Consider the following 288,358-nt stretch of genomic DNA (forward strand, 5'->3'; position numbering starts at 1 on the left):
CCAGGGTGACACACACGACCCCTGAGGACAGGTGGCCTGCTGCAGAGCACAGCCCTTGTACACCCAACTCAGGGCTTCCCCTGACCTATGCCAAAGCTGGCGAGGACTCTGTGGTGGGAACTCTGTGGCAGGGAGGTAGGTTAAAACACACCTGAGAGCACACCCAGGCTTAAAGGCTACTCAGCGCTTCAGGGAAGCCAGGAAGGGGGTGTCACCCTGGTGGGCGCTCAGGCCCAGTGCTGTGTGATGAGGAGCTGTGGTCAGGAGGAGTTGGGGTCAGGAGGTGGGAAGGGGAAGGCTTGCACATTTTACCTGTTGTGAAATGGCCCTGTGCCAGGGCTGGAGACACATGATGGCTGAGGCCCACTGAGGCTCCAGTGGCTCCCACCCCACAGGGGCACCAGAGTGCACACAGGCCGAAGAGGAACTTAAGATGAGTAACCAGCTCAGGAATGGGGATTCCCACTAAAGGAACTGCAGAGCACCTGCTGTGAGGCTTACTTGAGTCACCAGACTGTTACTTTGGCTACAAACATCTAGACTTTTTATCACAGGCACAAGAATCTCCTACACACGGGGCTGCAGGCACTCACACACAGTGGGGTGTGTGTGTGTGTGTGTGTGTGTGTGTGTGTGTGTGTGTGTGTGTGTGTGTGTTTGTGCATGCGCATGAACGTGTGGGTTCATGTTGAGGGGACAGTGGGGCAAATGAGAAATGGGTATGGAGGAGAGGCAAATGGAATTTGGTTTGGGATGATCCAAGCAAGATGTCTTGGGCATGCATGTTGGGGTATATCCAGCAATGTGCTGCCACAGGGCAGTAATAGGTGTGAGATGCACAGGGGCTCTCTACAGATGCACTGCCTGGAAAGCTGAAGTTGAAAGGAGATCCCTCTGAGCATGTGTGAAAGGACAGGGGACAGATAAGAAATGTCATATGGCAACTGAGGGTGTTGGTTAAACATGAGTGAATGTGGGACTCAACCCCTTGAATATTCAAAATCTTTAAACATGAAAGAAATACTACCATGGGTACATGCTTCCAGGCTTGAGGACAGGGCAGAGGACAGAGTTACACTCCTCTGCACGTTGGAAGACGCAGTGAAGGCTGGGCAGAACCAGGAATCAGCTTGGCATCATACCTACAGCTGCTCTGGGAGGTGGACAGTTTCCCATAGGGGTCGGTATGGAGCCTTTAACTTCATCATCCACAGAAGCCTAAGGAAGGTTATCAGGGACCTCTCATCATCTGGGGAAAATCCCACCAGTCTGCATGTGTGTTTTTCCTTCCTATTTGCAATGGAAAACATTAATTTAGACTGGCAGAGAGCAGATTTGCCAAGAGCCTCTTAAATGAAGACGCAGGTTCTTTCCTCAGAGGAGGTACACATGGGGCTCAGAACCATCAGAGCTCCACGGAAATCCAGACCTTAGGAAAATTGTCTGAAGTCACAGAAAATAAGAGGAGACCTGATAGGAGTTTAGACATGCATGCTTTATTATAAAATGTACCCAAGACATGAGGACAGATCAACTCCAACACATCCAAAAGTAGAACCCAGGGAACCCAGGAACCAGGCAGGGGAACCAACTAATGACCAGTCGACCATCCCTACATCTCTGCTTCCCCCAACATCTCATTGGTACTTGGCATTCCCTCTCACTAAGAGATAGTAGCCCAGTTCCTATTTTAGAAGAGAGGGAAAGGAGGGCCACACCTAAGAAACTGCAGAAGCTGAAGAACTGTCATCAGATGTTCAAAGGAAGTATGCTGCTGTACCCCACCCTGTGGCAACCTCCTGTGGTAACAGAAATGCTGGATGAAGTCCAAGGCTCAGGATGGCAGTGGGAGTAACTCTCCGGCCTGTCCACTACTGACACTCACCCATGTCCAGGGCCACTCGAATGCCTGGCCACACCTGCTCCAATCCACCCACAGGGACATAGAGCAGAGGCTGGATCAGTCCTGGTTCCCAACTCAGTGCATGTTGGCCTGGAGAGACCCCCACATGCTGGCTTTAACAGGCAGCTCCTGAGGACCTAGCAAATGGCCTTCTAAAATAGCTGCTGCGTGACTTCTAGGTAAATAGCACCCCTCCAAAGCAGCAGAAGGATGCGACGAGTAAACGCAATGGTGAGAGACAGTGGGTTAAGGAAGGCCTCAGGAAAAACAGTAAGTTCGGGCAGGTTGCTCTCAGTGGGTGGAAGCTGGCAGCCTCCTTCACCCTCCGCCTCATGGCGGGAATGCATGGTGGAGTTTCAGCATCAGCTATTTATCACCTTCTGCATATGTCGGCTTGTAACATGTAACAATTAATTTGATGATCCCAAACTGGGCCTGACAGGACACCTTGATGGTTCCCCAGGCCTAGATTTATCAGAGAAACACACCTTTGCTGATTTCTCCCGCAGAAAATGCTGGCATCAACCCAGGACAGCTTTCCCTCATCGCTAGTCCTCTCACCTGGGGACCGACTCCTATAGACCTGCTCCCTGTTCCTAATCACATGGCCAGTGTCAGGACACATGGGCTGTCATGGGCGTCTACTGACCACTTAACAGTTTAGAGGCAAAAAGGACATGAGGGGAACAAACAGAAATTGAGTGCTGTCAATGGAGAATCAGAGGGAAACAACCTCAAACTGTGGTTTGCAAGGAGCAAACAAACCTTCTCTGAGATCTAGATACCCATAGGCAGCAAGAAAAAAATAATATTATCCAGCCCTTCTCCCCAAACTAACTCTAGATTGTTGACAGCTGCATGGTGACTGGCCATTGTCTGCCATACCTCACCTGGACCCAGATGCCATAGGAATGTCACCCTAATAAAAACCACTGGGGTTGGTCCTCGGCTTCTTCCCCATGAATCCTTTAAGACCATCCTGGGGAGGATGACATAGCAGCCACCATCAGCAATGCCCTCCCTAAACCCGCCACCCAGTGACTGATGGCACATGCCAATTTTTTTCCTGAAATTACTACTCCCCAGCATGCTTTAGGGAGTGCAGTTAGGAAGGAGCACACAGAAATGGGTATCAATCACAGAACTCACTGAACCAGGCACTTAGTGCTCCATGTACCAAGAAATCCTCTTTACTTGTCTTTATGCTTCTGGCCATTGCGGCTGCAAATTCCCAGCCATTAGAAGGGACAGCCATCTTTAAGAGCCATGTTCCCTGGTGAAATGAAATGTCAAAACCAAGGACATTCAGACAGACACATCTTGCTTATTTGCTCTCTCTCTCTTCCCTCTTGCCATCATGTTCTCCTCCAAGAGAGTAAGTTATTAAAGATAAAAAGCCAAATATTTAGTTACTCTAAAACAGAATTTGTGACAGACTTATGCTGACAGAGGGAGACAGATATGGTATTAATAGTCCACCACATTAAAAAAATAGGAGAATGATAATAATCAGAGAAACTAATTCAACTCTCTCTCTCTCTACATATTTCTTTTTCTATCCTATAAATATAGTTTGATTCATGCAAGGTCCTGGCCGGTGGTGGGACTGCCCACCTCAGGTCTTTTATCAGGAGTTTTATGGGGGTCTTGCACTTCATTCTCCCCATGCCTCATAAGAAAAATGCAGCCTATGGAACTTTGCAAATAATGCCGGCTCTCTGGTCAGTAAGTAGAGACCAGGATTGTGTTTACTGTGAGTGAGCATCTGGGGAAGGCATGGCAGAGAGGTGGAGAAACAAGCAGTAAGAGGACCAGGCAAAAGATCAAACAAAAGAGGTCCTGAGCAGTTTTAGTAAAGAAAAAAGACAGCAGGCTCTAGTCACTAATTAACACATAGCACTCTCCAAGGAGAGGCTCTAGCCCAGGCTGCAGGCCAGAAAGCAAGAGAATAAAAATGTGAAATCCAGACCTCTCTCATTAAACACCTTCCGTCTGCCTTGGCTATACATTTCATTATGGCCCTTATCTCCGCCCTCAGCAGATCTCACAAACAGCCCCGAGTTGGCAGAGCTCCCCAGGCTTCTGAGAACAGGTCGGTCCATCTCACTGTGCATCACGGGGCTGTTTGTCATCCCCTGCATTTGCTAGGTGTCTATTTGGATGGTTATGGAAGCAAAGGTCAAAACACAAATGACAAATTGTTTGGCTGCGGAAGAGAAAGAAAACATACAGCACAAAAATGAACTGTGAGGCTGGTTCAGTGCTTCCTGTGCTGCCCTACAATTGTTTCACAAACATCTCTGGTAAAAACCTCAAATTAAAAACATTTAAAGCACAGCACCTCTAATCCTGCATGACTGAAATAATTTTTGAACACCTACCCAGGACCTACCCTTCCACCAAAGCCGCACAGGACCAGCCAATCTCAGTGAGGATTAGCCAGGCTCTGGGGGTTTCTTCCAGGCTAATTTCTCTTTTGTTTTCTTCTTTAACGTCTAGTGAGGTTCACCCACATTAACAGAAAACACACAAGAATGAGGCTGTTATTGATTCATGCTGTGCTTTTAATTCTTTTCATAACTTTCAGATTCTCATTTTTATCATAAAAGCCCTAAAAGAGGAGCAGACACATGTATAAATTGGCTACAGCCATGAAAACAGGAGCCACAGCCCAGTGATTTACTTGAGCACCCCATCCCCAACTGCCTCCAGGCTTGTCCCAGGACCCTGGGGAGCCCAGGGATCCTCCCCTAAGCTCAGGATGCTCCCAGACAAAAAGTGTGAAATGCTCATTTCAGGAGGACAAGAGCAGGCTTTTAGGGAATGGATGCACCTAATTTGCTTAATTCAGGGTCATAACCAAAGTCTCTAATTAAAAAAAAAAAAGTTATAAAGACCAACAGAGGAAAGGGCAGGGCTGTCTGGGTTGCTTCAAGGTCATGCCCCTGGCAAACACTTTCCTTTTCTGGTTCCATTCCCTCAGGGATGTGGGCAAGCTCAGGGACTCCAAGGAGGCAAGGCCCTTCTGCTCCCTGGGACCTGGGTTTTCAGTGCCTTTCACCCAGGAAGTGGGCACAGGCCAGCTCTGTAGGGCTGTTTTCCTCCCTCTTCCAGGAGAAGAAGGGTCCCACAGAGCTCGTAGGACCTGCCTTTCTCCTTTCCCAAAGGGGGTCCCTCCACCCAGCACCTGGCTCTGCCTTGCCAAAGCTGGTCTGGTTCCTTTCTATCCATCCCCACATTTGGACCCCTGCAAAAGGAAACACAATCTTCCAATTCCTTAGCAGCTCTTGTTGGGGCCCAGAGATGCCACCCATTCCATTTAAGGGTAGGGTCCCGCCCCCCACTAATAGCCATCATGAATTCAATTGCAGGGACTCATCAGGTTGTATTGACTCCAACTTCCTTTTTGTACTTTTCCCTCCAGATTTCCTTTCTTGGAAGCCTCCTTGGGGAACCCCACTTTCTGGGCTTGAAATCGAGGTGGGGGTGTCGCTGTGCCCACAGGCAGTACAAGGCATTCACCTAGGATGGTCTTTTGCTGGCTCTGGGGCTCCTGGTGTGGCAGGTGCTGGGGAGGTGGCAGTTCCACAGACACGATGCCCCTGCACAGCATCCTACACTGTCCTGGTACCTTGTAAAACCACAAGCCCAAGCTGATGATCAGAGATGGAAAATAACAGAAACTCCTGCATCTTAACTGAGCTTGGGTGGAAGCCGGTGCCTAGTAGTGTACTCTGCTAGCCAAAAGACCTCTGAATTTAAAATAGCAGGTAGAATTGCAGGTGTTCTTAACAACCACACCCCCTATTGCTTTAGAAAAGGACCACCAGCTGCTAGAAGAGAAATGGTGGGCAGGGGAGTAGCCAGAGCCTCTGCAATCTACACATTCAGACTTAAATATTATTTCTGACAGTTCGCTGGATGACAATGGACATATCCTCAGCTTTCCACATCAGATCTCCTTGACCATCCAGTGAAGTTGTGTCCACACCCCTGTAGGATGTGAAGACAAAGGAAGGCTAAGGATGAAAGCATTTGCCATTATTTGACTTCTAGACTTTCATAATGATGCTGAATTGCTTGTTTAACACTCAGGACAATATTCTAACCTTCTAATTCCCCAAGGTAACACAAAGATGAGACCTAAACATAAATTCAACGGGCTGAATGTCACACATTTCCAAAATACAAAAAGTCCCATGGGGGAAAAGAATCCAGTTCTGCTCTATGAGCAGCTCTCACACTGTCTCCCAGTTCCCCTCCAGAGCACCTATAAACATGGGGGTCGATCAGAAGAGTAATTTCTCAGCCACAACTAACAGGTAAGTTATTCACAAAAAGTTTCTTCCTTTTACAGAGTGTGCATTACATAGACTGTGGCACAGGCCTTAAAGCTTTGCTGCGAGTGTGGGTGGGGGAGGCCAGACAGCACCACCTTGGCCAGGCTGGAGAGAAGTAGCCCCAAGCCCTGCCCAGACCTACTAGTGCAGAGCCTGAGTTTTGACCTGGCTTCCAAGTGATTTGCAATGAGAAGCTCTGCTCACTCCTCAGTCACACAGGTCATGCAGAGGTCAAGGTGCTGGCCAGGAACTCAGGAGACCAGGATTCTGATTGTTCAGCCTCTGAACTTGCCACAGTGTGTGTGTGTGTGTGTGTGTGTGTGTGTGTGTGTGAGAGAGAGAGAGAGAGAGAGAGAGAGAGAGAGAGAGAGAGAGAGAGAGAGACAGACAGACAGACAGACAGACAGACAGACAGACAGACAGACATGGGGTGTGGGAAGTCAGAGAAAAAGAACATTTATAACTCACAGCAAAAACAGACCAAACCCCCGGATACGAGTGGTGGACTGGAATTTGTTCCTGGAGCACTTGTTCCCACAGTGACAGTGACACCGGGTCACCTGTGCATGCAGGGCACCCCCACAGGAGAAGGATCTGAAATTAGGGAATCCTCATCTTACCCAGGGATCTGCTGACCTCCCTCCGTCTTGTCTGGAGAGACAGGGACTAGACGGGGCAGAAAGTATGCAGTTGTCCTGGGAGGTGGCGGTGGGAGGGTTACTACTCTGGGTCACCTCTGGGGAAGGAAGGCTCTCTGAGCTTCCCTGGTCTGAAATTTCCCTTACATGAACACTATTAACCCGCTGCATCTCTCTTTGCTCAGAGAATCCAGAGTGCAGGAACAAGAGATGTCTGTGGAGAACTGATGCCTGGTGTGTCTGTGTCCAGATGACAGGTGCCTGGAACACAGCAGGGGACAACACTGCTCTGCCCCAGAAGCTAGTAGCAGAGGGTGCCACAATCTAGTGGCCCTGCTGGGAGAGGGGAAGTCCCAGGTGTCCTTGGGAACACCAGGCCACCAAAGCCTGCCTTTCCCACCCTCAGCCCAGGGAGGTGGGGGAGATGCTGTTTGGGAAGGGTCCCCAGAGCTGCTGACTCCCAGCTGAGCTCAGTGTTCAGAATGGCAGGACAGATGTGTGTGTGAGAGAGGTACACAGGAGGGGCTGCAACCTCGTTCTTGATGCCCAAGGACCTGGTTTATTCTGAGGTTCTGGTCTTGGGGGACTCGGGAGAAGGAGAAATAAACACCAATTACCTGATCCTTGTGTGGTTAACTCAGAAATGAGAACCCAACAAGGGTCTGAAAAGCCATGAGAAGAGAGAAGGGAGAGGGAGAAATGGCAGGGCTTATAGACTGAGAGCAGATCTGACTATGATTAGTAAGAACAAGATACAACATTAAGGAGGTAATCTCTTTTTCTAGATGCCAGGGAGAGTGAAGTTTTATTTATTTTTTGTTTATTCACTAATAGTATTTATTTACAAATATTTACTCTTGTGAATTGTCTGTGTTCTTTTTAATCTGTTGGGAGTTTGATTTATTTATTATTCATTTGTATATACTTCCCATTCATTTGGACAGTCTGTATTGGGTTTTAATTATCATGCTTACTTTTAAGAAGATAAGTATGGAGCTACTTAAAACCCTGGGGGAAGAATTAGACTTACCCAGGTACAGGCAAGAAAGATACAGTAGGGGCCCTGGTGGCCCACAACCACGGTCTTCTGCCCTACTCTTCAGAGCTTCAGGGAAAGGAGATACAGATAGATGTACGGAGCCGCAGATCCTGGGGTTAAGGAGGTAAAGCAGTGATACAGATTTATGATCTTACCAATTCTGAGTGTTCTTTAGAAACTTGGCCTGCCAGTAAATCTAGGTGTGGAGAGTCATCAAACTCCTACGTTCCAATTCATGGCAAACCATCTTGTCCCAAAATGCAACTGTTTGACTGTGACCCACACAGCACTTGGGCCAGGGGCCCCTATCAGACACTGAAGCCTTAGGGAGAAATATGTCCCCATAATATACTTATGAGAGAGGGGGAGGGGGAGGGAGAGAGAGAGAGGGAGGAAGGGAGAGAGAGGGGGAGACAGAGAGGAGGGAAGGTGGGAGGGAGGGGGAGGGAGAAAAGGAGGGAGGGAGGGAAAGAGGTAGGGAGGGGGAAGAAGAAAAAGAGAGAAAGAGAGGGAAGGAGAGAGAAAGGGAGGGAGGAGAAAGACAGGGAGAAAGGGAGAGAGAGAAGGAGAAAGAGAGGAGGGAGGGAGGGAGAGAGAGGGAGGGGGGAGAGAAAAAGGGAGGGAGGGGGAGAGAGAGAAAGAGAGATGAGAGAGAGATGAGAGGGGAAGGGAAGGAGGCAGCCCCGTACTCTCTCCAGCATCAGCACAAAAGATTCTGCCTTTTTCAAAAAGTCCATGGATGTGCTGTCTCCTGACTAGCACAGACTGCCTGTGTAGCAACCTACCAAAATTCTACATGTGCATCTAGGTTCAGAGAGAATCACTTTTCCCATATAAGTTAAATCGCTTATTAGTTAGTGACTAATGTTAACTGTCTGAGTTTTTCTCTCAACACACAAAACTTACTTAATATCCCAGGTGTTATGGTTGGATATGGTTGGCGTGTGTCTCCACGGGGTCACGTGTTGAACTCTAGTTGCCACCTTGAGGTTTTAGAGGGTCGAGACTTCATCACACCATGGTGCTGCCTCTGGGTGATTAGAGATAGATAAGGTCAGTGGGGTGGGGGCCCCATGACTGAATCCTGGTGGCTTTATAAAGAGAGGGGCAGAGACCAGAAGAGGCACACAGACGTGTACACTCCTTGTTCTTGCCATGTGATACCATGCACAGCCTTGGAATTCTGCTCGCTGGAAGGATATTACTAGATATGCCCCCTTGGCCTTGGATCTTTGGAACCACGAGACAAAATAAAACATTTTTTCTTGATAAATTTATCCAACCCCTGGTAATTAGTGAAAGTAATGCAAAACGGCTTAATAGAGCAGGATTTCAACAATGTTTTCCCACAAAGAATATAGATTTCAAAACTGTCAAAACAATTCCCTCATGTCTGCTTTCTGCTGAATCCCTGTGTAGCTGCAAGTTAATCTTCCCTACAGAGGTCATGCTGTTGCTAATCCATAGGTGGGAATGCTATGAGTTAGTGCTTGTAAGTGAAATAAACTTTATCCTGGACCATCATCTTTCAAAATAGGCCCCTGCCTCAGAATGTGTGATTTCTGCTGCATTGTCTTGGCATTTCTTCCTCTCCCTTCTCTCCCCTTCCTTTCCTTTCTTGCTGTAGTGACCCTCAATGAGTGAGCAGCCATTACTTTTCTCAGTTAGTCAGGCTGCCTGAAGTTGCCTGAATGCCTTTATCATCACTCTGGGAGGAACTGCTACAAAGGAACACCTAGCAGATGTCACTCACAATCTTCTTATTCTCAGTGTGAATAAATTCCAAGTTATCTAGTTAGTGGTGGGAGTCCAGGTTTTTTGACAAATTCTTGGCACACTGAAGATGGTGCTCTTTCTCTGGTGCTCTGTGGTTTTCCACTTGGGGATCTGTTTTGTAGAATACCAGGGAGGGAGCAGCCAACCAAACTCAGACCAGAGCACCAAACAACTCTGATGTGACTGTATGTTATTGGCAAAATCCTTAGCCTCCGGCCAACCTGCCATTGATCTTGAAGCCACACCCATAAGATTGCATTCTGGCTTTCTGTTAGCAGAAAACTCATCTTTGTGGTGTCCAAGTCAACATTGGAGTGGAAGCCCGCTGTCATCCTGGCATGCAGCAGAAGGATGGCTCAGAGAGCTCCCGCCAGCTCCTGGGTCCACAGACACTACCTGCCTGGCCATGTCTGGGACATCTGCTCAGCATTTGTCTTCATTTCTCTCTTCCCACATGCATTCTGCACAGGCCTTGGCTATCATGGTGGTTAAGAGCACTCATCAGGCTGTTTTCCCATGAAGTTTTCTTAGAAGTTGAAGCACCCAGTGCCCTCTGCCTGCTCTGGTTTCTTTGCAGCACTGATAACTTCATTTGCCATGCCACAAATTTGATCATCTGTATGTGTATCAGCCCCACTGGACTTTAAGGTCTGGGAAAAGAGGGATGGGTTTTATTTTGTCCACAAACATGTCCCCATTGTGTAGAAGAGTGCCTAATGGATAGCAGGTGTGTATAGGTGCCAGGGGACAAGCGAATGGTCAAGGACTGCAGAGTGGGCCACGTGGATGTGTGCACCCTTCGAAATAGGTAACAACTGCTGCTGAGAAGTTAGTGACCTGACCTCTCTCTCCCATGTCTGTCAACTGTATAGTGGGGGACAGAGGATTCTAGGAACACACCCAGGCATCTCTATTCTGTGCCGATGGTACATGCAGGGACTGAACTTTAAAATGATTTGGCTTTCCTCAGAAGCCCCGGTTTTCCACTCTGTGCCTGGGCACTGCTGTGTCGGCCTCTGGGTTCAAGTGTGTGCATTCTGGGGACAGATCTGCTTTCTTCGGGGCTCTACTGGGGATACTGGGAAGGGAATCTTTCTGCAGTTTTTGCTGGAAGCCAGTTGTTCTCAGAGCCTGGACTGGGATGCTGACCTCCTGCTGCCAGCCACACAGGGTAGGATCCTGAGCCTTGGTCTGGAACCCTGTTCCCACGTTCTTTTTCTAGTCTCTGATGCACGACTCAGCTGCTCTCCCTGGACATCACTCCTTGTCAGCTTATCTTGAGCACCTGCTCGTCCCACAGGTGCATGTGAGGTTCCTGGCCTCTGCCTGATGCCTGGCCTATGGGACTGGTCTTTGTGTCTAACTTCCCCCTATGCTCTCCATTGCACACCATGGGCCTAAGCCTGTCAGCCTCGTTGGACTTAGGGAGTCACCTGACCCAATCGTGGCCGATGGCTTTGCCAGGGAGTTTCCAGCAAATCTTGTTTTGCTCCTAAACAGAGATGTAAGAGATGCCTGTTTTGTCTTTTGGATCACACGTATCTGGGTGTGAGCCTGGACTGGCTGTGGCGAGCCCCTGTAGCTGGGAAGTAACTCTAGGAGGAGCCCCAGTGACTCCACCTCTGCTGCAGCCAATGCCATGCTGGCCCTTCTTCACAAAACCTGGCATGCCTGCACTACCTGAGCATCTGGCCTTGCTGCACGAGGATGCCTTGCTTCCCACCTCCCCCAGGAGCGCCCTGGTGTCTTGAGGACTGTGGCTATGGCCTCCAGAAAGCCATGTCCCCCAGAAGTGAGCTTCCACTTTCCCAGCTAAAAAACTTGGGCTAGACCAAAGACTCTTTATATATAAAGCCTTTTGTGTTTGAAAGAAATATTCATAGGACATGGAATTAACCATTTTAACCATCTTAAATTTTGCATTTACTATTAGATAGTGACTGCTCATCACTATCTGATCCTGGGCACATTCTCTACTCTCAGAAGGAGCCATACACAGGCACTACCCAGCCACTGGCAACTACTGATCTGCTTTCTGTTTTTATATATATGCTTCTTCTAGATATTTAACATAAGTGGAATCAATTAACCTGTGAGCAGTTGGGACTACCTTCTTTTACCTGTTTTTCAAGGTCCATCTGAGGCTGTGACAGCAGTCAGCACTTCATTCCTTTTTATGGCTGAATAATATTCCACTGCATGGATAGACTGTTTGTTTACCCATTCATCAGTTGATGGATGTGTGGCTTGTTTCCATTTTCTGGCTATTGTCAATAGTAAGATGATAAACATTCAAGAACACATTTGTTTTGAACACTTATTTTCAATTCTCTTGAGTAAAACCTAGAGGTAGAATTGTTGGTCATATGTGAATGCTCTTTAGCTCTTTTAGGAGCCATTTACAACAGCAGCCAGTGCTTCTTTGTTGTCTTCTAAAATTATTTTTTAAATAATTTAAAATTATTTTTAAAGTGATAAAAATATATAATAAAACTTATCATCTTAAACACTTTTAAAGTGTACACTTCCATAGTGCCAGGTCTATTGACATGGTTATGAAACTGAGCACCAAAACTTCTCTGTCTTGTGTATCTGGAACTCTGGATATATGAAATGCTAACTCCCCACCCCTTGCCCAGCCCTCGGTAGCTACTGCCCTATTTCCTAATCTATGATGTGGCCACTTTATATGTTTCATAGGGGGAATTATACAGTATTTGCCCCTTGGTGACTGGCTTCTTTCAATCAGCTCCACATCCTCGTGCCTCATCCATCCCGCAGCCTGTGGCAGGATTTCCTTTGTTTACCCCCATCTGTCAATGGACATCTGACTGCTCCCTCTCTTGGCTATGCACACAATGCATCTGTGGATGTAGGAGACATTGCATTAGGATACCTACTCAGAAGTGGGTGGGGATTTGCTTTTAGCATGAAATAACTCTGTGGGTCCTTACTGTTATGGTTTAGATGTGGTGCCCCCCAAAAGCATATGTGTGAGACAATGCAAGGTTTAGAGGAGAAACGATTGGATTATAAGAACCTTAATCCAATCAGTGGATTAATCTCCTGATAGGGACTGTCTGAGTGGTAGCTAAAGGCAGGTGTGGCTGGAGGAGGCGGGTCCCTAGAGGTATGGTTTACTTTTTATCTGTTGAATGGAGTGTCTCTGCTTACTGATCATTATCCGAGCTGCTTTACTCTGCCCCACTCTACTGCCATGATGTCCTGCCTCATCTTGAGCCCCGAGGAATGGAATCTGCTGTCTATGGACTGAGACCTCTGAAACTGTGAACCCCCAAAGAAACTCTTCCTCTTCCAAAATTGTGCTGGTTGGGTCTTTTAGCTGCAGCCGTGAAAAAAGCTGATAAGACACTTACCTGGCACATGTTTTGCTTTTGGTGTCTGAATCCTTCTGGATCTTCAGAAAAGTCTTGGATTTTGCCCCTTGGGGGTCCCATTTGAGAGTGCTAGGTCTGAGGATCCCTCAGGTGGGTCCAGCTCTGAATGTGACGAGTCTACGAGCAGTCTCTGGGTATAGCTCCACCTACAGCCCTATTACCTCCTTCAGTCCACATCATTTCTATATTCAGACAGTCTGATGTACACAACCAAAAATCAAGTAAACACACTGCCTAGAGAGAGCAGAGAGCCTGCAAAACGTGGCTACAAAGACTAAGAATTTTCTTCTCCGACACTGACACTGCCCCAGTCACCCACTTTCACCATCTGGGAAGTAAGAAGTAATTATGCTATTAAGTTACATAACTGTCAAAGAATCCAAGTCTAAGCTAATTGTCACTGACGTGCCAAGCATTTTCAGAGTGCTGTGTGTTCCTACACAGTTGAAGTCAATGGGGTTTGCTTAGATGCTTAAGTTTCAAGCAAAGTAATTTTGATGTAATAAGCTCAATAGAGGGCTCTTTTTTCTATGTAGTTATTATGTATTTAATCTCATAAAATCCAGTTACTAGACCGCTTATTTGAATCTGGCTCACACATTTATATAGAACATTCCTGATAGCAACAGAAGCACGGAACATCATTTGTTGGGCGAGGCCGACTCCAGCATAGATGTGCAGAGCAGGGTCTGGGAGGGAAGGCCCCGGGCTGCAACTCCTATCTGTCTCTTCCCATCTGACAAGAAGGGCTCTCCTGGTGTGAGGAGGTTCAGAAGCTAGTAAATCACACCTGGTTTCCACCCCTCTCACGCAACCAGATGTTGTACAAACACTGCCACAAAGCCTCTCGCCAGCACCAGGGTGGGAAAGAAGCCGGCCTGGTGGGCTTTCCTTCCTCCATACACGAGGAGTCCAGCCCAGATCGTGGGACATATGGGTACCCATATGCTCCATGGCTGCAGAGCACTGGAACCTGCCAGACCTGGGCCTTCCTCTGTTGCCCATCCATCGAGAGGAGGAATCAGAGACGGAGATCCTGACAGCACAGAAGTCATGACTTCTAGCACATGGTGACATGTTAGAGGAGAAATAAGTGTCTGCATCCCACACATCCTGATCTACACTCACAGGTGATGCTGGGCGAAGCTTCTTAAAACACACATATCGCACTCCTGTTGACTGTGTTAAAACACATGTGCCTGCAGGTTTTGGAATGAAATGTTTAATTTCTACCATATACAACAATGAAACTGTATTGGGATCACCAGGAGACAAGCAATGGCTAACGCAATTCCTTCTGCTTAAGAAGGCTATGATTTAGATGGGAAATTGAGATTAACATGAAAATCTGTTCTTTTCACATTTTTTTAATCCAAAGAAACAAAACAAATTGTGCTTTGTCACTGTTTACTACATGCACTGTAAAAATTGTCCACAGAAAAACTGTCCCTCAGCTGGCCCCATGGTCCTAAGGGCTCCTGAGGAAGATCTGGGGTCGCCACCCTCAGGCTCTGTGTCCAAACACTTACTCTCAGTGTTTTGAAACTCACACAGGACCGTGTCTGAGGGATAGAGTGACTGAACTCTCTGATTCTATCTTCAATGTATCCCAAGTACGAGAATTATGCCCAAATGTTACATTATGAATAAATTTAAACTAACTTTTACAAAATGGACAAGTAGATTAAGAAAATTCCTGAAAGCCAGGTGTGGTAGCACAGGCTGGTGATACCAGCAGCTTCAGAGGCTGAGGCAGGAGGATTGCAAGTTCCATGCCAGCCTCAGCAACTTAGTGAGGACATAAGCCACTTAGTGAACCCTGTCTCTAAATAAAATATACAAAAGAACTGGGGATGTTGCTCAGTGGTTAAGCACCCTTGGGTTCATTCCGTGGTACCAAAAAAAAAAAAAAAAAGAAAGAAAGAAAAGAAAAAAAAAAGAAAGGAAAATTCTTACAAAAAGACACTCTGGATGCTGGATGCTGAAGTTGATCTGTATACAGCATAGCGAACAGTACGAGAGGAATGAGTTCTCATCAACAGCAGCACAGATACCAGGGATCTAATCAGACCTGACAAGGGGCACTCTTCCCCACAAAACCTGGAATTACCGGAAGGTCTTTAGAAATTCAGATTCACATCCTGAATCATTAATGAGAAACTTCACCTAAAGGGTATTTGGACTTTGTGATCTTAGCTAATGAGAGTATGAAGTCACAGTGCTTAGCAACACATTTAAAATACCGCTTATTTCTCCTGTAACATGTCACCATCCATTTTTGTATACATATTACAACCTACACATGTTTAATTTACATATGCATGTATGTTGGAGATGAATGCGGAGCACATTTCTTTTAACTTGACAGGCAGGCTAATGGATCGGTAGAGCACCCACCTGATATGGAAGGCAGGCTGCCACATTGCTCAATGGGAAGTGCTGGCCCAGGAGGAAAAAGCCAAGTATACCTCAGTTAATAAATTATTGTGCAGCCATTAATTACCCTTGGGATGTCAAAGGACTGGGGGAGTGGGGCACTGCCAACCAATGCCTACAGCAGGATTGTGCCCTAAAGGAAAAAAAAAAAGTATGTCAGAAGTCCTAAGCCCTAGAACCTCAAAATGTGACCGTATATGGAAATAAGGTTGTTGCAGATGTAATTAAGAGGAGAGGATTCTGAAGTAGGGTATATGCAATAGGCTAGCTCTCCTTCTGAAAAGGGGCATTTGAAACAGACATGTACACAGAGAGAAATGGAAGATTAGAGTTCTGTGGCCACATTCAAGGAACTCAGGTGGCTAAGAGAGGGCCCTGGAGCAGATCCTCCCCAGCACCTCCAGGAGGAGTGCAATCCTGCTGCTACCTTTAAACATCAGGCCTCCAGAACTGTGAATCAACAAATTTCAGTTAAACCACCCAGTTTGTGGCATGTTACTAGGGTAGCCCCAGGAAGCCCACTGCAGCCTGCTGGCAATGAGAGGGAGTCAGCCTGAGCCTCTGCAGGGCAATGGAGAGATGTGGCTCCTAGGGCAGACTGTGGGGTTAAGGCAGACTTCACCAAACCTCCCTCCATGGCCGCTGGTGATGCCACCTCAGAGGTACGTAGTGTGCAGTTGATGCTCCAAGCAGACCTGGGCTCTGGTGAGGGATGCAGGGCCTGAGCTGGCTCTGCCCACCTTTCACTGCCCAGGTTACCATAGGCAAAGATGACCTGCACTTCTCCCTGGCTGGTATGAAAACTGCTCACTTCAGCAATGCCCCCTTTGCCTACAGAGTTAGAGCATTAATTCTGAGGCTCATGTGGACAGTCCCAATGGAAGAGCCACCAAATAGCCACTACTCTTCCCATTTTTTTTAACAGGGCAGACCGGATATTTATTACCATTTTGTGCTGCCATAAAATTTACTTTTCAAGTGCTTTGTATCTGAGCATCTCACTGTGCCTTCTGAGACCTTCATTACTGAGGCATGTAAGTCCACAAGCAGAGGACAGCCAATTAGCTACCTCATAATGACATGGTATGTCACACAAAACACTGAATACATGGAAAGGCTGCCTTTGGCAGAATAGGGCTCTGTGGCCCCTATATACCACACCTGGGCTGGCTGTTGCTGTCTTGTTGTAGGGGATCCAAAGCAACCCTGGACTTGATGCTGGCTGGCTCTCAGTATCCTTGCTCAACTGGCATATCTGCAGATACCACAGGAGAAGGACGTACTCTTTAAACAGGCAGCCGACAACCAGCCTGTATACAAAATATGACATTGGGACTTGAGGGGGTTATGGACATTGGTTCTCCACAAGGAGCCATTAAAGTTACACCTGTAGACCACAGCATTCCCAGGCAGGTAGGCCATGAGATCACAGCTGGCTTATAGCTGTGCCACTTTTAAGCTTCAGAGATCTTAATATTTTATTTCTTAACTATTAATTTTTCTCGAGAGAACCTTTAAAAACTGCCATGGATCACAACATGGCATAGGTTTTGGGTTCACTTGTATCTTTAAAAAAAAAATGTGTTGAAGTCCTAAACCTCCAGGCCATCAAAATATGACCTTACTTGGAAATAGGGACTTCTCAGATATAATCAGTTAAAGTGAAGTCATCAGAGTGGGCCCTGATCCAATAAGAAGGGGAAATTTGGACACAGAGACAGACACACAGAGGGAAAATGTTGAGAAAGACAGAGGATGAGCACTGGGTACAGGCAGAGGATCCTAGGGATGCATCTGCAGGCCAAGCAATGCGGGACAGCCAGTAAGTCCCCAGAAACAGGGTGATGAGGGCCACAACCAAGTTAAGATGGCGCCTGGCAGTATGCCAAAAGGAGTGGTTTGTGAAGTAATGCCAGCAAGCCATTAAGATGATTAGGAATCCTTAATGACTGACTGCTGTGTCAAGATGATGTCAATTAAGTTAAGCTGTGTGTAATTATTTAGGTATATGTACCTCTGCAGTCTGGCAGAGAGGCGGCTCTTCCTACCCTGGGTGCCCGTTACTTTGAGTTCTCAGTTCCTGCTGAGTTCACTGGCAATAAAGTAGTTCCTGCTTCAACATTCAAGTTGCTTGTCACCTCTTGGTTATTTTGCCTAGCCGTACTTGGGCAGCCTAGCCCGACTACAGCACCAGGGAGAGGCCGGGAATGGGTCCCCCCAAGCCTTCAGATGAACTCACCCTGTTGATACCTCCATTTCAGACTTCCAGACCCAAGAATATTGAAATACTATCCAGTTTAAGGTACTTTGTTAAGGCAGCCCCAGAAATCTAAAAAGCATACCCTGACGGTAATAATTGTTTCAGGCAAAATCATCAGTAAATGCTAATGTAGCAGGTCAAAGTTTGATGAGAATTAGAATATTTAGATAGCCTCAGAGTTATTTCCCCACAAGACAGTTACTGATAACCAAGGGAAAAACAGAAAGTGTACAGAGGAGAATTTTGGCAGAGACCACCTTACTCAGGATGATGAAGTGGACACTGCCAGGAGAGGGACATGAAGATATCATGTGCATTCTGATTTGATTCATCCTATAGGTGTGGTATCCCTGCCCATCACGACCTGGATGCCATCATGGAGAAACATCAGAGAAGTTAAGTTGAGGGACATTCTACAAAATAAATGACTTACACTCTTCAAACACACTGAGGTAATGGAAGGTTAAAAAAAGGCTGGAGGACCACTCTAGATTGGAAAAGACTTAAAAGATATAACTACATGAAGTTTTTATCCTGGATAGAAATCTGACCTGGAGATATTAATCAAATCTTAAAAAGTCTGCAGATTAGATAATTATGTTTTCATGCTAATTTCCTGATTTTAATGCTCATGGGATACTTAAGTTTTAAGTAAGGCAGTTGAAGCATTCAAAAGTAAAAGACTTTATATCTGGAATTCACTTTGAAATGATTCAGGGGAGAGTTCATGTAGACAGATAAAGATTTGGATGTATACAATAGTAAGAAACAGAAGCAAACAAGGTAAAAATCTTATCATGCAGAAAGTGTGGTGAGGAGTATATGAGGGTTTTTTTGGTACTTTTTTTTGCAACTTTTCTGTAGGTTTAAAATTATTTCAAAATACAGTTTAAAAAAATAATGATTATCTGGGCTGGGGATGTGGCTCAAGTGGCAGCACGCTCGCCTGGCATGCATGTGGTCCAGGTTTGATCCTCAGCACCACATACAAACAAAGATGTTGTGTCTGCCGAGAATAAAAAATAAATAAATAAATAAATATTTTAAAATTCCCCCTCTCTCTAAAATAATCATCATCATCATAATCATAATCATAATCATAATAATTATTATTCTTTGTTGAATACCTGAAATGGTTTGAAGCATTAATATATATTTCAAATATAATTCCTGCTAGCACTCCAAACCTCACCCAGAGTACCATGGAGAGGCCTGGCAAGGTAGGAGAGGCAGGGGAGCAGAGAACCTTCCACTGCATGTCAGCATCACACAAGGGGCCTGCTGATGTCTGAGACCAGGACAGGAAAACAGAGACAAATCTCAGCACTGAAAATCTAGACCATAAGTAGTGAAAAGTTTATGATCCCACCTTCAAATCTTAACTTGAAATTTGTGGCGACTTGAATCCAACTAGAGGAATGACACAGAAATGACACAGCCCTGGCGCGAGCACGTGGACACACACACACACACACACACACACACACACACACACTCACACACAGACACATGAATGAGCTTAATCCAAAAGACATACTATTTTCTGGACTAGAGTAAAAAATCATTTATATCAGTCTCCAGTTTTCTTACTTCTGCCACTGCCATTCTTTCACATACGAGTTATTACTTCAACTAAAAGTTATTGGACACATGAAAAGATGATGTGATCCACTGTAAATAAATAAACAGTAAGATTATTTCTGTAGAAAACAGACCTGAAAACAGATCCAGAAAACATGACCCAGATGTTGGATTCATCAGGTATAAATCTAAAAATAACTATGATAAGTTTGAAAAGGTAGAAAATTTCAGCAGAGAAATGGAAATGATATAATTTTTAAAATTAAATTTTTAAATTTTAATTTTAAGAATTTTTAAAAAATTTAGTATACAACCAGAGATATGAAAAATTGTGTTCTATATGTGTAATAAGAATTGTAATGCATTCTGATGTCATGTATAAATAAAAAAAGAATAATGGAAAAGAAAAAAATAAGTTAACTCTGAATTTTTAACTCTGAATTTTTTTAAAGAATTTTTAAAAAAATTTAAATGTTAGAAATGAAAAACAGGATATGAGAAATGAAGAATCTTCTTGAGGGACTTAGAATGAGACTGGGTACAACAGCGGAGGGAATTGGTAGTCATGAATACAGGCTAATGGAAATTAATCAGAAATACAAAGATGAAATAGAGTTGGGGCACAGGAAAAGGACACAGCATCTGAGACCTGAGAGCACACCATTGGTTTAATGAAGCAACTGGAGTCTTAGAAAAGGAGAAGTAAGCAGAAGCAATTTTTAAAAAGTTAATGGCTAACAATTTTTCTAAATGGATAATATTAAATCATAAACCCAAGAAGCTCAAAGAACTTTAAATAAGACAAATACAAAGAAAATCATGATTCTTGTATCACAAACTATTGAAAAACAAAAACAAAGAGAAAATATTGAAAGGTACCAAAGGTAAACAGAATTATTACACATAGGAACGATGATAAGAAAAACCACTGATTTTTCCTTGTATACAATGGGGGCCAGAAGACAATGGAAAGTCACATTTAAAGTAATAGAAGAAAAAACATAATTAGGAATTCAACAGTGAAACTATCTTTTCAAAGTTAAAGCAAAATAAATTTATTTTCAGAGAGAGACAAGCAGAAAGAATTCATCCCTAGTAGATAAGTACCTTCTTACACTGTATTGGTACATTTTCTGTTACTATAATGCAATCTAAGGCAGAATAACTTTAACGGAAAGAGGTTTCATTTTGGCTCATTGTTCTATCCAAGGTCCTGCGTCTGCATCCAATAAAGACGTTCCTGCTGGTAGAGTTCCAAGGTGGTGCAGGGCATCAAATGGCAAGAACAGAATGTAGATGTATGGGGGTGTCGTCTGGCTTCCCTCCCCCTTCTTAAAAACCCACTAGAATCAATCATGGAGGATCCACCCTAATGATCTTATCTTATCTATTGCCTCCTAGAAGCCTCACCTCTAAACACCATAGTCATATGAACTTTTCACCCTCCTAAGACCTCAAACTGGAAATTATATCTCAACATGTGAACCCTTGGGAGACACACTCCAGTCACAGCAAAATCAGAGTGCCTACACTATGAGATGTTTTTGTGGCAATATATAGCGGACCTTTACAAATACTTCACAACTTTCTTTAAATCTCTTTAAAAGACAATTGATCTTTAAAACAAAAAAATAATAACTGGTTGTAGCCACTAGTGTGACAGAGCTGACTGGAAGCATCTCTTCAGAAGTTCATGTTTAGTAACGTCATGTTGCTCACTTAGAACTGGCCATGGTGGGAGGTTTTACACCATAAAGATAGTAACTGCCACAGATCAGGGATTTTGTGCTGCTGTAGAGTGAGTAGTGAAGTAGTTATCTGCACATTATTCCTTGGAGTATAGGTAGAAGTAAAGAATCTGACAACAGCACAAAGTGGGGAAGAGGAAATTAAAAGTATACTGTTGTAAGGTTCTTAATTGTTTATGAAGTACAATATTTTTTGGAGATAAACTAAATTAAAATAGGAGCTGGCAAACTTTTCTAAAAGGGCCACATAGTAAGTGAGTGGTCCATCTTCTCTGCTCACAGATCCCTGTTGCTATGCACTTGCCTACTTGCAAACCCTGGAAGTGCTCACAGGGTCACTCACAGATGTTCACACAAGCAGCAGAACTCAGTCTCAATATGCATTTCCCAGCTGGGGTCGTGCAGGTAACCCTTGCCTTCTTCATCCTGTAAACACATGTCCTCTTCATGGTTTCTACTATAAAGTCACTCTCTCTGTGTTGTCTTGTAACTAATAAATATATTGAGGAAAATACTTTGAGACTATGCAAATATTCTTGTCATTCCCAAATTTACACCCACAAATCCTAATTTCCACTGGTGAATTTTGCTTATAAAATAACTATACTGGGCTGGAGTTGTGGGTCAGTGGTAGAGCACTTGCTTAGCATGTGTGAAGCACTGGGTTCGATCCTTGGCACCATATAAAAATAAATAAATAAATAAAAATACTGTGTCCATCAACAACTACAAAAATATTTTTAAAAATTACTGTAATATTTGCCTACTAGTGATATTCTACTTCCCTCCTTTTTTTATTAATTGGAATTATTCAGTAAAGAAGAGATGTATTATCCCTTCCTTTTTTGTTCATGTCAGCATGGACTTGTGGATATTAATTTTGCTGTGGCGCCTGTATATTTTGTGGCAGACTGTTTCAACTTTGGCATTAAGAGACCCTGTGAATGGGCCTCTGTGTGTTCTGCCATGCCTAGGCCTTTCTGAAGCACTTCCTTATGTTCTGGCATTACAAATGCTCTGGGCTAATCTAGTCCTTTCCTTTCTGTGGTCCTGGAATCCACAACTTCTCTAAGGGACCTGTTCCCATGACTGGGAATACTGTGTAGAAACCAAGATGTCAGCCCTAGGTGTTTGTGGCTGCATGGGTGTTGGTGTTTATGTCCCCTCAGTGAATACAGGCAGAGCATAGAAGCAGGAAATAATCATATGTATACTAACCCCTCATCTTCATTTATTTTGGTGCCTATGTATGTATATAAATGCATCTTCCATCCACCCACCCATCTAAAACCATCAGTTCTGACAGTTACCTCCACCCTCCATCAATCAGCACAAAGTCCATTTCAGTCCTCCCTCTATTTGTGATCCCTTGTTCTGGAAGTGAGAAACTTTATCTACAACATTTTTACCAACTTGTTCAATTCTAGTATATACTTAGAGCTACTCCAACCCCCTGTGGGAAAACTGTTTACTAACTGTAGTACAACATTGGGGTGTGATGCTTTTTATCTTCAGCCTTACAGTATCCAACCAAACTGTTGTTTTACAAAGTTACTTAGGTTACCTCCTACTCCCTTCCATATTGTCATATTAATATTGTAGTACAGTCAGTCTCATATGTTACTGTTTGTATGCAGGTTGGATCCCCAACTCCTGCATTTGGTTGATGTCAATGGTTTGCTTATTTCTTGGATGTGTGGAACAATACCATGGTTCTAGCTCAGAGGAACACAAAAATCCAAGATCAGTGAGGAGCTGCTTGCTCCTTCCCGATCCTGACTTCTCATTCCATCCAATCATTCTTATTACTCTTTATCCTCCCAATCCTGGTGGCAACAAAATGCATTCATTTGCTGCACATGGTGGCCCACACCTGTAATCCCAGCGACTGGGGAGGCTAAAGCAGGAGGATCACGAGTTTAAAGCCAACCCCAGCAACTTAGAGAGGCCCTAAGCAACTTAGTGAGAAAAAATAAAAAAGGGCTGGGGATGTGGCTCAGTGGTAAAGTGGCCCTGGATTCAGTCTCTGACCCCAAACCCAAAACAACAACAAAGTAAACAGCGCATTCATTTTTGGTTCACTCTTTCTGACAATCATTGCTTCTTAATGTCTTGTATTAAGCCTGGTTCATGGTAGGTCCTCCATAATACTCAACATTAATCGTTTCCTTCAATGAATCCTGACTCTTGGAGCCCATCCCACACCTGCAGTTTCTCCTGTTCACAGTGAAGCTGGGCGCATCATTTTATTATTCCCCCAAAATGGATCTGAGGACAACCTCTGCTTTTCTCAATTGGGTCACTTATTAGATGGAAACTAGGAGCCACTCAGGAGAGCACAAAGAACCTTGTAATCTCCTTGGATGTGAAGATTCATAGATGGCTAGAACACAGCCTGATGGGAATTCTTAGGCAACATTTTCACATTCCAGCAATTTTCTTTTCTTTTTTTTTTTAAATACTATCTCAAAACAACTTAGCCACATGAAATTATTTTTAAATTTCTTGAAAATTACAAGATTAAAGGGAGCAAGAATTGTACAAATATTTGCAAAACAAAAGTAATTACTAGTAAAGGTCTTGGGATTTCTATTTGTCACAAAATAACCTTTTTAATGCTCCAAGTTTTCATTTTCTCTATAATCATTGTATGATTTCTCAATGAGTGGGGAAGAAAACCACCAGAAATCAGTTGGTAAATTAAGAACAGTTGTAACTATTTGGGAAAGAAAACAAAGAGTTTTCTAAGGTCACACAGCAAGTAAGTGGCAGAGTGCTGGCAGCTGAATGTAGATCTATGTTGAAAGAGGAAATTGGCACCCAACACAATGCACTTATCATCATATCTGAAGAACTTTGCATCAAAACACAAAACTTTAGAATTGGGATATGACTGAGTCATAGGCCATATGACATTTCCAAAAGGATCATTTCATGTTTTACAAATTCTGCAAATAAAAAGATCTTCCCATATGTAAAATAAAACCAACCCCCTGAAACCTTGTTGTAAATTGACAATTAGGTCATCTCTGGAATGGGAAGCTAAAGATGGGTAGGATTATGGGTTTGAGAAGCACAGACAATATCATAGGCAACCTCAGAATGATGACGTTGAGAAAGGATCCAGACTGCAGGCTATGTTGATCAGGGGCTTCTGTAACAACTTGAGATTTGGGCTTCTGTTATAGTTTAGTTCTGGAGCCCAAAGGCTCATGTGTTGAAAGTTGGGTCCCCAGTGCAGCAGTGTTCAGAGCAGGGCCTTTGGGAAGTGAATAATCACCTATGTGTTCGTAATTTAATGGCATTTTGGGGGGGTGGTTGATGGGATGGGGCCCTCTTGTCCTGGCCCCTTCCTCACAATGCCCCCCACCCCCACCTGCTTCCTGGCTGTCATGAGATGAGCATCATCCTTCTGCAGTGCTCTTTTGCCATGGTGTTCTGCCTCACCTTAGGCCCAGAGCAGCAGAACCAGCTGCCCATGTATTGAAAACTCAGAAACTATGAGCCAAATAAGTCTTTCCTCTTTTGAGTTGTTTCTCTCAGGTATTTTTTCACAGTGGAAAGTTGACTAACAAAGCTTCTAAGTCAAGACTGACTCAGGGATCAATCCTGGCCAGGCCACTGACTGGCTACCTATCATGGGGTTGGATAACTACCCTAATCCTTCCTACTTCATCTCTGCGAGGGACATATTAACACCAAGGTGAAAGTGGAATTAAAGCTGATGTGAAATGGGAATCAGCAGGCACAGCTTCATGGCTAAGAGTGAAGAATCTGGACCCAGCTGCCAGCACTCTGCCACTTACTTGCTGTGTGACCTTAGAAAACTCATTTAACTCTCTGAGCCACCAAAAAGAGATTAGAATCTGAAATGAAGATAATAATCACAAATCATCTTTGAAATAGTGAAAATAACAGAGCAGTTATGAGAATTCAATGAAGTAAGGGAGACAGAGCCCTTAGAACTGGCAGATTCCCTCCTCTCCATAAGAGCTAGCAATGATTACCAATTATTCAACTACCAACTGGAAAATGGGGTGGGCCTGGTGGTAGAAGTAAATAGTTATGCAGGGTCCACAGCCTGATGCAGGGTTTTAGGAGCTATGTTGACTACACAGGTCAGAAGCTGAAGAGCACAGCTCCCTGCACTCCCTGTGTTCTGTGTCACGTGGTTTAACCCATGCTGGACAGGAGTCAGCCAGGGTGAAGAGGACAAGAGTGACACACTGCAGCTCAGCTGCAGAGACTGACAAGCAAAGCCCCTGACTGTGTCTGCAGACACCACACAGCAGCTAAGTCAAGACAGACCCAGGAGGCGGTCCTGGCCAGGACACTGATGGGCCACCTGTCACTGGGTTGGATAACCAGCAGTCAGCTGTGGCCTGTACTCTGTAGTCAGCTTGCTTTAAAACCTCAGGTCTACACAGAGAGAGAGAGGGAGTGATCTTTCTGGTGAAGAAGATAGATCTGAAGTGCTGGGAAGAGCCACATTTTCCGTTTCCACTGTTCATCCTCTGGCATGTTTATTTGAACTGCTCATCTTCCATGTATGCTGTATTTGATTTCAGGGAAATATCAGTAGAAAGAAAACTGACAAACCATTCTGCCCTTTTTTCTAAGCATGCATCTCTGGCTTCTTGGCACTTGACTGGGCAGGGGACGAGCCATGTGTCCTTGCCCCAGGGACACTAAGAAAGGCACCTTCCCTACTCATGCAGGACCTCACTCCAGTGGCACCTTCTCTCTCTTAACCTTTTCCTGCATCTTGAGGAAGGACGGCAGCAGCAGGTGTCCCAGAGGAGGACACCACTGCAGGCCAGATCCTCTTGCCCTCTATTCTGGAAATTTCTGAAATTGTGAGTTTCCCTATGTCCCCTATGGAGGCAAAACTTCACCTGCACTATTTACAGGTCCCTACAGGTGAGCATTCATCCCACCTGGCTGGAGGGCAGTGAGCAGCTTGTGACAGGTGCCTGTGCCCTGGTAGCTTGATGGTGTGTGCAATACTGCATCACTCTCTAAAACCCTAACCTTTATGGAGCCTGAGACATCCTGGGCCCCAGAGTGTGGACCTGGAGGAGTTACTGCTGTTGTTGCAACCCATATGCAGCTCTGGAAAACAGTCAGTGAGAAATAATTGTGGAATTATCTTTAAACTACTTTCTTCTTTTAAAACCAGAATTCGGGTATATGCTTAGCATGTGCAGGGCTCAGAGTTCAACCCCAGCATCAAACAAATGGACAAAACGAGTTAAAAAAATAAAACAAGGACTTAGGCTGAACTTTCTTTGACGTTGCTCACTCAATTCAAAATGGGAAATGATTGCACAGAAACTTCATGCAGATGTCTTCCCCTCAAGTAGCACTTGACTGGGTCTGTACTCTGTGGTCAGCTTGTTTCAAAACCTTAGGTCTACACAGAGAGAGAGCAATCTTTTGTGTGAACGAGAGGCTAGAATCTGAAGCACCCATACAAGGCTTATGGAAAATGCCCAGCGGGGGATACCTGCCACCAGACACATGGTACCAAGTATACCTGCCTTCCTGTTGGTGTACACTCCCAGGAGTCCCCTTTTGGAAACCTGGCCTTCTCTGAACCCCACTAGACTGCATTTAAATGACTGCTCTATTAACTGGGAAGGAGCGTGATGTGGATCCCATTTCCTTGTGTGTAAATCAGGGAGAATACTTCCTGCCTCTCAGCACTACAGGAGTGAAATGAAGTCAGATCGTGTGCCCGACCCACAGGAGCAAGAGCTCACTGCTGTCCACGCCCGCCTTCCCTCCCACCCTTTGTTTCCTCCTCTGCTGTCTGGAGACAAGTTATAAGCAGAAAACTGAATGCTCACATTCTTCCTCATGGACACTTAGAGAGGTGCATGTGTCTGTGGTGCCTGCTTGTACACAGCAAGGTCAAGCACAACAAAGGACGAGGCCCTTGAGCCAAGCTTGAATTCAGAACCTCCAAGGAAAAGAGGTGCCCAACAGAAAGGTAAGCAGAGAGGTTCCAAGACCCAAAGAGAGCAGAGATGTCACGTAAGGTTTTCCCATAAACATTTCTATAACCAGAAATTCTCCATCCCAGCTGCACAGATGGCCAAGATTCAACTAATATAGTATCTCAGGGTTCCCAGGGGTTTCAGAACTGTAGTTCCAGTGGAGAACCGCAGTCCACAGATTGTTAGTGCACACTTCTATGGAATAGTAAATAAAAAGCTAGAGTGTAAAGGACCCGCAGTCCCAAGAATTAACCTATTTCCTCCACTTGGGCCAGGAGGGAAATGATGATGGCTTTGTGCCCCACCGGAGACCCAGGAGCCACAGTAAGCTTCTCCAGGGTCTCCTGCTCCTGCTGGCACAGCCCCTAGGCTTGCAGGAAGGGAGGGGGTCTGACTTACCCAGGGCACAGAGAGGCTGCCTGTGCCTGCCAACATCAGTGCAGTCCCTGCACCTGCCTGGGCTCGTGAGTTGCCAACAGAGAAAATGGTGCACTTTTTCTACCTCATTGACAGGAAAGGCAAGAATACACAGCACAGGTCCAGCTGTCCAGGAGTTATCAGAACAGAGGAAGGACAAACATTAATGTTTAACAGAACAATCATTATTTGCAAAGTTTGTTAAGAGTCATCAGACGTCTCCCACCTGGGGCTTTCCCATTCCTGGTCATCCTTGTCTCTTTCTTCCTTGGTGTCTCCAGCATTTGGGTGTTTCTGCACCATCAGCATTCCATCAGCTTTCACTGAAATGAAAACAAAAGGCAAGTATAATTAGTCCAGATGGGGAACTGCCTTGGAGGTTTGCCCAGTGGCCACAAGTCAGTTTGGAGACCCTTGCAGTGATAATCTTTAACTGGGGGTAGGGGGCAGTGTGGTTTGGAGGAGATTCAATGTGTTACCTGTGCAATGCTATCTCTTACTCCAGATGTTAGAAACTTTCCAAGACTCTGGGGTCCCTTTTTGGTTACCTCTCACATATTTTGTAAGAAGAGTCACATAACCAAAGTGTGAAGCATGCGGAGCAGTGGCTGCTTAGTTCTGCACATCTTATTGATACAGGGACTCCCTAAACCCTGCCCTTCCCTGTAAGCATTATTTTCTCAAATACCAGTGATGCTTTTTATAGGTGACATAGCTACAGGTGACACAGAACAGCTACTATGTTAGTCACAGAGCCTAGTCAGGAGTGGCAAAGATTTCCAGAGCAGCTCTTCCCAGGCTGTGCTGTGAAACCCTCCTATTGGTAGATGTTCATTCTGTTTTTAGAAAAACAGCCTCATTGCAGTTGGGTATGGTGGCACACGCATGTAATCCAGTGGCTCGGGAAGCTGAGGCAGGAGGATTGTGAGTTCAAGCTAGCCTCAGGAACTTGGAAAGGCCCTAAGCAACTTAGTGAGACCCTGTCTCTAAATAAAACATAAAAAATGGATGGAGATGTGGCTCTGTGGTTTAAGTGCCCTTGGGTTCACATTCTTCACATTGGGTTCAATCTCCCCCACCAAAAGCTTCATCAAGATCTAATTTATGTACAATTCATTCATGTAAATTATATAATACAGTGGTTTGAGTGAATTGAAAGTTATGCAACCATCACTACAATAAGTTTCTGTCACTCAAGCAGAAAATCCCACACCCATGAACAGTTGTTCCCTTTTCACCTGTCCCCTAGCTCCCAGCAACCAGTTACAACAGTTACTTGGGCTGGTCTCTTCTGGACACCTGGAATAGAAATGGAATCATAAAACACATGGGCTTGGGTGGCTGGCTCCTTTCAGAGAGCACGTGTTCAGGTTTTCCTGTGCTGCAGTGTGAGGGCTCCATCCTTCTCTAGGACAAAACACTTCATGGCACAGACTCACCTTGTTCCATTCCTCTATTCATCACATGGTGAATATATGGGTTGTTTCCACTTTTCAGCTGTTATGGATAATAAGCTTTGAACACATTTTGTGACTTTTTCTGTGTACATATTTTCATTTTCTTAGGTTTGCATCTAGGAATAAATGGCTGGGTCACATATTGACTCTGCATTACACTTGTGAGAAACCAGGATTGCTTTTCAATTGTGCGCCATTTTCCATTCTCACCGGTGTGAGGATTTCTGCACATATGTCCACACTTGTTATTGTCTATTTAATTATAGCTATTCTAGTGGGTGTGATGTGCTATTTCATAGTAATTTGATTCACATTTGCCAAACACTAACATGTTAATACTATCTTACAAGGAGGAAGAGAGTGGGACATGGGACCCAGGATCTAATGGGTATAGGAAATACTAGGCTGAACAAAAGCAAATGAGCTTCTTTTAGAGAGATTTTGGGGGCCCTTTAGCATACTAATGTGCAACATGAAGCTTTATGAAGGGCATAGAGCATGCAGTCTCCCCCAGATGTTTTTCTTTGTGTGTGTGTGTGTGTGTGTGTGTGTGTGTGTGTGTGTGTGTATGCGCGTACGGACACACTGGGGATTGAACCCAGGGGAGATTTACCATTAAGCAACATCCCCATCCCTTTTTCAAATTTTGAGACAGGATCTCACTAAATTGTCCAGGCTGGCCTCAAACTTGTGATCCCTCTGCTTCAGCCTACCAGGTTGCTAGGATTACTGGTATGCTTGGCCCCAGATGCATTTGACTCAGTTTTTGTTTTGATCTATTTTTGGTTTTGCAGTAATGCTGTTATCATCTTTTAGCACCATAGTGTCCCATGGAATAGAATTTGGAAATACTATCCATATATCCAAAAAGCTGACCTCACAGGGTGATATGGAGCTGAGAGTCTCTGAAGAAGCTGCATCCATATAGAAGATCTTGCAGACTGATGACTGGCTGAGCAAGAGGACTGCGATTGAGGAGAGATGGAAGATTTCAGATCGGGATCCCAAGCATCTTGGTATTTCTTAGGCTTTTTAGTAGCCACTTAATTTCAACTCCTGTATCTGCCATTATAACTTCAGATAAAACTCTCAGAATAAACTACTACGCTTTGCAGACCTATAAGAATCCACCAAGCTAAGCATGTTTAAGGTAATGGCTAAAACTACAGGAAAGATTTTCTCCCTCTGCTTATAGCCAGCCTACCTGATGATCTACCAAATGTTTGCTAAATGTATTGATTAGGACTTCCTTTGTTTTGTGGCTGTAAAAAGTTGCATGGTGGAGTATGTCATGCAATGCCACTCCCCAGACCTCAGTCACTCCTCTTTGGCTTAGAATAAACTATTTTCTTGTTTCCTTTGAAGCACAGTTGTTATTTTACATGGACAGTAGTTGCTTCATCTGCATAAAGAGGAGAAAACTCTAAGATGAAGACATTCAAAGGAGGGAACAGCAGTTTACACCACGGGCCTCATTTACCAACTCTCAAGGAGGGGAGTGCTTGATGGAAAGAAGGGCTGTTTTTTTTGTTGTTGTTGTTGTTTTTTGCATTTACCCCAGGTTCTTGATGGAGGCCTTAGGGAGTCCCACCCTTGCCCTACTCAGGGCAGCTACTGGGTCTTCGGCCACGAAGCAGCCACATCCCACAGTACCATCCATTTGTCACTCCAGCTCCTCCAGAGTCCCAAATCTGGGTGGACCTTGCTGGTTCACAAAAGTCCAGGGCAAGTTGATGATGCTGATGAACAGGAAGAGACTTTGAAGTCACCTCAGGCTCACATGCTCCAAGTTGATTAGTCTTAAATTTCTCAGACTTCAGGAAGACGATGACGCTTGCTTCTCAGGGACAATGGCATCCTAGCTGCTGTCCCTCAGATGAAGGCAAAACAGGCATCAGGTAAAATAAAGGGTTGTGTTTAAACAGTTTAAACAGTGCCCATGCTGGTCTGGGATTGGAACCACAATCTCCCTGTGCCCCACCACTTCTTTCATGGAGTGGGGGCATTCTACTTTGGAAAGAAAGAAATAGAATCCTGTTTAGTGATCCGCTTTTTATTCTAGGAATTCATTTCTAATCATTTTGCATCTGACTGTGAGAGCTTATGCCTTGTGGTCTCCAACTCATCAAGTCTTTACTTGATAGGCTCTGCTTCTTTTCTCATGTTTCCCATTATAATAAACTTAACCATTTGGGCACACTTGTATGTGCACTTAGAGTTGTACATGCAGCCTGGGGCCCTAGGAGTTAGTCCTCCTGTTGGTTTTTTGTCTGCTCCTTCTTTCTCTCGTGCAGGCGACTATGGATCACATACTTGACTTCACCAGGCCTGTCAGGAAGATCTTATGAGGCCAGTGGTGTAGACAGCAATTCTTTCAAGAAATGCTGCTTTGTTTCTACTAGATCAAAAGGAAGGTGCCTGAAAGTCATTACCAAGGATTTCTTAGACTGGAACAGCCAGACCTGACAGTGTAATCTGAACCCCACTCATAGAAGCCGGCCTCATTTACCAATTCTCAAGGAGATTTGTGCCTCCATTCAGAGCCCATGCTGACATCCAAGGCTACAAGTGCCCTTCCTTGCCATTCCACTGTGTTGCTGGGGAGGGTCCCCTATGCCATGTCTCCCCCAGGGTTTGGCTTCTGAGCATGAAGCATTATGCTGGAGTCTGGGGTCTGTGAGCCAACTATCCTGGCGTCTGAATTTCAGTTCCTTGTTTTTGGTTTCTAAGGATTTTCCTCACTTTAAATTCATATTTTAATAAAAAAGATAGTTGAGTACAGGAAGCTGAGGAAAGAGGATCACAAGTTCAAAGCCAGCCTCAGCAACTTAGTGAGATGCTAAGCAACTCAGTGAGACCCTATCTCAAAATAAAATACAATAAAAGGGATGGGAATGTGGCTCAGGGGTTAAGTTCCCCTGAGTTCAATATCTGATAGAGAGAGAGAGAGAGAGAGAGAGAGAGAGAGAGAGAGAGAGAGAGAGAGAGAGAGAGAAATCTACTATTAGTGGACAGCTTTTAAATTTAAGATTTCCCAGCCTGTATAGTACTCTATTAGAAATGGAGTTTGAAAATAAAATTCTGCAGTACAGTAAATGTCTCTCCACTCTCCTGAAATGTGGGATTTAAGAATTATGTTTTTGACCAAAAGAAGAGCCTAGAACCATCCCATGAATTTTTTTCTTTTTAAAATTCTTTTCATAGTTGTACACAGACAGCAAGCCTTTTATTTTATTTACTTATTTTTATGTGGTGCTGAGGATTAAACTCAGTGCCTCACACAAGCTAGGCAAGTGCTTTTCCACTGAGCTATAGCCCCAGCCCCCATGAAATGTTTTTCACAATACATTTTTCTTTTCTCACACCTTGATCCCATGCCCTTCAGAAATTGATTAGAGATTTTCTTTTGTTCCACCAAAATGCATATGTTGAAGTCTTAACACCTGAAATAGAGTGTCTTTAAAGAGATAACTAAGTTAAAACTAGGTCAGTTCCTGAACCAATAACACTGATATCCTTATAAGAAGCGGGTACAGTGGTGCAAGCCTATAATCCCAGTGACTTAGGAGGCTGAGGCAGGAGGATTTTGAGTTCAGAGCCAGCCTCAGCAACTTAATGAAGCCCTAAGCAACTCAGCAAGACTTTGTCTCTAAATAAAAACATTAAAAGGGCTGGGGATGTGGCTCAGTGATTAAGCACTCCTAATCCCCAATACCCCTCTCCCAAAAAGGAAGAGATGCAGGGAATGCATGTGCACAGAAAAAAAGGCAGAGAGAAGAGCCAACTGCCAGCCAAAGAGAGGCCTCAGGAGAAAAAACACCTACCCACACTTTGATCCTGGACTTGCAACCTCCAGAACTGTGAGAAAAAAGGTCTTGGTATTCTGTTATGGCATCCCTAGCAAACTCATTCAGGTGCCCATTTAAAAATAATCTCTGAATCATTTCTACTTGGCAGACATAAAACCTTTGAACTGTAACTCAAAGATGTATTCCATAAACAAACTAAAAGTAAAAAAGGCTGTGAAACCAAATACAAAGAAAATTGATACTGAGCATCAAGGTGACATTTGAAACAATCAAGTCTCTGGAAGCACTGTGGAAAGGCCTGTCCATTCTTCCATTGAAATAAGGGCACAGTGTCAGGGCCAGTCACCCAGCATTAGCACTTGAATTTAATTCTGTTTCTAAAAACAATTAACTTCATTAATCTCTCTCAGTATGTTTGGTGATTAATGCAGCAATAAGAAGTGACAATAATAATAATCCAAAACTGAGACAGACTAATTTTACGTTGCAATACTGCCCCAAAATATGACAGCACAGATTTATTGTGATTGTTGAATCCATGTCTCAAGAACTTTCCATTGGTAAAACTATAATGGCAGAATTATTTTCTCAGAAATCTTTGTAGAATTATTTGTCAATCTAGATATTTTTTTGAGACATTAGGAAAAAAACTTGAATTTTTGTAGTGGTGGTTGTTATTTAAACAAGAGCTTCTAATTTAAGGAAGAACTACATACCTCTCAGCATAAGTGCTATGCAGAGGAGAAGCGCATGATCCTGGGGCCAGACCCTCGAGCTCACTTCCACCCCTGCCTGCGTGTTTGTGTGCATGTATGTGCACGTGTGTGCACAGGCATCTGCATGTGTGTGAATTTGCCTAGCAAGCTGTCAAAGCTCTCTGTGCCTCAAGATCCCCCTCTGTGAAGAGAGTGTCAGTATTCCTCCTCCCACAGACAGCTGAGGACTATGTGAACTGACACCCCAGAAATACCTCCAGTAGGCCTGGAACACAGAGGTGTGTAGCTGTTAGTTAGTCTCACCACGAGGGGTCTCAGTCAGCTTTTCACTCCTGTGACAAAAGCACCTGACAAGAACAAGTTTAGAGGAGGAAAAGTTTATTTGAGGCTCACAGTTTTAGAGATCTCAGTCTCTAGATGGCTAACTCCATTCCTCAGTGCCGTCAGGGCCCAGGGTAAGGCAGCACACTATGGCAGATGGGTGTTATGGAAGAGAGCAGGTCAGGACATGACCAGCAAGGAGAGGAGGGGGGCCGTGGGGTGGAGAGAGAGAGAGAATGAACACGTGCACTCACTCCTCATGGACAAAATATAGCCCCCAAAGGCACAACCTCCAGCCACTCACCTCCTCCAGCCATACCCTACCTGCCTGCAGTCAACACCTAGTTAATCTCTATTAGGAGTTTGATCCCTTGTCATTTCACCTCTAAACTTTCTTGCATTACCTCACAAGAGCTTTTGTGGGAAAACTCCCAACTAAACCATGACAGGCAGGTTTTAAAAATTAGAATTGCGTGCTTAGAGACCTCTACAGTACTCAAATCCTTGGTGCCTGAATGTCTCCTCCCTGTGGTGACAGCATCAACCTATGACCTCCGGGTCATTGAGGAATGAAGGAGAGGCCTGCAAAATGCTTGGTCACTGTGCTGCTGCTGATCATGTAGTCAGCTGACCATCACCAGGTAGTTACCACTACCTCACCACCTAAGCAGTGAAGCTTCCAGACAATCCTGGACAATCCTCCCACTTTTTGCTTTCTTTGCTGTCAATGTTCAGGCACTGCCCTGGGCCCTCATGTGCATGGTCCCACTTCATCAGCTCCCCATGGGGCAGGGCCTGAAGCAGCAGCCACCATGCATAGGCAGCCAGCAGCAAAGAAGGATGAGACCCAGGATCTGCTCCCCAATCAGATCTTCTAATGCTGAGGATCCTTCCAAGATGCAGAGCATGGAGGCTCTTCAGTGATGTAGGCTGGGGCCTACAGGTAGGTCCAAAGTACTCTATCCCCTCCAGGAGGGAACTGTGTGAGGAAGTCACTGGCAGTTAGCTATTGGCAATGCTCAATAGCTAGCTAGAAAAATCTATAGCAGGAAAATGGAGCAGGGAAAGAGAAGGGTGTTTCCAGGGTCACTCAGTACCTGAGGAGACCTGTGAGCCCCAGTGTGGTGCCCAGCATGGAAGAGGAAGGGCTGTGGATGCACACAAATGTCCCCAAAGCACTGACTGTGGAGACTGGAGCGTGACTTAGAAGTGTTGCTGCCTTTGTTCTTGCCTGAGAAGGGCTATTGAAACATTATTCAAAGGGACGCTAATCCACTACAAGAAATGAAGATTCTGAGGATCATTCTGGTAGGAAGAACAAAAGAAAACAAAATAGAAACAAGCAGAGTGTGTAGGTTAGGATTAAACCTGATGGCTAGGGCATTGTGGTGGCAGATAAATACATGGAATCGGACCTCTCCTCTGGTATGTGAGATTGGAGGGTGAGCCTCCTGAGAGGCACGGGGCAAGGGATGCCATCTATTTTAGTCAAGAGAAATGGCTCTACTAGGAGAGAACCACTTGGCAAGAAAAAGAACCCCCTTCAATGGAAGCTCATCACCCCCAGGGCGGGAACCCTATAAAGACAAAGTGGAAAGGATAAGAGGCCAGAGGCAGAAAGAAGCTGTGGGGCACTGGGTTCTGACATCTGGACTGAGAGCACACCAGCTGTGGGGTACCTCAGACTGTAGGGATGGACAGGGGCTTTCTAGTATGTACATACACACAGGTGTAAGTGCTAAAACTTGAGCCCCCAATATGCTGCTGAACTTGCACCCCAGATGGAAGGAAGGGAAAGTGCTTCTGAGCAAGGAGAATCCACTGTGAAGGTGCTAAGGCACTCAGGCCACAGAGGGCCACTCCTTTCACTTTCCAGAGACTGTTGTGGCCCACAGGCCCTGAGGGCTTTGTCTCAGCTAGAAGGGCTAGGTGTAACTTCCATAGCTTTATACTCCATTCAGGACACAACTTTGACCTCAATGATGAACTGGGTGGGGAACTGGAAGGGGTCCCTGGTGGGCAGATAACCATGTCCCCTTCAAGCTGAGAAGTGTGAGGGTCAGCAGTGTAGGGAATCTGAAATTTAGGAAAAGAAATTAGTTCTAAAAATGCCAGGGGAATGTAGGATCCATTGCCTGGAGGTACTGGAGAAGCCCAGCAGTGAGGATTGTTGGCTGAGGCAGGAACTGTCAGGTGTTTGCCTATCCAACTCCCAGTGTCCCTTGCAATTGGTTTGGGGCCATTTAACTGGGTCCTAGACAAAGTAATGGGAAAAGTGACTGGTGGGCAGCATAGTGCTGTTCATCTCAGGACCTTAGATGTGCTATGTGGCAAAGGGGGATCAAGGCTGGGAGTAAGAGGCTGATTAGCTGATCTGATCATGAGAAGATTGCCTGCATTATCCACATGGCCCATGTGATCACAAGGGTCTTCAAACATGTAAGAGGTAGAGAAAGAGTCAGGGTTGTTGGATGTGAAGGAAGAAGGATGTAAGCAGCCACTGTGGCCTCTGCAGATGGAGAAGAGGCCACAAGGTGAGTGGGTGCCTCTGGACTCTGGGAATGGCAGGGGAACCGTTCTCCCCCGAAGCCTCCAGAAGGACCATCCCAGCTGACACCTTGACTCGTATTGGACTTCTCACCTCCAGAATCATAAGTTAATAAAGAAGTGAATTATTTTGCAGTTACTAAAACAAACACAGTGGCCTGTTTCCCACTTGACTTTAAATAAATACACTCATGTGTAATGATTTTAAGTTTACAGTGGTTTTAAACAATAACAAGGTTATTGTGTTTTGCTATAGTAGTCATAAAAACTAACCCAGTGAAGCATGCTGCTTGCGGGCCCCAAGCATGCTGACCCACACTTATCCCCCTCTGTAGTGGCTTTGCCTTGAAACAGCAGTGTCCTTCAGCAGGAGTGGTCTGGGCCTCTGTACTGTTTCTTGTAGAGGGTCGCCCAGGAAACAAATAAACCTTAATTTGTTCAGCTCACTTACTGTACTTTTTACAAAAGTGAATATCCTTTATATAAATACAAAGACTTCTGAGGTTAAGAAGGGGAAACTATTCATAAAACCAAGTCAGAACACACAGAGCACTGGCTGAAATGAAAAGGACACACATAGAAGATGTTAGAAGGGGAAAATAACCAAAGGTGGCTAGGGAACAACAGCAAAATCTAGAAAGGCTATCGTCCAGCCTGACCAGAAGCTTAACTGAAGGATATTTTCCCCTTGGCATGCTGGAACCAAAAGCACACCTCTGACCTGCATCTAGCTGAGAACATGAGGATGCTGTTGGGCAGTCTGTGACTATATGCTTAATACAATAAAAAACAATGTAGCTTCACATTTGACTCAGTAGAATGGCCTGGATAACTTGAAAACCCTCTTACAGGAAGATAATTCAGGGAGAAATGTTACCTACAACATTATAAATTCTCCCTTAACTCATGACTGACCAACTGGTTCATATTCATATATTCACTTGACTTAGTTCTATGCAGCGGGGGGTGCCTCCTACTTTTTGAAGAAAACTATATAACATTAGTAACATTCAATGCTATCATATCAGACTTATGAGACCTCACTGACACATGGCTTTGGCTCCTCTGAAAAATGGGGGCAGGAGAATGTGGCCAGCAACATGTATGTATTCACATCACTGCAAAAACCCACAGAGACTGGCAGAGATGAGTAACAGTATGGCTTTTAATCATGTCCTCCTTTTTGCTGTGGAAGGCTATTGCTGCTGTTGGGAGAAATAGCAAGGAATCTCACTACTTTTAACTTTGCTAATCCAGTTTTGCAAAACTTCTCATAAAATAAGCATTCTTCAACCCATTTCTCTGCAAATATTTTGTAGTGGAGAACAGTGGTGGGGTCTCCAGTCACTAAATGGATTTCTTCTGCAAAGAGTTGGCAGAATGTAGTGTAGGTCATCCATCACTCTCAAGTGACGATACTTTGTATCTGAACAGAACCTTCCTTTCACACTAACCAGAAGCCTTTACAAACTGCCCCAATAAGATCACACCTTCAGAGGCAGCAACTGGCAAGTGACAGGGTCCCCTGTCTGGCTGTAAGCAGCAAAGGCCCTTCAGCCTGGTCCCCTAGTCACATACTCCAAACAGTTTAGACAGTTTTTTTTTTAAATGGCACTGTCCTCAGGGTCCCAATGATAAGGTGACTACTAATTTAATGACAGTGCCAAGTGCTTAGAACTATGCTGGCACAGTATTACACCCAGCAAATTACAGTCACCATTTCCTGCATTCCGCAACCTAAATGAGGGAAGGGGACCACATGCACCATTAGCACACAATGGAGAGGTCTCACATAGGGAAGTTGGAGGCTTACCATGCTTTGGGGAATAGAAGGTGAGAAAGGGCCTGAAGTAACTCCCAGGAGAAAGCTGTTTGTGGAGTATCTCATGCCAGGCACATTGAGATCCCTGGGATTTAAAGATATCAATAAGACCCATCCCTGGAAGCCAGGAGAAGAGAGGCAGACAGGGGGATGTAAGTGCAATAAAGAAAATAGGACTACTGTGGGGAGAGGGAAGAGGGGACCTGATCCAGAGAGCAATAAAGAAAAAACACAAAAAGAACAGCAAGATAGTCACTGTAAGAAAATTTTATTATTTCTGATTAAGGATTTAAGCACAAGTTTGTTATCCAATTTAAGCACTTAATAAAAGTGTTCCCAAAGTTTTCAAGGCAATTATTTTAATTATGAATTATGCTCTTGGCTATCTTTGATGATTATTATAGTGGCTGGCAGAATGGCTTACTCTTTGGCAACACCAGACTGAAGAACATTGAGGGCTTCCTGGGAAAAGAGGCTTGCACACAGGTCCTCTGTAAATTGGGGAGCATGCCTCCCAAGAGTACTGCAGAGCCAATATTGCAATTTCCAACTACTGTACATTCCAAGTACCTGTCTACCTAGGCCTCTGGGCTCAGAGCCCAGGGCCTTTCCTTCAACTCTGGCCAAGTCTTATTGGCCTTAAAAATCTGTGTGACAGTGACAACTACCCAAAGCACTCCTGCTAGACTTGGGTGCCACAGTTCAGAGGTGTGCCCTGAAATCCCTGGAGTTTACTGTGGTTAACTGACCTGGGGGCTTTGATCCTGAGGAGGGCAGCTGAGAGCTTGGAAGAGTCACAGCAGCAAAGGCTATGTGCTGGGACTTATCCAGAGGAAGATCTTCATGCCATCCTGGAATTTCACAGATGAGGAAATCTAAGTCCCAGAAAAATGGAGTGGCCTGTCTCCAAATTTGGAACCCAAGTTCACTGATATACAGGTGCAAATAAATTGCCTCTTCTCTTGTTAGGCATAAATAAATCATTAATTTTTTAATTCAAAAGCCTTGTAGTTTACAATTCAAGCAAAATTAGAATTCTGCATGAAAATTTCTCCCAGATTTAACATGTACACTTGATAATTATGATCTTAAAAATCTCCATATGGATATGTCTATATATGCAATTTAATTACTGCTACTTTGATTTGGTATCATTCCAGCAAATATATTTGAATGAATTCACTACCCTGGGAGAGTGGGCAGTCTCAGGAAGACTGCTGCTGCAAGGTTCTGGGGTGTCAACCCTACCATGAGGGTAAATAAAGGTGTTCCTCCCAACACAAAAGCACAGAGCTACAGGCAGCTGGGCAGGGACACCTTGCTGTAGGAATTAAAGACCAGAGCTATCCTTAAAGGGAATCCCTTCGAAAGTGGTTTTGCTTGTGTTTTGTATTTTGTTTTTCTGTGCTCCTGCTAGCACTCAGGGCACCAGGTACTCTGTCTCTTAGCAACACCTTAGCTTTTTGTTTTTGTTGTTATGAGCAAAAGCTCCCAAAGCCATTTCCATTACAGTGGGACACTTTTCTAACAGGTCCTGATAAGTCCTCTTGGAACAGTCAGCCATTTTTTTTCACTCTAGCACAAGTTGTTGCTGTTGAGAGGCTGTCGATAGTGAAGTATATTCCTGCTCTGCAGTGTAACATATTTAAAGAATTGTCCCTATTCCCTGTAATGAGGCAGAGAATTTGTGTCCTACAGTGGGAGACAGATTACGAATTCTTCACTATAGATGGCATAGATGTGTCACAAAAAAAGCTTCAGTCCTCTGAGGATTTGTCAGCATAAGATTGAGTTCTAGTACTGACATTTGCAATTAAGACCCTAAAAGAACCCCAAACCTCAATGTGACCTGTCTTATGTCACCTAAATACTTTGATCTGCTCACCAGGTGTCTTTCCATATGGATCCACTGTCCCTTGAAAGGGCAGCAGAAATGGAAATCGACCAGTCTGGAAAACATCACAGCAAACAGAACTGTGAGCAGAGAGATAGAAGGCCCCAGTGAACCCAAAGGCTGCTTAAATTCCTATATCCTAAGAAAGATGGCTCTTTCCTGGGTTTAGCTTGTTTGGCTCAGAAGATTAGCGTTTTCTTTCTTTTTTAAAAGCACATTTGAAAAAAAAAAAAGCTGAACTTGAAAGAAAGTAGGGTAAGAGAAGTCATACTGAGTGAATAAGGATGAAAATGATTTCCACCCCTTTGGTTCTTTTATCAGTACCCAATGCTGTCGGGCTACAATTAATCATCCCGATATTAAAAACACAGACTCCTGTTACTCTTTAAAAAAGAAAAAAGAAAGAAAGAAAACCTGTACATTCTTAGTAAACCATAACAGCTCAAACTTTGTCTTTTGTAAAGTTGTGCAACTGGGCTTAGGCCGTGGTCATTAGCAAGCAACGGTCACAGGTAGACTACATGTCGCACTCGTCATGACAGCAGGTCTTGGCGGGCGCCAACCACAGCGGGTGGTGCAGCGGTGGAATCCCGCACAGGCCTGCGGACCGTGCCCGGGCGCCTGCACTCCCCTGCGGCGCATTTGGGCATCAGGGCTCCCAGTTCCTCCGGGGCCTCCTACGCCCGGCGCCCCGAGAGTAAGCGGAAACCAGTCAGTACCTGCAGGCGTGTGTCCAGCTTTAGTCTGTAGTTTCCCTTCGGGAGGAGAAGACATGGTGCCACCAGAGTTCCCTGGGGCTGGGCGGCCGCGGAGGCGCGGCTGGCGGAACTGAAGGGAGTGCGTGTGTGAGAGCGAGAGTATGCGCAGGGGGCGAGCCAGCCCAGAGGGCACGCCTCCCCCCCACCACCACGGCGGGGGCGTGGCCGATGAGCGTCAATGTGGCTCGCTCTGCCCTCCTGCACCGGGCGCGCCGACGTCACTGCGGCCGCCCTGCCCCGCCGGCCTCTTGCACGCGCTTACAGAGCATGCGCAGCGGGCCGTGCCATGTTGGGGATAGTGGGAGGAGCGAACGGGAAGGAGGGCGTGGCGTTCGGTTTTAGGGGAAATAGGAGTCTTGGCTGGCTGAGGACCTGGAGAGTAGCTGGTGACTAAAAAGGGCCCAGCTTGAGAACATTCCCTCCTCCACGAAACCGCTCCGGCCGCCAGTGTCCCCACGTGGACCGCCACGCAGTGGGGAGCTGAGATCTCTCTCGTCCTGAAGTCCTCAGCTAGACCCCTGATGGGACCGGGGGTCGGATTTTGTTAAGAGACGACGCAAAGGATGAGCCTGCTCCCCAGAAGAGAAAGGCAGCGCCTGAAAAGGCTAGTTCCCAAGCGGCTGGGTGGGTGCGGCCTTGGAGCCTTGGTCTCCCTGCTGCGCGGCCTCCCGGGTCTCCCCAGCGCCCTGCAGCTCCAGGGACTCCAGGCCCGCCATCTCCGTGGCTGGATTAGCAATCAGACATGCCCAAGACGTTGGAAGGAAACACCATCACCTCTCTTGGCTGTATGTTTGTGATGACAGAAGTGTTCAAAGTGGTCAGGCACCTGGCACCTTCTTACCAGCAGTCAACCTGGTTTTCAGTCAGCTCCCCTGTGGCTTCCCCCAATTGCGAGAAAATCCCTTAGACAAGGTCACACATGACCTCCATGCTGCCAAATCCAGTGGTCACTCTTCCATTGATTCTACATGACCTCCTAGTAGTACTTTGAAGAAGCCATCAATCCTCCTGTTCAGCTTCAGGGATGCCATGTTAGTGCCTCGTCTTGCAGTTTTGGGGCCACCCTGAATGTACAGTCTAGATTTCTAAATATTTGAGTGTCCCAAGCCTCAACGTTGCTTCCTGCCCCCCCCCCGCCCCTTTCCCTAGGCTTAGATAGTGTCCTTGCCTGGGTTCTGCTGCTACAACAATATCTGAGAAGGGGTTAAAAAGCAGAGATTTCTTTGGCTACTGGTTCTGGAGGCTGAGAAGTTCAAAGGCACAATGATGGCATATTGGTGAAGCCTTGGTGCAGCAAACCTCAGAGTGAAAAGTAAAAGGGTGAGGAAGAGGGCTGAACTCTCCTAATGAATTCACTGTAAGGGTGACCCCGTAAAAGCAAACTTGATTCATGGGGGCATAATTCTCATGACTTAATCACTTCCTATTAAGCCCCCATCTCCTGCATTGTTGCATTCAGGATTAAGTTCAACACTTGAACCTTGGAGGAACGTGTCAAACCATAGAACATCTTGGATGTCTTCTATCACAGGCAAGCCCACGAGTATGACTTTCATCCACATGCTTACAGATCCCAGCCCTGCAAACCTATTTCTGTGTCCTTGAAGTCTTGACTGATACATTCCATTGGCTCTAAAACTCCATCAAAGAAGATGCCTCCTTCAGGGCTTCCCAGTTCTTTGTGTCAGGCTACACACACTGATGCTGGCCATATGCTGATCTTGCACTCACCCTCCATGTTTCATTATCACTAATGGGTGTGGGCCACCTTATGGTTGTGATACATTGTCATTGTCTTGCATTCACACCAGAAGTTGCAAACCAGTAAGAACAGCTTAGAAGGAAATCCTGGAATAACAGTGAAGCACTTTTCTCTCTGTAGTACTGGGGATCAAATCCAAGGCCTCGCACATACTAGACAGGCATTCTACCAACCCAGCCCCAAAGTGCTCTTTTCACTAACACCTTTGAAGGAACAGAGAGAATCTGAAGACAGTGCTTTGGATTTTGAACTGAGAAGCTTTAAGAATACCTAACCAATTAATTTTATGAATATTTTCCTTTTTCTGTATAGGACTAAAAATTCAAGGCTTAACAATTGTAAAAATAATTATATCTAAGACATACAAAATAAAACTTTAGTTTGAAAGAAAACATAATATTAAAGATTAATTGGCAATGTTTTCCTCTTTTTGGCACATAAAGTAGCAGACATAAGCTGTGGCATCTCAGACTCAATAACAAACAGGATTGTTAGGGAATGCTGGGGTAAAAGGAGGAGATTTATGAGGAAAGAGCAGAGTGACCCAAGGGTCTGGAGACCACAGACACCAATGGGATGGCCTGAGGTCTAAGAGGACTAGACTGATGCGGCCCTCTAGTGTAACAGCATGTACAGTGCCACATGTTCAGAGCAGGGTTCCTGGTCACCTACTTACCCACCAATAGCTTCCTCTCTGGAGCAGGGGCTAAGCTACTCCAGCAGTGTGCCAACTGGGCAACATTCCTGCTGAATAAGACACTGTCATTTAAGGAGGAATTGAACTTAGGTTTAAAAACAGATTTTCAACCTCCCTTGCAGGGGGTGGTGAGGTGTCGCTTTTCTGACCACTGAAATGTACTTGGACTCTGTGGAGGGAAAGCAGAGGACAGTGTCCTGGTTTGAATCTGAAATGCCTCCCAGGATTTAAGAGATGAGGCTTTTGAGAAGTGACCTCATCAAAGCCATTGAAGCCAAGTGGACCATAGGGAGGTGGGACCTTGCTGGAGGAAGAAGGTCACTGGGGCCTTCCCTGGAGTGATCTTTCTTCCATCCTGACCCATCCCCTCTCTTCACTGTGACCATGAGCTGAGCAGTTTTCCTCCATGTTATATGGAGTCCTTGTGCTTGGAGGCTGTGTGGATGGCCAGATCAAAGCTAGAATATCTTCCCATGTGTCAAAGAGTCAGTTGCACTGATTATTTGTTTTTTCCACAAAGTAAGTGTTCATATTTCTATATTTTTTTCAGTCAAGGTGGTTTTTATTTTGTCTTTTATAAAAACATTTTTATGAGTTAAGTCTATTGATGGATACCTTTTCCCTTAGTATATCATATGTCTTTTTACTTATGCTTTTTTTCCCATAATTTTTTAATTAATAAATTAATTAATAAAAGTAATCAATCTTATTGCTTCTAGACACTAAACCATATTTACTAAGGTTTTCTTCATTCTCAGGTTAATGATGAGTTTGTCCAGTTTTTTTTTTAAGGACCTAATTTTTTTCTTTTCCATTTAAATATTCAACAATAGAAACTTATCCTAGCATACAGCATTAGTAGATTCCACTTTGTTTCCCACAGGATTGTACAGCTATGCAAAGTTGTACAGCTTTGCTCTACTGACTTAAGATGTGTTCTTTCTTGTATACTAAATTTTCATAGTCAATTGAGTCTGTCTCTGGATTTTCTCTTCTGCATCCTGTCTATCTGAAGCTTCTTAAAGGATAGACACATCACAGTGTGTTCTGACATCCCAGAGGTCTGACGCCTCCCTCTCCCCCACAGCACTTCTTTCTTAGGGTGTTAGTTATACTTGCTTGTTTGTTATTCCAAATGAACTCTTTCATCAGTCTATCTGCCCCCAAACAAAAACCTGGGAATTTAAAAGAATTAGATTGCATTAAATTTATTTATTAACTTGACAAATCCAATAACTTGTGTTTCCAATAACTTATTTATTTATTAACTTGACAAATCCAATAACTTGTGTTTCCAATAACTTTTTAAATGCAGAGTCCCTTCAAAGAACACAGGTTGGCTTGGCACCCGTGTTCTAGTCTGCTTTTGTACTTTCCATGAGTTTTTTGTGGTTTTATGGAGGATTAATAATTAATAAATGAAGTGTTTTATGGTTTTTTCCACATAAGGTTTGGACGCTTTTTTGTAAGATCCACACCTAAGTTTTTCTTCCTTTCCTTTCCCCCTAAAGGCATATACAGGGGTTTGTTTATGAAAGTAGGTACATATTCCAAGGGTCATAGGGGGCTCACAAGAGAGACACTGTAGGGTAAAGCAAGGAATGCATGTTCAAGGGAGAATGCCGGCCAGGTTTTTATGATGTGCACTTATTTTTCTCTGATAATTTTAAACTTGCTTTGTCACTAAATTCTCTTAGTGCCATAGTATCTTTCCCTTTGATTCTTTTGGATTTTCCACATATGTAATCGAAAAGTGAAAAAAAGGTGTTTTATATTACCAACTCAAAGAAATGTTTGAAATCTGAATCTCTGAGACAGTGTGCTTCTTGGGGCTGGGATTGTGGCTCAGTGGTAGAGCGCTCGCCTAGCATGGGCAGGACCCAGATTCGATCCTCAGCACCACATAAAAATAAAAGCATTGTGCTGTATCCATCTACACCTAAACAATAAATATTAAAAAAAAGAAAGAAGTGCCTCTTAGGAACCCTGTGAATGCAGTCAATGCAATTGCCAAAACTTGTGGGAAGTATATAAGGAAAAATATTGGCATGGAAAGCAAATAGATCTTTTTAAGATTTGTTGTTTTATTGGTTTATTACTGTCACATAATAGCAGCATTCATGGCCATATTTGTACATGCACCTGACGTGATTCCATTAGTCACCTTCCCTCAGCCTCTTTCCTCCCACCTGCCAATGTGCCTGCTCTACTCTATGGATCTCCCTTCTATTATTGTCATCATTATTTTAATTAGTGCATTATAATATTTACAAGAGTGGGATTTGTTGTGGTATAACAGATGATGACAGCTTTTTTAAGTGTTCATCTTGCAATCTCCAACTCATAAGGCTAGAAAAGCATTACCAAACCATGTCACTGTTTTCCTGGTCTCTCTGACAGCCCTTTCTTCCTGTCTCCTTTACTGTGTTTTCTTAGGAGAGTCACTGCAGCATGCAGGGTCTGCTTTCCTCATGAATTCTCTACCTTTCCGCTGTTTAGGGCTCATTTTAGCTCCTCTTTACTCTTCTGCTTATGTCTCCTGTTTCTGCTTCTCTTATTTTTGCCATATTTTTTGGTTATGTTTCCATTGGAAAGAACATTGGAGTATAATCAGGACTAAACAAAAAACATCCACTGCAGGACAGGTATTAAAAATATGTGCAAATATTTCCAGACATGTCTTTTTATTTTATTTCTGGGGGGAGGGAGTGTTCTGTTTTGTTTTGTTTTGGTGCAAAGGACCTAGCACATAGCACAGCTCTTCCTGAACATCATAGGTAATAAGTATAATTGTGAAGATCTCCATCCCATGGGCAGCTCCTCAGTGCCAGGTACACTGCCAGACACCGGGCTAGAAACTCATCCACTCCAGGTACTGCTCACTCTGCTGTGCATACAAGGAAACCTCAGCCCTCACTGAACTTACCTTCCAGGAGGAGGACAGAAAATTATGAAATGAATCCACAGACTGAAGAGAATCTTCTGCAGCTCTGCCTTTTCTAGAAAGTTTGGGAGGTGTGAGACCTGGGGCTGGGAGAACGTAGAACAAGGATACAGAGGTTGAAGTTGAGCTGGATAGGGGTGTGGCAAGTGGCAAGTTCTCATGCACTGGAGTCCTGGAGAAGGGGCTCCCAAGGATGAGTGTCTGGGAATATTCACAAGAGAAGTTCCTCAGCCTGTCCCGAAACCATCTTCTCTGTCTACTGGGAAACTTCTCCCCACAGAAGTTAACTTCCTCACACTCCCAGATCATGCTTTCCGCTGGCTTATCAGAAAGCCAGACCATTTTGTTAAGAAGGTGATGGGGCAGGGGTGATGCTTTGAACAAGGGGAAAAAAGGAGGCAGTGGTGACCAATGGGGAGGACAGTTTGTAAGAGGGTGAATCTCGTTACATGAACTCAGAGAGGTAAAGGGGTGTGGTGGAGGGCTTCTAAGTTCCCAGAAAGACACTGGCTTTGACTTGGTAGGTGATGAGGAACCACTGGGGGAGGGCCTGGAGCAGAGCACTGACCATCTGACCTGTGTTTTCACAGGACACAAAAGCCCTGCACAGGCAGTGATTCATCCTTTAGGACATGAAAGACTTCCTGGTAGTCACACAGAGAAGGTGGTGGAGCTAGGACGTGAACCCAAGTATGAGGCTGAGGTCCCTGCTGTACCTATGAGGAGCATTTCCTGCCTAATCTACTAGTTGCATTTTTTTTATTCTTTGTGTTTCTTTTACACCTCCTTTTCAGGTCTGTGCATTTCTGGTTGGCCGAGAATGAAGCTGTGCTCAGTCTGTATTTTTTTCCTTATTCCCAAATACGTATTCATTTCTGCCATGTGCATGACACCATAAAATGCACCATGAACGATAAAAGAGGTGGACAGCGAGGGACTTTCTCTCAAGATGTTGATGGGCTAACTATGAAGAGAAGACAGGATTTGTGTTTAAATTGTTTAAATCCAATGATTTCCACTTTTGGTGGGGGGCAGGGCGTTTTGCTTGTTTCATTTAATTATTTGAAAGAAAATCGCTACTTCTTTTTCAAGAACAGCTCTATCCAAGAACCAGAAGCAGATAAAATATGGGATTCCCTCTTTGATTTTATACATTTTGACTTCCAGCTTGACTGTTCCGTTAGCACAGTAAAAGATGACTCCCAGGCTCCCCACCCCTAAGCCTTGTAAGCCCAACCTGTGTTCAGTAAATCCAGCTGTGCACATTCTATTTCTCACCTCATTGCCAGGAATAAAGATTCAGCAATCCCTGCTTAATTGACAGTATTGCCAGTGACACCTGAGGCACAGCAGAAACCAGCTCAGCAGTTCTGGTGAAGCTGAACTGCAGCTTCTGGGCAGCAAGTAAGTGTTCAGTACCAGAACCTGCTCCTCTCTCCTTGATGATGAGATGTGACAGCTGAATGGGGGGTTCTGGGTCAGAAGACACTGTTGTCTCCCTTCCAATGCTCTTTCAGTTATTCTGAGGACTTGCACCCAAGAGCTGTGCCCTTAGAGCCCCTGCAGGAGGCCAGGAAAGTATCAAATTTTAGGGAAACCAGCTCCAGATGAGGATCACAGGTTTGAGGTCTACCCTGGTCACCATCTGTCTGTGGGATGTGTGCCCTCCAAGAAACAATTCATGGAGTCCTCCCATTTTGTGTACCCAACACATTTGGGTTTTGCAGAGTCCACAGGGGAAGCCCAGAATCCATTCAGATTATCAATCCATCAAATGCATGAATCCACTGATTGGGTTTCAGCTCTCACAACCTAATTGCTTCATTCTGAACATTGTTTCGCTGTCTAACACCTGAGCTCTTTGGGAGATACCTCATTTCCAAACCATAACACCCACCCATGGTCCTTCCAGAAGTATATGATGACCTTCACTTAGCCAGTTTGTTCTCCAAGTTCTTCCCCTCCAGCCAGTGGAACTCTGTGCAGATTTCTGCCAGCTGTTCTTCACATTATGCAGTTCTGGAGCTGCCACCCTTTGCTCACCACAACTGCTTCTCACCTGGCTATGTATGCAAGCCATTCGTTCACTCAGTCCTCCAGTTAATACATAAGTGTCAAGAACTGATTGCTGCCCGGTGTTGTGACACCTAGAACCCATCCTGCCCCTTGGGAGGCTGATGCTCAGGGCAGTTTGTCTTTATGCCTGTTGCTTTCCTATTTTAATATCTTTGTTGTAGTAATTTTACAAAAGAGCAAACCTTTCATGGTACAATGGGATCTTTACTGATCAATTTTCTGTATCGTAAAAGTCTCCAAGATTCAGTATTAGAAATCATTATAACTAGGAAGTCCTGACTTATTTATCTGTAAAAATCTACTTAGTAATGGTGAAATCCCCTCTCCCAGGTACCAAAAATGATAGAAATAAGACTACTTTTTTTTTCTTTCTTTCTCCTCTTCCTCTTTCCTTCCTTCTTCTTTTTACTTTTTGATTAAGTTGTTTGAACAAGTTCCTCTGGGCTACAAAAACAGAAGCAATATTGGTATCAGTTTCTGAAAAAAAAAACTTTAGATATAACTGCTGTATTAACTAGGCAAAAGTTTCTACTGAAAACAAAATACACTTGAAATTTGCAAAAGTTATCCTGTGAATAGTTTTGTACTGATTTTGAAAAACTTACAATTCATTTTTTAAATATTGAATTGAATTTATATATGGTCTACCAAATAGTACACAAGTATAAGAATCTAGTTATTTTTAATTTTCAATATCAATTTATTTTATTTGTTATTCAAATGTATTTCTGTCAATTCAAATTTAATTAAATATTTTTGCGTGTGAGCAAAGTAAATACCAAATGAAGGTGATGGGGTGGATCATGGAAGTAGAAGGTTAGCAAGATTTGGGATGAAGGTCTTAACAGGGAGTCTACACTGTAGCGTTTATTCCCATGAGAACAGCCCCACTTCTATCCATAATCATTATATTTCAGATTTCTTATCTCATGTGTGTGTGTGTGTGTGTGTGTGTGTGCATGCACGCACGCACACATGTGTGAGATCACACAGAGCAGAACTAATGTAGAGAGCTTCACTTCCTACCATCTTGGAAATCAGCAGGCATCTTAGAGTTGACAGGGTATGTTCTGAATTTGATAAAATATGGTTAGTGGTCTGCATTGCAGGAGTCTTCTATCCATATATAGTCATGCATGTAGTATGTACTTATGTCCTCTGTCTTAGTGAACTGAATTTATCTGCTAAAATGTTTTCCAGTGCTTTTAAATCTAAAGGTCTTGGAGAAACTACATTTGGGCTCTCAGAGCATTCCCAAGTGTGATGACTCCCACGAGGCCAACTAATTTCTAGGACTACCCAACAGTGAGGAAATACCTTAGATTCCACTAAATCCAAGGATGGAGAATGACTCCTCAGGGTTGTCTTTTGAGTGCCTACCATGTGCACTAAGGATACTGTGGTAAGCAAGGCAGGAGAAAATCTCTGTTCTGGTGCACTGAGGTTCTAGAATGCTGGCATGGGTGTCCACTCCTTGATGCAGCATCAACCTTCAGTATGAGTGCCAAGATGTTCATTTCCTTTCTTTCCTGGTCAAGATCACAACCTTGAAATGACAGGGAGACCCAGCATCTACACATTTACTCCTCAGCCAGCTCTTCTGTCCCTTGATGTTGTTTTCTTGCTGCAAAACTTTTGTCGTGATGCACTGGAAAATGACATGTGGTTGTTCCTATCAGGTGCCTGGCTGGAAGAGCCGCAGCAGACGTCTGTACACATTAGAGTCTAAGAAAGTGTTCCCAATCTTTTAAGAAAACCATTACTTGGCTCATTGCAAGCTAATTGCATTTGTTCAGTCAAGGTGAAAATGGATGCAGATGGGATGAGCTAAGAAATATCCTACTGTTAAATCACAGAATAAAGCCACTTGTCCAGGAGTCTCTGTGGCCCAGGATACAGTTTTTACCAAAAAGTGGGAAATTGCTTGGTAAATTCTCTTTTCTGCTTAACTAACTCCTTTAATTAATTTTGTACTGACCTACTCCTCCTTCAACACGAAAAGTGTGAATAGATAAAGAATTGGTCTTGCAGACCTTCCTACTAAAGGCAAAAAGTAAAGAGGGAGATGGATTCATTCTCTTTAAATTTGGGATAGAGCGTTGGTGTATTAAGATCTGCAACTTGGTAATGCCACAATGGTACAATGGTACAATGTTATCTCATTATATCATTATTTCTACTTTGGCATGATAAGAACTTATGTTTTTGATAAAATGCCAAGATGGGATTAAAGACTAAAGCAAAGAGAATCAAGATTTAATGAGAAAAGTACACAACATTAAGATAAAACTTTGTGTGATGTCTCTACTTAAAGGAGACAGGCTAATGGTCTAGCACCATTTCTTCTATCTTGAAAAGCCACCGTATCTAGTAGTTTGATCAGATGGCACCATATTGTCATCTTTTCATTAGTAAACATAAGGTGTAGTGTCATTTAGAAACTTGTTTTCATGTGGTAGAAATTATAATTGGTTCTAGAAGTGTTCTTTTTTTTTTTTTTGCAAGATGTTAATGCTGATCACCAGGGGGCCAGACGGATAATACAGAGAGATAGATACAATCAATGATCAGATACTTAGTATAATGAAGCATCTATTTTACTAGTAATACTGTAATCTATCATTTTAAATTATCTGGATTCAGTTGTTGCCCTGGCCTTGATGTTAATTTAGTTTTCATTTGAGTAAAGAATACTTATCAGCCTGCAGGACTCTTCTAGTTAATCGTAAAGGACAAAGGTAATAAGGTAATCCTAATCACATTTAAATATTCTTTGAGCAGATTCAAACATGCAGCAAGCAGGGAACACCCAGAGTCAGACTCCTGGGATGACAGCCCTGAGCCTGGCCTTCCAGTTGACTGGTCAACCAGAGTGAAGTCTACAGCACAGGTCAGGGCCTTTGTGAGGAAAAGGGACCGTTCCTCATTTTCAGCATCCTGTAGGGCCTCTGACAACAGAACAACTGAGAGTTTGGTAATTCCTAAGACTGCCTGTGGAATAGGTTTCATGAACTGTGTGTTCCATCTCCAATGGAGTGGCCTCCAGTTCCACAGGACAGGAAGGCAGGTGACAGCTTTACATGTCAGGTCAGGGACAAATGGGTACCCATCTTCCTTATGTCAACAGGCAGGACCACCCCTTATGAGAAAGGCACTGCTGATTTTGGCAGCTCATAGTAACATTGAGGCTGAGGGTGAACAACCACCCAAAATGCTGCTTAAGACCCCAAATGGGGATGTTCTGGATATACTGGAAGGAGCTTCTCAGCTCATCAGAAGGACATCTATACTTTGCATAGCTGTCATCCATCGACCTACCTACTTTCCTATTTATCAGTATATGTATATGTGTGTATGTTTAGACATATGTGTACCTATTCATATGTATACAGACAGACAGATATGCTTCATACAGCTGACTGTGAAATGTTTGTTGTCTTGTTAGTTTTAGCCTGAGGATTATTCCATTGTAAAAAGAGAAAAGAATTGAAAAAATACTTTGGCTAACAGTCTCTTCAAAATTCTCATGTGTATAAATGCCTATTCTCTGCATTGTAATTTGAAACTGATGATGGTGTTGCTGTTGACCAAATACGACACATAGCACAGGAGTGTCTGAAGTGAATTGGAGATATTATCATCATTTATGCTTTTCAAAATTTTAACAATTCAGTAAAGGGTGGAGGCAGACTCTCTAAATTGCAGAACATCTAAAAATTCCCCTTCTTCCTCGGTAGCAAGGCCCATCTATTTTTAAACAGCAAGGGAGCTGCTGACACTTTATTAAGCTGTTGTTTTACTTAAATTGCAGTTGTCCAAAGTGAGGCTTCCCCTCCACACCTGCTTTCCAAAGTGCAGTAACCATAAATACTTCTTATTTGGGAAATTGCATGTGGCTACCCCTCCAGTTGGAGTCAATATTTTTGCTTTATTTTAAAGCATTACAGTGTGGGGCTGTTTTTCTTGGCTTTTCACATTTTCTGCCTTTTTTTCCTTTCTTCCTGATACAAGAGTAGTTATGCTAAAATTTGATTTCTAGCAAAGGGAAGAAAGTCATATTTAGAGCAAGTCATTTTTTTTTTTGCTATTTATCTATTTTTGTTAGTCACAACCTGCAGCATCTTTGGAATTCTCATTTTTGCAGGTCTCAAAATGATACTGAACAAGGGACTTCCAGATTCAAAGGCTCGCCTTCCCAGTGAAGAGGGCCACTTCTTGGAGTTCAGTCTCATTCTCTGTTTTCTGATATTCTGCTTTTCCTGCAAATCACTGCACCTTGGCTGGGGCTGTGAATTTGGGCCCTCTTCTGCATGGAAGCCCTTCCCCCTCCTGTAGATGAGCCCTTCATGTGCATTCAGAGGTGTTGAGCCACTGGATCTGAAGGGAACAGTCTATAGGATGCATCAGATTCTAGAGCTGGGATCTCATTTCATGCTCTTGGTACGTACTTTTGTGTTTCTGATTTACGAATCTCTTCAGCTATCTTTCTGCCATTGTGAAGAAACATGAAAGACATAAGTCAAATAAAGGTAAGTGAAGTGTCCTTGGAAGAATCAGAGAAAATGAACACTCTGCACCCCATGAGGTTTGGGGTCTCCCTTTTTCTTCTCCTTTGAGCACCATGATTCTTCTGCATTCATCCAGTCACTGAGCTGGAGCTGGAGCCCTCAACCTGGGTGGTATCAGAGAGTCTTTAGGTGTGAGGACCAACGGGAAGGGGAGGAGGATGTGGGCAGAGTTCTGGAAATCAGGATGTGCAAAGAGTCTTCTTGCTGCCAGAGCCTGAGCCTGCAGAGTCCATCACCCCTGGTGTGGTGTCCAGGTGTCTGGAAGCCCACTGGCCTGTCTGCAGTGCAGCAGCTAGGCTAATATGCACTTCTGTAGGCAAAGAGAACATTTTACAGGTAATTCTGATGAACAGTACCTAAGAGTTCTTTGGGCTTCACCATAACTAAGAATAAACAAAGTATGCTGTCAGTTCCCTTGTGTTCGCTATTGACTTGATTTCACTGGTGCTCTGTGTCTCCAGTGGACCATTTTCCATGATCCTTGAACTACTTAATTTCCATGTCTTGCTCACACACACTTCTGCTCCCCTAAACATGCTCACGGGCTTTAACTCTGTGCCATAGGAGCTTCTTTCTCCTGAATCTCCACTGAGAATGTTCCAGGGGATTACTGGGATATGGCCTGGACTGCCACATCCCACCTCTCTCTTTGGAAGAAAAGGTGGTTCAAAGAAGGACAGAGTGGAGAAGGGGAGAAAAGGCATTACTTCTCCATGATTCCTCAGGCCCCCCAGATCTTCTGAGATGATCCCAGCCAGATCACCCACAGACCAAGGCTTGGCAGGAGCTGAAAGATGGTTCTTCTGCCTCCTTGCCACACATTAATTTCATACTCTTACCTTTGGTTCAAACTCTGCTCATTCAACCAGATGAACATAGACTCAGAGCCTTCCATGTAACTATAATAGAGACAACGGGGCAGCATAAAGGCTTTCTGCCAAAGCACAGATAATGGCATTATATCTCACCCTGTTTTAACATGAAAACACTAAAGATGCTTCTGGAAAAAAAGGTGGGAAAGGCAAAGCTGGAGATCCTGGCATCTTGGAGAAATGCCAGGGCTTTAGCCATGTCTCTAGTCTGGCCTGGTTTACTGTTCAAGGCAAAACATAACCTTAGAATCAGCCAGTTCAGTTCTTTTCTTTCCCAAGTGAGAATCAGGTGCCCAGGGGCTATAGCCACCTGGCCATGGGTCACAGAGCTGGTGAAGGCAGACCAGCAGGGGACCGGCTCCTGACTTGAAGTCCTGTGTTCTTTTCGTGGTAACTCAGAGCAAAACATAAGCATAGGGCTGTCTTCCCTGCCCAGGATCCACACAGGGAAAGGCATGGTGGGCAGAAGGGTCCCCGGGGAGAGAAGCCAGAGATTGAAAGGGGACGGCCCTGCAGACCCATTAGCCATTCCCTAGCTACTTCTTTCTATGGATCTTCTCCAGGATCCCTGCCACACCTCCAGAGGGCTTCATGCAGCTCTGCAAATGGAAATGTTCACCGTGCTTTAATGCTAGTCTATATCAGATGGATGAGTGGACATCATTCTAGGTGGATTTTAAAAAGTCTAATGTTGTCTGAGCAATTGTATTCTGTCTGGTCTTCCTCACTCCTCTTTTTTTACTCTTAGGTTCTAGTTTTTTAAATTCAGACAGAATCCATTGCTTTTGAGGTCCCTTCCTGTCTGCCCTCTCTATTGAGCAGCAGTCTCAAAGCTAGACACAAAGCAGGGACCTGATCGCTGGGAAGTGCATCGAGATCCTTCAGGTCAATTCACAGCCTTGAGCAGTCCAAGGCAGGTGCTGGCCTTGGCCCTGTTTGAGTCAGTGATCTTCAGCCTCGGTCTGAGCTCTCTGCCTAAGTCTCTTCATTTAAGAATAGGATAGCTCCGAGCACTCTATTTTACTCAAGTGTCATGAAAATAAAATGTAGGTCCAAAATACATTTATAGGTCTTCAAATATTAGATACTGTGTAACCAGACCCTACATGTCTATTCTTTGAGGGTCTCAATGGGATCTCTGGAAAACTGTTAAATTTAACAACAGAGGCTTTATGTTAGAAAACAAGCTAGCATGTTTCAAGGACTCGTGTGTTTACTTAGAGAGCTATCTAATTTTTTCATGCAAAAGAGAGGGGTTCTGTTTTAGAATTCTCCAGAAGTCCTCTGCCCTCTGGGAGCATAATTGAGTGTTACAATACTATTTATTGCTCTGTGTTCCTCTGGGCGCTGTAGTATTGAGCTGTAGTGTTGTAGAATTGAGGAAATAGAGAGCTATGCAGTAAATGGCCAGTTCACTGGAGTCCAAATGGGACGAACAAGCTGCCCTCTCTCTTTACTGAGTATGCATCTCAGGGGCTCCCAATTTGGGGTCATCTTAGTGAGTTGTAAGAAAAACTCTTTTTTTGCCCAGTAAAGGTCATAGCAATAGACATGGTCTTGAAATGGAACACTTAATGATCACATAGCTGATTTAAGTGGTTCTGTGTAATTATATCACAATTATATTCATGGGTGGCATCTCTTTAATGTCACTTTTTTCCTTATTAAAATGTGTATAATTTTTGTGTGAGGAAAATTAGATATTTCATAAAATTCAATTTATTCTTGTTCCTTAACATTAATACATTAGTGTATGTTTTAACTGGTAGAAAATAATTTGTGCTGTATCATTTTTGTTTTTGGTTTTTTCTCATACTTTGAATCAACTAAATCAGTTAATTTCATTTGCTTTCTTTTTACCCCTTCAGTGCTTGGGATTGACTCCATGGTCTTGTGTGTGCTTAGCAAACTGCTCTACCACTGAGATATATCCCTTTTTGGCTCACCTGCTTTTTAAGTTCATCATGTGGGACATTTGCCCCATGAGATTTTCATAAGGCATAATTGAGTTTATATTAAATGAGTTTTCCAATGATCTGCCCTTTGACAGTTGACTTAAGTGTGGAATGTGGTATATTATAGAAGTATTGCTTCACTTTTTATACATTATATAGTGATTTATTATTTTGTTTGATTGATTGTATTTTATAAGCACAGACTCCTAAAATGTTCTGTGAAAACCAAATTTCAAATACTCTTATTTCTGTTTATAAGCTAAGAATGTTTTATTTGAACTTAGAGTACTGAATTGAAGTTTATTCATAAAAATTTCCTGTGACTGAAGAGATGTATTTTTAAAATTTTCACTATTTTCCCAGATTTGTAAGTCCACAGACTTATTAGGATAATGAGGCATGAGGAATTTAATTACAGTTTCTAAGTGTTATTAAATAAAGTTTTGATTGGTGATATTTAGAAATGTTAGAAAGGACAAAATCCTAACTCTGGGTATATTTTTATTGTCTTCTAATTGAAAGAGAAAAGGTAAGATCTTAGAGGGTACAGTAGTTTTGTAATACTTCACAATAAAGAGGGCATTAACCCTGTCTTCACAGAGTTGTGCAGTGATGAAGGTTGAACATCTGCATCCCAGGTCTACATTTGAAGTTATGTCAACCATTTCCACCATTTTTTTGTGATTTTTTTTATAGATAGGGAGTTAGTGGGGTCTGAACAGATGCAAGAATACCTTTCAATAAGAAGGTATATTTCAACAGGCCTTCAGTTGTCAGGTGGTAGATGCCATACTGTACAACTTGCCCTCTTTGGTGGCAGATATAAAGTTGGAGACTAGCATTGCTTTCCCCAGAGTATTTGTTTACATGGTTTATTAAGGTTTGGCTGCCCAATTTTACAAACAAAGGTAGTGAAATATGGCAGTAATTACTAAAACAACTAATAAAATTTCCTCTTATAATTGCAATACTTGTACAAGGAAAAGAAAAGCACTATGCATATTTTAACCTTCATTTCATTGGGATAAAGTCAAGTCAATATATAGCACAGAACAATCAATCCTCTTGAAGAACAATCAATCATATTAAACTGGTGTTAAATGAAGGATTAGATTTTTTTTTAAAGTCAGGAAACGATAAGAAGCTCTAATCAGTGAAAATAAGCAAAATGAACTTCCATGGGCATCATATAATCATGATGACACAGGACATAATCTCAATGCAGATAATGTTCAATTTAAAATGGTTTGGCTTATAATTTTTTTTTACATTACCATGATACCAAAGCATGCCCATTTTTTTTCATACTGCTAGCACAGTATTCAACTAATTACATGATACATTCAATATTTTATTTAAAATAAGCTCTGTGTTAGATGATTTTGCCCTAACTCTGGGCTAATGAAATCTTCTGAATACATTTAAGGAAGGTTAGGTTAAGCTGTGATGTTTGCCAAGTTAAGTGTATTAAATGCATTTTCCACTTCTGATGGATTTATTGGGATGTAGCTCCTTTTATTTTTTTTAAGCTGTATTCACCCTGAGTCAAGTGTACACATAGACTCTGATCTGTCTGTTATCAGGCACAGTCTTATCCCCAAGTTTTTTACTGCTTTCCCACACCTGAAGAATGTATTGCCTGTTTGCAGGCAAAACCCAGAAAGACCAACTCCTGATATTTCGCCACTATTTACAAGAAATGGGTGTTACTTCAGTCCTGGGGCACACCAATAGTATGTCAGTGGAGTCGCCCAACACCTAAAATAACTGAGCATGCATTTTGAGTTTTTAATAGTTTCTTGTTTTTATCATGCTCACGGATAGGACTGAAAATTAATGAAGTTTCTATCATTCAAAATTCAAGTCCTGGGCACATGCCAGAAATTAACTTTTAAATTGACAGCAACCTAGTTTCCTACCCAAACCTGAGTTGAGTAAAATGGTATTCATGAAAGAAGTATAAAGCAGCATATTATCCTTCTAATCCTCTAATGTGTGCATGTATGTAATATATATTATATAAATACATATATATAAATAATTATTGTGCCCATCAATGCCTTTGTCTTTTTGGCAATTCAGCACCACTTTCCCCTCCTAAGCTCTCTCATAGAGTGAAGGGATTGCAAATATGGGGGGGGCAGTATGTTGTTCAGAAACACTGCTAGCTGAGCACTAACACAGATTTAATAAAAAATGTTGGTGTGTGAAGTTGGAAGAAGAAAAGTAGAAGCCTCCTTGTTTCTCAAGCAGTAGCAGAGAAAGAGGCTGTGGACTTAAAAACACATGAAATGTTATAGTGACTTGCAGGCATTCTACTGTGAATTGCTCACACTGTCAGAAAATCCCCTATGATTCTTGCATTATCCTGGATCCCCCAAAGCTAGAAGCATTTGTTGCTCACTCTTCTGGGTATGTTTGCTGCCCAGATACCCACTTGGCTCTCAGGCTCATTTCATTCAATCTTCTGCCCGAATGTCACTTTCTAACAACTGGATAAGAGCGTACTTCTTTCAGGTCTCCTTTCCTTATTCTTCATTGTACATATTCCATTTATATTCTTTACTATATTCTTATTCATTCATTGATATGGGATGTCAGTTCCAGGAGAGCAGGGACTTTGTTGTGCTCCCTGCTGTAACCTTGGCATCAAGAACAGTACCCAGACTACTCAACGTGCACACTAAGTGTTTGTTCAATGAATGAATAAGTGTCAAATACAATAAAAAGTACTTAATAATAATAATAATAAACCTTTATGAGTGGTTCTATATGCCAATCCTGTGCTAAGTATTGACATACATTATCACCTCAAATACTTCAACAGAGAATTCTTCCCACACAGTGGTACAGGAGGAAACCAGAGTTTCTTCCCATCATCCCATTCCCCATGAGGCAGTGTTTGGCTTAGGAGTAGAATTCATAGTATCAAAGAGAAGCACAGAAACTGATGGTTGGAGGAGAAACTTCTTTCTTCTGGATAAGAAGCAGGAAGCATGAGATACAGGAAACCACAGCAATTGTTCCACTACCATAGACTCAGCTTAAGGATGAAACCAATAAGAATGCAAAGGAAAGAGAGGGAAATAAGTTGGGCCTATGCTGACATTATACAGCTGTTCCTTTTTAGGTGCCTTCCTTGAAAGATAAATCTATAGCTCAATAAACTTCATGGAAACTCTTGCCATAAGCCTGGCACAATTCTGGGCATCTGGACAGATACAAAGAATACTAAGACATTGTGTTGCCTGCCAGATTCTAGAAGCTCACAGTATAGCTCAGGAGTTTGACATGTTAACAATGTATTGAAATGCGTTTCTGTGGTAATAAAAGCATCAAGTAGAGGTGGCCATGGGAGTAAGTATGGTTAGATATTTCACATAAGACATAAAGTAATTACAGTCCTCTATTTTTTCTTATCTTTCAATGCTTCTTGAAATAATATTATACATAAACTGCTTACTATATGTCAGACACTGTATGCAGTGTTTTTATCTACAGTGTCTCTTAATCCTCACAAAAAGCCAGAGTTAACTTCTCACCCTCACTCTACAGATGAAGGAACAGAAGAAAAGAGAGCCTCAATAATTTGTATTAGAGCCCACACTACTAAATAGTACCTACCTGGGTTAGTTGAGATATTTGCAATTGCAAGTAACACACATACACACACACTGGATTAAATAATCAAGGGAATTTATTAGTTTATATTAATAAAATAAATAGAACAAAGTTCAGGTAAGGTTTGATCCAGCAGCTGTATGATGTCGGGCATGAACCCAACTTATTCCCTCTCTTTCCTTTGTATTCTTATTAGTTTCATCCTTAAGTTGAGTCTCTGGTAGTGGAACAATTGCTGTGGTATCCTGCTTCAGGATACCACATACTTCCTGCTTCTCATCCAGAAGAAAGAAGTTTCTCCTCCAACCATCAGATTCTGAGCTTCTCTTTGATACTATGAATTCTACCCCTAAGCCAAACACTGCCTCATGGAGAATAGGATGATGGGAAGTAACTCTGGTTTCCTCCTGTACCAATGCATGGGGAGAATTCTCTGTTGTAGAATTTGAGGTGATAATGTATGTCAATACTTATCACAAGGCTGGCATATAGAACCACTCATAGAGGTTAGTTATTACTATTATTATTATTATTATTAACTCCTTTTTATTGTATTTGACACTTATTCATTCATTGAACAAACACTTAGTGTGCACGTTGAGTAGTATGGATACTGTTCTCAATGCCAAGGATACAACAGTGAGCACAAAAAAGTCCCTGCTCTCCTGGAACTGACATCCCAAAAGGAGAGAAAAGGAGAGAAATAAAGGGGCAAGTGTTAGAAAAGATACAACTGATGGATTAGGTTTCAGGAGTGATCAAGAGGGGAGGGAACCAGAGCACAGGTGGAGGAATTAGCCTCAAATAGGAGAACGGTTATTAATAAGTGGGTTTCAATTTCTGTCCCCAAATGACCATTATCATGTTTCATTTAGGCTATACACACAGACAGGCACTAAATATTTCCCAATGATTATAACTATAGCCGAGTCTGGGGAAAACTTTTGTAACCAAAAAAAATTATATATATAATTTTATATATATAGAAATTATATATATAAAATTATATATATAAAATTATATATATATATATATATATATTCTTTCCCCCCAAGAGGATTGGGACCAGTGTATTTATGTTTATGTTATAGATTAAACTGAATAGGGCTTTTAAAAAAGACAGCTATAATATTTTCCCATAATATTAATTGTGCTATGCAATGCGGGACTCTGAAAATGGAACAGTTTCAACAAAAAAGAGAAATGAGTTGCTTAAGGTCCCAAGTTACATAAATAATAATAGTAGTAATTACTTGAAACTATCTGGGAGTAGCTGTAGAAATATATATTTTTTCTTCATAGTTTAGGGACAAACTATGTATTGTGCTTCCTTTTGAACATGGGTTAGTCATGAATTAAGTCATTTGAATTAGACCAAATTCAACAATACCATTGTATATGAGTAGAGCAGCAGCAATAATATTTCAGGCACAGGGCTAGCCCTGGGGACACAGAGATAAATGAGGCATGGTGTTACCCTCATAGAAATTTTATGACCTCACATCCAACTAATTAGAACTTGTCTATAATCGAGTTGAAGGACAAAGAAGGCAAATAGAAGAATATAAATTCAAGTTGAGGAGTCCATATTTTTTGCAGTGGTGGAACATCTCCTGGGGCTAATCTGCATGCAACTCATTCTTCCACACAGCAAGCTAACACTTTTCATTTCTGTGTGTACAATGCTCCCATATAACTCTCCCAGGCTGCATTGGTGTGAATAGGTTCCCCTTCTTAGAAATTGGAAAAGTGTGTATGAATAAAAAGCATAACATAAACACCCATGAACTTCCCTGAGCAAATCTAAGGGGGCAGGTGTGTGGAGTGGTCCAGGAGTTCTCTCAGCACTGCCATTTTCAGCACTGGAAAATCTGTTTCCCATTTGGATCCTGTTCAGGAAGTGACTTGTATTGCCAGAGGACTTCAGATGTTCTTTTTGAACTTATCCAACAACCTTTCCCTTCCTCTTCTCTACTTTCCAATTGCCAAGGCTCCTGCAGACAATCATCCTTCAGAGAGAGAGAGAGAGAGAGAGAGAGAGAGAGAGAGAGAGAGAGAGATAGAGAGAGAGAGAACTGCAGCATGATGCATGGCTAGCATTTTGCTGGACAGAATAAAAGAAAGCCAGGCTTTCTCGGTTTCACATCTGTGCATAAAATCTTGGAAAATAAATATATACCATAAGTAAAAGCTTTGGGGCAAATGCATTAGCTAAGCTTAAGACTCAGTAGGAAGTTCCTGAAAGAAACATGAGATAACCCAGTACCAGTTCTGCATGCGTGACTGTCCCAGATGAGGATTGACTATTACCAATGCCCTGATGATGATACTACATGTATTCAGTGTTGACTGTGTGCTGAGCATTATGCTTTACATATGCTATCCACACTTACTCTAGTTTGGTCCAAGACAATTCTTTGGGATCACTACTGTTACTCAGTGAAATAAAGTAACTGACCAAGATTACATGGGCAGAACTTAAGAACATGTTTGTCTAATTAACTTTGCTTGTAACCACTATGTTCTACCACTTTCTTAGCAGGGAGGAACTAAAAACTGATATTAGAATTCATCATATCAGTCCTTTACTATTTTGTGTGTATATTGTTTGTGGTTGCATGTTGTATAAAGTGGCTTTTATTCCACAGAGCGAATTCATTTATTTTTTAAAAGACCTTTGTCCTCTGTAGAAATATACCTGTAGAATAATACCTACAATAATTCTGGGGATAAAAGACAGACGTAAAAATCTCAGCAAGAAACTGGAAACCATAAAAATTAAAATATTGCTAATATTCAAAAGAAACAACTGGAAATTCAAGAACTGAAAAATGCAATAAGGAAAAAAATTAAATATTTTTTTAGTTGCAGGTGGACATAATAACTTTCATTTATTTATGTGTGCTGAGGATCGAACCCAGGGCCTCATACATCGGAGATGAATGCTCTGCCACTAAGCCACAGCCCAGGCCTGCAATAAGGAAAATTAAAGACCCAAATGATGGATTTACATTAGGGGAAAAAAGGAAAAAAAGAAAGAAAAAAAGTGGAAGGATTGGGGTACTTAAGTACATAGGAAGTTTAGCATGCATTTAATTGAAGTCTCAGATGAAAAGATAGAGGTTATACAAAATTTCATTGCTGATACATATACTCTTCACATTTTGCCTTTTCTGAAATCAGGATGTTTCTTAAAATTGATAGAATGTTATTTTTAATAAACCTTGGCAGCAGCTGTCAATGCTCATTGCCTGTGTCTTAATGCATATCAGAAGTATATAAGCATGGCTAGGCATAGTGGTGCACACCTGTCATCCCAGTGACTTGAAGGCTGAGGCAGGAGGATTTCAAGTCAGAGGCCAAACTCAGCAACTCAGAGGTCCTAAGCAACTTAGTGAGATCCTGCTTCAAAATAAGAAATAAAAAAGGCTGGGATGTAGCCTAGTGCTAGAGTGCCTCTGGGTTAAATCCCCTGTACCAAATAGAAAAGAAAAGGAAAAAAAATGTAAGCATGGCTAGAAAGGGGGTCAGTGGTTTGGAACAAAATCCCAGATACAATAATGAAGCACTCTTCTCACCCCCTACAAAGTAAATAGTCATGGGAAAGAGATGAAGGGGATCAAGCAGATATGTTTTCTAAGAACTCAGTAATAAGGCTACTTCTACATACGTCCAAGGCCAGATTAAGAGTCCATAACTGATGGTTTTTAATTCTTTCATGGAATCTTTGAGGAAATACCCCACACAGACAGTAGACCAAATGTGGAAATTTATTTTGTGGATATTTTCCTTATTGGGTATTGTGATGATTTGTCAACTAGCCTGGGCCATAGTGCCCACATATTTGAGGAAATATTTTGTTTCTGTGATGATATTTTTGGATGAGAATTTTATTTCCATCATAGATTTTGAGCAAATTTTCCCCCACAATTTAGGTAGGCCTCTTCAATCCATTGAAAGTCCAAACAGAAGAAAATGTTGACCTCTCCCAAGCAAATGGAAATTTTCCAACAGATTGCCTTTGGAATAGCATTCTAACTCTTCTCATCTCCTCCCTGTCAAATTTTGAACTTGTCAACTTTTCACAACCATGTAAATCGATTTCATAAAATACACTTGTGTTCCCATTTCCTTTCTCTCAAGAGAATGAAATGTGTGTGTGGTTATATTTATCTGGAGAACCATAATACAGGTATGAACAATGAAATATGTGTATGTAGCATAATTTTTCTAATAAAAGGGAATTTCTACATAAAATATAAGAAAAAATTCAATGACAGAGGTATATCTTAAAGTTTATTTAATTGGCTGTGGGATTATTTTTAATTTTCTTGGTGCTATAAATTAATGGTGCAAGTATAAAAGATAGTTTTGTGAACATGATTGAAATATTGTATTTAAGAGATAGTTATTGAAAAATTTTCCTGATAAAAGACTTCCATATAGATCCCACATGTCCATTGAATTCCCAGAAGGAGAAAGAAAGGGGATGGGGCAGAGAAGGAGGTAAGGAATGAGAGAAAATCCCAAATGTAATGAAACTGTAGAAAAACAAAAAGAAAATCTTAATACTAGCAAGTGAAAAGGATTATTGGGAAAGTAACAAAGTAAGACTGATACCAAATTCTGCAGGGCAGAAATCGAAACCAGGATAGTGATGTGATGTGTTAAAAGAAACACATGACAAACTATAATCCTATAACCAGCCAAATATCCATCTAGAATAAAGGTGGGATAAGACAATCTCAGGTAAACAAAACCTCACAGATTGACAATGGGAACTGGTCTAAAATGTGCACACCCCCTCCTTGTATTAAAGGAATAGTCCCAGGTGACAGTCAAGAGATACAGGAAGAAAGCAACCAAAATGCAAAATCAGGGGAATAAATCTAAATAAACATGGTACATAATAACAACTGTTTTCTTTTTTGTGGGTTCACGTATACATCCAAAGCATCAAGTTGAGGGAGCAATTGGAGTTAAAGGATGCCCAAAATTGTCTGGAAGAAGGTAAAAATACCATGTGTCACTAGATTTTGGCAAGTCAGTGTTGCATGTTATAATTTCTAGTAAAATCGTTAATACTAAAAGAAGGTATACATTCAAAAAAAAATAGCAAGCAAGCAAACAAAAATTCCCAAAGAAGGTGACTAAAGGGAGAAAGTAAGTATAGAATAAGCAAGAAAAATAGAAGGCAAATTAGATTAAACCACATGAAATTGTTGGGTTGTAGTATAAAGAATGGTAAAATATTCACAATTTCATATAAGCCAACCCACACTAAGATAGCAGATTTATACCAAGATATGTGAGAAATGATAATACTGGTATCAGACTTCACATTAGCAACATAGGATTAGCCAGAGTTACTGAATATTGAACTCCATACTGAGTCAAACTAGTAAGTGTCAAGTCAGACATTTTTGGACAAATAAGAACTTGTTAAGTTTCCTATCCACACAACCTCTACTGAAAAAATTATTCAAAGAAAAATAGAAACAAAATGAAGAAACAAATACAAGCTAAGAGAATGACATGGAATATAGTAAACAGTAGATCTGGGTATAAACTAAGAAGTAAAAGAAGAAAGAGGAAAGAAATTACCACTACATTGAAGATTCTTTGTCAAATGGCAAACTTTTAATGCATAGCATTGTTTCTCAATCAGGACTATTTTGTCCCTTGGGGAAATTTAGCAATATCTAGGAACACTTTTGGTTTTTACAACTAGAGTGGGTATTGCTAGTGGCACCTAGGGAGAGGAGGCCAGGAATGCTGTTAAGCAGACTACACTGCTTAACAGGACAGCTTTTCATAATAAAGAACAATGGGTCCCCAAATGTTAATAGTGTCAACATTGAGAAACCCTGATGCCTAAATAGAATGTAAATGGAGGTCGACTATACATTTCCTTACCTTAGATCACACCATATTACTTAGCTCTATATAAATGTCATATACATAATTATAATAACATTGAGAATCCTTCCTAGGTTTATGTGAAATAATAGAACACTTTTTATATGATAGTATAATTAAAAATTGAGGGTGAAGAAAGGATAAAAAGATGGGCACATTACAAATTCCCTGGGGATCTTGCTAAAACATACTTTTTTTTAGGAGGTTTGGGTTGAGGTCTGAGATTTTGCATTTCTAATGAGCTTCTGGATTTTTTTAAACTTTCTTTTTCCTCCCTGTAAACCTTGAATATTTATTTCCTTTTCATCTTTGGTATCTTGATATTTCACCAGGAAAACCTTTATAACAAAAATTTATCAATCACTTATTTTATCTTTGTTCTTTTTATTTTATTTGAACAGAAACATCATCAGCTGTATATTATTGAAGCCTCTTTTGTTCATTTTAAATTACTAGCAAGCAAGAAAGAATATTGAAATATGTCTCACTTTAGTTACTTAAGGTTTTCTTTCAAAGAGGAATAAGAGGTTTTTTTGTTGTTGTTGGGGCGGGGGCAGTACCAGGGGCACTCAACCACTGAGCTACATCCCCAGCCCAATTTTGTATTTTATTAGAGACAGGGTCTCACTGAGTTGGTTAGGTGCCTCACAGTTGCTGAGGCTGGCTTTAACTCGTGATCCTCCCGTATCAGCCTCCTGAGCTGTTAGGATTACAGGCATGAGCCACCTGCCTGACTGGAATGAGAGGTTTTTGATTGCTTTGTATTTTAATTTTACATTTATATCCCCTCTTGTCTGAATTTCTAAGGCTAGAGTTTTGTTGACCAGATTGCTAATGTAAAAACATTTTGTAGCATTTAACGGTCACTTACAAGGTGTCATGTTCTGTTAAGGGTTGGGAACACAAGGTATATAAGCTATATATAAGTCTGGTTAGAGTACTTCTGAGAAAGCTTTTGCTTCCTCCAGAAAAAGGGATACCGCTATACAAATATTGAACTCTCCTTTTTTTCTTGCCTTGAATGTAGGAAGTGACCAGAGAGATCTGGGAATTGCAGAGAAGACATCCATCTCAGCAGGGACAGGGTGCCACAGGACCGGCCATCCCTGAGTGCTGGGCAGGACCAGTTACATATTCTGTGGGGCCAACATAAACAGGAAAGAGGAGCTCTTTGTTCAGAAATTATTAAGAATTACAAGACAGTGGTAGGTAGCAAAGCCACACTGTGTGTGCCCAACTATGTTGAGGACCCTGTTCAGTTCATGAGATGTGTGCCCAGGGAGTGGGCCATGAGGCAGAGAAACATTTGCCCAGGGACAGGGAGGGTATCTACATTCTGGGTGCATGTTAACTTCCTAATGGTCTGATTGGGAAATCAGAAAATTCCAGCATTTCTTCCCCCAGGAAGAGGAATGTGCTATCATCATTTTTCCCACCAGGATCTGCATTTCCATGGTTGTGGTGTGGCCATTCTCAAAGTGAGACTGCCATGGCCAAGATGTTAGACAAGTTGCCTCATGATTTTCCCAGCACTACTTTGATGCCATTTTCTTGTCTTCTACATAACCCCTTGACCCTGATGAGAAGGTGGCAATTCCTTCTTCCTTTCTGTTCTCAGGAACACATTCCGACCTGCTCCTTTGTGCATTCTTTGGGAGTAAGGGGTTGACTAGGGGCACGAAGTCCAAGTGAGGAGATGTGATCAGGGAAGGACTGGGAAGTGGGGCCCAGACTACCAGAGCACAGGGGTGGGGGTGGTGGGATGCCAGAAGGAGCATGGGGTGGGGGTGGGGGGCGATAGCAGCAGACACAGCTGGTGGAGAGGCAGGCAACAGGCTGCAGGGTGCTGTGTGGAGGAGCTGCATGAGTGTAGCAGGTGAGGACCTGGGAAGACCTCATCTCACTGTTGTCCTACATGGACAGGACCCACTGGAGAGGCTCAGGAAATGTGTCCTGCAATGCTGTGGGCACTTTAGGGCATTAAATAAATTAGGTCAGAGGGGAAGCCTTTTGGGTGAAAACCTGGATTAAGAAAAGAAATTATTCATAATATCTAATGTGGAACAACAAACTAAATGTTCTCTGGTGGAGGAATGGATAAGTAAAATGTGCAGACACACATACACACACTCACAAATACACACAATGGAATATTATTTGCCCTCAAAAAAAAAAAGGAAGGGCATGCTGCCATTTGTGACAACAGGAATGAACCTGAAGAACAGTGTGAAGTGAAATGAGCCAGGCCCAGAGAGATGCCTCCTGCACCTGGACATGGCGTTGAGAATATCGAGACTCATAAAGTAGAGCTTAGACTTATAAACGTTGGTTGGGGGGAAAGGGTCAGGGAATAAGAAGATGCTGGCCCAAGGGTTCCAAGTCCCAGTCCTGCAGGATGAAGTTCTAGAGCTCTAACACATGGCAAGGCGACTGGCATTGACAGTACTGTGTCAGGTACTGAATATTTTCTGAGTGTCTCAGCACACATACACAAAGAGTAAGGACATTAAGGTGAGGGATGTGTCACTTAACTGGATTGCAGTGACCCTTTCACGTTGTATTACATAGAAAAACACCAGATTCCATACCTTAAATATATACAGTTTTATCAATTATATATCAATAAATTAAAAAAAAAACATAACCTCATGTCTTTTAATTCCTTTACTGCTTTAGAGTCCGGTTTGCTTTCACCTCAGAGGTGCACCTTCAGAGAAAGTAGTGCTACCAGGGAGAGTTAGAGCCCTGTGCCAGCCTGGATCAGCCATGTTGAAGTTGCCCCCTGACAGGGGGAAGAGACCTTCTTCAGGCCATTGGCCCTTCTTAGGGTGCAGTGTGTCCTAAGATTCAAAAGAGGGCAGCAGATGACTCGCACTGCCGGCAGGGCTAGGTGGCTTGTAACCCGAGGAATGTCAGCAGCAAATTTGCTGGGTTTTCACAACCCTAGGCAGGCTAGGGCCACTGTGCCAGAAATTTGTTTTTCTAGAACTGTTTAGATTTAAAAGTAAATGCTTGATTAATGGCCTTTGATGAGCCATGGCGATGTTGAGGAGCAGGTGAGGCACATTGCCAACTGCGGCAGCCTCTTGCCCTGTGAGCAATGCAGAAGCTGCCCCAGCGGTGTCAGCAAAGTTAGGGCCCAAGTGCAGGAGAAATGGCCACAGAGCGCACAGCAGAATGGCTGCCTGGACATTTTTGCTGCCTTGTAACTGCTCCTACTGTATCTGCGATGAGCAGATCCTCTTCATTTAGTTTGCACACTCATCCTACCTGGGAGTTTGCAAGGGCTGCAGGAGAGCAACTGGGGGCTGTCATTCTTGGCCGGCTCCCACTCCGAAGAGAGGAAATACCCACTTCCCGCCACCCTGCTACCACCCTCCTGCACCCCCTTTGTCGTTGGCCCCAGCTGCCACCGGGCCTCTCACCGGGTCGGTATTGAGCGCTGTGAGCAGGGTCAGTGGCGGCCCTGCCGGACAAGATCCGGCCGGGTGGGTGCTGTGGCGCGGGCGGTGGTGGCTGTTGCAGCTGGGTGCGTCTTCAGCGCCAGCTGCAGGTCCAGGATGTAGTAGATAACGTGCTGCAGGATCTCCACTTTGCTGACTTTCTTGTTGGGCGGGATCCAGCCTCCGCAGGCGACTGAAGCAGTGGTTCTTATCGCACTGTAGGCACAGCCTCGGCTGCCTTGTAGCGCTCTGCCGCCGCCCTGTGGCCGTGTTGGGCCAGACAGCACAGCGCCAGCTCCCCGCTGTCACAGCCCAACGGAGGCCAATAGCTCAACAGTCTCATCCCGCATGAGACTATTACATAAAATAGGGAGCCCGAAGGGCGCACCGGGCTCACCGCCTTCATCGCGCGCGCCCTGCGCCCTGCGCCCTGGGCGAAAGGACTTGCTGGGGCGAGCAAGGGAGGTAGGCAAGCTCCGCTCAGCCCCCGCCTGAGGCCGGCTCCTCTCCCCTTGCCTTCGCGCTTGGAGCGTTCTGGGCTCCCAGCGATCCTGAGCCCAACAATTGATGGAACGGTCGCTCAGGTTTTGCGAGGGGAATCTCTGCTCAGTGGGTGCCACTCGGCCCGAACCTGTAACTCTGCTTCACCAGGAGTGGCCATTAAGAGCACTTCCAGATATTGCCATACATCCCATATGATGGTGGTAGTGGGGCTCATCTCCAGTTGACCATCCTCCTCTCCTGTGTTCCTTGAGTTTAAGTTCTCTGGGTGATGGTTGGAATGAACTGAGGAAGAGGAAGATAGAGGGAAAGAAATCAGGAAGAAGATGGGCTCTTGAATGCTTCAGCCCCTGCTGAGACCCCCTGCCCCCAACAAACTTACTGACTAACAAGTCAGTGTGGTATATCACCCAGGGAGCATAACAAAGTCCACTTGTGAGTCCAGCCCCAGGGTTGTGAGTTCATTGGGTTGGGGTGGGCCCTACGAGCATTTCCTTCTCAAGCCCTGTCAGTGACTCTGATGGGCTGCCACGGTTGAGAACCACAGGCAAGTGGCCACCTTGAAGCAGTTCCCAGCTCTGCAATCAGCTTGATATCATCCTTTCTTTGGATGATATTTCTCTGAGCACATACTGCAGTGAGAAAGAACAGGTATCCTGCTAGTTCCTTAGACCTTCTTATGGACCATAGCTCCCTGTGGGCTCCCTGCATCTGCATTTGTGCAATAATCTTCTCAATCAAGCTCTATTATTTGTCTCATTAATATCATCTTGAAATTTTGTCAAGACCAGTAAAAAACTTTAGCAGAATAAAAGTGCAGAAAACAATCGCTGAATGACTATTTGACGGAAAGAACCATTTAAATAATGCTGTGGATTGGCTTCTGGATCTAGGTAAGTGGTCCCAAGTTCAGCAAATATTTGATGATGTACATTGTGCAAATAAGGGTGAGGCTTGTCCTCCTGGCCCTAAAGAACATTATAATCTTACAATGATGTAGATCTTGGATTAACACCAAAAGTCACACTAGGCTTAAGTGTCAAATGTAAAGAACTAATACAAAGGTAAAGAACTAACGTGACACACAACTGCTGTGGAGATAGGTGAGATCTCCCTAGAGCAGAGAGTTCGTAGAGAATGTAAAACATTTTTATCATACCCATATAAATTCTCAGCAGATTAAATGAATACAAATATAATAGTAATAAAAAACTATTGACCCCAAGTGAAAATAATTTAAATAAGAGTGAAAAATTATAAAATGTCATTTGATGTCTTTTTTCTTCAATTTAATTTATTAATTATTATCATTTGTGTACTGGGGATTGAACCCAGGGCCTTGCATGTACTAGACAAGTGTTTACCATGGAGCTATATTCCGAGCCCAGTTTGATCTCTTTTTCAAAGTGCCATATTAAAATACATTGTTGCATCACTGATTCATTCAAGACCTTGTATGGAATCAGGCATAATGTCACACTATTGTCAACCCAGTGAATAAGGAGGGTGAGGAAGGAGGATCACAACTTTGAAGCCAGCCTCAGCAATTCGTGAGGTCTTTAAGAACTTTGCAAGACCCTGTCTCAAAATACTAAGTAAAAAGCACTGGGAATGTGGTTTAGTGGTAAAGCACTCCTGGGTTCAATCCTCAAGACCAAAAAGAGAGATTGTAAGGGGGCAAATTCTTCCAGCTGCTGAAAATATCTTTTTTAATTAGAGAAGACTTGGTGATGGCATGATTATCAGCTAATTTCAAATTTGATCATTGTAAAGAGGTGTGTTTGAATACTCTTTTTTTTCTTGGAATGTGTTTTTACTGCTGAGCTTTACAGACTGAATTGTGATCTTCCCCCAAATTCACATTTTGAGCCTTAAGCTCTAGTGTCACCACAGTAGGACACATTGCCTCTAAAGAGGTAGCTGAGGTTAAATAAGGTCAGAAGGATGGGACACTAATCCAATATGCCTGTTGTCCTTAGAAGAAGAGGAAGAGAAACCAGCATGCATGGCACAGGGAAGGCCACATGGCCACCTGCAAGACTTGGAGAGGGCCTCAAGGGAAGCCAACCCCACTCACACCTTGACCTTGGACTTCCACCCTCCAGAATTGTGAGAAAAGAGGTGTCTGTTATTTAAGCCACCCCACCTCTGGTCTTTTGATAGGCAGCCATATCTGACTAAGACAGGAGCTAAGTACATTTTTTTTGCTTTTTCTGAGAGTGCGTTGTTTGATCTTTTCTTTCTTTGCTTTCTTAGGGTGCAGATGATAAAGACAAGGCAGGTGGCTACATCAATTTCATACTGTTGTTTTTGTTCCATTTGTTTGAAAACTTTAAAAATGCAGACTAAGATTTATTCTTGAAATAAAAACTTTTGCTGATACTGTAATATTTATTTATCCTGGCAGCTCAGGCAGAGATCTGTTCAGACATGCAGTTTGGACATAGGATCTGGGCTTTTTTTTCCTTGATTGGATAATTGAGTCATTGATCTTTAATAAAAATCATAAAGTGATTCAGAGTCATTTCTTTAAAAAATCAGGATTATTTTACAACAACAAAATAGTAGATTTTATAACAACCAATTGTATATTTGTTGCTATAAAGCAATTTTGACACATGTACCATATCTCAGTACTTGAAAAGAGTCTAGTTTATTGGAATACTGAAACACCAATAATTCACTTGCTGGCTGCTTGATTTGGGAGAGGCACTCTGAATTTCTCTGAAACCCACTTTTCTAAGCTGTAGAACACTGCGTTTATTGCAGGCTTGCAATCAATACTGTATGCAGAATTTTGGACAAGCAGTCCTGCTGTGGAGGACATTGGGTAAATGGGCACTTCTGCTGCCTTGGTACCTCATATGGCAGAGCTTTTTCTGGCCCCTGGAATGCATGTGGGCTGTCGGAGGACTTTGTCATGGAGCCAGGAAAGCAGAACTTAGGTTGGCCAGAGAGACCTCTGGCAATATCTCTGGGCTCATGTAAGTGACCACAACCAGGGACATTACCTGTGCTGTAATTTGGTTTGCCAGGGAACCAGAGGCCAAGAACCCAGCTACTCATAGGACTGGAAGGGAAAAGCAGGGCTGATGTGGAGGAGGGCTTTCAAATACTGTGCACCAGGGCAATGCTTTTATGAACACGTTTTTCCCTAGAGGATGGTTTTGGCTCTTCTCTGACTTTATCTGCCCAAGCAGGAGGTGGAAAGGTTGGACAGGGCCTTCTGAGGTGAGGTAAAGGAAGGGTGGGTCAGCCTGCCCTGTTAATAGATCAGCATAGGTTTGTGACTGGCCTGTGACAGGGACAGAGTTATGAGAAGAAAAATCTTTCTGTCCCCATGCTGGCCAATATGGAAATCATCCACAGTGACAGGCCATTCCCAAACCAAACCACAAAATATTCCTTTTTTGTTCCCCAAGAGCCCAGCTGTCCGGCTTCGTGTCCCCAGGCCCCTTCCCTGTGCCCCTGTTGGTTCCTTCCACTGATTCCTGCCTGTGGTCCTGTCCTACCTCCTCATGAAGAGGAGCTCATAAAATGTCAGAACAGTTCCTCAGGTCTGGGAGGTGGGGATTAGGAGTCTGTGTTTTAGCCAGGGCTCCCTTGGTGCTGGTTGGTCATAAATCCTGCAACCAGGCACCAACAGAGCAGGAGATAATGGGCTCTGATAGGGTGGACAATCCCAGACACTGTCTCACTAACTCACCTGCAGCCATCCCAGATTGAACCTCTGTGTCCAATTTGGGGCTAAGTTATTAGAAATTAGGAATATGATTCTGGAAAGCTCAGAGGGCCTTTGGGTGGGTCACTTGGGGCTGTCGACCCCTGTGGTCCAAGTGGTGCAGGAGGAACCACATACTTGGCTCTGTTGCAAGCCATGCAGCTGAGGAGTTTTCTTCATGGCAGGTAGACGGGGCAATATGGAAATCATCTGGCTGTTTCCTGAAGTCATTCTCTGTCCCTTCTGTCAGGGACTTAGAGCAGTCAGTAGTGGAAGCTCATGGAATTCTGGTACCTGCTGGGTATGAGATGGGATGAGAGATTGGTAAAGTTTTAGTGAAATCAATTTGAGTGGAAATGGGAGTTGAAAAAACTACTTTAAGAATAACTTGGGGGTATTCTCATTAATAATAATAAAAAAAACCCTTTGTGTTCTTCACTTAACTTTCTGTTCTGGGCAGTTTAATACAGCGATGGTGTGATGAGGCATCCCTCCCATCTCCCAGCTGGCCTTTCCTAACTCATAGTACTTTAATTATCTTTATGTTCTTAGTCATGCCAGAATACATGACCTGCTCTTGAACAGGGATGTCTGCTATTCCTTAGGATGTTGGCACCAAGAGTCAGTGCAGTTTTCTCATCAACATAGACTCAGAAATGCCTGCAGAATCTCAGTGTGTGGGAATTCAAACCGTCTCTCTGCTTCCTCCTGGCTCCTGCAGCAGCCCAGATGTGATAATCATCACAGCACAACACAGAGCAGATTTTTCTAGACCACCTCATATCACAGGAAGAGTTGCTGAAAAAAGTCTCTGAGGCTTTGTGTCCCCAGCAGACAGACAAAGAGGTGAGGTTGCGGCTCGGCACTCTGACTTGCCTTTTCAGGAGGCCAGTGTGATTTTACTCATTGTGACAAACTTGACACTCGCCATTCCTGAGCTAGATGGGCCATCCTTGTTTCATACTGTTTCTATATTTATTTAATTCAACCTGAAGGAGTGCTGAGTTCCTTGCTCTCTGTGAGTTTGCATTAGAGTTGCAGCAGCCTGCTGTTGGACAGAGGTGCTATTAATAAGTTAGGGTTAACAAGCACACAACTCAGCTCAAGGTTCCCTCAGAAAATAGAATGATGGAAGAAAGTAACACCATCTTGGGAAGATGTGGTGTGTGCATGTGGGGGGGAGGCATCTCAGCTCTTCTGTCATATAAACATTAAAAATAAAATTAAAGTACATAGCCCATAAGTCCTCATCTAGAGAAGCAAAATGAATTGAAAATCATCTCTCTAATTCCTAATAGCTCTGCCCAAGAACAGCCTCTTTCTATTCATCCAGATGCAGCATCTTCCTTGGTCTGCTTCTCAGGCCAAACTGGATATTCATATCTGGATGTTGGCCTTGAATTGTCAGGACTCAGGTGTGCAGCTCAGTTCCCAGGGCTCATCCTGGGAATTGGTGCTGGAGAATTCCAGAATAAGTAAGATTATCCAATCTCCAGCTGGGGTATCACCGTTTTGAAGGTATCCTCAAAAGGTGCCTTTTGAAAACTGAACCCCCAAGGCAATCATGTCGGGAGGGGTCTACTGAGATGTGATGAGGTCATGAAGGCACAGTGGATATGGTAACACTGCTGTCACAGGAATGGATTTCAAGTTGTGGAAACATACTCCTTATAAAAGGAAAGACATTTGCCCCCTTTTGTCTCTCTGTTGCACCCTTTTGGATACTGCTAGAAAAGATTCTGGCTGCTTGACCTGGGGCTTCCCAGCCTCCAGAACTGTGAGAAAGTAACATTTCTTTTCCTTTCAAGTTACACTATCTGTAATATTCTATTATAGCAGCAGCAATAAGACTGAGACTGATGTCTGCTATCGATTAGGATGTTAGCACCAAGAGTCACCACCTACAGTTTACTAATGATCGTAAATTTTATGACCTTTTGGTGCCTCAGTTTTCTCATCTGTAAAAGGCAGAGATAAGGTGTGATCTGCTACAGAGATTCTTTGGGAGGCATCAGGGAGTTCAATCAGGTGAATTCTCAGTATGGAGCTGAGCACAGATGCTTGGATTGTTACCACCTATTGTCATTTTGGAGACCTAGTGGAAGGAACTCTGGGGCAGGGCACTGGGGCCAGTACACACCCTGCCCTGACATCTAGTGAGAGTATAATCACCTGGGTCCCATGCTGCTGGCCTGTGACCTGTGCCCACTGGGGTGGTGTGTGTGTGTGTGTGTGGTGGGTGATGTCCAGTTTGTTGATTTTCTTAGATTGCTCTGAGGCTAACATTAGGTGCATAATACCCATGCTTTTAAGTAGATGTCACTAGTTACATTTTTTCTGCTCTCAGTCTCTGATTCATCTTTTTTTCCTCCCTGCCAAGTGGATCAAATCCAATTTTGTAATTCAGACATTAGTTTGGATTGCAGAAGCTCAGACACGAAGATGCTAACTCTGGACTGTGCCATCATCCAGCTCACTGGGCTCACCATTTTCTGGCTTATTAAAAATCTCTTGTGTTTATTACAGAATCTCATTCAAATTTATGTGTTTTGACTTGGCATTTCTGAAATGACGCTTATCAAATGGCAAATATATTGCTTGTCACCATCTGACACAGTGCAGAGTTACTTGCTAGTTGTTAGTGGATTGTATGCTTCCTTGCTCTGGAATGGAAAATTCACATGTGCAGGGGTAGTTTACCTCACTGCTGGATCTATAGTGCCTAGCAGCTGGCCTGACTCTGGAGTTTCTCCATAGCTATTGAGGGGGCAAGTCACGTCTCAGTGACATAATTGAAACATTGGAACAACTGTCCATCAACAGGACCAAGTGTTAAGGAGAGGAAGCAACGAGAATTGCTTTAGTTTCAAGTCATGGGCAGATGCCACCTGAGATGATTGTGAGACCTGGGTTTTGTGGGACCACAGAGATTGTTTTGATGATCTCATTCCTTCTATGAACTTAGGGGGAATATTCAAAGATTGTGGCTGATTACATAATTCCATTTGTTACAGCTTAAACTCAGTAACATTCTTAGGGAAAGACAAAATGTGCTAATGAGTTTTTTTTTTAAATGAGATAAAAGAGGCCTTTGCAGGAAGGAAGTCAGAGCTGGTTTTGCCATGGAATAAAAGAGGGAGGAGCAGCAGGTGGTGATCAGCCTGGCCTTCAAGGAGTCCAGGGCTTTCAGATGTGGCCCTCCATCTTGCTCTGTTCAATAGCACGTTTTATTCCTAAACAAAGAAAAATGAAAGAAACCTCTTTAAAAGAAGATCAGTGTAAGAAAAATGTATTAATTCCAATGAAAGTTGACTTTTCTTTTTGGGACATCTGCTGTATGGAGGGCCACTACTGGACAGGTGGGCTGTATTAGGAGGAACAATGAGCGAATCACCTGAAGCCAAAGAAAAGTCAGGTAATTGGTTAACTGGTTCTTTGTGTGTGGTTTCTTCAGCCATTGATTTGTCCTGCCTCTGATGTAAACCCCTACTGTCTGTTTCCTACAGCTCTGGAAACAAAGGGATAAAAATAAATAAAAAAACACCCTTCCCATCATCTACAAGAGAGGTAATTCACTCAAAATGACTTTTTTTTTTAAACATTTCTAAAACTCCTTAAAATGAAGTACGCTGCTTAGGAAATGAAGAATATAAATTTAGAAGACTAGAAAAGCCGTAAACCTGGAGGACACTCTTTAAGAGTGCATGCAGGAGTCAAAGTCTCACTCCTGAAAGATGGGTGGATTGTGTTAAAGATGGCCAGCCACTTGGGTAAAGTACTCTTTTTCACAACTTTTGTATTAGTACCATCTTGCAAAATTCTGGATCCACAAAAGCTTTCTTGGCATTAAGCTGGTTTCAGAAGTTGGAGGTCTGGGTCTTATGACAATGACTAAAGTCTTAGCACTATGGGGAAGTTCATTTTCATCCAGTGGATGTCCCCTGTCTGCCAGGGAAGCTGTCAAATGCTGAAGTTTCAGTTTTCTTCCATGAAAAGACTCATGAGGCCACATTAATTTTCCAAATGATCATCACTTGAACTCTCATCCTGCTCAGTTGCAGGAAAACCAGTTCAATTCTCCAAGGATACTGGGAAAGCTTCAGGAAGTTCTTGGATGTCCCCATCTCCTTTGGTTGCTAGGCCAGTTGCCACCACTCTCAGGACCATCACTCAATCTGCTTCATTCATGGTCTGCATGGCTGTTCTGCAAGTTGCTCCTACAGCCCTATAGAGCTTCCTTCTCGTGGCTGCTTCTCTCCAGCTCCCTGAACTCACTTAGGCTGAGCAGCAGCCTCCAACCCTCCAGCACATGTCACCCCAAGTCCCTCTCCTGTAGCTCCTTTCTGTTCTCCATCTGGGAGTCATCACACTGATAGCCACTGTGGACAAGGACAAGTCTTGGTTTTGACAAAAGATGATGTGGTTTCCCTTGCAGATACCTGGCCTACCTACCATTGCTATAACCCTTGACCAAATGCTGGCCCTGCCTGGACACTTGGCCTTTGTTGCTCCTGGCAAGAAACCCTCCATTGCTTTTTCTGCTGCAATACCATAGCCACCCCCACTGACTGGGCAGAGCTGCCTCTGTCCAGGGCAGGATGCCCTGGCTTTTCCTTCCTTCCACCAGAGGAAGTTGCAAAAGGGGTTGCCTTCCAGCACTGAGTGTCTGCCCACTTGATTTCCCAGGTGGAGTGAGTAGTTTCACCCCTCTTCTTCAGAGGCTTTTGCTCCATGTCTTTAGAGAATTCATGGAAATGCCAGGACAGAGCTCAACAGCACTTCAGGCTGTTCCCATGTTGTATATTTCATGAGCCAAGTCACCAAATGCTGCCTCTTTTGCAGCATATTGTAGTGTATGGTTTCTGGCAAGAATCTCACCAGAATCCTGTATCATCTCCAAATAGTCTCATGAATCACCTTGTGGCTTTATTCCACAAAATAGCACAGGCTAATTGCTGCCTGCTTTCTGAAACTGCAGGGTACAGTATCTGGGTACTTGGCTTACATTTATTGGTCCCAGAATGATTAATTCATGCACCTATTCCTCCACTGAAGAAACACTCATTTTAAATCTACCAGGACTAGTGGTAAGGAAGTGGTAAGGAAGGTACAAATGAACTGGAGATGTGGGTTAGATCTCCAGTAGCTTCCAATCCAGAGGGCCTAGTTCACATGTGAAACTATCTCTGCCTCTGTATTCACCTGAGTGACCTTAGGCAAATGTTTTAGATCCTTTGGGCCTTAGTTCCCTCATGAGAAAATGGAGAAGGAAACCAACTTCCAGGTATGTTTCTTTGTACTGATGGACAAGGCTGATTCTGTCAACACCAGAGAGCAGAACTGGGCCCAGCAGTGCAAAGTCTAATACGATATTATTAATGCAATGGCACAAAGACCATACTAGGTTGCCTAATATGGTCTCAAGATGGACTGACCCCCATAGCACTCCTACCACCATGGTGCCTCCTCCAGAATGAGCTCTCCATTCCTGCAGGCCTTGGAGCACAGACCAGAGGGTGCTTGCTGGAGAACTTGCAGTAAGATTACAAAATTCAGTCCCCCAGGGCTTTGTGAAACATGGAAGCAGATAAATTAACAGTGCAGGATGGTCTTAGTCTTTGGGTGGAGCTCTTTTTATTTAACAGATATGGGACATCTACTAGATGCAGGACCCTGCATGAACAGCAAGGAAAACAGATTTCCTGTCCTCATGGATGAAAATATCATGTGAGGAGATAGTTACACACAGGGTGAGAGAGAGAGAGAGAGAGAATCAAAGGGAGGTGAGCTACCGCATCCAGTGTACCCCAGGGGTGCATGTGGTGTGCTCTTCCATGTTGTTCTAGGGTCAAGGTTTGTAAGAGAAAACAGAGTCATACTGGGCCTTGGTGCAGGAGGAACATTGTAAGTGATAAAATGAGGGGGTTAGACAAGAAATGTCACCCCACTGTGTTCTCAAACTTGGGATACAGGGCCTTGTAAGAATATTTTGACCTTTCAGTGTTGACCTAAACAATTTTTTTACAAAACTATTTAAATACAAATATAAAAGTAAGTATACATTTCTAAGAAGGATGTTATAAGCATATTTGTAAATTACATACAAACTAAACCATAAAACCAATAACATTCACTTTTAATTTAATTTGATGAGTGTTTTTTTTTCCCTGAACCTAAATTGCCTACAATGGACTTAGAAATGGGCTTATGGTTTCCTCTTGTCAGACTGTTATACAACTTTCCTGAGGATGGCCTGTCACCTGAGTAACTGTCACAGTGAAATACCCACTACATGTGGGTAAAATTGTTGATGTTAAAGCCTGAGGTGGCCACATGGGCTTACATGGCCCTGTGTGTTACTCTGCTTCTCTGTCTCCCGCTCTCCTAATCTGTAAAATAAGGATAAAATGCTAGCACTTGCCTTTGAGGGTTGGAGTAAGAATTAGAGGATGTGACACATTTACAGAAATTAGTGAGGTGTTTTAGAAGGATGCCCTGCACATAGCATGATGTAGCATAAGTGTCCTTCCAGTTTTAGTTATGAGTTTAAATGTTCCTTTCTAATTATGACTTTATTTGAAATCTGTGATGAATTATTTTGATGAATCAATTAATGCAAAAGTGGTTCCCAAATCTAATGGCAAAGCATAAAAATAGCATCTAATGAAAAATGTCATCATTGAATCTTTTCTGCTGTGCTCACTTCCAATGAACTGCTGCAGGTGTGGACCTGAGCTGCTCACCTTGCAGCCTGAGCCAGGGGCTCTCTCCTGCTGTGCAGGTGTTGAGTAGGCTTGCTCATGCTCCACAGTACTGGGTGATGACTCAGTTCTCCCACCTCATCTCTCTGCTTGGAGGACTATGACATCTCTGTGAGATCTTCTGCAAAGGAATTTGGACTACACCTCTCACAAACACAAAAACAAGGGAAGAGCAAGTGCCTTAATCTGTTGGGGGCTATTATAGCCAAATCACATGGACCCTGTGACTTAGTGGCAACAGAAATGTGTTTCCCATAGTTCTGGGGGGCTGGGAGCCTATAAGATCAAGCTGCTAGCATCTGGTGAATTTAGCATCAGGTCAAGGCTCTCTTCCTGGTCCACACATGGGGCCTCTCCCTGTGTCCTTACATGATGGAGGATGCAAACTGTCTCTCTGGGTCTCCAAGAAAAAAGCATGTTATGGTTTGGACCTGAAGTGTTCCCCCAAATCTCCTATTACTGCAGAAATATTCAGTGGTAAATTGTTCAGATAATGAAAACTGTATCTTAATCAGTCCATTCTACTTTGAGTGGACTGACTTGTTGGTAACTGTAGGCAGGTAGGGCATGACTGGAGTAGGAGGGTCACTGGGGAATGTTCTGGAAGGGTACATCTTCCCCTCTCTCTTTTGCTCTGCTTCCTGTCTCTGCCATGATCTGAGCAGCTCTCCTCTGGGACATTCTCCTGTTATGTTCTGCCTCACTTTGGGCCCAGAGCTATGGAGTCAACCATCTATGGATTGAGACCTCTGAAACCATGAACCCAAATAAACTGTCACTCTAAGTATTTTTTTTTGGTGGGGGGGTGTTGAACTCAGGGGCACATGACCACTGAGCCACATCCCCAGCCTTATTATATATTTTATTAAGAGACAGAGTCTTACTGAGCTTCTTAGTGCTTTGCTTTTGCTGAGGCTGGCTTTGAATTCGCAATCCTCCTACCTCAGCATCCTGAGCTGCTGGGATTAAAGGAAAGCACCACTGCACCCGGCCTTTAAGTTGTTTTGCTGGTTTTTTTTTTTTGTCATAGCAATCCAAAACCTAAGTAAAATAAGATCCTAATTCTGTCCTGAGAATTTTTCCCTCATGACCTAAGCATCTCTGGAAGGCCCTACCTCCTAATACCACCACCTTGGTGTTAGGATCTCAGCATATGAGTTTTGGGGGAACATAAACTTCTATAGCACATGGCCTAAGAAATCATGGTCCTACATGATTGCCATGATCCAGATGATGACAATATTACATTAAGGAAAATATGAACAGAATTCTTGTTAAGCCTGGGAGCTGTTGAGATATATTATTTCAGGAATTTGGAAAGGTCATTGTTTTAGATAACTCCTTAAGGCCTTTAAAATATTACCTAGGAACCATTCAACATGCCAGGCATCATGACAAGCCCTTTGTAAATGACATCTTGATTAATCCTTAGAACCTTCCTATGGTGGAGACATGTTTATGATAAGAAGTCAGAAGTTTAGGGATTGACTTGCTGAGCGTTTTTGAAGCAAATGAAAAAAGTATGAAGAAGTAAATGAAATGAAGCAGATTCTCTGAGCTATTGGCCTGCAAGACCCTGCTCCCACCCATTATTCTCCTGTTTCCTTGGGAAGGACTAGAGAGAAAAATCACACTCAGTGGAGCCTGAAAGGTCCTGGTCTCAGACATTGCAGCAAACCGGTTGCAGCCTGCCATATTTCACATTTACCTAAATAGGTAAGTTATGGAGTGATCGCATAGCATGGGCAGATAAAAGCCACATTCTCAAATCTGAGCTAAGACAAACTGGGGGTGAGGAGAGGCTGTTGTCTTAATGCAGTTATGAGCACCTCTTCTATCATTCCAGGTTTGAAGAGCCTCACAATTAGAAATACGCACAGAGAAATGATACCCAGCTCCAGTTACATGAGGCTTGGGCCTTATTATCATTTCTTAGAATACTTGAAACAATCCAATGAGGATTTTTAGTGAATATTGACTGGGAATGTCTAGAAAAATGGACACTGCCATAATAACTACTGTTAATAAATGCTGTGCTGAATCAGTTGTAAATCTATGAAAGGCAAGTTTAAAAAAGTTAAAAGTCATTTTCAACAACATGTTTTTCTGTTATGGAAAAGAAAGTCATTGTTCTGAATGTTCTATAGACTGACTCTGACCCTGATATTATAACTGAAATATTGGATTTCTTTACTCCTTTGCCTAAAACTGTTCTAACCAACAATCTTAGTTGACTTCTACTTTCCACCTTGTAGCAATAGCCTATGAACATTGAGAAAGAAGTACAAGAATTGTTATGATGGTCTTTTAAGATTCTGATGCTGAGAAATTCCTTTTGCTTTGTCCTTCTCTCCCCCAGATCTCTCTTTTGGTTTTGCTTTCTTGTTAAGAAGAATATCTTGTCACTGTAATGTTCTGACTGGCTGAAAAGGAACCACCAGACATGTAGAAATTGCCATAGTTTAGACAAGAGATTGGCAATTTTCCCCAATCTGCTATCTTTCATTTGGGTAATAACAAGAGGAAAGACTAAGGGAGATGATTTTATTTTACTTGAAAGAAAAGTTTGAATGTAGGAAAAAAACCCCAAACAGTTCCCACAGATAAAACACTCATGGTGAAATATGTCTCCAGTCTCCAAAAGAATAATTTTATCTGCTGCAAGAGAAATGTGTAGGACTATGATGCTGTAACAGTGGGGAGTGTAAAACTATGCTGTGTTAGGATTTTATTTCTAAAGATCTAAAGAAAATCCTAAGATGGAAAAAATTAAGAAAGTAATCAAAAAAGACCCTGTACCTCCATCTGAAAACTGTTGCCTTCCTTGGGGAATTCTGTCATATCTTCTTGATAAATCCTAGACTCTTCCTTCAAATCAGGAAGGATGAGGCTCTCCTTTTTCTTTCCTGATTTCAGTTAACCCTGTAACCTACAGATAAGGGCACATGTGAGAAAACTGCCCAATCCCACCCACATTGAACACAGAAGAATGTCATCATTACAACATCAGAGATAAAACAGTGGTATTTTAAAAAATAATGTGCAAATGTGAGGCTGCAAGAATGGAAGCGTGGTTTAAAATGAGAAAATATAATAGAGTATACTCTTTTAAAAGATTGAAAGAGGAAAAGTAATTTGATTGTCTTTATATATTAAAATATGAGAATATGTAACATATATACCAGGCCAATCATTCATTTTTAAATTTTTATTTGTTTTAATTAGTTATGCATGACAGTAGAATGCATTTATAATTTCTTACTTTTCTGAGTGTACATGTTGCAGAATCATATTGGTCATGTAGTCACATATATACATACAGTAATGATGTCTGTTTCATTGTATTCTCCTTCTTATCCCCATATTCCCCTATCTTACCCTCCATTCACTTCCCTCTACTTAATCTACAGGTTTTCGTGGTGAGAAATAAACCCTACTCTATCATGACTCATGCTTACTTTATACATTCTTGGATTCAATTTATTAATATTTTTGTGACTCTCTTTATGAGAGCTATTAATCTGTATCTTCCCTTTCTAATTATTGTCGTTTTTGTTGTTATGGTAATGCTTGTCTCATAGAATCATGTAAATGTGATTTCTTTATTTTTTTTTCTTCTGGAAGAAAATATAAAGATTTGGTATATTTTTCTTAAAATGTTTTGATTTGCCAGTGAAGCAATTTGAGCTTGGTGTCTTCTGTTTTATTTGTTCTATTTATTTAATAGATACAGGTCTAGTCACATTTTCTATTTCTTCTTGTGAGTTTTTGCAGATTGTGTCTTTCAAGAAATTAATTGAAGTTATCAAAGTCATCTAGGTTATCATATTTGTAGACATAGACCATTTATACTATTTCCTTATATCCTTTGAATGTCTAGGGCATCTATGGTGATGTCCTATTGCATTTTTATATTAATATTTTGTGTCCCATTTCCTTAGTTAGCTAAACTGCAGTCCTATCAACTTCATGAATAGTTTGAAAGAACTAGCTTTTAGTTTCATTGATTTTATCTATTAAATTCCCATTTTTAATTTCATTGATTTCTATTTCTTTATTACTGTTATTATTATTTATTATATTGTTCTATTTTCCCGAGATGAAAGCCCAGGTTATTAATTTTAGGGTTGGTGTGGTGGTGTGCTGCTGTGGTGGAACTATAATCCAAGTGACTCCATAGTCTGAGGCAGGAGAATTCCAAGTTTGAGGACTGCCTCTGCAAATTAGTGAGACCCTGCCTCTGAATTTTAACAAAGAATTTTAAAAGGGCTGCAATTGTAGCTCAGTTTTAGGGCAGCTTTGGGTTCAACTTCAAGTATTGCTAGTGTGTGTGTGTGTGTGTGTGTGTGTGTGTGTTAGGTGTCTTTTCTATTTCGATAATGTGTACTTAATGCTCTAAATTTTTATGTACTTAATGCTTTTAGAGAAATTTTTGATCTTAGATTTCCATGTTCATTTGGTACAAAATATTTTAAATTTTCTCTTGAGATATTTTCTTCACGTTATTTAGAAGACATCCTTCTGTCACTGGTTTCTACTTTAAATCTTTACTGCCCATGGCTATACACTGTGTGATGTCAATTTTTAAGTTTATAGAGTTAGGTATTTTGGTCCAGAATGTGGTCTATATTGGTGGAAGTTCCATGTGAGTTTGAGAATAATATGTAACATATTTGTAAATTTCTCCTCAGAGTTTTATCTGTTTTTGCCTCATGAATTCTGACCCTATTTTGTCATGCACATATACATTAAAAGTTTATCCTTTATCGTTGTGTACTGCCCTTCTTTGTTTCTGACAATTTTCTGAATGCAGATTTGTCTGAAGTTAATAGAGCTATCTCACCCTGCTTTTGATTAGCTTTAGCATGGTGTAGTTTTTCCATCCCTTTACTTTTTTAAGAATATTTTTTTAGTTGTTGATAGACCTTTATTTATTTTTATTTATTTATAGGCAGTGCTGAGAATCGAACCCAGTGCCTCCCACATGCCAGGCAAGTGCTCTACCCCTGAGCCACTTCCATCCCTTAAACTTTTATATACAGTGGCTTTCATATAGGTAACATGTAGTTGGGCCTTGCTTTTTATCCACTCTAACAGTGAATCTTTTAATTAGCGTATTAGGCCATTTAGGTTAATTGGGATCAGTGTTAAAGTAGCCATAATATCTATCAAAATTTTCATGGTTTTGTCTTTCTTACTATTGTTTGTTTAAATTTTTTTTTGTTCACTACTATTTTTGCACCATCCCTCATTTCAGTTGAACATTTTTCAGGACGCTATTTTTCCCCCTTTTTCTTAATACATCAATTACACTGTGCTAGAGTTTGTACTGTGCATTATAGCTAATTCAAGTCTAATTTAGAGTAACGGGTTACTGCCTCAGTGGTAGTGTAAATATCTTCCCATGAGGGATCCTTAGCTCTTCCCCCTTGTTGCTTCTATCTATGGGATCATCGCTTCACTTATACTCAGGTTCTATCCATTCCATAGACTATATTTTTGCAACTATTATTTTAGACAAACTACTCTCAGATTAATTAAGTATAAAAAAGTTTTTATTTTACTTTCTCTTATTTCTTTACTAACTCTTTGCATAGATATGAGTTCTTCATATCTATCATTTCTATCTCTGGATTTTTTAAAACATTTCTGGCAAGATAGATCTACATCTAGCAAAGTGCCTCAGTCTTGTCTCAGAAAGTCTTTATGTAGCTTCTAAAACCTTATTTCAGTGCAACCTTTCTTCTTAAACACTAGTGGACAATTATAAAGTCTTCTAAGTGCTTTTTTTGTTTGTTTTTTATATTTGGGGAATTGAACCCAAGAGCACTTTACCACTGAACTACATCCTCAGTCCTATTTTTTATTTTTATTTATTATTTATTTTGAATCAGGGTTTCACTGAGTTGCTAAGGGTCTTTATAAATTGCTGAGGGTGGCCTTGAACTTGAAATCCTCCTGCCTTACCTCCCAACTTTTTGAGATTATAGGCATGTGCCATCACCCCAGTTTGAATCTTTTTACAGGTTTATATGCTATTTGAGTTCCACAGTTTTTATTACTATAAGACCATAAGTGTTACTTTTATTTGTATATAAGAATCATTGTGTTTACATGGATTTCTCACCAGAATCTTTTAAAGAACAGTTTGTTGGACAGTTTTATACACAAGAATTATTTCTTCTTGGGTCCCAGTTTTTTTAATATCAAATCCCATTCCCAATATGCTTTCTAACAATTCTGAGATCCATAAAATTACTCCTGCTTTTCAAAATAGTAAGTAGTTTTGACAGTATACCAACTGTTCTAGTCCATAAATGAGCACAAATAGTAGAACTGCAAAATAATGGTGTTCCAAAACAAAAAGCTTAATCACAAAAGGAGGTGGGGATTCCCTAGACAAATGCAAGCAGAAGTAACCATTCTTGGTGTTAATGGAAGTCAGCACATTATATTTTTGACTTATTATTTTGGTTTATCATATTATCAGATGGAGCAAGGTATTACCAGTTAAATTTTTCAATGACACTTCTGTATAAATAATTTTAAAAACTTAAAACATGTTTGTTTTGTTTTAATTGAATTCAACTTTATCTTCCCTGCCGACCCAGGAACAGTATATAGTAAGCAAATGTTGAGTGCAAATCTGTACAAATATTTTTTTAAAACCTTGAAATGCTAACTGCGTAAGCAAGGTGTTATGAACTCCCTGAGAGACAAATGCGTTCGTGACTGGTTGTCTTGGAGATGAGGTATTCAGGGCCAAATAGAAGTCAATTCAGAGCTGTTCCTCAGCAAGTCCTTCCAAACAATACTATTCTGAAGTGAACTAGATGTATGAAACAACAATCTATTGTTAAGAAGAACAAGTGTTCCCACCATTCAATTTTGTTGCTATAACTTATTTTGGCCTAAGATCTTGAAACAATGCATAATTTTGATAACACTGTTCTTATTCAAAATAGAAATTGAGAAATTTTATTTCGAATGTGCTTAGAGAAAAAAATGTTATTATTTAAAAATTCATCTGTGGATTTAAAAACACTTATATTTTAATCTTATTCTTTCTTCTCAAGGAAATCAGTTTTTGTGGCAGGGTTTGAATGGTGAACTGAGAACAGAATGTCTTTAGTGCACCCTTCTTCTGGCCATTAATGCACTCAGAGACTAATATTGATAATATCTTCTATATCAATCTAAGTTCCTTTTACTGTATGGAGAGGAAATTAAGGTTTCTTAAAATATTTTATAAATTTATTTTATTTTAGATTAGTGTATCTCAAGAGGTACATAGGACTATTTCATCACTTAGAGAAGGTAACATTTGAAATATCTTATTAGAATTATAATATTCACATATAAAAAGGATTTTTGTAGCTAGGCCCATTCTAGGAAAAATGGAAACATGGGAAGGTACATTTTCTGAATCTGTCTTAATGGTCCTTATGCACTTGAAATAGGACAACAGTTGGCCATAGAAGGTAATTGCTCAGAACGTTATCTCATGGGAAAGCAAATCAACCATTAGTTCTGGCATGCTTTACGAACATGAGGGATAGTAAAGACTCCATGACCTCTTCTCACTGGAGTTGTCACTCCTCTGGGCCCAGATCTTCAGTATTGTCCTTTACTAAGCTTCCATTGCCCACGTTTACCAAGAATTCAGGAAAGTCAGTTTAGAAAGAACCCCCATCTTGGATATCTCAACAACCTCAATATTTGATCAAATTCCTCATCCATCATCTTTCCTGTGTGATATCTAATTATTTTGCATTCCTTCAGCAAGAATTCTGTTAAGTCAGTTCTTATTAGTGATTTTCCATCCACTGATCTCCACCTCAAAATATTCCTTGGATATAAATTCCCACTTGATCATGCATTTAAATCAAATGAACTCCAATTCAATACTATCCCCCAGTTGTAATGGTTCATATTAATATCAGCTTTAACCATGTCTTTTTTAATCTAGCACTTGTTTTTTGTTTTGTTTTGTTTTTTGACAGACTAAAAAGATCAAAATAAATACATAAGCATACAACCTATGATCCGACCGCTGAGATAATCAGTCCCTAATAACATCTCCAGTGGAAACTAAATCCGTTTGCATGGCTCTAATACAAGGCATGGTTCTTTTCAGTCTTTACTCTCTAGTGATGATGAGATGTTGGCTTGGATGCTCTTGCTGAAACTGTCATGAGGGCTCCTGGCCAAGCACATTGCTCAGCAGATAACTGCACATAGCCCAGCAGCCCTGTTCCTCAACATGTAATCAATCCATTCTAGATTTGGGAAGCAGCTTTCCATGAATGACAACAAAACCTGCAAAAGCAAAGTTCAATGTGTATTGTATTCAACAAAGCTCAACTTAACAAAGTTCAACATCCACTCCTAAACAGAACATTCAACAATGCAATCAGAAGCAGGCAGGCTTTCTTTCAGTGAACTTAAGTCTCACACAGTAAAATGAATAGGTAATTATTTTACATGCATATAACCGAACAGCACATTCAAACATAACATTCCACCTCACCTAGGAGATTTTTTACTTCCCACAGTGAATTGATTTCTTTATTTCTAGAAGAAGAGGAGAATGCAGAATTCCTAGCAGACTTAAAATATCTGTTTTCTAAATTAAAAAAGAGTAAATAAAACTAGCAAAAAATCCTTACACCTACTTACAACTGTGGCACTGTGTACCTTTTGAATATTTAAAAATCAAGTTCTTGGTTATTCTGACATGGTAAAATGAAAACACACACACACACACTCACACAATCTCTATTAGGAAGGAAAACAAAATTTAAACACGGATTCACAGAACTAACGTTATTCATGCGTGTAATATTTGTTAAACACTTTCAGGTTCTAGAAATTGTCCCAGATATTGATGTCTATAAACTCATTTTATTCCACTAAATGAAATTTTATCGTATCTTTGTTTGATCATAATGCTTTTCCCAGGACCTATTTATTTCAACTAGAGAATTCTAATTAACTCCAAGGTACAACTATTATTGACAAGTAATCATTTGTAACTGCTCTCAAGCATGATACTTTTGTTTTTGCTCATCCTTATAGACTGCTTTGTTAAAATTGGCTGAAATTATGCATGGTCTCTAGTTTCAGAATTTCTGCATCTTATTTTTAAATGTCTCTAATCTTTCCCCCAAGCTCCCAAAGACCCCTAAAAACTTCTTTCCTCTTTATTACCTAGATGCAGTTTCTTCCAAGTCTATCTTCTCTGTTTTGCAGAAGTTGTAAAGAGAAATCTTTTCATCCTTGAAAATAATAAGTTTAATAATTTTCAGTGTTATGGTTTGGATGTGAAGTGTCCCCCCAAAACTCACATGTGAGAAAATGAAGGAGGGTTCAGAGGAGAAAAGATGGGATTGTAAGAGTTTAACCCAATCAGTGATTTAATCCCCTGATAGCCATTAACTGAAGTGGTGGGGTGTGGCTGGAAGGGGTGGGAATTGGGGTGTGGCTATGAGATATATATTTTGTATCTCAAGAGTAGAGATTCTCTTTCTGCTTCTCGATTACCATGTGAGCTGCCTCCCTCTGCCACACTCTTCCACCTGCCTCACCTTGAGCCTTAAGGAATGAAGCCTGCTGTGGATTAATTGAGACTTCTTAAACCCTAAGTCCTCAAATAAATTCTTCCTTCCTCATCTATAGTTCTGGTCAGATACTTTAGCCAAAGCAGTGAAAAGCTGACTAAAACACCCATAATAATCAAATTATTGCTGTCTTTCTTTTGGGAATGTGATGGGAAGCCACATAACTAGAAAATAGTTAATCTAAAATTCCAACCTGTACATCCTGCTCCAGAGCATTTCTCATAACAAACACAGTCCTCTGTATCCCCATTTTCCTGAGCTTACAATCTTCCCTTTTCACTTGGAACCACTATTAAAAAAAAATCTTTACTTTCAAATGACTACTTAAATTATAAACATCTTTAGATCACTTCTTTCCTTGATGTTTTTATGGAAAAAAATATAGTAATTCTTCCATTCAAATTTGATATGGACATAATAATGGATTTATCTTTGATGCCTCACATTAAGTGGGTTTAATGTTTAATTACACAGTTGCCCCAATTTCTGCCGATTAGTCTTATAATTTTTCTACTTTACAATAGTGGGAAAGTGACATACATTTAATAGAAGCCATACTTCAAATTCTGAATGCTGCACTTTTCTGTGGGGAACTGGATGCAGCACAGTCCTCCATCAGAACCCTGGGCAGGCTTGGCAGCAACTGGCGCTGGAATCAGAGTTGCTACCAAGAGGTTAACAGTTGCCCCTCTAGGGTGGGCCATGTTACTTAGTTATTAAGTTGCATAGGTTAGGTGTATTAAGTGCATTTTGAAATTACAATATTTCTACTTAAGTTTTTGTATGGGAGTATAAACCATCATAAATTATCATAAATTGAAGAGCATTCATACTTATAAATGAATGCACTTACAAATCCATTTGGTGTGTATATTAAAACTTCTCTACTCTATTTAAATATATTTTCTATAGAATATTTTAATGTCATAGCACAATGGCACTTGCTAGGCATAAGCACAATGACTGAATGGCGATGGTACTTCAAATAGATTATTTGAATTAAAAAATAATCTCTATCCATCTAATATGCCACCAGCTACTCATGAAATTCAAAGGATAACATCAAAAGAAACAGGCAAGTACACTTCAATGTGAATTTAAAATTCTGCAACTTTATTTTTAAAAATTAAACAAAATGTACACAAGATTATTTTTAAGTACATAAACCATACTATGAGCCAGAAATCTAAAATAATGATAAATATAAAAACTCTGATGTGAAGGCAAATGTTAAAGAGAATCCTGTTTGATTTTATTCTTTGGATTTTGGGAAGCCATTTTTCTAACAAATGCACAATAATGTACTCCTATGTTATAGAAACATCAGCTATACTATTAAATATTTAAAATTAATTGACTTTTTTGGTCCATTGGTGATAAATGAAGAAGGCAAAAATGTAAATAAGTAACCAAAGGAAATTTATAGGATTTATAAATTGATTTATCTTTTTGGTATGATTTCATTACTTATCTTTACTATTTTATTCCCCCCATTCTATTTTATAACAATATTTATGTGTGATTTTAAGAATTTGTCTTTCTGTTATCCATCTGCTAACCAATTGTCTAACATAAAATTAGCATATTCAAAAATTATAATGACAATAAAGTGGTCCAATATTTCTTTGCTTCCATAGCTCCTAAAGAACATTTATCAGCCCAACACTTCATGTGCTCATAAAAAATTAAAAAGCCAGTTATGAGATTGCTACAAATCTGGCCTTTTGGCACAAGATTCATGGTAGTACTAAATGTAGCATCCTCACGTTATGACTGAAAATAGTATCCAATATTTATTAAAATTTCTAGTTACTTGTAAAACTAAAATAAGAAATTTCTGGTATATATTTTTATAAATTTTTAGCAACATGGGAAATTATAATGATATAAACATCAATATTCCACCTGTGCTTCCAAAGAAAACCTCTCTAGGATTCTTTAGCATAGTAGGATAACTATGGTTGACAACAATTAATTAAATATTTCCAAATAGTTTGTATAGAGGATTTTGGATGTTTCAAATTCAAATAAATGATAAATATCTAGGGCAATAGATGCTGGTTACCATGATTTGATCATTATACATCCTATGCATGTACCAAAATATACCCTATAAATATGTACCACTACTATATGTTAATTAAAAATATTAATGTATTTATAAAAATACAGCAGAGGATACATCAAGTATGATTGAAATGAAAACAGATAAATATAACTACAGTATGATGAATGCATTGCATGACACTGCTACATTATTATATGATCACATTTGAAATGTCACATCTTTGATAGGTTCAATGATTTGCCAGAAATGTTAAATAAAAATCAGTCATTTTCCAATAAAATTAAAATAATTTCAACAACTACATATGAATTTATTTTAATATAAAATTAAAAATATGATCATGAATATTTCATGTAAACTTGTAATCCCAATGACTCGGGAGGGTGAGACACAAGTTCCTGCCAGCCTCAGCAATTCAGTGAGGCCCTCAGTAAATCAGGCTCTATCTCAAAATGAAAAGAAAACAATTGAAAAGGCCTGGGGATGTAGTTCAACAGTAACACACCCCTGAGTTCAACCTCTAGTTTCAAAAATACAAAAGTGGAAAGACAAAATTACATGTGATTTTCTAATTAAAATCAGAAACAAAACAATTCTGCACCTGACCTTACTTACTATTTCTAATCCATGTCTGAGCAGTGCACTCAGACCTCAGATGTGGAATTCAAATGGGATTTGATTGAAGAGCAAAACAGCAAACAAACAAAGAAAAATGGAGGATGGAGAGAAAGAAAGCAAGGTAGTAAGGAAGGAAACATTATAAACACACGACTTAATTGACACATCAAAACACAGAAATCATAGTAGAATTTATAAGGAATTTTTCCAGAAAATGAGAGATACGTGTTAGGTGCTTATTGTTCCTAAGGAACATGGGTTTTTTTTTTTAAACATTTTCAAAAATATGTGTTTGAAGTGATTATTTGTGACTAAGCTTCTGTGCCATATAATACTATATACTTCAAAAACTCAATGAATTATCATTATTTGCATGCAAAAAATCTTCATACTTTAATTAGTGACAGCTTTAGATTTAATAAAGAATCTGCTCCCCTGTCATCCCTACTTTAATACTCTGACTTTAGTAGAACTGAAGTATCTGCATCCTGCAAATAATAAATTAAGTAAATGAACACAGCCATTAATGAATAAACAGTGGAGAAACTAATGATTCATGAAAAACTTTTCTAAAGTATGCTCTGTTGACTGTATTTCAATTGAATTGTCATTTCCATGTTGCAAATCAGTGGAATTTATATAAAAACTGTTAACACTTATAAAGAAAATGACTTGGGTTCTATTGAAGACATTAGGTAAAATGAGAGGCACTGAATTAGTAAATCAGTCTAATAGAAAATATATTTATCCCCCAAATATTTAGCCACCTGTAGGGCACGGACATGGAAAATCGGAAACAGGCAGTGGAAATGAAGTCGGATCAGAGTACGACTCCTTAGAGGGACAACTGATGAAACCATCAAAGAAATCATGAATGCAGGCCAAAGTAGATGAGGCCTGAGGCATGGATGAGGAGACAGAGAGAGAACTGAGATAAAGCTAATCTGGTAAGTTTACATCAAAAAAAAAGCCCTGTAGTTTTTAATCACTTTTAAACTCTCCTTTTTTCTGAAAATGAAGAATATTAGAAAATGGTTTGTGGGTTTTTTTGTTTGTTGTTTGTTTGTTTTCCTTGTACAAAAAAAAGTAACACAATCTTAATATAGAATGTCACATCCTTAATAGGTTAAATGATGGAGAATTAGCTCTTCTGAATCAGGAACTTTGTTTTCAATTTCCAGGAAATCTCATAGCATTCTATAAAAAGTACTCAACTATGTAGAGAGTACAAATTCATTTATAAGCTCTCTACAATATCTGAAATAACCAGAGATACATTATAGGTTTTATATATCTTATGTATTCTAAAACAACTACATGAATTAATTTACATAGCAAACAAAAACTGTATACTATTAATATGTAATGTTCACAAAAATGTTGTCACTATTTCTAAAAGAATTTTCAAATTAGTCATATTTTAATTATAGTACTAACACTATTTTCCTTTCCTTGAAGATGGCAGTTGATTTAATTCATTCTGGCTGAGAAAAATACAAAAATGGACTTTCAATTTTCTATGATTGTTTAATATAGTATCCCTAAATACTTGCTTCAATGACAGAAATGGTTAAACAGATTTTTGGTAGATATTTCAAGATAGAATATTTCTATATTAAACAGATCTCTAATCTCTTATAAATCATCACTAATGATAACTATTTCAAATAAATAAGAAAAGACCATAACAGAGAAAATACACTGAGTAGACTAACAGATTATGTATGATTGTTTATCATTAGGCACAGTTCATTAAACCTGCTAAATCTATTTGTGTGATTGTCAGCTTTCCAACACTGTGACAAAATACCTAAGGAAATCAACTTAGATTAGAAATATTTATTTATTTATTTTTAATATTTATCTTTTTTAGTTGTAGTTGGACATAATACCTTTATTTATTTATTTATTTTTATGTGGTGCTAAGATCGAACCCAGGCCCTTGCACATGCTGGGCAAGCGCTCTACCACTGAGCCACAACTCCAGCTCTAGAAAAAATTATTTTGACCCATGGTTTCAGTCCATGGTCATTTGGCTCTGTTGTTTTTGGACTTATGGTGAGGAAGAACATCAGAGATGTTGTGGCTGACTGAAATTGCTTGTCTCATGGTGTCCAGAAAGCAGAAAGAAATGGGCCAAGAATAAGAAGTAGTCAGTAAGGGCACACCCCCAAGTAATAGGGGACAGACAGACACAGACATGATTGGATGGGACCTACCTTGCTGTCCCCCACATGGTTTCACTTTGAGGAGCATAACTTACCTTTAGCCCTACCTGATTTAAGTCCACAGAATATGTTACATTCCCCAGCGAACTACCTATTATCTGCAGAAGAAATCTTAACAAGAATAACATAAGTTATTCGGAAGTGGGAAACTTTTGTGACCTTTACACAGACCAAATCCCAGAACTCAGGGAGATAAGGATAATTCCCCCAACCACAAAATCTGTCAGAACAGATTCTAATTAGAATCTGTCAGCATGGGACAAAGTGAGAGAGTTGTCATGGCAGTGGAGACTTGAAAGTGTGATGTCATCCTACTGCAGTCAAATGTTGAAAGGTGGATCTGGATGGAACTCTCTGGAAATGTCCCTGGAACTCCATTAAAACTGGAGGTCAGGAGAGGTACACCATTGAAGCCAGAATTAGACAGGCAGTATAGATAGGTAAATCAAGTCAAGTCGGATCAAGGAGTGCAATTTCCTAGAAGTTGGAGACTGTCCCCTGAAGGATTGAAATACCTTCAGAGCCTTCCTCCACCTTTATCAAGATAAGCTGCCCCTGCTCCAACCTGTTGCTAAGGTAACCTGTCCCAGGATTCGCCCCTCAGTACAGGGAGCTATAAAAGTTGTTAATTAATGTGTCCTGGGCTGCTCCATCCCTCTGAGCATCTCCTGTGCTTAGTCACTTACTCAGGAAGGAGAGAGATAAAGGGAAGAGATTGGGAGAACAAAGGAAGCCTAAGACATATAAAAAGGCAGAATGTCCTCAGTTCTTAGGATGCCAGGATACCAGCTATGGCCCCCTTCTTCCTCCAAGGAGAAGTCTGTTGCCTCTTTGTAAATAAACCCTGCTTTACGTGCTTGCTTCAGCCTGCTTCTCTGCTCTTATACTTCAACACGTGAGGGAGCAGAACTTGTCACCAGTAACCGACCTTGTCACCATGCCTCTTCTCTCTGAGATGGCCCACTCTTTCCCTTGAGCATGAACCCTTTTTCCTTTTTCTATCCCTTGTAATAAACTCGTGCCTGCAACTTGAGCAACATGTCTGAAATCTTTCTGGACTGTTCATAAGAATCAGAATTTGCAGGGGGAGGCCTTTGTGCTGCCTCAGTTTCCCAGAAGATCTAGCCCTGTAACACAAGGACCCACCCCCTTCAATTAGGTACCATCCTCTACCATTTCCACTTCTTTTCAGTATTACATTCACCTATGAAGCCATCAGTGGATTAACCCTCATGATGTACAATCACTTCCCAAAATTTCACCTTTGAACATTGTTACATTGGAGACCAAGCTGTCAACATATGAGCCTTTGGGGACATTCCAGATTCAAACCAGAGCAATTTGCTTTCTAGTCCTAGCACATTGGGGGGAAATGAAAAGCTTTTCCTGTTAAAACTAGAAAATTGGCAATTAAAAGTAGAAATATGAATTTGAAAACATGTCATTATTTCTAACCAGTTATTAATTACAAATAGATGAATTAGTTTCCTTGAAATAGTATATACTTATCTAGCCTAGTGTTTATAAATTTAAATAATGCAGGGCATAGCAGTGCAGGGTTCATTCTAGCCTTCCTACCTTGCTTATTTGTATCTTCTTCCTCTGGCAATGTATTTGCTAATATTTACAATACTGTGTGTAAGTAAAGTAGTATCCACGATGCTATCTTGTATCCCTGTTAAAGACAAATTTAACAAAGAAACTAGGGTCAATATGTAGCCCCAATTTTTTCTTTTGTTTACTATAATTATTATTTTTCAAATTTACTTAGGTCCATACCTTTTTCCCTATTTCCTTTCATAATATATATCAAACTTTTGTAATGCAATTTGTTTCCTTTTTTTACAATTCCAATATGAGAACTTCCAATATCCATGTTAAGCTTTTTAATTCTTTATGATGTATATTTATCTGGGTTTTGATAAATATATATTTCTTTGGCTTATACATCTACCATCCAGGTACCATGTTGTAACATGTATCAAAATCTCCTCTTTTACTTATTATTTGCCATCTGTACATATTGTTTTCTGTAGTTTTCAGATAAAAAGCCATTTAAAATAGTTTCTTTAATCATTGCTAAATTTCAAGAGTCTTTGTATACTTTGGATACAAATGTTTTGTCAGATATGTCACTTGCAAATAATTTCTCCCAATCTGGCTTGTTAAGTCTACGGCTTTTTGTCTAAGTCATTTAAGGATTAAAACTGTGATTATAAGATAGAAGGAAGGAAAAGAATAATGATCAGTAGGTTTGTTTTTAGGAGACCAAATGCTCAGTTTATGGTAAGTGAATTTGAGATGTCAAGTAGATACATGTATCTGGATATCTGAAGGAAAATCTGAACTGTAAAGACAAATTAGTTGTTGTCAGAGGTTTTTGGTAAAGTGCTGAGGTTGAATCCAATCACCAAGAGTGAATGTAATTGCACAAAAATGTTGGGTCAATTAAATCCCCAGTTTTAAGCAATCAGAAAAAGAGTAGAAATTAGTACAAGATGCTGACTCTGGGTGGAACAACAAATGTCAAGCTGGAGAACACCAAGAAGATAGTTTCTGGAAGTCAAGAGAGAAAAAAACCTTTAAGATGGAGGGAATGATCCACATTGTTGGATACTGCCAAAAGATAAAACAGAAAGAACACTGAGAGATGGCCAGTGAGCTGTCATTTGACAAGATGGAGATGTGACAGGAGCACTGAAGATGCAGAAAAGAGAGGCAAGAGCTGTTAAGGCAAGTGCTACCTGCTCATGTGATGGTGGAAGATGCAGAGGAGGAAGCATTGACCTTGGAGAATAGCTCAGTTCTTTACACAGAACAGGAGGTGAGAGAGTATATGAGATTAGATGCAGGTAAATTGGCAGCTGTTATGGAACATTATGAAGAGTCTCTTTTTATGGCTATTATTTTCTCAAATCAATAGGAACTAAAAAGGCATCTGAAAGTGAGGAGGGAAAAGGGTTGGAAACATGAGAAGAGAGAAAAACCACAATGAACTCGCCTGGAAGAGGACACCTGTTCTTAAGAATAAAAAATAAAAGACTGCTTAGTGAAAACCAGCATGGTAAAATATGCCACTTCCTTAATACTTCTCTACGATTTGACATAAGTATAATATTTTGATTATATATTTTATTATAAAAATATTATGCTGTAAATATCCTCTTGACTACAACACTTGGATCTTAACTTTGGAAAATGTTGGTTTTTATTGAGATCTTCTTGTTCTCCTCCTCCTTCTCCTCCTCCTCCTCCTCCTCCTCCTCCTCCTCCTCCTCCTCCTCTTCCTCCTCTTCCTCCTCCTTCTTCTTTTGCTTCATAATGAATGCATCACTCCTAATTAGTCTAGAAGATCACAAGCAGAGAAGGCAACATACTCACAGGCTTCAGGGATTAGGATCTGGACCACAAGGCTCTTCCACCATTACAGTGTTCTTTCCAGAATTCATTAATTTTTAATTTTTAATCTATACCTCATTTATTCTGATTTCTTAGTATTTTTCTCAGATTTCTCAAAAGTATGAATTAATCACAATTTCTTTACAAGTATGGCTAAACTAAGTACTGCTACACTAATTTTTGGTACCTTAAACTCAATATTTCTACCTAATTTCCCAGTATGTTTTTCCTTCTTTCTCTTTTAGCTAAGTGTTTGTCTTGTTCTGATGTCTTCCCACCACTAAAAGTATGGAGCCCACGAATGCTTTGACACTGAATTACATCACCAGTCCTTTCCTTCCTTCCTTCCTTCCTTCCTTCCTTCCTTCCTTCCTTCCTTCCTTCCTTCCTTCCTTCCTTCTTTCTTCCCTTCCTTCCTTTAGTTCTTTCTTCCTTTCCTTTTTTCTTTCTTTTTTAAATTTTGAGTCAGGGTCTGGCTAAATGGCTGCTGATGGCCTTGACCTTGCCATCCTCCTGCCTCAGCCACTTGACACTGGGATTAACAGGCTCACACCATCACACAGCTGAGCTTTTTAATTGTATGCCTTGATGGGAAATTTTTGCTACTTATTAAGTATAAAAGAGTGTTCTGAGATTTCTATTTATACTCTAGAATGATCTAATCATGTATATATTCATTCAAAGCATATCAAATATTTTCACTACTCTTTGTAGTAGTGAAACAAGTGTGAGTTTGTTAAAAGTATCAGGTCTTTGATGGAAAGAAAAGGTATACACTTAAATAGTTGAAAAAAAGTATTTCTATGTGTGCTTGAAACGTTTTATTTATTTTAAATAAGTCACACTGTATTCATGGTGCATGGAAGTTTATTTGTGATAACCTGACAAGGGCTTTACTCTGGGGTTACCAATACACCAGATTTGGTTACCTGTCCCAATGAGAGATTAACTAATAGAGGAAGAGAGAAATGGTGAAGTGAAAAAGGGATTTATTCTTGGCTTGGCTAAATTGGGAAGACAGCTGGTCTAGAAAATTGTCTTCCCATTACTGGCAACAGCTTTAGGATTATATAGGAGAACAAAAGTGGAGAGTCTAGAGGTGTGTGTGTGTGTGTGTGTGTGTGTGTGTGTGTGTGTGCATGTGTGTGTGTGTGTACATATATATATATATGTGTGTGTGTGTGTGTGTGTGTGTGTAAAATTCCATTCCATAGGTCAGAGCTTGGGAGAATGTTTTCACTCCCAGAATGAGATGAAGATGGGAAGGAAAAAGTAGCTTAGACAGAAAAGCTTATAAGAAGTGGTACTTCTTTCAATCTTGCCTGTTACAAGTAGACAAATGATTTTGAGTTAAAAATAAATATCTCATTTCCCTGATTTTATCATAACTGGAAAACAATATTATGATATGCTTTTCTTAACACAAGTCTTCATTCAATTTCTCATAATTCTGAACATTTATATTTCCAGCACATTTGCATGGGCACAAAGGGTAAAGAACTCTAGGGCACGTTTTCATTATTTTGAAAAAAATTGGTTGAGTTATAAGATATGGAATTCTTTATTTACATATTTAGGTACTGTGGCTTGAACCCAAGAGTGCTTTGCCACTGAGCTACATCCTTGTTTCTTTTTTTATTTTTGAAACAAGACAGGATCTCACTAAATTTGAGAGGCTGGCCTCAAACTTAAAATTCTCCTGCCTGAGTCTCTGAGGGATTATAGGCATGCACCAGTGAGCCCAGCTTAATTAACTTATAATGGTTTTAAATCTGCTAGAGTATTTAAAGAATTTATTCTAATGATCCCGTATCATAATACTTTATATATAAAATAATTGTTAATTAATTTTTGATTTATTATTAATTTAAGGTCTTAAAGTAGACCACATCTGGAAATTATAAATTAAAACTTTCAAACAGCAATTCCTTATCAATTGTGGTATTATGAGGTTTTATTTCTTAAAAATGACAAGTTTAATTATGGTTTAATTCAATAATTACAATATAGTTATAATTTTATCATTTGTGCTTTTTATTTCTAACATTAAAATATTAATTTAACTATTTATTTAAGCATTATATATTAATTATAGTTATTTATAAATATTCTTAAAAGAATAAAAAGAAATGGCAGATAACAATAAAAATGTGCAAGATCTAAGTAAGGTAAACTAGATTCAGTTTTTTTAATATATTATTTATACATTTGTATATTATTTTATTTTATTTTTAATTCAAAATCATTTTTCCATAATGAAACATGGTAATGCCTCTGAATTGTTAATTTAAACATAGTGAATGTTTTTGAAGTTTGCAAAGCAAAGTCAAAATTAGTGGATTTATTCATGTAAAAGAAAGTTTATCTATAATTTATCAAATACTGCTACATAGAAGATAAATATATACCTATATATAAAATATATAGATAGAGATGTTTCTATCTGTATAGAGAGATACCTATATTTGTTTTCTCTCTGTAAAATGTTTATTTTTTTGTCCAGATAAATGTCTTTGCATTATCAAAATATTTGGTTATTTTGAAATTTGGGGATAATCCTAATTCTCTTTGATAAAATTATGTATTTTGAAAAAAAATTATGTCCTTAATATTTATTTGTACTTATGAATATATATTATATATAATGTATATATCATACATATTTCATAATAGTTTCTATGGCCATTTTATTTTTTATATACTTTGATTTTTTTTCAAATATTTATTATCTCTTTTAAAAACTTCTCTTCAGGATAGCCTATTCAACAAATGTGGTGGGATGGAAATTCATATACAACAGAATAAAATTTAACCCCTATTTCTCAGATTGCACAGAAATCAACTCAAAGTGTGTCAAAGACCTAGGCATTAGATCAGAAATAGTTAGGCCCAGCACTCCAACATATTGGCACAGGAAATGACTTCTTTTATAAAACCCAAAAAGCACAAGGGGTTTGGAGATAGTAACACAAAACAAGCTCAGCATATTAATTATATAAGTCTAAACATCAAAATGAAAAATTTCTTCAAAGTAAGTGGAACAAAGGTCATGAGCATGGCCGACCCTGTTATGATTATCAACTTACTACCCCAGAGCATCTGGCATCTGAACCTCAAGGTCAAGGACTAAATAGTCCCATTGCTGAAATAGAACCTCCTATTGTACAGGGTGTCACCACAGCAACTAGGCAATCCCAAATGGATGCTTTAGTATCTGAGGTTCCCAAGAGAGTCATCACCTCTGTCATAGGACAGTTCAAGACCCATAATTTTCAGTCACTGCTCCCAACAGTCTCAAACTAAAAAGCTTCTTCACAGCAAAGGAAACAATCAAGAGTGTGAAAAAAGAGCCTATAAAATGGGAGAATATCTTTGCCACCTGCACCTCAAATGGAGCCTTAATCTCCAGGATATATAAAGAATTCCAAAAAGTTAGCACCCAAAAAAACAAATAAATCAATCATTAAATGGACAAAGGAATTGAATAGACATTTCACAGAAACAAATACAAATTGTCAACAAATGTTATTGTCAAAAAATGTTCAACATGTCTTGCAATTAGAAAAATGTAAATTAAAACTACATTAAGATTACATCTCACTTCATTGAGAAAGGCAATTGTTAAGAATACAAGTAACAATAAATGTTGAAGAGGATGTGGGGAAATAGGTACACTTAAATACTGTTGGTGGGACTGAAAATTTGTCCAACCACTTTGGTAAGCAGTATGGAGATTTCTCAAAAATCTAGGAATGGAACCACCATTAGATCCAGGTATCCCACTTTTTTGTATATATACAAAGGACTTAAAATCATCATACTGCAGTGATGCAGCCACATCAATGTTTATAGCAGTTCAGTTCACAATAGCTAAACTATGGAACCAACCTAGGTGCCTGTTTTAGTCAGTTGTTTTTGCATGTTGTTACAAAAGGACCTGACTAGAACAAGTATAAAGGAGGAATGGTTAATTTAGAGGCTCATGTTACACAGATTCCTTAGCCACTAATCTAAGATGTGTGCAAATTTTATTTTCTGAACTTTGCTTTTGAATCTCCAGTTACCTCTTTGTGTGTACAATACCTGCCTTTTGATTAAAATGCACATCGTCGGCTGGGGATGTGGCTCAAGCGGTAGCGCGCTCGCCTGGCATGCGTGCGGCCTGGGTTCGATCCTCAGCACCACATACCAACAAAGATGTTGTGTCCGCCAAGAACTAAAACATAAATATTAAAAATTCTCTCTCTCTCTCTCCTCTCTCACTCTTAAAAAAATAAACAATAAAATAAAATAAAATAAAATGCACATCGTATGTCATTACTGTGTTTACACTTGCACTCCTTTGGATGACAGCCAGCTTCCTTTGGTACTAATGTGCTATAATAAGCCACATGATTTCCTGCATCATTGGACTCAAGCACTGAATGATATTTTAGATGATAACAAAAACATCAAGTCAGATGGTTAGACATATACACCCCCTATCAAATCATACCTTGATTCAGAGATTTCTGTCTTAACCCTAATGATATTCAACAACCTTTCCCAGGAGCTAGACTTCATAGCCAAACTTTCACCAAAATAATAGAGCCTTTGTACTCTTAGTTCCTGTTTAAAATGTAAGGATGAACACTGGATTCCACCCTTAGTGTTTTGTTTTTTTGTGTGTGTGTGTGTGTGTTTGTGTGCTCTAGTGTCCTCTCAAGTCTGATGAATTGCTGCATAAACAATGTTCCATCAAAGGATCCAACAAGTGATCTTCAAACAAACAGAATTTTTAAAAAAATCTGACACTGATAGATGTTGGCAATATTACCAACAGAGTCTTTTCATATACACACACAGCAAAAGAGCAGTGAAGATTTGGGCTGATTATGGTCACAGATTATGATGTAATTTATATCTTGGGTTGACAAAATGACTCATGGTGGAAAAGGCTGAGAATGTAAACAAATTTAATTTACCCCAGTGATTAAAAATGCAGATATCAGGATACATTCTTCTCAACATATTAAGGCTGAAAAAAGAAAGGATATCTTAGGATTTAGCTTTATAAAATATTTGTGCTCTGAGTATAAACCAACTAAAACACCTGAACTATCATGACTAACAAGTTGAGCAAAGCTTGGTTCAGATGCCATCTCGGCATGCCCATCAATCTGAAGTTTTAATGTCGTATACGCTGCCCAGCCTTAAGAAGTTTCCAAACTTGCAAGACTTGTGATAAAATCGATTGCCCAGTCCAGGTGCTAAAACCCTTTCCTCCTCTACTTTTCCTTTTGAGTTTCTGTTAGGAATCACCCAAGGTATTTTCCTTGTTTAGTTCAGTAAATCCAACAAAGTAAGTTTTGCTTGTTTAACAGCATTTTCTGATGATGTTTTGCTAAGCAGAAAGCTGACAAAAGCTGTAAATACACAAATCAATAGTATATCTTTTGGAAAGCAAGAAATGCTTAGAAATAAGACTAGACAACAACCCTTTTCACAGTAGATACAATACCAATAAAATTTTTAGAAACAATGTACATTAGTAAGTCACAGGGTGCATACAAATAAAACAATAAAATCCTATTTGAAAATTTTAAAAGAAAATTTTAACACATGGAAGGAAAACTATGGCATTATTTGGATGGGAATATTTCACAAAATGGAAACATTTTCTCCCAGTTGTCATAAAAGTTGCACAGTTTTAAAAGATCACATTTTTTTTTTCCTTTGTAATACTGTAAATCTGGCCACAAGCATGAATATTATGCAAAACAGGAATGCATTTGTCCTACCAGGTAGCTGCATGCACTGCAATTGGAACATAGTTAAATCAAGATCTACTGTGCCAGAAACAGGGAAAAGTAATCTCACAAATTATGGTAGGATGCATACATAGTTACTTCATCTTTGGAAAGCAATTTGGTAATATCTGTTAAAATTAAAAATGCATATTCTTTTTGGCTCAGCTATGTCACTCCTGGGAACCTTTCTCATAGAAGTAAAAGCAGAATGGCCACAGTATATATTTGTTATAAGAATTCTCATAGTGGCAAGGACTAGAAAGCTTAGGAAATGTGCAAATAAGAAATTCCTAAATAAAATGAAATCCATACCAAGAATAGCATGCCAATATTAAAAGAACAATGTGCTAGAACAGCACTTCTCAAAGAATTTGCATCCCTAAAACTCTGTTGAATATACCTACACAAATTATACCAATACAAAGTACATACAAAATAAAAGAACATGCATATTATATAATTCTGTAAAACAAAATACATAATTAAAAAGATATCATATATTTGTTTTGAATAATGACTAAATATCCTTTACATAACAATAGTAAGGTTTTCAAAGGACAAATGTTTCCTCTGATAAGTGGATGCTGATCCATAATGGGGCGGGGGCATGGGAAGAGAGGAGGAACTTTGGATAGGGCAAAGCGGCAGGAGAAGGAGGGAGAGGGTGAGGGGGTAGGAAAGACAGTGGAATGAGACAGACATCATTACCTGAGACACACATATGGTGACATAAATGATGTGATTCTACTTCATGTACAACCAGAGTCATGAAAAATTATGCTCCATTTGTGTACTATGAATCAAAATTCATTCTACTGTCATGTATAACTAATAAGAACTAATTAATTAAAATATGTAAGGTTTTTATAGTTGTGAAAAGACACTATTTTGTATAGAGAAAGGAGGAATGAAGAGATAAGAATAATGTAAAACAACAGAAAACTTAAAATAGATGGAGTTTTCTAAACTGACAAATGTGTGTGTTCAGTGCACATAAAAAGTACACAAAAAGTAATTTTTAGACAAATAAAATAAAATCTTCCTCAAACTTAAGAAAAACAAACAAAACATATGTTAGGAAAGCATTCTACCTCTGCCACATCCTGCCCCTGAAATCGCAGGTGAATTCTTCCTGGGAGCTTTGTCTATATGGACAAGTGTGTTTGTTTGTTATTTGGGTTGTGAGCTTGGCGTAGTGCTGTGTTTTGATGGGTGGAACAGAGAGTTGATACATGACTTCTAAACATTATTTATTGAGATCTCAGAGCAAAAGGGCAGAAAAACTTTTGTGGTAAAGATGAAAACCAATCTTATCAACAGAAGATTGATAACAACAGCGGAATGCATTACAATTCTTGTTACACATACAGAGTACAATTTTTCATATCTTTGTATATAGAGTATGTTCACACCAATTCATGCCTTTATACATGTACTTTGTTTTTTTTCATTACAATTCTTATTACACATATATACCACAATTTTTCATATCTCTGTTTATATATAAAGTATGTTGACACCAAATTTGAGTCTTCATATGTGTACTTTGGATAATGATGTCTATCACATTCCACCATCTTTGCTAATCCCCTACCCCTCCCTCTCCCTCCCACCTCTCTTCCCTATCTAGAATTCATCTAATCCTGCCATACTCCCCCCCATCCCATTATGAGTCAGCCTCCTTATATCAGAGAAAACATTCAACATTTTTTGAGGGGGATTGGCTAACTTCACTTAGCATTATCTTCTCTAGTGCCATCCATTTACCTGAAAATGCCATAATTTTATTCTCTTTTAATGCTGAGTAAAATTTCATTGTGTGTATATGCCACATTTTTTATCCATTCATCCACTGAAGGGCATCTAGGTTGGCTCCACAGTTAATTATTGTGACTTGTGCTGCTATAAACATTGATGTGGTTGTGTCCCTGTAGTATGTTGTTTTTAAGTCCTTTGGATATAATCTGAGGAGAGGGATAGCTGGGTCAAATGGGGTTCCATTCCCAAGTTTCCAAGAAATCTCCTTACTGCTTTTCATAGTGGTTGCACCAATTTGCATTCCCACCTGCAGTGTATGAGTGTACCTTTTTCCCCACATCCTCGCCAACACTTATTGTTGTTTGTCTTCATAATAGCTGCCATTTTGACTGAAGTGAGATGATATCTTAGAGTAGTTTTGATTGGCATTTCTTTGATTCCTAGAGATGATGAACTTTTTTTATATATATTTGTTCATTGATTGTATATCCTCTTCTGAGAAGTGTCTTTTTCTGAGCCCTAGGCTACATAGCATTTATTCACAGGAAAAGGGTGGGAAATAAAAGAAGCAAGACAGAAAATAATAGGAGGAACTTGTGAAATCATTATAAATTTCTATTGAAAAGTTAATATCCACTCTGTTATAGATGCAAAATTGGGAAAAAAAAACAGAGTATATATAGAATCTGTTTGAATTAATAATTTAATAAACTGAAAAAAATTATGTTAGTTTGGACTACCATGGATCAGTGAAAACAAAAAAATAAATATCATTACAAAATACATGCAGGAAGTAAGGAGAAATAGTGTCAAAGAGAAATATTTGATTTCAGGAATTCAAAACTAGGGTGTGGGTTATGGCTCAGTGGTAGAGAGCTTGCCTAGCATGCATGAGGCACTGGGTTCGATCCCAGGCACCAAATAAAAATAAAATCAAATAAAGGAATTTAAAACTAGATCAATGCTGTTACACTTATCCAGAATCAGAATTACCAGAGGAAAAGTAATTACTATAAAAGCAGGATTACAAATTTGTATTTTTATGTATATATTTTATAGCCTCAGATGTATGTATGTGTGTATATATATATATGTATGTGTGTATGGGAGTGGGTGGGTGAGTGTTTGTGTACACACACACACACACACACACACACACACACACACAAATAGGAAGGGAATAGAATGGGTAAGTTGGCAGTTCAGTTTGATCTCAGCTAAATGAGTCTCCCGGTCTAAGTGGGACTCCCTCAGGTGCCCATGTTGACCTACAGGAAAATTATGTGACTCTGCTTCTGGCACTTGAGACACTAATGTGGTTTTACAAATGGTGTTTCCTCCCAGAGCAGGCTAGCTATATGTTGTTCATGTCATGATGTGGGTCTGTTGACTAAAGTACTTCATCATCCTGGCCAAATGGAACAAGAAGAGAAACATATCTCTATCTTTGAAAGACTATTTTGCAAAATCATATTATAGATCATTGTATAGGTAGAGAAATTGTAAGGATGGTGGCCATTTGCTACTTGCCTTATTTACTTGAAAGATGACCTTGTATTAAAGCCATCTTCAATTTTCTAAGAAATTTACATTTAACTTCATCTTTAGGTAATGTGATCCTGTAGCCAAACATATTTCAGAGGTGAAGTGATACATCAGTATATACGCAAGTCAGTATGCCTAAAGGAAAATGTGTTTGGAAAACCTTAGCTAAAGCCATATGTTTGTGCAAACATGAAATTGCTTCTCTTGACAAAACACACACAGATACTTGGCTCTATTATGATATATAGCTATATAGAGTAATATGGCTATGTGTTATAATCAATAATATATTTATCGTTCTATATTATAATTTAATAACAGGGGTATGAGTCATTGCCAACCAAATATTTTCTTAAATTTTAGGTCTCAAAATTCTAGCTATAACTTGAAACATTTTATACACCAATCCCCTAAGTCTTAAATCAAAATAGCTGGTGATGGTGTTAGATCATTAGATCATCAGTCTTTCCTCTGTCTCAGCTCCTCTCATGACAAATGGCTACAAGATATTGCTCAGGCCTGCTTGTGCAGGCTGTGTCCACCAAATTGGGCATACACATCTGACTAAGGAGATGAGGGCGGCTGGAATGTAACTGGCCTTCTGCTTCCAAGGCTGTGTGCCTTTGGGCAGGAGTCATAAACCTAAAGCAACACATGTCCAGGACAGTTGCCAAAAGGGCTTGAGGGATTTTGAAGGATTGTTCATCAAATTCTAGAATATATCATTGTAATTTGATTAGTGATGGCTTTCAACTGCTTTGACAAATGCTTTGTTTATGGAAAATGAAAACATATGGCAAGGACAGAGATTGCACCTGAGACTATTACTGAGTTGACACATCTTGTTATGTATCAATGGCTTCAACATCAATGAAACCTCAGAGGTGACACACTCACTGCCAGGTACATTACTCGCTGGGCTTTCATTCTGTATTCTTTTGAAGAACAAAAAAACAACATGTATACATATAAATTCCCAAATCTTTTAATAATACTAGAGAATAACAGGTACCAATTATTGTAGAACATTACAAGAAAATGAGAAGCTCTTTCAGCCATTAAGAAAAAAATAAGATTGAAATGGTTTTATTGGTTGGATTCTCTTAGAATGATAATTGGAAAAATGTATTAAATAAGAAAATTGTTTTATGGACACTAGTTATTACTGTTCTATGTGATTATTTTCTATGGAAATTAGATGACAACATTGTTTAATTGCAAAATAGAAACATGTATAATATTATAAGTCAAGCAATTCAGGAATAGAGAGTCAAATGAGAATTCCTATACTCAAAATTCCTCCCTACTCTCTGCACATCAAATTGGGTCCTGTAATGGTAATTGCTCTGAATGGTTGGCATATTTTCTTCACAGTTTTCTGCTATGCACAAATCACATACACATTGTTTTCTAGAAATGTTGAATCTTGATATAAATAGCCTTTAGTAATTTGCTTTTATTCATTCAGTAAGACATTATGAGCATCTCTCAGTAAAGTGAATAAGGAAACATCAGATTTTAAATTTAGTAGTCTATATTGTATATTTAATATGTATATATAGCATTTCATTAATAATCTTTCAGTTGTTTTCAATTATCACACATTAGTAATACTTCAAAAAATTCAATTTGTATTTTATGAATAAAGATATTCATAAATATGTAATTATAGAATTGAAGTTATTGAAGTTTGATCCATAATGTCCCCTCAAAGCTAATGTGTTAAATATTTTTCCCCAATGTAGCAATGTTTGAAGATGGGTCTTTTGGGAAGTGATTAGATCATGAGAGCTCTAATCTCATCACTAGAAATATTTATTTTATTTAATTCATTAATAATTTGAATAGACTACTGGGAAAATGTGGAAACCGGGGGCAGGTCAGGCATGGTTGGAGGAAGTAGATCACTGGGGAGCATGCTCTTGGGGATGGTATCTTGTGTCCAATCCTTTCTCTCCCTTTCTTTTTTTCTTGCACTCTTTCTCTGGGTCTCTGTCTATCTCTCTGTCTCTCTCTTTCTGCTTTCCAGCTGCCATGCCCCTCCACTATGATGTTTCTTCCTTGGAGCCAACCATGGGCTGAAACCTTGAAAATATGAGCGAAAATAAATATTTCCTACTCTATGTTATTTATGTCAGGTATTTGGGGTCCAGCAATGAAAAGTTAACTAACACAAAAGGAATGTGGTAGGATGAATGAATACCTTCTTCTCCTCCCCTCAAGATATTTATATTTTTAATTCATAGAACTCACACATATTGCTTTATGTGGCAATAAGAAAAATGTAGATTTAAGTAAATTAAAAGTCTTGATAAGGGGAGAATATTCTGGAGTCTCTAGATACTAAAAGTAATTACAAAATTACTCATAAGATAAAGAGACAAAAAGAACAAAATTGGAGAGGAAATGTGAGGGGGAAAGCAGAAATTGGGTGAATGGTTACATACATACATACATATACAACTACACTGTCATATTACAAATGCACGCATGTGTATACTGGGTTTCATATACACCAATACATTTCCTCAATTTGTTTGCTGAGAAGGCATCAAATCACTGATACTTCAGAAGTCAAGGTCTTGATTTATAAATACTATTTTCTTCAAAAAGTCACTTAAAATACTTAGAGAAATGGCTGATTCTAAGATTGAAGCATGAAATACAAAGTGATCTTGAAGTATTATTTTATAGCTATGAAATAAGAACAAGTTCAAAGAAACCAAGAGAAAATATAAAATCAATTCTAAAAAGTCCCCAATAGCCAAAACTACCAAAGAATGTAAGCAACAACATAAATAACTGTAATATTGGACTTTAATCTAAAGAATTTTAAGAATGGTTAAACATACAAAACAAAAGACAAATCTTCCTTGTAAAAGAGTTTCATGACTTATTCAGATACTTCGTAATACAGGATTTTGGTTGAATTTGTCTCTTCTTGAATGTGGGCTTGATTTAGTAACTCAGATGAAATAGAGTATGAAGAAACTCAAAACTATGTCAGCCAAGCATTTTTGTTTAAAGTATGTGACCTTCAAAATTCAAGCCAAAACTAACTCACATTTTCATGGTATTAAGACATGAGATCTTTGGGGAAATGATCATTAGGACGGCATTGCCCTCATGAATGGTATAATGCCTCATAAATGAGAAGTAACAACAGATCAGACATCTTTTACTCTTCCATTTTTCCGTCATGCTGTGGTAACATTCCTCCCCATGTTTCCCTTTCCAAACTTCTTCTACTTAAGGATATCAAGACAGCATGATCTGCAACAAAACAAAACAAAACAAAAAACAAAAACAAAAACAAGTGTTCACAAGACACCAAACCTGCCTGTGCCTTGATTTTGGGATTCTGAGCCTCCATAACTTCTAGAAAAATACATTTCTGTCCTTTATAAATTACCCAGTGTCCAGTATTTTGTTACAGCAGCATATATGGAGTAAGAAATCATGTGATTAAAGTTAACATCACCAATGACATAGAACATTATCAACTACCCATCTGTCTTATGATGAGCTGACAAGAGAACTTCCTGTGAATGTTGTTCTTCCCCTAAACCATATTCAATTTAATAAAAAATTACTGAATCTCAATTCAGAAGATTTCAGAAAATATGGGACTGGTACTCTTCAAAACTGCCAAGGTCCTAAAAAAAGCAAGAAAAGACCTATAAACCAGCACATATGATGATGAGTGAGTAGACATGGTTACAATTGGAATGAATCTTGGGAAAATTAATGAAATTATTAAGGCTATAGTTTGTATCACCTTACCAATGCTTGTTTCTTACTTTTGACCAACATAAGATAATGATATAAATGCTAATTTTTAGGGAATGTGAATGAGGAGTATACAGGAATATTCTGTATTGTATTTATAATTTTTCAATAATCTAAAATCATTACAAATAATAAGTTTACAGTAAAACAAATTGTTCAACATATCTTATATACTGACAAATAATTTCATCAGATACCAAAAGTATTATGGAGAAATACTATCAAACTGTTAATAATATCAAACTTTTTCCTTACTGAGGTAAAACAATCATGGAGCAACAGTTATCTGTTTTTTACATGACATCCCCCTAACTTTTTCCTCAATGGAAACATTTAGGAAAAGATTTCCAAAAGTATGAAATTCAAAAACCATAGTATTATTTGAATAAATATAAAGTTTTCCATTTGTTTAAGAACTTTTTATCTGTTAATGATTAAACCTGCTACTTTATATAAAAATACCCACAGCATTAGTTTAATTTACCACTGTGTTAAATGGTTTCTCTTTATAGACTTTCACTTTAATGGCTCTTATTAGACTACAAATCCTGCTGAGATTAGTTTAGCAAATATTTAATTTTTCTCCATGAATTGAAAGAACATACAATACTCAAGTAGAAGGTACTATTAAGTTTTCTATGGTAAAGCAAGTAGGTTTTCCCTCCAAAATATTCCAGTCTATTAGCAAGACAAAAATTGTTCACATTTCCACACAAAGTTAGAAAGTTACTTCATGAAAATGATCAGTTTTCTATAAAAGTCTCTATTCTCCCTGAGACTTTTTCATTCTACCTGAAAGCTAAACATAATACCTTTGAAAAAACTGTTAACAGAATTAAAGACCTCCCATAGATTTAAATGCATGACTACTGTCATTACAATCCATAGGAGAAAAGAAAAATCTCAAAATACTGCCCACCCCAGAAAAGGCATTTAAAATATAAAACTCTAGAAAACCCAAAGCTTCCCCTAAAATGTATTATTAGACAAGGTTGCAGTTATATCTGAGAATTTTACCCTTTTATTTTCCATGAAGAACTCCACACAGATTTGGATTTCTTATCCCCACTCCCACTGCCTTTATTGTAGTCATGAATATCCTCTTTTGTTTTTCTTCTTTTTTCCTTTTTTTGATATTAATGGCATGTTCCATATCTCAAGAAAAAAATAGCTTACATTCTTTTAGTAATTTTTATGATCCAAAATTGTGCCAATTATCTTGAAGTCTCTCACTGATTGATTCTGACATTTACATAATTGGTTGAAGAGTGATCAGCTATTTAAGACAGAAGAAAGAGAATTATAAATTTCTAATTTTTTCCTTATGTGGATACAGATAGTAGCACATTCCCAACTAAATCTTTCATAATTCCATAGTTGTTTGTTAGAAATAAGAATAAGACTACAAAAAGAAATTGTGCGAATTTGCTTAGTTTTTTTTTTTGGGGGGGGTGGCGGGCATAGGGGATTGAACTCAGGGAAACTGAACCACACTGAGTGGCATCCCCAGCCCAATTTTGTATTTCATTTAGAGACAGGGTCTCATTGAACTTAGTGCTTCGCTTTTGTTGAGGCTGGCTTTGAACTCACAATTTTCCTGCCTCAGCCTCCCAACCTGCTGGGATTACAGGCATTCGCTACTGTGCCCAGTAAATTGCTTAGTTTTGTAATCTATTATACTTTGGGTCACCAAAGATTTACTAAGATTATAGTAGAAACCTAAAAAAAAGAGCAAAAACAAAGAGGAGATTTTTGGCCACAAGGAGCAAAGAGTCTCCAGACCTCAAGTTGACAATCTGCTAACTTTGTTATTGATAATAGTCAGAAAAACTTATGTATAACTCTACTACTAAAAATGTTAATATGAAATTTCTTTAATAAAACAGAAAAATAAAACAAATATTGGTATTTTAAAAAATAAAATCTGTTATTTTTTTTCTTAGCTTGTTATTTACTTTCATAATCAGGTAACATAATACCAATCAATTGCTTCTTCTATGTTATTTGCTTGGAGCTGCTTCAGTCATTCACTATTCATTGTGGTTTTGGGAGGCAAATTTCTATCCATTTCAATGTTGAATTGAAGCATAATAACTAAAACTGAAGCCACATAAAAGCTGAGAAGTGTTTTATTTTAATTTAAACCCAAATCTAACTGGCTAAGAAGCTTATGTTTTGAAATACTGTGACTTTTAAGTAAATGTGATTTTTCTCCTTTGTCTTACTTCTATAAGTAAAATTTCAAAAAAGAAATGATTTAAATAAAATTTTGGGTTTCCTGCTGCTTTGAAGACATAATCCTGTAAGTAATATTTACTGAAAGCCCATTATGGGACAGATAACTCTTCTAGGTATTGTGTACACATCAATCTTATAATCTTAAAACAATACTGTATAGCAATCAATGCCTATACCAGCAAAGTAAACAGATTTCAAATATGTAAACTAATGATGATCTCAAGGACAGTAGAATAACATGTGAGAAAAATATAGGAATATCAGTATCTTATTAGAGGACAATAGATTACACAAAAATGATACTTTACACACCATAAGATAATATCCATTCTATTGTAAGAAAACATACATTTTTTTGTATAGGAAGCATATAGAATTGACATAACTAGTAGAATATATTAAGTTGTATAACTTGTGTTTAAGTAAATGATCATTCTGTTTTTTTAATGAACTTCCTTTTCTTTCTGTCTTTCTGTTTTTTTTTTTTTTTTTTTTTTGGTTCCTTCAATTATTCTCCCCTTTGGAAACATCATTACCAGTAACATTAGGTAATAAAGTTTGTTGTTTGTAGTTACTTTGATAATGCCCTCTAAAGTATAAAGTAAAAGAATCCTTAGAGGAGAACAACATAGCTGTCACCTTGATCTAGGAAATCAAGGATTGGTTAGTGTAAGTAAGCATGAGAAGAAAAATCTTTCCCAGCTATCTACTGATTCAATTCAATTTAATAAACAACCCCCTCCACCACCACCACCACCATGTGCTAGCTGCAAAAGACATGGGTCTACAGCTCAATAGAAAGAAAATAGGCTAACTTACCAATTTGATCCGGTGGCCAGGGGTGGAGCTGATTTCCCAAGTGCACTCCTTCCTGCTTGGACACTTGTCTGGCCAGTTGGGACTGGTGATGAGGCCACTTGGGCTGTGGATCTTCTGTTCACACTCAGCTGTGCCAATAATGATAATATCAGTCAGTGTGGAATCTAGCCCAGGATTGGGCCAGAAAACAAGCAGCCTATTTGCCCACTGCTCTGTTGAAAGATCTTTCTGAATACTAGCTAATCATCACTCTGGTCTCTGTTATCATATTCATCTGCTTTGGCAAATAAGGTGCTGAGCATAATCATGCAATGTTTGTTGTCTTACTCACTGGAAATTAAGTGTTTGCCACAAATCCGATAAATGCCTAAAATAAAAGGAACTCCTATTTTAAACTGCTGGATCCATAAACTCAGACTTTAATAGAGCAACATATATTGACAATCAAGAATATCAACACTGGGTTTTGCAAAATATGTAATGCATTGCTACAAACAAAAATCAATGAACTATGCCATTTTAAAATCTTTTTTTTAATTTCCCCCATTAACAGAACATCACTTTCATCTAATTAATATCATTAAAGCATTTTAGAAATTATATATTTATATTTTCTCTCTCCCTTAGTGAAGTATACACTTAAAAACCTAAGTCACAGTTTTAGTTGCCAAAATAAATTAACCTCAATTTCATTAAAGCAAAATGAAGCACTAGGGATAAAAAAATAGCTCCTTAGCCTTGAAGACAGCTTTTAAACTAACTAGAAAGAATATCTCATTCCATTAGAATAAAATTTCTTATGTTTCTATCAGTTCAGACGAGACCATTCCATACTTAGTATCAAGTTTCAAAGTATTTGATGTCATCAGGCTATGTTCACTGTAAGTAATTTGTGAAGCTATACCCTAGAGATCCTGGTTTAGGCTGGAATTATTTGTTACATATTGTAAACTATAAATGATTTTCTAAAATTTTCCAAGGAATCTATTTGGGGAAATTAATTTACTATATAAACAATATGCCAGCATACTGCAGGGCCACACAACAAGGGTCCATGCTCAATACAAATTCATGCAATTGATGTTATCACTGCTGCCATTATTGCATTCCTTAATCTACAACTTCATCTTAATCACAATAGTTCTCCATAGGAAGATTTGGATTTGCAATGTGGAGGAATATCAAGAAGATACAGGTGACATTCAGCTTCTGGCAAACAAATGAGGATTATGTAGCAAGACAAGATCAGGCCCTGGTTCCATCCCAACTCTGGGGGTGGGAAAGAAAAATAACAAGAAAGAAAGAAAAATTCTGGATCTCATTATGGAAAGGGTTTCTTAAATTCCATCATCCCTGTTTTTGCCTTGCCACATGAAATATGGAGTCTACCTGATTTACAATAGCCTGCAACAAAGCAAACAGGCTTACTGATAAACTATATAAGGTGCATATGCTACAGCAAAGGTAAAAGAAAATTCAACCTTTTTCCTGGCAATAAAAATTAATTTTATTAAAGGGTACTTGGACATCATTCTATCTAAATGGAAGTTTTCTATAAAATTACTTCTGGAAATATTAGCTACTTAAAATATTAGGAAGATATTTGTTATCTCTGAGACATGGGTCACATGCACATTCTTCAAAGGCTGCTTCATGTTTTTCTCTGAATTACCTTCCATTTCTGAAGGAAAAAAAAATTCTGGGCCTGTTGCCCAGGCTGTTGATTTAATAGCATATACTACCAAGTTACAAATATGCTCATACAGGAAAGCAGAGAGAAAAAAAAATTCCTGGTTGCATATGATTCTGTACAATGCCATTGTCTTCAAAAAAGAAAAAAAAAAGAAAGAAAGAAAGAAAGAAAACTTGCCAACTTACAATTCTAAGGTATATACAAGAAGTCCATTATCTAACTGAGATTTTAGTCAGGTCCTTCCAATGTACATACACAGAATGATGAGTAGTTATAAAAAAAAACTTACTTAATAATTCTCTTTTTGAAATAGGCATAAATCCAATTTAAGTAGAAAATTCCAGAGTAGACTCTCAAAGGAAGAAATAAGACCTGAATAATTATCTCCTGTTTCTATATAACTCACAGAAGCTGAGGGGAATAAAATTATTGTTTTTAAAATCTTGGAATTTTTTAAGACTTTGGAAACAAAATCTGGCAGGCTAGTATTGTGCTACTAGTGTGCTTGCTTTTTATTTTCTGGCCGAACCCTGACTTAAAACTTTAAATGGCATATATCATTTTCAAATGTCTTTCCCTTGGTAGACATTTGAGCTTGATATGTCTGATATTTAAGGCACATCACTCATGAAGCTCATGTATGAGAAATTTGGGGGAGGGCTATAACACCAAATTTAAAACATTTTTCAGAAGTTCAGTTTATATACGGACAGTGTTGTAAGGTCTATTCTATAAAGACCTGAGGATAACAAGTTGATTTTTGGCTACCAGATGGCTTCATAACAACTTATGTATCTCATATACAAGTTACTCTAATGGTGCCCACATGTGACATGAAAAATCTTTTGGTAATATAATGAGGTATCCAGTTATATTATATTATTATATGGGATCTATAAACATTTCACAATTTTTTTTAATTTTTATTTTTGACCTCTGATTATTCAACTCATTGATATGATTAACTCTCCTTAGAAGCAGAACGTTTTTCAAATCACATAAAATTTGAGATGTTGTCAAGAAAAGGACATTTCTTTCCATACCTTCCTTGCAGTCATGTTTATTCTCATGCAGCACAAATCCCTTATGGCACTGACACATGTAGCTTCCCACCGTGTTGACACATTCCTGCTGACACCCACCATTATCCTTAGAACATTCATCTTTGTCTAGCAAGGAAATAAACCCCATAGTTTAGTAAGTAGCTTTAAAAAATGCTCTTAAAGGACAGTCACTTATTGAGGCGAGCAATGGCCAAGGGTAAACTAAGTCACAACTCCTCCTGTGATCAACATGAAAAAAAAATAGAAATTTAAGGTGTCTTAGTTTTACCCTTTTCTTGTTTAGCTAGGAGCCTTGTACCATGGAATGAGTTTCTGAGAATACTTGTGCTAGGATAACAACTTACAATATTCTTTCACTTCTATACTGGAGTAAAACTTTTGAGTAGGGAAAAAAACAGTCAACAGATCCTTTCCCAATTAATCCACACAGTGATTGTGAATTTTTAGAAATGAATTTAAAATCACTAGTAGCTTTAATGAAGGCAAGAAACAGCATTTATGTAGTGGTCAAATCCTTCATTATATTAACCATGGTGCACAGACAGAGGCTAAACAAGTTTCCAAGATTTGTATATAATTACTTTAAAAAAAATCACTCAGTATAACTACTGTAGTTGATTTTTTTTTCATTAACTTTGCAGATATGCTTGGCATTAATGAATCTGGACATTTCAAAACATTCCAAGAAAGAAAAGACATCGTTAGACCATCTTAAAGATGAAAGTTAATTTATATTTTAAACAAATCTACTCTGGCAGACTAGTTTATTAATAAGTCATCCTGTAAAAAAGCTTTTAGTGTGCTAGAAGTAAAGGTTAAAATAGGAAATATGAGCTTTAGGAAATAGTCAATATATTCACTACAGGGAGAAAGCCAAACTAGATTAACAGGCAGTCGATTCAGTGACAGGCATCAGCTGTCACACTACGTTACTCAGCTGTCATCCCATGGCTGGCATGTCCCTTTAAGCCAAACTGGCAGGTTGCTCCTGACACACATATATGGTGGCATATCACTCAAACGTTCATCACTCCCACACACAGAGAACAAAAAGGACACAGTACAGTCATTTCAGAGGTGAGATGAATTCAAAATTTTCACTGTCAGCTGATTTTGTTGGTGAGATATAGTGAGTTCACATCACAAACAGTTTGCTATTTTGGCTTTTATATATTTTTTGTTTATTTTTATTAAATAATCTGCTAGCAATTTTGAAAGATGCATCTACTTTTTCCATTTTTAAAGATTGACTGCCATTACAAGCACACACAGATTACAGGATACATTCATACATTGGCAGAATATTTCAAATACATACAGGTATTCTCCAGTCTTTAAAGAATATGTAAGAATCAGTAAATTTGTGATTTATGTTTTCTCTGCCTATCCTTGCCATTTTCATGATTCTTTTAATGCATATTATGGGAACCAAGCAAAAAAAAATTAAATAAAGATAGTTCATCTCTAAAAGAGTAACAAACACCAAACTTCATAAGAAAGCAGAAATTAATAGAGAATTAACATCATAAAGTTAATTTTAGATCAATTTATCATATCTTAAACCCCATTACCTTAACTGTGTCAACACTGAAGATTATTGGTTATGAATTATGAAAGATAAAAACAGAATGGATGGATGGTAAATTATATTTATTATTGCTATCTTTTCACTTGCTTGCATTTCCTAATTCACATAGTTCAGCAGTAATTTTTTTAAATATAGTATTTTATCATAAGAAGCTTTAGAAAAAGCCTTCCTCATGAGTGAATATAGATAAAAATCTCTTCATTAAATGAAAAAGGACTATTCAAAAATTTTTTCTGATGGTACAATTACTCTGAAATAGAAACACACTTCTTATGAAAATGTTTATATAATGATGATTTGTTGTATTTAAAATAAGACCCAATAGAATGAACTTCAGAATGGATTATGGTCAACTAGACTTTCGAGAATGGTATGAAAACCTAACCATTGTAAGCAAAGTAGCTTAGAGAACATTTGTTTTCTTTTGTAATTGACTGGTAAACAAATGGACCGCTCAAGGACCCACCCTGTGGGGGTGAAGTTGCCTGATTCCTCCTTTCATTGGTACCTGTCTGGATGGTCATGCATGGGAAGCACCAAAATGTTAAAAGAACACATGTAATATTACAGAGTGTTTAAATCCATACTCATTGTATAGTCAAAATAATTCCAACACATCAAACTTCATTCTAGTAGGAATATCATTTCAATAGCTAATCTTTCCAAGTGTAATTAGTTTCAGGACCTCATAGGGCATAGCTGAGCTGTAGTGGTAGTAACTGAAAGAATTCCAAGTAAAACCAAACATATTTTAATAGTCTTTTTTCAAACAATTATTTTTATTTCTATTGTGCTAAAAAAATAACTTTTCAAATAATATTTGGAAGAAAGAGGAGGAGAAGAAGAAAAACAGGATAAATTGTAGAACTAAAAGATGAAGCATTATTATTATATTATTATTTATGTAGACATTATTTTCTAAGTATCTGTTATTTTTTACTTTCCCAGTTTGTCTGTGTTTTCTGCCTCCCTCCATTCCCACTCGCTTGTTTCTTATTTTAGTCAAGGTCCCATGAAAGTCAAAAGTCATCAATTAGGCTGCTAGAATATATTTATGGGTTAATCTATGCTTTAGCCAAGATGCAAAATTGGACTAATTAAAATTGTAACTAAAAGCAGCAGAGGAAAGTTATCATTTCCAGAAAGGTAGCATCTAAAACTGAGCTCCTTGTGTCAAATGGTCATATGAAAAGAGAAAATTTCATGAAATCATTGGAATACTTAAAATGAACCAGATGTTTTACATCATGCAGACAAAAAAAACGCCCATATTTTTTAACTTAATAATTTGTCTAGAAAATAGTGAATACATTGGAGTCCTTTGAAGATATTTTTAATAGAGATAATTAATTAATTATTCTAATTAAAGTAAATTCAGTTTTGGATTTTCTTCATTTGTGAGAAACAACAATATCATAAAAGAAGAATTCCACCAATATGTTCTGTATTTCTTACTTATAAAAGACCATCAAACTAGCAGGGTATGGGGGAGAAACGTTAACAACCATGATTGACTAATGTTGTCCCTTTTCCCCTCTCAGGACCTAACTTCACAGACTTTTCACAGAATGAAGAATTCAAGAAAAAGGGAAAGAGAGGAGGATGCAGAGTATTCAACATTTCTTAAAATGTCTGCATAATCAATTAAATAATTGAGAATTCAATCAATTATTCATTTGAAATTTTCTGGCATTTTCATAGAGTAGACACACAATGAAGAAAAATTAATAGTTTTTATTAGTAGAAGAAACAAATATTTTGTGAAAAGAAAAAAAAAACACATTTCTCTTCTGTAGATGGAAAGGAGCCCCAGTCTTGGGATTGGACATGTCTGTTTTCCATTCTGTGTTAGATGAAGAAAAGTTCTATTATTAGGAGAAGAGAGGTGGTATTTTCCCATCAGAGCCTGTAGCATACCTCTGAGACTATCAGAGGTCATCAGTCTATGAATAATACATACTGGTTGGAACTGAAGTGGCAACCTGTAACAAGTTCTTGCAATATTCAAAAATAAAAATTTTCTCTTTGCAGAAACTTCCTTATCTGTAGGAAAAAGAAGTAAATATTCCATGCAACAGAACAGCAACATATAGGAAAGCAAATATTCTCAAACCAAATCCTCAGGACTGGAATTAAGGAATACATACAGTACTCATGCACACACACAAACACAGCACACACAACACAAAACTATTCAATAAATTATCACCTTTAGAGAGCGAAGAAGATAAACTCTGAGAGCTACAACACTTACTATAGCTCTTTCCATAAATCTGCAAATATTAAATCTTACTAATATTGAAAACTTGGAAGCAGGATTCAAAACTGTAGGAATATTGTAGCTACATTATTACTGATAATTAATCACACCAATATTTATACATTTGTTAGGGTGATATTAGATTGAATGTTATCTACAAATATCAACAACCATTCCATGAGAAAAATAATATAAAAATGTTTATGAAGACATATCTGTGAGAGGAAGATGAATGTGTAAGACAAAATCACTTGAATTTATAATTAGAAATATCAAAATGAAAATTATTTTATCTTACTCTGCATTTTTACAGACCAAAATGAACTGAGAGAAGGCAAACTTCAGTTTCATTCTATTTTTGTCACTAAGCAAGTCACTAGGTCTATCAATAATAGTTAGAACACATTCCCATTAAATTATCCCTGAGTGAGATTGCTATTGAAAGTTTTCTTTTTCAAATTTGGTGTTCTGATTATCATAGAAGTAATTACTGAGACTTTTCATTGTATAGGGTTGCCTAACAAAGGTGCACCCCATGCTCAATGCCCACTTCCTAAAGTTATTTCCAAATTGTGAATGTTATAATTTCTAAAAATCCTGTCAAGTTCTCCAAATGTTGCTGTTTTGCATGCATAAATTTCTACCAATACTTCTTTGGGCGTAACCTGTTCTAAGAAAAATAACTTTGTTCTGAGAGGTATATAGCTAACTTTGCCTCATCACTTAAACTAGACAAACTCTATTGTGTATACCTATGCAGGTTTATACCCCTGTGTTCAAAAACATATCACATAAAATTGAGTTTTATTTTATCAGTATATAAAATAAATCATTATTATTAATCTAATAACAAATCTCCTTCAGCAATTCTTGAATTAGATATCTTCTAGAAAATGCCATGTTACTATATTCTGAATTATCTAAAAAAATGAATAGACTTATAATTCTAGTTAATATCCCAATAGCCTTATTTTGATATTCCTAATTTCTTTATTTTCTTAAATATTAGTTCCTTCATTTGTTCTGAAAATATATTCTGGAATCATTACAGTGCACCACACTTTGATTTTTGTAGAGCAGGTTAAAAGCTTTTCTACTATAAAATCCATTAACTTTCCACATTTCAAGCTATGAGATTTTCATAACTAATTTATGAAGCTTAATTAGAATTGATATATAAGGGTTTCTTAGTTTCATGAACATGGGAGTGACAGAAATCATTGATGTTAATTATTCTGCTAATAAGTTCTTGGAAACATCCTTTTGATTCCATTTCTTAAATCTAAAAAAATACTTCTTTAAAAATCTGAGGTTATGTGAAAAAATAGATACAATCTACATGGTTATTTTATTAGATAAATGGTATGTTAGAAACAGCACTATAAGTACTTTATTTCACTGCACACATTAAAATTTAAATATAGCTCTTCACCTCTTTTATTATGTATGACTTCAAGGAAGTTTAAATTTATTTTCAAATTGCTTTCCTTTCCAAATACTGTGGGATAACTTATCACCAAATACTGTTTTTTTTATTGTTATGGAATTCCTTTGTAATTGTTATTAGGAAAAGAATAAGAAGAAAGTAATTGAACACGTTATGTTATACCACTTGTTAAGATTATATAAAGCCATAACTACTTTTGAAATTTTAAAACACTGGCTATAAATGTTACTATTTAAGACTAAGTTCCCATAAAATATATTTAGATTCTTATTTTATTGTGTGTAATAAGATAATTACAAATTAACTTGTTCTGATTCACTTCTATTGATTTTTTTCTTATATTAATATTGAATATCAATAAATATAAAAACTTAAAATTTTCTTCACTTAGAAAAGATCAAAGTCCATCAGGCAATGTTTTGCAAATCTAGAAATATTTTTTAAGAAACAGATAGTTAGAAATATTATTTAAGGATTTTTCTCCAAAAGTTACTTTATATTTAAATCAGAGAAATGCTCTGAGATAAATTGGAGTTTACTATAAGGCACTGTCTTCCCACTTTAGCAGAAGTATTTTCAGTGTTTTTAAATGGTTAACTTTCAGGTTTGTATCAAATCAGATGCTTAGTTATAAGCACAGTGCATAGTTTTATACCTAGATTTCTATTAATATTTTATCATCTACAACTTTTTGCACTGTTTAGTCATTGAACTATATTTATGGCACAAGAGTCTATTTGCTGTAACTTGATATTTTTTTAATTGTCACACTATTTTGTCCAAATTTCTATCAGTATCTCATTATATTTAAATCTTTCTTGATGTGAGGATATTTATGAGAGTCTCCCAAAAGAATGGGATTTCTGAGACAAACATGATAGTCATGTTAATGACTCTTGTTCTCTATGCCTGATTGTTTTCTAAAGAATCTGTGACAATAAAACTAATAATGCACTTTAAAAATCCCCCAATCATGGATTTTAACATTAAAAAATATCCTTCAATTTTGTTGTGAAGTGTAGTATGAAGTATAGTATGTGGTTTACATAGTTACTTTCTAATAAATGTAATTACAATAAAATATATGATTTTTGACAAATTATTTTATGACACTAAAGCATTAGAACTATTAAATAATATTTTCAATGTGAATAAACCTATTTATTAAAATGATGAACTTTTGTAGGTTATAATTTTGTAAGATTATCAGTCTAAGATCATTTAGTTATCTAAATCCTTATTTACATCCATCTCTTTATGGTACATCAATGGTAATTTACTACAAATAGAATGTTTTTACCTTCTGTTTTCTTGAGCACACACATTCCCCACTGAGAGAAACTCCCAGGAAATAAGGTGTACAATAGGTATCATCCAGAACCATAATATTTTAAATATAAATACAGCAAAATAAAAGGTCTTTCAATGCATCAAAAGGAACATTGAAAATTTATACTTAATGATGATTATTTCACACTTTACAAAAAAGTAATCTAATAAAGAAATGAAAAGCATATCTATTGTTTTTCAGGTCATAAGGATGTTGAATGGCACACATTCATTATTAATGCCCCTTGCAAAAGTCATAATCTGCTTTTATGGTTAAGAGAATTGTCTGTGAACCAAGACAGAATAGGGTTTAAATGCTTTGTGACCCTGAGCAATGTGTTAACTCCTCAGCAGCTCATCTTTCAAATAAACATAGAAATGAACATACCAATATAATATGAATGTCCAGAGTTTAGTTTCCTCCTGCACTTCATTGTTCATTTTATTTAACTACCTTCATTCCATTAGTATAAGCTAGATTTTTCTAAAATGAAATAAACACTACATGTAGCATGTGTGTGTGTGTGTTTAAATACTAAAAACAGATAGCTTTCTAAATGATTGTATTAGTGAACATGACTTATAGCAAATAAGTTGCTGAGTATTATTGAGATACTCAGCTAATACTGCAAAGCATCACTACACAGAGAAACCAATAAAACCTATTATCTTCTCAAGTGATGAAAGTACCATCTGCATTCATGTTTGTATTCTAAGAATTTAAAAAGCACATTTATATTGTATTAGTAGTGTTCTAAAGATTCAGATAAATAATCTGGCTTTTTAATTTGGAAAATTTTGTCTGACCAAAAATAACAGAAAGTGATTTTAATTGTTGTGAGAATTGTTAAATTTAATCATAATTTGAATTTAGTATGTATAGTATGCATTTTTAAAGAATCTTGAAGTATGTGACCAAGGTAATGTGCAAATGAATACTGTGAATGTTATGATAAAATTGAACTGCTTCATAATTTCACTTTTTAAAATAACTATTTAGATGGCTTGAGGTAAGTAGCTTTGTCTCTACCATGTCCATGATATTTATACAATAGTAAAGTCTAAGAAAGTCTCTTTTATTAAAATAAGATATTCACATTCTACTTTTAAGAATATAAATCTTAAATAAATGCCTAAGAAGAATTTTTAAAAGGTAATTAAATCTGTGAGAAGGCAAGGGAACAAGAGCAAGTAAGCTGAGACCCACTGTATTTTGAATGCACTTTTATGTCTGAATTGGAACTCAACGGAGCTTGTGAACCATTAACTTCAATTACCCCCCCAAATCCCAATTACCCCCCCAAATCCCAAACAAACCATGGACATTGTAAATCTCATTAATTTTAAACTAGAGTAAATGGACTTCGAATTAACTCAATCCAAATTACCTAATATTAAAGCATAATTGGAATTTAGTTGCTTTAAATTATTTGCTAGCTTTGTGCAAAGGCAGAATAGATTCCTATACTGAGGTTTATTACACTATTATTTGTTCTTCGAGTTTTGAAATACTGTTTTTATAATGAATCATTCTGAGATTCAGAAACTAGGGAAATTTCACGTTTCTATGTTTTTGTAAAATTGGGAAAGTTTGTATTTATTGTATTCTGAATTGGTTGCCAATTTCCAAACGCAGAAGTATAAAACATTAAGTATACCCCATCCTATGTTATTTGTAATAAAATTATAATTCCATATTTCTCAGTCTCTTTCTACAATCATGCCTGTAGCAACAAGGCAAAATATGATGTTGTTACTGGCCTAAAAATAAGAATGTAAATATAGCAATAACAAGAAGAAATATGCTGCAAAATGAAAGAGTCTAAAACTAAGAACACATTTTCCAAAAAAAAAAAAATGTTGGAAAATATTCCACTGTCTGGTAGTCTGGTATCATTATTCCCATATACCTGTAACAGCTAGTCACTGCTTGGAAGTATTATATCACTATTTTTGTGTTACTTGTACCAGACTTTAATTATATAAAATCTAATCATTTTGGGTCAACCTTTCATCAGTGCTCCTTTTAAATATATCTTATATAAAAAAATGTTTTTTTAAAGGGTTTTTTTTTAAGAGAAAGTGAGAGAGGAGAGAGAGAGAGAATTTTTAATATTTATTTTTTAGTTCTCGGCAGACACAACATCTTTGTTGGTATGTGGTGCTGAGGATCGAACCCGGGTCGCACGCATGCCAGGCGAGTGCGCTACTGCTTGAGCCACATCCCCAGCCCTAAAAAAATGTTAATACTAGGATAAATCATCATGCATCCTTTGTGCCTCCAAGTTTATCAACAGTAAACTGTGAAGAAAAGATCATAAATTTAAGCCAATCCATGTTGAAAATCAGTAACATACACATACAACATGTTAATACTTATGCCTGAGAAAAAAATGTGCTTTGAAGCCTTTCTTTGATACAGTATTGTCAGATTTGAACTCAATCATCATGTTGTTGTACTGGGATGCGATCACTTCCGGCACTTCTGCGCCACAGAATTTGCCATGCAGTTTAGAGTCAGAGGAAAGACCACTCCAGCAGTTTGTCACTTTTTCATTTTTTAAAAACTACTTTTATTTATTTATTTAATTTACCAAGGATTTGACTCAGGGGCACTTGACCACTGAGCAAATAATCGTATTTGCATACCTGGAATAAAACCACAGTGGTCCTAGTCACTAGACCAATAGTACCAGATGATTGACATTTATTTGAGAATTTTTTACCTGTTTGCTCCCATGGTAGTCAAACTGGAAATGACAGGTTAAAGAAAATCAAGAATATGGTTCAACTCTAAGATAAAAAGTATGAAAGATAGAGAATAATCTTCTAGATTGTATATACACTGACATGCTTGTTTCTTTGTAGCAAGTGAATATATTTTTTCAAAAAAGACAAAATCATAAGGAGAATTCAGATGAATATTTGTTGAGATGATGGTGATGATGGGCAGAAGAACAGCAGTTTGTCACTTTTTCATTTTTTAAAAACTACTTTTATTTATTTATTTAATTTACCAAGGATTTGACTCAGGGGCACTTGACCACTGAGCAACATCCCCAGCCCTATTTTGTATTTTATTTAGATACAGTGTCTCACTGAGTTGCTTAGCCCCTCCTATTGCTGAGGCTGGCTTTGAACTTGCAATCCTCCTGCCTCAGCCCCCTGAGCTGCTGGGATTACAGGTGTGCACCACTACTCCTGGCTTCATTCTCTGATTCTTTTTTTTTTAATTGCTTTAAATTTCAAAAGGAACTGCAAAAGTATTTATATAGTATTCTATTTTCTACAAAACATGACAGGTCATGTACATAATATTAGTAGATTGAGTCTATCAAACACTAGCAACAAAAATAATCCTTTTCATTGTAGAGAAGAGAAAACTGAGGTTCAGAATTTTTTTATATAACTTGTCCAAAATATAGTTATCAAACATGGAGTATGGAGGTGGACAGAGTCTGGCTTATCCTGTTCTGTGTCATGGAAACATGACATTCTGATCATAACAACACCATTACTCACTTTCAAAGGGAAACACAGACCCTTGGTATATAATTAAAAACCAGTCAGTTTCCTTTCAAATTTATGAAAATTACTGATGTTTCTTAATTTTTTCAAGTTTGTAGGTTTGCAGCTGGATCACAAACCAATAGCAATTCTGTTCAGTGGAATGGAAGCAGGAATATATACCAAATTGAGATCTACTCATTCTGATTTATATGTAATACACTAACAATACCCAAATGGAAGAAGGCAAATGAGTGCCAGGTAGTCTTAAGCAATTTATGGCTCTCAACCGTTCCATGATACACTTTTCCAAAGTTCCAATAGGGCACATTCTAAAGAACACATCTTACATGAATTACCTTATTACATAAATGTGTAATTAGAAAGGTTTAACAATGCACATGATTCAACCCTGGGGCATGATGTGTTCTTTGAACTATGTCAACTCAAATTACTGGTGATATTAATTAGGTGATAAATAAGCAAAATGATGCTAGGAAAAATGAGATAACTTTTCTACTTACTTTGTTAAAACTGAGATTTTTGTTTAAAGAGGTCTTCAGTATATTATAGGAGGATACTTATAGGGCTAAAGTTCTTTTCATTGACTTTCCTTTGGTATCTCAGTATAAAGAAGAAAATAATGAAGGTTTAAACTTAACCCATTATTGTGAAATTCAAGTGTTTGCTCAGGCCTCTGATCATAACAGCATAGATATTCAGAAATCATGCAGAATTCTGTGATGGCTTCTCACATGGTACCACCACTATTAACAGAGTTCTAGGATATGTTAATAAAGTTTGTAAAGGGTCCTTATGTGAACTATGACCATTATTATGAGAACAATGCTTTTAGAAGATAGTGCCCTGTTTATGTAAATCACTGCCCTCCTTCATCCTGAATATAAATCTCTCTCTAGACTTCTCAGAAACATGTACCAATTAATGAATTCAAAATATCTCACTTGCTGCAACTAATAGCTTTAGAGAAAACTATGAGAGTAGAAATCATTCAATACTCAGTTCATATCAAATCACAGAAATTGATAGAGAAATCCCATTTTCAAGAATTTTAACTCAATAAAAGCTTTTCCAAAAATACCATAAAAATTTGTCTTCATTTTAACATTTCCCCAAATTTGAAGTAGTCACAAAAGGAAAAAGATGTTCTATTTGGATAAAATATATTAAAAGGATAAACTGCAGTGTATCCCATCATAAAACTCACACATAATGTTAAAAAATAATCTCAAAAGGTCCATTGAGTTATAAGATTCTACAATCATCTAAAATGTATAAATTCAGACTTTAGTCTCCTTTAAAGGGGAACAAAAGTCATCTAACTATTGTGTAACAAAACCCGAGAAAGAGATTTTTAAAATGTACAGAAGTACTTTGGCTACTACAGACAGAAAACAGATTAAAAAGAAGGAAAAAAATAGGAGGTTAAAAAAAGAAAAGGCAAAGATAAGTATGGGAATGGGAAAATAAACGAGGAGAGAAATGAATTACAGTAGATGGGGTAGAGAGAGAAGATGTGAGGGAAGGGGAGGGGGATAGTAGGGGATAGGAAAGGTAGCAGAATACAACAATTACTAATAGGGCATTATGTAAAATTGTGGATGTGTAACCGACGTGATTCTGCAATCTGCATTTGGGGTAAAATTGGGAGTTCATAACCCACTTCAATTTAATGTATAAAATATGATATGTCAAGAGCTTTGTAATGTTGTGAGCAACCAATAAAAAAATTTAAAAAAAGAACAGGCAAAGATAAGTATATAAAAGCAAAATTATATGTAAAATCCACAAATATTCCCAACAATGACTGTCCCAGATATATTTCTGTTCTCACACTTTGTGTTTTGACAGAAATATAATAAAGACATAATAATTTTTATGAATTAATTTTATCATATTTAGAAGTGTTAAATCATGTTCATTGAAGAGTAAGCAAAACAGAAAAGCAGAAAAAAATAAAAACAGAAAGTAAGAACCACCAAACAAAACAAGTGTTTATCACCTTTTCTCTTGAATTAAATCAGCATTGACCAGAAAAATTTTTGAAAGGTTCTTATTTCCGAGCTTGACATCCCATTTGAATTTAGTGTGTATTTAGTGTGTATTAGCACAAAGGATTTTTCAAACAAATGATCTCACTTATTTTAATGCGACCACCTGACAGAAAACTGTACCTTTGCAATGTATGCTATATTTTGTAAAGAAAATATACTGTCAACTAAGTACATATGTTACTGAGGCTAAAAAATAAATATTCCTTTTCTCTTCTTTTGCAGTGCTGAGCACTGAACTCAGCCAGTGAGCACAGTAGGTATGCAGTCTACCACTGAGCCACAACCCCAGTCCATTCCCTTATTCCCTTATCGATGAACCAGGAGCAAAATTCGTAATGAAATGCCACACAGAGAAGAGAACAGAACTACAATGTATCACTGTCCCTGGGACAATGATTATTGGGACCATTTGTGGACTTTATACATAATTTTGTTTCTGCATATCAATCTTTGCCTTTTCTTGTTTTTAACCTCCAACTTTTCCTTCTTTCTAATTATTATTTCTCTTAATTCTTCATTAATGGAAATATATCCATTCCTACGAACAAAATGTTCCACGTTCTCCCATACTTATATTTTTGTGTGGATCCTGATGTTAGTTTTTTTTTTTTAAAGAAAGTTTATGTGGCATGAAGTTGACCTTAAATACTCTATAATTATTTAATAAATCAGGAAAATAGTGTGTATTAAATCTGCTGAATAAAAACTCCCTCTGGCTGATTTTCAATCTTCCAGAAATTGTCTAAAATATCATCCAACATCAACAACAATTATAATCAGTGGCAGAAATGAGCAACAGCACAAAGAAACATTACAACACCTACATATTTATAATAGATCCTTTTCTTCTTTTTTTTAATATTTGACAGTTTGCCTTAGTAATTCCCAAAGTATGATTCAAATGCATGGTATGTATGGTTCACTTACTTCATTCCCTTCTAATTCAAAAAACTCAAACTTCATAGAAATTCTGTATTGAGTTGGTGCAACCACTTGCCACCCACAATTTTTGTTGGGAGGGTACTCTTTAGGCCAGCTGGGGGGTAGTGATGGTGCCATTGAGCTTGGATAGAAGTCCTCCACAAGCCGCTAAAAAGAAGGAAAATGTTTGCTTAATAACATCACCCCCTTCTGACCCCCCCTTTCCACTGGTACCTTAGCATCCCAATGTGAAATTTCAACCATCTTCAGGATTTCACAATCTAATAACTGCACTCTCTGCTCCTTAGCTTTAAATACAACTATTTTAATCATCAAATCCCATTTATAAACTGCTATCTTATAGCTTTACAACAAAGTAGATTATGACTGTACCACCACATTTTAAATCACTTGAAAGTTGGTCAAGCAATATAAAATGGGTTACTTAACTTTTAAATGAGTATAATGACTAGCATAGTGCATAGTGTCTTGGCTACTATAGAATTAAGAAAAAAACATTTTCTTTTTCAAGAATTGATAAGGCTGTTGTAGGAATTAAGGAAAGAAATGTACATTGATAGATAGATATCATAATACAGTTTCATGGCAATAAGACCAAAATCAATTATTTTCTCAGACTATTTTTTCCAAAAAGTAATGCTATTATCTAAGCTAACAAGCAAGATAAATTGTGGTAAACAGAACATACTTGTCCCCCCAAAAAATCTACTTAACAACTGGTTTTCTTTCCTTTGAGATGATCTATTTATATTTCTTCTCTTTCCTATTGATACCAAAATTTGCAAAATCATGTTTTCCAAAAGCAAGTTGAAAGAAAAGGACATATATTGTGCACAGTATAATTAATTAACTCCTAGGGAGTCCAGAGTTACAAAAAGATAACTGGCCTCTTTCTTTTCCTTTGTGCACATATGCATGTGCATATATATTGCCATATTTATACGTGTGCAAAAGTACTACCTGACATTCACTTTTATCAGTTTTTGGCAAATGACCATGAAGTAAAATGTTTGTTTCTAGGACCCACATATAAATAATAGTCATATTCTTTTATGATTGATATACATTGTTCTCTTCTGAAATAATACTGTATCTACTTTGTAACTATGTCATTTTCATTCTAGGAGAGGAGGATTAGTAGTTTAACAGGTAGGATGGAGACTTTTGAAAGCCAGAAAAAATTCAAACTCACAAGAAGAAATAGGGAGACTGATTTTTTTTTTAAGAAATAGGCCATCAAGGGTGTGACACTTATTCCTTAAGCAAACAGTTTTGCTGCTTTTGCCACTTTCATCCTGTTACAGACACAGTGGAGAAAAAGGTGCTCACTTTCCAGAGACTTGCTTCTTGGTGAGCAAAATCAAAAATAAATTAGTACATGAATACAAATAATAGTAAATTGCTACAAGTTCTAGGTAGATAAATTTAGCAGATTTTTTAAAGAGAGATAAATTAGAAATTGACCATAGGAAGGAAGAGCAGTCAATTTCTTCCATCTGTTAATGAAGGTCTGTAAGAGGGTGGAGGAGGGAAGGTGAAAAAGAGGAAGCTTTAAATTCTTAGGAAAGGGATCTTAACCCATGGGAACAAAACACTGTATGGCAAACCTCACGTTAGATCGTGAAGGGAAAATGCAGAAAACCATGACAAGTGATGATTTAATAAATCATATATTCATAAAATGTGCATTTAGCTTTATGCTAAATGCTTTGCTCTGACTGTGCTAGATGTTAAAGATACAAAGATGGTTCAGATTCTGGCTTGTCATCTTAATAAGGGAGACATTCATAGACTATATTAAAAAAAAGATAAAAACAATGATGAATAGACCAATGGATGGATGCATGGAGGGATGGATACAAAACTAGATCTAGATAGAGATAGAAATCAATATGTATGTATGTATCTATCTATATCTATCCATCCATCCATCCATCCATCCATTATGGGCCTGGTGACCAAAGGAGAAAGGGACTGATCTCTAACAAGAATCCAGGCAAAGATTCACAGCAGCCCTGACTGTGAGTGAAGTGAATATGAAGGAAAGAGAGAGACAAGAGAATGAGAATACATGAAGGAAAGGGATGGGCAGGGGTCTCCAGGCAGGCAGCACTGTGGCAATCCAGCCCTACCCTCGCAGCTTCTCCGGTCAGGCCCCAGTTCGTAGCCAGGCTCGCAGGCACACTGGTAGCTGCCCAGAGTGTTCAGACAGCGCTGCTCACAGCCTCCTCGGTCAGGTTTGGCACACTCGTCCTCCTCTATAAAAATGGTGAGAGATACAGAACAAGTAGAGCGTTTTGTCTTTACATGGTAGGGTGCAAAAATTTTTGTAAATATGATGCTTACTGGCTCTAAATAAAAAAAAGACGATTCATTTTTTGGGAAAGGAGCAGGAACAATGTATAAGCCCTTGATGGATCACACAGAAGGCTCATGTCTGTAACCTCGTAAGAATTGTGGAAGAACCAAGAGAAAACTCGGACAGGGTCAATGGAACAGTACCTTCTCCAAGACACAGTGTGTGTGTTTGTGGGGTTTTTTTTCTGAATTTCAGGTCAAATGAGACTGTCAAATCTTAGAGGTTGTTCGGAATGAAATAGAAAAACTTACTGAAAAAGCATAGTTTCCCTATTAATTTCATAGTATAATTTGCTAGATGAATCTCAAAAAAATGATTCTAGGGGCTACTGAAATATAGTTCAGTGATAGAGTACAAGCTTAGCATGTACGAGACCAGCCTGGGGTCAATCTTCAGCATCATACACACACATATAAAATTATTCCTTCATACTGGAGATTGAAACCAGGGGTGCACTGACACTGAGTAAAAATCCACCACTTTGTATTTTTTATTTTGAGACAGGGTCTCGCTAAGTTGCAGAAGGTCTTTCTAAGTTGCTGAGTCTGGCCTCAAATTTGCCATTCACAGGCATAAAAAGTTTTTAAAAAATATTATTAATAAGAAATATTATGTGGCAATTTTACACTTTGATCGATTCATATAGTGAGAGCATCAAGTTTTTTTGTATTTCAATTCATATGATGAATACTTAAGTAACTCTCAGGGATAATTCATTTACTGTTGTTCTTGAAATAAGAAAAATATTTAGATGTCTATCAATAAATTTTGACATATACATATTGATTGCTTCATTTATCCTATAAAAAGCAGTGTATAGATAATTGTTTGCTCCACTCATAGGAAATGTTATTCAATAATTACACACTTAATATAAATGTCTACAAATTTCCCACAGGCATATTTGATGTTTCTATTTACACAAAAGTAGTTTTCATTTTACCCTCATAAAACACATCAAATATGTGAGATAAAAATAAAAATGCAATTATGCAATTCAAAATTAAAGCTGATCAGCAATAATCCTTTGTCATAAAGACATTTTAGGCATCAGAATAATTTGCTAAAGAAGATGTAAATTATTTCCAGTGTGGAAGAACACCATTCTGGAAGTGATTCTTTAGACATGCTGGCACTTGGAGATAAACTGATGTGTCAACTACATCTCAATAAATTCCCTTCTGGTTATGGATCCTTTGTGTATTACATGTATTCATGTACTGTAAATATTTTCTTCCTTTCTGAATTTTGTTATTTTGACTATTTCATAAAGAACATATGGTAGCCATCCTAATAGCGTCTCTACCCTGTGCTACGAAGTTCCAAACTCCAATATTTCACTAGTTACCTTTCCCATCAAAATTCACCAAATATCTTTATAAACAGAGCATACTTCAACTTTTAATACAACCACAAGCCAGTTTTTCCCCAACTTTAAGATAAATAATACAGTTCTCCCTGAAAAAGAAAATCTCATGTTTGCACATTACTGCAAATTACCTTTGAAAAAGTTAGCAGCAAACCCGGCCTTATTCACAGTTCCGTCAGAAATGAATTTCATCCACAAGGTATTGGAGGTAGATCTTGTGTCTTCAGGTTTATCATAACCACAGAAACGACCGATCACAGGGCTATTATCGCTGTTTCCATCTCGAACTTCTAGGTAGTCATAGGCACAGTTGTCATGTCTTTCAATCTACAATAATAAAAATTTGTGAACATGACCTCATCAATACATAAACAATTTTATAGGAAGATTATTATGTACTCAGTGCCATAGAACTGACTTGTTAATACAAAAGTTACTTAAGTGAGTGTAATAAGTATTTCTCACAAGCGCACATGTTGCATTTGAATAAAGGACTTTCAAAAGTTAAAATTGTATGGAAATATATCCATGTGAGTTAGGACCAGCAGGAAAATCTGAATGGAAAATCTGATAATATGTGATGACAGTATTTCATTGTGTATAACATTCTTTATCCATAATTAGCATGGCTGGGTATAGAAAGACTTCTATCTTGTGGAATCAGCAGTGGTTTCTATTTAAAAAAACAAAAACAAAAACAGGGTCTTACTAAATTGCTTAGGGCCTCATTTAGTTGCCATGTCTGGTTTTGAACTTGTGATCCTCTGGCACAGCCTCCCAATTCTCTGGGATCACAGGCATGTGCCACCATATTTGGCTGGCTTTCTTTTTCTCAAGGTAACATGGTCTTGTCTGGATGAGCCCTTTTACATTGACACACTCTTTTTAACCCCCATAATTTCCCTTTTCTTAATGACTAAATGCAAATATTAGATCAGAATGTCAGCCTGACTCTTGTTCATGAACCTGACACTTCATAGAGTACTCTTGTTCATGAACAATTTGGCCCTTAACTTCTAAAAACAACAGACCAAAAAATGTACAAATTACTATAAAAATAATAAGACAAATTCTGAATAAAATTTTTACTTTTAACTTTCTTTTTCATAAAAATTGGGTATTATCCCTGAAGTCTCAACTGTTTATTAGGTATTTAAACCTATAAAGGAAAGGCATCCATAATTTAAAAAAACATTAATACTATTATATCTTTTCAACTACTATTCAACATATAATTCATTAGTTGATCGAGTTCTCCCATTATGAAACTAATATCAGAAATTCTATTTCTTTTGGAATTAGATTCATTCAGAGAGTTACAACCTGAATGCATGAAACTTCTTATATAGTTGGTTGAAAACTCCTTTTACAAATCCATCAATGCATTACCAGTGATAGTCTTCATATCAAGTAGCATAAAGACAACCAGGAAATAAATTTATTAGAAGCACAGATTTCTATGTAAGAGTACGTGCTACATTTGCCATTTTCTTTCCTGCAACCACAAAAGAGAATTCATTCATTCTTTCAACAAACATTCAGGACCTACTCTCAGCTAGGTACCCGTCTCAATATTTGGTGTATATCATTTAGCAAAATACCAGAACTTTGCCCTTCTGTATATTACATTCTTCTAGTGGAAAAATAGAAAAGGAATAACAGTACATAATCAAAAAATATACAATCAAATTAGAATATATTAGAAAGTGCTAAGTTCCATGAAAAAATATGAGTGAAACAAAGTAAGGAGTATAAGAATTGGGAATGGGGTAGTGGTAGCAATTCTTAATGATATCAACAGGTAGGGGCTCACTGAGCATGTGAATCATAAATGCACACATTTTTCCTAAAGACAAAAGAAAAAAGTCAACACTAAACAGTAACAAGAATGCAGATAAAAAACCAACTATAGATCCTCAGCTGCTTAGAGAAATATAGAATAAACTGCCCCAATTCATAAATCATATTGGAAAAGGGAGGGAACAAAACAAGATGAAAGAGGAAAGGAATTGAAAATGTTAAGAAAAAAACTCCTTACAGGAGAAGGTCCTTTAATAAAAATTAAATCATATTGTTTCATATTAAGAGGCATGCTAGAATAAAAATTAGTAAGCTAATTTCAAAGGTCTTTCAATTAGTATTCTAAGAAAACAGTTGCATTTAAAATTGTGCTACTCACAGGCAAACAATATAGACACTGTTGAAAATGAAAAAATTTTTTTCAATGATTAAAAAGAAATCGATATTTCCCTGTTCATCACACACTCTGTCCTTTTAATCAATAAACAACAAATCACTTTCAATTTTAATTTTTAATATATTCACTGCTTAGTTAAACCTGAATACTTAAATGTGTGATACACAAAGTGTAGATATTCAGATAGCATGGGTAAATGTATAAAAATGTCTAATTTTAGGACTAATTACACAAGTACCTACTTATGGATTTCATTTTATTTATATACTAAATATTATGTACCTTGTATTAGGAGGTAACACAGGAGAAATAGGGACTGCATACTCACATAACAGTGTCTTACTGATCAAGTTGTTTAGAAATGAAATGTGCCTTTTATCTATATGAACTTAACATATTCAGAAATGCATTATGCCTCACAACACCAACCCTAGACCTCTTCTCAAAGATTGGAATGATGGTATTTGTATACCTTTCCAGTTTAATCCTGTGTAGAAGGCAAGTACAATGAATTTGCTTCATTGCTATTAATTATAATTATTCTTCGTCAAGTGCACCTACATGATGAATGAAAGCATAAGTGAAATTGTGAGTCATTTTTATGCTATTTGTGCAATATTTTCTCCATTTGTGCCATATCACTTCATCAATGAATATATAGAATAAATGTGCTGAAGATACAAAGTGAATTAAGTCCACTGATGTCATGCCAATAACACTAAGCTTCTTGCAAAAGGAACAACAAAGTTGATGATATATAAAAGCAATAAATAAATAAAAAAGAAAAAGCAGTTTCTCCTTGAATTAAAACATGGACGCAGTTCAAAGAGCTGAGAGTCAGGTGCAATGTCATGCACAATCACACACATAAGAAATATGTTTTGTAATAATGATGCTGATTTATTACACACTTTAATGTAATCAGAGCATAATTTACATATGAAAGTGGCAAGTTTATCACAAAGTGAACAGACCCAATATGTCATAAAGAATACAGTGAAAGTGATAGTAAGTTCTGAACATTTTTTTCAGAAAACTGATATTTAAATGTACTTTAAATAGGTCCAAATACATAAAAAAAAGGAATAACACCACCAAAGGCCAGCCAGAGGGGTTAGTGTTACTTTCATTACTCAGTGGGGATCTCTACTTTTAATAGCCAGTTAGAGAACTAAGAAAAAAGTGAGTTTTACCATTTAGCAAAAAAGTAAAATGAATTTAATTGGGCTAAAAGTGGTCAACCTCTCATTTTAAAACCACCAATTTGTACAGAGTTTCTTGAGATGTTCTTGCAAATAAACTCTAACATGGAAGGAAAGCCAGTCCAAGAGGAAGGGGCCAGACCCAGGCTTTGCATCCAACATACATTATACAAAATAGGTATATAGAAATAAACATATGTAATTGTATATCTGTACTCACAGCAATATGATTCACAGCTAAAAGATGGAAGTCCTTGTACAGGTGAATAAATATACGTATAATGAATTGATATTTAGCTTTAAAAAGGAAGGAAATTTTGATATATGTTACAATATGGATGAAACTTGGCATTATGCTTAGTGAAATAAGCCGATTATGAAAAAAAATAAATGCTATATGTGAGTCTGCTTATAGGAGATACCTAGACTCACACATAGAACAGAAATTTAAAGAGACAGAAGAAAATTATTCCTTCCAGGGACTGGGAGAGGAGAGGGGGGAGGGAAATGGAAGATTGAGAGAACTATTGTTAGTGGGTATAGAATTCAGTTTTGCAAGATGGAAAGAGTCCTAGAGATTGGTTGTCCAATGTGAAATGTACTTAAAACTACTGAACATACACTTCAAAATGATTATGATGGTAAATTTCATGTCACGGATATTTTACTACAGTAAAAATCTTATTACATAGTGTTATAATGCAGCTTTAAAATCTAATCAAGAGAAGGGAAATCGCATGGAAATGGAAGGCGATCCTCAGGGTTATACAAAATGATATATAAGAGGATAGGAGGGGTAAGACAAGATAATACAAATGGAAGAAATGATTTACAGTAGAAGGGGTAGATAGAGAAAAGGGGAGGGGAGGGGAGGGGAGGGAGGATAGTAGAGAATAGGACTGACAGCAGAATACATCAGACACTAGAAAGGCAATATGTCAATCAATGGAAGGGTAACTGATGTGATACAGCAATCTGTATACAGGGTAAAGTTGGGAGTTCATAACTTGCTTGAATCAAACTGTGAAATATGATGTATTAAGAACTGTGTAATGTTTTGAACGACCAACAATAAAAAAAAAATAAAACATGAAAAAAAAATCTAATTAAATTATACATTCAAATATATGTAATGTTTTGATCAAAATAATGCAACTTTTATAGGTAATATAACTCATAATGATATATACTCAGAACAAAGTTAAAGTTGTTTTTTGCTCTTGAGGAAAACGTTAAGGAAACTCTAATACAAGCAATACAGGTAAGGATTTTTCATTAAATATTAAGTTAAATTTAATAGTGAGAAAAATCATGTAAAATCCAGGAATTAATGATATCAACAAACAGAATCCTGAATAAAAATGGGGAAGGCTTAATATAAATAATTATGTTAATTTTGTTATTCTATAAAATTAATATTTATCAGTAGTTGCATTTGATATTGAGTTAATATTAATACATGATTACAGTTGTAAAAGGGGGAAAATATGCTCAAAATGTTAAAAGCAACATCCTGGGTCTTGGTTAAGTTTGTTTTCATGTGGATTCTTTATTTAAATGCCTCCACTTCCTTTTTTGTTTTCCTTCAAGACACAGGCATTTTACATTGACTCATGGATGTAATAGTTTTACTAATAACTTCTATGCACAAATAGTATGTACTTGACAGTGTGTAACATCAATGAATGAAGTAGATGTGTCCCTGACTGACATGCAATACCATAGGCAATACCAGATACCAATACATATGAAGACATTTGGGAGGGAACAGCATTGGATACAAGGAAAGAATACTGAAGAATACTATGGTGGTTCTTGGCTACCAGGACTCAGTGACATATATACACAGACTGGGAACTTTGTTTCAATCACAATGCTACCAATTTTGTGACCTTAGGCAAGTTTATTTAAAGTAACAAATGCAAACCTCTCAGAGTTCAATTGTAGCCCAAATTATAATTTCTGAAGAGCTTCTTAATTCTTATCTTCTCAGTCATTAACCAATACTTAATCTTAGCTGCACACCCCGCAAAACACTGCATAGCAAGTAAAAGAACATAACTAAGACATCCTTATCTTGGCTTCTTAGTTCATTCACAAAGACCACTACTTATTGTAAGCTAATGCAAATATTTAAAGAAATTAAAAGAGTGTTTTTAGTTGGGCAATTTACCAAATAATAAGATAAAACCTGTTGTATGCAGGAACATTGAAGCTTGTAGCAATGATGGTTAAGGCTGTTAAACATCTCTGGTTTTTATAAGGAAAGAATCCTCAAATCAGAATGTGTAGCAATGTTGACAAGTACCTCAAACTTAATCCCACTTGAATTAATGTATGTGAGGATTTCAGTTTAAACAAAAGTAAGCTCCAGGTTTATTTCACTTCTTTTCTATTTTATTGACATTTCTTTGAAGTTGTTCCTGTAAACATTCCCAGTCTCCAAAACTTTTTTCTCTTCTCTATTTCTGCATACTGAAAGTTCTCAAATAAAAGAGTACTTAAGGCTTATAATTTTATAAGTAACACTTCTGCTGAACAGAGGATGAACTCTTTGAATTAATTTCAGAGATAATCTAAGTTGATATACAAATTTACTTCCATATATTAGTGTTAAAATACTGCATCCCATAAGAAAAGAGAAAGTTTTCTATCTTACTCTACACTGGGGATGCTATAAGAAACTTCCATAGACAGAGTGGCTTATAAACATTAGAAATTTATTTCTGACAGCTTGGGAGGTGGGAAGTCCAAGATCAAGGCACTGGCAGATCAGTGTCTGGTTAGAGCCCTCTACAAGTTAGCACATTCTCACTATGTCCTCCTGTGGTAGAAGCTCTCTAGGCCCTCTTCACCAGTTCAGTAATCAGATTCATCAGGGCTCCACCCTTATGACCTAATCACATCTTGCTGTGCTTCTTGACTACACAGGAACCTAAGATACTAATCACATCCTGATTACCCCCTCACCTCCTAATTCCATCACCTTGGGAGTTAGGATTGCAATGTATAAATCTTGGGACATGCAAACATTCAGGACATCCAAAGCTCTTTTCAAATAGTATAAATATTTTGTCCCTCCCCAAAAAGGTCCTCTCCTCAAATATACCTGATAAGCATTAACAGAAGCACTTAGGCTTACATTCTTTACTTATATTAAAATCCAGGTCATACTGGGAAAGATGAAACTGTGGCATAAATTCCCATAAAGGAGATCTAATAAGTTTGTTTTTACAGTAGCTCTCAACAGAATGATGAGTTTTATCTTGGTGGCCTTTTTAGAGTAACAGAGAATAAAGACGAAAAGTAAGACAGTTTTTGAAAAGAGTTTATGACTCAGTTAAGTGACTAAAAATTGTTTTGTTAGGCAAAATCAATAAACATTGAGAATTTGGGATGACATTATCTTTGATTATGTATTTTCAATATAAAATACATAATATGCAAATTTAAAACATGATGTGTAAACAAAAATAAGTATGTAAACAGATAACTGACTAAATAAACCATCTAAGGCATAGTACGACAATTAAGAAAATATATTCAACTGATTATTGATAACTACTGTGTGTCGTTAGTGTGTTCTATAAAGTTGCTGAGAACAGTGAATTAGCAGATTGATTCATTGCTCCCAGGAAATTATAGTGTTAGGTTTTTGTAAGATTCTATTCATAAAATTTTTATCAACCAATCTGTACATAGCCTTGTTTTATGTGTGTTTCTATTTAAGGACACCTTAATATACTGGCAATTCATGAACACTTAACTCATAGCCAACAACACTATGACTCATTCCTGAGTGAGGCTTATCTAACACACGTTTTCCCAGAAAAGCACATCACAGCTGGTAATATCCATGTTAGTTGCTCTATGCATGACTTTAAATGATCCAAAAAGCATGATGAATATTTATTTTTGGCTTGCACAAATTTTACTGAATAGGCAAATTTGCAAATAAAATCAAGTGTACATGAATTTTAGTGCTGGCTGGTGTGATACTTGGTCAATGGCCTAAGCTCAGTTTCTATATCTAGATTTAGGCAACTCTAAATCCTTATCAGTTTCAGATTTAGGAGGACTCAGGATCTCCAGCCGAAATTCAGTCACACAGTCTACCAAGTCCTCTAAATCTAACTTATCTGACTAGGATTGTATCCTTCTTCATAGAAACCTATATACTTTTGATACTGAAAGGAGATCTTTATTTCCATCCACGAGACTTCATTAATTTTCATTCAAACACCTACATGTATCTATCCATCTGTTCTATTATCAACTATTAATCTTGAAGTCATTAGTGCTGGAGATATAGGCATCAGCAACAGGTAAAATCCTTATCCTTTGGTGATCAATCATATTTTAGTGAGACCATCACTAATACCATAACCTTGGGAATTAGGATCTCAAAGTATAAATTTCAGGGCATGCAAACATTCAGGCCAAAGCACTTTTCAAATAGTATAAATATTTGGTCCCTCCAAAAGGTCCTCTTCTCAAAGATGCCCAAAATTCATTAACAAAGATACTTAGGCTTATGTTCTTTACTTATATTAAAATCCAGGTCATACTGGGAAAGATGAAACTGTGGCATAAATTCCCAGAAAGGTATGAACTAAGGAGAAAGATATTCTACCCAGAATGTCACCATTGAGATCCTAAGTCCCAAGGTGATAATATTAAGAGGTAGGGGTAATTTAGTTTTCTATTAAGACAATATTGAAGTTCAGTTCCTGTAACTAGTAATGAACATATAAATGAACATATAAACATGTAAACAAACAGATTCATGGCATAAATTCCAGTTGTTGTAAATATAATGAAATAAAATGAAAGAGTGATAGTTTAAAAACTGTAGGGTAAGAAAATGTTTTAAAGCATTGTGAGCAAGTAGTTTTAAAGAAGGCAATACACCAGGCACAGTAGTGCAGGCCTGTAATCTCAGCAACTCAGGTGGCTGGATGCAGAAGGATCCCAACTTCAAGACCAGCCTCAGCAACTTAGTGAGGCCCTAAGCAACTTGGTGAGACTCTATCTCAAAAAAAAAAAAAACAACAATAACAAAAAAATTAAGAGTGCTGGGTGTGAGGCTAAGTGGTAAAATGCTTCCATGTTCAATCCCCAGTATCAAAAAAAGCAATAAAGAGAGATCTGAATGATGTGAGGAAGGAATAAGAGCAAAGATCTAGATGTAGGTAAATATCAGTGTCAAATGCCATGACATAGGAAGGTCCTGGATGCTAGCTGACATAGGAAGAGAAAGAAGGATATTAAAGACTGAATTGCAGAGTGTCTTGCTCCATAATTGAGTCTGGATTTTACTCTAGGTTTGATGTAAACCAGGAAGGTGATTGTAAGTAACGTCACCATCCACCTTAACTTGAAACAGCATCATTCTGGCCATTCTATAGAGAACAGGACAGGTAGGGAAAGAATTGAGACCTGAGGTGCTCAGCAAGAGTTCCAAATGAAGAGGTGAGGACAGGGACAGGGTGGCAGCCAGAAATTGTTACGAAGTCATGATGTATGTGCATAATTTGAAGACAAAACTAATGGAATATGCTCAGAGCCTCACGAGGAGGCTTAAGGGGAAAAATAGAATTAAGGATATTCTGTAGGTAAATGGTGACACCAAATGCTGAGGTAGAACTCAGGTGAGTTGAGAAAGAGTGGTTGTAATGAGGATGATAAAAGTTTGGTGTGGTTACGCATTGAAATATGCCCAGTATCTAAGTGAAACAGGCAGAAACATAAGGGATATATGGAAAAATGAAGAAAGGACAGTAAACTGTAGAAAACAAAAGGTATTATCAGTCAGACTATTACCTGGCTTTTCTCAATCCCAAAGCATAGTAATCATGTATTCATTTAATTGGCCAACAAGTATTAAATGACATGTCAGGAACAGCCTGTTGCAAATGTTTCCTATTTGTCCAAAACCTATCCTGTTTTTGAAGAATATAAGTTATTACATTGATACATAAAAAATAAAAGCACAGACAGCCAAGCCAGTAATTTCATCTTTCCTTGTTCTTAGGTGCATGGGATGAATGCCTTGTCTGACATAATTTCTGTAATGAGAGAATTCCATAACCAAATGAGTTATATATTGAAAGACAGCTAATGTCTTAATTCTTGAAATATCCCAAAATACAGGTAATATGACCATTGGGTAGATAATTTTTCAATAATCAGTTCCAGTCTGAATTGCAGGTGAAAATCTTTCATTCAATCTTAGTTCCTTGTTAATTAGTCTATCTAAACAATATTTGCACTCCTATGTGTCCATGAAATAACAAAACTCAAATGTGAGTCAGATAATTTCAGAACCAAGATTACCAAAAATGGAAAGTAGTTTTGAGCATAAAATACAACATCCTGATCAAAGCAGAGAAATTTTTTTTTTCATGTTGAGAAAAATATCTAGGAAACTAAATGACACATGGAAGGGGAAGAAGATAGAGAAAAGTACAAAAGAAATACAGAACGCCAGCTTACAGAGTGTGTGTTAAGATCTCTGGGCTTATGAAAATGTATAGATTCCCCTGAGGCTCCTGTTATAGATCCACAGCCTGGACCCTGATCATTGCCCTCGGTGGCAAGAGCAACCTAGCTGTTGATAGACGGGCCCTTTACTGCCTTTTGACAACTTACACAGTAAATCAAGCTTCTGATCAGCATAGAGAATCTCCAATCATGGCATCTAGATCCAGCACCATCTCATTGTTTGTCTTCACTTCTTCACCTTGGCCTCTATTTCTCAAGTGACTATTTGATGCAAACATGCTCTAGAGTCCCTAGAAAACTCCCCCATTTCTTTTCTTCAAATCACTACTTCAGTTTCTCTTGTTCCACGAAACATTACACTTTAACCAGCTTGGGCCTAGTCATTTGAGACCCTGACTTTGATCCAGAATTCTGATTCATCTTTAGTTTATTCTACTCCTTCATCTAATAATAAAATGGTGCCTCTGATCTTCCTGACAAATATTTTTGATGAAGTTGAAAACTCCTAAGAACACTTGAATTTCTATATTTGATGTAAACAATGATCTGTGTTAACAGGTAAAAAGCAAAAAGAAAAAAAAAAAGATTTTTCTCCCAGCAACAAAAAAAAAGATTGTCTACCTTTTAACCTCGTAGAAGAGAAATAAAAGTCCTATTACTTAATGGACCCTCCAAGTAGTCTTGTGAAATAAGCCCACACATTTGTCAAAAATAAAAAAAAAAACCCTATTGTCAGCACTTCAAACATCCTAATTCAAATAGCGAAGTTAATGTAAACTCGCATTAATCTTCTTAAAAAAGTCTGTAGCAAGAGGAAAGGGAGAAAAAATTTTAAAAAAACTTTCACTCTTGATGTTACATTTTATAGCTGATCCTTTGTTTCTTCACTGATTAAAAGGCCAATTCTCTGTTTTTTTACTGGTTTAATGAGGATTCCCTTAAATGCCACTGTCATTTATGGAGAAGATGCCCCATGAAGGTCACCTGAAAGACTTTACCTCAAAGACCTGAAAGGTCAGTCCGACATGGTAGCCCTCAGACACCGTTATTTTCCACACACACTCTTTTATCGGATGATAGTCATCAGGGTAATTAGGAGATTGAATCTGCCCTTCATTTCTGCGTATCTCACCTCCACAGATAGCTGAAGAAAGCAAAAATAAGTAAATAAATAGAACTAGACATGGCACTTCATTTTCATTTTCTATTAAGCCAATATTGAAGTTCAGTTCCAGTAACTAAGAACATAAAAACCAGGTTATAAAAAAAAATCAGAGTTGGCTGGTTATACTGTTGTGCAGATTTAGAGGGTAAAACATGTAGTTCTCTTAACTATAAACAGTAGATCACTATCAGTCAAGGAATATATAATTGTTGATCACTCTTATGTCACATTTTCACCCCTGAAAAAATGAATATGTCTTAAACTTATATAAGCCTTTAGGAATTTTATAAATATATTCTATGTGAGTTTGTTCTATGATTTCCTGAACTGCTTTGACCACAGGTAAAATATCTCATCAGCAGACAAGCTTCACCCTGAACAGAGCTGAATGGGCCTCTGGCAGTGAGCTAGCATCATGTGCTCAACATCTGTGGCTTCATCCAAATACTCCTCTTCACCACTGTGCAGTTAATCTTTAAAGCAAAATGCTTCCATTCACTGAAAGTTTAAGGGAATCAAAAATCTCTGTCTTGGAAATTACCTAAACTCCTATACAAGCAAGGATCTCCGCTGTCTACCACATGGTGAGTAAGGGGCTGTTTTTAAAGCCAGGAAGCACAATGCTATCTTATTGTTTTAGAGAAGCATAGGACAAAGCATGCAATAAATTCTTCCTTGAATGCTGACTCTCTGATTTAGACAAAGCATGCTTTAGAAATGTGCACAATTACTTTCTGTGCAGTTTCCTATAATAGACTATTTCAGTAGTGCTGGGACCAAATACGTACAAATTCAGGACAAAGGAAAATAATGTCTTCATACTATTTTAATAGTATTGTGAAACAAATTTTAAACACTTTGTGCCATTTGGATTTTTTCTCCCACACCTCTCTGAGCACATTTTGTTGTTATTATATCATTGATACAAGAAAACTGGCAGTTTTTTAACAGTTTTAATGTCTGGAGAATTTTTTATAAAGATAATTTGTGAATATTGAAATGCATGTTCACAAAATGTTATAATTTAAAACTTTTAAATATGGTCACAAAATCATTTTAATGAAATTGGGGGGAAAAGGACACTTAGCTGAGAGATCTAAAATATATTCATTTCTTAACTTCAATGTGACTTGCCTTCATAGACAGCTGCAAACCCTTTTCCTACCCAGTTACTGCTGCTACGGAACTCAATCCACATTCTGCTGTCTGTAGAGGTAAGAACTTCAGGCACCTTGTCCCCACAGAATCTACCTAAAAGAAATGAAAGAATAAAAAGCACCAAATAAATATGATTCTGTGTTCTACTTGCTTTCTACATTAGCTACAAACTATACATATAAAACCTAGTTTGGCTAGTATCTCTATCCCTAGTGATCAGAGTTAGAATAGTGCCTTAATATTTATTTAATAAAAATTAATAAAACATTCTCTTCATATATATTTATAAACTATCAAACAACTGATGTCAGTATTATCATCACATATAGTAAGAAGAGTTAATTCAAAAAGGATATTTACAGATGGACCCATGAAACATCAAGGTGAAAAACAGAAAAGACACAAGTCCCTCGAGACACTGGTTCAAGTCTCCATCTGGTCAGTAATCAGGAGAGTGACTTGCTGACAAATGTGCTCCTGGTCCAAACAGAAGTTGGTTCTCTAGCCAGGGTCAATGAGAACCCATCAGGACAACATCTGGGATACTCCAAGAAACTTACTGCATACACTATCTCATCTATAAAGTTGCAATTGGTGGAATTATAGGCAGAATAACCAATATTACTATAAGACTTCAGTCTGAGATGTGACGTTTTCTAATTGCATATCCAGAGGTAAAAATAATGAAAAATAGATGCAATACTAACTATTGTTTCTTCCTTTCTTATGCAACCCTTCCACAAAAATTCACTGTATGTCTACCTTGGGGTTCTAGGAACTCACATAATGACAAATGTTTAAATGTGACAAAGCACATGAAATAATTCTATAAATACATGACATTTCTATCTACTTTTGTGTGCCTCTGAAAATGACATCATGCATAATTTTAATATGAGAAAACTGGTAGCCAATTTAAATAAAGCAAATTTATCAACATTGAAAAGAAAGAACAATATCTTCCCAAGATGCAAAATAAATTAGAGGTTCCTATAGTGCATTTTAAGCGATAGTATGCATGAAAATTGCCAGGAAAATCTGTTGAAATTAATCTCTTGCTCAGAAGATATGGACTTTTTATAATTCCTGAGTTTTTATAATGCTTACACCTTTCCAGATGAATATAGGGCAAGCACTATGAGTGCTAAAGTTTTACAAGAAATGGTGGAGAAATTTTTTCACATGAAGACCATATCACACTGAGTCAGTCTGGTGGACATAACTCAAATATTAGCTTCAGATTTATATGAGCTTAATGAAATGTTTCCTTTAGAATACACAAATGTATATAACATATGGCTTCATCTAGGCTAAGAGACTAAACGTACAAGACAATGTTTTCCTCAACCTGACTGTTCACATTACTTTAATTCTTCATTACTTCCCTATTTTTAAACATTTCCACAGATCTCCAACTTACTCAGACTGCTGTCACTTTTAATCTAAGAGTGTCCATTCAGCAGGTTTTGGATGTTCAGAAAAAAGAAATCTGTCTAACACATCAACATGGCTAAACAAAGCTACTTCTAAAAATAAAAGCAGCCACAATCTCAAAAAAAAAGGAAAAATTAAGAAAATATCCACATAGAAGCACACACGCTCACAACAGCTCTCACCTCTTAAGTTAAACAGGGCGACAGTAAACCACCTCATACAAATTAATAGTGTGGTCTGTGGTTAAGCACTGATGGCAGATTTACATGGGGACCAAATCTGGCTACAGCTAATGACACAAACTACAAGTGTTTTTGTTTTCTCAGCCACAGAAAAACTCTTGGAAGAAAAACCAGCAATGTCTATAGAAACAACGAATGTGCTTGGCACAGGAAGAATCTATCAAATACCTGACAGAACACATGCTACTGCCTCAGCAAACACAGAACACCCACAGAATATATTCACACCTGATCTTGTTTTTGTTTCATCAAAATGTTTGATCCTCAGCACCACATAGAAATAAAATAAAAATAGTATTGTGTCCACATACAACTAAAAAATAAATGTTTAAAAATTATGAATTAAAAATCACAATTATGAAACTGAAAAAACAAGAAAATACTGAAGAATTATCATTATAACCCTAATATATGAAAAAGCTATGCTCAAGCATTACGTTCAGATCCAAATATCCACTTGTAATTAAGTTAATTTAAGTCAATTAATCAATGTCTTCATTTCTCTGAGTATGTTTGGAAAAGGGTAGTCAAAATAAAAGCAATGTAGACTACATACATTTAAACTCTAAGATGACCCTTGAGACAACAGATGGTGTCTATACAGGACAGAATACTTGTGTAACCACATAGGAGATAAGTAAGCACTTACCAAGGAGAGGTGACTTCTTCCAGTACCCATCTCTTACTTCAATGTAGTCATACCAACACAAACTACTCTTGTATAGGTCCACTGTGGTAAAATTTAAGACAATCTGTAAGATGGAGGAAAACAACACACAAAGTAAAAATGTTCGTAATTTGAATCCTGAAAGGAAGAAACCAAAACTACAGTGAAAAGAAACTTACAGCTATTTCTTTCTTTTTTCTATATTTTAATCACCCTAATATTTTTTTTACTTAAATGCCCCCAAACCATGTTTTCTCATTTTCATTAATAATTCCAATAGAAGCACAATGTTAATAACTAGAAGGAATTAAATTAACCCAACGTTCTGTAAAGTGAATTTGAACAATTAATTGCACAAATAAAACAAATCTTCATTTGAATAGTTTATTATGAATTTTCTATGATAAATATGATTTAAACTATGAAGAATTCCAATTTTTTCATGAATATCTTCTTTTTAATAATTTATTTCAAAGACAAACAGTCAGATATCTATAATTATGTTAAAAATAACCACTGGGTGGCATTTTCCCAGAACGCAATATCATTGTGTATGTTGAAATGTTTAAATGCAGTCCTAGCATTTAAATGTATCCTTGAAACTATAATCAAACTCATATGTCACTACTCTTCTTAAGGTCCAAGAATACATATTCAAAGCCTTTCAAGTTAGATTTTGTACATGACCTTTATTCTGTACTTTTTTTGGAATGATGCTGCTTTTTGTAAAGATAATTCAAGAGCAATTCTAGGAAAGATAATTTTTTCATTGCTTCATAAAAGTTCTTTACTTTTCAAAGAATTAACTCTTTATTTACTTGATTACAACAAAAGTACAATCAATCTAATGTTAGAAATGTGCTCAAATTAAGTAAAATTCATTTGGAAATCATTTTGTGTGTTCAAAACTCATTCTAACTCAGTTCTGCTTAAATTATCTAATACGCTTATGGCTCATAGTATACCTGTTTTTTTTTTCCTGTTGACATTGAAATTTACTTTGCCCAAATGCAACAAATTATGAATATTTGAAATGTTTCTATTATAAAATAATAATTTATAACAATATTCAAAGAGCTCAAAGAAAATGCTGATTATAAAAAATCTAAAGGAATAATGAAAGAGATAAAATATATAATCAATAACCCTGAACCTATATTACATAAAAATCCTACCAATACTGTGAAGAAAACATACTTCTTCCCTTTCTTAAACACAATATTTGACAAAAATTTAAGTACTAATTATGGCAAATCAATCCTAGCTTGCCTACTCCTTCCTAGTATGAAGACACAATATCACACAAAAAAAATTCTCTTAGCATCTTCTATCTAGGTGCACAGCTTCAATTGTTCATATAGATTAACATCTACTTTTTAATTAATGTACTAAGAAACAAAATTCTACCAAGGATGAAAAAATAAGAGATACTTTTTTAAAATACAATACAGCATGAATTATTATTGAATTAGTACTTATTCAGTTGTTACTATTAGTTTTTAGTTTTAATAGTTATTTTTATCATTCCATTTTGAAGTTTATCTATTTTTCCTTCAATTTTTTAGTTTCAAATATTTTCAAAGACTGTTTGAAAAAATTTCCCAAATAGGGGCTAGGGTTGTAACTCAGTGGCAGACTGCTTGCCTAGCACATGTGAGGCACTGAATTTGATCCCTAGCACCACATAAAAGTAAACAAAATAAAGGCATTCTGTACATTTATAACTACAGGAATTTTTTTTTTAATTCCCTAAGTATCCAAGGGTAAAGTACTGATCATTTTTTCTTTCTTTTTCAAAATCCTCAACACTTGATTGTCAAAACGCTTTAGTTTCTAAATTATTTTTTTCCAAATTACCCAAATATTTTCTTCTCCCATGCAACCTCAGATTATTCTCGGGATACAATGGGAGAATAATTTCTGGCTTTTGCACTTAACTATGTGTTTACTTTAAGTCTGCTACAAATAGGGAATACCACCACTGCCTGATATTAAGTTTCATTCTGCATTCATATTTTCCCTATAGCAACCACCAGAGTTTCAACTCCATATGATCTCATTTGTTATCATTTGTTATAGTGGAGACAGCAAAAGTAGAAACAGACACAAAAAAGATAATCATGGATCATTTTGTGGCTCCTCTCTCTGCTTAAAGGGGAGTTTTTTACAATGGTGTGAAAATAGTTTCAATTTCCTCCTGCATGAGAAAAAAAAATTAATGAATTGGATGTATATCATCAAATTTCATCCCAAATTAAAAACGACATGGTTGGATTGTTAATAGTTAATTTCGAATACTTAGAATAAACACACACAACACAACACACACACACACACAAACATACACACATGCCGCAACCCCTCGCCGGCAAGGGAAACACAACACAGGATTCTTCTTTCAGCAGTTTACTCAGGACCTTTGAATCATGATGAGAAAACAGGAACAAGAGAGCGAGTGGTCGGTCTGCCCTAGCTTAAGTACCCAGCCACGCCAATGAACTAGCACCACGTGGAAAAGTCTAATAGGTACAGCGCAGCGGAAGCAGGCCAGAGCCCAGCCCCACAGCCTTACAAGGAGTTGTTTACCTCTAACAACTCTAACCGCTTAGCGAAGCGGAAGCAGAGACCAGCGCCATATTCAGGGTGTGGTCGCTGGCTCCCAACACACACACACACAGGAAAGGGGATAACTGAGCAGAAAAGTCTCCTATCTTGTTTTTAATCTTCTAGTTTAAACTCCAAGCTCCGTGGAGAAACAAAACCAGCCTGACACTAATATAAAACACAGAGTCCTTTAGAAGTAGAAAATGTAATAAAGATAGGTTTTCTAAAATCAAATCTCCCAGGCTCTGACTATAGAAGTAAAATTCTGGCCTTTGACTAAAATTGCCAGCAGAATTCATACTTGCATTACAAATCAAAAGCACTTGGAAAATATTTTGTTGTTTCATATTATGCTATTTTATGCAAACATATTGCATCTTTCAAAGAAAGATAAAATGAATACTACATAGTACAATTATACAAATATTTTATTTCAGATGGTAAATATAAGTATCAAGTTAAAATTAACCATCTTCCCTTGGAACATGAGATGGAGGAGATTCAAAGAACAGTTCTGTTTCCTGTGATCTGTTAGGAGTCTAAATGCAACGTTAAAGTGATACAATTGCTGTTAAATTTGCTTATTAAAGACATTGCTTCACAAAGCTGCAGAGTGAAGAATCTTGAAGAAAGACAGAGCAACAGCTCAAGGGACTGGATGTCTGCAAGTCTCCGGAAAAAAATGTAATCGACTAACTTTTGTCCATGCAATTAAGACATTATCGATTACCTAAACAAAGCCCATGGGCACCATAAAATGGCCAATTACAATAACATTTACATCTTCAGAGCTGAGGAGAGGGAAGATGCAGACATTGCCAACCGGATTGATTATTAAATGGCTCTTTAGATAGAGAGAGATTAGATTCAAAAGCAACAAGATGAAATAGATTGTTAGGTTCCAGCCCAAAGAAACCTAAAGAAGTCTAATAAACTTTCTGGATTGACTACAGCTTTTTTCTCTCAGAAATAAGGCTCATGGGGAGTAGATCAGAGATTGGTACAGAATCTGCCTGCAACCTACTTTTGTGAATAAAGTATTATTGCATCCATTTCCTTACTATATCAACTATGTCTGCTCTTGCACTACAATGCTAGAAATGATCATTTGAACAAAGACTATCTACCCTCTAAAGGTAAAAATATTTACTCACCAGAAAAGTTTGTCAATCCCTACAATAATTGTTATAATTAAATAATAATCATTATGTATTAATTATATATTTAATAATTATAACATATTATAATGTGTTAATTAATAATTAATACATTAAATTTTTGTTCAGATCTGAAATTGTATTGTAGTAAAGGGAGAAATAATTAACATCTCTTCCTACAATTAAAGCTGTTCTGGAGTAGGAATCAAAAGACCTTGGGTTCAAGTTTGAGCTTTTCAGTTTGCTAATTTACTTAAACTTTATATCAAATGAATCTTCTTACCATCTCAGATATCATCCTATCAGATTTGTCCCATCAAAATTAAATTCACTCACATGTAGAAAAATACAGAGAATCCTAAAGCATTAAGATGTTCATTTCATGGTAAATATTCAGGCATCCATCACAACATATGTTTTGAAAAAAAAATGTAAGAAATTTTCATCCAATTTCATGAAGTCAACTATTTTAGGAAATATAAAAATGTGATTTTAAAATTTCACAGAAAAAATAGTGATATTAAAATAAGGGAATCTCAAAATTCATATAATGGACAGAAGATCTTGGGGCTTTCCTTGAAGTTCCTACCTTAGATTATTTGCATAACCTCAAGTAGACCCTAGCCTAGTTGTGGAACCTTGGGGAGACCCAAATTTCAATAAGGAATTATTTATATCAGAGATAGAAACAAGAGTGTGACTATGTTATTAAAACAATTTATTGCTTAAACTCATGTGATAATATTTTGATTTTGATTTTTGTCATCACCTACTAGTCACCAAAATATTTCCTTATACCTCTCCTTAATCTCCACTCCTACCACATATCTAGTTAGTTCCTAAATGCACACCCCTGCCTAGAAGCTTTTACATAGCCAATGATGTAATGGCTTCCAGTGGTTTTTAGCTTCACTTGTCTCCAGCATGTTCTACACTTATAGTCACATGAATCTCAGTAAAGTCTGGATCCCATCAATGCCTGGTTATCAAAAACTCTCGAGTCCAAATCCACCTTTTCCACTTTCTCTTCCACAACCTCCAACACATAAGATTTATTCTACTCATTCCTAACTTCTTACAGTTATGCCCTGAAAAAGCATCCCAGTTTTTTTTTATTTTTTATTATTGTTGGTCGTTCAAAACATTACATCTTTCTTGATATATCATATTTCACAGTTTGATTCAAAAGGGTTATGAACTCCCACCTTTACCCCGTATACAGATTGCTGAATCACATCAGATACATCAGTTACATTTCCATTGATTTACATATTGCCATTCTAGTGTCTGATGAATTCTGCTCTCTATCCTATCCTCTACTATCCCCCCTCCCCTCCCCTCCCCTCCCCTCTTCTCTCTCGACCCCCTCTACTGCAAAACATTTCTTCCACTTGTATTATTCTTCCCTTACCCCTCACTTCCTCTTGTATGTAATTTTGTATAACCCTGAGAATCACCTTCCCTTTCTATGCAATTTCCCTTCTCTCTCCCTTTCCCTCCCACCTCTCATCCCTATTTAATGTTAATCTTCTTCTCCTGCTCTTCGTCCCTACACTGTCCTTAGTTACTCCCCTTATAGCAAAGAAGTCATTTGGCATTTGTTTTTTAAGGATTGGCTAGCTTCACTTAGCATAATCTGCTCTAATGCCATCCATTTCCCTCCAAATTCTATGATTTTGTCATTTCTTAATGCAGAGTAATACTCCATTGTGTATAAATGCCACATTTTCTTTATCCATTCATCTATTGAAGAGCATCTAGGTTGGTTCCACAATCTTGCTATCGTGAATTGTGCATCTATGAACATCGATGTAACAGTGTCCCTGTAGCATGCTCTTATTAGGTCTTTAGGGAATAGACCGAGAAGGGGAATAGCTGGGTCAAATGGTGGTTTCATTCCCACCTTTCCAAGAAATCTCCATACTGCTTTCCAAATTGGCTGCACCAATTTGCAGTCCCACCAACAATGAACCAGTGTACCCTTTTCCCCACATCCTTGCCAGCACTTGTTGTTGTTTGACTTCATAATGGCTGCCAATCTTACTGAAGTGAGATGGTATCTTAGGGTGGTTTTGATTTGCATTTCTCTGACTGCTAGCGATGTTGAGCATTTTTTCATGTACTTATTGATTGACTGTATGTCTTCCTCTGAGAAGTGTCTGTTCAGGTCCTTGGCCCATTTGTTGATTGGGTTATTTGTTGTCTTTTTGTCTAATTTTTTGAGTTCTTTTTATACTCTGGATATTAGGGCTCTATCTGAAGTGTGAGGAGTAAAGATTTGTTCCCAGGATGTAGGCTCCCTGTAAACCTCTCTTATTGTTTCTTTTGCTGAGAAAAAACTTTTTAGTTTGAGTAAGTACCATTTGTTAATTCTAGTTGTTAACTCTTGCTCTATGGGTGTCCTATTGAGGAATTTGGAGCCCGACCCCACAGTATGTAGATAATAGCCAACTTTTTCTTCTATCAGATGCCATGTCTCTGATTTGATATCAAGCTCCTTGATCCATTTAGAGTTAACTTTTGTGCATGGCGAGAGAAAGGGATTCAGTTTCATTTTGATGCAAATGGATTTCCAGTTTTCCCAGCACCATTTGTTGAAGATGCTATCCTTCCTCCATTGCATGCTTTTAGCCCCTTTATCAAATATAAGATAGTTGTAGTTTTGTGGATTGGTTTCTGTGTCCTCTATTCTGTACCATTGTTCCACCCGCCTGTTTTGGTACCAATACCATGCTGTTTTTGTTACTATTGCTCTGTAGTATAGTTTGAAGTCTGGTATCGCTATACTGCCTGATTCACACTTCCTGCTTAGCATTGTTTTAAAGCATCCCAGTTTTAGCTTACGTTCCCCAAGGTGTGCTGAAGTCTACCTGCATTTCACATTCGCTTTCCCTGTGCCTTGAAACTCTTTTACAACCCCCCCACCCGTCTTCCAACTCTTCAGTCATGCTAGAATCTCCCAATAAAATCTGAGCTCTCTTCAGAACCCAAGTTGTATCTTGCTTTCTTCAGTAATTTTTCATCCTAGCAATTATATGACTATTATTAATTTGTGAGATTCTTGATAGCAAGGATTTATTTGGCACATCAGAAAAATACATCTCTTTTTTTAAAAAAGAATCAAAATTTTTATGCATCAGAAAATATTTATCTGTTTTAATAGAATCAAAAATATATATGGTGATTGTTGAATTTACATGGCGCCTTTGGCAATATAAATTATTGTGAATTGACCCCGTAGATATAAAACAAAAATGAGGGATCAAAAAGAAATGTTTGCAAAAAAAAAAAAAAAAAGAGTCAAAGGACAGCCTTTAAATGAGTTGGACAAAAAAATATTTGGTATACTTAATCTCATCACTAGAGTTAACTATAAAATAGGATTATGAAATAAATAACTGACATTTATAAAGTTCTCCCTCATAGGACATTTTCTCATTCTTTCTCAAGAAGCCAGTAGCCAACTTAAAAGACACCCATATTCAGGATGAGGCTAGTAGATACCAAGTTGATGCTTCTCTGAGACTGCACAGAACAGTCTATTAATATATTCTAGTGAATTGAGGTTAATAGTAAATACCATTCAAGATTAAAAACATTGTAAATGATAACTAATAAATCTTCATTAAAGGTGATATCAAAATGTCAAGTACAATGTTTCAAAATAAGAAAAAAATTTGAAAGATTAAAAATATCATGGAAAATTCAAATTTTCCAAAATATCTAAACATTTTACTTTGTCTTTCTGTGATCATAAGTAGAAAATTGCCATAAAAACAATTTATATTTTCTCCTACTAAGCTCGTCTTGTTACTTGAAAATAATTATCAGTCATTGAAAATAAAAACTGATCAGCTACACATAATCAAGACCTGTATTTGGCAAAGTTGGTGATCTGCACTATTTTATTGTTGGTTTTGCTAGTGCTTTTGCAAGACATGGTATAAAGCACATGACCTAGGCTGTTTCAAGGATCCCTAATTCAAGAATGATCTCTCTGGTGCAGCCTGTCATCTTTATAAACTTCACTCAACAATCTGAAATAACAGTTCATTCCTTCTGAAGGAGACTGCAATCAGAACTGAGATATTACCATATTACAGAGTCAGAGCTACCAGCAGGTGAACTCTTGTCTCATCAAATCCTCAATAAATTATAAATGGTCCTGGAAATATTGTGTTAAATAAGAAAAGATAATGACTCTAAAAACATAAAACAGAGCTGTAAAAATAGTTTGTTACAATATAAATATTCAGAAAAGATATATTATGTTTGCACAACAAAATAAATTTCAAGAAGCAGTATGCAATGTTTATTTTGATGAACAAGCAGATAAAAGTAACTTTAGTACAAAATGAAAATACTCAAGGTCAAAATACATAATTTAACACTGTTCTATGAATCATCTAGGGCACTCAACAATTGCCATAATGTAAGAAGGTTTTGGAAAAACGAAAATGTGTTAAGATTCTATCAAGTGCCACATAATTTGTGAGTAGAATGTTTCAGTGAAAAAACTTAAAGTTCTCAGCAGTTTAAAACTAAATTCTGTAATGATTTAAAGCCCCTTAAGCCACAGAGAATGCTTAGACAGTATTTCCTAAAGTGAAATTAAAATAATTTTATGTACATATAGTGTATCTATACACATACATATATGTTTATAATATATATGTACACACACATATAAGTAATATATATGTATTTGTAAACATACATATAATTAATAAATTTATACAGTAATGTCCTGAATGAAAAAAGACTGTCTTAAAAAACAAAACAAAATATAACATACAATTTAATAATTAAGTGTTTATGACATAGTGTCTGCTTATAATTCAAGAAGTACAGAGCCAGGCTCAGGAGGCTGAGGCAGGATAATCACAAGTTCAAAGCCAGCCTCAGCAAAAGCGATGTGCTAAGTAACTCAGTGAGACCCTGTTCTTAAATAAAATACAAAATAGGGCTGGGATGTGGCTTAGTCCTTAAATGCCTCTGAATTCAATCCTAGTACAAAAGGAAAAAAGTACAAACATCTATTATTAAAGTTTCTAAACATTCCTCAATAAATGTGATTGTTCCAAGTTAAAGATCCCCTCCTATACATGACATTTTAGCCATTAATTGAGTTATGTTCAGTTATAAAAAAAATCTTTACTATTCAAGTAATTTTAAAAATTAACAAAGAATAGTTGGCACCATTCAATTCTACCACTCAGTCTACACATTGACGACAAGGTTTGTGGATGAGAAAACAAATGTAAGTACTGACATTGTCACTTCCTAATTACATCATCACACTCAAAGTTCAAAAGCCTTAGATCCAGTTTTCTCTTGCATGTATTTTGTTCACATAGACTTCATAAGGTTGTTTTGTAGGGGTCAAATGTTACTATGCCCTGAATCATCTTAGCACTTCTCCTACTGGCAGAAAGACTAGAACTGTATGGTAAAAATTTATCTTTAAACTACAACTAAGAATTTCTGAGTATATTTGGAAAAATAAAAGCGTTCAAAAATATAAAGTGGTAAATTATTATGATGAGTATTCTAAATCAACATTACTTTAAAACACAATTTGGAAGTTAAATATAAAAGTCTATCATATGACTTACCTTATATTTCAATTAAATAACCTATACATATCTTCATCTTCTAACATAGAAAATTTTGGTGCAAGCACCATTTAGATTGTGTATTATTGATAAATAATTACAGATTCTCATCTTTTAATAACATGATCAAAGGACTGCACATCCATCTACAAATATATTTCCTGTCAAATGTCCATAGCATCCAACAAATACCAAATTTTAAAATCATATTCTTTTCCATATTCTGTATTTTACTAAAGATAATGAAAACAGACAACTGCAAAATAATTTGAAATAACCAGTCTCTAAAAAATTGATAAATTATAGCTTAAAAGAAGTAATAAAAACATCTTATTTAGTAGTACCTAATGTTTTTAAATCATACATAAATTCTGGGCTCCTTAAAAATTTTAAAACATCATAAATAAAATTTGGGTTCAAAATGATTTTCATAAAAGGAAATGGAAAAAAAAAGAATCCTAAGTAATCATCTGAGAAATTATAGTAGGATAAGTTGTTGAAAATTTTTAAAATATATGTTGTAGCAACCGTGTAGCCAAGCCTAAACACTTCAAGTCAGGGCACAATTATCAGCTCCTGGAAGACAGCAGATCAATTACTCCTGACTCTACTCTAGCATCCTTTATGGATTAGATTTACTTCTTCACCATGCTCTACTGCCCTCCTCTGAAGTCCCTCCCTTGCTATCTGAATATAAATTCTGTGTTACCTTCCATGTCTGTAATATCCAGTGCAGTTCCCAGCACATATGAAAGCTGCTTCATTCATTCATTCATTCATTCATTCATTCATTCATTCATTCATTCATTCATTCATGTTTCTTGAGCTCCTAACTTCTATCTGATTCCAGATACCAGGAAGAAAAGCCCAACTCTGATCCTTGAGAAGCTTTCAGTCTAGTGTGGGAAATGACAAGTAACTGACAATCATGAGAGTAACAAAGACAAGGATCGAATAATGAATTTACCACTGCAGGAGTCCTGGAAGACCAGGGCATTTTTAAGTAACAGGATTTCAACAGCTGGCAATTATTGGTGGTTCTGTCTGACAGAAGAGACCCAAAGCAAGAGATTCCACTGGAGGCTAATGGATGTAGGGTGAGAAATTAAGTTCTAGGGAAATCAGTATCTAGACATGAGGGTGAGGGAAGAGATGTGGGACAAACTTTGAAAGAAGCCTGGAGAAGAAATTTAACCTTTAATCTGAAGACACATTTGAAAAGACTTGCATTTTGAAATGTCACTTGGACAGCAGCATGGCCAGAAAACTGAAAGGATAGATGAGTAAAGGCAAGAGATAAACAGGAGGCATGCCAGCATTCAAACAAGAGAGGATGATACCCAAAATATTCACTGTAGGAATTTGAGATTCTAAGAGGGTGGAAACAAAAGGGTGGAGATTGAGTAGGCATGGGAAGAGAGGCAGACAAAAGAATGGAGAGGATGATCCCACTGTCTAACTTGGGCTACTGGGGGTCCTGTGCTACCATCCACTGAAAGGGGAAGGTTTGCTGATAGATAAATAGATACAATCACAAATAAATAGAGAAAAATGACTAAGTTGACAGTATATGTTAGCCAAAAACCATACATCTAAAAGCAATTATAGAAGAATTTTCTATCTGCATTCTTGGAGAATCATAGAATTACAGTACAGAAATAACTATAGTTTAGGTAACTAAAAAATATACCTATATCAACTTTAGAAATAAATGAAAAAAGTGCTAGAACACTTTGAAAGTTCCTACTCTATCAAACCCCATGCATGTTGAAACTGGCCTTTCATCCCTTCAGCCTGCACATAAATTTACATCTATACATATATACATTCTATATATGTATTGTTTGCATATCAAAAGTGAATTTGTGGACACAGGTTATTTGCATAAAAATGTGAGTATACATATATGTTTATATTACAAAAGAGATTCTAATTTTCAAAAGCTTATTATTAGATATAAATTTATTTCATATCTTTTTTTTTAAATTTTACTATGTTGCTTGATGCTACAATTTGGATATTAAATGTTTTTCAAAGGCCCCTTGTGGTAAAGGATTGGTCCCCAATATGGTGCTATTTGAGAAGAAGGAGACATTTAAGAGGTGGGGCTTAGTGGAAGGTCTTCAGGTCATTGAAGGTGTGCCCTCTCTTCCTCCCTTTTTCACTTCCTGGTCATGAGGTGAGCAGCTTTGTTCCACCACTTGTCCCTGCCATAATGTGCTACCTCACCACAAGTCCAAAATCTATGGGGCCAATAAATCATAGACTGGACCCTCTAAAACTATCAGCCAAAAGTAAACCTTTAGTCTTTATAAAATAATCACCTCAAGCATTTGTTAAAGTAATGTAAAACTGGCTAACATGCTTGACAGACTTAGCTATGGAAGACCTATGGAGAAAATATTACCATTTATAGTTGGTCCAAGTACCAAGTAATTACAAGCAAAAGGTTATGGGATTACAGAAGAAAACTGAATGAAGAAAAAAATGCTGAATTCTACCAGTGATTGTAGGAGAAGAGTAAAACTTTTTAAAGATGAAAAAGAAATTAATGTAAATATTAAAGTAGAGAATACCCCTAGAAAATAAGAATCTCAAGGAAAAATAAGAGGCCCCAAAAGAGAGAGAATAAGAGAACAAATTAATCATTGACAAAAGCAGATATGCTATAACACATATCTTAGAAAGGATCACCTTCACAAGCAAACTGCTAATTGATAGGATAAAGGAGAGTTTAACAATGACCTAGTCTCTATCCCCACTGATGTTTCTTGACCAAATGGTATACAGGATACTAATTACTATGATAGCAGGCAAGTAGCTTTGGTGGGTGTCCTTTAAGATGCCTTACTGCTTGAAAGGCTTGGAAGTCATCAGGACACAGGATTGAGCGTCTGGTAGCAGAATCCAGGAATCTATCCTCTCTCAATGCTGAGCATCTCCACCTTCCCTTCACATGACCCTCTGGGACCATGTGATCCAGCATGTCTCCTACATCAGTACCAGGGCTGTAAGGGATCATCTTTTTTCTTTACACAGTAATTCGTAAGAAGACTTTCTTGCCTACCTATAGAACTAAGAGGAAGAAATCACAATGAAAACAATTCTAAATTATAATTTACCTCTGGAGCATCACCTTAAAAATCTAGTTTTAGTCTTATTTTGAGCTTTTTCATGATAAGGATTTACTGATAATAAAATGAAGGTTTCATACATCCATTTAATTTATACTTTCAGCATATATAGATAAATATAATAATGGATTTAATAATAATGGATTATAAATATAATAATGGTTTATGTCACCTATAGGTTCCCATAAATGTAACTGTTACTATTTTAATTAAAAATATACACTGTTCACTATCTTATAACAATTTGTAACCATTCTCTATATTATTTAAGAAGGAGCAACAGTATTTGCAGGCAGTCATATCACTTACCACTCACCACAGACCCTAAAAGCTACAACCATGCAAATCTTACTCTATACTTTACCTGGTCAGTGTTTCTTTCAAGATTAAACTCTAAGAAATAGCTCTATAAAATGTACTTCTACTAGAGTTTTGAGTATAACCAGATGAGAAGCAATGTTGGCAAGAAAAGTAGTCAAATATATTTCATGAACTCTGCTGATGAGCAATTTCTAACAGAAGAGTAAGAATAAGGCAAACTCCAAAGGAGCATGCAGTGTAACATTTATCTTTCAGTTCTCCCTTGTTCTGTGAAATTCATAAACTGTAACACATCTTTGTGAACTGCATGAAATACAAATTGTCTTTCTCACAGATCATTGTGCTTTTATGAGTGTGGATATACTGTATTAAACAAAATAGTGCCTATGTTAATTATGACCCATTGATGCATTTTACACAATTAAAATCTCAAGATAAAAATGTAATGATAGTTCTGTTAATAACTGAAATATGAAGATCCATAGGCTGAAAATTAAATTATGGTGCCATAAGTTCAATTATTTTTGTATTCTCATTGACTTTCCAAGTCAATGTGCAAATGCATCTCAGAGAGCTTTTTATATATATGCATACACACACACACACAGACATATTTAAAGAGACAACCAAATGAGATTTTCAAGGAATTCATTTATGAAGTTATGACTAATCACATCATCTTTCTCTTTTTAAAACTACAAAAGCATATGTCCAATGTTGCTAGAAATTAGTAAAGGATCACCGTATCCTTTTTCCAAGTAGTAACTGTCTTATAAATTTATCTTTCCTATCATAAACTGTAGTAAAAAAATAATTAAACAGCACCACACAGATGTGTGTATTTTACAGATCTACATAAATATTTTTAAAAGGCATTATTCAAATATGAATTTAACCTAAATAACATGAAGTAAATTAACTAATTAACATTAAGTAGAAATGTCTGTAGATATGATACAGAAATGTTTATGTGCAAAAGAAAAATTTTGAAGTTTTCAATATTGCATCATTGAGATACAAAAGTTTTTATGTACTCACTTAAATTTCTCAGCTTCACTCTGAAAATTTAATGGACCTAAATTTTTTAAACTAATAAAAATAAAATTGGGAAAAATAGTTTCTCACAATTTTCCTTAGCAAATGTGATTTAATGGAGAGGAAACTCCTTTTAGCAGAAATATCAATACAATAATGCCATTGCCCATACTGAAATCATGAACTTCTAGCCATCATTTTATACACTTACTCAGTAATTCACTAGCAACATGCTTAGAAATTATTTTTTGTAAAAAACTTAAAATTCCTACTGATAAAACTTTAGTTTACATACCATCAATAATGCTTCTGGCAAGAAAAGATCCTATAGGATCTCATTCTGAAAAGATAATCTTTTTCTGTGAGCAAGAAATAGCACTTAGCTACAAAATCACGATACTACTTAACAGTGATCAGATGATCATTCTATTTGACTCTTACTCATAAAGCTAAAAGAAATAAAAATATACCATTTGATTTTTAGCAACCTGTTTCTATTTATAGCTGTGAGTACTCCAGAGTCCTGTTCTATCTCATTTTGGATCACTTGAACTATATACACCCTTTGCCAGCACAGAGAAGGACAAGAGTTAAATTCTGGCTTATGCATCTGGAAGAGCATAGTGAAGCCCAGGCATGCCTCTGTGTTTGTTTTGTGCAATACCTGGACATCTATACAGCTTTCTTTCCTGTGCAATATCTCCTTTGCTTAATCGGGTTCCCTGACCAATTGCCGGACGTATGCCGTTTTCATCAGAGTTGGGGAGAATGGTATTCAAGAACATCCCCCTGGAAAAAAAAAAGAGAAACAAACCACACCTACGTCACCAAATTAAAACTCCTAACAAACATCAGGCTGTTTTTTTCCCCCATACTCAATTTTAATCATAAGGGGGATATGCCAGTTTGAGTTTTATGCAGTATGAGGCTTTCAAAGTACTTTCATCAAGGTAGGACAAAAAGATTCATGTTAAATGTGTGTGCCTCACGTTCAATGATAACATCCACGTTTTCCTTAGAAATGTACATCATATGTTTGTAATAATCTGAAATACTTTTTCGTCTCCAACTAGACTTTTATTTGGGTCTCCCACACAGATTACCAGGTTGAAAAACAATTCTTCCTAATTAAATAAGAAAAATAGCAACCTCCAAAAAATAATTGAAGCTACTGAAATTGTAAGAGTTAAATGAAAAGTTAATTTTTTTTAGTTAAACTACTAATTTAACCTAAAGAACTGAGAAGTTCAGTATTATTATAGCATATGTTACAAGAACAAGGAAAAACAGGGTGCTGAGATTTAGATAAGACCATGCAAAACAAAAATATTGTAATTTTGCATATGTAAATATACATATACACACACATATATATATATAATATAAATTTTTTCACTATGAAATAAATAAGCAAAAATAGCTTGATCAATGTCCTAATAAGGCTAAACTACAGATAATGAGTTATTTTGGACTCAAGGTTGTGGTAGGAGAATTGCTATTTTTCTTAATATGCATCATTTAATATTCTGGCTACACTGCACTAAAGTTGCATTCTAATTTTGCAATATATATCAAACATTTATAACTCAAAAAGAAGTAGTAAGCTTAAAAGTCAAAACAGACTGAGAGACTATTCCAAAGAGTTGAGAAGTATGGAGTCTGTGTATATGGAATAAAAAAAGTGGAAAAACTGTACATAAATTTAAGAAATAGAATCATAAAATATCTTTCAAATTAAGATAACCAATAGGACGTTCCTTCAACAGAACAACATTTTCAGGTCTATTTAATTCTCCCATTAGGAGATATTTACTAAGCACTGTTTTAGGTCTGGATTTATACATCAAATAAAACATACAGAAAGTCACACCTTCATGATTCTAACAGACTAATGTCGGGAGAATGGCATTAAACAAGATATTCATAATTGAGGTAGTGATAGTGCTAGGGAGAAAATATAAAGGTAAAAGTTTGGATATTGATTGTGCAGTTATGATAGCTGGCTTTTTAAGAGGATGATTGAAAAAAAAACTTATTTGGGATTTGACGTTTTAACCAAACATACAAGAAGTGAAGGTCAGAGCTATATGTGTAACTGAGAGTAAAGTGTTCCCCAAGAGAAAGAACAAGAAACACAATAGCTTGGAGATGAGAGGATCTTGAAAGTTTGAGCACCAGCCAGAGAATTTAACTCTTACCTGGAGGACAACTGTTAATCTTGGAAAGTTGGAGAAAGTTGGTAAACAGAAGAGTAACATGATCTCTGAGTAATTTAAGGCTAACTTCTCTAGTTTTTAATAAAAGAAAGAGTGATGAACATTATATTTAACTTGAATAACTCAAATAAGGACAGTGGAACTCTAAAACCAGATCCAAGCATCTACAGAATCCTATGTGTATACCACCTGAGATGTGGGTGAAGAATAATGATTTGTGGAAACTGATCATTAAAAGTGAGAGTTTGCATATAGTTGTAAGATTCTCCACTGGAGAGGACACTGAAAAGGAAATGAAAGGCTAAAGTACCAGGTAGTGTTAAGAAAAGCTATTTCTAAATTAATAAAGTGCTACTTTATTAATTTAGAAATAGCTTCCATACTGATGTCACTTCCATACTGATGTCACTATTTTCTATTTCAAAACTAAATTTATAATATTTGAAAACTTTTAATATTTTCCAGCTTTCAAAAAAAGATTCCATTTTAAATGGTCAATGATATTTTGGAGGTGAAAATATTTCATATCTTTGTAATACTTTTATGAAATATTTTATTGAAAAATGAGAGTTTTCCAGTGTGAAAACATCTATGTTACAAAATATCCATGGGCATTAAAGCCTCATTCTGCCTAAAGAAGTAATTATTCAAAAAGAGGTTAAGTGATTTATTCTTGTGTTCTTTCTTTGTCATCATCAAGAAGTTAAAAATTCTCTTCCCTACATCCTGGCCATTGAGCAAGACAGACTTTTAATGGATCATCTCAGTGAAATCCTATTAACAGGCCTGAGTCACATCCAGTTGGGAGTATGCTAACTAAGCTCCATTATTCATTCACTTTAGCTACAATTAAAGAGAAAAATAGCCATGTTTTTAAATAAAATTTTGCGAAATATTATAACTCTCTTTTTAGTGAAAAATTAGAATTTTCCAGTGTGCAAACATCTACATTACAAAATATCCATGAACATTAAAACCTCATGAGTCCATCCCTGTTTCTCCCAGATCTGCTATTGATCTACACTCATGAAAACAATTGAAAGTTTTATTGACTCTTTTCAGAATCTACAAGCGTTATGAACAGAAGAAATTATAAAACTTTATATGTTTACATCTGCAGAATGAAGAACAAAAATTCTGTGATCATCTCAGTTGATATAAAAACAAAAAAAAAGCATTTGTGAAGATTCTACATGACAAAGTATTTATCATGATGAGATTCTTTTCATGATACTCAATAAACTAAAAATAGAAGGAATTTATCTCAACATAACACAAGCCACATGAGAAAAGCCTAGAGTTAATATCATATTCAATGGTGGAAAACAAGCTCTTCCACTAAGATCAGGAACAAGGCAAGGATACCTATCGTCTGTCACCTCTTCTGTTCAACACAGTACTATAAGTCTTAGCCAGAGAAAGAAGAAAATGAAAGTGAGAGACAGAGAGAGGTAAGGAGGAGGATGAAAGGAAGGAAGGAAGGAAGGAAGGAAGGAAGGAAGGAAGGAAGGAAGGAAGGAAGGAAGGAAAGAGAAAGGGAGGGAGAAAAGAAGAATATAAATAGAATGCATGCCAAATTGGAAAAGTAAAAATTATCTCTGTTTACAGATGCCATGTTCTTATGTGTAAAACCATAAATACTCTACAAAAACTGTTAGAACTAATAATGAAACAAAGATACAAATCAATATAAGAAAGGCATTTCTGTGGAGTAACACAGAACAATCACAAAAGAAATTAAGTAGAAAAGTTCTCCTTATAATAGCATTAAAAAATGTCTGAGAAATAAAACTAACCAAAGAAATGAAAGCTAAAAAAAACAATGTGGTAAGAAATTAAAGAAGAGGGGCTAGGGCTCAAGTGGTAGGGCACTCGCCTAGCATTTGTAAGGTTCAATTCTCAGCACCACATAAAAATAAAATATTGTGTCCACCTAAAAATTAAAAAATAAATATTTAAAAAAAGAAATTAAAGAAGACACATAAAATAGAAATATTCTTTGTTCACATATCATATTACCCAGTCTACAATCCATATCAAAATCCCAAAGAGATTTTTTTTGCAGAATTAAAAAAAACACTTTATAAATTATGTATAACCTCAATAGAAAATAAAAAGCTGAAATAATTTTAAGAAAAGAAATAAACTTGAAGAACTCATACTTTGACTTTTGAGAAATGATTTCAAAACATATTATAAAGCTATAGCAACCAAAATATGTGGTACTGGCATAATTGCAGAGCTACGGACCAATGAAATAACAAGGGCCAGAAATAAACTTCATATATAAAGTCAAATTATCTTTAACATGAGTGCCATAACCATACTCATTTGGGCAAAGACAGTTTTTTTTAAACAAATGGTGTCACAAATCTGAATATCCACAAGAATGAAGTTTTGAAACAGAATCATAGGTCAAAGCTAGTTGTCATACCATACGAAGATAGGTTGGTGGTGACTGAAAGCAGGCAGCAAGAACAGAGTAGTTTTGGGGGGGAAATGCAATGTAATATCAAAGTAGTACAGACTAAGAGAATATGCTAATATGCTACATATGGTAATCCTTAGTAAAGATTCATTCTATGAAGGACAGAGGAGATAAATTTCTTTCACTTCCTCTTCTCTAAAGCATTAAATCCCAGGTTTATTCTAAATAATATAATTCAACAGCCTGAGAACGGTGTCTTGGATGAACTGGGATGTAACGATCAACTTCTTACATATTTACATGTAAAAATGAATTTCAAGCATTGACCTAAAAATAAAATTTTAGGGTTAATTTCAGGCCAAATTTCTGGATACATATCTACAAAAACTTAAATTCAAATTCAGGAATGAACAGTTAGTATCTGGATAGTTATCACATTTGCACAAAAATAAATATTATATATCTTCAGAAGGTAATGACTTTTAAATCTATGAATGTTAAATATAGTCAACTCTCAAATTTTTGACATTCAGACTTTTTTAAAAGATTTATTTTTTCTTTTTTTGATACTGAGGATTGAACCCAGGGGCACTTAACTACTGAGTCACATCTCCAGCACTTTTTATGTTTTATTTATAGCATTCAGCATTCAGGGCATCATTAAGTTCCTGAACTAGCTTTGAACTCATGATCCTCCTGCATCAGTCTCTCAAGTTGCTAGGATTATAGGAATGTGCCATCTTGCCCAGTTAAAGATAATTTTAAAACGTTTTCATGTATTAAGGGGTCATTAACATGTATTTTACTTTTTACCAAGAAATTTGTTTTTAGAGCATAGGAATACATTTGAATATTTTTCTCTTTTTCCTAATCTCATTTTTAAAAATAGATGCTAATGAAATGTGACATGGACATAAGTGGGCAAGAAGAATGAATGGAAATGGGCAGGAAGGTTAGTGTAAAATTGATGTCAATGGGAAGAAGGGATGAAGGAGGTTAGTGCTTAAATTCTTCCAGATCCTTACCTGGGAACTATTTGCTTGATGGCATCATCTTTAGAGTAAAGTAGATCAAAACCCAAATGTATTATCTCTTTAAAAACAGCATTCAATTACTAATGAAATAAATTTAAGGTTAGCAATTGATGAACTGTAATTGTCAACTACGTGGAAATAAAATATCTTCTTAACCACCTTCTTTGAGAATCCATCTAATAATATCAATTTTTGACCATAAATGGTACTTGAGTACTAAAAATGAAAATCTACATTACAAAACACTCTTTTTAGAGAATATAATTGAAACTCAACAATAAAGTAACCTGTTGCTTTAGAAATGCCTGAATTTCATTAAGCAATGCTTTGCCAATTTAATGTGCTGATTAGTTTGGTAATGGTTTTAATTTCCCTTTCTTTTATAATTTATGAATATAAAATTGTTTGAATCATTTTAAAACGATCACTTTAAATTTATACATTGGATAGGTAATGTAAAATATCTTTTAAATGAATGCCTGCTATTAGCTATGAATGTTAACCATTATTTTTCTACTTTCTTTCTGACAGGAGGCAGCGATATTGGAAGATGGTCTGGTTCTAATGTCAAACATAGCTTTGTGAGAGGCCACATGGAGAAAGGGATTAAAAGTCAAAAGTTATAACCTGAGACTCCAACCTTGAGAAAGTGTTCCTGGCATAGTGCATGATACTGTCAAAATCGTATCTTTCACCAAGGGAGTTTACTTCTCCAGGCTCCATCTTCAGAAAATTGTACTCTTGACCTATGAATCAGGGATAAACAAAAGCCTTTTAACTAAAAGAACATAAGAGCGCTTCTTAGACCTGCATCTGCTTTTGACTAAATGACTGATCTTTTTGCTGATTGTATTTACATACCAACTCCCAGGTATGTGCAAAAATCATTTGCACTCCGATATCATATTAAAAGAGCAAGTTGCAAAAGAACTGAATTTGAACAATGGGTTCAGTTCTGCAGAAAGGAAATTATCAGAAGCATATTTTGGGTTTGTTTTCTGTGTATACTTGTTAACACCACATAATATTTGTTTCTTTAAAATCATACTGCTTCTCTGGGTAGAGTAGAAGTGATTGTAAAGTTATGCTTTTATTTAATGCGTTTCCCATATTTTTCTCATGACTATGTTTGCCAGGACCCACAAAAATTATCTGATTATTTGCTTTAGACCCTTTCTAAGAAACGCTGTGGGAAGATACAAAAACAATATTAGTATAAACACAACTCTGAGGTTATAGCTACATGACTTCATCATTGGTGATAAAACAATAGCCAATCTACTTTCATTCAAAAATAAAAGAAGGTTCCCCTTGAGAAAAATAAGTTTCTACTTTGACAGCTTTTGAATCAAGAATAATATGCTTCAGAACTTTTTTTTTTCCTTTGCACATCTGCTATCTTAACTTCAGGACATCTTCAATTTTAAGAGATTTTCGACTGCCTGTCTGTACCTTTTTAGGCAACATTTTTTTCCTGAAATTTGAAAAAAAAAAAAGAGTTAAATACATGGGTCTACATCAATAGTTCCCAAACCAAAGAATTTCTTTCAAGAGAGTTTATATTTCAATGATTCCCTTTTCACTGTTAAATCAGTCGAAGATGATGCAAGTCATGTTATTTATGTAATTTGCAAAGCTTTGAAACATTTTATTTAAAGGTGAAGTACTGGAATTGCAAATTCATATAGGGCTGGGAATGAAATGATCATACCATTATTATAACTAGGTTTTTAGTCCCCTGTCATATTTCTATTAAACATAAAAATATTAAATAAAAAGTTTTCCAAAAGGCAGTAAAGAAATCTAGTGATTTCACAATATAACATCTCTCTTACATGATGATGAAACCAATACTCATTTGAGCATTAGTGATGAAGGAAACAACTTGGATCCATAGAACCCTGTTCTAGGCTAAAGTGTTTTAGTGCATCTTCGAATTAATTCACACCATAAAAAATTTTAAATTAATTATCTAGCCTATATAGTGAAATATATCTTCGAATAAATTCACACCATAAAAAATTTTAAATTAATTATCTAGCCTATATAGTGAAATATATATTCAACAAATATCTGATATATCTATGTGTGTTAGAAAATATTCTTAAAAATTATCCTGAATTTTCATTCAAATTCTTGTCTTCCTAAGGAATTTTCAGCATGTTATAGCATATCCCATTCTAGAGGGAATTTTCAAAAAGCTATAGACCAGATTTTGTGACCCATCAACAAGATTTCAATTTAGAACACAATATGAGAATAGATTCTCTAGCTAAAGCAAAATTTCATAAATTTTCTGAAAGTGAAACATAACCAAATTCAGAAATGCATTTCCCTGCATATAACTTATAACTTAAACATGTGAAACAGAGGGGTTTGCTAGTTAAAAAGAACATAGCCACATACAATCCAAACAAAAGAAAATTAGACTTGTTTCTTGAAAGAAGGGGAGAATCAGTGATAGAAACAGGGTGACCCACACTTAACAATTAAAATAAATGGTAGCTTCTTTCTTGAACGTATCTTCTAATGTAAATTTGATCCTCATACCAATTTACCTCTTAATCATAGTCACCAATTCTGCATGTAAATATGAAACCAGCATTTGTTTTTATTACCCAGAGCTCTTGGGAAACACCTGATCTTAAGTTTCTGAGTTAGGGAAACTCATAATTTGTTGATAACTAATCTCTAACATGAATGCTTTCAGACTGGTACAGTAGTTCTGATACAGGAGTTCCAATTACTTAAGAAATCTCTGGAAATATATTTTATTTTCAATTGACCTGAATGTTTAGTCAAAAAAGTATTTGATCAAAATTTTCCTACTACTATGTCAGGTATTAAGGTATCATAATCTATTTCTTAATAATACCTATACATTTTTCCCTGTTTAGGTAATATTTATGTTGCATCAGAAACCCTCTTAATGGTAAAATCATTTTTGAAAGTTATGTACTTTATAAGAGTATTTGGGGGATTCCACATAATATTTGGCAAATAGAAGAAAATAGCAGTGATTAATAGAAAGCTTCTCATTTCCTTGATAGTTGAATTAATTTTCAGAAATATTGTTTCCTCTTAAGTTTTTCTCTCAATGACATAAAGCATAAAGATGAACTTTGATGGATGGTTCAAGCCAGGGCTTCTATTTGGGGGACTATAAATTTTCTTTGCTTCTCTTTAATATCCAGCTCTACAGATCACTTTGTCATTCTTGAATTGTTTTCCTCATTTGGCTTCTGGAACATCACATTCCACTGATTTTTTCTTTTACCTCTTAGAGGACACCTTTGGTCTTCTGGTGGACACTCTTCTAAAGGTTGCTCAAATCTTGTTGCTTTTCATTTTCTATGCTCCACTTTTTTCTTCTTCTTCCTCAGTTTTTCCCTAGACGGTCAAATCCACTACAAAATGTTTATCTTCAGATACATACTAAAGTCCAAACTCGCCTTTCCTTTGTCTAGTAAAGGAGGATCAATTCAAAGGGTCTTTGAATTGAGGGATGTGTTAAATGGAATCAGTATTTTTTATTTCTTTTTCTCAGAACCAAGCCTCTTCACCAGTGTTCCTTTTTTCAATTGATGATACCACAATTCATTGTGTTGTCTGAAGATAAAGCTTTTGCAGATCTTTCCTTATGTTCCTCTTAAAACATTTTAAGACTCTCTTCTTCCTCTTGCCCTGTCCTACCCTAATTGAGAACACAGCCACCTCTCAAACCTCTAATAGGTTTCCCTCTCTTGAGGCTCATCTTTCCCCCACCCCCAATTAATGTTTTTTACAGGTTACACAATTCCTCTTTTAAAAATCTTAACTTTCTCTGTTTATAACCCTTCACTTGTTCCCCAGTAACTACAGGATACAATCTAAATTTCTTAGATTCACAGAAAAAATTCTCCACCCTCCCCAGGTAGTTGTGAACTAACTCTCACTCATAGTTCAACATGCCACCACAACAGTTAAGTGAAAAAGATCATGTATTTTCAGCCTACAAATTTGACCACTTTTCTGGTCCACCTGCAATAAATATTCATACTTTATTTCTAAATTTCATATTTGTGTGTGACATCTCTCTGGATTTGCCAATGCACATTTGTTACAACTTGCTTCTTTTCTGCAGTATTCTCAATGTGACAGGTACTTTTCTTATTCACTTGAAATCATTTGTGTAGATACAAAGTTTTATGTTTTCCATGACAGTACCTTTCAGTGTCTAATAGTGCCTCAGCATTAACTGGTACCAAATATATAATGAGCAAATAAAGAAAGCAACTCTAAATTATAGAAAATGATAAGAATTTCAACATTAATAACTTAAAATTGCCCATGAACAAGAAAGTAAGCTCACATTTTTATTTTACTTTTGCTAAAAGTGCACACTACCTTATAAAAAAATTCCAAACAACAGATTTTTTTGGGAGGGGGTGTGGTAGAGATGGAAATGTACTTACTGATTTTTGCAAATGTGAAAGCTAAGTAAAAAGTTTTACAATGATGCAACTATTATATACCAACTCTTAAAAGAAAATTAAAATTTAATTATGAATTATATTTCAACTACTAAAAATATTCTTAATAGTCTGTCTTTGACAAAGTCAAGTTTAAGAGAAAAATCTCAAAGAAACTATGTAGACTATCCTGTAAATGACTCATTTCACTGGAATTTTCTTCAGAAATTATACATGATAAATGTAGATTCCTGTGGTTACTGTGCATGTCATGGCAAATCCTGGGCTCTTTCTAAATCCTATAATATAAATTATAGATCTAAGCACAAAAACAGTTCAAATAAAATAATCATTTAATAATATTAGTATATTGTTCAATAACTCACACCTATTCTTGAAAAAGTACAGACGTTTAGAAAGAAAACAGACCTTAAGAAACAAACAAAGCCTAGAAAATGCAGGAAATCAGTCTCTAAAAAGAAATTAAAAATATAAAACCAACAAGAGTGATTTTTAATAAAATAACATATTGACTCTGCCACATAATTTACACTGTTTACAAAACATAATAATTTTACACACCCTAAAATCTCTCACCTGGCTGAATGTTTTCTCTTATTATGGTTACGTGGTTGTCTCGATCTGGTCATGTGTGTTCATGCCAAAAGCCCATCATGTGGCCCAGTTCATGAACAATGATCCCAAACTTATCACAGTTCTTTCCAATAGAGATTGCCTGGGGTCCATTTCCCCTCCAACCTACATAGGAGCAGCATCTATAATAAAGTAGAAAGTGGAGATGTTGGTGGAAGAGAAAAATAGATAAATTACAATATGGTGGAACTTTTGTGAAGAGTTGTGTTGAACCATAGCACAGTGGTACATGCCTGTGATCCCAGTGATTCTGCAGGCTGAGGTAGGAGGATCGCAGGCCAGCCTCAGCAATAACCAGGCTGTGTCTCAAAATAAAAAATAAAAATCATTGGAGACGTGACTCAGCAGTTGGGCACCCCTGGGTTCAATCACCAGTATAAATAAATGAATGAATGAATAAATAAATAAATAAATAAATAAATAAATAAATAAATAAATAAATAAATAAATAACCTAAGGAACCAGGATGTGGTATCTCCTTTGACACTCTATCTGCAGTGCCCAGGCTCCAAGCTGAAATTTAAATTTTTGTTCATTATAACACCAAGCCTATAGTATTCTCTTATAGCATCCTGAATTGTCTGCAAAATCTGATAAAAAAAACACTAACAATAGTTAATCGTTCAAAGAAGTATTAGATTTCTGTGATTTCTGTCTATTGTTCAGACTAACATTTGAGTGTGATTTTTTTTAATCTCACTGTCTAAAAGAATCTCCTGGATTATCAGGAAAAAAATGTGAAACACCCAGAAATACCTTCCTGCAAATCTTCATTGAATTATTGATATTTATATATTTATAAATGTATATACATAGAATGTTTTTCTATCCAAAATAGAATTTCTATTTATTCATTTAAATGTGTGTGTGTGCACACATGTATGTATGAGTGCATAACAGTCTGGAAGTCTCTTATTCACACACTCTATAAATAATAAATACATTGGACACCCTTTAAAACAAATTTTAGGTGATATAACAATAGTAGCTATAATTATAAATGCAAATAAAATCATATCTAAAACTTTGATAATCAGGTTTGAATTGAAATAGCTTGTCTATAGCATGTTTCTCCTAAACAGCATTAGAGAGCACTAAATAATTGGTCTTGAGTAGTTGGGAACTGCAGTGCACTAGACATTGTCAAACACCTCTCTGATTTATTAAATTAAAAGAAAAATTGTCAAAAATTAATTGCACAAAGGAGTAAAAAGAATTTTACTCTTTTAATTTCCAGGGTAAGTACATTAGATGGTGCTTTTGATTTTGCACAAATATAAATTCCTGTGTCAGTCTCTTTCTTACCCAAATTATTTCTGTAGGTTTTTAACTTATTTATTCATTTACTTATTTATTTGTTCATTCATTCTAATTAGGTTTTAAGTGTCTACATATTTTAACTGAGTTAGATGAACTCATTAGTACTCATTATGTGTAAATCTAGTATAGCAGTAAATTAAGCCTAATAAATAAGTAAGTAATAGGAAAGAGAAAATTGGTGGGGAAGGTGAAAATCTGAATTGTCTTTTTGCCTTGAGAATTTTCTTTAATATTTTAATCCATATATACTTATTACATACTCAAATATTTATTACATACCTAATAAGTAATAGATATAGAGATACAATTTTTGTGCAAATATTATAGAGATTAAAACTGAAATATTTGATACCTTAAGGCAGTATTATTGAAACTGAAATATCTGATGATTATATAACCACTAAATTACTCACATTGAGTCATTTCTGCTGGTTATAGTCAGAGAAGACAGCACTTTGCAAAACAAATTCTGGGAGACAGTAAAGCAACTTGGTCAATTTATTTAATCCTAAAACACCCTTTTAGCATAATTTTACCCATGGCAATTTCCTATAATAAGATGGGATTTCATAATGGAAAGGAAAAATAGATTTCACACTGACTTATTCATGAGTTATTATTTTACAGTGGTCCTGTGAAACAAGAAAAATGTAGTGCTTTTATCCCTGACTAACAAGAGCTCTTAGGGACAAAGAATTCTACATTCAGATTAACTAAATATGTACTTAGACAAATATTAGGCATGGAATGATAGGGTAACATGCAATTTAGAAAAATGTGATTTAATCATACCCAAACATTATCTTAGTTTCTAATGTAATCCAGGTTTGAAGGCATTTTCTTCAATATAGCTCTCAAATTTTTACTTCTAATTTGTGTGCCACTTTTACGACTTGACCATCCTGTGGTCTATCTGGTACCTCAAGAAATGCTTTCAACACCCATAGGAAACTTTCACCTCTCTCTAATCATAGGGAATAATCCAAGTATACTATTCCCTATTTTCACCTTGGTTTGGCAGACCAAAACACTTTCCTTTAAGATAATCCTTTGGGACATTTCAACATTAAAAAGTTGGAATGCCTTCTACCTTTTCATCAGCTATATTTCCAATTTTTTTTAGTTTAATCATTACATTTTTTAATAACTCCTTTCTTCATCCTTCCTTCCTCTCTTTTATTCTTGTTTTCGATGATAAACTCCTATAAAAGGCCACTAAAATTTAAGTGCCCACCATTAGAATGGGGTAGTAATCAGGACAAGAACCTTCATCTCTTCGCTTCACTGATTTATCACAAGGATTTAAAGCAGGGCTAGTCCAGATATAGCACTATTTGTCCAATACCAGGCTCAAATAGTCACCCAACTTTCTTAATGTCTGCATTTGTAGAATAATAAATGTTTCAATTTATTGTGTTCCTAGTTTTCCTCTCCAAGAAACCCGATCTATCTTCTCACCTACCCATCTCAGTTAAAGGGAGCTCCAACCTTCCAGAGGCTCAGGCTGAGTAATGCCAGGATTTCTGAATCCTCCCTTTGTCCTCCAACAGTCAATCCTGTTGGCTCTACCTTCAGCCTATATCCAGAATCAATCATCTTGTCATTGTCTCCCTTGTTAACACCCCAGTCCAACCATGGAATCTCACATGGAGTGTTGAAATCATTTACTAACTGATGATTCTCTCTGTTCTAGCCTTCCTGCAGCAGTTTTCTTAGCACCAAGATTCTTCTAAAACATCAAATCTGCAATAGCTCTGCGGTAAATTGTGTCAATGGTTTAAAATATCCATTACCGTTCTCTAACAGATGATTATATTTCCCTACCCCACTAATGCTAGGTTTGGTCATGTGGTTTGCTCTGGACAATGTCACAGAAGCCCAACTTGTTTGTGTAATTTCTGGGGAGAGTCTTTTAAGAGCCAACACATGGTTGACCATACTGTCTCTGTTGCATCTGCTGGAGGGAGAACAATGGGCAGAAAGACTGGATGCGAGAGTAACACTGCTGTAACGCAGCCACAGCTAAGCCATCGTGGGCAAATAAATAAAAGTCTGTTGGTCCAGGCCTCTGAGATTGAGGGATCCTTGTTTACCGTAGTATAAATTTGCTAATCTGACTAAAACAGGTTTTTTTAAATCTTTACAAAGTACAAGAAGATCCTAAACAATTTCCGCACACAAATCTCTTACCACACAGAGCTCATCTCTTACAACCAGCCCTCCTGTCACTCCATCGACTCCAGTCATGCTTACTTCCTTACTCTGCCTTGAAAATGCAGAAAAGCTCTTGCTTATCATTCCTCCTCAAGAACTCAGTTCTCCCAGATACCCAGTTGCCTCTTTACCCTAAGATTTTCAAGTTAACCTGTAGTTAATGGTATGTTTTATATTTCACTTATTTCATTCCTTCATCTCTGCATCTCCACTCTAGAATGTAAGCTCTATGAGCACATAGGACTCTCCGTCTGACACTCCTTTTATCTCCAGCCCCTAGAACACAGCCTGGCATATGGTAGAACACAGTAGCTATTTCTTTAAAGAGCAGATCTAAGATGTGCAGGAGGGAGCTAAGGTTGATTCATCCCACAGCCTCTCTCTCCAATTTTCCATTCATGTGATTCTATTTATTACCTAATAACCTTCTGAGACATTCTTCTTCCTGCTTCAGTTAGCTCATCTCTGGTGTTTGCAAATAAGAATCTTGACTATCACACCCCCCAAACTGCCTATCTACGTCCTCCTCAGAGAGAATGCCTTATATTCAATGTTAACATCCCAACACATACTATGGAGGTAACACAACATGGGAATTCAATATGTATATCATAAATTAACTTCTTCACTAATCTGAATAACCAAATACCACAGCATTTATTTATTTAGTGCAACAGCTTTGACGACATAAAAGACCCAATATGAAATCCAATGAGAGTGTTAAGTGTTTGACATACACATATCTTATTCTCATTGGCCCTAAACACTTTGTACAACACCAACTTTCAAACTCCTTAATAATTGAAATGATTTTTTATGAGATTTAAAGATAGCAACACCATTTCAAAAGAATGATAAAACCATCAGTCATGGTGGCCCACACTGTAATCCCAGTAACACAGCTCAGGAGGCTGAGGCGGGAGGATCATGAGTTCAAAGTTAGCCTCAGCAACTTAGTGAGCTGGGTAGGTGGCACATGCCTATAATCCTTAGTGGCTCAGGAGGCTGAGATAGGAGGATCACAAGTTCAAAAGCAGCCTTATCAACTTAGGCCCTAAGAAAGTCAGAAAGACCTGTCTCTAATATTTTATATATATTATAGCTAGGGATTTGGCTCAGTGGTTAAATGCCCCTGGATTCAATCCCTGGTATAATAATAATAATAATAATAATAATAATAATAATAATAATAAATAATACTGCGATTCATTTCCACACTGCTGTAAAAATATCTATTAAAATATAGCACAGCATTTTCACAATTTACAGAAGCCTTTTTGAGGTTTGTTTTATTAGTGCATTATAGTTATACATAATATTAGAGTTCATTTTAATTAATTATATAAGCATGGGACATATTATTTTTGAGAAAGTAGTTGTTATCTTGCAAGAAGCAAATCTGGAAAACACTACTGTGGGAGGGAATATCTAAGACACTCAGAAAATGTAGAATCTTGCTCTGACCAATACGTTTAGAAAATAATTCTAGTTTGGCAGCAAATTAATGAGGTAAGACAGAAGAATAGCCCAAGCATGGGATGCTGAAGATGTGAGCAAACCAGGGCACTAATGTGGGACGAGGTGAAAATAGATTTCAGAGGAAGCATACCAGAAGCACAAGTATGCTCAAGTTCTGAACTTGGGTGAGTGGATATCAGCAATGCCAATGTTAGAAAGTGGTGTGGTGGAGGTAGGAACCCACTTGCCCTACAGGCACAAAATTCTGTGGTCCTAGAATATATTCATTTAATATATAATATTTTCTTATGTAAAACTCAGACTTTCTCATGGCCAAAGTTCTATGCAATATTAATAAAGAAATCCTACTTGTGGAGTTTATTTTTTTTCCATCTGAACTTCAATCATTCCCTGGTTCTACTTACCCACAAGGCCTATAGGTGAATACAATGTAACTCTCTTCATCACTTCTTTCAATGGATGTAACACAGGTGTGCTTTTCCCAGTGCCTCAAGGCCTGCTTGAACATGGCTCTCTGGCTGCCTGGAAAAAAATGGCACGACTTTAATACAATGGTGTCCACTCCAGGGAGGAGTGCTTTGTGCTGGCTCCTCCGTCCTGAGCTAGGCCGGCAATTCAGAATGCCACTGTTATCACTAAACAAAGAGTACTAGCTTATAGCACCCCAGATGAGTCATTATTAAGAATCAACACTCACTTTATAATCAGAAGGTCAAGGCTCTCTATCTCTACAAATATGTGTGTACAAGGCTCTATAGATGGTGTATACATTCTTCCTGTCAGTTGAAGAGAGATCAGCTTCCAGATTTAATAGACACATTTGAGGCTCAGTTTAAAAACCAGAACATTTCTTTAGATTCTTAGGGTAAAGATATTCTTTTCCAAGTTTCAGAGATATTCTAAGCTACTAACTTAGGTTAAGGGAGTGTTTTTCCAAGTTTGATTGAATACTATAGTTGCTATATTCCTATTCTATAAAAATGCACACTTAATGTGCATGGTAATTGTTTTTCTTTATTAAAACAGTCACTCTGGGAATATCTTACCAGTAAAGTTGCCTCCTATAACATAAGGAATAACACCTCCAGGCCATATTCTTTCAGTTCTTGATGTAGCAGCTCTGGGAACTCGATTTTTCTCATTTTGCCCTGAGAATTTTAGAGGTACTTTTCCCTTAACTGTGGTGTTTTGCTCCAAGCCTGCAGTGACATTTAAAACATTCTGTGAAACAGAAGTCCTCTGTCAGGGAATCATTTACCTCTTAAAAGACAAAAGTTGAAATGTCTTATTTACATATTTGAATAAATATGCCTGAAGTCAAAATTCATTTTTAAAAAACTTTAGTTATCTTACATAGCTTAGAAAGGCACTAAAATATTTAAGTATTTCATATCCAAATACTATTTCTTAATGCTCTATAAATGAATTTTGAAGAATTTTCATACAACTGTATACAGCAGGTAGAATTCACACAGGCATATAAGCCCTAGAAAAATGGTTTTATATTTTCTATTTTACTAACTCACTATCAATTCTCCCCAAAATAATAAAATATATATTGTTTAATAAAGTTATGTGGTATTCAAGAGTCTTCTTATTCTGGCTAAATCCCTCATACTTTAAATCAAAATTAATATTCTATAATATGGTCTAAATTATGAATATTACACTATATTGATAATCAACACAATAACATAAAGACAGATGTGGTCTTGACTCCTGGGAACACTCAGCCATCTCCATTCCAGTTTCCCCTGAATTCTTCTCCACGTATCAGCATGACTCAGAGGTAAGTACCTCAAGAGTAGGCTCATATAAAATGCATTCTCCCTGGAGCAGCTTCCAAGTCTAGTCTGACTTTTCTTGGTGGCCTTTTGTAATAGTTTCAGTTACTGTCTTGTTTCTCATAAATTTACATGATTTTTTTATATTCATCTATCATTGTTGATACAAATGCTTTTTCACTAGAATATGTTTTGACACAACAAGTATTAAATGCATATGTCTCCCTGTACCTATGTCTGTCCTGGGGCAAAGCATCTTTGCTTAGGAAAATTATTACTTGAAAGCACTTCAAAAATTTAATTATTAATCCATCAATTTAAGAGATGTTAGAATATAAGCATGAATGAAGGATTTAAAAAAAAAAACTAAAATCCAAAAAGAGCATTTAATGACTTCAATAAATATTTACTAATTATAAAACCAGAAAGTAGTTTCTTTGAATGTCTTAAATGTATGCTTCATGATCAAAAACACATTACCTTTTTAATGTAAGAAATTAGTTTGTCAATTTAAGCGACTTATTTGAAAATAAATTGATATGATATTTTTTCATTTGATTAAAATTGATATAGCTTCTTGATTTATTAAAATATCTTGCTGTGATACTCAAATGACTGGAAATAAGTATAAACAAAATAAATACCTAATACATTTAAAATAGAAACTTAAAATAAGTTAAAAGAACATTTCAAATTTTTCAAATTAAATTCTAAAATCCTTGTATCATATATTGGCTAACAAAATTAAATAAAGAAAGAACTCTTTCTCAGCATATATTCTTTACAAGCTTCATGTCATAATGGCACACTGATTTTAATTAACAAAACTTCTATGAGTATAATATTTACTGTACATCAAGTCAAGCGTCTGCAACTTTAAACATTGATATACCAGAGCCAATTCTTCTTATCCTGTCTATGAGTTGATAGAGGGCCCCTCATTTCTTTGACATACCATGGTCACCAAGTCCACCTTAAAGAATACCAGAAAACACTTGAGTTACACTCAATGTATTTTCAAGTTCTCACAAATAAACAATAGTAATATGCTACACTAGTTTTCTCTGGACATCCTTTCTTTGATCTTAACGTGTTGGAGTTATGAATATCCATGAATCCTTGTGTAAGGTAAAAATTCTACAGCAACAAATGTTGCTAACTAAAAATAAAGGATGTGTGGGGCATTTAGAGAGCAATCTGAATCATGACTTTATTTGGACAACATGACAATTCATTCATCTATTGATAATTTGAAGAGTTTTTCTTCACTGTGACCATGACATCACATAATGTTATATGTAATAACAACAGCAAGTTGTTCTGCTCTACTGATTGTATTTCAGCTATTTCCTCTATGGAAACTGGATATTTTTATATCCAGTAGCACAAGTTTTGCTCCAAAGTCTTGATAATTTTTGAAAACTTTTTAATATATTTTATAATATATTCAACTAAATTTTTTAAAAATGTCATTTTAAGAAAATCAAGTTTCTCCAATTAATTTTATTTTGGAATAAATTTGGAATTAGAAGAAAATGACAAGAACCTAAATGGTGTTCAATTGAAAAATGCACTCCATTACTTTATGTAATTTATAAAATTTATGAAAACAGATCTAAAGAATATTAAAGTTCAAAAGGAAGAGGAGAGAAGAGAACTAAGAAAATATGTCTTTAATAAAAATTACTGACAAAGACTTTAAAAGATAGGTTTCTGTCCTAAATCAGAAAGCACAGCTTTTGAGAAAAAATCTCCTTCCAGGGCTTTTAGAAAATGCAACCCTCAATTTTGTCCCCTATATCCCCTAATCTCCTTGAATTTTAACAGACAAATTAAAAAAGAGGTATCACTGAGCAAACAATCAATAAAACACGTATCAACATCAGAACATATTCAGGTGAATTTGGACCATTGAGCATCTATGGTTCATAAAGGCTGAAATTGAAAGGCTGAAACTCATGAAGTCAACAAACTATGCCAAGACTTTGGACAATTTCCTTCCAATATCAATATGCCTTTGAAATTAGTTAATATTATAGGTTTGACTTTATTAACTTTCAAAAATCTTACATGTTTCAGGTTTTGCTTTGTAGTCTCATTTTCATTGAAGATTGGTAGAAAAAGAGAGGGGAATTGGTAGCATTCGTTCATGCAAAAAGTCCAAACTTTTTATTAAACTGAAATAGCTCAGGAAATTTTAGATTGTTGTTGTTTTGTAGAAATAATTGTACATGAGGAAGCCTCAAATGTTAATAGAACACAGGACTCCTGGGTTTGAAATCCAGCTCTATTGTTATGTTGTGGGACATGGGGTGAGGCATATCTCTCTGAGCCTCTGTTTGTACTACAGCATCTCTGATGTCATATTTAACTACATAAATATATGCAATCTTTCCCATATCTGCAGGGAATTGGTTCCAGGACCTCCTATGGATACCAGAATCTGAGGATGCTCAGGTTCCTTATGTAAAACAGCATAGTGTTTGCATGGAATCTTCACACATTCTCTTTTATGCTTTAAATTCTTCCCGGACCACTTATATCTAATACAATGTAAATGACTTGTAAATAATTTTATACTGGATTTTTTTAGGGAATAATGACAAGAAGAAATCTGTACATGTTCAGTAAACACAATTCTTTTTTTGGGGTGGTTTACTATTTTGATCTGAAGTTCATTGTGCCTGGAGACATAGAACCTGTCCTGAAATTTCGAGTCTACATAGCAATGTTTGTTGTATACCTGGTGCTGACCCTGCTCCCTATGCTCCCCAATCTTGGAGACCTCTGTGTTTTCTCAAAGCAAAGCATGTTGGCTTAATGTAAATAATTAAACCCAGGACTTCTTTCCCTAAGAAATGCTGGATTTTGGTTTAATAGGTTTTCCCAAGCTTTATTGTTTTGCAACATTTCAAATCTTCAGAAAAGTTGCAGGCAAAGTATAATGAGGAGCTTGTATCTACCAATTGCTAACGTTTTGCCACATTTGCTCTCTGTTAATGTACTCCTTCCCTTGGTGTATAGGTATTGTTGAAACATTGGATAATTTATTGCAGGCATCCTGACACTTCATCCCTAAATACTGCAGCATATATTTCTTAAGAAAAAGGACATTCTTCTACATAGCCACAATATGACTACTTGGGAAATTTAACATTGATCCAATATTATTATCTGAAAATAAACTCTATATTAAAATTTTCACAATAGTTCCAACACAGTTCTTGTAGTTTTATTTATTTGTTTGCATTCCATGATATAACCAAGATTATCTGTTACATTCAATTTTCCTATTGTTTACCCTCCCTTGAGTTACAATTTTCTAGTTTTTTTTTATTTGTTCACTGTTATAGTATTAACATTTTTTTTAGAATTTGTACCAGTTTTCAGTATGTCCCTGAAGTTGAATTTGCCTGGCTGTCTCTTAATGATTAGATTCAGGTTAAATATTTTTGGAAGGAAGGGCTCAGGGGCAGAACACATGCTTAACATGCACAAAGCCCTGGGTATAATCTCCAGCATCATAAAATTTTTTGAAGAAATATCATATAGGTATTAATGTGTACTCAATGCATCATATCCAAATTTTTGTGCTGTTGTAATTGGTACAATATATTGGGTCATTTGATTAAGGCAGAACTCACCAAATGCCTGCAATGTTAAAGTACTATTTCTCCTTATAATTAATAAGAGATGTGAAGAGTGACACTTTGAGATTTTATTTGTCAAAGGTTCTGGCATCCATTATCAATGGTGATTGTAAGATTGCTATAGTTTGATTGATTTCTACAAAAGTAATTGGGATAATCATTAGATCTCTTGCAAGCATGGGCTGGACCACAGAGAGACCCTGGAGTGTGTTTGTGTAATGGAAGTGCTAAAGCAAAGTGAGAAGATAAACTGACATGCTCTTCAAATTTTTAACAGTGTTAAGTGGAGGGCTTGGGGTACCTAATGAGAAGAATCTAAGAAAAATAAACATTTGTTATGTGTTGAACAGAACAAACACAGTATACTGTTTTCTGTCTTTGCAGATAAGACCCAGAGCTTGAAAACAATAGGTTTATGCAATGCAAATAATGTATTAAAGTCTTTCTTTTTTAAATGGTGAGTTATAATTTCCCTTCTTTATTTCAGTTCCCCTTCTCCATTATATTTTTGGTTGTAATTTCATTTTGTAATTTCACTCTAATTCTGGTTGTAATTTCCCAAAATTCAAATATTATTGATAGTAAACACAATTAGTAACCAACTGTGTCAGAAAGAAAAGTTTTCAAGAGACATTACTGATAGTGAAGATTTTAAGTGATAAGGAACAGTAACAAATAATCCAAGTATATGTCTATTTTTATCTTGAATAATTTGTTTTCTTTGTGTTTCTCTGATTTATCAGAGTTCATTTACAACAAAAGCAAATTCTACACCAATGTGTGAACCAGCTTTTAAATAATAGGGAGAACATACCAAGTGTTGCAATAAAGAGAAAACATTCTGCAGAGAAGAGCAAAAGTAAATAATAATAGCATTAATCATGATGATGATAAAGAATGCTAATGAGCTTTGATAAAAGATCTTGTAAAGCTGAGGTAGTCTAATAATAGCACAGTAACCAGAACAGAGTGCATGGAAGGTGGATTGTGCAAATTACATTTTAAGTGGTGAGAATAACCTGGCATAGGAAACAAGGAAGAGAGATGTGAAAGGATAGATGGCATGTAATCAATAAAGAAGTCTTGGCAAAGGCATTTTTGCCTTGCAGAATCGCACTAACATATGTCTTCTTTTTGCTATCTTCATGTTTCTCTGATTTATCAGATGACTTGAACCCAAAGCAGGGAGAACAGTGTTTTACTATGATGCCAGTATTTTAGGAAAAAGAGCCAGAAATTTGAGAAGTAAACTTTTTTACAAATACAACGGTGTCTTTGTTGCTGCTGTTGTGCTTTGAGGATAACTGTATGATTGTTACTTATGAAAACACAAATGGTAGATACAATTTTTTTTTCCTAGAACAGGAGTGCTATGCCAGTAAAACATGTATAATGGGGATTACAAGATCAACAAAATGCATGATTTTATAAAGACTGAAGTTTACATGCAATATAGCCAAAACACACGAAGAAACCAGAATTGTCTCATGAATTAATATTATTATAGCCATGTTTTATTAGCTTTATTTAAAACTATCTGCAAGTTGAACAACCTTTTTGAGCCCTTTTTAGAAAACACTTTTGCAATTTGCTGGAGCAATGGATTCTTTTCTATTTTTCTTTGAGCTACAGTGGCTAATCTGATGTTGATCTTTTGGTAATTATGTCAGTTAATGTGTGCTGAGACTAATTTCATTTGTTGAAATGGATACAAGGTGAATATGTAATTAGAAGGTTGTCTCTTTAAGACCTTGCGTGCAATTTTCTAAGAGTAGCTGTCATATGGAAGAGGTTAAAATATAAATAATTTCTGATTGGTGAACAAACTAGTATCCAGTTTATTTCCTAACAATTGAAATCAAATTATAATTTCTTGCTGGGCTTGTTGGCATATATCTATTATTCTAGCTATTTGGGAAGCTGAGACAATAGGATCACAAGTTGGAGGCCAGCCTTGGCAATTTAGCAAGAGCCTGTCTCAATATAAGAGTAAAAGGGTGCCAATGTAACTCTGAGTTCAATTCCTATGGTCTCAAGGAAAAAGAAATAATTTTTTATCATTTCTCCTACCAATTCAAGATACTTTATAGGGTGACTCATCATTCTCACTCACCCAGGATGATTTTGATTTTAGTGATGAAATGTTCAGCATTCTGGGAAAACCATCAGTTATAAGCAAATGGGGACACTTGGTTACTACAATATACACACTTTACTCTTTAAAATAAAACATGATGCTTTATTTATTATCATATTAAATTTAGTATAAGAAGGAGCAATTTAAAAATAAATTTCTGGGGCTGGATTTGTGGCTCAGTGGTAGAGCGCTTGTCTAGCATGTGTGAGGCACTGTGTTCAATCCTCAGCACAACATAAAAATAAATAAAGAAAGGTATTGTGTCCAACTACAACTAAAAATAATACTTAAAAAATAGATAAATTTCCATTTATATTACCACTAAAACAAACCAAATTTACACATGCAGTTTTGTTTCTTCTACACTTTGTTCTGACAAATAATATACAATTTGACAACTGTAAAAATAATTGTAACCTGAAATCCCAGTGACTCCTGAATCTGAAAAAGTAGGATTAGAAGTTCGAGAGCAGCCTCAGCACACATGAGGTTTAAATATAAATAGTGAGACTCGGTCTCAAAATAAAAATGAATAAAAGAGCTGGGGTTATAATTCAGTGGTAAAGCACTCTGGGTTCAATCCCCAGTACCAAAATAACTCCAAAACAAACAAAAAAACAGAACAGTTGTAACCAGAGGTATTTACAATTATATTTATTAGTTAACAAATACAGAGTTTCACAAAATCATAGCTTTAATAAATTCATTAAATTCTAACATATTTTCATGTTATAAGTTACTTATCCTTCATTTTAGGGCATTTATGTTGTTTTTTCAAGTTTTTCCCCAAAATATAATGTTACAAATGTTTTTGTGTGCATGAATATTCATTTTGTATACATGAAATTCCTCCTTCAAATTTGAACTTTCAGGAAAAACACAACATAGGATAGAATTGTGCTGACAACATATAAACATTTTACCTTTTCATTTTAAAAAGAAAGACTTTAATACATTTATTTGCATTGCATAAACCCATTGTTTTCAAGCTCTGGGTCTTATCTGCAAAGACAGAAAACAGTGTAATGTTCAACACATAACAAATATTTACTTTTCTTAGAATATATATTTTAAATATATATCTATATATTTTCTGCTAGCTTATCAATTATCCTTCTATGTAACCATTTCATGAAACTTCCTGGTAATATAAATCCATGGTAGGAGTTGGGCAATATATTTATCTGGATGTTTCAAACAACAAAGTATTTGCTTGTTTGATGATTTCAAGCCAGGATGATTTCATCACAGCTAAAAATATTTCCTTTTTTTGATCTTGCAAAACAATTAATAGCATTTGAAGAGAGAAATGTGATCACTGGGTAGTCATTATTTCATAAAGAAACATCTACTGTGTTCCAAAATTGACAGAGGCATTAAGGAACTCAGGAATACCACAAACTCATTTTTAAGGACCACCTTGCCCCCACTTTTCACACTGGAGATTGAACCTATGGCTTCTCTACCACAGAGATACATCCCCAACCCTTTTTTAATTTTGAGATAGGGTCTTACCAAATTACACTGCCTCAGCCTCCAGAGTCACTAGGATTACAGGTGTGTGCCACCACACCTGAATGGCTAAGGAGCCCCTTTTAATACTAAGTCTTGAGTTTCCTTCCAACTTATTTTTAGAGTTTCTGAAGGAGAAGTGTGAAAATCTAAAGATTCAAGTCTTCATCTGTACTATAAAACATAGCAGCCTAAGTCTACAAAATCTAAACTCAAATACAGAAAGGATAAGTCTTGAAAATCAGTTTACATTCATTGAGCATTCGGCATTGCCCACCTAGTCCTGTGACATTTTAGTCACAGAATCTATGTCTAATAACAAAATAAGAGAATAGTGTGGAAGTCCCATAACATCAGTATAAACAGAGGGGACCCTGTCTCCTTCTGCACTGTGCTATTTCTAACAAAAATTGTAAGCAATCTAAATTTCTCTTGATCAGATAGAAATCAAATAATATGTTGTGGAATGTTCATGTGATGGAATTATTAGGCAACAGTGAAAAAAATGCCCAGAAACTGTATGTATCAACAGTTCTGACAAATAAAACACTGACTGTAACAGCAAATTTTAAATAGACTGATCATGTATGCAGATTTAAAAAGGTGCAAAAGAATCCTATATATTGCTTAGGGATACTTCCATATGTATTAACAATATACAGAAATGCATGAAATGGTAAGTGTGAGATTCAGAGTAATGATATCCCCTGGGGATGGGAAAAGAAGATTTAAGGGGCCTGGGATTGCAGAAATTGGATAGGACTCTAGACAGGTACATAATAGGGGTCAGGTACTTTGGAAAGGTATATAGATAGTATTCTTCTGGTAGGTAGGTTTTTTTAATCAATTATCCTTCAATGTAATTATTTTGTAAATAATATAAGCCCTTTTAGAAATGGGAAAGTACATGATTTGTCATTATATTACTTCAAAATATTTAACAATACATTGAAATATACATAAGCCCACAAATTAAAGTGCCACATAAGTAGAAAAAGGGTGATAATTCTAAATGGAAATAGTAAGAATAAGCTTTCTGGATGAGTTGGCTTTGATAGGTGAATGGAAATTCATTAAATCTGGATGGCAGTAAAGGAGATTCTGGACTGATGGATCAGCATGGGCAAGGATATGGAGGTGTTCTGGAAAGAGTTAGCTTAGGATGCACTGAAAAATATATTCTGAAATAAAGGAGTTTGAGAGGTAACAGGAATCAGACCATGAAAGGCCTTGAACATGGCAGAAACAAACTAATTACTAAGTTTTGTGAATAGGAGGCTTGTAACTGGATCTGGACTAGAATTTAATATTTTTACTTATTATTATTGTTATTTGTGTGTGTGTTTTGTTGGGAACTGAACTAGGGCATGTCCCCAGTATCTAGTATATTTTTTATGTAATTCCAGAGGGTGGATACTTTCTTTAACCAGAATGGTATCTTAGCTGGATCTGTTATAGATCTATATTGCTCTTTAAAAATAAATATAAAAATCATAATTCATCAGGAGTCATCTATCAAATCCATTAAAAATTGACACTTGGGTTTAAAATCAGTAAAAAAAAAAAACCAAAAAACAAAAAAACACCTTGATCTTGGTTGCTTTAAAGAGTCATTTGAAGTTTTTTCATATGAACTTCCATCAATTTTCACATTTGATTAAGTCACATGAAATTTTGAATTGAAAACATGTCCTGAGAAGAAATGAAGACACAATTTTTTAAAACATAAGGGTTATTAAAATTTTCAGAACCACTTTTTTGCAGGAGCATCATTTGGTCACCAGCAGGCATCTTTCATTGGCTTCATATGGCAGAGACTGAAGAATATGTTTGCAGGAGCGCTGCAAGGCCTCGCGCTACCAGATGCCCACTCCCTCTGCGGTGCCTGGTCACGCCCTGGCCCTGAGCGCCCTCCTCTGACCCCACGGGTCGCCAGGGGAAACGCCCTGGTGCTCCTCCGGCGGGTCAAGGAGCAAGTGCCCTAGGAAGGCGCGGGGTGCGCGCCGAGGGTCGCTCCGGATGCCGCTCCCCCCCCCCCCCCGCGGGAGGCCCCCTCCGCTCGTCCCCCTTGCCCCCCCCCCATGCGCGGCACTCGCTACCTCCAGTGCGCTTGCCCTGGGCTCCCGCTGCCTGGCCCCAGCCGCCGCCGGCTGCACCTCTTGCGGCCGGGCAGTGAGTTTCCTGCGTGAGCAGCGGCTGGAGCATTCTCCCGCGCTGGGGCGGGCGAAGTTCCGCGCCCCGACTTTGTTGCGTCCTTTGCGGGCCCCCCGGCGGGTGCGGGCGGCGAGCATCTGAGTGGGGCGGAGGGACGCCGTACCGCGGGAGGGCTCCGTGTGAATTTTTTTGTGCGGCCACGATCGGGCGCGCGGGCGGCGAGCGCGGGGACCCCAGCGTGGCAGAGCCATGAATGGACCGGCTCCGGGCCTTGGACTCCGCAAAAAGCGGCAGTCTCAGGGAGACCGGGAGAGACGCTCCCGGGGAGGTCTGAGGACGACGCGGCGGGCGGCGGCGGGGCCTTCTGGACCTAGGCGCCCTCGCTTGCCTCATCGTCGGGCTCCCACAGGGAAGACATGGGAAGCCCCTGTCCTCCGCCGAGTCCCGGCCCAGACCCCCGCGGAGGAAGAGGCGAGAGTCCACCTTGGCCGAAGAGGACATCATCCATGGGTTTGCCAGGACCAGCTTTGTCCCTTTTGAAGCGCTGGAGGTAAGCGCCCCCTCCCCCCATCTGCCTTTATGCGCAGCCCCCTTGGTGGGGCCTAGCTCCCCGCTGGGCTCGCCTGTCTAGGCGCTGTCTGTCAGTTTGTCTGGCCCGCATTTTCCTTGTGTGTCTATACCAACTTTTGTTTAACCATTCATTCTTTATTTTACATGTGAGGTGCTTCTGCCTCTTGGCTGTTGTATATATAGTGTTGCTATGAACATGGATGTGCAAGTCTCTTTGCAATTCTCTTTTCTGTTTTCTGTGTGTGTGTATGTACATAGGTAGATATCTATCTATCTATCTATCTATCTCTATATATATACACACACAGAGAGAGAAGTAAAATTGCTAGATCACATGATAAGTCTGTTTTTATTTTCAAGGAACTGTTTTCCATAAATAACTAGATTTTAAAGATATGTATTTAAGGTCATCTTGTTGGTCCTTGATCTCTAGATTGTTTTGAATTGACCCTGGGTAAGTGCTCTCAGTCACCTGCTGTAGCATACCTTGAATTTGAACACACTCCCACCACTGTCTATTGTTCACTGAGGCCCAGACCCAAATAACAGATTCTCAGAATCCATACCTGGCCAGAGAAGTAAGTTGAATCTTAGCAGGCTTGAGCTTAAATATTTCTTAATTTCCAGATCTTTCAGTGCCCCACTTGGAGATTACTGTCATCACTGTGTCTCATCAGTTCTATTGTACTTATACAAGACAGTTTTTTTTTTAAATCAGACTTTATATTTATTTGTGTAGGTACCACGTTTTAGTTCTATCTCCTCTAAAACCTGCAGAATTTGGTACAATAGTCTGTTGACAATTTTCTAGTGAATGTTTGGTTTATCAGACAAGTGATTGATGGAAAGGTAAATGGTAGAATTAGTGTCTTTAATCTTGACCATGGCCCCAGATGGCTGTTTGACCACATCTAAGCTACAAGCCCTCTTCTTGTCATGTCAGATTATAAGCTGAAAGAAAGAATGAGCATAGGCTAAAGAACATTTAGCACTTACCTTGTGCTAGGTATTTTGCTAAGCACTTACATTAGCTCATTCCGCTTTACAGTAGTGCAGTGGAATACATTTCACTTTTGTAGGCAATGAAACAATAGAGAAGGGAGACAGTCTGCTCAGCTCAAAGAGGGACTAGGCACAGGATGTATATTTTTTTCCATGAGGCTAGAAAACTCATGTTATAGTTATAGCCAGGAGCTAGGATAGTTTCAACACCACCAGCAATTAACTATAAGCTGTAAGGTTTAGAAGAATGAATAGGAAGATCCTGAGGTGGGGTACTGAGACCCTGTATAAAAGAACCACATTTTAATTAGTAACAAATGGAAGGAATGATCAGTGCAATTTGAACAGTGGAGAAGGTTATGTGCTATCAGAAAGTGTTTGAGAGAGATAGTTGCCCTGATTTGGAAGAAGGGAAGTTGAGGGAAAATGAGTTCCAGAGGACGAAATGAGAGGATGAGAAGATAAGTTCCTTCACAAAGGTGCTTGGGTTTTCCAGTCTCCAAGCAGAACAGTGAAATGTGACCTGATGGCTTAGGTGGTGTCAAGGCTCCAGGTAGCAAGATAGCATCCTTCTTCTTAGTTTGGGCCCTCAGCATCCCCACCATGGAGCATGTGGGGCCGAGTTTCAGCACACATTTTGCACATATTCTCTTCCCCCACTGTGAGTGAAAGAGAACATGAAGGAGAAATCAAAAAATACTCTGAATCTTTTGACATAGAGAGCAAAACATATTGATAGTGTCCTGCAACTCTTGATAATTGCATTGAACTATATGAAACTTAAAATTGATACGTAGGCCTACCCCTGATTAACATTGTTACTGACATTCTGACTTGATTGGATAAACTGATATGGAATAATCTATTAAATATGTCACACTTGAACAAGGAATGTAAATTATATTTCATCTACAATTAGGTGGGAGACAAAAATCACAAAGAGACGATTTTAGTGAATATGTCTTGATGTGTACACAGCATCACTAGAATTTTTTTCCTGTTCCATGGGGAGAAAGAATTTGATTGCCTTTCAAGAATTTATTGCTGTCCAGGAAATGAGAGGTCGAGGGGTGAATTATGTAATGTTCACAGAGTAGGTTTTATTTATGGATTCAATGAGATTAGCTGCAGTCTTCCTAAAGTTAGTGGCACTGGAAATGCACCATTCTGTATTTAGTTGGAAATACCTAACTTTCCAAGTTAGAGACCTAATTGCTTCTCAGATTATAATGTGTTTGCATTTGTATCTCCTTCTCCTTTAATGGGAGCTGTCTGCTGCCTTTATTGTTTGTGAATTAATGTTGCAAACCAGAGCTTGTGAGTGAAAAGGATGGTATATAATCAGTTCTTTGGTGCTCTTATTTCCCAGTTACAGAATAATCTATAGTGAACCTGATTATTGATAATAAATAAGAGACATAAACCAAAGTAAAAAAGATAAAAACAGTGTGTTTGGAGGGGACATTGAACCAAACTGTAGCTAGGAAATAAGATAATTGTAGTTTTTACCTCATATGGTTGTTTTGAAGGGCAAAAACACATGCTAAGTACAACATGTAGAATGTGTTTCAGTGCATTTTATTTGCTTTCATTATTATTAGATACGTAGTTGGTATTTGTAGTGAATGGTGAGTGTGGTATGAATGTGAATGTTAAGAGCATAAATAGGCATGTAACTGATATGTTTATGTCTTTTTCCAGATGGTTGGCATAATGAAACAAAAAGTGACATTATGGAATTGTTCTTATTTGGGACTAACATATTAGAGAATGTTTTAAGTTGTGGTTTCATTTTGTTTTGTGAGGTTTTTCTTGACTGTTGTTGGTTTATAGTATTTTTGGTTCTGGAGGTTGAACCTGGGACCTTGCACATGGTAAGGATGTGATCTACCATTAAGCTATACCCTAGCCCCTTTTTGTTGGTTCTTGACATTAGTTTGATTTATTTCAGGTGATGTTCTCATAATGTATCAAAGCATCTTTTTATACTTTAAAAAATATAAATGAGCACTATAGCATCATTTAGAAAATGCCTGTAATACTAGGTACTCAATATATGTGTGGGAGTATTTTTAATGAGGATTATGTTTAAAATTTATTGACTCTGTGACACTGCCCTCAGACTTCAGTTATAGGGCTTTCCAAAAATGAGGTGTGAGTGCTGCAGTAGAATCATCCAGGGTACCTGAGGTGTTTTTTTGAGATGCCAGCCTTTTGCCTCCAGTGTGTTTGGAGCAGGTAGTTGTGTCTTGAGTCACCTGGACTATTGGGCATGGGCTGCATGGTTATGCATAATATAGGGTTAGCTACGTGGAGTTAGGTGCAGCTGTGGTATTTCACCTAAGTCATAGCTTTTTGTGGAGTGCTTCATTACAGAAACTTGGTGGATTTCAGAGATGATGTACTTTATAAACGGAGTCTAGAGAGGCGTATGAGAGAATAACAGATGGCCGACATTTCCCACTTTGGGCCAATTGTTTGTCTCAAGGCTTTGCATAATGACTTTCTTTCTCTCCCCTCCCCACCTCTTCTCACATGCACTTAGAAGGACTTAATGGCATCATTTATAGTTAGAGAATAACTGTAAAACTGATTTGTTTAAGAACACCAATAAGTTGCACTTAAAAAAAGAAAAGACTCACATAAGGCACGACAGATTGCTACTTGAGGGAGCTAATAGCCAGTTGGAATTTAATACTTCAACAAGGAATTTATTTAAACAATTGAAAAACATGAAATCTTAGGAAAGTCTTGTGGGCCCAACAGTAGACCAGTTTTGATGTTCACAGCATGATGGAGATGTTGTAGATCTTGGTTGTGGATACTACACCAAACAGTGTACTTAGAATGGGTATTTTTTTTCCTGGATCTAAAGTTTTAATTTTTAAGTAATCAAACTTTATAATTTTATACATATTCCAATACAATGTTAATAAAATTAGCATTTCAGCCTCCACATATTGGTATGTGATGGAGATAGTCTTAAAAGCAGAGGGTACTTTTATTTGAATTACATTATACCTTAATAAAGTTGATTTATAAAAAATGCATGGGGCCAGTAATTCAACTGTAGAGCTTCTGGTTCAGTAGTTCTATGACAGAGTCCAAGCATATATATTTTTTATTTTAATTAATTCCCCACATGATTTGAAGGCAGCCGGAGGCTCTGAGGAATACAGATTTCTCCAGAGGAATCTAGGCTAGTTGTGAATTCTTTAGAATATAAATCTGTTAGCAATTTGCACAAATAGAAACTTGTTCTGGTAAATTATGAATTATCAGATAAGTACCTGCAAAATAAACAGAATACATAATTACAATCTGTTAAGTGTATTATCCCCATATGGAAGTTATTCTTGTCCATTTCTTTTATTGGGAAATGTTGTGAAAAATGTTATGTGTTCACAAAATTGGATGGGGGGTGGGGGGAGCCGGGGGAAGGAATTTGGGGTGGGAATGGGAAAGACAGTAGAATGAATTAGATATAACTTTCCTATGTTCAGACATGAATACATGACCAGTGTTACTCCACATCATGTACAACCACAAGAATGGGAAGTTGTACTCCATGTATGTATGGTATGTCAAATACATTCTATTGTCACATATAACTAAAAAGAACAAATAAAAAAAAAGTTATGTGGTATTCCTGGAAGCTGTCAATTATGGTGCTGGGTCATAAAAAACCTGCATTGTGATATGTCAGGTGACTAATGAGAGAGGAGATTAGATACAGTTATATATTCTAATCTTATTGGCTTTGTGTTAGAGGAACTATTTGTGGGGGGAAAATAAACATTTGGAATATTCAGCCTATATTAAAAGGCGATAACACTTAAAAATTTGCATATGTATTTGTCTTCAAATCTGTATGATTTCTAAGATGGGGTAGCTTTTTTTCTTTTCTAATGTAGAACCATGACTGTATTAGAAGGCAAATACAGTATTATTCTGTTTTAGGAACAGCACTCTGGTAAGATTTTCAAAAATGTAAATAAGTCTTATGTAAGTGAAGGTATTCAAGAAGTTCTGGGTGTGGCACAGAAGGGATGGGTACTGGGGAACCTCTAAGAATATTTTAAAGTTTAATTTTCTGCTGTTCTTTAAAAGACAATAAGCCATGAATACAATTGTGGAACCATAAGAAATACTCATAAAAAGTGATTTCTGCTGGGTGTGGTGGTGCACACCTGTAATCCCAATAGCTCAGGAATCTGAGGCAGGAGGATCCAGAATTCAAAGCCAGACTCAGCAAAAAGCAAGGCATTAAACAACTCAGTGAGACTTTGTCTCTAAAATACAAAATAGGGCTGAAGATGTGGCTCAGCGGTTCAGTGCCCCTGAGTGCAATTCCAGTATCTCCCCTGTCTCCCAAAGTGATTTCTATATGTGCTGGTATCGTTGGCCATGGATCTAATGTGCTTGTTTGTTTAGTAAACCTAGGAGTTAATATTGAGGACTCATTTTTGTTTCCTTAGGTGGCTCTGGGATCTATGAGATAAAAAGAAATACCATGGTATGTGCTTATCTCTGTGTCTCTTGCCCTTCCCATGGAGATTCCTAAGTTTGCAGGATCCCTGTTACCTATCTGTGTTTGACAGTGTGATTCTTAACCATGTGTAGTATGTACAGCCACTTTCATCATCATCATTGTTTGACCTGGGGAGGAACACAGCCAGTTTGCTAATCATTAATCCCTGACTTTGGAAAGCAGTTTATTCAAGAGTGGGTCCTGATTCCTACTCGAGATGAAGCTTCTTTTATTGAGAGCAAAAATAAACTAAAAAGTGTTTTTTCTTTGATGGTAGGGGTGGGAGTAGGGTTACCAGGGGTTGAACTCAGGGCCATTTAACCACTGATTAATATCCCCAGTCCTATTTTGTATTTTTTAAATTTAAATTTTAAAGACAGGGTCTCACTGATTTGCTTGGTGCCTTGCTTTTGCTAAGGCTAGCTTTAAACTTAAAAGTGGTTTTTGAAGTAACCATCATAACTACTTTTCCTGCTTGGTGCCTATACTTGCCCTTCTATGGTGAGATCAACTTAATATGTTTGGAAAATAATAAAGGCATTGTATCTAAAGAGAACTTTAGAATTACATGTCTTTCCTTAATTCTTGGGCAATCTCAGGTAATCCCAGAAAGTGTGGTCACAAGTAAATCAGTGGAGGCTCTCATAAACGGAGGAAATCTATTCCATTATGCCTGCCTCATGCCATTTTCTTATCTGTCACTTAGGATTTCTAGACTACTAAAGTTTTATGGTTGTATTAATGGAATGGTTGTATTTATTTCAAGCTCTGTTACTTAAGCAACTTTCTAAAAGTCATTTGTACACTTTTTAGTTCTGAGAACACACTTTGCTTTAATTGAAGGTCTTGCACCCATATTCTGATGGAAGCAGCTAACATTTTTTGAGCAATTCCTGTGAATGATTCCCTTTATGTAGATGATTCTCAGAAAGCTAGGTTTTAGAATAATTTCCTATAGGTGCTACTATTTTACTATTTTACTTTGAGCTTTGATTTTTTTTAAGGTTCCAGGTATTGAACCCAGGGGTGCTTAACCACTGAGCCAGGTCCCCAGCTCTTTTTATTTTTTGAGATATGGTCTCACTAAGTTTCTGAGGCTGGCTTTGACCTTGGAATCCTCCTATTTCAATGGCATGCACCATTGCATCTGGTCTGAGCTTTAATTTCTAAGAAATAGTTGAATCTTTAATGAAGTCCAATGAAGTGTTTTTTATTCAATAGATGATTGATTATTATTGATTTTAATATAAAATCATTTCCCAATAATTTTTCTTTCTTTCTTTTAAAAACAGACTTTGAAGAAAAATTTCTTTTTCAGGATATTTTTTTCCAAATTTCCTCTTGTAACTCTTGATTAAAGAAAGAGAATTTTTGGATCGTATGGGGACAGCTGACTTCTGTAGGTTTAGAAGGAATTGGCATTTAATCAAGTTTCTGGGGACAGACCACTCATGCCAGTTTATATTGACATAGAGCCCTCCCTTTTCTCTGTGGAGAGTGTGGGTTATGATTCCACATGGAGGCTGGCTGAATGATAAGCCATTAAATACTAACAAAGAACCTACCTGTGTAAGGCACAGTACTGGCCATAGGGATATTTAGAAGGTTCAGTTTCTTCCTTTGAAGACTTTATTATCTAATTGTAAAGGTAAGATGTAAATACCTTAAAAATGAATCAACAGTACAGTACTTCTTAAATATTTTTAGGTTTTCTAATGTAGTGGTTCTCAGATGTTAATGTGCCTCAGAATCACTTGGAAGCCTTGCTGAAATAGTGATAGTGGCCAGGTGCCATAGCCCACACTGTAATTCCAGTTACTTAGGAGGCAGTGGCCAAGAGAATCTCAAATTTGAGGCCAGATTGGGCAACTTAGATCCTGTCCCCTCCCCTCATTATCTCTCCCTCCTTCTTTCTTGTTCTTATCATTTCTCCTCCCCACTTCCCTTTTGTGGTTCTGGAGGTCAAACCCAGGACCTTTACTGATGAGCTACACTCTCGACTCTGACTTTCTAAGAAGTTCCCAGATGCCACTGGTGTTCCTGGTCCAGAGACCACATTTAATGAAGCGATAGCCATTCTTGTGCATTAGAATCACCCAGGGACTTTAAAACACACACACACACACACACACACACACACACACACACACACACACACACGCTCCAGACCAGGTAAACGAGGATTGCTGTGTGATGGGACCTTCAATGTATTTTTTCTTTTTTTAAAGCTCTCAGTTATTTGTAGTATTCAATCAGATTGGGGAGTTACTGGTGTCACATGTAAGGGACATAATTTTAGATTTAGAGTACATGATATTCTTGAGAAGTTATTGATTCTGATCTTAAAGAATGGTAAGAGAAAAGAAAGGGATGTTTTATGTTCTTATAAAACTAACACTGAGAATAAGTCAACTAGTTTTCTAGTGGTTTCTTGGGGGTAGGCAGAGGGGCTTGTGAGGCAGCAAGGAGCCAATGGGTAGGATTGAGGTGCATGCTACCACTAGCAGTAAGGAGCATTTACTAACTGCCTTCTGAACTTCCCCTTAAATAGGCTAGTACTTACCCTAACAGACTTTCTTGTAAGTGCATTTGGAGTGTGGCATGGCTGTGGACTATGAAATAGTGATAGGCTGAACTTTGAAAAATGACTGTCATTTTTACATTTCATTTAAACTATATTTACTCATGTATAACATAAGGTACCACATATAGTTGCTATAGTTCAGTGTGTGTGTGTGTGTGTGTGTGTGTGTGTGTGTCTGTCTGTCTGTCTATAACAATTTTAGAAACATTGTTTTTTACATCTTGATCCCTTAAGTTCTAGCTGTGAGTCCTACATACAGTGTGTGCTCAATAAATCCATGTTTGTTAAATGATTTGGAAAGGTTATCTTTTCGCATTAAATGTCCCTACATTAGGACGGACAGAGAACACTTGTTTCTGAGCTTTACAAGACAAACAAGCCCCTGCCATTTTAGGTTTCCTAACCTAGGCAAGAAGTCTCATAATTAAAGGAAATAATAAATAATGGAAATACATTTTCTCTATGTGTACTAGTCATAAGCTGCCTGTCATCTTTAGAGTTCTTTTCCTTTTCAGTTCCAATTGATATTTAATCATGTAAAATTTAGGCACTATTTTTAGATTTTGTTTTTGACTTTATTAAGTTAAATTGATTATAAAATAACAGAATATTTTGTGTTTAATTTATTGGAAATAGAACTTTTGTTATAAATTTCATAGGGCTCAAAACTTACAAAATAAATATTGGAGATTTGGTATTAAAATTTCGAACTTTTCTGTTTTAAGTCAGTTGGAATGCTCTGGTGAAGTGGCCATCCTGTGTTGGTGACAGGTCTTTTTTCCACCCATCAAGGGAAGTGTGACGCACAGCAGCATCTGTATTTTTGGCCCAGAGTGAAGAGGAGGAGAGATAGTAAAGAAACCTGATCAGATCATTTTATGCTAATTTCACAGGTGGCTGGTAACTGTGTAGGGCCTTGCTGTTGCTATTTATAGAGCTGTAAGTGGATGGGCCTGAAAGGATGGTCTGACTCAGAGTGTAGTGGTACAAGTGGGAAAGTAGAATCTAGGGATAAATGGTCATTGGTGAGTGTCATTGCTAGAGTTAAATGAGACTCAAGTGGCTGTCATGATTTCCACTCTGAATTCATTGCCATTCTTGAGTACATTTGAAAGCAAACAATAAAACAGACCAAAGCAATCACTGATAGGCTCTGCTTTTCAAAAAAAAATTCGTTGATATTATAATCAGGTAGACTTGATTTCAATTTCAATTTAAAGAGCTATCCACAGCGCTAAATTAATTCATTTTCAAAAGGACTTGATCATTTTCACTGCTTCCCTCTCTGATTCCCTATCTTTCTAATGGGGAAACAGATCTAGCAGGGTCATATAACCAGCTTAGTTTCATAGCATCGAAACTGGAGCAGGAATCTGGATCTTGAACCTCTTAGTTAACTTTTTTTTCTGTTTCATTCTCCTTTCCATCCTTTTTCTTCCCCACTTCTTTGACTGGAGATTGAATCCAGGGGTGCTCTACCACTGATATAAATCCTCAGCCCTTTTAGTTTATACTTTAAATTTTGAAATAGGTTCTCATTATGTGGCCCAGGCTGGCCTCCAACTTGACAGTTCTCCTATCCTACCTCAGCCTTCAGATTCATGCCTGGCTCAATTTTTTTTTCTACTCTGTTAGTTCTATAAGATTATTCTTTGGTGTGATATTTTCTCAGAATTATTTCATTGGTTGAAAAATGTCTCTGTTGTTTTTATTTCTTAAAATGAAAAATACAAACTCCTTTAATTGATAATACATCTGCTCAATGCCAGCATTATTAGTAATAGTCACAGTACCTCCTGGGAGAAAAGGGGGGGTTGGCTAAGTATGGGGGCCAGTGAGGAGCACACAGCATTAGTTAGCTGTTGTCCATAGACTGGTGGTACCTGAGATAATGCCTGGAGGGGTAGTTACTTTGAATTACATCTTGGTTTTGACCTCATATTTGGAGACCAGCTCTCCTAAGAAAACTCTTCTTCTGTTCTGCCTTCAGCAGCCTTGCAGAGAAGTATAATAAATTTTGTTTAAATAATTGTTTGTTTAAAGTTTTACTAGCTAGTTCTTCTGCACAGAATTGACAGGCATCTCTGTGAGAGTATTTCTAGTCTATTAAAGGCTCTTCACCACATTACTTGTAATCTAATCTCAGTGTAGAATGTAATGATAGGTTTCTGTTTTTCTCTCCTTCCCTTCCCACTTGTTTCAAAGGCCACACACCAAGCTCTGGAGAGGGAGATGCCTGTGGGCTGGGAGTTGGCTGCCCTTACTCTGGCTGGCTATATGTGGCTGCTGAAACAAGTGCCTTTGGGTCATTCATTCTCAGGTCACAAAGTTCTAATGTGAAGGCCTGAACACGGACTCTCTCCTGAATGATTTATTAGTTCCCCATCTGTAATTGGAGGGAAAGAGATGAACTTAGTGTTTCTTGAACTTCAAAATAACCCCACGGAACTTATTAACAGCATATACTCCTGGATGCTACCTCTGGGGGTTCAGGTTCAGGTCTAAGATTAGGGCCATATTTTAGAACCATGATTTCTCTGAGTGCTAGGATCTCATTTAGTCCTGATGATTTTTTATTGTACCTACCAGTGGAAGATGGATTTTAGGCCACAGAAAATTTATTTGTAGTTGTAGTCAATTCTCAAGGATTTACCTCATAGACAGTTTTAATCCCATAAACCTTTAGCTTGGGAATGTCTCAGGTTATATTTTCAGGCAACCTTGTTGGTATGTACTCAGATACTGAAATATATATATATATAATTTATTTTCAGAAGAACTAATTTGGATGGGAAATCTACTATTTGAAAAAAGTTCTACCTTCTGTTACTGTAGTCAAGTACAACTGTTGGCATTCTCTATTGGAAAAGAGCAGTGTGATATGTTGCCTTGTGTTTGGGCAGTTCATTAGGGTCAGCCAGTATAGTAGCTCTTAACTTTTGGGCCATGTTAAGAGTAAATTTGATTTTTGAAAGAATTTGTTGAGTCCATTTAAATGGACTCTAAATGTGTGTAATTCAGTGTTGTTTCTAGTTGGTTAGATTTGTTGTGTATCAGTATTGGCTTAGACTTCTGTTCCTGGCTCTGGATGTTACCTCTTACTCATATACAAATCCATGCTCCACATGCTGTGGGGCTCCCTGGCATGCCTAGCTTTGTCACTTGGGGCAAGGTAATCCCTGCATGCCCCCCCCACCATCCCACTTGACATCACCAAGCCTGCTGTGACCTGAAGCACCACTACCCTGGTGGCTCTCTTCTGTGCCTCACTGAGTCTGTTGAAGATTTGAACATTCACCTTAGAGGGAGGAATAATTTTATAGTCATTGGAACTTCTAACAGGCCCGTGGTGATTTTAGGAGGAGTTTCTTCTCTGATCCAAATAACCACATGGTTTATACTTAACTGGACACTGGCTATTTAAATAGATGCTTGTTCTTCAATTATAGAGTAGTTCCCAGTTGGCAGATTTTCAATTGGGATTGAATTTCCATGGCCACTGCTGTTTGTTATGCTCATGCTGGTTTTTGTGGCATCTCTCCAGGCTCTTGAGCCTTTTCTAAGCAGGAGAGATGTCAGAGTGCTTTGTCTCATTCTCTTGGCTATTAGGGAAGGACTCCCTATAAAATAAATGGGGGCAAAGGAGAGTATCATGCCTGTGGTATAGAAATGCTGTTAGCAAGCTTGAGGCATATCAGAGAGATAGGTCCTATGAGTAACATTTACTATTGCATTTCTGCTTTGGAACCTTTCCTTTTTCCTTCCTTTTCCTGTTTCTGAGGCCTGAGATTTATCCTTTTGATTATTGAATACGCAACACATGCAGCAGGGAATACATGTGCAGACTGAGATGTCTCTTAAAGCCAATTTGTAGTATAAAGTCATTTGAAATTATATTTTGAGTCAGTAATATATTTCTGCTTCAGAGTCTCTGGCTAGATTTATGCATTTATCTCCTGTTTTACTAGGTGATTTGCTTTTATTCTGCTAGGAGAGCCCATTCCATCTCCCAAACTTTAAATGTCAATCCAAGACACATGCATGTTTTAATGAGAAGACATTAAACTACTTCCAAATGATATCAGACAATAACACCATAAGCTTAGAAACAAGTAGAACCTTGGATTCTTGTTTGATTTTCCAGCAAGCTTGATCAAGTCATTGCAGAAAAGATTACATGACCCTTAACATGAGTTTTGGAGAGATTCAGTCAAATAGGTGGATGACATACCAATGGCAAAGCAGTACCCAACTGCCAGTTGGTATGATCTTTTCTCCCACACCTTGGGTAATGCAGCCAGAAGACAGCCTCTTTTTCAGGGTCCAACTACTTCTTTGCAGAGGGATACAAATGGAAAAAGATGAAACCATTTTCAGTTTTACTGGACTACGTCAAGGTAGAAGCCTCTGGGTTGTTTTGCCCTGCTGCCATTTGCCTTTTTTTTGTTTCTGTTATTTTTTGTGGTCTGAGGAGCTTCTGACTTTGGTTGAAGGAGAGGCAAAAGGACAGGGTACTTTGATTTCACATCTTGTTTTTTTCAGAAAGGAAATGAGCAACTGGTAGTTCCAAAACAGTGCCAAAGGCAGCTGGGGAGTTGTTACTTGTAAATGTACAGGAAGAAAGAAACAAACACTGATAGGTAGTGCATGATGTACAGCTTATGCCTTCAGAGTATAGGGGCTTGTCTTTCTGTGATTCTCTCATAACCATGTAGGAGGGAAAAGAATGAGGCATGAGATTTGTTGGGGTTGAACTTCTGTGCAAAAGTCAGTGTTCTATTCATTTTATCACTAATTTGTTAATTTATTTCACAAATATCTCTTTTGTTCCTAATCTTCTAAGTACTAGGGATAGTAGTAAAGTAGACAAGCAAAAATGGTCCTTGCCATCATGAAGCTTAGAGTCAAGTGAGGGGATGCTGCGAAAGACACATGGAGGTAGCGGTGATGAATATGATGAAAGGAGAAATAAAACAGCAGAGAATGAAATAGTGTGGTATGGAATAGCTCCTTATAAATGACCAAAAGATAAATAAGCACCATTAAAGAAAATGTGGAGTTTTTATTATCTAAAATTTTTATAACATTTCAGTTGTTCAATTTATTATGGAATATTAGCATGTATAGTGACTTAGAAGATTTCATTTTTCCCTTGCAGTATGGAAGTTATCCAAGTACATAGCATTCCTTGGATATTCAGCCTCAGTTAGCTGGACTAGAGTTTATCATCACAGTTGCTTTTAGTGTAGGTTGTATATTAAGACGTGTCTTATAGCGCCCCCTTTTCTTTCATTTTACTGGGGATTAAACCTAGGGAGCTCTAACAATGAGCTATACCCACAACCCCTTTTATTTTTTGAGATAGGGTCTTGCTAAGTTGCTGAGGATGACTTGGAATATGTGATCCTCCTGCTTTAACTTCCTGAGTTTCTGGGATTATAGGCATGCACCATCATGTCTCGTTTAAGGGCTTGCTTTTTTTTTTCTTTTTTTTTGGGGGGCGGGGTTGTACTGGGGATTGAACCCAGAGCCTTGTGCATGCTAGGCAAGAATGCTACCAGCTGAGATATATATACCCTCAGCCCAAGGGCTTACTTTTTATAAAATTGCTGTAAAATTATTTTCTGTGATTAAGAGGAGACTTCCCACTTTAAATAGATGTTTAGTGGTTTTCATTGTCATTTTGTTTTTAACAGTAATGAGTAAGCTTAATGCATATAGTTATATATAAAATTATTAATGCATATAGTTATATATAAAATTATTATATTAATTATAATAATATTTATTATAATAATATATAATAATATATATTAATTATATTATATATTATTATATTATATTATATAGTTATATATAAAATTATTATTATAGTTATATATAAAATTATTATTATAGTTATATATAAAATCAGAATGCATTGTAGTATATTCACATGTGTACCCAGTATAATTTGGTCAACTTTATTTCACAGTTCTTTCATTTTCCCTCCTCTTCTCTTTTTTCGTTAATCCCCTGCTTTTACTTTTTTGATCTCACTTCTGTTTTGACAAGATCCTTTCTCTTATTCTTATCTCCTCATGTAATTATGTGCACTTTAGGGAATAAATATTTATTATTGTTATATCTTCTTTTTGGATTAAGTTTATTCTCTTTGACAGTATTTGGTGTTCTTGCTTGTCTCTTCTGATTAACTTTTCCTTGCAATATACTTGGTCAGATATGAGAATAGCTACTCCTGCTTGTGTTCAAACTCCATTTGCATGGAATGGTTTTTAAAATAGCAATTCTCAAGCTATTAGTGATAGCCAGCATTTTATAAAGTGGAATCAAATAAATGATTATCAGGGCTGGGGATGTGGCTCAAGCAGTAGCGCGCTCGCCTGGCATGCGTGCGGCCCGGGTTCGATCCTCAGCACCACATACCAACAAAGATGTTGTGTCCGCCGAGAACTAAGAAATAAATATTAAAAATTCTCTCTCTCTCTCTCTCTCTCTCTCCTCTATCACTCTCTCTTTAAAAAAAAATAAATGATTATCAGAGTATATCCCACTTTCTAAGATTGCATATTATTTTAAAAACTTTTTAAAGGGATATATGTACATATCACACATATGGATGGGTATGTGTGTGCATGCCACATCCTGATGATATTTCCATTATGTGTCATGCTTAAAAATATTAGAAAAACATGAGCTTACTGATAAATTTGCTGTTATTTAGAGAGGAAGAAACTGAGAGTCTGAAGTTACAGATACTGTCTACGAGAGCTAAAATTTGAATTGCACTCTCTTTGACTTTGCACATTTGATTCAGAATGCTATAGTAAAGCTTCTCATAAGACTTTCCTTCTCTAATGTATTTCCAAGACTTTGATGTTCAGAGACACGGATTGGCCTCTGAAAATAATTCTGAAATTTGAGGCAGGAACATTCCCTCAGACTAACAGACCCAGGTTTGACTAATTTTGTCATACCATCTCTACAAGGTCTGTTTCAGAAAGGGAATAGGATGTGGCTCTAGATAATTCATCTCTCTTGAAAAACAAGGAAAATTTAGAAACTCTTTTCCATTGGTGGAAAGGCAGCCTCATCTTATTAAGTAGGAGAAATGGTCTGTCAGCAGATAACAGAATCTCTAAAATAGTTAATTAAATCTTGTAGCTGGTCAGACTGGTGTTGGTATAGTGAGAGGGTAGGCATAGTATGAAGAGTCTGCTACCCCATGAAGATGTTGGGTTTCAGTAGTCAACCATTTTTGGGGTAGACTTTTCTATCATTTATTATAGTAAATATAGGTGTAATGTTTTGTTAGCAGTCTTGGCCACTTCCCCAGCCTTCTGGAAATAAGGTGGAAATTTCAGTATTCTTTAGGCAGGTATTTTGGCCTTAAAGGTCAGGCTTTTTACAGGCATTATTTTCACTGGCTCTCTTTCCTTTATTCTGAGACACCCTTGAATGAATTACTGATCCCTTCAGCTAAACTTTTTCTGTTTTGCACAGAATAAATTATTTTTGCTGAAGATTCCAGAGAAACAGAGGGAAAAACCTGCTCCCTGCTCCCTTCCTGTTTTTCTACTTTGTTACCCTACCCCACCCCAAACCCCCAATAAAAAGTGACCTTTTGGTTCTGGGCCCTATCTGAGTGTATTTTGTGGCAGTGTCTTCTATGACTAATTCCCAGGATTGTTAATGACTTCCTTTGTTACCCCAGAATAATTGGTAGCAAAGACAGCTGTGAGGGGAGTTGTTTCCACAAGATTATAGACTTATTACTTCAGTCCCTATGGAAGAGGGAGTAAAGGAAGGTGGTGGAAATTATTTTGCCAAGAGTTGGACAGTTGGTGGGTGGGTGTAAAAACAGATGGTTAATAAAAACTTTCTTGTATAGAATAATCACATACACCTGGGAAACAAATATTTGGTTTAATTGTCCAGTTCATCTCCAATACTGGTTACACATAGGATTATGGGGGAAATAGAATAGGTAACTTTCATTTTCTAAGAACAGGAAACATTAGGTTTCTAAGAAGATAACCAGAGGTTTTCAAGAAAGTTCAGAGTTTTTTTTTTTTTTTGCATAGAACTTTTGGTGTTCACTCCTTAGACATTGAGGATAGAGCCTTAAGGCTACTTTAACACTACATGTAATCATTTCGGGGTTGCATGTGTGACTTCTTATGCATCTGTGTATCTGAAAACCAGAATAGATAATTTCCACTAAAGCAAGGTTCTCAAATTTTGGTGCAAATTAGAATTATTTGGGGCATTTAAAATAAATATGACTACAGTGCATCCCAGGCTAATTTAATTAAAATCTCTGATGGTGGGCCACAGGTATCAATATTTTGAATAACCAATTTCAAAGGTTAATCAGCCTTAGAAGCAGTGCATTAGATGATCTTTTATGTTTATTATCTTAACTGGATTTCTCAAAGGAGTAGTTAAGTATTGGAATGCTGTTATTTCATGTTGATAATTTAAGAAGTCCCTGTAGTTTCTATTAGCATACTTTTAGTAACTTTGGGATTTGTATTTCTGCTGGGAATCATGACTATTTATATCTTTCTTGACCCTTAATTGTTATATCAGAATCAAAGTAGTTGTGAGGCAACAGTTTATGATCAGCTCTGAACCCAAATACCTGTCTTTATCCTATCCCAATCTGGCATTAGTTCTGCTGGGTGAACTTTCTTTGATGCATCCTTGAGCATAGCCAGTGCCCTCAACATTCTGAAGTACTTGTAGTTATGACTGTCCCCAATGTGTAGGCAGTGCCTAGTTTGGATCTAGAATGTCCTGTCATGTTAACAACCTGTTCCCCTGGGTGGTGCTCATGGGAAGTGATGAAACTTTTAAAAGGTGTGGTCTAGTTGGAGGTTTTTAGATTATTGGGGAAATATCCTCCTGTTTGATTGTGTGTCCCTTTCTCTTTATCTCTATGCTTTCTGAACATAAAATCTGAGTTGTTTTGCTCTTCCACATACTTTGGCTGTGACAGGCCCAAAGCAACAGGTCCAATTGATCATGGACTGGAACCTCCAAAATTATGAGCCAGAATAAATCTTTTCTTTATATAAGCAAATTATCTCAGGTATTTTGTTACAGTGATGAACACACATGAAAAATCTGTGGTTTGTAGAGGTTGAATAAATGGCTTACACATGAGTCCAGAAAGGGATGTCAGGGTACTGACTTAGATCTTCATGAATCTGGAGCCCCTGATACCTAGAAAAGAGTAAGAAGCCACGGGCAGCTATTCATTATTAACATGAAGCTTAAAAGCCCAGAAGAAATTTTTGATATTTGCATTTGCTCCTTTGGATTACCTTTCACACAGCAACAGAATAAGCGTACCACTGGGGCGACTCACACTTGCCTCTCCTATTGACATGGAGAAAAAAAAAAAAAAACACAACGAAAACCAACTTCTGCTGCAAGGTGCTGAGAGAAATTTGCTATCATCCTCTGCTTTTCTGATGGCTCAAGTGTAGAAACACAAGATTTTGGAATCTGTGGGTTTGATTTGTGACAACTTGCTGATGTTCTTTGGAAATGTGTCTACTCATTCCACACAATTAGACAGTTAGAAGTGACTGATAATACATGAGGGATTTTTGTGAAGTTTTTAGATGGTCTGCACTGGAATTTAAATATGGCACTGGGAAAAGAAGGAAGGGAGGAAGGGAGGAAGGAAGGCTTCTTAATATGTGGAAATTTCAGGTCCACTGCCTGCCTTGTTAAGGCTATCAGGTGCCTTATAAGGAAGAAAAGCAACAAATGCCTAATCCTGGGTACAAGCCTTGCCCTCTCGGTAGTCAGGTTCTAAAAGGGAACTTCACTATCTCAGGTGACCAGCAAGTCTGCATGACACTCCTGGGCTGCACGAACGTTCTCTCCACTATCACATTAAGTTAAGATGAAAGAAAAAAAAGAGCAAAAGTGAAATGAACCCCAGCTTAGTTTTACTAGGATACGAATTAGTACCTAACCTTTCTTTGCAGATTATTAAGGTGTTTCTCTCAACTGGACCTTTCAAAGGCTCTTTGGAGCAAGACATCACTGGGGTGCTCTCCAGGCACAGAGACTCATTGTGTCCCCCCTGGCTAGGCATCTCTCCTCACCCCTTCCCCAGATACTCCTGCCCCATATGACCAGCCTGTGCCCAGTCCATCTTGTGAATCAATGTTGAATAGATCTTTCTCCTGCATCCCAGTCTATTTTGGGAAGCTATGCTGGTGTTCACATACGGGCCCTCTCCCACTTCCCCAGCATCTATTCTTCCAGCCATTTGTCTTCTAGGATTCTGTACCCCCATTTTATAGCAAGGAGCCTGAAGTCTGATCTTTCATCTCTTTAGGCTTCCCCACCTGCCAGGAAGGTGGACCCTGGAATCCATAAAACCCTCCCTCCTCTGTATATGCCAAGTCCTTTCCAATGTCCTTCAACCCAGAGTTCCAGTGCTCCCAGAAGCATCCTTAGTGTGACCTCTATAAATTCATGTTGGGTGGCATCTGCATCGCATTTACCTTCGCATACAATTTCGTCTCACTCCGTGTCCAGGTCCAACTGCAGCAGGAAGAGTGCCCCTTCTAACACCCTCTTAGAGCAAGTTAGAATCTAGATTGCTGGGTGACCCTAGCCCCTCTTGGTGTCTTTCTTTCTCATTTTAGTCACAGAAAATTAATCCCTATCTATCTATCCTTCCTACCACATAACAACCATGTCAATTAAAATGAAATAGGCACATCTTTTTATTGTTCTTCTTTTATAGGAAAGTGATATCTTTATGTAGAATTCTGTCAAAGACTTTCCAATATTATTGATATTTATATGTTTTCAACTGTGTTCTAAATTTAACTGGGAAAATGTAAACTAAAAATGTGAAAAGATGTCGTAAACATGGGTTCGTTCTCTGCTGCTCATTTGCTGCCTCTGTTTCTCAGACCCCATCCATTACAAGTACAGGAAAGAAACTGGGAACAAAGTCACTAAAGCAACAAGAATATACTGCCTGGCATGGTGGCATATGCCACTCTTTGGGAGACTGAGGCAGGAAGAAAGTGAGTTCAAAGACAGTCTCAACAAAAGCAAGGTGCTAAGCAATTCAGTGAGACCCTGTCTCTAAATAAAATACTAAATAGGCCTGGGGATGTGGCTCAGTGGCTGAGGGCCCCTGAGTTGGATCCATGGTACCCTTCACCTCCCCCCACTGAGAGAGAGAGAGAGAGAGAGAGAGAGAGAGAGAGAGAGAGAGACAGACAGACAGACAGACAGACAGACACGGGAACACAGGGAATGGATATTGAGTGTCAACTAGAAGTCAAGAATTTTCTACAAAACAGAAGCTCAAGAGTAAGAATTGAGCTGGGATTCCTGGGGAGAACTATGGGGCTGTAATGGAGGGATAATTTATAAGCTGGTGTTTGAGATGATTCTAAGTTGGCACCCCCTCCTGCTCATGTCCCCTCTCCTACCAAAATGGCTAACTAGCCAGTTTCTGTTCAAGATGAAGGCAGGAGTGTTCTCTTGAAGAAACTGCATGCATTGTCTGAGAGAGTTAAGCTTCTGACATGGATGTTGGTGGCCTGGTTCATGCCATGCAGGTGTAGGCAAAAGTGGGATGGCCAGGGACTGGGCTGCTTGCCCATCCACTCACTCTGGAGGAACATGGTTGGCCCACTTACACTGTCCTCCCTGTCTAAATGGTAACTGGGGACAGTGCCTCATAGGAAGGCCTTGTGTTCACACTGAATAGAAGTGGCTACTAGGTTTTCTTTCCTCAATGTGATAAATTAGGAAGGACTAACAAAGAATGGGGTGGAATGAGTGGCACAAAAGAGAGACTAAAATAGAAAACTACATTTTTCTCTTGGAAGAAACAGAGATAATTTATGGAATATAAAAGATTAGACAAAATAAGCAAAACCTTTAGATTCTGTGTTGAGTAGGATTTAGGATGATCCTGGGTTCATTTAATAATAACTGGGATGGTATGCAAAAAAGATCCAAGAACAACAACAAATCTCTTCTGTGCTGTAAAAATATAACTACCAAAGCTAAAAATATGATAGAATAGCTAGAAAGTCATCAAGGAAGTTACCCGGAAGATAGGACATAGAGGGAAAGAGACAGAAAATATGAGAATAATGCAAGAAGAACCACAGAGGACAAGTCTCTAGATGGAATGTGTTACTGGGGTCTCAGAGAAAGGGCAGGGAGGAACAGAAGATGAGGGGCACATGCCTTCGTGGAAAATACCCTCTGCTTGGAATAGAAAAGATTCCTTATTCTACATCATGAAATCTCAAACATCAAGATAGAAGACCTTTTGATCTCTGAGAGAAGTCAAACAGACCCCATGGCTCATCAGGTGTTATGTTAGAATGCAGAGAACAAGGAGCTGCTCCCAAAGCTTTGGAGGGATTTAATTCTCAACCCTGAATCTACAAACAGCTAATTATCCACTGAAAAGGGAGAATCAAATATATCAGCTTTACAAGTAATCAGAAAGTCTTCTCCTGTGCACACTGTTCTAGAAAGTTACAGTAGGTGCAGAATGTATCACAACTAAATAAGAACATAAAATAAGAGAAAGACATCCAGAAAAGAACCGGTCCCGAGTAGAAGGAAATGAAGACAAGTCCCAGGATAGGAAATCAGCTGGGAAGCAGGGAATGGGGACTCAGCCCATGCAGTGAGCTGTGCATGTTGGCACAAGTCCCAGAGACTGAGTCATGTCAGTATCTCAGCACAGGTAAAGTAAAATAAATATGTATTTAATTGCACATAGGGAAGTAGAGGCTGTTGTCACATATTCCCAAGGTCCAAAGACTGAGGGGCTAGACATAGGTGAGTGGGTATCTTGGTTCCCTCACCTCCCAGCTCTGTGACCTTGGACAGTTTGGTTCAAGTCTATAGGTGTTTACTGAGCACCTGTTTTGTATCAGGCAACGTTTCAGGGCTTGCACACTCAATACTTCTACAATCACACAGTGTTGTTATAAAGATCATGTGACATTGTGCATGCCCGTCGTTTTACCCACGTGTTAAAACAACTCTATAAATTATAACTTTTGTTATTAAGGACAGGCACAATATCAGGCTTTAATGGAAATCCAAATATAAATCAATGAAACCTGTGACTGGAATGACAGTAGTGCACAATTTGCTCAGAACATCATGTCATCATGATATGGAACCTGATGAATCCCAAGAGGGAAATGCACCTCCCAGGAAGACAATCAGGGAAGGCTAAGTGAAGGAGGCAGCCCTCGAGGCTGGGTATAATAGACTGCCCTTGTGGCCATGCATGTAGAAGACGGGAGCTCTAGAGTGAGTTCCATACTCATGTGAACGAGTGTGCAGAGGGGCCTCAGAGCCTGTGTTCAGTGTGCCAGGGACATACATGAGTTTTAGCATAAGTCTGTTGTGCAGTTTGGATCTCCTGAACTTCCCTCTGCTTGGAATAGAAAAGATTGTTTATTCTACATCATGAAATCTCAAACACCAAGAGAGAAGACCTTTTGATCTCTGAGAGAAGTAAAACAGACCCCACCTGCTCCACAGGTGTTATGTTGGATGGTGGAGGAGGTATGACCTCTGAGGAGGTATGACCCCGTTTGGGAGGCACTGAGTTGCCTCAAGCAGAAATTTTTATTTGCCTCAGTATGTGTGTGTGTGTGTGTGTGTGTGTGTGTGTGTGTGTGTGTATTTTTTTCTTTTTTGGTTGCTACAACAAAATGTCCGAATCTGGATGCTTCTAAAGAAAGAAATTTATGTACCAGAGTTTCGAGCTGAAGGTCTGAGACTAGCAGCTTCATCTCTTTGAGTACAATGTGGCAGATGCCATCATGGTGAGGGCACATTAGAGAGGGATCAATCACATGATGAGGCAGGAAGCCAGAGTACTCCAGGGGTCGTATTTGCTCTTTTACCATCTCATTCTCTCAAAAACTCACTCGGGTCCCACAAGAACTACATGTGTCCCTTCCAAGGGCAGCATCCCCAGGGACCTCATTACCTTACATGCTCTCTAGGTCCCGTGGCTTGTAGATTCCACCATCTCACCAGCTCCACACTGGAAACCAAATTTCCAGCATGAACCATCCAAGCCATAACAGTATCCCAGGATCTTTTTTTTTTTTTTTAAGGAACCATTTGATTAAAAAAGAATGAATCATCTATAAATCCATATAAACTTTTTCACTGGGTTAAGGGTCCCAAGAGTATGTAAATGATATCTGAGGCATTAGAGACTGGAAGCAGGTGAGGGTATGTGAGAAAACTGAAGAGGAGTGGATTAACATGGGCTGGTTCTGGGACACCAGAAAGGAATCAGATCCCAGCCAGGTTTCTTTTTCATATTTGAGAGCTGGATCACGTGATAAAATCCCCATGGTATGCTAGTACTGAACTCAGAGAATCTCTTTAGAGCTTCAGATGAGAAGCAGTATTCTGTGAACTGCTTTTATGTACAATCCAGAATGACAAAAGCAAACCACAGGAGGTGAATAGAGGAGAACACACAGCCCTGTGTCAACTGGGTGCCATGACAGTGATGTCATGGCTGGATCCTGAGCACCAACGATGGAGAAAGCCTGGGTGAAGTTGTGGAGGGTGGTTGGACTCCTCCCTCCTCTGTGCCTCTGAAGATAATGTCGGTGTGGAGCTGAGGGTAAAGTATAGTACATAGACATATATTCACGTGTACACATGTGAGTGCATGTAGGCACACACACACTATTGACTAACTAAAATGGATAGGTCTGAAATCTCTAAAGGCTAATCTCAAATAGATCTATATATATTTATTGTGTTGCATACTACCAAAGCAACAACCTTGATAAAAAGAAGAAAGTATCCTAAATTCTCTTATGATCAAAAGTATAAGAGATTTAACCAGTGAGCATGTGGACTTCTGGGGGGCAGCTAACCAGCCCTGCCTGTTTCAGAGCTCCCCCACCCAGGAGATTTCAGCTAATGCTTTGGTCAGCTATCGTAAAGCTACCTAGTGGAGGAAACTGTTGCAGCCCAGGAAAACCAAAAGCCATTGTTAGTTCAAAGTGAAGAGTGGACACAGAGATTCCAGAGTCTCCCTAAAGTTAGTAAAATGTTTTTAAGTTTGCAATAGTTAACAGAAAGCATGGCTCCGTGGGTGTTGAGCATCGATAGGAGAAATGTCGGCTTCCTTACCTCTGAGTTCCACAGTTACTTGGAAAGTGGCCTTTTACCTTCCCTATGTCGCCACTGCAGCATTCCCAATGACCCAGAAAGCAGTCCATGGAATGCCACTGAGGAGTGAGCAACCCTACAAGTGTAGCTCTGTGGAAGTGAGAGGTCTTAAAAACAGGCACACTTCTTCCCTGGTGCAGACCCCATGCCATGTCCTGTGGCTGTTCCCAGGAAACCACTGAAGACCAGCAGAATCCAAGAAGACCATTAATAATTTTGACCACAAAGTAGGGTTAAGGAGGCCCCTCTAATTGCCACTTTATATGTGGATATCTTCTGAGACTTGATAGTATTGATTTTTCCTTGTTGGTGTTCTGCATGGGCCCAGGGAAGAAAAGTGCCAGGTCATTATAGAGGGGGAGTCTGTGCTGAACTTTGAATGGCACCTGCCTTTCCTGAAGTTTCTGACTTCAACCTTAGCTCTCTGTGTATGGACTGGTGATGTTGGGGAAAAGTCACAGCCTTAGGAGGTATGCTTTTCTTTCTTTCCTGGATGATATAAAAGAGAAAAGCCAATGTTTGTTTCTCTTTAGGAACTCTCTCTCTTTCTCTCTCTCTCTCTCTCTCTCTCTCTCTCTCTCTCTCTCTCTCACACACACACACACACACACACACACACACTCACACACACACACACACACACACACACACACATATTCTTTCAGGTTTTAAACTCAGCTAGTTAGAAACAAGTAATACCAGCCTTCTCCAGTATCACATTTTACATTTCTTAATCCATTTGAGATGCTATGTCAAAATATCATAAACTGCATAACTTATATGCAATGGTAATTGACAGTTCTGGAGTCCAGAAAGTCCTACATGAAAGTGCTGATAGATTTGATGTTGGTGAGGGCCACTTTCTGGTTTGTAGATAGTGCCTTCTTGCCATGTCTTCCTATGGTAAAAAATGGCAAAAGGTCTCCTTTATTACATGAGCACAAATCCCATTCATGAGGGCTCTACACCCATGATCTAATCACATTCCAAAGCTCCCCCTACTAAATGCCTTCATGTGGGGGTTAGGTTCCAACATAAAAGTTTTGGGGCAAACACAAACATTTAGACCTCAGTACTCAGTTAACTTACTATTGTTCACATGGCCACAAACATTCCCCTTCAGGTTGGTAGTCTTCTTTCAAACCTATAAAATCTGTTCTGTGCTAGAAGAATCAACAGAAATAGGCTTTGTGTATTATAAGGTATCCCTCACATCATGAGAGTTTCATCCCAACTGTTGATTTAGTGTGTCATCCTTGAATACAGACAATGTTTAAGAAATGATATGGGAGAACTTAGGTATAGATTGGTTTCATAAATTGTGTATAATATTAGGAAACTGATGTTTTAGTGGCTATAACTGGTATTCATATGATGATTTTACATATATTTCTAGTAACTAATTGGATTTTAAACTACAGTTGCACATACACAATATTAAAATTTTTAGGAGGAAAAGAATCAAAAGAAAATTTTAAGCCTTCCTAGAATTTTTTTCAATGGACAGTGTAATTCTGCTCTTCTCAAATTCTTTTTATGTATGCCAGAGTTTATGTAGAACAAAATAATCATAAAATGTTGATACAGAGGAGCTATAAAATATAAATATAGACCCTGACTAATCTACAAAGCAATATGTCATTTTCTCCTCATAGGTCTTTTTGAGAGTTAATGGTGACTTCTTTTCTGAAATTATCACAAGGCTGCTCTGTGGGTGTTGGTGAAACACAGAGAGCTGTAGAGAAATGATACGGAGATAATGTATTGGAAGTTTGCATTTTAGAAGCAAAATGTCTGGTTTTTGAAAGAGAATTTGTGCATCCTCTCTATGATATATCTAAGACAAGCTGAGAGAAAAGGCTGGTGTGTAGGATGCTGAGATGCAAAACATCTTAATTCACATATATTTTAAAATATTACAAGCCACTTAGAAAGAAAATGGCATGCTGAAGCCTACTTTCATCTGGTGAAGACCCTCCTCCTGTTCATAAAGCCAGAATTTCATGTGCATTCTTGGGCAGAAGCCATGACATCAAAAAGGAAAAGTCGGCACTGTGGAAAGCAGGACAAGAGTCCCCTTTGGAGTCTCAACCTGTTTGTCCTGTTTGTATATCAATTACAAAAAAAGATGGATGAGGACCACAGTGTTCTGGGATCTTTCCATGGAAATATCCATAATGACCTATAATAGTGAGGTCTAGAAGCCAGACTCCAGATGCACTGTTCAAATATTGCACTAATGAGGTATTGAGAGGTAGCTATCAAGAAATAAAATGACACTCATTGAATTTTATCCCCCTTGTTGATATAAAAAAGCATCTGTGTGAGTATGAGACTGGCCATTAAAAATTCTGGGAAGTGACTAATTAATAAAGCACCGAATAATAAATTGTTTTGCATCAATAGTTAATTAGGACAATAAGAAAATAGCATTAAGCCAAACATGTGGTTCACTTTATTCAGTTTGAAGCAAATTTTAAACACAAGCCCCCTCTCATGTGAAAATTTAACTTTCCCGTACTCAACTTCTGTGCATGCAGATGACCAAATACTATGATTACAAGCCTGAAATAATAGTATTACAATTTGAAATTCATTGCTCCCCACATTTCATTTTGCCCAGTCTCACTGAGAAGGTTTTGAAATGCCTAGGTAGAGTCTTTCTGGGGGAATTTAAACCAGCTTCAGTCTGAAGCTGTTTTAGAAAGATTCCTAAGCAATCACAGGACGCAGAATTGTCCTAGCCTGACCCCTGCACACATACCCACTAGAGAACATCAGGAACCCTGGCCCTAGAGCAGCTGCTCCTTACAAGCTGAACTCTGTGCAGGACAGAGACCTTTTTCAGAGGCCTATGGAAGAGAAGAGAGGTAGGAAATGTCCTGAGTTCTATGCAGGGCATAGCCTTTGGACTCCCAGGGACTTCCAAGTAGGAGGCTAATTGCAGCACAGGGTATACCATGCTGAAGCAAAACCCATGTCCTCATTCTCCTGTTTTCAACTGTATTGCTACCTTCTTACACACTTTAGAAATGAAACTTCCAGCTAATAGGCACTCCCTGCAATCTAGGAACAGGAATTTCTGGGGATGCCATGAAGCTCTGGTTTAAGGGGCCTGCTGACAACCAAACCTTGACCTGTGCTCCTCAAGATCCTGCATCTTGCCCCCAAACTCCAGCTTAGAAACTGACTTTCCAAGCTAGGTCACTTCTCAGCAGCACCCAGAGAGGGCCTGAACTGTTTATTCCCTGGGCCTATCCCTGAAGGTCCTGGTTGGGAGTGGACCCCACACATCAAACTCTTTGAAAAGTCTCCAGTGAGTGCTATACAGATTCTCTCAGGGTGCAGAAGCAGCGAGTTTTCTCCTTATGTGTGGACACTGCAGCAGTGTTGGCAACCTGTGTACCTGTTGCCCAGAAACACTGAGATCACAAGTGTTCCATTCTGAAGTCCATCCTCTTGATGGAAAGACATGTTTTGCTCCCTAGAATTGACTCTTGCCCCAGATGGCCTGCTTCAGAAGTCCTTTGTGGGCCCCTGTTGTGAGCCTGACCACCTAGAGGCAAATCTTTCTATAGCAGTCCCAGGATGCTCACATGTCCTCATGGGCATACAGTATGTGCATACTGAACCTGGAATGTTGGCTACCTGCTAGGCCTCACCTGCATGGCCAGTATTCAGCTGCACCCTTGTTCTGCCTTTGCTGAGGCTTCTTTTGTCCCCTCCATAAGGCAGGACATTGTGGCATTAATATGTCTGCTTCCAGGGCTGCAGATGGGTGTCAAAATTGATATCCTCTAGCAACGAGATACATATGTACAGCTGGACCTGGAGTTTCTGGCTTCGAAACCTGACAAGCAGCACTAGCTTCACCTGAGAGCTCTTTAGAAATGCACCACTTTGGGCCATGCCTCAAACCTACGGAGTCAGAGCCTGAATTCCAATCAGGGCATTCCTATGCACGTGGCAATTTGAGAAACACTGATATGTGTGACAACTACATTTGGAGGTACTCTACCTGACCTGAGATGTTAAAGCAAAAACAGTTATGGGAACAGGTACCACACCACCAACCCCATGGGTTTCACTATGTGGATAGAGTCTTAGACAAATAGCGCCCCACAGCTCTTCATTGAGTGAGAGCTGGGTGTGAGCTATGGCTTAGTACCATCCACTGCATGGTAGGCAAGGAAGCAATGCAGCATTTGGCTAGAAGTGAGAATGGAAAAGGCCCATCTATGAATATAAAGAGGTAGAACTCACATTCCTTGTTATATCCCATTGCCACCGTCTCCTTCTTTTCCAAATACCTGCCTGTCACAAAAAGAATATAACAAAAGTAGACCATTTTCTTAAAAGCTTGGGAAGAAATGCTTGTGGTTACAAGAACAAGGGGCATATGTCTCTATGGAGGATGAAATGCTAGGATCACAGTAACTGCCATATCCTACCCATGATTTTAGCCATTATGTTATTCTCCCCTCAAAGTATTTGAATCACATTAGATTTTAGTATTCACTTAGTAAAAGGGGCAATGAGATTTAATAATTACAATAAATCATATTGGAGACCTCAGGGAGAAAATCCCAGGAACAAATTAATCCTCTGTGTTTTATATACCGCCAGAGATTACATGACTATTCATGCTTTTAGTGATAACAAAGCTGTACTGTTCATATAATATATGAAAATCTGGGATTTATGAAACAGATCAAACACGAGAGCATTTCTTCTATCTAAAAACTGAATAGTCATAGAATTATTTTGTATCATCACAATGAACTCACTAGGCTACAGTGTTTTATTGAATACACATGAATTAATATGTTTAATTAAAATCAGCCTGAAATATGACTCTTATTCTATATTGGTAATGTTCCCATATGATCTCACATTTATAATAACATGAAAAATCATCAAATGAATTATTGCTCATTTGCTAATGAAATTCAGCAAATGAACTTGACCTAGGAGACATGGGGAAATATTTTGGAGTCCTTTAAATACTAAAATTGTTTTGTGAATTCCTAGTCTTCAAGTAAGAAGTGATATTGGAATTTTGATTCAAGTCAAAAGCAAAAATCAATAATAAAACAAGTAAATCATAGTGTACAGAGTTCAGAAGGAAGTGTGCAAATGGTCTCACTGACTTTTGTATATTCCCAAAATAGCACTGTGAAGTGTAGCTTTCTCAATGTACTTTCTTTTGAGGTAAGTTGTTATGAGGTATTTCTGTGATCCAAGATGAAATATTTGCATGTTTCATTAATTTATCTAGTACACACTTATAAGATGGTAACACTAACCAATATTTTTAAAAATGTTTATAGGCTGGTAAAACTTTCTCTCCCCTGGAATATAATGGCAACAGACATCAAGCCAAACTGTTTAAAGAAGTTCAAAGTCCACAAAATAACTATTTCAAAGCCATCATCTATCACAGAGGCTAAGTATCTGCACAGGACATGCTGCCTGGCCAGAGTACTTAATGATGGTGACAGAATGGCAGAAAACATACCCCTCAAGTCAGGACCCCAGCAGAGGCAGACCTGCATGGAATTGTGTGAGGAGAAAATAAACTTTAATGCCGGGCTCTGCCCCTCTTCATAAAAGTTCTCTTTTACCCTTCACAGATTTACTTTCATCAATAACTATTGATACATGAACTGATTGCACAAATTTTTAAAAGCCTGGACTCCTAGATTCTACTTTGGACTTCCTTTCATAGCACAGGAATTGATAGCTTTTTCTTCTGAAGATAGTTCTTTATCTCAGAAATGAAAAGACTCCTCTCTGCTACCTGTTCATATGCACATGGCTAGCTGGCTGCCTCCCAAGTGCTACAATGTCATTTCCCTCTTTTTCTACTTCTATTTCTTTGCAAATAAGCATTTGAAACTGAATGGAAAATTTGAAGAGACCAGTTTAATAATAAGGACATTCTTAACCACCTAATATATATTTTAAAATGAAAACATGCAAAACTATATTTCTTTGGAGAAGCAGGTGAATTTGCATTAAAGCAGAATTAGACATCATAGAGTATAGAAATACAACAATATAAGTGGGTCCCCATGAAATACTGAATGGACCTGTAACTGGCTAGATGGTAGAATTGATATTGTTTGAATAAAGTAAGAAATGATAAATTGAGGATTTTTGTTTGTTTTTTTTTTTTTGTTTGTTGTTCTTCTTCTCTGCTTTATTTGAGGCAGGGAAGCTCATGGTGTGACCCCTCATCCCTGCATTAGAATCAGAAGGCTTAGGGGTGTACATTAAAATTTGCACTGTTGCAGTCCAATCAGACTGACCCAATCAGAATCTCTTGGAGGTTGTATCCAGAAATCCACATTTTCAACAGGTTCCCAGTTGATCATTTGAAGACTCAGTGAAGACTTAAACAATCATAGTCTAAGAAATTAAAATTCTAATTAAGAAAGTAGTTAGAGCTAAAACTTGGGCAGTTCTCACAATTTTCTTATGTGCAACCTACCACTGAATGTTTAAAATTCTTTTGATAAAATAAAAATACATGGTTGCTGTGTTGTGAAATTTTGAGTTTAAAAGAAATGTGTCTCAGCAGCTTGGGAGACTAAGGCAGGAGGACTGTGTATTGGAAGCCAGCCTCAGCAACTTAGTGAGACTGTAACTGTAAGCAACCTAGTGACACCTTGTCTCAAAATCATTTTTTTAAAGGGCTAGGGATGTAGCTCAGTTGTTAAGTACCCCTGGGTGGGGATGTGGCATAATGGTAAAGGAACCCTGGTTTCAATCTCAGTGCCGAGAGAGAGAGAGAGAGAGAGAGAGAGAGAGAGAGAGAGAGAGAGAGAGAAATGGATTAAATAGACACTAATAATAATTCTATAACTACTGTGAAATGGATCTGCTACTGACGTCCTTTGCTGTCATAGCTTAGTTCCTCTCTTTGAGAAACATATAACTATTTATTCAGTGTGGCCCAGTCTCTCATCTTCTGTAGTTCTCTGCGAAAACATCAGACACTAAAAAAAACTTTCTTTACCTTCCTATCCAGATAATCTACCCTCCTGAAGCTTGGACTCCTCTTCCCCTGCCTACCTCAGTTCCCTTATCCTATCTGCCTGAATGTGAGAACTCACTTTCAAGACCAGGGACTTTTTCTGTCCTGAGCATCATGGTGCCCTCATTTCCAAGAGGCTGCCCAGGGCACTCAGTAAATGTAAATGTGTTGACCGAAGGAAGGAATAATAGATCAGTAGGGATTAACTGGCACATATAAACAATTGCACATAAAATCTAGCTCATAGAAATGTAGTTGCAAATAATTCCAAAAGTAATAAATGTTACATTTTGTTGGTCAACTGTAAGCACAGCTTGTTGGATTCTGACTCAGTGAAAACACAGTGTAAAAGACTGGCAGCCTAGGCTTCATATGGTCCCACACATCTGTTTCTGGCTTCTGACTTAATTAGCAAGTATTTATTGTCATTAATATGAAGGTTTCATTTATGTCATATTTCTTCCTAAAAAGAATTTTACCTTTCCATGATCATTTTAGTGTTTTCTCCCCTTTTGGACTTCCTTGCATTCTTTGCAATTATCCATTAGAAAGCTACAGAATTTTTTCTTCAAAGAAAAATGATAATATTTTCAGTTTGCAATAATACTTAACAAATTATCAGAAAAGTCTTTGACATTTAGAATATTTCAAAATTAAATCTTTAGGTTGTTTTTGAATTTGAATGGTTTATGTTAAGAAGTATTTGATTTTTTTCCAAATCAAAAGATACATATGCATGAGCTGACAACATTTCTTGAGGCTAAGATTAAATGGCACGAGAATCCCTGATTTCTTATGTTGCTTTATCAGTGGCACAACACTGCCTCACTCCTTCCTGTCAGTGCCTTTCACTCCAGAGAGGAAAACACTGTGAGATGAGAATGACTGTTAGCTACCAACTCTTTCCTTGTGTATCACTTGCAGGAGTCCTGTGGAACCTCTCGTCATGTGATGCACTCAAAATGCCAATCATCCAAGACACCCTGGCAGTATTGACCAACTCGGTGATTATCCCCCACTCAGGCTGGGAAAATTCACCTCTTCAGGATGATTGGAAAATACAGCTGCATTCATCACAGGTGCTACGCAATGCCACCGGGTGCCTAAGGTCAGTCCTGCGGCACAAGGGCCTGCTCCTGCCATCTTCCCTGGGTCCTCCTGGGTCAGGCACTCTTCCTTGTAGTTTTCACTGCTGCCTTCCTAAGGGTAGGATTTTTCTGCACAGATGAGTGTTGATGTGGCAGTGCCGTATAAGAAGCTAACCAAAAATTTTTAATCCTGCACTGACCTGGTGTAGGCATCTTCCACTGCCCTGTACCTACACCTGTGTCTGACTTATTTAACATAACTTTTTTCAGTCTGGGGCCCAAAACACATATTTTATCTAACCAAATATAAGTCACTTTAATTGAAAACAATAGTTTTGGGTCATTTGATGTAATATCATGCATGTAGAATAACCAGACAGGCCAGTTGCTTGGGGAGTCGACAACAGATGTGCAAGGACCTACTTAACTATCACCAGTAGCTGTTTTTGTTTTTGTTTTTCAATTTTCTGTGTGACTGTTCAAGTCTGTGGTTCTTAGAAAGAGCTGTTTCATAAGGCTTGTTGTGTTAAATGCTTTTTTAAATAATAGAAGTTGTAAATATGTGGTAATTCAGCAAAGGAAATCTGAGTGAGATAAGTCTGTGCCTCTGTTGTATGGAGCTGAGAGACTGATGTCATCCTGCCTTTATGAGCTCCAATCTTGGGAGACTTGTGCTGTCTCTTGAGCAGTGGGTGTGGTCCAGCATGCGTGGCAGTGGCTCCAGACCCTGCCTGGGGAAGGAGCCAGCTTTAGGATACCTTCTAGAGAGAGGAACCACTTGCCTCTGCCTTTCCTAAAAGGCAGGAAACACCTTCATGGAAAAGTCCTGGCATGTTGACACAGCAAAAACTTAAGCACATAGCAAATATAAAATGAAAAGTGGATGCCTTTAGTCCTTTTCCATTTAAAATTCATTTTGGAGTAGGAAATGGATTTTTTTCTCAAGCAGATCTATCTATTTGTTCCTGAAGTATCTATCTGCCTCTGAGGAAAGAGGACAGAAATGAAAAAAATAATCTCTTACATATTGTTGGAGAAATGGGTTGAGGAGAGTGATGGTGGCCGGCTTGTGGGAGGGAATGGGTTAGTGTTGTGAGATCAGGAGCAGGATGAAGGGCTTCATTCCTTACTGTGCCCCAACTCATACTCACCTTCCTCATTTCTTCCCCTTCTCTCATTGTGTCTTTTGCTCCAATTCTGCCTGATTTAAGCTTTAATGTCTGATATTTTAAAATATGGTTCAGCCTGGTATAGTGATGTATGCCTGTAATCCCAGCAGCTCGTGAGGCTGAGGCAGGAGGATTGCGAGTTCAAAGCCAGCCTCAGTAACAGTGAGGCGCTAAGCAACTCAGTGAGACCCTGTCTCTAAATAAAATACAAAATAGGCCTGGGGATGTGTCTCAGTGGTTGACTGTCTCTGGTACCCACCCCACCAAAATAAAAATAAAAATATGGTTCAAAATAAATGTAGCAAATAGTTAAAAAGACTGAAGACATGTATTTGAAGGATATTGCTGATCTTTTCTCCTCCATTTTATGATTAAGAACTCTTCTGGTGAAAGGACTTCAGATAGCCTGTCAGGCTGTGCAGATCTTGAAATGGATTTAGTTTTGTACCCATGGCTATTTTGTTGCACAGTGTAATCAGATATATCTGTTAACCTTTGGCCAGCACCATCATCACCTTCAAATGAAAACACATATTGACCACCCCGTCTGAACACTGATGAGTGAGGTCAGATGGGCTCTGCCTCTGGACAATTTCATGTCAGCTGAGGTCCGAGTGGTGAGCTGAAAATGTCCCACCAAAATTCATGTCCACCCTTAACCTCAGCTTGTGACCTTATTTGGAAATAGGGCCTTTAGAGACATAGTCAATATCAGGTTGTACTTGTCCTTGTAAGAAGAGAAGAGCCGCACAGTGACTGTACAGGAGGAAGGGAGAAGTGAAGAGAGAAGCAGAGGCTTGTGGGATGGAGTGGAAAGCCAAGGAGGCCATGGATTGCCTAAGGCTTCCATAAACTAGGAAGAGGGATGGGATCCTCCCATAGGGCCTTCAGAGGCAAGATGACCCCACCAACATCTTGATTCTGGAGTTCTAGACTCCAGAACTCTAAGGGAATACATTTCTGTTGCTTTCAGCCATGGATTTTGTGATGCTTCATACTGGCATCCCCAGGAAAGGAACACATCACCCCAGGAAGAAATGGAGAGACACCTATAAAACAAAGTAGTCACCTGTGGACACAGCACAGGTAGAAAAATGAATAAATAACTCAGAGAAGAGACATGGCCTGTCCAAAAATAGTGCCCCCACATGGGGACAAACAACCCAGACAGTGACCTGTGTTTCTGTACACAGGCCATTACCTTCCATGGCTCAGATACAAGACAAAGCAGTATGTGTGAGCAGGACTGAGTTCTTCAAGCCCAGATATGTTCACCTCAGCTGAAGAAGGTTCCATCCAACCTCTTGCCTTAATGACCATTCATTAAGGGTCTCCCCACACTGTATCTAACTTCTGCATGTTCTGCTCTCACTGAAGAGCTGCCCTGCTCTTATTCTCTGCAATTCAAGCCAGCTTCTCAAGGTGGCTTGGATTTATCTAACATCCAGAAGTTATTCTGTGTCCTTACACAGGTAGCATGACATGATATACGTGTCATTTCTGGAAGTAACTCCAGCAGCTGGGTACAGAATGAATGCTTTCTGGACTTACTGTGAAACCTAGCTGCATTTCCCAGTAAAATATCACAAATCAATACCCTAAATATCCCTGTTGTGGCCATTATCATCATTTCAGAGTAAGCTGCAGGTAAAGCCTTGCTAGCATCTCTTTTTCCTGTTAATCTAAGAGGCAGCTAAATAAGAAATTCAGATCTACGTTATTGTATAGCTGCACTGTATTTAGTCATGGGTACTTGGGACTTTGTCTCCAGCCTGAGCATGTGCACAAGGCTGGGTTTGCTAGCTTCCCCAGCTCATTTCCTGGTGCCCCTGAGTCGTTTATTTATTTTTATTATTCTATTCCCACTTCAGCATCTTGTCCTAAAGGCCAACAATATACAACCCTAATTTTTTTCCATCTATCTTTGTGTACACAAGAATGATATTAAGCCATCAAAGTAGCTGCACTTTGCCTGTGCTTATGAGTATAATTAAACTCAGACCCTCAATTAGTCATTTTAACTCATATAATGGAAGAGTGCTCAGTCCCACAGTGCCACTAATTCTAGAGTGACTTTGAGAAAACCCCATCATAAAGTAATGCTAATGATAATCACACTCTAGCTGGAATGCTCCAAGGACATTTCTTTTATCTGGTTTACTCTTGCATTAGCCATGACTAAGTAGGGGAATTAGTAATATTTTTGTGTTAAGCTCAGGTTATTGCCAGTATTTTTCATCTATTCAAAAAGAGTCTTAAAAGTGCTTTTAAAGTGGTTTTTGATGAACTGTGGACTGCCTTAACCCAGTCTCCACCAGGCCAAGGGTTTATAGCTCTGCCTGGAGTACTCCCTGTCCAGGGTCTCTGGAAGGGACAGGACTTGGTCTCTGTTGTGCGAGAACAGAGGAGACACTCACCCCTTGCCCCATCCCTCCCCATCTCCCACACCCTCTCTGTAAAGCAGAAGAAGTTCTTTACTGGGCATTCTCCATGTTTAATATAATCAGAATACCTTGTTTTCTTGAGTCAAGACTCAACAGTGAAGGTCGTCTACTGTGGAGGGAACGGAATTCACTGGGGGCATGAGCAGGGGTCTTAAGAACTCATCCAACTGGTCGGCACCCACCAGAGCAGCCCCACTGGGGACAGGGCTTCCACCTCCCCAGCATGTCTAGCTCACTGACCCCAAGCCCAGCCAATTGGAGGTGGTGGTCTCTATTTGCATCAGGTTGCTCAGTTGACATGACAGAGTACCGAGGAGAGGGTGGCTTGAGTAAAAGAGATGTCTGCAAGGATGTAGAGGCCAGGAGTCTGAGTCATGATCATCAGGGTTGGTTCTCTGAGGACCTTGTCCTTACCTGTAGCTTTCTGGCTTCTCCCTGTGTCTTCCCATGGCTTTCTTCTGAGTATGTGTCCAAATTGTCTCTTCTTATAAGGATTCCAGTCAAGTTGAATTAAGACCATTGCTAAAGACTTCATAAATTGTTTCTTCTTTAAAGACCCAGTCTTCAAATATAGTCGCATTTTGAAGGATTTCAGGTGAGGACCTCGAATATGAATTTTAGGGAGACAAAATTCAGCATGTAGCTCTCAGAGTGGGTTTCCCTGTTTCTTTTCACTTTGGGAAATAATTTTTAATAAATGAAACATTCTTATGGCAAGGTCACATTGACCAGTATGAAGCATATTTGATTCATGTGCAATATAAATAAAAATCATATTTATTCTCTAACTTTAAAAAAAGCTAATGTTATTAGTCTCTATTTCCAGATGGAAGTGATCATAAAAGTAGTCTATAGAAAATAAGCTAACACTGTCACAAAAGTTCCTGTATGAGGGACTTTCAGAAAAGTCCTTATATAGAAGACTATAGAGGCCAATTAATGAGTACTAGGCTTTTTTTTTGGCATAGTTAACTGATGAAATCAATAGTTTTATTTAGTGATAAAATATGACTTTCAGAAAATCTCTGTACATATTCATCGTCAATTCTAATTGATGAATCAAAGAGTAAATAAAATGGCCTCCAATTAAGAATCAGGTGGTCTGCATTTGCACCCCAGTTTTGCAGCATCTTGGCCTCAGTTTCCTGCCTGAGAAGAAAGGTTTGGCCTGCAGACCTTCATAAGGTGACAAAGAAACTACAACACATTTGGGGTATTTGCTAGCTGACCCCAGACATTCTCTAAGTGAGGATCCAGAAGAGATATACCCAAGTGGGCATATCTCTTCTGGATATGCCCACATGGATCCCCAAGTGGGTTCTCCTCAGGGAGTGCCATGGCTCTGGGACCCAGCTGTGGCCTTACTGGTGTAATACTGGACCTTGAAACTGGAAGACCATTGGAAGGAAATTAATTTCTGACAAAGCCCCTTTTAGAAACCCATTCTGATGTTTCTATAACATGCATGCTGCCTAATGCAGGTGTCCCAATAATCCTGTGAGGCAGGAATTCTGATCCTGTTTACAGATCCAGAAGCTGATGCTCATAGAATAAGAATAACTTCCCAGAGACATACAGCTTGCAAGTAAAAGAAGGATGCATATAAAGCCTAGATTGCATGATGATGCCTTTAGGTCCCTGCCACTCTGCTGTGTTCCACAAGACAAAGACCAAGCGATGCCCCCAAGGACGTGCATATGTGTTTGTTTACAATGAGGGCAGATGTGACACTCAGTCCAGATTCTGGGTCTAAACTCAAAGTTGGAATTGATAGTCGATAAAAGAAATTTACTTAGGGAAAACACCTGAGAGGAAAATGGGAGGGAACCAAAGGAACTAGAAGAACCATCAAACCATGGCCCAAGTCTGACCTCAAGTTAAAGAGACAAGGAAGGAAGGAAGGAAAGGAAGGTGTTTTGGTTAGGTGTTCATCACTGTGACCAAAACACTGATGAAGAACAACTTAAAAGAGGAAAAATTTATTTTGAACTCAGTTTCAGAGGTTCACCCCTTGATTGGTCAGCTGCATTGCTCTGGGCCTTAGGGAATGGGTAGCATCATGGCAGAAGGATATAGCAGAGGAAAACTGCTCAGCTCACGGTGTCCAGTAAGCAGAGAGAGAGAGAGGGAGGAGCTGGGGGACAAGATATAACCCCCAAAGGTATGTCCCCAGTGACCCACATCCTTGAGTCATGCCCTCCCTGCCTTCAGTTACCACCCAGTGAGTCCTTTTAGATTATCAATCTATCAAATGAACTCATCCACTCACTGGATTACAGCTTGCATAGTCTAACTGTTTCACCCCTAAACATTCCTTCATTAACACAGGAAACACTAATATTCCAACCAAAACATAAGGAAGTAAAGGAAGGAAGGGCAGGTGAGCAGGCAGTGGAATGTCTTAGACTTAAGCAGAATTCATCTAGACAATCAGAGAGTTCTTGAGCCCAGCCACCCTTCAAATGAACCACATCTCCCAGGAACAAGTCCACCTTGCCACTGCAGCTGATCTCTGTGGCTGGGAGTATACAGAGAAGAGGAAGCCCTAGCATAAAAGAAGGCAAGGAAATAGACTTCAGGGTGCAGCAGCCAAGGCCCGTTAGTCAATGGAACTTCTGCAATCAGTGATCTGAGTGGTGTGTTTTCATTGGATGGCACATCAGATAACCTTTTGATAGCACTTCCCTTCTGTACACACTAAGCTTATAAAATGCTACGTTATCATCAGGAAGCTACTGGATATAATATAAACATGAGTTGTATGAACCAACATTTGGTTCTCTTGGGGTACATTCTTTCAGACCCCTAACCTGTGCCAGGCCCTGTGGTAGGTGCTGCAGGTGATGGAGAGAGGATGAATCCATGGAATTTGTTATTGGAAGCCCTGAAGAACATCATTAAAATAAGACGGTCTGATGTGTAGGTCCACACCTGGCTGCCCTGGAGTGGGCAATTTGGGGTGTTTTCCCAAATTAGTGCCTTAGGAGATAATAATATTGTTTAATTTCCATGGCTTCTCAACTTTTTATTACTGACACATTTTTTAACACATATTTTTTTTTTTTTTTGCCATTGACTAGTTTAAAACTTATGTCTTAGAGCTCCTGAGGTTTCCATCTTCAGGATTTTATATCTCCTTATCCTTTCTATTACAAAAAGTATGAAAGGTTTTCTTTTTTTTTTTAAATCTTCAAAAGATCTTCGAATCCCCTCCAAAAGACTACTAGATTTGTGCAAAGTTCTTTCTGTAATTTACATTTCCTGAAAGAGTAATAGGGATTATTTCTTTCTAAATGTTATGTTTTTTTCCTCCAAGCTAGAAAAATGAATATAATGATTTTACCTTAAATATAAATGATGAATATAAAACATCCATCAAGCTAGTCCATCTTAAAGTTTCTATAACTTATTTCTGCAAATTTAATCTACTTAATTATGAAAACTTACAGGCTCTAACTAAAATTTGTTTTATATTATTTATTCTATAATTTATAAGTATGGGCTTTTTTAAGAAATGAAGAACAAATATTAAATTTGTTCTAATTTTAACACACCAAATAAAATAAATAAACAAAATAACCAAGCCATTTACCAGATTTGGGGCAAAACAATCAATGAGGTGATTGCAGTGAACAGACTGCAGGTGGAGTGCCCTCCATCAAACTCAGATGGAAGTCCTCAGCTTGAAGGTGTGAATCCTCCTGGAGGAAAAGAAACCTGAGCTGTGGGAGCCACAGAAGGCATTCAGCAAGCACCATTTCAGAGGTTCCCACCCAGCGTCTGGTAAATGCAGAGTGAAAAGCCGGATGCTCAAGTTCATGCTGCGTGCATCTCTTGATCATCTCCTACAAAGCTGCTCATTCTGGAAACAGGATTATTTTTTGCCCCTTCATGGTCTTTTTCTTGAATCTGGTGGACCCTTAATTAACCAAGAAGATTTTGCATTAAACTTTCATTGTTCCTTAGTTGACGCAGAATATTTGGAATAAAAGAGTAGAAAGTCTCCAGTTGCCATTCTGTCTTCATGGGCCCCCTTTCAGGGTTAATGATTTCCTCATGTGGGCTTAGTGCTGTCCTCAGGAGTTACACTGGGCCTTTGATGGATCGCTGCAGGGCAAAGGCTGATCAGCAAGTCTGGTTCCGTAGGTCCCTTGGGTCTGGATTTCTCAATCAGCCTTTGCACCTGTGAGGTGGAGAAGAAAGGTGTAGGGTCTTGGAACATGACTGCTGATGGTGGGTGAGGATTTCACAGGAAGCAGAGGTGCCTTGGGGTGAGCTGGGGCTGCTGTACTGGGTTCCTGCCTGGCATGATGAGCCCAGGATGCGTTTCAGTGATGAACTCATCATCATCTCATACAAAGCTGCTCATTGTAGAATCAGGAAGCTCCTGAACGTAGGTATCCTTATTCCTCCATTCTTATCTAGAGTTCTTGTTCTGAACTGATTGGAGTCTCTGGAAATACCAATTTAAAAGTTTTCCTGCGTTAGAAGAGCCAAAGGGAGGACAGCCCTGCCCAGGTTGCATGTGCAGTCTGCATGTTCTCGCCTGGGAAAGCTTTAAGCAAAGAAGAAACATTTAGTAATAATGTGTGCAAACGAGTTGACAGCCCTCAACACTTGGCTGTAAGGACACTGTGTTTCTCTGTGTCATAAATTCATTTTTCAGTTGTTCAGTCTGCTAAATGAAAGGACAGATGTGCCAGGAGTTCAGATTAACCCCACGTCCTGCATTATTGTTCCATAGAGGTACAGACACATCATTATTCCCCATTAACAGGCTCTAAACCAGCAAGGAAGATGTGCTATGGATGCACTGATGGGAGTTAATAAATCCCTACAACTAATTACTTTTCTCTTAAGGTAACTTGTTACCAGAAAGTAGCTGTGTTTGCACAAAGATTTTTTATGTGAGAATGGCCATACCCAGGAACAGGCAAGCTGATTAATCATCCGCCATAATTCTCCATAATAGTCCTATCTGGACTTTCATGTCCAGAGCATTGTTCTTCCTGGGGCTGCATTTAGCCTGACCTTAATTGGGACCTTCGATGTAATTGATAATTGCAGGCTAATTTATATAAACAAACAAGGATTCTGCCAAATGAGTGTTGTCACCAGGTCTGGAATTTAATGCTCTTGTACCTCTCTTTTGTGCACAGGTTTGGGTCAGACAGTGGGAGCAAATGAAGCTTACTGCAAAACATAATTATTTTAAATCAGAACAAAAAGCGTGACCTTTTAAGGCCTGCCAGGAGGCATGGTGTGTTGCCTGTCACATTAAGTGAGTGTTCACACTTTCTGGAGGAGACTGACTTAGTTCTTTGCTCAGAATCTGACTGGGCCTGAAGGGCAGTCTTTCCCCTCAACGTGTATGAAAGCAGTGCTAATAAGCTTCATTCTAGAAGAGAAAGGAACTTTACTTATTTCTCCTCTCCAGGCAGCACTGTCATCCTGGCTAGCAAACATGATTAAATATCATTTGTCCTTGACCCCTGTCACTGCTAAGCAGCTGAAATAGATTAAGAGGCTGGCACTTCCTAAATCAGATGGAGCGGAATGTCCTCAGCCAGACCTTCGGTAATAGGCTTACAAAGAACCGATTCTGGAGTTTATTAGGAATTTCCAGATCTTATTCGTATTTGAGGGGAGATTATTGAGACAGATTATCCTCTTCTTTCCTTTCAAGCACCCAGCCAGGATGCTCTGCAGGCTGAGATCCTCCCACATGGGTCCCAAAGATATGGAAACTGAGAATGAAGGTGCCAAAGTGTCCAGATGGCCACTGTGGACAGGGATGCTGTTGGAGAAAAGGGTCCCTTATGTCTCGCCTCTCAGGCTTCCTCTCTCTCTGTAGAAGCTTACTGAGCTATAAAGACTTTATGTAGAAGAAGTCAAAGGCCAAGGAGCACAATGAACCATGGAGATCAGATGATCCTGGCCTGTGGGCAAATCTGACTAACAGCAACAAGGCGACTCTCTGCCTAGTGGATGCCTGTTTGGGTTCTGTCACAAACCCCTCCCCTTAGGAGTTTCTCCCCTTCATATTATTTTTTTATTAAAAATAAAAAAAATTAGATGAAATTCATACAACATAAAACTAACCATTTTTAAGTGAACAATTCAAAGAAATGTAGCACATTAAAAGGTAGTACAAACCATCTTTATCTGATTCCAAAAGATATTTATCACCCAAAAGAAACCCCCAAAACTACTAAGTAATTACCACCATATCCTTTCCCCTAGACCCTGGCAATTACCAATGCATGCACTATCTCTATGAAACTACGTGTTCTGCATATTTCATATGAATAGAATCACAACATATAAGGCCTTTGACTGGCTCTTTTCAGGTATAACAATGTATTCAAGATTCATCCATATTGTAGTATGCTTCAGTACCTCAGTCTTTTTTATGGCTGAATAATAGGCCATTGTTTGGATGTACCACATTTTATGTATCTGCTCATTTATTGATGGACATTGGCCTGTGTCCACTCTTTGGCCACTGTGAATAATGTATTATTAACATGCATATAGGTATTTGTCTTCAATTCATCTGGGTAGTTAATGAGGAGCAGAGTTGCTGGATCATATGTAACACTATGAATAGCATCTCAAGTAACCACCAAACTATTTTCCACAGTTCTTCTGTATACTCTCTGGTGTGGCCACCTGCATTATGTCTTTGAGTTGAGACTCTTCTTTTTCATTCATTACCTTCCTTTTCATTTATCTTCATACCAGAGAAGGGTTTTTCCCTGTTTAGTAGATTATTGGGACAATGGCCTTTATGTCACTCACCCTGAATCCATGTTTGCAATAGTGGCCCATCACCTCTACTCTATGCAATAAGATTTTTTTTGCTATTTTTAAAATTTGTTTCTATTAATTATACATAACATAGAATGCACTTTGACACATCATACATAAATGGAGTATAACGTCTCATTTTTCTTGTTGTACATGATTGTGGACTCACACCAGTTGTGTAATGATAGTACATAGGGTAATAACGTCCAATTCATTCTACTGTTCTTCCTAATTCCATGGCCCCTCCCTTTCCTTCTCTCCCTTTTATCTAATCCAAAGTACCTCTGTTTTTCCCTAGCTCCCACATTTATTGTAAATTAACATCCACATATCAGAGAAAACATTCAGCCTTTGGTTTTGGGGGGACTGGCTTATTTTGCCTAGCATGATAATTCATTAGCTCCATCCATTTACCAGAAAATGCCATCATTTTATTATTCTTTAAGGTTGAGTAATATTCCATTGTGTATATATATACCATATTTTCTTTATCCATTCATCTGTTGAAAGATACCTAAGTTGGTTCTGTAGTTTAGCTATTGTGAGTTGAGCTGCTATAAACATTGATGTGACTGTGTCCTTTGGTTATAAACTGAGGAGTGGGATAACTGGGTCAAATGGCAGTTCCATTCCAAGTTTCCTGAAAAATCTTCATCAGTGAGATCATTTCAGCTCAGGATGCCCACACATGACTCCCACCATACTGAGAACATTATTCCTACCTCTTTACCTTTATATCAGCTTTAATAATCCCTATTCAGAGATACTTTCCTTGCCAGTTTGCCCACATGTAAATCAGTGCGGCCTTGAGGCATTTCCAAGGCACCCTGGGCTTCTGCTCCAGTGCTAGTCATGATTTGGAATGTCGTCCTTGCCTGGGGGATAGGGTTGGAACCTGGGTGCTCCACCAACTGCCTTCTCAAGCATGAGACTCACATCTTTATAACTGCAGAAAGAATCCCTTTCAATGGAATAATTTCTGGCACCTTGTAGACCCCTGGTAAGTAGCTGCTGAATAAATGAGCAAGTGATGTGTGAGGGAATGGCCCTTCCCTCACTGCAGAGTTATCTGAGACCCATCCAGTGCTCATTGCAACCAAGGCAAGGGACCTTTCCACACTGCTGGTTTTCATGGGATCAATGGCAGAGATGAAGTCACGGCATGACCACCCCTTTCCATGTGAGACTTATCCCTTGGTTAGAGCCACATGCCTACTTGTTTTCCAGTGTGGGTATATGTGATATTTCTGCCAAGTAAAAACAGCTTCTCAATTATTTTTTTCAAACAGAAGACTGAATTTTCTCTTGGACAGCTTTCACTGGTCTGTTGAGTACGTTTTGTCCCTGCAGTTTGCTCAGATTGCTCCTGGTTCTTAGGATAATGGATTCCTCATCTGCCTCATTTGGAGGAAGCTGTTGGACTGTCATCTTAACAGTACTATTTAAAAATCCATAAATAATATCACTAGAGTGCTTTATAGGGGTAAAAATCCTCTTTAATAATTCCAATCATTCTTTAATTCTCAGGACAGCCTTACAAATTATATGTTTTTATCCACCTTTAAATAAGAAAAAAAACTTACCTGGTTGGCCATTTATCTTGGCATTTTTGGTGGAAAACCATGCACCAGGCTTCCAACCTGGGCTTCTGAATCTGGACAGAAAGCTTTCCTCCTGGTGCTTCCCTGGTGTCAGCCTGTCCTTGCTCATCACTGTGGTCAGACAACCCATACCCCCAGGCGATAAGTAGAACAGCTATAACCATCTCATGTTCTTATTCTTCTTGGCCAAGTGCTGCATCTACAGCTTGCATAAAATGGATGATCACTCTTCCTCTGCACAAGCATATATTGAATTTCTAGTATGTGCCCAGGATTTTGCTAAGTAAAGTAGAAACAAAGATAAGAAATGGTATTTATTACCTAAAAGAGTTGAGGGAAACCTGACCCATGGTGCATAATGAGTGCACCTAGTGCTGTTAAAAAAACACCATGGAGAACTGGGAGGACCCCCAGTGCCTTTTCCTGTAGGACTCTAAGAGGACCCCTCAGGTGATGGTCCTGCTGAGGGGGGGTGGAGAGCAGGCCAGACTGAAGGATACAGGGGCAGGAGGGCCACAGTGCCTGTGTGCACTTTTGGGGGCCAGCAAGTGGCTCTGTGTGGCTCACCAGGAAGAGGTTGACAAAGAGGGTCCTGAGAGGGGACAGGTTAGTGGGAGTTGAGGTGGGTCAGGGAGGAGGGTCATGTTTCTGTGGAACCATGGAAGCTCAACTAGCAGGAAGTGCCTCTGTGCTCTAGAAATGTGGCAGTGCTCACGGGGGGGGAGGAGAAAGGGGGGTTAGGGGGTGGCATGGGGTAGGTAGGACCTAGGACAGCACTGGGCCCCTTTGCTGATCCTGGACTGTGTCCTACAAGCTACAGAAAGAGCATCAGTCAGGGACAATATTTTTGAGTTGCACTTGATGTTGATATGAGATGAAATCCAACTGTATAGGAGCCGCATCCATTCCCGATCTGACTACAGACCTCGGCTGGGTAACCTGGGGTCACTGACGCAGCAGCTCTGTGTCTCAGTGTCTCTGTCTGTAAATGGGAATGGGTCTGTCATGCAGGGCTGGGTTGAGGCTAAAGCGAGGTGGAATGAGCTATGCCAGGTTGGAGCCCATCTTTACCTAAAATGGTGATATGTTCATTATGGATTTTTTTTGCATCAATTTTGATGAAAAGTTATTTCCTTAAAATATTATTATCACAACCATGTGATCACACACAAAACTAATGAACTATATAAAATGGTTAAGAGGGTAGTTTTGTGTCTGTTTTACCAAAATTTTTTGTACATTAAAATAATTAATGAATTTTTTTAGTGCCCTCTTAGCATTCCGAGCTGTAAACAGACAGTTGAGTTTCCATCTGTTTTTTGTGTCATATTTTTCAATGAATCCTGAACTTGACAGAAAAAAGGGGTTTGATTATTGGGCTGCCAAGTCAATAATTGACCCTGAGTGATAACATGTGACAGCACATGTGCTGGAATGAGCAAAAGTAAAGGGGAAAAGAGGAGGGAGGAGGAATAGAGGTCTGTTAGTTCAGACTTCCTCTCCAGCCCCATCAAAACAGCCCATGTAACAGATCCAGAAACTGAGGATCAGAAGTCTCAATGTATTGTGCAAAGCCAGGCAGATAAAAAGAGTTGAAATGCACCACCAGAGTTCTCTGCTGCCCCAGGAATGCCTTAGGGAGTAGAAAATATTTCCATTATTTATAAACAAATGATGACATTGATATGCATAAGCTCCTATGGGAGAAGATCAGGACCTGACAAGGATGTATCCTGATGTGCTCCTGTGCTCTCCATACCCTCTTACTGGGTCTATCAGAATGATGACTTCCTTCAGCTTCAGACTTTTTTGCTTGAAATTCCTATAACATGCTTGAGATAGGAATTTTATCCTGGTTTCTTTCTAATTTCCCTGTGGAATAGAGGTAAAGAAGGAGCAGACACCAGGAGAATGTACTACTGCTGGCTTCCCTTTTTATCTCCCTTCTGTAGCTAAAGTCCATTAATATTGGCATCACTTAGTCCTTCTTTCTCCTTTTCATTTTATCAAGTTATCATCGATTTGACAAGCAAGGAATCAGTCACAAGCCGTCATGCATATTCATTCACAGACCAACACTGGCTGTGGATGAAGACAGGTACCGTGGAGGATGGCCTGCTGCCAGTCTGGGCTTTGGAGTGCAGGCACAGCTGGCCTCAGGTACCTATTGGATTTCTCTTGACCATCAGTCAGAGGTGTCTTTCACAATGTCATCTTTCATGGCTACCCATTCTTCCTTCACCCTGTGTTCTTGCATAGTCAAACGCAAGCTGTTCAAGTCACTCTTTATTAGATCTTCATCTGCTCTTAGGATAATTAAGCTTCCCTAAAGGATATTTTTACTGAAGTTTACTTCCAAAGGTTAGAGTCCCTACCATCTAGCTTTAGCCCTTTTATTCACCAAAAACGCTCAAGAGGGAACTCTGAGTACTCAGGAACGAGGTACAGTTAATCATATTAACATGCAATTATTGTTAATTACTCTGACCTTTTCTACTATTATATCCACCAACCCTTCACAAAATGGGAAAATAATTGTCTTGCATGTATGTGCTTCTAAAGCAACCAAACAATATGAAAGGAATTAAATAAGCCTGCCTTCCTTCCGTTAAACCAGAAGTAAACCAGTTAACTGTTTTATGTGTACATTCCAGAAAATGTATGTGTTTGTGGTTTGAGGCTTTTTGTTTTGGAGTTTTTGTTTGTTTGTTTTTGGTAAATCCAATATGCATCAATTTAACTATGTAAATACTCTCCCTACACTAGGTAAAGGCAGATTATCCTATACACTGCATGAATTTTGGACAAGGTCTTTATTTCCATCTCGATTTCCCATTGTTTACCCAAAGGAGCATCAGTAATTCTTCTGAAGCTGGGAATGAATGGGCTCTTCTCCTGTCCTTCTCCAGATGAGTGTGTCATCATAGTAGGAACTTTGAAGTGCTGGCAAACATAGACACAAGTGTCCCTCCATACTTAGTTCTTGGGAATCATTAGTAGATTCCCAAGCAAGCTTGAACTTTAATTTATTAGCCCATATAATGAATGAAAACAACTTCAGTGTGTTGTTTGCAAACAATTATTAGAATAAAGGTTTAGAATGTTGTGAGACTCACACCAACCTCCACGTTCTCAAGCATCACTAATAATATCAGAATGTAGGTAGTCCCGAGGTGCAAAGAGGCAGTGAGAGGCTTGCTCTGCCATTGAACCTCCTGGGTTCCCCTTCTGTGTCAGGACTTGCACTGACTGGGTTAAACATGTGACCTTGAAGAATGGAGGGCATTCCACCACTCGCACAGTGAAGCATGTGTCAGAGGGGAACTACCACACTGAAGACTTTTTGCATGAATCCCAGCAACCTGCAAATATGTTGCCTTGCCTGACAAAAGCAATTTTGAACATGTAAGTAAGAATAAGGGACCTTGAGATGGGAGACTGTCACAAAAATTCAGCATGGGCCCAATCTAAGCATGTGCATGAGACCCCAGAAGCAGAGAATTTTCTCTGGTTGGAGTCAGAGAAATCTTAAGAATTAAAGATTGGGCATACCATGGCTGGCTTTGAAGGTGGAGGAAGCCAGACGCAAGCCAAGGAATATAGGCAACCCATAGAAATTGGGAAAGTCCTCAGCTGACACCCAGAAAAGAATTGGGGATTTCAGTCCTATAACCACCAAGAACTGAATTTTCTCAATATGTTGAATACTCAAGGAAATGCATTATCTCCTAGAGGTGGGAAAGTATCTGTCCTACTGACACCCTGACCTTAGCCCTGGAGACAGACCTATGATGGGCTTCTTTTAGTCATCTCTTTGGTACTGTGACTAAAACCCCAAACACAACAATTGTAGAGAAGGAAGAGTTTATTTTGTGGCTCACAGTTTCAGAGGTCTCAGTCCATTCTTAGCCAGCTCTGTTCCTTGGGGCTCTAGGTGAGGCAGAACATCATGGTGAAAGAGTATAGTGGAGGGAAGCAGCTCAAATGACTATCAGGAAGCAGAGAGAGAGAGAGAGAGAGAGAGAGAGAGAGAGAGAGAGAGAGAGAGACTCCACTTGCTGGGTACAAAACATATACCCCCAAAGGCATGCCCCCAGTGCCCACCTACTCCAGCCATACCCTGCCTGCCTTCAGTTACCACTCAGTCAATCCCATAAGGGAATCAATGCACTGATTGTGTTAAGGTTCTCATAACCCAATCATTTCTCCTCTGAACTTTCTTGCATTGTCTCACACATGAGTTTTGGGGGGAGACCTCACATCTATACCATAACATGTAATCTGATGAATTTGCATTGTTTTAAGCTGCAAGATTAGAAGTAATTTGATTATTGTGGCAATAGATGGCTCTTTTGGTTATTAGATAGCTTCCATTTCATATCTGGATAGACAGCTAACTTTGGTGGTATGTCCCATAGGTCATCATCATGGATATTGGGACCGTTCCCAATAAAGCATTTTCATATGTAGATAAGGACTTCCTTGCTAGCAAACATCATCATTGGGCATCAATTGATCACTGTAGTTGTAAATATAATTTGCACTGGTTAATTTTACTCTTCTTGATCTTTCCCTGTTCATCACCACTTTAACTCAAAGTCTCCAATGCAAGGGAAACTCAGAATTTAAAAGAAAACTAACAAAAAGGCTGACTGGCTTTGTGCTTAGTGCTCTAACAAAATATGTTAGTCTGGGTAATCTGTAAGCAAGAGTAACTTTTGCTCAGTTCTAGAGAATGAGAAGTCCAAAGTCAAGGTGCTGGCAGACTCAGTGTCTGGAGAGTCCTCACTCCTTGATTCAAAAACGGGGCCTTTAGCTGGATGCAGTGACAATGCCTGTAATCCCAGTGGCTCAGGAGGCTGAGGCAGGAGGATCATAACTTCAAAGTCAGCATCAGCAACAGCAAGGAGCTAAGCAACTCAGTGAGACCCTGTCTCTAAATAAAATACAAAATAGTGCTGAATATGTGGCTCAGTGGTCAAGTGCCCCTGAGTTTAATCCCTGATAATTGACCCCTCCCCTGAAAATGGGACTTTTATGTACCCTCACATAATAGAAGGGGCAAACAAACTCCTTTAGCCTCTTTCATAAGGGCAGTGATCAACTGCATTAATGAGGGCTCCCTCAACCTGATCACCTCTCTAAAGCTCTCATCTCTTAATACCATGACCTTGGGGGTTAATTTTTAACACATGTATTTTGGGAGACAGAGCATTCAGAACTTAGCATTGGCCAATGCTGAATCCCCCCACAATACATATCAGCTGGAAGATGGGTTACAGTTGTGGCTTAATCTTGCCACACAGTAAGTGACCAGTGCAGATGGGGAGTGTTAACCATGGCCACACTGTCCTTGAGATGTGTCCATGTGCAGAACCATTGTTCTAAGACTGCTGCAATTCTAAATTTCTTCCATTGTAGTAACATAGCACTACATATTTTATTTTTAACATTTTATATAAATATTCCATGATAATTATTTGTAATTAAAACTGAAATAGTGCAGTGTGTTTCTTGGAGAATTTTAACAAATTACTGGATTAAGTGAAATCGTTTGATCATTAGGTCTACTATTCTAATAGCTAGTATGTTTGCATGATATGTAAGAATCCTCTCTGTGCATTCCTTCTTATGCAAAAATTAAATCTACTCTGACTCCTCATAAATTGCTTTGTTTGTAACTGTTTTGTTCAACACATTTCTAAGACCTTTCCATGTACATATAACAGATTGGTCAAAGGGGGAATAAAATGAGCATTAGAAAAAAATCCTGGTTCCTAGCTTTTGCTTTCCAGATTCTTCCTATGGGGTATGGGTGTCTTGGTGGTTTCCCATGAAGTCATTCTATGTAGCTTGTGCTGAAGTTCTCAGATCATTGTCATTTACATAAAGCAGTAGACCTGAAGAACGAATATGGCCTGGGCAGACGGTGGAGGACAAAAGTCCTCCCTTTTGTTTTTCCATTGTCTTCAGGATGGCCACAAAGCTGCTTAAGGATACAGCTTTTCCATAAAATCTTAACACTTTCTCAAAACAAATAAAGAGTGGCTGGTGGGATAACAGATTAAAAGCTCTTTGACTTCAGCACGTATTTCTTGCTGAGAGGACAGGTAGTGCAATGCGACTCTTCACGGCCACCTTGTGACCTGTTTTTAGTGGTGTTCTGTGGCTCCTCAGTGTCTTTGCAGTTTGAACTTTTTATGCAACTTTATAATCTTGGGTTTTTGAAGCATTGTTCCCTGTGCTTCTAGAGCAGTAAATGGAAATTGTACACCCAGTGGTGCCATTACCCTGTACTAGTTCTGAGTAAAAGCCATTCGGTGGCAGTAAACCAGGAAGAGTCACTCTGGGGTGTAACCTAGGGTTAGGGGAGAAGCCTGTTTAGATTACCATACTGCAACAGGAGGCTTCACAATATCTGCATCCTTCTTGTTATATGGAGCATCTAAAATGCCCTCATATGAAGACACAGTTTATATAAAAATTTTGGAATACTTTAGCAGAAATTTTAAATCCAAGAAAACAGATACACAAATATTTGGTTGTTTGTCGTTGTTGTTCTTACATGAATGCAGTAGTTGTCCATTGCTGCTGTGATAAATGACTGAAATATTAATGACTTAGAACAACCTCAGAGTTCTGCACATCAGATGTCCATGTGGGCTTGGCTGGATTCTGTGCTGAAATCAAGATGTTGGTCATCAAGTTCTGTTTGGGAAAATCCTACTTTCAGTCTCATTCAGGTTATTGGCCAAATTGAGTGCCATACAGTTGTAGAGTCAGGGCCCCATTTCCTTAGGGGCTGTTGGAGGGAGTTGTTCTAGGTTCCAAAGGCCACCATATTCTCTGGTCATGACCCACTTCCTTCATCTGCAAAGTCTGAGTGAGGGTCCTTCCTTTCATTGCTCCTGCTCCTCAGTCTGAATATTCTGCTGTCCACTTTTTCTTATAAAGGTTGAGTGATTACATTAAGACTAGTGGGATAATCCAAGATTATTTCCCTATCTTAAGATTAATTCCATCTGTAAATCTCCTTCCCAGCAGTTTCTAGGTTCATATTTGATTCCACCAGGTGGCCAGAATTTTGGAGGGACAGCTTCAGAGTTCTCCCCACCACAATGAAGAACAAAAGTGCAGACAATCCATGTAGGTGTTATAGAAGCCTTGATTTTTAGATGAAAGAACTCTGTGCTGCAGAGTTTTGTTTCCAACTTTATTCCTAAGTAGCAACTTAGTCCATGAACTTGAAAGTCCTTATTAGTGCTCCTCTTTACAGAAGCCAGCTCCTGCTTGCTTTTAATAAGGCTTTCAGAAATTTCTTTCTGAAATTTAAACATATATCTCAATAACCAAGATTAAATATACATTCCCTTTATGGGGGAAAAAGGCCAAGGAATCTTTGTTTTACTGAGTTTTTTTGTGTATTTTTCTCTTGCATAAAGTAGAAATGTAATCTTATCATTTTTCTTACTTTCTTCCATCCCCTACCATCTCCACACTAGATATTTTTTTCTTCTCAAAGAGTGGACCACAGAAGTTAGCCATGCTTTTTTAACTAATCTAATCTAACTAATCATTTTTTAACTAATCACTAGCCCAAACTTCCATTTGTTTTTAGTGTTTTATTCACCTAGCTAGAACCACACCATCATCTCTGGTGTGGTTTAAGTCAGCGTTTTCTAGCATTGCATGTTCTGTAGATCAAGTGAAAGACCACCAAGCGAGTTTTCAGAACTTCTGAGTTCATGAGATATCAAGTCACAGAGATGGGTAATTTTCTTAGCAATTAAAGGAAAACTGGTTTTATTTTTAATCACTTTCTCTCAATTTGGACACAGGACTTAAGCTGTTTTTATTCAATACTGCTTTTATTAGCATTTTAAACAGTGTTTCCCCCTAGGAATTAGATAAAGGAAGATCGACTTAGTCGGGATGAGGGACTTATTAAACACAGGAGTTTGCTTCTCACCACTCTGAGATCAGAGTGGCAGTGTAATTGTGTTCTCATGAGAGTTCTTCACCAGGTTGCAGACAGTTGACTTCCCCTGGGATATCTCTCTCTCTCTCTCTCTCTCTCTCTCTCTTTTAATTTTTCTTTTGGTACTGAGAATTGAACCCAGGGACACTTTGTCACATCCCCCGCCATTTTTATTTTTCATTTTGAGATAGGGTCTTGCTAAGTTGCTGAGGTTATTCTCAAACTTGCAGTCTTCCTGCCTTAGCCGCCTGAGTCACTGGATTGTTGCCCTATGTAAACTCATGAGCAGACACTCATGAAAGTCCACACAATTCAGGAATAGTGGGGTCATCTACTCAGACAGGCTAGTACCACTGCAGGAATAAGAGTATCTGTGTCTAGTTTTACTTTTTATGCTTCTTGGGAGACCCCTCACTCTGCATTGCATTGTGTGAAGGTGAAGATGGTACAGCAGGTGGTATGGTTTCTGGGCTACAATATGAAGCTCCTGGGAGTATCCGATGTGTCTTCCTTATTTGCTGCTTCAAGCCACAGTGAAGGGCTGTTCATGTGCAGGAGGTACTTTTGAAGTTTCATTCCAATGTGTAGTCAGTTGACTTAATGTTATGGCCTCACAAACCAAGATTTTCTTGTCATATGTAGATTTTTCTTATCATTTTAAATCAGATTGCCGCTATACCATCTAGCACAGCTTCTTTTGCAATTGAAACCTATCTTCCTTCACCTTCTTTGAACATACTACCACCACCACATCTCTAAAAAACAGAATTCAGTGCCTACTTTTTTATTTTGCAAACCAAAAGTTTTTTTTTTTATTTTGCAAATAGTACTTTGATGTACTTTTTGAAGTACATGGTTCTTAACTTTGATGTACATTGGAGTCACATCTCTAGGAACACCAAGATACACTAGCTCTTATCTTAAGGCCTACTCAGCAATTTAAAAAATATCTCAGTTGATAACTACTGATTTAGAGTCTGTAAAACCCATTGTAGATAGAAAAAGCCTGCTCATTTTCTGAAAAATTGTCTTCTTCCAATTTTGAATTGTTTTTAATGGTGAAAGCTTAAAACAAGCATTTTTCTCTGAGACATTTCATTTCTTTGATCAGTAAAAAGATAAAAAATATTTTCTCCAGGAATATTCTTATCCAAATTTCCTCTGTATCCTACTGCATGTAATGAATAATTAATTCTAATTGAGTAGCCAATTTCAGCCAGCATTACCACTCTTGGTATTAATACCTACAGTTATTACAAAGTTTAAATTGTTGTGTATATAAAATAGGAATTTCAAGACAACTACTCCCTTGGTTTAGTATAAGCTTTTCCAACACACCCTTGGATGAAGATATCACAAGGCTCTTCAGTTTTAGGAGGATTCTAACTTTATATTTCCACTTAATGAAGTCCCTTATGTTGAAAGACCGATTTAATTAAGAATACAGGCTTAATGAGCTCATCAAAAACAGTAAATGTAAGTGGCCACCAATGGCAACCTCAGGCTGGGAAGTCTGTGGGGAATGCTTCAGTCCACCATGGGTGAAGATATGAGGCGTCCAGCCCAGGAATCATACAGGTGACCAGCATGGTTAGCCTTCCGGGCTAGTGGCTTTCCCTCAGCTCCAGTCTTAGCTCATCTCTGGAACCAGAACCCCTCATTTTTCACTCCACACCCAGATATTCCTCCTCACACTTTGTTTCATGGCTTCTTTGAGTGTCTCTGCTTAAATGTGGTTGAGTATGGAAAGAAAGCCCTCATGTCCCAGTGAATGAACAAAAGAGAAGAAAATAGCTGGGCCGTGTCACAGGCCTGTAATCCCAGCAGCTTAGGAGACTGAGGTGAAAGGATAAGGGGTTCAGTGACAGCGTCAGCAATTTAGCAAGGCCCAATTTCCAAATAAAACCTAAAATGGGCTGGAGATATGTCAGTGGTTAAGATGTGTCAGTGGAAAGGAAGGAAGGGAGGGAGGGACAGAGGGAGGAAGGATATATACATATTGATACTTCAAGATACAAACCTGCCTCCAACCATTCCCCCAGAGTGCTGTGGTATTAGCATTATGTTTCCATGAGCTACTTTCCATGAATTAAATCTTCCTATTACTTCTGAAAAACAGTCGTCCAAAACATCTACAGGGAATTGGTTCCAGGACCTCTTTGCTCAAAACCCAAAACCCATGGATGCTCAAGTCCTTTGTATAAAGCAGCATAGTATTCTCATATAACCCATGCACATCCTCTTCTACACTTCAGACCCTCTTTAGATTACATCTAACACCTAATATGCTATGTAAATAGTTTTTCTACTCTATTGCTTTGCAAGTAATGACAAGAAAAAGAAAGCCTTGCATATTCAGTACAGATGCAATTTTTAAAGACATTTTTAAAATTAGTTACTGAATTCATAGATTTGGAACCTGAAAATATGGCCAACTATTCTCTTCCCCCTCCTCCCCCTCCCTCCCCTCCCTCCCCTCCTCCCCCTCCTTTCATCCTCCTCTTCCTCCTCCTCCTCCTCCCTCTCCCCCTCTCCCCCTCTCCTTTTTGCTTCTACCTTGTGCCTTATGCCTGGATGAGTTTGAACTGTGCTCTTGGTTTATGGAGGCAAGGCAGTATGTGTTTTGAGTTGCTTTTGATTTAAGACAGGATGTTTTAGAAGCATCTCCATCTAGTATCTAGTTCCCTTCCCATCCCCTAACACAGGCGTGGCATGCAGATACCTCTGGGCTTTGGTGAAGAGGCTGCCTCAGATGTAATATAGAAGAGAAGATAATTGGTGCCATTGAAGGTCAAATATTTAGCCTTGCTTTTTTCTACTGAACTAAGGAATGGAAAATGATGAGGAGACCCAAGAAGTGATCCCACTGTGCAGTGAGCCTGTTATTACCCATCATTACGTGTCACCTTCTGTGACAGCTCACTTACCCTCCAAAAATAATGCCTGAAATCAGGTTCCCTCCTACTGATTCATGCTATTGGCCTAGGCTAGAGGAGAAGAGATGAAAGATGAAAGAGAATGTTGGTGATGGGGCTTGGCAAGGATGTTTGTGGAATGAAGAAGTATCATTTCTAAGACTCTTCAGAGGGGAAAATTGAGAAATTACTCAGCTACTTTCCATTAGGTAAGGGACTAGAATTAGCTAACAACATTTGAATCACAGATTAGAGGAGCTCCTCTGGGATCCACATTTCAAACTTAAAGCATGTGACAGTGTTAACATGGATTGGATAGTAACAATTTCTGAGTAACAATGAATACCGAACATTCAGTAATTAAGTACAATTTGCAACAAAGCCCATCTTAAATGGGTAAGTGACCTCATGTGTGTAAACATTATTTTCTCCATGGTAATTAAGCACAAATTGGAAGAGACAGAGTAAGTCGGGCTTAGTCTTCTTTCCACTTTGGTTTAAGGCAGTGCATAGTTTTTCAGTTTCCAAGCTGGCATCAAAGACCACCCCAGCCCTTCCAGTATGGGCTCCAGGCAGGAATAGGACACAGTGGATGATTTGGAGGTGTTAGAGTGGGAGGGACATTTTGCAGACAAGAGTCAGTAATAGCCACAACTGCAGTGCAGATCTTCCAAACAAAAGTTGAATAAAGAAATTATAAAACTCAATAATACAATAAATAACTTAGACTTAACTGACATATATAGAATATTTCAACCTGGATCAAGTAGATAAACTTTATTCTCAGCAGCACATGGATCCTTCTCTAAAATAAATCATATAATATGACATAAAGCAACTCTTAGCAAATACAGAAAAGTAGAGATACTACCCTGCATTTTATCAGATCATAATGGAATGAAATTGGAAATCAATGACAAAATAAAAAATAAAAATTACTCCAACACCTTGAGACAATATACTACTGAATGAACCATGGGTTGCAGAAGACATCAGGGAGGAGATTAAAAAATTCTTAGAGGTAAATGAGAATATAGACACAACATATGGAAATCTCTGAGACACTATGAAGGCAGTACTAAGAGGAAAGTTCATTGCTTGCAGTTTATTCCTTGAAAGAAAAAAAAGTCAACAAATAAATGACCTCACATTACAAAACTCAAAGCCCTAGAAAATGAAGAACAAATCAACAGCAAAACAATAGAAGACTAGAAATAATTAAAATTAGAGCTGAAATTAATGAAATTGAAACAGAAAAAACAATTTTTAAAATTGACAAAACAAAAAGTTGATTCTTTGAAAAAAATAAATAAAATTGACAGACCCTTAGCTACTCTGGGAAACCAAGCAGCCAACTCAGGGACCTGCCCAAAAGGAACACAGAAAACACAAATCACTCCCTAGACCACATCCATCTAAGTAGGAAGAGTGTGATTGAAATGCGTCCAGATTTTTCCATTTCCTAAGTTCATTATTTTCCTTTAAGAATTATGCTGAATTTTCAGGAATTAATGCTGCATTTCTGTTTGGCTTTGGTAAGACAGAGTGGGATGGTTTTTAGATAATGGAGCTGACAGAGCTGGGGAGGCCCAGGTTTGGGGAAGGGATCAGACAGCTGTAGGTCAGCTCTGGCTGTGTCGGCTAGGAGAAGAGAGGACCTCTCCCAGAACTGACTTAGGGAATGTGAGAGGAGGAAGGCTGGGGTCAGGAAGGGGATGAGATGTGGGTGTACCTGCCTCCAGGGAGGCACATCTCTGTTGACCTCTGCCTCTTCTCCCCCCTCCACCTGCCTCTCAGACTCACTTCCCACACGGAGCTACTGAGAACCAGTCTCTGTTTTGTTCTGGAGTCTTCAGGTCCAGGGCTTTTCTATCTACATATTTTACCTTGTCTCTGCTCAGATATGCAGTGACTAGATTCTCCTCTCTGCTTGTTTCTTTCTAAATTCAAAGGCACATGAGATTCCTTGTTTTAAACACAGTAAAAAGTGGGATCAACTAAATATCTAAGAATAGCCCCATAACAGGGCTGAAAGGAGCTGGGATCTTAACTTAGAGAAAGGCAGGGGAATGGGATGAAAAAGAACAGACTCTTCTATAAATGTCCTGGGGAGGACACATATCTGTTCATCCCAAGCCCTGCCCCACCAAGTGGCCTGAAGTTCTGAAGTCATTTTTTTCTCTGTCACTGGCCTCTCCTGGGTCTGGTGCCTGTTCCTGATATTCTCCTTGAAAGGTTTTGTAGTCTTGTCCAGGATCCCCAATGATGGCCAAGGCTAGCCTGACCATCCAGGCTGCAAGGGGTCTGTGTCTGTTTAATGACAGCATCAACAATTACAAATCATTGACAGAATGATTAAAGGCTGGGAGTCACAGTTTATTTTTTACTTGCTAACTTTCTAAGACTGTTGTATAGCTATTTGCTACTCCTTTATAACATCACATTTAAAATTTTTTAAATGTACCACAAATGTAATTCCTGTGCTCTATTCTACAATAAAACTGACATATATCCTTTTAAAATATGTCTAAGAAATCTTAATACTACAATGGTTTTATATCATCCTCTTTAATAATATGTGAGTAAATGCTTCATTAATGTTAGAAATTCAACATTGTTTATTTTGTTCCTTGAACATGGGATTCTCCCACATTCCTCCAAATTTTACCCTGATTAATGTCTCTTATTCTTTAAGGTCTCTTATTGATCATTGTCTCTTGAAGCAAAATATATGCAAGTTAAATTTTAATTTTTAATACTTCTAATGGTAACAGACTTTCAATTAAAACTTTTATGAATTAAGATATTACTGTAGCTATTAGCAGAATGAAATTGATCAAAATAACATATGTATCACAAATATTATTGAAATTTTTAAGAGAAGAATTTCACTGGAAATACATTTTTTAGATGAAAGAGCTTCACCCCTCAATTTATATATCCAAAGGAATATTACTTATTGTTTGAAATAGACAGGGTTCAGTATCATTCTGTTCTTATTTTTGTTTTGCTTTGGTTTTATATACTTAAATACTGAGAAACATATTTACAAACCCAAGCAAAGCTCTTTCCTTATAGCAATGCCATTTAAATCTTTGGACTTCTTATATATGTGATTTCAAAGATCTCATTAGGGTCCATCATCAGAAGTGATTTTTAATTCTCTATTAATGGACAACTTGATTTAGCCCCCTGTCAAACTTGTTGAAGGTAATGAATTAGAAACTCACCTTCTGGGAAAAGTGATGGATCGTTCATCATCAGAGCCGTTTCCTTTTCCTTGTGACTTAGTCACAGCCATGTGCAGTACCTGGGTTTTGTCTCACAGAACATGTGCCCTTTCATAGCAGGGAGGGATCTGATCTGGCTCTGTGAAATGGGAAGAGGTACATTGTGAGAGGGCAGGACTCATGTTCTCAAGCAGGTTTGTCTTGTTGTAACAGTGTGCAGGGAAGTCTAGGATCTAGAGAGGCTTCTCTGAACCCCCACACCACACATTCCCTTGTCAAGCCCCGGGGCACACAGTCTCCTTCTGGAGACCAGTACCTCAGGATAGCCTGACCTTGACAGCACTATAGCCATGACCTTGAGGTTGCACAGAATCAAAGGTTAATGATGGGAAAATGTGCTTCTAACCTGAATGAGCATTGGTTTTCACAAGCTATTTCTGCATATGCCAGTGTTGAGCTGTAGATCCCCAGAGGGAGCTTACCACAAAGAAGAGCAGCCATCTGTTGAAGCACCAGGCGAGATTTAAGTGTCAAATTTGAAGATAATTAAGACTACAGGACAAATTTAATGCTAGATAATAATTTCTTATCTACATATAGAGAATCATTATTGGGACAATAAGTGCAGTATTTAAAACTTCCTAGGGATCAATTAAATATAAAGAAGTCCTGCTTTCAGACTACAAATGCCACAATTGAGTTCTCATACCATGAAAGTTTAAAGTGATTATTTAATTTAGTTACTGAGATTCTGTAATAAAAATATAGTTGGGTATTTCAAGGATTTATCATCATTTTTTTATTGTCTATCAACCTCCAACGTGTGAAATTAATTTACATCCTCATTTATTCATTGAATTTACTCGTTCATTCAGTATTTATTGAGTGCCTACTGTGTGCCAATCACAATACAGTAACAGCATCTAAGTTTCTTCTGCTTCATGTAGACTGTGGTCTGATGTTGAAAACAGACACAAAGCAAGCAAACAATATTTACTTTCTGCGTTAGATATGAATAAAATATGATAGGGGATTACATAGTTACAAGGGAAGGGGAATTTTGAATGTAGCAGTCAGGAAAGAATTTTGTAAGGAGATAGGTCATGAATGAGGGACAGGAGCTTTCAAAAAGGCATCAAAGACAATTTTCTGGGTACAAGGAGTAGCAAGAGTGAAAACCCTGGTGTAACAGAGAGCTCGGTGTGTGGCAAAAACAGGGACAGAGTCAATATTATTACAGAGAGTAAGTGAGTGGGAAGGCTGAAGATGCTGTGGATGGGTGAGGGGTGTCTGTAAGCCCAAGGGTAGGGGACGGATTTGGATTTTCCTCCAAGGGTTTTAGCTGGAAATAGCATGATTGGATTTACATTACAGTCCTGTCTGCTAGTCCTTTGCACACTAGACTTCAGGGAAGGTGGGAGACCTAAGAGGAGTGGATTCCAGGAGTCTGGAAGGAGAGTGTACAATCCTGAACCAGGGCTGCAGCTGGGGTATTGGGAAAAGAATTTCAAATGTGGAACCAGCAGGACTTGCAGATGGATGGGGAATAAACTGCTATAAATAGAAAGAGAACAGAGGCAGGGAGGGACTGGTAGGAACTAGAGTTTGATTAAGGAATGAAGGTGTAGAAAGTGTGTTAGAAAAAAGCAGAGGCCAAATAGGAATTAGGAAATATTAGTTTGGAGCTCAAGACTGAGATACCCCTCTGTGGGTTATCAGTGAAATTAAAGAGGAAAATGATAGTTAAAGTCACGGTCCAATTATGTTCATTTTCTGAGTACACAAACAGATATAAGGAAGCCTAATCATCTTTAAATAAAAAGCCTAGCTGCTGGTATACAAGCCTTTTGTGGATCATTAACCAAATACAGGTTTCTTACATAATTTTCTTCTTCATTTTTTTGTGAATAAAGAAAACAAAAGATAATGTTGTTTCTTTCTGGATAATCTGAGACCACATATGTTCACGTAATTTTGCATGACCCACAGGTCGTATTGTGAAGTGCTTTGATGGTCTTCCTACTTGCCTAAGTATAGCACTTAAACCTGTGCCTGCAGAATAACTGAATTATCATGGCTGTTAGCCATCCCCAGAAAAAATATGTCCAGGTGGGAGAGGGTCAGTCATTTAAAACTGATGAGAAGTCTTCATTTTCATACCCTGGTCTAGACTTCCTTGGGTATTATTTGTTTCATTTTCTTAGTGTTAGTATTTTGGATGGTCACATTTTACTACTGAAATTTCCATCTGTCAAGTAATATTTGTATGTGTGATGTCATCCATCAATCTATTGCTGCAGGCACTTGATGGATCCCTGTGAACAGGACAGCATACCTAGTCATTCGGCTCTGTTCACTTTTTTTCACAGAAATTATTATAGGGACCCGTACATGAAGTGTCAAGTTATTTATCTGTGAAATTTATTAACATGGAAATAGATGGAACCGCTTCTTTACTCATACCCTCATACATGCAGCAGAGCAGTAGCCTCCCTTCCACACCTGCTATACAAATGCTCCGGTTGTGAATTCATCTCCCAATTTTCAGCTGTGTGCAGGTCTTGGCAGGAGATTCTGTCAAACATTAAGAAGTGAGCCTGTGGTGAGGCAAATGCTTCTAGGACACATAAATCTAATTGATAGAGGACCATTGGAGACATCTTGTAGCCAAGTTCACCTTATTTTCCAGGGGTGGGAAAAAGTATTTTATTTCCTCTTTTTTTCAACCCTATGTAAGGCTCAAGATATTACTATGAGATGGGAGTGGGTGGGTTCAGTAATATTTGTTTTTTAAATTGGACACTTTTACCCCCATTATTGGATTTTATTTGGCTATGGGTGAGTGATTCTCTTCTCCTAATATCCATATATCTTTGTATGCTACAAGAGTTTTTCAAGCAACATGATTTTTGTCCCAAGGTATTTTTAGAGATTTATGTGATTCCTTCGGAATGGAAAACCATCATTGCTCTCTCTTCAAATTCCCAACATCTTTTCTATTTGTTCACTCAGAGCCAAGACCCAGTTCTGTGGTATTGATGATCTATCCATGCCATTAAAGAAATCAATATACCAATAGACCCCCCTTCAAACTTCCTGTTTCCACTTGTTTCCTAGTTACTGTGCTTGTGAGGCTGTTTCAACACCCCAGAATGTCAGTCTTAGGGAAGTCATCATATTCTTAGAGATGTGTGCTGGAGGAGGGGTGTTGGCAGACCAAGTCAGCCATAGTTATAGACAAACAGATGTCCCAGAGGTATGGCTCCAGCAGGTTCCAAACACTGGGATTCAGTGAAAACTACTCCACAAGGAATCAGCTTCAGAAATATATAGGAAGACTCCTGCCCTGACCTGACTCAGGCCTCCTGAATCTTTCCATCTGGCAAGGGCCCCAAACATCTGTCTACAGAAGTCTCCCAGGTATCTCTGGTATATGGTCTGAGCTGGGCACCAGGTTCCTGTCTTGTAAAGCGTTAGCCCTTGCCAGGCCCCTCTTCTTGTGTGATATTGCCACTTTTAGTCTCATGGCACTACTTTCTTAGCTCTAAATTTTCACTTGAAAAGGTTTTTAGATCCTTAAAAAAATAAAGCTCAAATCAGGTGTCATCAAGACTGTGCAATGAGCCTGTGGATTTAAAATACATAAGCAATTTAGAGCAGCAACTACATCATTGTTTTTAAGTAAGTCATATGAGTAGTGTCAAGTTCCATTACACAGGAATCACAGGGAGAAACATTTCCCAGATTCATTTAAATTTATTCTGCATCTCATTTTTTCAGCATTTCTTGGGTAGTAATCTAAGTTGATTCAGTCATGAGCATTAACTGAGTGATTACTATATTCAAGAAATCATGCTAGGTGCTGATTCAATGCCAGGCATTTATTTTGATCCTCAATTTGAAAGGAGATTCATGAATAGTATTGAAGTGCATGGGTTTACTCTCAGAAGTGAAAGCCATTGTTTGAAGGTCTAGTTTGATTCAAGTATGTACTTAGCAAAGTCTGGATGATGGGAGACACCCACACGCCACCTCTGTGATTCAGAGCCCCAGCATGTTGCAGTTATACCAAGGACCAACTGGAACCCTGTGTTCATGAGCAAGTGTGTCTGATATCCCACACTAGTCTGTGACCATAGGAGCTGACTTCTTTTGCAGACAGGAAGCCAGCCAAAACCCTGGTTGGTGTTGCAGGTGAACCTCCCTGTCCTCAACACACCAGGCAGGGCCAGGTCCTGGCGGGGTGTCTGCCTGTGGGTTCCTGCTATGGTTCCAGTGCATACATAGCAATCTCAGGTGGAGGTTGGTCACTGTCTATCTCTGACTCCTCCCCACTGTGTCTTCTGTCCCTAAAGCCAAGGACCACTTAGCACAGTACTGCTAGGCACTGCCTCTCTCTGGGGTAGCTCACTGATAGCTCCCTTGAAGAGCTTGTGCCTTGGAATGCCACCTCCTGACTCCAGACTGGTGTGAGTAGAACTTTCCTCTACCAGCTCAGGTCCATAGACAGATTAACAGGAGAAAATTCAAGTTTAGTCACATGTACACAGGAAAGCTCAGTCAGGAATAACTCACTAAACAGCAGGGTAAACAGTTTACACACCAGCTCAATTGGGATGAGGCATAGATAGGATTTCTAGGGAGACTAAAGAAGGTGTGAGAGAAACTAAACAGAGGTCCAGAAGCTTCTGATAAAGATTGTTTATGCAGTTTCTCACCCCAGTGCAAAGGGCCAGTCTTCTTTTTGGCGAGAAGTTCCCCAGCGTGGGTTATAGCACCTTTATTCTCAGAGAGCTCTTCCTCAGACCCACAAGGGAGGCTCAGAAAGGCTTCTTCTAGGTCTCATCTTCATGCCATTCTGGTTGGTCCATTCGAGATCCCAGAGGCTGTGTCTAGGTCGTCTTGCCTCTAGTTCCTATGTTCTTAACCCTGACTTCTTAGACCTTTTCACTTTTTCATTTCTCAGTCAAGTCTGTGGTGTAAAGAAATAAACTAGGTCTTGCAGACTCCAGGGTGGAAATCAACACCTTCAGCATGGCTCAGCTGTGGCCAAGGCTTGCTCTGAGAAGTCCCTCCAAGGCTCCCCATGTAAGGCCGAACATTAGAAGCACACATTAGGATTAACAAAGCAGAATTGCTCAATTGCTGTGAGAGGGTGGAAATGTAATGGCTCCACACAAATACAAGCATAGAACATTCTAGGGCTACCTAGTGTGGGACCAGATCTCTTGGGACAATATTACTATAGTGTAAAAAATTATATCATGCTCCCGAAAGGCTGCTGAACCATCTAGAGAGTGTTAACCTTACTCTATCCCAAGTCTTCAACTTTCATAGAGAAAAGAGTCTAGAATGTCCAGCAGGGGCAGGCAATAAACATGCCTGGTCTTCCAGGAGAAACTGGGGTGTGTGGAGATGGGAGGTAAGTGTTAGAAATAGCTGTATAGTGGGGGTGGGATAGTGGTCCTGGGGGCCCAGATCCCAGCTGGGGTTTGCAGGGATAATGGGGGTCACTGAGCGGGCACTCACACTCCTTTTATTTCTTTTATTTCTAGGCACTTGATATTGCACGTTCTCTAGCTTGAGTCCCTTGGGCAAATGAGTGATTCATTTTCTCTCTGCCTTTGTTGAAAATGCAGAGAGTAGTACCATTAACCCCTAAGGCCTGTGGTAACAGATAGATGAAGACATAGAGTTCTTAGGCCAGTGCTTGGGAGGTGGTGCCTTGGGTGACATCCAACCCTGATGCCTGTCGGCAGCAGCCCCAGCACCAGCAGCTCTCATCCTTGGCTTGCCCAGGTGCTTTCCTGGACTTCTCTAGGTGCAGGGGCCTGCGAGGCAAAGGCTCCTTCACACCTCTGCTCTGTGAGCAAGAGATTAAACTGTTTGGTGTATTTAGTTATCTTTAGCCTGTTCTAATGAAGTTTTTTTTTTCCCAAAACATGTTTTTATTTTCATTTTATTGTAGACACAAATCTTTCTTATGCAGCTGCTTAATGTTTCCCCAAAAGAAACTTACTCCTCCTGCCCAGATTTTGTGTTTGGGCATCACATTTCTGTTCTTCCAAGTAGCCCAGGGGTGCACGGTGGGTCTCTGAACCCAAGTATGGGCAGTGGAGAGCACTCTGCAGTGAAAGGACCTGTGATCTCAAGCACCTGCAACTGTGTTATCCTACACATCTGCAGAGTTGGATAAAAGGAGAGATGGCTTGTTATGCCTTAACAAGAGCATTGGGTTTTAACTACCCAAATAAGCCTGCTTTAAACAAATTCAAACACATGAACACAAAGGAGAAGATCAGGCACATCTTGTGACCCAGAACACACATGCCTTCCATAGGGTTGGAGGCAGTGGTGACTTCTCTTTGACGTGCCATGAACAACACTCATCTATCCAGATATGGCCACCAGAAGAGCACTGTCTCTGGGAGTCTCCAGGGAGCCAGACAGAGCCTCAGATAAAAGCCTATTCCCAGGCAAATCCTTGGAGACAGGATTCTTGAGGAGGACTTGAGTGCATTATCCAATGAAGTTGAATTCCTTTCCTTGGTATCGAATTGCTTTGGCCTTATACCAAAGAGCTCAGCCTTTTCTTACAGACATTGAAATTTGTCTATTTTGCTCATGAACCATTTAAGCCTTTTTTTTATTTCCTCTGAAACTTCTCTGGTAAGTGTGTCTCCATTTATAAACACATCAAAGCCTAGTAGGAAAAATATTAGAAGAGAAAAGCACCTTTAGTTTGAGCTTCGAATAAGACTGAATTGGTTATTCATCTGAGATTAGTGTGGCCTGTGAGAGAGTATACACCAAGCCACGGCTGTCACCCTTTGTCTATTCTAATTCCTCTTTGAAACTTAAATTGTTGACATTAGGTCATATCTGTAAGGGACTCTGATGAACTCTAAAATTGAACGAGCCACTGCCCAATTTGAGTTTTGTGCATTCTAATAGAGACAAAGAAATCAACTTATAATTAAGCATTATAAGGAGAGGCCAGAACTAATGTCTTGATAATAAAAATATCCAAAGTTTACATGATGGTATACAATAATTTTACAGCATAATGAACAAATTACCAGCACGAAGTCTAGCTGCCTCACATGCTCACATCTGCTTGAATTCTAGTGAGAAAAAAGTCCTCAGTGGTACCCAAGACTTGCTTCCTAAATATCATCAGCACAACTCATCTCTAAAACAAAGCTGAACTTATTCCATGCCAAGTTGAGGGAAATGCTACTTAAGGGAGCAGAAGCCATACCTCATTAAGTTTGGGGGAGGTCTCATGAGGAGTCTGAAGCCTGGTTTACAAAGCAGGGCTTTCAGCGTGGGGCTTGCCCAGTTGAGGGTTGGTGGAAGCAGATGTCCAGAGTCTCCAGGTGTAAGCACATATGTTGATGGTTTCCATTGAAGGGTTGGTGGGTCTTTTCACAAGTTTCTGTATTGAATTATCAAGTTCTCTGCCTTGTCAACAACCTCATGACAGAGTAAATGATGCTAATCATGATGATTAAGTGATATTCATGAAGCAGATGTGCATGTAAATTCATTGTCCAAGCTGTGCATGTAGGACAGCATGGATGTGGAGCCATAGGGTTCTTCACTCGAAAATTCTCTGTGTCATGAAGGACAGGAAGCTGGGAAGGAAATAAAATCACAATAACACAAAGCTGTCAATCATCTAAAATTTATTTTCACTTAACTTTAACAATCATTTGCACCCCAGTGTCCCAGTGTCTTCACTTCTGGACTCCCACTTAATTATTCCCTCCCAATATGATGTGAGAGGAGAGGAGATCTCTAAGACAGGGGGTCATTCAGCTGGAGCCTGAGCTCTGTCCCATTTGGAAGCACACTAGGTGTTCACAGATGCTGGGACTGTGGTACGTGCTGTAAGTGCCTGTGGATGGTCACTGAGGCAAACACAATGCTTACTCAATGAACAGCTCTAGGTCACCAGGAAACAACAACAATTAAGGATTTATGAATCACACTATTTTATGCTTAAGCCCAGTTGATTTGGACACAGGTCTGATCATATCACTCATACTTAAATTTGAATAAATCCAAAGCCAACAAAATGTTAGCATGGCAATATGTAAGTGTTGTATTGAGTGGATAAGCAGTGGATATTTATGATTTAAGTTCATAAAGAACAAACAAGCATCATAGATTCTCTCACTACCAAAAAAAAAAAATCTAATGCTGAAAATGTAGGGGAAAATGACACCACACTTATTTAGAAAAAATCATTTGCAATTTTGATTTCCCAATTATTAGAACATTGCCATATATTATATTGTCACAGGAGAGTGAGGTGCTGATGAAGCTCCCAACCTCAGGTCTCATGTTCTGAAAAAAAGAAAATTTAAAGTCAGACACCAAAAGTCATATAAGAGAATTTTAAGTCAAGACAAAATGGAAACGGAGTGAGAAAGGGGTGAATGCAGAATAAGGCTGAGCAGAGAGCACTCTCAAGGGATAGCAGGGCCATTCCACTGCTCATGACTACTTACTATCTAACAATGCAAACTTATAGATTAGTACCTAAGGTCTGTATTTTTCTGTTCTCCTTTAAGAAGTGTAGATATGATCAAGAAAATTTCAAATGAATGAGATTGAACGGTGGCTTACAGTGTGATGTTCTTGTCAATGAAAACTAAGGTTCTTGTTAGTTCATTACAAAATCCTAACAAGATTAGGAATATTAGCCAGGGAGCAATGTCCTGTCTCCATTTTTCACATGCTTCTTGCCGTGGCCAAATTCTCCATAGCTAATAGCCTGTCTGCCATCCCAAATTCTCAGCAATTTCAAATAACCCTGGTATTTCACTGTGTGTGCCATTTTCCATGGGTGGCCGTTGACAGACTGGCCATGGACAGATGTGCCACATTCTGAAGATGACAATATTTTGAAAATTAAGACCCTCTTTGAGTTGCTTGAGAAAGAAAGCCACCAATTGAGCAGAGAAGTTGACTTAAGAATGTCCATATCCTCCTGCTTATAGGGTGAGTGCTGTGGAAATAAACACCAACCAAAGGAGACCAGCAAAGGTGAGCTATTCTGGTCTTATTGTAGCAAGGGAGTAAACACCTATCATTTGGGTTCTGCCAGACTCTAAGGCAGAAGAGTAGTAAATATTATAGGGCAAAAAAAGGAATTTTCAGGTGTAACCTGTTGGCGCCTGATGATGGAAAGAAGCTGGAGGCAGACACACCTCATGCAGGTGTATGAATAGGAGGATGTATCTGCCTTTCCCTGGTCAGTCCTACATAGGAATCAGGGGAAAAAATAAGGAAGCTGTCAGTTATTCATTGAGTCTTGGCCATTTTGAGCCAATTATTAAGAGTTCTGAGTTGAGTTGTTGCTAGAAATAGCATTCCATCTATTCAAGAGAGGCCTTCAGCAGGCTGGTTCATAGGTTGTTGCTTGGTTAGGTGGCTGCAGGTTGTGAGTCAAAGTTATATTTTTCTGCAAAGTCTGGCTGTTGTCTATTTGTATATTCAGTCTTTTGGTGGAGATATATGTGAGCATTATAATGGAGCAGAGCTCTGATTCTAAAATACATTTTGTTTCATATTAGTTTTAAATTAGATTGTAATAAACAAAAGCATAGCCAGGTAAATGAGGAATAAATTATGTTCTACAAGTTTTTCCCCCTCTGGTATTGCAGGGAGTGTCCCAGTCTGTGGGACTAAGGCATGAATCACAAAGGAAAGCATTGGGGAGATTTTGTAAGTAGCAGAATTAACTGTGGGAAATGTCTGGCTGAACTTGGCATGTCCTGGTGTCTTCCTGACATGGTGGATACTTTTGAGTATGTTTTTTGCATGAAAGTGTTCATGATCTCCTAATCCCCAGTTTATGGAGCAGGAGACCTGGGAAGAGATGGAACATGGCTTAAAAGAGGAAGGAAAGACATCATGGGTTGGTAAGGAACGAAAGAAGAAGAAAGAACATCCAATTGAAATTTCATTTGCTAAAAAATACATACAGAATTCTAGAGTCTATATCATTTTTAAAAGCAACCAGTTAAGACCATATTTAAGAAGTGGAATTGAACTTGCTGGACCCTCACTGAACACTTGTGACCTACTGGGAGCCTGGCACTGGAAATAGTCTGTGATACCTTAATAGTAGTCTGCTACAACGTGGGGGATACAGAATGTGCTCTGGGACAGTGGGACTGCTTGAGCCTTGCAGATTTCCTATTCAAATTAAATGGCTAATAAGAGATACAAATGGTGCACTTTAATGTTACTTTTACATAAGGGGTGAGGAACCCAGTTATTCATGGAAGACATACCGTGCAAGGAGTGACATGGTTGGGTGTGTGGAAAATGGATAGGATTTTAGATCTAAGGGAAATTCAGGAGGCCTGATAGATAGGGATAGAAATGTAGACATAATGAAGAGGAGGCAGTGGATATGGTTCAGGAGTGGACAACTCCAGACTCCTCCAGTCCCCATGAGAAGGATGCAATTTCCTTGCCCCTGGGGAGTTATCACAACACACTTGACGAGTCTCGACATTTCCATTCCCAGGCTCAGAGTCAGCGTACCATCTGTGCTGGTGCATGTTTAGACATTTATTTTTTTTAATGTATGTGTTCCTACCATTGCACTCTGCAGACAAGTGGGAGGGGAATTTGATAAGCAATTTGTATTATGTCAATTACACCGAGTCATATCTCTTGTCTGCCCTTCTAATCACGCAGAAGCCTCCAAAAGCACATGAGGCATGAAGTTCCCAGGGCTTATGAAGTTATTGAGGCAACATGAGAAGTAGAGAATAGACATCAGGAGACTTAAGCACAGAGGATCCTCCCTTTGGCTCCCTGAAACATCCACCCATGACTTTCAGAACATGACTTGCTTCCCAAATTCCCCGCAGATACCTGGATTCACCTGTGAATCTCTGAAGCATCACTCTCAGCAGGGGACAGATCTGTCCTCCAGAAGATATTTAATAGTGTCTGGGAACATTTTTGGTGGCCCCGCTGTTGAAGATGTGAGGATTGCTACTGCCACCTAGTGGGTGGAGGCCAGGGAGGCTCCTAACCCTCCTACAGTGCACAGCGCAGCAGCCCCTAGGAGGGGAGGGTGATCCAGCCCCAGATGGAAGTAGTGCCAAGGTTGAAGACCCTGCTCCAGATCTCCCAGGAAGTCTTGGAGACCTGGAAAATTCCATCTCTTCTCAACAGCAGTATCCCTTCCTATCTTTTAAAGTAGACATAATCATGTCCACTTACATCTGAAAATCACAACTAGGAAATCCACTAAAATCCAGAATGCAATCCAGCCAGATGACATTAGCTGGAAACAGCACTGGTGTGACCCCCTGCAAGTTGGAATTCAAGTCACAGATATTCCACCTGTCATCACCTGTCACACAGTACCATGAGAGCAGTGTGGGCTGGGGTGTTCCTGCAGCTCAGGTGTGCATGTTGTACACCCATTGAGCAGATTTCACTATGACAGAATGTTCCAGAAACATTTCTGTGCAGACACTCTGAGAAATGTTTCCTCTCACTGAACATACTCTTTTGGTTTCCCAGGCAACTAAATGTATTAGCATAAATATATGCATACAAGATTTTTATGGGAAAAATAAAACAACATAATATTAAATTTAGGTTCAACAAATATTCATGATCATTTAAATCTGATGCAGCTGCCATCACTTTGGGAATAGCTTAGGTTTCAAACTTGGAAGCTCCCCTAGGAGGCCTGAATGGTGTTGGCTGTGGTCTGGTCTGGGTGGAGTTCTGGTTGGTTGGTTGCTTGCTTGCTTCATGGCTAAGTAGATGCAGAGACTAGTTGGTGTGCTGTTTGGGGCAGTGCCTGGGGACCTTGTGTGGTCAGTTCCAGTGCCAGTGCTTGGGTGATACCTGTATCCATTACCTCAGATTATGAAGCTGATCCCTCACACTAGGCTAGAGATGCTGAGATCTGGAGTGGAAGAGGGGCTGCTGAAGCAGCCTTGCAATGAGGAGGATTCAGGAAAAATCTTCCTAAATGGTAGGATCCCTCAACTGAACCTGGAGAAGTCAGGGTGACCCAAAAAAAGGTGTTAATCATGCAGGAAGCAAGAATAACAGGAGTTAAGCCTGAGCACCCTGCTCACAAGATTAAAGGTAGGGCCCCCTGGAAGGAGAAGAGAGGCCCCAACCACAGGGGTCTCACTGGAGTTTATCTGGAAAACAAGGGACCACTGATATGGTCAGCAGAATGATGCACATGGCCTTGTGCTTCCCATTTTATTCTGCTAGGACTGATACATAAGGGATTTATATGTATTAAGACATCTCTGGACCTATTCCACAATATCAGGTGGTTAACTGTATTGATCTGCATTTTTATTGACCTTTCAATGAACAAGTCAGTGTATATGCATGCATGTATGTGTATGCAGAGAGCACATGCCACATTATCCATATGCTAAACAACACACACATGTTCTGTCCCTCATCAGATAACAAACCTCTAAGTGGATAATTCTCTGCCTCTGTTGTAAACTCACAGCCCAGCATTTTTGCATTGCTATTGGTGGGACTGCATGTGACATGATTTCATCCCTGTATTCCTTTAAAACTGAAGGCCCAGCCCCCTCCTATGACATCGTCTTCCTGGACAGCTGGAAGTGGGCACTGGCAGTTTTCCCCTCACTGCTATGAATAATCTTTCATTTCTAAGATAAAGACCCTGTGTACACATGCATTTCCCTGAGAAATCTCAGCTTTGCAGTAATGAAATCCATCTAATTAACCCTTCTGAAATCTGTGGCAGACTGAGAGGAGTCCCTTACGACAGAATTTTAAACTCTTTTTCCATTCCCAGTAATATTGTTGATTATCCTCATGAAAAATGTGTGGGCTTTGTGTGTTGTTGTTGAGGACTTCCTAGAGAAATCAGTCATCTTTTCTTTGCAATAAAATAGGATAAAGTAGAATCCACTTCCAGGGATGTCAGTAGCCTATTATAATAGGCTAAAACATCATCAGTGATACTGAAGTAATAGATCACTTGCTTTGGGTTATTTTGTCATCTATACCATTCTTCGATATTGGAGACCTAGTGAATGAGTATGTCATTCAAGAAGATTTCAGAATGCTAAACATGGAATGATGTATTACATGGAATTGCATACAACTGAGGATATGTGAATATTGGTCAAATCAAACAAAGTGTAAGTAATTGTTATTTGTATTTTCCTCTTCAGAGTAGCTATTTTAAACATGTGCCTAAACCCAAATGTCTAGCAGTGAATACAGTTTGCTAGAGCTTCCATAGAAAAGTACCACTAGTCGAGTGGGATAAAAATGGGTATTTGTGGTCTCACAGTTTGAGAGGTTAGAAATCAGTGTCAACAAGTTTGATTCTTTTTGAGGGATGAGAAAGGAGATGTATTCCAAACCTTGCTCCCAGTCTTCGTTGGTTTTCTGGCAAATTTTGGCCTTGGTTGGCTTGTAGAACCATTCCAGGTTTCTCCCTGTATGCATCTATCTCAATCTAAATTTCCTCTTTTATGAGAAAGTCATATAGGAATGGGAACCCCCAAACCCTGCATTGCAGGATGACCTCATCTTAAGTAACTATAGTTGCAATTATCCTCTTGCTAGATGAGATTATATATTGAGGTTAAAATGTGAAAATATTAGTTGGGGGCCACAAATAACCTCATTGGCAGCAGCATGCCTGTTCCCATGCCATCCTCACCAGATGGCCCTACCAACTGCTCAGCAGGCAGACTCTCCACCCTTACTTGTAGCATGAGGTCAGCCACTTCATATTTCTGTTTTAAACTCTAGGGATGGAGGTTTGGAACCTCCAAACAAATAGAGGGAGAGAAGGAGAGAAGGAGAGGGATACTCTAAGAAAAATGAGGGGTGGGGAATAGGGAAGAAATGCATGGTAAGTTGCATGGTGGTCTCCACAAGAAGCGTCCACATCCAAATCCCCAGAATCTGTGAACGTGACCTTATTTGCATATGCAACTAAGAGTTTTGAGAGCATCCTGAGTTACCCAGATGGCTCCAAATCTTAAGACAAATGACCTTGTAAGAGACAGAAGAAGAGACAATGTAGACACAAAGGAGAAGACGATGTTGAGACAGACACAGTGAACGATGTCATACAGCCCCAAGCCAAGAATGCCAGAATCTAGCTGGGGACAAGTAAGGGTTCTCTTCCAGAGCCTCCGCTAGGAGCTCAATCCTGCCAACGCCTGGACTTCATACCTCTGGCCTCTGAACTATGAAAAAATACATTGCTGATTTTGCAAAGCTGCCTATTCATGGTCGTTTGCTAATTACAGAAAAACAATGCAGAAGGAATGAAGGAAGTGTCTTTTGCAGGGACCACATTGAAGCCCACATTCCCCTCTAGCTCTGCTATATGCCCTGCTGATCCTGCCACCTTTCCCAAGGGACATTTCTTAAGAAGTGTCATTATTTTTCTCATATCTGCTCACCTCAGCTCCTACACCTGCATTCAGGCACTCAAACTTGTACTTGACCTCAGCAGTTTATCTCTAGGAGGAAAGCAGTTGCTGTGTGAACTGGGTGTAGCTAATGGAATTATATCAAGTCAAACAGCCATCATTGAAACTTCAGACTTTCAAAGAACCAAATAGCTGATGCTCTTGTGCACATACCTTGAAGCTTTTAATGACGTTGAGAGTGAAGTAGTCGGAGCTGCTCATACTAAATTAGGAAGTATACATTGAAGGATTCTCCCTAACATGAAGCCTGCTACTTGCTTTAGCTTGGTGAGTGGTTTGGGCTTGCATGGTTTCGTTTGGGTTTGGTAGTGCCTGGCACATCCTAATAATAACCATACTATTTGTAGACCAAAGTGTAGCCTCTCCTATGATCCTTCAAGATTACCAGGAATCTCACTGCTGTCAATCTGAGTATGCCAAATGGGGCTTGAGAAGTTTCAGAGGAGACTGTGCAGTGCATGCTTGGTGCCTATGCTGTAGAAAGGGACACTATTAGGAAGCCATTCCAACCCAGGACCTTGTGGTGCAATACTTCATTGCAACAGTGAGAGCAGATATCCAGGAGGCTACCCCTCTGCTAGCAGATTCAAGGAGTTAATTGTAAATGACAGCCACTCCCTCCTGCCTGGGCTCCCTAGTGAGCACACACCTGTAATCCCAGCAGCTCAGGAGGCTGAGGCAGGAGGATCATGAGTTCAAAGCCAGCCTCAGCAATAACAAGGCACTAAACAACTCAGTGAGACCCTGCTTCTAAATAAAATACAAAATAGAGCTAGGGATGTGGCTTAGTGGTTGAGTGCCCCTGAGTTCAATCTCCAACACCCAAAACAACAACAAACACTGAGTCTGTTTAGATAAGAAAACTCAAATTCCAATCACATTTCTGGCTTTGAGGTAATTGACCTCAAGTTTTCTTCTGTTTAGAATCTCCCACATACTCTTTTTCATTCATAGTATCTTTCTTCTTTGTAAAAATCCCATCATAATAAAGAAATTGTCAGAGAACTGTTCAATTTCCTTTCTGTTCCTAGAATTTTTCAGTATTAAATATTGCTTGTAATAAGTGGTTGATCAACTGGGCTCAGATCTAATATCTAGCCATTTTGATTGGGAGGGATTAGGGGAAATGACCATTGGTTTATTTTTGGTTTGTAAGCTAAGTTTTAAATTTGCTTTTGTATCCACTTGGAACCCTTTATTCATTATCTTCATATCTAATTGTTTCTACCTACTTATTGCTGAATAGTTCATATAGTTATAATATTGAATTTTGTGGCATTGCACAAACTCACTTGCCAAAGTTTAAAAGTAATCAACTATCAATCCCATAAATTTTAGTTCTGTACACACAGTGGAAACCTACAATATTCATGCTGGAGCTCTGGGTAGAATAATAATGAGAACAGTTCCCTGCATTCACAATGTGCACTGTGGTTAATTAACAGAGAAGTGGGACATATTACAGAGCCCAGGGTATTTTTATAATTCATAGGAGAAGTGTTTTCAGTATCTTGGGAATTTGGAGAAATATCTAAAACATAAGTCAAATTTTATTAGAATAATTTCTCAATATCTTTGTTTTCTCATGTTCTTTCTCTTGAACTAGAAATTTTATGTACTATAAAAATACAAAAATATATAAAAGGTACCAAATTTCTTTATCCTGAAAAAAAATAATAAGCCCATGAGCAGAAATTAAACAATAAGTTTTGACATAGGCATCGTATTTTATAAACTAATACCATTAAAAATATCTCCAAGTGAGGGCAAATGCTGGGAACATATTTTTAAAAGAAAAGAGAGTGTTACTTTTGTTGGAAAGGACTACTATAAATTTCCTTATACCCAGGACAGGAGAGTATCTCTGAAGAATAGGAAGACAAGGATGTTGTAAGATTTCATGCAAACTCAAGTCCCTGACCATTATGTGTTTTGGAAGTAGAAAGTGAGGACAGTTGAGCCCAAGCTGCATTGGGCTGGCTGCCTCCTCAGTTTACCTGTCTCCACATGAAGGTTTATATAAAAAAATCACACCCTGGGGAAGCAGTCATCTAGAACCCTAGGATACTCACTGCTCAGTTCAGAATTTAAAAGCAGCATTAGAATTGTTTATTGGAAACCAAAAATTGACTTGCTCTTAGGTACTAGGACCAAAATCAGCTTGGGTAATAAAATTAAGTGAATTTCAAACAGTGAACTTCCTTAATTTAGGAAGCTGTCCTGAGAATTCTCCCATGAATATCTCATTGGAGGAAGATGAAATTTTTAAATAAATGAGATGTCCTTCTTATATCTGTGAGTCAGCGCATGTAAGAAATCAGAGGGAGGTTGCATATATGGGATGAGAACATGACATGTGCATTTGAGAGACCTGTGTACACAGTGTGAGCTGCTCCCCTCAGCAGAGCTTCAGATTATGCAGCTGTCTATTTTCTCTGACTATCCCTTTTTCATAATCAAGCAATTTGCTCAGTTCTGATTTTTATCAATATTAACTCAATTTTGCATGAAATTATGATTTCTTTGGTAGTAAAGATGTTTGGGGTACTAAGGGGTAAGCATAATAGTGGGTTTAGTGACAAGAATATCAGGCTCAGAGCAAAATGACCCAGAGTGAGTCTCTCAGCATCCCAGTTCTCTGGGAAGGGAATGGGTGCTGTCTTGAAAAGTTCTCTCTTCAGATAAGTTTGAGGAAACCTAAGCTAAGCTCTGTTAATCAGGCTAACTATGCTGTGTTAAACTGAATGGAGCCTTTACTTCACTAACTGGAAATACATTTGCTATTGCATTTTAAGTCAGTGACTTGAATATCAAGTGCAGCATTTCCAATACTTATGTCAGCAATAAAGCCCCTTTTTAGCACTCGACATCTTGTAGAACTTCTCCCCAGAGCTGTCACAGAGGTAAGTGACAAGAACATCAGGATAACTGTGAACACAATTAACAAGAGTCAAAGCACTACTGCATCTTAGATGTGTGGCCTGAGGGCCCCACTCAATTGTTTAATAATTTATCAGTAGACATGAGGTTGCTAGATATCATCCTGTCCTCAATTGATAACATTGCTGGAAAGGTACATCAGATACACCAGCTAACAGGATGCAACTTATAGTGGATGTTTGTAGGTTGACTGACTGAATAAGGAACAACAGAAGTGTTGCACAGATAGAAAAGTACCCGTGAAAGAACTCAGAGAAGGAATGAGGGAGTAGGTTAGAAAGGGGAACTTGGGAGCTTTGGATCTACAGGTACCAAAGCTCAGAAGAAAACTGCAAACCAGCACATGTCATTCAAACTCTACAGACTGTATTTGTCTACTGTATAAATTGTAAATTTCATCTGTCCCTTTTATACAACATGGAGGTGTAAAACAAAAAAGAGAACAGATGTGACTGTTCTTAACAAAAGTTAAGCCGCCATATAAAGTAACCTGTGAGAAGTCTCATAGGAAGAAAACTGAGAAATCATTCCTTCTCTGGATATTCTTAATTGAGGCTGATTTTTATTTTGGCAGAGGTGAAAATCAATTGGAGAAACCAAGAACAGGGAGTGTGGTTTTGTAACCCATCATTAGCTCATTCACAGCAACCATGCTATCATCCCAGTGTGCTCAGATCAGGGGATGGATTTCAGATTCTGTTCCTGCGAACAAACTTTTTTTATGGAAATGCTGATCTCAGTCTGTCTCAGGCAGACTGTTAGACTGTTGTCTTCTGAAACTTTTCCCCTAGAAGAGTGCTTGGGTCTTTGATAGATAGCAATCTTGCCCTAAAAATAAAAAGTCCTTTCTAGGTTTCTCCCCTGAAGCTAGAATCAGTTAAGTTAAACGTTTCATCCTTATTTTCTTTTTGCAAAACTTAAGCAATGAATTAACATAATTTGGGGGGCTATTGTGCTTAATATCTAATCAAATTATTGAAATTCTGTTAAAATGTGTCATCTCATTTGCTTGCCTCATTTTCAAAATTTCTCAAAAATCAATTTATTTTTAGTTCAAAGAGGTGCTCCAGTGAACTTCTTGTTAATTAACTGCCATTTTTATTTGTACAGTCATTTTTACGTAAGTTAAATATGCATATCTTAGCTGCCTTCTTGTGTTCCTTACAGCTCTTGACACTTCAACGTGCGAGAAGGTCTCAGAATCTAATTCAGTGAATTCCTCTGGATGAGACCTCAAGGTGCCCCCAAAAACAATTCCTTTTGTCTTCAACTAGATGAAATAGATTATTTGGGGGGGGGTAATAACTCTTGAATGAACTGCATCCATATACATAAACCTATAAGATGCTTCCTTGTTCAATATTATTTCTATTCAGAGGGCTGAACTATTCTTTGACTCATTTTTTTCAGGCCAACTACTTAACAATTTGGGCATGTGAAATATATTTTATATGTGTTAGAAGTCAGTACTAGTCTTTTAAAAATCATAGTTATTAGGGGAAAAAAGCATAAGGAACTTTAGCATATCTTCTAGAATTTGTGTCAACCTCTGCCCATAGTATCCATTGGAGTCCCTGGTTCTCACTGATCCCTTCCTGTTCTGCCTTCTCTCTCTGAATAAATCTCAAATCAATTAAAACAATGGGCAGATACATAAAAAAGGTTCATTTAAAAAACAATGCATCTCATGAAATATTTATTCTAATCCAGCAGAAACAAATGGACAGATGTGGAGATGAGCAGGTTCCAATTCCGGGGAAAGGGACTGACATGATTAGACCAGAGAGTCCTTATCACCACTGCCATATTCAGTGCATGAAAGGGAAGACAAAACATGGAGAAGAGAAAGGGGTTTTCACTTACAAGTTATTGCAGGGCAGCAGGATTTAAGAACTAAACTCCCAAGTTTAGAATAAAAAAGCACATAATTTCATTTATAAAATTACATTTAATTGTGTCCTGGTGAGCAAACAACCCTTCTCTCACAGGCTCATCACTCACCACTATTACAATTAGCCTTTTTATTTCTGTGACCAAATAATCTAACAGGAGCTGCATAGAGGAGGAAAAGTTTACTTTTACTCATGGTTTCAGTCCATGGTGGACTGACTCCTTGGTTTAGAACATCATGGTGGAAAGGCTGGAGAAGAAAGCAGCTCAGAACATGGCAACCAGGAAGCAGAGAGGAGCTCTGCTCACCAGAAATAAAATGTGAACCCCAAGGCATGACCCCAGTGACTCTCCTCCTCTAGCCACACCCCACCTGCCTGTAGATATCACCCAATTAATCCCCATCAGTAGGGTTACAACTCTCCTAACCCAGTCTTTTCACCTGGGAACTTTCTGGCCTTGTCTCACACATGAGGTTTGAGGATATTTCCTATCTAAACAATAACCGTCACGAACTGGTATTGACAGGGTCAGAGATCAAGTTGATTAGGAGTCAGGAACTGAAAGAAAGTGCCTCAGAGACCTAAAGTTTGGGACTAGAGCTAGAAAAACAGAGTGTTTTTCTTTTGATTTTTTTGGCTTATTTTCCCTGAGCTTACCTGTGCCATTTTGTTCTGTTTTCATAATGCGCCCACGCTGTGAACACTATCATGATAGGGACAGAGCTTGGGGTCACTTTTCCTTCTAATGCTGATGTTCTGTCCCTAAAATTCAGATTGAACCATAGATGTCTGTTTAGCAGTTTTCTTATTTATGTAATTTAATTATTGTAATGGTTTGTCTTATCTGACCAGTTATATAGCCTTATGGATGGCAAACAGTGTTGATTTATTTCACAAAGACCTGTATGCATGGTTATCAAAATGAAAGCGATATGACACTAAATCTTGAGGTTTAACTTTTGTTTTGTGTATTTTATATGGCAGAAATATTCAGTTCCCTTTCAGTTCAACAACTGAGAACAATAACTCAGAAATCTCTGGTGCAAGATTCAGATCTTACAGGCTTCACCTGAATTACCTATGACATGGAGATTGTCTCAGCTGTTGGAACTCCCATATGTCAGTGCTTCTGCCATACTACCTGTAGGGCTGGGACTCCCCAAGCCACACAACAGGAACCAAGACAGGGTCCTAGGAGGATGCCTTGCACACCAATTCTATATATGAGATATACTCGTTCTTAATGGACTTGTCATGTCTTGTTAAGTTATATTTGCCTTTATATATGATGTCTCTAGCACCGCCACAGTTACATACTTAACTTACTCAGTTATATTCTGGTTGGAAGAAGGACAGATTATAGTTCATTATAAACCATGAAAACCTATGTTTTAAGGAAAGATGTTCACAGATTAGTGAAGATACTTTTATTTATTTGTCAACAAGATGTAGCAGAAACCCAGACTGATCAATATATGTTGTTGCATTTGTAGCATGATGATGATGATGATGATGGTGGTGGTGTTGGTGATGATGGTGGTGATGATGATGATGATGATGATAGTGATGATGATGATTATAGTAATGATGAGCTTTGCCCAATAGTTTATTGACTTATCATCTGTTTTAAGACTTTTTAAAGGATATTTCTAATGAATTCTAAAGGATTAATTGGAACAAGATCTTACTTAAAAATTATTCATTCTAATTTTTACAAGCATAACCTGTTAGATCAAGCATTAGAGACTAAAAAAGTAGAAAGAAGGCTTTTTGTAACATGCCAATCTAAAATGCAATGTTAGCTTCAATTAAATGTGTTTCATGTAGTCTACATAATAAATCCTTATTTTATTTATCTTGGATTAGTAACCAGTCCAGTTTCTCCAAGTTGTCTGATTCTGATGTAAATGAGTTCTGGAAATCCTGATCCAGTGCCTCCACAGTCTGAGAGATGTTCATTGGTGATGATAACATCAGTGTATTTAGGGCTGCCTGGAACCATCATCTTATTTTCTATTGTATCAAGTGCAAGAGTTCCCTGGGAGAGTTCGTTAATCAAGGCATTTTGATATTTCTTAAGAGACAGGATAACTGTTCCATGGCTCTAGCAGGATTTTGTTTGTTTTGTTAAGCATGGGAGAAAAATCATAAACTGCTTTTTGGTGAGAAGGCTGATTAGTCTGGTTAGATGCTCATTATAAGCAATAACATCAAAGTTGAGGCAATATTCATATATGGAGTTGATGACAACCATCAGCACATAGAAATGACAGTAGGAACTCAGAGAGATGTCCAGGGCCTTTTTCATTTATCCTTGAGTGCAGACTAGGGTTACCACTACTGAAGTGGCTCCCTGAAACTTATAAATGAAAACTTTCCTTTAAAATAATCCATTGAAACCTACTTTATATACAAAGATATGAAAAATTGTGCTCCATATTTGTAATAAGAATGGTAATGCATCCTGCTGTCCTGTATTTAAAAAAAAATAAAATCAATTAAAAAAGAAGAAACAGTGATAGCCCATAAACTGTAGCAGCTGTTAACTCCTTGGCTATAATGAACTCAAAGTGAATTCTTCAGGATTTTTTAAAAAGCTGGTTTCACTTGCCTTTTAACACCCCAGCCTATTAAGAACTTAAGAGTCAGCTGGGAAACTTGAGAAATGATCTTCTGCTGTTAATTTTCCCTGATGTAGTTGTTTGAAATAAAGTTGAATTAAAGGAAAAATAAATAAATAAAATAAAATAAACCATTGACCAAAAATAGATAAATAAAAATAAAATATAATAAGTCATTGGCCAGTATCATGCCATTCTCCAGAATGAAGGGGAACATGCTTCAGTCTGGAATGAAATGTCCCTGGCTGTTGGAGCTTGATAATAATGACAATGTTTCACTTGTAATGAAGTGGAAATTTAGCTTCTCTTTTTCTCATTTGTCAGATCTCTCTGTGCTGGAATCTTGGTAAATAGTGCAGCTCTCACCACAGTACTCAGCTAAAGAAAAATATGCAGAATGCTGTACATTTTCTAAGGTGAAGAAGAGAAATTTTGGAGCCTGGCAAACCTTTTGGGGAGTTACAGATTTTTTTTTTTTGGTGATAAACTAATAAGCTTTTAAAAAAAATCGGTATAACTAGGGAGTGTACATTTCTGGAAAGGAAATTTCAAAAAGACCTATCAGGAGACACAAGATATGATATATCCTGAGTGGATATGATACCAGTCTTGTGGATGAATCAAAATTAAAGTCTTAAAAGAAGGCAATGTTTCTCTGACCTTCATATATTATTATAACACTATGATCTATTGGCATTTTAATTAAGAAGTTAAAAACTGCTATTTGTTACACATCATAGTCTCTTTCTATTTTATAACTAGGAAAGAAGTGGAACTTAAAAATTACTATATGTCAGAGAAATTTTTACTGAATGTTTCAACTACACTATTACTACCTAAATTGTAATATAATTTCCTCTTAGGTTGCTTGAGTATCATCACAGAAAAATACTTCACCAACAGTGACAAAATGCAACAAAACATAGCATCTAATCTTTGTTCAGCATTGATTATATAAGAATGGCAGGTACCTTTATCTGTGTCCACAAAAAGGTCTAAAATTCTGTCTTTAAGTCAAAGGAATTTAAAATTACATTTGGAGCACAATACTATCATAAATTTTGAAATAATTTAGCAACAATTCATTTCAGGAAAAGAATTGTTAAAAATTGGAATTTATAGAAACTCTATATTTGATCTCCTCAATTCCTTGATGTAACTAATGTGACCAAAGTTGAATTTCATCTCAGTAATCATAGCAATGGCTGTTATACTTGCCCTTCAGTGAATGGATGAAGAATCCTCAAACTAGGTTGGTCTAAATGACAAACGTTTTGGCGTGATGGACAGCAGAGCTGAAAGCTCAGCTCTTTCCATAAAGATGTTAAGTGTCCATCCCTGCTCCCCAGGAAGATCACACTTTCTCCACTGAATTGCAATCATCCAAGACTTCCACGTCTGACCTCTATGGAGTAACAGGGAATGCATTTACTCTTAAATAATTAGGACACTAAGAAGAAGCAGAGGCATGTATCCTTCACTCACATCCATCCTCAACTGAGGGCCACCCTGATCATCTTCTCCCCGCCCTTCTGACCTAAGCAGGTAACCCTGAAGAAAGCTCTCAGGTTGACCCAGGTGTTGCTGTGGGGACCCTTCTGCTGCTCTGGAATGGTGTCAGGTAACATAGGTTCAGAAACTACCAGTTTCCACATCAGAGCTTCAGAGCCACCTGCGCAGGAAAACCAGCCCTAGTCTAACATCTGATAATAAAAACTTTCAGGGTGTTTGGGGTTTCTCTCTTGCTACTACCATTTTCCCCTATCCCATTGTGACAAGAAATAGGAGGGACCAGAGTGCAGGTTTTCCCAATACATGCAGGGCCATGGCATGGCAGTGGAGAGCCCAAGCCACAGCAACAAAGAAAGACCAGGTGAAGACTCAGGAGAATTGCTGTGTGGGGCAGGGCAAGCCCTTCCAGGTGCTTGCTCGAAGACACAACTCGGTTATTTGAGGCTGAGGTCCTACAAATTCATAGAATCTCAAAAGATGGGTCTACAGAGCCAGTTAAAGTCCCTACTGCCACAGACCAGAGAGCAGAGCCTGGATTCCTCTACCATCATGCAGTGGCATTTTACCACAGGGCTCTGTGCCCTGACAAACCTGTCCAATGCCCAGTTCATGGCATAACTAGCTTCTCAGAACCTCCAGGCAATAAGGAACTTGCCCACTTGATTTCTCCTCTGCCCAAACTTTGAATGACATCTTTGGACATGTGTGGAAGGAATACACACCGAGCAACTTCATGTTGCAGAGCTTATCCCTATGGTTCCCCCATCCTGCTCTCCCTCCCAGACCCCATCTCTCACCCACTCTGTGCTCAGAGCCCACATCAAGAGTTGCTCCTTCAGGAACCCCTTATCTCCCAAGCAGAATTAATAACCACCTCTCCCAAGAGCTTTCAGCTTTCATTTATTTCTGCTTCTGTTTTACCTCTTGATCTAAAGATGATTATAAACCCTATCACGAGTCATGATCCTCGTGCACAGATGACACATTATCTTTGTGGAGACAAGGAGACCAAATCTGGATTTAATGTACCTCCAAGATGTGCCCCCTTTAGAAAGCCATGACTGAAGTGCCCTTTATCACGATGCAAAAAAGCCAAAAATCAGGAACAATATGTGCCAAGAGAATAATGATGACAAGTCTCCATTTCCACCCCCTAATTAGTTAATCGTAATGAGTAACTTGCCTTCCAGCTCCTGAAAGCCTAATAACTACATGGAGCCTTAGCAACACCTCAAAGTAACATGTGTGGAGGTTTCACCCTTGGCCCTTGTCATTGAGACATGACCTCTCGAAGAGCTTCAAACATTATCCTAACACCATAATGTCAAAAATCCCCTTGTCTGAAACCTTGTTGTACTGGATGCTTACACTATGTGAATGAGACCCCAAAGAATCATGTCCTCTGTGAGGCATATTGAGATGTGGTGGGACATTTTAGGCTAGGTGGGGTATGGTGGAACGTCATTAGGTTGGGGGGCACCACTCTAGGAATGGCTTTATGCAAGTCTCTTGGGACTGGATGAGAACGGGTTGTTATAAAGTTACGTTGGCCTCTCCTTGATCTGCTTCCATCTGTACCCCATACACATGGTCCCATGGCATAATGAAGCCATCTGTCTTGAGACCTGCCCAGGTGCTGAGCAGATGCCAGCACCGTGCTCTTGAACCTCTAGAACTGTTAGCTAAATAAACCTCACTTCTTTATAGTAACAGAAAAATGACTAAGACAGATGCTATGTTAGGCTGAATAAAAGGCTCATAAACATAGAGCAACAAGGCTGTAAAATACCTAACAGCTCATTTATTCAAGTAAAACCCCCTTGTGAGCCTCTTGGAGTAAAGGAATTGACTCCATGTTATTCTTAAGGTCCTTCAGAGGAGAACATGCCCCACCTCCTGCAAGACCTCAAGCCCAAACTCCACCTCCTATGGATGCCTCTGTGGTTTGGCACCACAATGAATCACACGTAAGAAAACTCCAATGCTAGCAAATTAGGAGAATCAACTGTCATGTATTTGAGACAGCCATCAAGGCTCAATAAACTCCACTACAATGCGTCACAGAAACAGAAACCCTAACTTCCAAAATATAAAAGTTCCAGAATTGTCCAAATGTAGTGCCTCCATATATCGGCAGTGTCAGGGTCTCAGTGGGGATGTATGAACTTCAATATGCCACGCTGGAATCATCAGTCACCAAAGATACAGAGAAAATAGGATACAGCCTGATTGATTGTATGAAAATCCCCAAATGTAAGATGAACTGTCACACTGTGAGAACAAACAAAATCCCCAAAGACCAGAAACAACCAGAGGGTGCAATAATCTGACCCATCACCTCTTGTTCTGCCACCCTGCTGAAGGTCCAGGAGCTGAAACAGTGGAGCTGTAAGTTACTATGGCAGAGATGTTCAGTTTTCTTTCTCTGAAACCTACAAAAATTTATCATTTTGGTAAGGAATTAGAGTTTGCTTAGATAAAAAATTAATTTAAATTTGTATTAAATAAACACACACATGTACACAAACATGGTCAGAGTCAGTCACTTGTGAAATACATTTCATCTGTGTTGCATCTACAGCCTTCTCAAAAATTCATCGTCTCTAAAATATGGACCTTGTAGAAACAGTAAAATGATGGTTTGCAGAGACCCCATGCTCATCAAAGAATACATGGAGATAGGAGGAATAAGTTCAAGACAGCACCGAGCCAATAGTTATAACTTGAAAATGAAAAAGAGAGCTGATCTTAGATGTCTTCACCACAAATAAATAAATATAAGTATGTTAACTAATACATGTTGATAGTTGATTTAGCTATTCCACAATGAACACATTTATCAAAACATTCTGTTGTTCACCATAAATACACACAATTTATCAATTAGCTTTAATTCATTCATCTTTTAAAGTAAATCATTGTCCTTATGTAAGTTCACAGAAAGCTCACTGCATACTTTTTGTTAGCAAAATTTCTAACCATTGCCCTCGTTGCTGACAGAATGCACAGAAGCCGCTTGTAGTAACTGTGCTCAAAGTTCACCAAAAAGCCAAGTTTCCTATATAAAATGAAAGCTGGATAAATAGCTAAACCTGACCATGCTCCCTGTTTGTCTTCACAGCTGCCCTTCCCAAAGCCTTCCAGAAATGCAGAGGTGCAAAGCCCGCTCATGACCACATGGTTGAACAAATACACTCAGCAGGCTGGGGAAGGAGGCTGGGCTCACAGGATGATCAAGTGTGAGGATGAACTTATTCTAGCTCCTCAAAGGAGTGATCACTCAAATCCAGGAGGGGAACACAGAAGTCTGCAGGAGGAGGGAGGAATGTGATCTGGAAGAGGATGATGAGACACATTTAGAGGCAGCTCCCCTGGAGTCAGTGCTACCCAAGAAGAAGGTCCATCTGCATTAGGGAAAGCAAGAGCCTCCTCAGATGTGCCCTGGCCACACCATGGCTGAGGATTTGCTCACGTTGAGGTCCAAGTGTTTTCTGTTGTTGACATTGTTTTAAAGATCTTAGTTGGCTTAATTCTTGATTCTAGAACTGAGTGACACTTCATTCTGCAAATCAGGATAAGGGTTCCCAGGTCCACATTGTAAGAACAATATAGATAAGACATGAAGCATTCAGAAGAAAGTGACCAAGGTGAGAAGCCCATTCAAAGCATGTTCAGCACACTGGGGTGGGGTTGAAATCTATATCTGTTGAATGGCAGAATGCGAAAGGAGGAAATGTGTTTACTGTTAGCAGGAATTGGGCCTCGGGAAACTCAGTGAAGGAGCAGTGTGCTCATCAGGCCTTCTCAGAGGCAGATGCCAGGACAGGCATGCAGGGGTCTTATTAGGGGAGGTCTAGCTCACCTGGGGAAAGGCCCTTCCAGAGCCTTTTTCAAACTTCTTTATTTCTCCTGCATCCTGACATCTCTCCCTGGATGTCTCTGCATCACCTCAAAGCCAGAGCACCTCTTCTCAAACACCACCCATTGCACCCTCAGGTCCAAATGGAGAGAGTAATCTGAGTTTGAAACACAGATTCTGTGTCTCCCAAGAGCCCACAATAAAATTTGTTTCATGGCTTGCCATTTTATAACATTTTCTCTCCTAAGATATGTATGATTTTTGTATAGTTAAGAGGATATTTTCCCAAAGTTTGATCAAAATGAACTCCCCACAAAAGTGGGTAAGATTTATCTGTAACTTTCTGTGTCTCTGCCCAATGCCAAGGTTGGAGAAGTAGGTTTTTTTAAGGAAATTAGGGAACTCAGTTCTTTATATCCATTGTTTCTCTAAACCCAAACCCTGCATTATAGTTCTTCATATGATATACTTAAAGTGATCTTTGCCCCTCTTCTGTCTTACCTGCTTCTGATTCTAGTCTTTGGTTCTGCTGTCCCTCCTGCCCTGATGCCATCTCTTTGCCCACCCTCCACATTAATATCTCTAAATTGAATATTCTCTAAAGACTTCCCAATATGACAAATTCTTTTTCCTATTGCCCCACCACATTCAGGCAAAGGATTTCTTTATTGGAATTCACCCATGCAATTCACCAAAGTCTGTCAACCTTGTTTAAAAACCAATGTACAAAAATCAGTACCATTGCTGTATGTCCATAGCAAATTATCTGATATAGAAATCAAGAAAGCCAATTCCATCTACAGCAGTACTTGTGTCTGGCTAGTATAGCATTCAGATAGATGGCACGTGAGCATTTGCCCTCTGGAGATCAAGGAGCTGAGTAATGTCTCCACTCATCCCCATGATGAAGGGGATGTGGCAACCTCATCTGCAGGCCTCAGTGAGGGAGCCTAGTCCCCAGATGCCCCGCCTGATGGTGGAGCCTGAAAGTACAACTGCACATCTCAAAGAGAAGCACCCTCTGAAAGTTGACAGAGAGCCAGGGACAAGGACTGTCAAAGTAATTGTGACCTTCTCAATAAGAGGGACTTACATAATTGCAGTGGGCAAACCATTCTATTTAGATTTACAACTGGCCTTGCCAGTCAGGCACTGGTACACGATGGTACCGCTGCTCCACAGGTCTGTCTTCCCATCGTAGTGCTGGGACATGATGACTTCAGGGGCCATGTACATGGGAGAGCCTCAGAGCATGGCTGCCATCATGTTGCTCTGGAGGTACCGGGTGAATCCAAAGTCAGCGATCTTAACGCGGATGTGATTGGGATTCTCATGGCGCCCCCCAGGGTTGGACACCAGGATGTTCTGGGGCTTGTGGTTAAGGTGGATGATGCCCTTGCTGTGTAGCAGCCGCATGGCACAGGCAAACTGCTGCAGGAAGAGCCTGATGGTGTCTTTGCTCAGGGTCCCCATGATGTGCAGGTAGTCAGCCAGGTCCTCACCATTACAGTACTCCATGAACAGGTAGACGGAATTGGCCATCTCCTGGAAGTTATGCAAGGCCACAATGTTCTCATGCTTCAGTTCCTTGAGTATTTTTATTTCCTTCCCCAGCAATGTCTGGGACTTGGCCAGATTCTTCTTGTTACAGTTGACTGCGACCTCCAGGTTGTGCTTGAAGTCCACCACGAAGGCACCGTGGCAGTCTCCTTGTGGGAGCCGTCTCCTTTCGGGAGAACTCGAACCTGCCCATGATCTCCCTGCCGCCACGTCCGGGTTCCATGGAGCGGCGGGGCACGGGAGCGCGGGGCTCAGGCAGAGGCGAGGGCCACGGCCTGAACTGGCAGGCGGGGCAGGGTCCCAGCCCCGCGGGGACTATTACCCTTGCTGCATGCTCCCTCGGCATCTGCTGCAGCGCCCTCCCGATGCTGGCAATCCGAACCCACTCGGACTCCGACGCGGGTCTGGCTCTGACTCGAGCCTCGACCCCTCTCTGGCGTAGACTAATATTGCTATTTTCAACTTAAAAATCTGCGACCTATTTCGCATTCTCTTCTAGGTAGATGTCAGAATTATTTTGCCAAATTCCAAATATTTCTGTTGACTTTGTAAATTGTATAGCTTTATAGAGGAAATGACATTTATTCTACACTGTGAAACTAGTTTGCAGTTATGTGCAAAACTTTCTAATTGTTCAAATGTGGACTTTCTTCTTTTTAAAAGTTTTCATCTTAGTGGTAACCTTGAGACAATTGACATTCATGACTATTACCAATGTCAAACATGAATTCAGAAGCACTGATAATACAACCCACTTCAAACTGCTAATTTAATTAAAAATCAAAAAGTAAATATGTACCTTCTCCTACATATTAAAGATATCTCTGTGACTTGAGTTAGTACTATTAAGCTATTTTTAGTTGATGTTTATTTATGTGAAAAGGTGTGCTAAATTTGTTAGCAAAAAGCACAATAGGTGACCATCATCTACTTTGGAATACACACAAAATTTGTATAAATTGAGTGCATTCTTTGTTTTTGTTCTAAGTACATTCTTAACAGAATTTAATGCAGTCATCAAATTTATCTTTTATAATATAGCTCTTATTATCTTTTATAAGAGTTCATAGCCAGTAAAACAATGCTTATGACATAATATTGCAGAGCTTAGTGCTTGATAGAAAAATTATAATTTCAGTATAAATATTGACTGAAATATGGGTTTAACTCAAATAAGAAAGATTTATACAGAATAAAGAAATGAAAACAAGGCTTATATATGATGTATATTAGCATCAAAACAATCAGAACAGACATTTGAAAAGAAGCTTTTAGGTCCTTTTATCAAGTGAGGCATTCAACAACAATCAGATTGATAATGATAATAAGATTTTTACCTTACCCCACACAAACAACACACAAAAATCAAAGGCTATAAGACTTCTCAGATTAGGACTTTTAACAGTGTTTAGGTACAATGGACAAAGTCTAAAAATGTAACCAGCTTAATTGGGTAATAAGCTCAGGTGGATGCTTCTTGGAATAAACACTTTAGATGGTCTCAGTTCAAAATCTTCACCCATCCTCTGTGTAAAATCAAACCCTCCTTTAGTGGAAGAACAAAAAAAAAATTATAGCCCTGGGAAGAATAAGAAATCAGAATAAGAAAAAAGTAATAGAGGAATAAATAGAAATTTATGGTGTTTAGCACTTTTCAACATAAGTGCGTTGATTGTTTAAATGATTAGTGCAAGTTATAAAGATTTGTGTGTAATAAAAATATTGAATTTTTTTAAATGATTTAGTATACTTGATTTTCTTTTTTATATTTAAAGAGTTTGAATCTGTATTTATGACAGAATATTATAAAAGCCTAATGTGTTATGTGAATATTGTTATTAATTGTGCAAATGATATGTAGGATTTGGGGAAAAGTTTACTTTTATGAATTATACATTCCATGTGATCCAGAAGTAAAATCATACTGGATTGTTTTCATTGTGATAGACCATAGACATAAATATACTTATTAACATACTATAATGTGTTTTTAACTAATTTTTATTGTTATTATTATCAGGAATTGAACCTAGGGGGTGATTTACCACTGTATTACACCCCCAGCCCTTTTCATTTTTTTTTCATTTAATTTTGAGATAGGGTGTAGCTAAATTGCTTAGGGTCTTGTAAATTGCTCAGGCTGGCCTCAAACTTGTAATTCTCCTGCCTCAGCTTCCTTTAGAAAATAGAAATTATTTCAAGGAAGGACAGAATGTTTAAAATAGAGATTTTAAAACATTGACTAATTCAGCAAATTGACTATATATTTGTAACATTTGACAGCAGCATAAATCAATGCCAAAACTCATACCTGGACTTCTTTGGTCCTTTCTTCCTTCTCACCCTCTTTTCCTCCTTCTTTCTTCCCCTTCTTTATTTCCACTATCTAAATCTAAATCTATTACATATTTTTGATAAACATTCTTAGAAAAGTCCAGAAGCATGGAGATAATTGAAAATAAGCATTGCCTTATCATCATTCCCAGCATCAAGCAATACATTTCTTTCTTCAAAAACCAAACTGTTAAAGGCTAAAACACCAAGTTCATTTTTTTTCAAAGAATTTTAATCTTTTGCAGTCATCTGAATCATTGCCCAACACCCTTGTTAATTTTGAAATTTTCATGTTTCACTTGGAGGATGGAAAGAACAAATAATTATATAGAAATATCCTAATTCCAAACTTTTTTTAAAAAAGCAGTGCTGAATTAGTATTAAATACTACCACACTTAAAAGACAACTGATAAAAATTTCAATATTGAAGATCATAATTTAGAGTAATGGATTGAGAAAAACATAGTTTTCTGTTGTTTCAAAGTGGTTTATTTTTACCCATTATCTCTTTAAACTACGAGATTGACATTATCATCATTCTCTTTCACACAAGGAAACAGGATGAATAATAGTTGGTAGATGGATTCAAAATAGTTGGTAGCTGAATTCAATCACATGGCTAATGACTTCTCAGGGACTTGAAAAAAGCACTTCTGACTCCACACCATTTTCATTACACTAAATTTTTGGTATTAAAATGCAATACAACGTGTTTGTTACTATGACAGAAAGATCCCTTCTTTCCAATAAAAATATATAAGCCACATGATCACATGAGAAATGCACACTTGATGATAATGACAATAAAACATTTGGTTCTCCATCATATTCTGTAAAAGCTACAATTCCAAGTGCTAATGACGAGTTTTTGAAAGTTTCTGAGTTCAACAAAGAAATATTTCATCATTACCTGATCAAACCAGAGGCCTGAATTGAGAGCTATAGTTCATCAAGTACTGTGGGGGGTTCTTTGAAAACCTGCAGCACTACCAGCTTGTCTCTGACTTAAAAATATATAGATTTAATTGGGGAGAAAAAAAATATGAACTGGAAGTGATAAATAATACTAACATGGCTGATGTAGAGTGAACGTGAGGTCAGTCATTTTGAAGATCATCAATATAGAGATGATAGTGAGATGCAGGATAAGAGAAGAAATGTGATTTTCAGTGTTGGCCCTGAAATGTTCAAACTCATCTGCAGAAGCAATTGGTAATAATGGCTATCTTCTAAGACTGAACCAAATTGCCTGCTTGGTCTCTGATATCTAATTTTATGTATGGAAAAAAAGACACAACTTGGAAAGAAGGTGAGCCTTTTCCTTCTTACAAATTATGAAGAGGCTACATGGCCAAGAGGAGGATAGTCATTTGCATGTTTTAATGAGCTAAAAAAAACCAACTGGGTTTGTTTGGTTATTGCATCACAGAGGGGCAAAAATTTTATTTAGAGTAAAAGGGGTAAAAGTTTTCCTAAGACATGCTTCCTCTGCTTCTCAAACCCAAATGTTCTTGGAAATCCTGGAGATCCTGCTAAAAAAAAATCCCAACTTAAAAAAATTAGCTGTGGTGCAGGCTAAGACTCTCATTGAGAGTCCTTTGGGTATATACCAAGAAGAGAGAGAGAGCTGGGTCAAATGTTAATTCCATTCCAAGTTTTCTGAGGAATCTCCCATATGCTTTCCATAGTGGTCACTCCAGTTTTCAGTCCCACTAGCAATTTTTCAGTGTACCTTTTCCCACATATCCTTGCTAACATTTGTTGTTATTTGTATTCTTAATCACTGCCATTCTAACTGGCATGACAGGGAATATCAGCATAGTTTTAATTTGCATTTCTCTAATTACTAGAGATGTTAAACAATTTTTCATATATTTTTTGACCATTTGTATTTTTTCTTCTGTGAAATGCTCATTTAGATTCTTCGAACATTTATTGATTGGGTTATTTGGTGTTAAGGTTTCTGATTTTTTTATACCCTGGATTAATGCTCTATTTGAGGTGGATGAGGTAAAAATTTTCGCAAATTCTGTAGATGTCTTAACATTTTTGATTGTTTCCTTTTCTTTGAAACAGCATTTTAGTTTGATACCATCCAGTTTACATAGACTCTTGATTTTACTTCTTGCACTCATTTAGAAGGCTCATTGAGGGAGTCAGTTCCTAAAACCAACATAATGGAGAGTTAGACCTATCTTTTCTTCTAGTAGATGTATGGTTTCTGGTCTAATTTATAGGTCTTTGATGCACTTTGAGTTGAGATTTTTTGCAGGGTAAAGATTGGGGTTAAATTTCATTCTGATACATATGGATTTCCAATTTTCCCAGCATCATTTGTTAAAGAGGCTCTCTCTTTTCTTCAATGTATGTTTATGATATTTGCCAGAAAAAAATGAATGGATCTGGAGACTATTATTCTAAGCAAAATAAGTAAATCCCTCAAAACCAAAGGTCTAATATTCTCTCTGATATGTAGATGCTAACACACAATAAGCAGGGGAGGGGATGAATACAATTTCAGTAGATTTGACAAAGGGAAATTAACAGAACAGAGGGGGAAAGGAATGGAAAGACAGCAGAATGATTCTGACATAATTTTCTATATACATATCGGAATATACCACAGTGAATTTTTACATGGTGTACAACACAAAGCTTAGATCCTAATTCGAATAAGTTGTTTGTATAAATAAGTCCAGTTATACTCTACTGTCATGTATAACTACAAAGAACAAAACAAAACTCTCCTGTTGCTGCTGGTCCACTTGCCAGACTTTAAGGAGAAAATCCCTAGGATAAAAAGAAGAGTCATCTGAGAAGTTTCAGGTGTGGAAGCAGGGTAGATTGGAATGAAAAGTGAATTCAGAAAGAGACACAGAAATAAAATGTTTGTTGTAGGAATTGAAGCATCCACATGGAAGGAAGAATCTGAGATGGAATGGCTGAGAATCTGTGATGATAAGCTTCAGGGTGTCTATATCAAAAGCTGAAATAGTAAGATAGTTTTAAAATGTAATGCTGCAGTCTCTTTCCATTTAAAGGACAATGATTATTGTCCTTTAAACTTAACCACACAATAATCTATTGCTATTACTCTTATGAACCTATCTGGAAAGATTTATAACATGAAGCATGACAGCCTATTTCACTTAAGAAAAGGGAACTTCAATAGCTTATTTGGGTCTACTTCTGTTTCTAACTTAGGTCAAAATATTTGCTAGTAAGATAGTTTTAAAACTTAATGCTGCAGTCTCTTCACATTTAAAGGACCTGTCTTAATGCTGCAGTCTCTTCTCATTCTTACTGTAGCTCTTTCACTCATTTTCTGCCTGGTGATAACACATTTATTAGGTAGAGTGTGAAACTTCAATATAGCATTTTTAAGTGATTTTTTATTGTTCTTTGAACATATTCTATATCCAGTTTATATCTTGGACCTTTACTTAAGGCAGAATTTCATTTCTGCCACTTCCTAGAACTTGAACTTGATGGATGATGCATAAAATATGGGTCTTAATTTCTAGAAGCCAGAATTGATACCAATAACTCTACGTGAACATCTGCAATCTCAGGCACTACACTAAGGGTGTTAATTATCTTATTTAATCTTTATTACACAATTGCATGGGAAATTATATTATATGAATAGAATGATATTCAAAATATTTTATTATTATGGTCATTGGTATATGGATGAGGCATTTGAGCACAGAAATGTTTGAAAAGTTGTCCAAGGTCATAGAATTTTTGGCAGGTCTAGTAGTTATGATTTGATTGCTAAAATCCTGAATCCAGAGCTCATTCACTAAATGCCTTTCTATACTTGGAATGAAAGAAAGAAGATGGAAAAAAACAACATTAAGCAAGTAAACTAACACAGAGTGTCATTGTGTAAGTTTGTCTTAAAACACTTGAATGCTAAAAAGGGCCAATAGGAAACTAGGGAAGATGTCATAAAGGAGGTCACTCAAATTGATAGCAGCATAATGAAGCAGCATATAGAAAAGCAATTAAAACAAGCACATAACATGAAAAAGGAAATCGAAGCAGTATAGTGGCACACACCTGTAATTTCAGCCACTGGAGAGGTTGAGACAGGATAATCATAAGTTCGAGGCCAGCGTCAAAAACTTAGCAAGACCCTGTCACAAAATTTTTAAAAAAGAATTAAAAATGGGGATGTGGTTTGTAGCTCAGTGCAATAGGAAAAAACACTGATATCTATACAAATATGTTCAAGAAATAAAGATAATACTCTTTGCAAACATCAGTGTAGCATGCATAGACAAGTCTGGACTTTACTTCAGCCAGGGTTCAGGAAAAGCAAGCACCTAAAGCCACCCACCCACCTTGCATAATGGATGGGGCCATCAGGAAACCTAGCCATACACCACTAGATTACCTCAAAACATTTAAGATGCCTGCATGCCATAAGTTAGTGAAACTTAAGGAAAACTGCAGGTCCCAGAGCAGGAAGTAAGGGGGAAATAATGTTCAAGAGAGTTTATTATCTACACACTTTCTGAACCATTGATGCATCCAGCCGCCAGCCTTCCAAAAAGTCCAAGATGATGGCCTTAACACCCAACCAGGTCACCCCCACTCAGGGCTTGACAGAGCTCCTGGTACAGGTAGCTCCAAATCCTAGAATGTTGTGAAGGAGAAGAGGAAGAGAGAAAGACACTCTGCTGAAGAGCCCAGACAAAGTCTTTTGTCCCTCTGATATCCAACAGACCACATGCCAAAATTATGCAACCAAGTCGAGTAACCCTGAGACAAAGATGTTATTTTTGAAGCACCAGAGGCAGCAATTGTTGCTTTTAATTTTTCAGACAGAAGTAGACACTGTTGTGTTTTAAAACAGTGTTTGAACAGGCTCCCTTCATTTCATTGCTAAAATGGGGAGAGATGTTAAAAGAGGGAGCTGGTCCTAACGCTGCCTTGAAAACACACACTCCCACCACTGCCACCCAAATGAGTCTTTTCCAGAGCCAGGCAGAAAGTCTGCACGCTGGCCTCAGTAGTGATTTCCTTTCGTTTACACATCCAAATGAACAGATAAGAGAAATCAATGCATCTAATTGACAGACTATTAAATCAGTGCTCACAGGCCTTGCTCTCCTGAGAGGACCTGGTAAGGGGGAGGAAGTGTTTCATTTATCGACATCAATTCTGGGAACTGGTGAGGGGTGTTTCCTTGTCTGTGGGGATGTGTGATTAACCAATCATTTCTAAAAGCCATTGTTCTCTTGAGACTGGACCTGAATGGGTGAGGTCCAGTAGCAGACTGTGAACCTGTGGTGACCTCTCCTCTCTCCTCTCTCCAAACATGTACTCACACACACACAAGGTGCAGCACCTGGACAGAATCTCTAGAAACAACCCGCATCTCCCCACGTAAAGAGCAACAGCTGTCTTTTCATCATGATAGGTTAATAGGGCACTTGTGCTTACAGATAAATGTGAGCCATAAATACAGGAATGATTATTTAAAGGAAATAAGATAATTCATTTTAACTCTACTCTCCACTCTCCTGAGCTTCACTGAAATTACACAAGCCACCAAGCAGTAGACAGACACCCAGCTGAATATAGTTTCCAGAAAGACTCCCTGCCTCTGCCTTGTGATTGGCTGAGCATCTCCTGAGGGCAGAGAGCTTTTTAAGCAGCTGGTGCAAATGGATGCCTTTCTGAAATTAACCAGTTGATGAATGTCACGGCATCAGGCTCCATTCCAGAGTTGGGCCAGGCTGGGCTCAAACTGCGTGTTTCCTGCACAGCCTTCAGGGTCCGTGACTAACGAGGAGATTGATGGTCCAGCAGGGTAAAAGGTAAAGAAACAATTCAACTCTCAACATCTGGCTACAAACCCATAGTCTTTAACTTCAGGATAAACTCCCCTGTATATATTGTTCACTGATTAAAAAGTGCACAGTGGTCATCTTTCATTCATGCTTTCGCTTTCCACGGTTTCACTGACCCTTGATCAACCAGAAAATCCCAAAGATAAATAATTTGTAGATTTTTAATTACATGCCACTCTTCATAGCATGATGAGAACTTACCCTGTAGAGTTTATGCTATCCACACCTCGTACGCTACCCCTGTTGGTCCCTTTCTAAAAGCCATTTCTCTCTTGAGACTGGACCTGTCTTATTACCTGATCATCTTTTGTGGTATCACAGTGGTCATGTTCATGTACCACTATTTTACTTCATAATGACCATGGAGTGCAAGAATAGTGAGTGACACTGGCAACTTGGATATGCCAGAGACAGTGCTTCCTTTAGGTGCAGAGTTGAAAGTACAATATTAAGAGGGAAGGAGAGAAACAGAGGGAGAGAGAGAGATCAACATAACTTGTATTATAGTATATTATTTTACTTTTCATTTTATTAATAGTAATTACGGATAAGTTTTTAGTGTGCCTCATTTTAGAGAATAAAAGTTTACATAAGAGTTAGCACTAGCCATCAATTCTGACATCCGCTGGGGATCTGGGGACACAGGTCCTTGGACAAGGGCAGATCACAGTATTGAGTCTTATTTAAAGCATCCAAGTGCTTAAGTCTTGTTTCCTCAGCAGAGTCTTTTTTTATTTAATATTTTTATTTTTTAGTTCTCGGCGGACACAACATCTTTGTTGGGATGTGGTGCTGAGGATCGAACCCGGGCCGCACGCATGCCAGGCGAGCGTGCTACCACTTTAGCCACATCCCCAGCCCCCATCAGCAGAGTCCTTAATTGGCCATTCCAATATTCTGTTTGCCTTTCAGTAATAAGGTAATAGAGCCCTTTTTAGTGAAATGAATTCCTAGGTCACTAAACACTGTTATGTTTGATGCTGTTGTGACAACTAAGGCATTCCATAAACTCTGAATGATGAGACTGTTGAAGCATGCATTTGTATTTCAGTACTCAATCTCTGCCCTTCCTGTGATATAAATGGTCAATTTAATCAACTTTCCCTGGTGAGAATTATGTTGTATCAAGGACTCGGTTGGTTTTTAGTACTCTCAAACTGGGCACTCAGCACTAATGGTAATCAGATGAGCTCTGACTTTTTCTTTAAAATAAGGACCATTTGATGAGTATGACCATGAATGACAGTCTTCTTAGCCTGCCCCGTTCTGAGAGGTTTATTCACATATCTTTTCCCCAAATCTTCTTATTAGAAATATTCCATCTTCGTTTCCTCCAAGTACCCAACCATTAATCCAAATAATCAGCCACTCCCTGTGAACTGGTCTGAGTTCATATTTCTGGCAATCTCTCTCTCTAAGCAGAAGAAACAACCAGATTCACTGATCAGAGTTTTGCCCACTTGGAAAATGACATTACCCATGGTTCTGCCAGGCTGCATTAGTCAACGCCAGGTGGTAGCAGAGCATCCCCTGGAACTATCTGTGAATCAGTTTGCAAATATTTTTCTGTAGTAAACTGGTCATGGCTTTGTGTCAAGGGCATGCGAGTGCAGCAGAGTAAGGGGTGTGGACCTGTGGGCCACTTGCTCATACAGTTAACAGGTGCCTTCAAGACTGTTCTGAGTCTGGTCTTACGTATTATCCCACTTGATAAGGATGTTTGGTTCCACTCACCCACACCTGTAGTTTGGTGGGTCAGAGAATACATAATTCATATGGACAGCTCAAATCACAATGTCACTTTGTGTCCCACGGCCAGGTATCTTTTGGGGGCATGGCAGCCTCCAGGATCTCTTTCTCAAAAGGAGAATAGCTTGAAGAAGACGACTGGTTTTACCCCTCACTGTAGGGGATCAGCACTATGATTCACCCATGGGGGACTTTTTCCAGCACCATGTGTGCCTTGGAACCTTTAAACCTCACTGGGTCATGAGTGTGTAAGATCTGAGAACTAGATGAGGTGCCTCTCCACTGTGAAGATTCAAGTCATGATTCTGCTTACCAGACTTATAGAGTTGTCAGGACTGAGATGTGATCAGGGGCAGAATCCTTGACCATCTTGTGAAAAGCCCCCCTTTGAATACTAGTACAGCAAAATCAATTGATAAATAATAAAAGTTAACAAGAGTTTTCAAGTCAGAGTTTTAAGATGGTCACTTACAGGAAGCTGCATTTCAGGTGCTCTTGGCTCAGGATGCACAGGTAGGTGAAGAGGAGTTTCACTAAGATTCAATTCACCCAGCAGTGTCTTAGTGACTCAGGATCTGGGCACATTGAATAAAGAACAATCAAGAGTACCTTGAAGAGGGCCAGGCTGGGGCTCAGCGGTAGCACACCTGCCTGGCATGTGTGAGGCACTGGGTTTGATCTCAGCACCACATATAAATAAATCACATAAAGCTCTATCAACAACTGGAGAGAGAGAGAGAGAGAGAGAGAGAGAGAGAGAGAGAGAGAGAGAGAGAGATTGAAGAAAAATTAAACATCCCAATAATCAGCAATGAGATAGAAGCAGGAAGAAAAACCTCCAACAAAGAAAAGCTCAGAATCATAGGTATCTCAGTTGATTTATACCAGACCTATAAGGAAGAACTAATGCAAATGCCCCTCATTATTCCATGAAATAAAATCATTCCATGAAATAAAGAGATGGAACATTTCCAAATTCATTCTATAAAGCCAGAATCACACTCTTGCCAAAACCAGATAGGAACACATCAAGGAAAGAAAACTACAGACCCCTATCCACAATGAATTTAGATCAAAAATCCTTGATAAAATATTAGTAAATTATATTTAACAACACATTAAGAAGATTGCACATCATGACCCTTTTGGTTTTATCCCAGGGATGCAAAGATGTTTTAAAATATGCAAATCAATAAATGTGATTCATCACACAAATAAAATAAAGGACAAAAATCACTTAGTCACCTCAACACATGCAAAGAAATCCTTTGGCAAAATTTAGTACCCACTCATGACAAAAACATGATTTAACCAAAGATAGAGGGAATATCATAAAGAGTGTACATGAAAAATCCCAAAGTCCATGTCTTAGTGACAAACCCCAAAGTCCACGTTTCAGTGACAAACCCCAAAGTCCACGTCTTAGTGAATGGGGAAAAACTGAAAGTATTTCCTTTAAAGTCTGGACAAGACAAGAATGTACGTTCCTCCCCACTTCTCTTCCATACAGTCCCAGAAATTCTCACCAAGGAAATGAAGCAAGAGAAGGAAATAACATACAAATAGGAAAGGAAGAGGTCAAAGAGCCACTGTTTGCACATGAGATGATCCTATCCTTAAAAGATCCAAAAATCTCCACCAAAAAACTGTTAGAGCTAATAAACAAATTCAGCAAAGTAGCAGATTACAAAATCACCTACAAAAATCAATATATTTCCTATATACCAGCAATGAATCTGCTGAGAAATCAGGAAAGCAATTCCATTAACAATAGCCTCAAACTAACAAAAAAACCCAACAACGACACAACCCTAACAATTCTACCTAAGGGGGTGAAATACCTCTACAATGAAAACTATAGAACAATGAAGAAAGAAATCAAAGACACAAGAGTTGGAACTTCCTCCCTGATCATGGATAGGTACAATTAATGTTGTAAAATGGCCATACTACCAAAAGCAATAGACAGATTTAATCCGTTGCCATCAAAATACCAGTGAGATTCTCATAGAACTAAAAAAATCAGTTCCAAAATTCATTTGGAAGAATAAAAGACCCAGAATAGCCACAGCAATTCTGAGCCAAATTAAAAAAAAAGGCTGGAGGCATGACACTGCCTGACTGTACTACAGAGCTCTAGTAACAAACACTGCATTGCTGTGCCCCTCCCCTGACTCAGGCAATGGGAAGGACCTACTGAGGTGGATGGTGCAAGGCGTCCATCCTCTGGAGGAGTGCAGTATGTTTCTGGGAATAGGCTGATTTGTTTTTTGTATTCCTTTAATAAGTATAGTTGCAATTTCTCATATGACCATTAAGTATGAAGGAAAAATCATGACTTTCCCAATTAATGCAACTACTTCTAAAGCATAGATCTGTTTGCTCTAAATAAAATGATTCAGCTGTGGAGTGTAAATTGTTAATGTCTAATGAAAAACTTCCTGTATTCCTGTCAAGGAAGTTTATGAGAAATTAAATTAAAATCTAGAGAAGAAAAATTAATGTTAAGAAGACAGATTAGTGCTTAGTACTGGGCAATTTGTTATTGTTCCTGTGCACAATGGTTTGTGCTCTTACTTTTGTTTGATTAAAAGTAATAACAAGTCAACCATTTGCCGTAACCATGGCACCAGTTCCAGTCAGTAAGTCAAGAAAG

The 288,358-nt window shown here is 38.4% G+C and overlaps 1 protein-coding gene and 1 long non-coding RNA gene across 2 annotated transcripts; both read right to left on the reverse strand.

The window, feature by feature from the left end:
• Positions 1-1,476: 1,476 nt before the first annotated feature.
• On the reverse strand, positions 1,477-40,953 carry LOC144373091 (uncharacterized). The gene is made up of 4 exons (XR_013432878.1): positions 40,821-40,953; positions 27,762-27,858; positions 8,827-8,950; positions 1,477-8,030 (listed from the first exon to the last, which is right to left on the reverse strand). It is a non-coding gene; the product is annotated as an uncharacterized LOC144373091 (long non-coding RNA).
• A 27,774-nt stretch (positions 40,954-68,727) lies between these two features.
• On the reverse strand, positions 68,728-189,064 carry LOC120884217 (tolloid-like protein 1). The gene is given in 21 exon segments (XM_078036196.1): positions 68,728-69,018; positions 113,571-113,698; positions 116,307-116,436; positions 125,339-125,499; positions 125,576-125,600; positions 129,461-129,574; positions 129,576-129,622; positions 131,608-131,733; positions 133,335-133,530; positions 144,105-144,250; positions 145,406-145,522; positions 147,755-147,857; positions 150,118-150,219; positions 160,000-160,139; positions 162,303-162,427; positions 167,957-168,062; positions 172,365-172,543; positions 177,839-177,956; positions 178,481-178,633; positions 180,111-180,242; positions 188,617-189,064. Coding segments are annotated over 21 exon segments (3,087 nt in total).
• Positions 189,065-288,358: the final 99,294 nt, after the last annotated feature.

Source organism: Ictidomys tridecemlineatus, unplaced genomic scaffold (assembly GCF_052094955.1).
Source record: "Ictidomys tridecemlineatus isolate mIctTri1 unplaced genomic scaffold, mIctTri1.hap1 Scaffold_226, whole genome shotgun sequence".
Taxonomy (NCBI): domain Eukaryota; kingdom Metazoa; phylum Chordata; class Mammalia; order Rodentia; family Sciuridae; genus Ictidomys; species Ictidomys tridecemlineatus.